This window comes from Dermacentor albipictus, unplaced genomic scaffold, assembly GCF_038994185.2.
Source record: "Dermacentor albipictus isolate Rhodes 1998 colony unplaced genomic scaffold, USDA_Dalb.pri_finalv2 scaffold_15, whole genome shotgun sequence".
In the NCBI taxonomy this organism is placed as follows: domain Eukaryota; kingdom Metazoa; phylum Arthropoda; class Arachnida; order Ixodida; family Ixodidae; genus Dermacentor; species Dermacentor albipictus.
This window is the reverse complement of record NW_027225569.1, coordinates 3,797,152-4,085,509: the sequence shown is the minus strand read 5'-3', so window position 1 is coordinate 4,085,509 and position 288,358 is coordinate 3,797,152. Positions and strand designations below refer to the sequence as shown.

Below are 288,358 nucleotides of genomic sequence, written 5' to 3'. Positions count from 1 at the left end.
TTAATCATGTAATTCTGCTTCAAAAACCTTTTACACTTTTCGAACAAGGCTAAGCACCACACCTCCTTCAAATGGCTGTTAACAGTGGGAGGTACTTATACTTGCTCTTGATTGCTTCACATATTGCTTGTTCAGTGCGCACTGTCATAACGGATCAAAAATACGAACACCTGTTTGCTACTCTGCGCTCACATATTTCTCGGCAGGATGAGCTAGCACTGATTACGTCGAAAGACTACTTGAGATCATGCACTCGTTGTTTGCTGCGCGAGTTGCCTTTGGCTGCAACAGTGTGGACGCGTCCGAGTAGAACTTTTGGTATATACATGACGGAAAATGCGGCTGCGGTTGTCAAGACAAACGTGCTTGCACTAAATCTTGGGAATAATGCAATGAGACAACTTAAGATGTGTCCGACTCATCCTGTTAGTTTTTCTTTGGTGGATTGCTTTTTGATTGAAGAGAGCGCTACAGGAAGAACAGTGTCGAATAATGACGTGAACGTGTCATTCACGAGAACATTGCCATGTCAAATTGGCAGATTGTGCGAGGGAAATGGAAGCACAGCAGAACGTTCACATCTGCTACCAACACGCACTGTTCCACTGGCTACTAGAGAATGTCACCTCTTCGCTCGTAAAGGTCATTCAAAGCATTTACGGCAAAGCAGGCTCAGAAATGAAGAAGTATATGTAGGCTGCGTAATTCAGGATAATCCAGACTTCGCTTGCGGTGCAGGACCCGCTGGAATTGTCTTTGACGCACTCAAATTTTACAATGTCACTTTGACTTGGTTCTACACCAACCGTCTATCCACTATGTCGGATGCGCTCATGAATGGCGGTGCGGATATCTTGGGAACCGAGGTAATCTTTTTTTCTGATAGTGCACAATATTTTGGCACTGATCTACTTATTTCTCAGACCGATGATGTGTTCTACGTCAAAAAAGCGAGCTTTGTATTCACTTCTTTTGTGAACATTGTCGCTGAGTCAAAACTTGGAATGTGCCTTCTTCTAGCCGCCATCATATGCGTTTCACTTGTGTTAACAGCTGCTGACTTCGGAGAAAGAAAGTTCTGGCGGCTCAGCTCAGTAATAGACTCCTTTCTGTTTCTCCTCGCTTCATTTTACGCAACGTCTGCCACTATTCCACGCAGAAGGAGATTTTCATTGGCGCGCGTGGTTTTGCGCAGCGTCTGGCTTATCGCCATCCTTCCGCTCTCAAACTATTTCCGCAGTGAACTTGTTTCACGTCTCAGTGTACAATCCTCCGCGAATGTTATGGATACATTGGAGCAACTTGACCATGTGCTTAGCCACAAATCTATTACTCCTTGCCTCCGCGTTGGAACTTTGACGCATCATGGCGTTGTAGCGAACAGGAGTTACACGACCCTGCACACCAAGCTCAGCGAAGCCTTCTATGCGGTCAAAAATAGAAAGTCGCTTGTGACAATACACAGTCTTGGCTGCCTGTCATGTGCTAAACAGAAGGGTCATGTTTGCTTTGTAGATAGGTTGCCGAAGTGTTGGCAACACAAGCTTCACGGATTCGTTGAATCTAAAGATACGTTAAGTGTAGCGATGAGCGGCATTCTGGTTCGGAAAGGTTTTGCACTTAAGAAAGACTTCCGCAAGCTGGTACGCAGATTGACTGAAACAGGAATTTTCGAGAGCAGGCAGTCCTGTAGTGTCGAGCCTCCCAGTTTGGAGAGCCTAGATACAGCATACAAGTCAGTACAGATGACGGAGCTTAGTAGCTTTTTACTTCTTTTGGTTCTCCTAATATCAGGATCAAGCGCAGTTTTTATGCTTGAGTTGATCATTCAGAAAATCTAGATGTCTCTTCTTGTATTCAATTTTGTTTGATATGAAAGTTTATTTGAGCCATGAACCAACTCGAAATTTTGTTATATTCACAGAAAAAGCTCCTGTATTGGCACACAGAGAGCAAATGGACGTTCTGGCCATGTTTACAGCTTTTTGTTATTATTAGTATTTAGTTTTTCAAGATATTTTGGAAAATCAGCCCTGGCCTATCGACCCTTAAAGAATAATTTGCGTAATTCCGGTAGTGCTGCTTCTTTTGACTGGTTCCGTTATCAATTTCAATTGTCACTAATTATCCACGTACTTAAAACCTTGCTAGCGTAAGACTCACGGCATGCATTTATTTTCTGCTAATCTTGACTCCACGTGAAGTTTTTTTTCTTTACGACATGGAGAAATCCGGTGGGATTTGCTCGTTCACCATCTACCTTAATTTGAACATAATAAACATTCGCAACATCGCAATTCCAAAACAATATAAGGAACCGTTTAATGCAGTGGAGCTAGCGATATGACGAAGAACAAGCTGTGCGGCGGATGATCATAATTACAGATGATAAATTTGTACAAGGGATTATAATGTGTAAAGACGAAGAAGAGCAGGTCGTGGATGGCGCTCACACCAATGCCCTCTCGCGATCGCGCGGCATTATTCTGAAACACAGCGTGTGTACGGTTTTAAGTGCGATACATGCAAATTTCTGCACTATGGCAACGTTTGTTGGAAGAAACTCCAAACAGTGAGACGCGGTTATTAACCGGAGATGTCCGGAGGGTCAAATAAAACGATGGCGATTTTTTCGCGTAAACGCGGAACGCACACAGGAGTCGATAGAAAAACTTCGTCACCAGGGCAAAAAGTGACAACACGGTTAGCCGAGTCATAGCGATGCTTCCGCACATCCGGCGGGATGTCGGTGTTTATGCGGGCTCGATGACGGCAGTCTTCGAGGCGAGACAAAAATTGCTCTGTGAAGGGCGACGCTGAGGACACGGAGGCCGTAAGGAACGGGACGTCCAGGACGAAACTAGGTGAGCGGCCATAGACGAGGATAACTGCAGAAAAGCCGGTGGTGTGTTGTACAGCCGTATTGTATGCAAATGTCACAAACGGCGCCACTGCATCCCACTTGGTGTGGTCGGGGCTGTTGTTCATACCTATCGTATCCGATGAAAGCACGGTGGAAACGCTCTATCAAGACGTTGGGCGGCTGATGGTGGCTCGAAGTGTGAACGGTGTTGGAGGTGCGCAGAACTTCGGCAAGAAGAGACGAGAGGAAGGCTTGGCCGCGTTCGCTGAGGAGAACGCGCAGAGCTCCGTGACGTAAAAGGATGTCGCGTAGAAATAAATCGGCGACTTCAGCGGCGCTCCCAGATTGCTTACAGGCAGTCTCCGCGTAGCGTGTCAAATGGTCGACAGCGTTACCAATCCAGCCGTTGCCATTGGAGGTATTGGGTAGAGTGCCATGCAATTCCTTTCCGACGACCTCGAAAGGCGAAGCAGAAGAAGGAAGAGGATGCAAAATACCAGAAGGAGGAGTCGTAGGTCATTTGCGGCGTAGAAAAAGAGCGCATGATCGACGTACCTGGCTACGCCAGGAGAGAGGCGAGCCCAAGAGCTTCGATTTCGTATTCTTTTGTCTAGGTCTTTTGGCATCCGAGATCACCTGCCATCGGATCATCATGAAAGCAGACCATCAGCATGCTTAATGCATATTAGGTTATTATTTCAAACTACTCCAGTGGATATATAAAAATACGCTGCACACAATACCTGCTGACAGTTGCACCTCATACTCAATACGTAAACCACACTATGTAAAGCCCGCCACAAGAGCTAATTACGGATAGCAAATATTGAATTATCAAACGATTGATATATTAAACAGTGATCACTTCAACGTACAATACACACAACCCTTCCACAACTTCAAAAATGACTGTAAAAACCTATTAGTGGGCAGTGACATTGCATTTTCATTTTGTGTAACTTGTGCTCATCCCTGATAACACATGTAACCTCAGTTATGTTACAGATTTTTCTCAGCGCTTGTAAATCATATTTGCCATTGTTTCGGCATTTACATTTTGTATCAGTGTAAGCCTTTGTTTTTTTAGGAAATGTTTCTATGTACTGATCTGTTTACTGTATATGCTATTTATTTTCGAGAAAGTGATTCTATGGTTTTCTTTGTTGACTTATGATGTAAGGCAATTTTATTGGTATTTAATACTTATTGAATATGTATCTTCTGCTTTTTCGAAATCTATCCCATTGAAGCAAAAGTAATGCTTTGGACACATGTGTTTTGAATAATTGAATTTTTTGTTGCTGTGTGCTGTTTGTTAAAGATATGTACGGCAAATATGTATGTGAATGATATGTCATGCTGCCTTGAACTGTAGGGGCGCAGAGCTCTGTCAGGCATTTCGCCGTTACCTCTGCCCTTTACACGGAGAGAATCCGTGAAACAAAACAATAAAACAATAAAATTTTTAAAAAAGCTTCAAGCACCTCAAGTTTCAGAGACCGTGGGATGATGGGTACCAATGTTTGTTCATCGACGTCATAATTACGGAGATGCAAAGCGCCTCGTGATTCTTGAATTGTTCAAGTTGTCGATGGACTTGGGCGTTCGGAGGTGAAGCAGAGGCTTGCATGCGGTCAGAATAGTTCAGCAGTATGGGTCGGTACGTTGGTGAGAAATACGGACACATTTGTGATTAGGTTGCAGCCAGTCGAGCGTTAAGACGGACAAGGATGCTGACCTGGGCTCAGGCTGTACAGGAGTGCCAATAGGCGATGCTGAGTCATAATTGCTCAGCATAAGGCAACGAGATAGAACCTCTGCGTCTTGGTGACTCTTGCCAGACCTGTAGATAACATTGAAATCGTACTCCTGTAAACGGATCACCCAGAGACCAAGGCTATCTGATAGGTTCTTGAGAGACCATAGCCAGGACGTTGCGTTATGGTCGGCGACGACTATTAAGTGACGGCCGCGGAGGTATGGCCGAAACATTTCCACTGCCGAACCAAACGCAAGGCACACTTGTTCAGCATTGGTGTAATTTTCTCAGCAGCAGTCATCGTCCGACTGGCGTAAGCAACGACTCGTTCACGCAAAGTGATGTTACATTGCAGGAAAACAGCACCGAGACATGACAGCTGGCGTCAGTGGGAATGATAGTAGCTGCGCTTTGGTCAAAGGGGCAGAGTACCGGGTCAGACGTCAAGGCCTGTTAGAGCGTGAAAAAAGCGCTTTCAGAATCGGCGGACCAAACGAATGGCGTTATATTTGAGTGGAGTTGATGGAGCCGACACGCAAGCGCAGCGAAGTTGCTTATGAAGTGCTGGAAGTACGAAGACCGTCCGAGAAAACTTAGCAGGTCGTTTGGGCGCAGAGGACGAGGAAACTCAAGGACGGTGGAAAGATTCTCAGGGTCCGGTCGATTGCCATCTTTGCAGACTAAGTGTCCCAGATCTATGATAGTCTTTCCTGCGAAAAGACATTTTTTTCATGTTGAGCTGCTGGCCAGCGTTTGCAGATGCTGCAGAGGTTCTGGGACGTGGTTGAAAACACTATGTTGTCGTGGGCATAGCAAAGACAAATATTCCATTTTATTCCGCGCAGGACATTATCTATCATGCGTTCGAAGGTAACAGGCGCATTGCAGAACTCAAAGGGCATCCCATTGAACTCGTATAGACCATATGGGGTGGCAAAAGCGGTTTGTCCTTGTCGGACAATGACGGCGGTATTTGCCAGCAGCAGGATCTAAGATCAATACTAGATAAATAATCGGCGCCTTGTAAAGTATCTAGTGAGTCGTCGATCAGTGGCAAAGGGTTAACATCCTTGCGCGTGATTTTGTTCAGGGCCCGGTAATTGACACAAAAATGCTCTGCACCTTCTTCTGCACTAGAACTGGAAAGGACTAGGAGCTCGAGGTGGGTCATATTATATTGCGTCAAAGCATGTCCGATACATATTCCTCGATGATTTCGCGCTTCTTATGAGAGACGCTATATGGCCGCAGGTGAACAATGTGGGAGCCGTCGGTGTGCATGCGATTAGCCGCAGCAGCCGTCATAACGAGGGCTGGCGAATTGATGTCGAATAAGGAACGTGGTTTCTCTAATAGTGCGAGCAGTTCGCGAATCTCAACAGGGGTGAGGTAAGGGCTTATGGTTGCCGACAGCGGGGTGGAAAAGGCAGTGAGTGCCAACGGCGTTGACTCTGGTAGCACAGTCGAAATGGCAACAACTCCATCAGGTTGTGCATCAGCAGCGTGAGTAAAACATGATCCACGGGGTTGCAGGGGAGTTCCGGTAGTTTGGTTTAACGCGGCGAGGAATGCAGAGCCATGAGAGAAGCGAACAAGGCAAGGAGTAATACGAATTCATCTTGATAGGGTATGACCGTAAGGAAAAGTGAGAACTTCACCGTCCCTACCCTAATGTTACTGGAATAATCATAATCGGAAGAGGTGAATACGCGAATGCGTTCTTCATAATCAGGAAGAGAGTAACCAATGGTATTAAGATGTGCGAGTCACTCACTACAAGAGACAGCAGCGGACGCTGACGACAAGAGATCCCATCCTAAAATACCTTGATCGGAACACTCGGGAAACACAGCAATAACAATGGGATGACGTATTCCGTCAATGAATACTCCAACTTTAGATTGCGCGATGGGACGAAGAGCGGCGTTGGTCGCTGCACGAAGCGACGGGCCGCAATAAGGTGCCATCACTTTCCGGAGGCGGGAACAAAAATATGCCCGAATATTCGCAATGGCGCCACCTGTGTCAGTAAAAGCTTCGACGGGCACACCTCCCGCAACCACTGACAAGTTCGATGGTTGCTCTGGAAGAATTGTAGGCTGTTCAGTGGATGCACTTTGCCCTCCTAAAACTGGATCGGAGAGTTTTCGAAGTGAGCGTTGGAGACATGACCAGCAGATCGGAGAGGCGATACGGAACGACGATGTGAAGGCCACCAGCGGCAAGATTCTCGAAAATTCGGAGGCGTGTAGGAAGGGTATAGAGGAGAGGGGATCGGTGAGATCCAGAGCGCTGGGGAAGTTCTCTGGTAGCCCGTTGCTGGACAGACGCCTGTAGGCTCTTTGGATGTATAACCACGTTGCTCATCCTGTTGACGCCGTCGACAGAACCGGGAGATATGCCCGCGGTAGCCACATTAGTAGCAAATGCGTCAAGCAGCAAGCGGAGCGGAGCGCTAAGGTTGTACACGCACAGGTGGCGGCAATGCAGTCCCACGGACATCGTAGTCCGTATGTGACTTAGTAGCCGCGGTGACCGGAGGGAGCGCCGCGACGTCAGAATTAGTTGGCACCTGTTGAGCGCAGGAGCACGTTAGACGCGACGCAGAGGCGATCTCTTGATTGATTATATCGCGTAAGGCAGTCGGAGAAGCGCGACGCCAGGTTCCGGCACACAGTAAGAGCTTCTCCTGTGAAATTCCTCGCGAACATTATCACGTATGATCGTGCGCTATTCTAGTGCAGAAGGCAAACGAAGCTCTGTGTTATTCATGCACAGCCGTAGAGATTGAGTTCCTCGAGGCGTTGGCAAATGGCTCTGACATCTTGGTCGATAGCACGATTTTGAGTGGCGAGCGCGCAAGAGGCGATGGTGTTTGCGCTTTAATAATACGTCGTATGCTGCGTTCTTGGACATGTTGCCGTTGAAGCGTTTGCACAAAGCTATCCCATCCTTATTGTAGGATGTGTACGATTCGCCGGGGAACTGGGCGCGCACACCGAGATTAATCTTCGCGACCTCAGTCCGGACAGCGGAAGCGCCGAATATCTGACGAAGTTTCCGCATGAAAGTGTCCCCGATGGGAAGATCCAAATCAGATTATCGCGACATCGGTGAGATATAAGGGGACATTCTCCAACTTCTGTGAGTTATTCCACTTATTGAAGTCGCTTGTCAGGTTGCAGTTTTCGAGCCATTCCTCGAAGTATCTGCCCGAAGACTAACCAAGACTGCCGGATTCAGGTCGCGGTGGTGGATGGCCACGACGGCTTCCGAAGGCTGTGCTGGGGCGGTAGTAGCGGACGTGCTCGGATTGGCTTAACTAATGATGGCAATAGGTGGCATGCGGCGACCCGAGCGAATCCCCAGTGAGGAGGGCGAGAGGTCGCGGGGAACGAAAACCGCCTTACACCACTAATATGGAACCGTTTAATGCAGCCGAACTCGAGCTACGATGAAGAACAAGCTTTGCGGGTGATGATGATAATTACAGATGAGGGACTTGTACAAGCGATGATGATGCGTAGAGATGAAGAAGAGTGAGCCAAGGGTCACGCTCACAATGTCCTTGCTAATTTGCAATATGTAAGGGTAAACGTCACCTGGGATTCCCGTGAAGTTAAGTAATTGAAAATTCGGTGGAAGCTACCTCACGATCACTCCTGACGGTAATGTGTTTAGCTATAAATCGATATGGCAACATAGCGTATTGCCACTGTGGAAACGAGTTGCATATAAGGTATACACTGCAGCAGAACTCCTATAACAATAACATTACTCGGCGCCATCTAGCACCGACACCGCGAAATTTATGCGTGAACTCCGAAATGCAGGGCGTGCCCGGAAGTGCGAACGCTGAGAAATGTGTTGTGTAGAAACCAGGCTCCCTTCTCACGCTTCTTAGGACACGCTGTACCATTTCGTGACGGTGCCGACAATTCCGCCCGAGGCCTCCGAGGCGAAAAGCGTGGCGCTACGATGCGTGCGAACGCTGACAACTGTCCGCGTGGTTTGCCGCAAGCCCAGGTGCACAAACTCAGCGACCTAAGCAAGCTACATCTTCATCGAAGAGTTGCACATACCCAGTGCTTTCATGTCATAGCTCGCAAAGTGCATTCAGTGCCCTAAGAATGGCTGTGTATTACACGTGCTTGGACAATATATAATTTGTCCATTGAGCCACGAAGGCGTATGTACTTTTATTGGCTCACCTTATTGTGGAACCGATCAAGCTGCAAGGATATTGTTGGGCCGTTTTTGTTGTAATGTGATCTCCGTTCTCTTGATTCCGATGCAGTTTTTCCACTCAATTAAAGGCAGTTTGAGCAAAAGAATGTTGTTGTTTTGAAAGCAACGTTCTCAGTGTTTTGGCGTGTCGGTAGAGTAGCTGTTGCTCCAGTGTATTTCTTTTTCTCTATGTTTCCTTTCATGCCGTAATCTGGTCTGTGCGCTATAATGACCCTAATTATTACAGTGGGACTCGATGCGCTTGAAAGCTTAGTTTTAGGTGTTTACATTAATTTGTTTATCTGCACGGAAATATTTCTCCTGAAACACTGTGCACTCATCAATGGAGACTAAAGCTGCTGCGCTGACATGCAGCTTCCGCGCCCTCCAAGATCAGCGTGGTGCTATGCGCTACAATTAATGTGTGATAGTGTTGCCCCTTTGTGCATGTACTTCGGGGGCATGTGCATGCGGCCCCAAAGTAAAGGAGCACAAAGAACGGTGGATTTTTATGAAGAAGATGTGCTGTAGAAGTAGTGATGTGAGTTTTGAGATAGGGGTTCATTCACAGGGGGTGAGTTTCGACAAGGGAGACATTCTACCACCTGCTGATTTTCGTCACAACCGTGGGCTGTCCCGTATTTGTATATGTTGGTGTTCCCTAAATAACCTCATGCGCACTCTTAACAGTGTAACAATGTGTTTGCGCGTGGGTCCCTCCCGACATGGCCACCACCACCGCAACAACAACTGCGTCTCTAAACGGCTGTGGGGAATCATTTTTCCAATTCTGCATCGCGCGACTGCTCTCACATGTGACGTCCAGCGCACGGCAAGGGATAACCTGGCAGTAAACCTACGAGTAGCAGTCAGGTGGGTTTCGAAATTGTGGTGGCATGTTTGTTCATCGGGAGACATCTGATGTATGGAGTCGGCAGGCTAAGCCCCAACCAGAGCCTACGGCAGTAGACCGAAGGTGGTGGGAGTGCGCAATGATTATCAGCAGTGACGAATCAGTCGCATCAACGAGCAGCAGATTGCAGCATCTACGAGCACACATCAGATAAACGTACGCATTCAAACCCTGTGGCGGAACGTTCTGGTGGACTCTCTTTTTTCTTGTTGCGTGTATTTCTGCGTTAAAATATAGCCATGTCATTTTCTTTACATTCTTGCGCTGTACTAGTTGTCCAGTGTACAATCGTGCGTATTTTTTACCTTTCATCGGAGGACCTGCTTCTGTATATCCATCTCCTGTGATTCTTGCTGTGTTAATGAAATGAATAAACAGACTGATCCCATTTGAGCGAGTCTCATGCCACGTTCTGCAGATGTTTGTTAGCCGCGCCCATTCAACTAAGCTTTGCACGTTTCCCTGTTGGCTGTGAGGACGATTTTTGATGCTCCTTCGCGTGATTTTTATTTATAAGTGCCTAAATCTCTGGCCCGTGGTTGCTCAGGCATGGGCCCCATTGCCAGTCCGCAGATAAGGCATCGTGAAAGTGCCCCTAAACAAGTTTTATCATTTCATGCTAACAAGTGTAGCGTGCAGATTTTTGGGCTAGTTGGTTCGTTGCATCAATTGAAAGCATATCAGTGGCGGAAAATGCGCTGAAAAAACTAATAATAATATTTGGGGTTTTACGTGCGAAATCCACTTTCTGATTATGAGGCATGCCGTAGTGGAGGACTCCGGAAATTTTGACCACCTGGGGTTCTTTAACGTGCTCCTAAATCTAAGCACACAGGTGTTTTCGCATTTCGCCCCCATCGAAATGCGGTCGCCGTGACCAGGATTCAATCCCGTGACCTCGTGCTCACCAGTCCAGCACCATAGCCACTGAGCAAACACGGCGGGTGCTGAAAAAAAAAAAAAACTAGCGGAATCGGGTAGGAAGCGAGAGCGCAGCCATGAAAGGTGAAAGAAGGCGGCTGTTCCGTACTTGCATGGTATATCGCATGGTTTAAGGAAAGTGGCTCGAGAAGTGGAAGTGGACGTCGTATTTTCAGCTCTCCGAAAGCTATCAAGCATATGTAAGGCTACCGCGCCGAGGCTGCGCGAAGAACCATCGGACCGCCGTTTGTGCACTGCGCGCAACGTGTCGTATATCGCTTCGCTTTCACGTACGGAAAACTATAGATAGGGTAGGCAGGCAGATGCCTCAATGGCAGGCTAACAGAACACAAACAAAAATTGCATTGTTATCGAGGTGGACATGTCTCCGTGCATTGTGATGGCTGCGGCTGTAAACCAATGTTTAGTAATTGTACAGTTGTGTTTAGAAATGCAGATAAAGATACAAGGGAGATTGTAGAAACAAGCTTGATTGAAAAAGAAGCTACAAACTGCGTCAGCGCCCCGTCGATCTCTCTGAGCAGAAAGGAAATGGCCTATCTGGAAAATGCTGGGTTGCGTGTGCGATGATTTTCACTCGTGTGAGATAGCATAAATACCATACTTTTCTGAAATAAAATTCAGCTGATAGTGCACGTCCTGTCGTCTTTCATGTCTCTGTAAATCCAGCGCTATGTTTTCAATTGAAGTGTAGCGTGTAAATGACACTCTGACGAAAGTTTCTGCAGAGTATAACTCCTCGTCAGGCCTCGTTCGACAACAGCTAGAATTTCGAAGCAAACGCCACGCGCATTCCACTTTAGCTAGCGCCGCCCACGCGGAAACGCAAAATAACATGTACGAGGGCATCTTCAGCGTGCATGTTACCGCACTAAGCATGACTAGTCATGCATTGCCGAAGGGGAAACACCGCGAAGTATGGAAAAAAGAGAGACAGAGGAGTCGGCGCTCTACTTGCCTTGGTTCCGGTGGGGTAAGGAAGCAGAGATGGCAGAGATATGTAATGTAGAAGCAGATGGAGCGTCTCTCCGCTGGCAGGGACGCACGCTTCCTAGCGGCATAACAGGAAGCGAGTTGATTTCTTCTGTCTTCCAATAACGCACCTTGCGCAGTTAGGCGGCGTTTTAGATCTTCCAGTGTATAACCAGAATTTGCAGTGGGACCTAATGAGAGTCCGTCTAAGCGCATGCGTGGCGTGTCGACTACAGATCCCATCCTCTCCATTCCGGAGGGCGTCTATAACGTGACTACGTAATTTTGATAAATGGTGAGTCGGGGCATTTGTCAGCATGACACTTCGTTCTGGGTCCTGTAACTACCAAGGGGGACGGAACAGCATGATGGCCAGAATCAGTACTGCCGCTTTATTAGTACGAATACAATTATTTGCGTACTTCAGCCATGTTAACTCTGTCTGTCTGTCTGTCTGTCTGTCTGTCTGTCTGTCTGTCTGTCTGTCTGTCTGTCTGTCTGTCTGTCTGTCTGTCTGTCTGTCTGTCTGTCTGTCTGTCTGTCTGTCTGTCTGTCTGTCTATCTATCTATCTATCTATCTATCTATCTATCTATCTATCTATCTATCTATCTATCTATCTATCTATCTATCTATCTATCTATCTATCTATCTATCTATCTATCTATCTATCTATCTATCTATCTATCGATGTATGTATGTATGTATGTATGTATGTATGTATGTATGTATGTATGTATGTATGTATGTATGTATGTATGTATGTATGTATGTATGTATGTATGTATGTCTCGGTCCAGCCTCTTTCGCAGACACAATTGCCCAAGTTATCTACCTGCTCGTGCAACAAGGTATGTGCACCTAGAAGGGCAAGCATCATTGCCGCACACAATGTACCGTTTCCGAAGGGTCTATCCACTCAAGACGTACTGCTTGAAATTAAAGAAGAGATAATTCAGCATATCAGCACCGAACAAACCAAAGCCATCCTTGCATTACACCTAAACGGCGCGTTTAATAGCGTAGCTCACGATCTCATACTCACTATTCTAGCGGCATTCAAATGCACGCTGACGATTATATAATTACGCCCAGCCGTTTCTCAAAAACCGCACTGCAACAATCGGAATAGAACAAAAACGTTCAGGCTCCATCCCTCTTGCGGGAAAATGCATGCCACAAGGTCCAGTGCTTTCCCCCATGCTATTTAGCATTGCTATAAGCAGACTACCTCCACTATTGGAGGCCACAGCGGAAATTAAGCATGCGCTTTACGGTGATGACATAACTATCTGGGCCACAGATGGTTAGTGTTTCACAGATGGTGAAACACAGGATGCACCGCAAGCAGCAGCGGATTTCACCGAGGAATATGCACGAGCAGGAGAACTAACGTGGACAGCTCAAATATCAGAACAGCTTGCATTAAAAACGCTCCAGAGGAAACATCATGGTGATTGTCGAGGGAGCACCTGTAAATAAGGTAAACATGTTACGGTTACTGGGACTCCACTTCCAAGCCAACGTGAAGGCGACAAATACCCTAATGCTGCTGCAGCAGCAAATTAATCAGGTAGTCCACATGATCCGTCGGGTCACCAACCACTGACACGGCCTGAAAAATCACTCTTCTTGGGCATCATACACACCTTAATCGTGTGCCGGATTACCTATAGAGCACCTTGACATCGACTCACCCAAAAACAAATAAACCAGCTGGACATCCTCAAAAGCACAGCGGTGTAAACGGCGACAGGCCTTCCTGTATACACCTCAACGGTCGAACTATTACAGCTTGGTTTCCATAACACCTTGGTCGAATTCAGAAGCTCAGAAAGTCAATGAGATCCAACGACGGAAACGTACATCGACCGGAAGGCACGTAGTCAGGCAATCACGATATGCAACATCAGAGTTTGCCCCACGCGAGCCCCTGCCAATCGTACCCAACATAGAGAAAACATTGCATTGGCCCCCATACCTTGGGAAACGCAACCCGAACACCATGAAGGCAGGGGTGCTGCACGTGCAATGGCACTGCGCCGAGCATACGGCAACGACCACGACAGCTTCTATAGAGAAGCCACGTGCTACCCCGACTTCTAGCTAAAGTGGTAGCTGTGGCCGACTGGAGGGGCGAAGCAGTATTATCAGCTACAATATGGAAGCGGAAGAATGTGCCATAGCTCTCGCAATCAGCGCTGAATGCGGAGATAAGATCATATATTTTCTTACAGATTCCCAGCAAGTATGTGGAAACCACGCACAAGGCCGTATTTCCATGATATCTCCTAAATTGCTACACAGCAACCAACATATCCCACTAGTTCACCCAGTTTGGTCATCTGGGCATGCGTATCTCCCTGACTTTGAGCGTCTTCATGTCACATCCCGTGGCCTCACCCTCCGGGCGTCGTTGGAAGGCCGGACCAGCCCAGACTATGTGGAAAACATACCACACACATACTTGCATATGCTACAACGCTACAGACTATCCCTTATAACGTTCCCTCCACCACACGTGACACTAAACCGCGCAGATGCATCCGCTTGGCACCAGCTCCAAACTAATACGTTCCGCAGACTTGCTCTCCGCCACACTTTTTACCCTACCCAGTATCCCGACAAATGTCCTTTCTACGGAGTACATCCAGACCTCTACAATTCCACGTGAGAATGCTCCAAACCACCCGGCCTTCCTTCAATACCCAACTCCTCCCGATCCCAGTGGGTAGCCGCTCTTTACAGCACAGCCTTGGATGACCAGCAATACAGCGATGTCTGATTGACCGGGCCAGCTAGATAGCAGCAGCGAATGGGGCTCTGCACAGAGGGCTCCAGCGTCTGCGACTTCATTAGCAAATAACGAATCAGAAGTTTTCTGCTACTACTACTACTAGTACTCCTAGTCGTGATGTCGTCGTGGTCATTCCACTGAAGTCATGGCATCATAGCCATGTATTAGTCTCATCACGCCATTGTCGTCACGCCTTTTAGCCTGGCCCAGTTGCCCAAGTTGTTATCAACTAGGGTCACAATGTACGGGAACGGTCATGATGCCGTCATGGCCGTCGCGTCACCGTCACTGCAGCTTCGCCATCTGACTCTCAACATGCCATCGTCGTCATGCCATCTCGGTGGTGCCATTGTCGTCATTCCCGCTTTATCCGATTTCATCATAACGTCGTAGTCGTCACATTACCGTTAATCAAGCTACATTATTGGACTCTATCGCCGTTATACAAGTTTTGTTATAGAGTATGGTAACGCCATCGTAGACATGCACTAGTGGTCATCTAATTGTCTTCATGCTATTTTCTTGCCATGGTCGTCCCAGCATCGTCGTCATACACTCATCGCCATGTGTTCCTTGTCATACGAACGTCGGTATCCCGTCACGGTCGTTCCATTGTCATTTTGAAAGTTTGACATCCGACTCTCGTGATGCCGTCATTATCACACAATTGTCATCATGCCATCATCGTTAAGCTCTCATTTGAGTGTGGTCTTCACTTCCGTAATGTGATGACATTGTCATCGTGTCGTCGTCATAATGCCATTTTCGTTGATTCATCGACGTGATACCTTGCTCATAACTCTACCACAATGAAGTTGTCGCCATTCAGTAGCGATAATGCTACAGTTGTCATTCCATCGCAGCAGCTACTAAGTGATGGCTTGGCGCCTGAGGTGGTTTAATGCAATCACATGCCAACGAACACTGCGTACAAAGAAAACGTCGCACAAAACAACTCCGTCCGTCACAACAAAAATTTGAAAGTAGAAGTAAAATACCTAATCAAAAGTGGATACCGAACTAGTTGTCCTGCTGTTTAATTGTAAATGTCCCTTAGATACGTAATCATTTGAGCGATATGCTATCTGGAGGAAATTGTTCTTCCTGCATTTTGGTCTTCCGTTCGAGTTTTCCATCGGCTATGCAGGCCTCTTAGCAGAAAGAAAAAACAAAAGAAACGTATTCAATGCTACATCATCACGGCGGAAAACAAGTTATCGTATAGTGCGCAAATTTACATGAAAAGGATTTCGCAAATTTGTAAGGAGGACACCACAGAATAAAATGGCATCCTTATTATCAGTGAAACAGTCCTCATTTGCATCAGCCGCAGTCACAAAGGCGACAGTAAATTGATGAAACTAAAATATTCGTTTTCCGAAGCCATGTTTTAACTGGAGATGTTTTGTGTGTAACATATAAAATTTATGTAGAAGGGAAAAGGAAGTCCAGAAAGGAACTTCGCGTACACCCGTGGTTCTGGCAGGACATGAATTACGTTAACCTGCGAGACAGCTCGTAATACCGGGTGAGAGTTATCCCGAAAAAGAAAGAGTAACCGCGACATTAGCTGTCGCACATGCAAATCAACCAACCCTACGCTCCAGTGCTCACTGTGCGAAAAACGTAGGCGCGTCTCATGGGTTGAAATTTGGAATACTCTATAAATGTTGAAACAATCCTATAAAAACATTGAATACGAGGTGTTGGGCAGTGAAGAACCTTAAAGCGATAGAAAGTTATGGTTGCCGAAAACATGTTGCAAGTTTCTGCTCCCTTTGTGCTCATACTATTGCAAACATTTTCTCTACATATATCGTTTCATACATTGCAATAAATACCACGATTATTAAAAAGGGCTAACATGGCGCAGTGATAGGGCAGGTGACTCCCGCACACAGTACCCGGGTTCGATCCGGGCGGTAACGGATGATGATGATGACCATGATTATGATAAATGATGATGTAAGATTTTATGGCGCAATGGCCAAGTATGGCCAACGAGCTACACTTATTTGGCAATGTAATTGTGAAATGTGGAGGTAGGCATCATAAGGAGTCTAAAAGGGCGCGTAAAAGAATCGACATAAGGTTCGTAAAATATAAATGTAAGAAGATTATGGCAAAGACTAATGATGTGTACTGTGAACAGGTAGAATAGATCTTAAAGAGCAGTACATATACTACGTATATCAGTGGCGACAACTTGTAAGAGGCACAACAGCCTTTTAAAGCACCTGCAGCCCAAGCGCCTCGAAACATGTGTTACTAAGAACACCGCTACTGCAGCAGCTTTCTCTGGCGAAAGGATCCGCTACGAATTCCTTGGGCTGATAACATGTATTACAAGGTCATTCGAAAAACCTCGGAAGGCTTTGGTCTTAAAAAGCTGTTCTTCATTAAGAAACATTAGGGATGGCGGTGGACATGATAGCTGTATGCTAGAGGCATGTACTTATTTCTCACAGTTTCATCTTCCTGTTCCTGCTTAAAGAATTGGATCACGGTCAGCTTCTCACCACATCCACCACAGGATTGTGGTTCATCACCAGTAACCAAAAAACCGATGGTGTCATATGTGTGTCCTATTCTGAGACGACGGAATAGGACATCAGTTCATGGTGTTGTCGTTGCGGAGGGCCCGGAAACCAATTGTGGCGCGATTATTTGGAGCCTATTTTTTCGTTCAGCGTCCCACAGACGCTGCCAGTGACTCAGCCTCTTTCGGAGAAAAACATGAGATCTAAAGCAGGCACCACAGCGGTAGCATTGACACCTTGCGATGCAATTGATGTGTTGATGTGGCAATCTTGTGAGCCATCATATTACCTTCTACGACCCAATGCCCGGGCACAGAGCATAGAATAACATGCTGCTGAGGCGTATTCGTTGCGCCAATAACGGAATGCATCTCGGTAAGTAAAGTGTTTTTGTGTTTAAGCAATGACATTAAGGCTTTTACGATGCTTAGTGCGCCTATACATATATTTGATTTTTTTTAGCTTCAATTTTCCAATATGTTTTACAACGGACAACAGCGCATAGGTCTCCGCCGTAAAGATACTTCTTTCCAGGTGCAAAGTGTCAGTTTCATAGAAGGATGTTCCGATTGCTGCACAAAGCATGTCAGCATGTGACTTTGAATCATCAATGTAAAGCTCTATGCACGAGTACTGCGACTAAATTTCCGGGAAATGCATTAAAAAATGTGCCACTTGAGGTGTTTCATCACGGCTATGAATGATGTATCGTATGCTACGAGCTGTCACTGCCACGGCCACAATTACTTCCCTGGGACCATCAGGTAAAGCCCGAGAATTGGAACTGCCGTTTCTTTAGCACACAGAGAATTGTTCTATAGTTGCTCGTGGGTTGTTAAACAGCCTTGCAGATCTCACGTCATTTAAGGTTGTAAAAGCAGGGTGATCGGGGTTTGTGTTCACTTTACGAATGTACATGAAAGTAAACTGCGACCTGTGAAGATGAAGCAGCCACTCTTGAGCTTCAACGTAAGAATGCTCTACAGGACATCACCTAGATATCTGCAAAGCGTGTGTCTAGGTGGTGAACAGAATCAAGCATCTTGAAGGCGCTTGGACTGATAGATTGATGCACTATTGCCCGATAATTCAGGCGTCTATGTATGACACCTTTGTACATGTTCATCAGACACTTGCTTTCGCTTTCCTATGTTGTATGTGATAAAATTTTAAGAAGGCTCATTGTTCTCAGATAGTTTTCTTTCAGTGCTTCACGTGTGGAGTGAACATTAGTTCCGGGTTTAATATAATAATCGTCATCATCAGCCTATTTTATATCCACTGCAGGGCGAAGGCCTCTCCCTCCAATGTCCAATTAGGCCTGGCTTGTGCCAAGCGATTCCAGCAAGCGCCCGCCAATTTCCGAATTTTATCGCTCCACCTAGTCTTCTGCCGTCCTCGACTGCGTTTCCCTTCTCTTGGTATCCATTCGGTAACCCTAATGACCATCAGTTGTCTAACCTACGCATTACATGACCTGCCCAGCTCCAATTGTTTCTCTTAATGTCAATAATGTTATCGGCTATGCCCGTTTGCTCCCTGATCCAAAGCCCTACATTTCTGTCTCTTAACGCTGTGCCTGAGTTTCTTGGTTCCATCGCTGTTTACGCGGTCCTGAACTTGTCCTCAAGCTTCTTTGTCGGTCTCCAAGCCTCTGCCCCATACGTCACCACTGGTAAAATGCACAGATTGTACACCTTCCTTTTCAATGATTAGGACAAGCTTTCAGTCAGCAGCTGACAATGTCTGCCGTATGAGAGCCGACCCCATTTTTATTCGTCTATGACGTTCCTTCTCATCATGAGGATTTCCTGTGATTAATCAACCTAATTAAACGTACTCTTTCACCTACTCTAGAGGCTTACTGGCGATCCTGAATTCTTGTTCCCTTGCCTGGCTATTCATCATTATCTTTGTTTTCTGCAAATTATTCTTCAACCCCACTCCTACACTCTTTCGGTTAATGACTTGTATCATTTGTCGCAACTCGTCTGCAGTGTTGCTAAATAGAACAATGTTATCGGCAAATTGGTGGTTGCTGAGCTATTCGCCATCGAGCCTTACTCTAAAGCCTTTCCATTTAAATAGCTTGAATATGTCTTCCAAGCCCGCACTAAATAGCGTTGGAGAGATTGTGTCTTCTTGTCTGACCCCTTTCTTTATATTTATCTTCCTGCTTTTCTAGTGTACAATTAAGGTAGATGTGTAGCCTCTGCAGATATTTTAGAAGGTATATACGTAAACTGTCGGCACTCCTTGATTCCGTAATGTCTATGTGACTGCTGGTATCTCGACTGAATGAAATGCTTTTTTGTAATCTATGAAAGCCATATAGAGAGGTTTATTGTGCTCGCCAAATTTTTCGAATACCTGAATAGTAGCATGGATGCGATCAATTGTAGAGTATCCCTTCCTGAAGCCAATCTGTTCCCTTGGTTGACTAAAGTCCATTATTGCCCTTATTCTATTCTAGGTTATTTTGGTGAATATTTTATATAATAGTGGGAGTATGCTAATGGGCCTGTAGTTTTTCAATTACGGCAGTGCGTGTAAAATGCTACGGCAAAGACAATCCCAAAGGCTACGACGGGGAGTATCTGGGGACAGAGAACCCCGACATGGTCAGACCGATTACAAGAGAGGAAGCTTACGCGGCAATTAGAGCGACAACAAAAAACACAGCCGCGGGCGCCGACAAGATCAGAAACCCCCTAATACGCAACCTCAGCGACGAGGTGATAGATCAGCTCACAGCATACCTCAACACACTGTGGGCAGATGGCACAATACCGAAGGAATAGAAGCACGCTGTCGTGGTGATGATACCTAAACCCGGCAAAAAGATTCAGATTGAAAACCTGAGGCCTATCTCCCTCACCTCGTGCCTCGGCAAACTCTACGAAAGTATAGTCACCAGAAGAATCCAACACCACCTGGAGGACAAGGAGCTATACCCGCGCAGCATGTTTGGCTTCCAGGCGAACCTATCAACACAGGACGTCCGGCTACAGATAAAAGAAGAAATCATAAAGACGTCACCCAGAGCAGGCGAAAACGTTATCATGGCCCTAGATATCAAAGGGGCTTTCGAAAACGTTAGCCATGAAGACATCATAGAAGGACTGAACAACGCCAAACTGCGGCAAGAGAATCCACGACTACGTGAGGGCCCTACTGGCCAAACGCACGGCAATCGTCGGATTGGGGGATCTGCGAAGTGACGTCTCTACTACCCCACGCAAAGGCACGCCGCAGGGCTCCATGATCTCACGAATACTCTTCAACATCGCAATGATCGGACTGGCTCGAAGCCTCAGCAACATTAATGGCATCCAGCATGCAGTATATGCTGATGACATCACGGTCTGGGTCACTCGAGGCTTCCTATGACAGAAGCAAGAAAAATGGAAGGAAGCGGTCAAGTGCGTGGAAGAGTATGTCAGAGAAAAGGACCTGGCGTGCTCCACCGAAAAATCAGAAATCCTGAGACTGGGAAGAAACCCCATCAAGGAAGAACGAATAGTAAAACTAGAGGGACAAAACATACCTGAAAGGAGCATGATACGCATCCTAGGCATGTGGACTCAAGGAAGCAAGAAATGCAGCCACACAATCAGCTTACTCAAAAAATTGACCGAACAAGTAAGCCCAATGATAACGAGGGTATCTCAAGGAAGAAGCTGAATGAGAGAAGGAGACACAATCAAGCTGGTCAGAAGCCTGGTGGTCAGCAGAGTCACGTACTCGCTCCCGTACCACAACATGACCAAGCACGAAAAAGAACAGACCGAAACGCTACTAAGGAAAGCGTATAAGACGGTGCTACATCTGCCAAGAAACACGCCCAACGATAAACTGTTACAGATGGGCTTAAGCAACACCTTTGAAGAACTCGCGCAAGCGCTGCTCAATGCGCAGATCGCCAGGCTCCAGCAGACTGCCACCGGCCGCACGCTCTAAAAAGAATAGGGCATGACACAGACGGAATAGACGATCGGGCAGCTAGTATCCCAGACAGCGTTCGACAGACACTGGAGATTAGCCCCCTACCGAGAAACATGGACCCGAGTCTCTGCGCAGCCAGAAGGCAGGCGCGAGCAGATTACGTGGAACGAAACCTAGCCACACTAGAAAACACAGTATACACACGCGGCCGTATACCCATGGGACCGCAACACTAGAATGTTTAGAGTCGCGGAGTCTGTGCACACGATGATGAACAGGGTCAGTTTGAGACGAATTTGCGAGGGCCCACTCCAAATAATCTAGGATGGCCATTAGCTCAGCGCGGGTGCTGGACATTGCTTCTGCTGATATATGACGGCGGCGGTTCTGATTTTCATTTGCCTGGTGGTACCATGCAGTGGCATAATAGGTGTCACTAGCGTCCTCTGCAGGCAGTGCAGCGTCCTGCTCCGCGAATGCGGTCACGATGTTACCATCCACTGGGTCCCTGCGCACTGCGGTATCCCCTGAAACGAGAAGGCTCATAGACTTGTGCGCGCTCATCACTCTACCGTGCTAGTCGGAGTTTCCGATACTCCTTATCTCCTAGCTACCACACCTGAGGTAACACACCCGATGACAGACAAGCATGCGCCCAAACAACAAACGTTCCGCCTACGTCACAGCAGTGGGCAATCCACTCTCTATACCTTCGCTTCCACCGAAGGTATTCACACGGCGAGAGTCAGTCTTGCTTCGGAGAGTTCAGACAGGCACCCTCCTTACTCCTCACTTGTTGAACCGTTTCCATAGCGGTGGTACACCACCACCCGTAAGTGGGTTCTGTTGCATGTGCACATGTGCTGATCTCAACCACCTTTGATGGGAGTGCCCCCTCTACATCCCACCAAGGCTTCGTGCCCTGGCCACTATACAGCGGGGACCCTGGCCTTCTTCTCTCCGGCCTTGGGCTTACCCGGATACCACGTCTCTAAACCATGCCATCGAGCTCTGGCGAGCACTGTTGTTCTTCCTCCAGGACCCGGCGGCACCACCCGTCGGTGATCGGCTCCGCGACAACCACAGACGTCATGCGGCCCCCACTTAGCTGCCTCCAGGACGTTCGTTAATAAAACGGAGGCAGCCTTATCCTTCCCATTTTGCAATAAAACCCCTCCCCTTTCCTCCGCAGCGTGTTCGGCGCATTTCAATGTGAGATAAACGTGGTTTCATTCATTCATTAGAGTCGCGGCAGCAGTGGTAGACCACACGGGAGAACCAATTAGAAACTGCACGGTAACGGAGGGGGAAGAAGTCGCCGTAGCTCTAGCGGCGGCGAAAGGTTACCGCAGGAACAAATCTCTGATAATTCTAACAGACTCCAAAGCAACATGCATGAACTACATACAAGGCAGAGTTAGTAAGGAAGCACTGAAAATCCTCCTCGAAACGGAGCATCCTAACAAACACATAAAACAGGATCATCTGAATAGCGGCACACACCGGGATAGAGGGCAACTCAAGGGTGGACAGCCTAGTTCGCGAATTCACGCACGGATCAGCGCAGTCGGAAACCCTAGAAGCCGCCCCCCGTAACGGTGGAGCCGACGTATGCAGAAATATTTAACCTCTGCATAGGAAGTAGACTTAAATACCCCCACCCCACACATCCCTGACACAACACGAGGCAATCAGCTGGCGAATACTGCAAGTAGGTACGTTCTTCAACCTGCACACGCTACACAAGATCTTCCATACCCAGTACAGGGATACATGTCCGTGGTGCGGGGCAACCCCCACGTTATACCACATCGCGTGAGAATGTAAGCGTAATTTCGCATTTCATAAAGTAAATAACCCATGTGCGAAACATTGGGAGGGTCTGCTCACCAGCAGTGAGCTCGCAGCCCAACGAGAAATTGTGCAGCATGCCTGCGAGGCCGCAAGAGTCAGCGGTGCCCTGGAATAGGGGCGCCGACCTTGTAAACCGACCAGGACTCAAGACATGAAGACACCGGCCCACCGCCAATCTCTCTGAGATATAGAGCTATAAAGTTTTTCCATTCCATTCCATTCACTTCCCTAGTCCTCCTTTATATGGATTAGTATAATGTTTGCATCCTTCCAGTTTTCTCGAACCCTTGCACACGATAGATACTTCGTATAGAGAGCTGCCAGTGTTCAAAACATTGTCTCCTCCGTCGTTAAATTATCTGCTGTTATTCTATCTTCTCCTACCGATTCTCACCGTTTCATGTCTTGCAAGGCCCCCCTGACCACATCGCTATATACAGGAGGACTCTCTGCAACCAGTTCATTAGTGCTTCGAATGGAGGTCTCGTGGCTCGTCCTGGTACTGTGCAGGTCAGTATAGAATTTCCCACTGCTTTTACCTTCGAGATTGCTGATGATATGAACCTGCTTATCTTTTAGTGCATACATCTTCGTTTGTCCTAACCCAAGTTCTATCCTCACTGAGTTCAGGCTGCGTCACAAAGACCACTGCGGGGACTGCGTGGTGGCATTGTAAGCGTACGCACAAAGGCTAGAATGCGGTCCCAATCAGTTTGATCAGGTGCGACGTACATGGCTAACATGTTGCCAAGAGTGCGGTTAAGGCGCTCAATCATCCCATTAGTTTTGCGGGTGGTATACAGTAATCGTACGGTGAATTACGTGGCATTCCTTGAGTAGTGCTTCTATAACATCAGCGAGAAAGACGCGGCCTTTGTCGCTAAGCAGCTCTCTGGAGGCTCTGTGGCAAAGTAAGATGTTGCACAGAACGAACCAGGCAACATGCCGCGCAGCTGCGTTGGGCACAGGCGAAATTTCCACGTAGCGCATAAGATGGTCTATCGACACTATCGCCGAGCGGTTGCCATCTGAAGTACTCGGAAGGGGCATATAAAGATCAACTCCGACACGGCCAAAGTCTCGTCGTAGACAAGGCAATGGTTGCTGCGGAGCCGCTGAAGCACGAGGGTTATTCTTGTAGCGTTGGCAAGCGAGACAGGAGTGGATATATTGGCAGACAAATCGGTACACCCCGTGCCACTAATAACAAAGTCACAGGCGTGGGTATGTTTTAGTATTCCTGCATGTGCGCATTGCGGGTCATCGTGAAACGATGCACATATGTCCGAACGTAGATGCTGAGGAACCACGACTAACGATTTTCGCTAGTCTGGTAGTTACGGCGGTATAGGATTCCGTCACAAACAGCAATGTCATGTGCTTGGCGACGAAATGCACGGGCAGTAGAAGGCGCTGATGGGTCTGACAGAAACGCCGGCATATGAACAATCCATTGACCCTTCTGCTGCTCCGAAAGCATTTCCGTGGCAGTGAGAGTAGTCTCACATATTCTTACTTTCTGATAATGTGGCTGGCCTGACTCTGGGAAGGGAGACAAAGCATCCACGTCCGAATGTTCGGCCAGAGTGGAACAGCGCTCGAATATCATACTCTTGGGGGCGAAGTACCCATCGAGCGAGGTGACCTGAAGGATCTTTCAAGGATGACAGCCAGCAGAGGGCATGATGGTCCATGGACGACGTCGAATGGACGGCCGTAGAGGTAAGGACGAAACATCGTTATGGCCCAAATGAAAGCCAGGCCCTCTTTTTCTGTAACGGATTAGTTTGCTTCTGCTTTCGTGAATGTGCGGCTTGCAAAGGCAGCAACGTATTCATGGAAGCCACCCTTTCGTTGTGCAAGAACAGCCCTAATGCGGCAACCGTCAGTATTTCTCTCGGTGCGCTTGGGTCTAATTGTCGGAGAATGGGGGCAAGGTTATGAGACGACGCAGCGTCATGAATGCATCATCGCAAACTGGCGGCCAGGCCAAGACGTGGTGGTTACCGACAAGAAGCTGCGTCAAAGGAGCTATTATGGTGGCGAAGTTGCGGATGAAACGATGAAAGCAGGAGCATAATCCAATGAAGATGTGGAGTTTTTTTGTGGTCTTTGGTGATGGGAATTTCGCGACGGCTTGGAGTTTGGTTAGATCTGGGAGCACACCATCTTTCGAAACGACGTGCCCAAGGATGACCAGCTGGCGGGCGGCGAAGCGACAGTTCTTTAAGTTGAGCAGGAGTCTAGCATCGGCGAGGCAAGTGAGCACGCGTTTGAGTCGGAGCAGGTGAGAAGGAAAGTCCGGGGAAAAGATGACAATCTCATCGAGATAACAAAGGCATTTCTGTCATTTGAGGCGCCGGAGGATGTTATCCACCATTCTTTCAAACGTCGCAGGCGCATTACACAGGCCAAAGGGCATCACGGTAAATTCGTTTAAACCGTCAGCCCTAAGAAATGCCGTTTTCAGGTGGTCTGAATCAACCACCGGCACCTGCCAATAACCGGATCCTAAGTCTAAGGAAGAAAACTGCCTCCAGCGCCTTGGAGGCAGTCCAGTGCGTGGTCGATACGGACAGACATATTTCCGGGTTGTCTTGTTGAGTCGTCAATAGCCCACAAAAATGAATCGTCCCATCTTTCTTCTTGCTCAGCACTAGCGGTGAAGCCCAGGGACTGTGTGATGGCTGCATCACGCCGCGTCGGAGCATGTACCCTGCGTGCTCATCGATGACACGGCGCTCCGTCGCAGACACAGTATGGACGTTAGCGTAGAGGCGAGGGGCTGCCGGTCTCGATGTGATGAACGACTGTGGAGGTACGTCCTAAACACAGTTTCTGGAGGTAGAAAGCAGTTCGACATCGGTAGAGGAGGTCGACGATTGGCGTGTGCTAACTCAGAGTGAGGCTGACATCAATAGACGGAGCAAACGTTTGGTCACATGCAGGCGGGCAGGCGCAGAGGTAGGCGCCGTGGCGTCAACGTGAAGAGGAGTCGAGTCGTCGGGCACATTATAGACAGAGTTCATGTCGAATCTGTCAGCAAAGCCGAGGCACTCGCCATGATGTAAGCTTGATAAACACAAAAAATGGCTGTGGCTTAGGTAAGGTTAAGCCCAGGATGCGAAGCATACTAGCCTTTATTTTAGTTGTTGAACCACTGTTTAGCCTGGTGAACTGCTGTTGCTTGGCTATATTTGGTTCGGCTAGACGAAGAAACAACTCATGCATTACTTCTTCGCCTTCAAGAGTGGAACGAGACAGCGTTCCCGTCGACCCGCCAAGGGGTGTAAGACAATGGGCTACAGGGCAGCGACTACGCGCCCCGCATTGGACGCGGTGAGCGTCGAGCAAAGCAGCGTTCGGCGCGGCAACGAAATGTGCGCCTGAGCAAGAGACGCACGCCTTAGAAACAGCGCGTTTCTAAGGCAACACCGCATTCACTAGAGGCGCTTTTGTACCGCTTTGAAGCGTTGTACTCGTGGCTCAGTGGTAGCGTCTCCGTCCCACACTCCGGAGACCCTGGTTCGATTCCCACCCAGCCCGTCTTGCAAGAGTTGAGCCAAAGCCACTTCTCCTCTGTCGTGACGTCATGGTGTCACGTGATTTCATGGTCACCGCCGCGCCTGAGGAGCTGGGTTGAGCCCTCGTAATATGCTTCGCATAAAACAGATTCGAGACGCGAAGTGCGCTGGAGCCCTGGCGGAAGGTAAGGATGGCAAAGGGCAGCAAGAAGGGATGACGGCGTGTAGCAAGTTGATATGGCGTGAAAACAACTGTGGAATCACAGAAAGCTGCAAACAAAACTGGTGCAAGGGCGGAAGAGAAAGGAGGGATGTCAGTGTCGGTGGCGACGAACACCTGAACAGAAGGTGGAGGCAAATTTTCAGAAAGACTGCGACAAAATCGAGTCAGCGCAAGTCGGCACGAGCACAATCCATATTAGCGTGATGAGATGAGAAGTCCCATGTTAGGATGATGGCATGAGAGCAGAGGAGAACAACAAATGGAATGTGGTATAAACTGTCTTGTATGGTGACATGGACGGTAAGCGTTCCTAAGGGCTCATTTGACTCAGCGCTTGTTGTACGTAGCGAAATGGCAGAAAACGACGGCGCTACTTTTCGGAGCGTACAACGAAGCTGGTCGGCAATCATGCACACTTCGGCACCCGTGTCGACAAGTGCGTGAGCGGCGATACCTACGGCAACAACTTCAATGATGTTCGTAGGGATAAATGAGGGCTTCAGCAGTTCGAAGAGATCGCAGTTCTTGCGTCCGCAACTGCGCCTATTAGTTTTCTTCCACCATACCCAGGAATTCTGGACATGCGTTTAGTTTCTTTTTTCGCCACCACGTGGCGTATCAACCTTAAAGATGTGAAATTCGCCCATGACGTATGCCATGACGCACAACTAAAGAAAATATAATCAAAAGAAGCACAGCCTCAGACTGTTGCTTCACCTTGGCACTTGGGAACGAGCGTGCCTATGTATCAGCCTTATTATTAAGACAACCTGCTACTTGCTCGACTTGCAATGGATCGACGATTTTGCTTGACACATTGCCAGACAGCTCGATGGCATTCCAGGTGAGATGTCTGGCCGAGATAACGGCTCCCGCAAAGCTTCCGTTTGGTTTCCTTTATTCATTGTTTCTCGTATTATTTGGCATGACTGCGGCCGTATATTCAGCGTTATGTTTCGTGTGTTTTCTAAGAACTTGTGTGATTCAATGAGAGGACGCTTTAGCTCGGGCTCTTCTTCAATGCCTGCTGCTCAATTGCATGTAAAACGCATAAATGATTTTATGAAAAAATCACTCAACCACTCAACCGATCTGAATGAGAATTGATGCATTCATGAGAGAACGTTACATCGCAATGATCGCTGCAATAATAATTTTGATATGGGCCATGGAATTATTTACAAGAATTATGGGAAATCGGCACATCTGAAAACGAATAGGAGAACGAAGTTTTCAAATCCGTTATTTAGGATAAAAATTGATATTGCATCCCCATAAACTACATTCCTTGGAGCATCTCAAATCGGACAAATTAGACGTATGAATTTATAGCCCATGCGAAGTTGTTACACTGCCTGTAATAGTTCTGCGAATGCCATGTTCAAAAGGTAGTGGTGTATTTCAGAATGGCAAATGTTATATCATTTTTGTGCGCAATAAATAAAATGTAGGTGCAGCTCACGAAATTCCGGTATCGTTTTTAGTTACCGAGGTACAGAGTCGTATACTTCGAGAATTGTTTCTTGAAATTTCGCACTTTTTCAAATTTAAGAAAGTGGAAGATAAATAAAAATTCGCTTTCTGAAATCTGATTTTAACTGTTTCTTTTAAGTTCAAGATAACACATGAATTGTGGTGCCGTGATTGTAATGAAGAAAGTATTGCTGATTTCCCATATAGGAGCTAAAGCTTCTCCTTAAGTTAGGTTTAGAATAATATTTTTGCTGAGAGAAGAAGCAAGACGGGTAGCGTGCATACATTATGGCGGCCGCAGTTCGATGGGGGCGAAATGCGAGGACACACGCGTACTTAGATTTACGTGTACGTTAAAGATGCCCAGGTTGTCAAACTTTTTCCAGATTCCGCAGGGCAAAGAACATGGCGAAGAACTACGGAAGGAACAAGGACACGGTCTTTTAGACGTTGCACGTTACAAACACAAACTCAGCTAAGTCGCAGCAGTACTTAACCACAACAGACAATGCTGCACAAGCTTCGCTATAAACAGGGCACGCATCGAAACGTCGGAGGAAGCGGCTATTGTGTGAGCCATAGCCGAAATCAACGCATACTATATAATCAGCGATTCCCAGAAGACAGTACGCAACTTCGCGAACGGCCGTATCTCAGTTGAGGCGCTATACATACTCATAAAAGGCAAACCAACAAGGGAAGACAGGTGCATCCAAATCCTATGGATACCAGCCCACACCACCGACTTAACGGGAGGGGACAACCTTAACGCGGCGGCACACAACCTAGCTCGAGGACTGACTTTCCGAGCTGCGATGAACGTAGACCCCTCGACAGGGCCCTCCGAAGTATGGGAATGGGAAGACAGATTGACCAGGTTCAGCGACATCACCAACTATTACAAGATACAAAGATACACTTATCCTCCAACCCATCCACAACTCACTAGATCGCAAGCTGTGCAGTGGCGACAACTACAAACCAAATCCCAAGTGCCCGATACTAATGCGGGCTATTTATTCGAAATTATACACAACAGATAGATGCAAAGTGTGTGGCATCAGAGCCACGCTACAACACATGCTATGGGAATGCCAGGAACTAATACAGGACAATGCGAGCGCAGCCTCCATCGACAGCCTGCGCTCGCGATGACAGGCCGCACTGCTGAGCTCAAACCTAAAGGACCAACTCTGGGCAGTCCAGCAGGCAAGGAACTCGCCGAAAGACAAGAACTCTTGGCCGTAGCCTCGGCGGGTGCCCCAGCCCACTAACTCGCCGGACGCAAATCGTTCTGATTGAAAATAAAGTTTTTTCACTTACTCAGTCCCCCACTACGCCACGCGTCATAATCAGATCGTAGTCTTGGCACGTAATACACCATAATTTCTTTTTTATTATTTACAGAATGTACTGTCTCACAGTAATTGACAAAGCCCAGACTACAGCAGGCTAGTCATTCAAGCGTTCCCTTCTTCATACGTAAACTCGTGCGTATCTTCCCCGTGCTGATCTTCCCCAGAGCAGAGCTGATCAATTTATTACCACTTGGCGTGGAAGCGCCGTCCCGCGCTGCTTTTTAGGCAGAAAAGGACTGGTAGCGTTTTAGGCGGCTGACCTGAACGACGTGATGGGAAGTCTGGATGGAGCGAGTAGTAGGTGCAACCGGAGAGATCTCGTAGGTTACTTTGGTTATCTGACAGAGGACCCGGCAAGGGCCGGAGTAGCGGGACATTAGTTTTGCCGAGAGGCCGAAACGGCCGGTGGGAGATCACAGAGGGATAATTTTCCCGGGAATATTATCCGCATCCCGGGGACTACTGTCACAAATGCTTTTCCGCTTGCTCTGAGAAGCGCAAAGGCGACGGTGGGCAACTTGACGTGTTTCTTCGGCTGGAGCAATCACATGGCTTGTATACTGAGACACGAACTCTTGAGCGGTAGCAGTATTGTATTAAAAAGCGATACTGGATCTCGGCTGCACAACAAATAAAATGGTGAGTAACGTGCAGTGTCGGGGCGTGATGAATTCTACGCGAATATGACAAACGGGAGAGCAGTATCCCAGTCACGATGGTCATCGGAAACATGCATGAAGAGCATGTTTGTTATTGTTCGATTAAGCCGCTCCGTAAGACCATTCGTCTGTGGAGTGCATGTATTACAAATTTTTGCTTCGTGGTATAAGAACGAAGGAAGTCGTCCACAACTGTAAAAAGGAAGGAGCGACCCCTGTCGGTAAGAAGTTGACGAGGAGCGCCGTGGTGAAGAAAGACGTTGTGTAACAGAAAGTAGGCTACGTCTGTTGGAAGGGCTGTGGTGAACGCGAACCAAGTTGTATAATCTGTGGCGACGGCAATCCACTTGTTGCATCAGTCAGATGTGGGGAGAGACGCCAAGAGGTCTACACTAACGCGATAGAATAATTCGGTGGGAATGCCAAGAGGTAGGAGTAAACCAGCAGTGAGCACAGATGGCTTCTTCTGGCGTTGACATAACTCACAAGAAGCGACGTAGCGGCGGACAGATCAGTACAGACCAGCCAGGCCGAAACAATCGTCGCGGGAGACGGTCTTACGTACTGGTTCAACGAGGTTACCAAAAGTTGGTGGATCGTGCAGCTTGGACAGAACAGTGGTGTGAACATGCCGGGGAATGGCCAGCACCATCTCAGAACCACTGGGGCACATTCAACTCCGTTATAAATAAAAGTGTTGTTCTTGAGTAGCAACATACCAAAAGAAGAATAATGTGACCTAGATGTGAACGTTTCTATGATAACACGTATGCTTGGATCTGGGCGCTGTTTGGTAGCGAGGTCAGCTAAGCAGATAGCGAAAATACAGAGCAGAAGCATAGGTCGCAGGAATATCGTTTGGGTGGCGGTACAAGCAGTCGGCATCCTGGTATAAACGGTCGGACTTGTAAGCCACTGTGTACAAGTATTCCTGTAGGTGTAGCGCCCAGCGATCTCGGCGATCGGTAGGATCTTTGAGGGTCGAAAGCCATCAGAGCACATGGTAGTCTGTGGTGAATGTAGCCGAGCACATAGGCAAGGGCGAGATTTCGCCACTGCCTAGAGAAGTGCAAGGCACTGACTTTCACTAATGAAATACTTCCGGTCAGTTGGAGAAAGCAGATGGCTGGCGTAGGCAATGACGCGGTCGGGGCGTCGTTTACGTTGGCAAAACCTTCCACGGATTCCATGACTACTCATCAGTGCGGACTTCTCTTGGAGTAGTCTGGTCGAAGTGCGAAAGAAGGAATGGAGATGTAAGGAGAGAGATAAGCTTTGAGAAGGCAGTTGCTTTCTCAGGTCCCCAAGAAAATGAAGCATCTGCCTTCAGAAGAGTCTGCTTCAGAAGATCTGCCTTCCGACCTCCGCAGAATTGTTCATGAAGCGGTGGAAGTAACGAGAACAGGCATACAAAGCTCCGGACATCTTTAGCACATGTTGGCGCGGGAACCGTCTGTACGGCACGAACAACTTGAGGTTATGAAGGATTGTGTCCATCATGGAATGAAAAGTAGATGGAGCGTGACATAAGCCGAATGGTATAAATTTCAACTTATATAGGCCATCGGGTGTTATAATGGCGGTTTTCTCTCGGTCCTTGTCGTCGACACAGTCCGCCAGTAACCAGAACCAAGGTCGATGGAAGAAAAGCACTTCGCAGTATGGAGGCAGTCGAGGGCGTCCTCAACGCGTGGTAGTGGATAAACGATCTTGTTGAGGTGCCGTTAATTTATGCAGAAGCACCCGTTGGGGACCTTCTTAACTAGAACGATAGGGGACGCCCAAGGACTGGATGATGGTCCAACGATTAATCGAGAATCTTCTCGACCTCCGTTTGAATGACATGTCGTTCGTGCAAGGACTGACGGGGTGGTCACCTGTCAATAGGGTGTGCTTCACCCATGTCAGTATGGTGTGTCGTGAGAGACCTCTGGCCTAAAGGATGACCCAGGTGAAGAATTTTCCTGAACGCAGGGGACAGCTGGCATAAGTAGTTGGCGTGGTGAGGCAGAAGTTATGGAGCAATAAGGTTTGTGAGCTGAGGAATGACAGCCGGCAAAGAAGAGTCAACGGAAGACGACGTAGTATAAGCAGCCGAGGCAGAAAACAGGCAAGCTTGGGAGGAAGACAGCGTACCTAAGGAATGCCTTATGGTAGGACGTGGTCACTGATTCCGAAGTTGACGAGCTGAAAGCTAGTGTAGTTGTTAGTGATAGTGACGAAAGTTTGCGGAAGAGCAACGCGATGAGCAAGGAAAACTTCCGCGAGACGAGACACAACACAGGCGCTATCAGGCACAGGTGGAGCTGTATAAAGCAGGGCGCTGGTCATGGCTTGCGGGGCGAGTAGAATGTGCTCAGCGAAGGAGAGCCTGCTGGGAACTTCCTCAGGAGGTTTAGGACAAAGTAAAGCAAGGTGAAGAAGTCCAGTGGAGAAGTAGATAAAGACGGAGTGAGCGGATAGGAAATCAAGGCCTAGAATAACGTCTGGGGGACGCTCTTAAAGAACAACAACCAAACAGATGTTTGGCGGCCAGAGACACCAACGCGAGCGGCAAACATTCTTATTGTGGCATGTGTTCTTCTGCTAACGAATCGCACAAGACAGGACGCCACAGATGTCAGGACGTGAGTGAGCTGCCTATGAAGCTGCTCGCTCATAACATAGATGTGCGCGCCTGTAACAAGCAGATCAGCGACAGGGAAACCATCTATGTCACATCAAGTAAATCCCTTTCCGTCGGTAAGGTCAGTAGAGCAATTGCCATCCCGGTCGTTCTAGCAGCGTTACCTCTCAAAGCTGCCCCCGCCAGTTTCCCGTAGAGTGCAGGTACATGGGGGACGCAGAACGGCAAAGTATGGGTGAGCGAGACAATGGTCGTTGCGGTGAAGGTGAACGACTCTGCCGTGTACATGAGGACACCTGCGTATAGTTGTATGGCTCTGTGGAATCTTGCGGTGATAGACAAGGTTCGCCAACTCATGGCGCACAACAGACTGCACAAGAGAAATCGTCGGTCGATAATAGTTCAAATAGGTCTGAAAGCCTAACCATGCCGCGGCTCCGGCCTTCCGGCGAACGATACGGACGAGACTTTCAGGTGTTGACGGCCGATTCGCAGAGCAAAAGTCCTCGCACGAAGACGTAGCAATCGTACTTCTAAGACGAAACAACTGGTTTGCGATGCGACAACTTTTTGCTTCTTCGATGAGTCGACATTCATCAATGACGTCGGTTATGGCAATGACGTCGGCTGAGAGAAGCAACACAAGGACGAGCGCAAGGGAAGCGCTCGTGCTTGTGTTGCTCCTCTTTGTCCCTGTTCGTTTGCGCACAAAAAGTTTATAAAATGTCAAATTTTCATAAAACAATATACTCGTATGTCTCAATAATTGCGCCCAGAAGAACTGATATCCGTGCTTCCATGTTTATCGTATATTTAATGAGTAAAGCAAATATCACATGAACTTTGGAACTACATTAGCTTGAAGGCAGCAAAGCAGTGCATGCCGCTGATATGAAAAATGTAAAGGCCACGAAATGAACAAGTTGAGGGGAAATATTTTAATCAAACTTTGTTAGCCTCTCTGCATTTCTCTCATTTGCATCTTTCTGTCATTCAAGAGCATTGTTTACATTTCTGTACATATGCAACCACCAGGGATAAACCTGAATTACGCTGTCCTTTATTAGAATGTATTGCGTAGGAGCAGCAATCACTGGTCTTGTATTTTGAGTAATTGCTCCGAAATTCCAAAAAGTCGCTACAGAGAGCAAAATATAAAAAGAATGAGTTCTGCAAAATATACAAGGGTGAGGTAAACGAAAGTGCGCCAATGCGAATACATGACAAACGAGGTGCTTTATTTAAAAGTAGTCTCCACTGACTAACGAGTCGCGTGATTCCCGTCTCATAAAACTCCTTGGATCGCTGCTTCAAAAATCTGTAACTGAATCCTTCACGTCATTGTCCGACAAGAATCTGGTTCGTTTGAGCTGTTTTTTTTTTCAAATGCTCCAAAAAGTGGAATTCGCAAGGCGACAGGTCGGGGCTGTATGGCGGATGTTGCAGTGTTTCCCAGTTAAACTTTGCCAGTTTTTTATTAACCATTTCAGCGACATGGGGACAGGCATTATCGCGAAGCAAGGTGACCCCATTGCTCAATTTTCCACGTCGTTTCTTCTTTGCGACACACAGCTGCTCTGACGTTTCACAATATCAGAAACGATTGATAGTTCCTCCAGGCTTAGCAAATTCGGTCAATAATGGCCCCTGACGATCGAAAAAGAAAGTCAAAAACACCTTTCCGGCAGAAATAACGGCCTTTGCTTTTCTTGGCGTGTTGAATTTAAATGTTTCCACTGTAAGCTTTGCCATCGTGTTTCGGACTCGTAGTCGTGGCACCATGATTCGTGCGAGGTCACAATTGCAGACAAAGAGTCGTCACCCTCATCATAATATCGGACTAGATGAGTCAAAACAGCGCCGAACCTCTCCGTCTTCTGGCGGTGGTTCAAAATCCTGGGCATCCATTGCGCACACAAGAGCCAATAACCGAGATGTTCATGAATCATTGTGTGAGCCGAACCGTGATTGATGTTCACACGCCCTGCCAATTCATCGATGCTTATCCTCCGTTCTTTTCTAATCAGCCTTTGCAATTGTGTTGGCGATGATTACATGGTGGCTTTGGCATGATCTTGGATCGTCTTTGCAACTTTCACGTCCTTCTTTGAACCGTTTGCTCCAACCCTTCACAGTGACCAATGAAATGCAATGTTCAGGGTACCCGGCAGCCATACGGCGACTAATTTCTTTCTCGTAAACATCTTCATCTGTCAGAAACCTCACGACACCACGCTGTTCAAATTTTGGAGTGTCCATAATGTCACGTAACCATGTTCCACCTGTGATGACGTAACGTCAAGTGCATGCCGTGCCACTTTGTCATCACTGGCACTGATATCAGCAGCGGATAAGTAACCGCTGCATATAAAAAGCGTGTCCAAAAGAATAAACGCTGATTCCTTGTTCTGCACCGGCCACTGTCGTTTTCTGGAGTACTGCTTGTCGGTTGCCGCATGCTACTACACAACACAGTGTATGAAAGCATTAAAGGGGAAGCTGAAGAGTCTGTCGAATTCAATAAGACGCTCATATACGGATGCCGGAACCTTGTAAACCACGTAGGTAAAATTTTGGGTTTCTTTTTCAATTAGGAGCGACGTAATCGTCGATGTTCTGCGAAACCTCAGCAGTCATGGTGGAATTACGGAATCAGGGTGTAGACGAGCCGTATGTAAAAATACTGAAAGATATCTATAGCGGCTCCACAGCCACCGTAGTCCCTCATAAAGCAAGCAACAAAATCCCAATAAACAAAGGCGTCAGGCAGGGAGATACGATCTCTCCAATGCTATTCACACCATGTTTACAGGAGGTATTCAGAGACCTGGATTGGGAAGAATTGGGGATAAAAGTTAATGGAGAATACCTTAGAAACTTGCGATTCGCTGATGATATTGCTTTGCTTAGTAACTCAGGGGACGAATTGCAATGCATGCTCACTGACCTGGAGAGGCAAAGCAGAAGAGTGGGTTTAAAAATTAATCTGCAGAAAACTAAAGTAATGTTTAACAGTCTCGGTAGAAAACAGCAATTTACAATAGGTAGCGAGGCACTGGAAGTCGTAAGGGAATACACCTACTTGGGGCAGGTAGTGACGGCGGATCCGGACCATGAGACGGAAATAATCAGAAGAATAAGAATGGGCTGGGGTGCGTTTGGCAGGGATTCTCAGATCATGAACAGCAGGTTGCCATTATCGCTCAAGAGAAAAGTATATAATAGCTGTGTCTTACCAGTACTCACCTACGGGGCAGAAACTTGGAGGCTTACGAAAAGAGTTCTACTCAAATTGAGGACGACGCAACGAGTTATGGAAAGAAGAATGATAGGTGTAACGTTAAGGGATAAGAAAAGAGCAGATTGGGTGAGGGAACAAACGCGAGTTAATGACATCTTAGTTGAAATCAAGAAAAAGAAATGGGCATGGACAGGACATGTAATGAGGAGGGAAGATAACCGATGGTCATTAAGGGTTACGGAGTGGATCCCAAGGGAAGGGAAGCGTAGCAGGGGGCGGCAGAAAGTTAGGTGGGCGGATGAGATTAAGAAGTTTGCAGGGACAGCATGGCCACAATTAGTACATGACGGTGTTGTTGGAGAAATATGGGAGAGGCCTTTTCGGCAGTGGGTATAACCAGGCTGATGATGACGATGATGATGATGATGATGAATCGTGGGTTGAAATTGCGCTGTAGCTCCGCCCCCCGTCGAATGCCGCGCGCTGCTGCTGACGCTGACGATGCGAGCGGAGACCAGAAACCGCGGTGTTGTGACGTCAACTCTAGTGTTTCGTTCCTTTGCAGCGTCCGCGACCGTGCCTGACCGCGCTTGGTTCTGCGTGCGTACCATCGTAATCTGCTTCGATCGACCCTGCATTCCTTTGTTGGTGCGTCTGTGTGTATGTAGAGTGGTAGTCAACGTGCGTGGTAGTCAACGTGAGTGGTAATCAGCATGAGTGGTAATCACGTGAGTGGTAGTCAACGTGGTAGTCAACAGATGAAGGTTACCACACTTACTGCGTGAACCGGGAAGCTTTTCACTCATTTAAACCGTCTTTGTAGATTGCCGGCAGCTTTGGACAGCGCACAAATGCCGACGATCGCATCCCCGCTTACGTTCCACGAGGAGGCATGCAGGAACACAACACTAGAGTTGTTTGACCGGAAACTATCTCACTAGATCGGCGAAAGATCGGCGAGATCACTAGATCGCTTTGCAAAAAACATACTCACCAAAGAGCACTTCCAACACGAGGAGATCCCAAGAATTTGCTTTCGTTCGCGTCGAAAGCACTGCTCGCACCAGCATCGTTTGCTTCGTCGAGAGGCCGGCTTTTCGCAATCGGCTCGTACATGTAGGGAGTAACGCCAAACTCCTCAGAAAAACGCAGTCTCTCTAAATTTTCCATTACCGTCTCATAAAAACAGCACCAAACTACCTGGCACCGCGCTTCAGGTGTAGCGGCAGCGGTCGGTTACTAGAGTTGACGTCACGAGGCGCCCGACCAATCACAGGCGGAAACGAGACGCGCGAGCTGGGCGTGTCCGCTGCTGCACTTTTCGTCGAAATAAAATATATTTGCGCTTTCTTTCGCTCAATTTCGATACGATATTCGAATTCGGTGGGTTGAAAACCATTATGTACAGATGTTCACTCATTTTTTTCTGGAAAACCTTTCAGCTTCCCTTTAAATAACCTTGATCCTCACTCCTGCTTGTCCCTTTTGTATATGCACGTGGCTTGTCCCTTTTGTTTTGCACGTGGCATGCATTCCTCGCAGATAATGAGCGGAACCATTATTGTGAAGGCTGGATTGGCTCACTTTCATTTTACTCGCCTTCGTACATTAGAAATGCGAAGATACAATGGAATATACAAATACGTAAATACAGCTTGATAAAGGGCAAAAAATTGTCACTGGAAACAAAGTTCCCTGCATTTATACACAAACTCTCGCTACAAGATATTTAAATATACGTATAAGTCTTTCATAAATCTACGTATCTAAGAAAAATACACTGTATATGATGCGTCAAACAAGGCAAGTAAACATGTTGCGCTACCACAGATTAACAGATAACAGTCCCCCCTCCCTTCACTGCATCCGATGTATCGCGTGCGAAGGAAGGTGGCGCACTTGCTCCCCGCTTTTCTTCCTTGCGCACACAAGGCTGAGCCACCATCGCCGGCTCACAACATGGCTCACCCATGCCACCCCTACTCACCGCTTTCACTCGCACGTACAACATGCGGCGCTACAACATACAAATACGAGCTTCTACACGAGCACCTTCAGCACAAGCACTGATAATCGATTCGACAGGCGCTCTGGAAGAATTAACGGCACTTCTAAATGGCGGTTCTTGACTTGACATTGCAGCACATGGTGGGGTGATGCGACGACTCGAGCGGAGCTCCAGGGAGAAATGGTGAGAGGGCTTGGGCAAGGAGAAGCATCCTCCACCACTTCTGAGGTTGTATTGTACCAGATTATTAGCGTTCGTTCATATACTTGGTAAGTTGTTCTAGGGAGGCATCATCGAGATTTCGGATCGTCTTGTTTGTTATTCCGTCCAGTCCCGGCGTGGATGTAGCGTTAAGCTTTTGTAGAGCTGCTCTGAATTCCGCTTCGCTAATCTCTTCGTCTAATTGTCTGTTTTTGGTGCGTGTGCAATCTATGTGAATTGTTGGCTTAGCCCGCGATAAATACCTTGCGGCTATCTCATCGATAAAAGCTCCTTCAGTTTTGTTATATGCATGTAAGATTTTTTTTATGTTTTGTCTGTACATGGCTTTACTTTCCTCAGGATTCAAAAGATGCCTGAGGAAGTTCCACGTTCTGGACAATCCTAAGTGATCATCCATATTGGTGTATGTTGCTTCCCATTGTTGGTTACAGAGCTGCTGTGCGTATTCTTCTATATCTCTGTTAAGCCGGGCACGCCTGCGTCGGAGCGTCCTGTCGTGTCTCTGAGTTTTCCATCTCCTCAAGAGACCTTCTTTAGCTTCCCACATATGTAGGAGTTTACTGTCTACCTGTTCCATTTGCGCTGTTCCATTTCCATATACGTCTCAAAGGTATTAAAATATGGCGCACAACAACACGGTAAGCAAACACCGCTTCCTAAGTGTTCTGTGTACTACGCAGCAAAAAATCATGGTACGCGCAAAGTGACGTTCACCATCAACTCGCCACGCTCGTGTTAGGTTAAACGTTAAAAAATTAACCTTTAGCCGTCGACATCACCGCTAATTATCGTCAGTGAAAGCATCCACTACGGAAAGCTTCGTTTACATCGATTCCCACAGTTGGTAGGATTTGCATAGTTTTTTGGTAAATAAACATAAATAAAATTCTTAGACAGCAGTATTTTAACACGGGACGCCTAGCACATCAGCTGATGCTCCAGCCGTTCGATCATGGGTCCATGTCCCAGTAACCGGAATAGAACATGCTTAAGCATTTTTCGTGTGCAAGGGAGCCGGTTTAGGCGCTTAGTGCGTTTTGTTGTGATATATTAGACAAACGCTCCATGTAATCATTCGCCGTCGTCGATAATCCCACATAGCAATACTGACTTTAATTTTAATACCCTTTCCAAAGAACTGCACGCTATCCGCTTACGTCGGAATATCAGCGCCGTGTATTTGTAGGCGTGTTTGTGTTCCAGTCGGACAAATTGGGGCACAGAAGCACCTGCATATGAGACCTCACCTTAGACAGCTTTGATTGCTGGAACTAAACGTAACGCAGCTATTAACTCTGCCAGCTCGCTCCAATATTTTGCCACACGTTGTAGCCGCGATAGTACCTGTCCGCGAGAGGGTTCAGTAGAGAAGGACTGCATCGCTCACTTCGCACAAAGATGCCTCCGGTAGTAATTGTGAGAACTCCACCTGAAAAGCTCTCGTGTAACGCGAATCGCACTGAAGCAAGGCGGGCCCGCGTACGCACCAAGGCCGTTCCGTGGTCCAAGTGCAAGAACAGCGTGCTGCTGCGTGTGCGGCGCCGAGGGCGCCCAGACGCGACGCTGCGGAAACACAAGGACACAGGCTAAGCGACAACGCCGGTAAAACTCTGGAGCTCAAAAGTGCTAAGCGGACTCACGTCTTGCGCACCATGAACATGCCACACTACAGGAACGCCACGCTAACGGCAAGGTGACAACGCCGGCAAAACCCTGCAGTTCTAGCCGATGCTTGCGGTCTTCGGAGTTTTCTCTGTGAATATTCGTATGCCCAATCAAGCGATGTGCATTTACTTAGCGTGCTTACGTATGCTGCAATTCATACTACTACTACTACAGCTAAGAGCCTTACTTCGTTTATCGTACGGACATGTTGCTGTCGTATTCATTTTTTTGCACTTCATTTCATTTCATTTCATTTATTCAACCTTAAGGGCCCGAAGGCATTACATAAGGGGGGGGCGTGCATCAAAGTCGAACAGCTTCATAAGAAAGTTACATAATAAAGTGCACATTAGTTGTAATAGGTACATAAAAAGAAAATTTCAAAAAAGAAGAAGGCGGAACATATACACAATAACAACAAGGCGATAAATAAATAGATGTGGTATTCATGTGGTTATGTTGGCTTTATCAAAATCGTTTAGTTTTTCGCGAAATGTTTTGTGGTCACTGCACGAAACAATGTCATCCGGGAGTGCGTTCCAAAGTGTTATGGCATGGGGGAAGAATGAGCTGCTCATCGCCGTCGTCCGGCACTTTATCGCTGCCAAGGGGCGACTATGAGATAAACGGGATGATGTTCTGAACGGGCGTTTTAAGAGGGCGTGTCCTGAATGGGTGAAGTAAAAGAAAGCGTGAAGAAGGCAAAGACGAGAAGTTACGCGCCGTGAAGCAAGCAATGGGAGAGACAAAGTTTGTTTTAAGGTGGTTACGCTGATATGTCTAGAATATTGTGACGTAATGAAGCGAGCAGCGCGGTTTTGTATGGCTTCTAAGTCATCGGCGAGATAAGCTTGTGAGGGATGCCAGATAGATGATGCGTACTCAAGTTTGGGTCGCACATACGTTAAATATGCTAGTTTTTTTATTTCAGACGATGCAGATTTTAGGTTACGTCGTAAATACCCTAGTGTGCGTGAAGCTTCGCAGCGAATTGTTTGGATATGTTTCACCCATGAAAGTGATGGCGTCATATGAACTCCTAGATATTTGTAAGTACGCGTGTGATCAATAGAAACAGCGTTAATGCGATAAGTGCGGTGTACGATGGTGTGTTTGCGCGTGAAAGATATTACCTTGCATTTAGTGAGGTTAAGAGGCATGTGCCATTTTTCGCACCAAGAAGCGATAGTATCAAGGTCGTGTTGTAGGGCGATTGTGTCGTTAGATGTATGAAGGGGGTTATAAAGAACGCAATCGTCTGCGAAACGCCGCAGCTTCGTTGATATGTTAGTGGGAAGGTCATTTATGTAAATCAAAAACAATAGAGGAGATAAACCTGGGGCTTGGGGAACCCCGGAAGTTACACTGGTAAGGGTTGACTGAAAATTGTTAGCATACGTAAACTGAACGCGTCCTATTAAAAAATTTTCAATCCATTTGATAATCTCGGGGCGGATACCGAGAGAGGATAATTTTGCAAGGAGATGGTTGTGAGACACGCGGTCAAAGGCCTTAGAAAAATCTAGAAAAATTGCATCTCTTTGAAGGTGATCGTCCATGTGTAGTAGTAGGTCGTGGGTAAATTCGGCAAGTTGAGTTTCGCAAGACAAACATTTACGAAAATCGTGTTGTAAAGGGCAAAAAATTGATTGATTCTAGGTAATCCATTAGGTTAGATGCTATAATGTGCTCAAGGAGCTTAGATGGGACACTGGTTAGAGAGATCGGACGGTAATTAGTAGGGTTATCGCGCCTTCCTGCTTTAAAAATGGGAATTACCTTCGCTTTTTTCCAATCGTCGGGAACGTTTCCTGTGTTTAAAGATTGATTAAATATAAGGTATAAACATTTTGTAGAAAGAGTTATAGTACTTTTAAGTAATTTGCTGTTTATGTCGTCACAGCCAGCTGAGGATGATATTTTAAGAGAGCGAATAAGGTTAGATATGCCATCTGGGTTTAGTTTCACTTCAGGCATTGTTTTTGCCGAGAAGCTAGGTAAAGGTTCCATAGTGCAGGGATTAGGAACGTGAAATACCGACGTGAAGAACTCATACAGGGCTGCTGCGGAATTAGTAGGGCTTATTAATTCATCATCTGAGTCAACGAGATTTATTTCGTTAGTTTGTTGTTTCGTGGAGACGACACGCCAGAATTTGTTTGGGTTTGAGCGAAGCATTGTAATTAGGTCAACAGAGAAGAATTTGTCCTTGGCCTCATTTATTGCTTTAATATATTCAGTCTCACAGAGGCGGTGTCGCTCCCATGCTTCTGGACTATTTCTACTTTTGGCGGTTCTGTAGAGGCGTTTTTTCCGGTTAAGTAGTGATTTCAACTGTTTGTTAAACCATGGGTTATTTGAGTCGGACCTAATAATTATTGTAGGGACATATTTGTTTTTTAAGCTTAGCAACGTGTTTTTATAGAGCTCCCAATTAGCATTCACAGAACGGGTTGCGCAGGACTTTTCGAAATGTTCAGAAAAGTGAGTGAGTTCATGACTGATTAGCTGAAAGTTTCCTCTATTATAGTCAGTGATTAATTTCTTCGTAGGTGATCTTCTTTTTAGTGGTATAGAAAGGGATACATGAAGAAGGTTGTGGTCGCTAATTCCGGGCAGTATTGTCACACTTGATATGTCATCAGAGCAGCTGGTGAGTAAAAGATCAATTGTGTTATCGCCTCTAGTGGGGCTGGTTATTGTTTGATGGAGGTTGAAGTCTAGCGCCAAGTCTAGGAATTGTTTGGATTCATTCAATGGCGATTGATTAGTTACTGAAAGGAGGGCCCAATTGATGTGAGGGTAGTTAAAATCACCGAAAAGAAAAATAGGCGCATCGGGGAATTTGTCTATTATGTTTGTAAGGGAACTGCGAAGGTGATCACAAAAAAGCGGATGACTGTCTGGTGGTCTATAGCAAATGCCGTATATTGATTTAACCGAGGAATTATGCACACATACCCATGTTAGTTCTAAATTGGGATCATGGCAGATGAGTGAGGACGATAGGTTGTTGTTCAGTGCTATAAGGACGCCACCTCCTCTCCTTTCCTTGCGGTCATGCCGGTATAGCGTGAAATTCTGATTTAAGGGGAAAACTTCACAATCTTTGATGTTGTCAGTCAGCCATGTCTCCGTGAGAAGAATTAGGTCTGCGTCGATGTCTGTGATAAAACCGTGTAGCTGTTCACGTTTCGGAATTACACTTCTGATGTTCGTGAACCCAATGTTTACATTTACTGACAAAGGTGAACGGTTGCTTGAACGACCTGTGTTGTTTAGTTTGTGTCATTCGGTGTACGTATCAGCCTTGTCACGCGACGGATGTGCGGAAGGTACTAATGCAGGAGGTTTTGCGCATTCTAGGACAGCATCGGTTGCAGTGTCATAAAAATATGACTTATTGCCTACGTAAAGTTTGTCAACAGAAAGCTTAAACGCACATTTTTGAGGGCGTATGAACTGGATTAATTTGGAGCGCGCGTGGCGTGTAGAGGGAGCGAAATCTTCTCTGATAGCGTAGTCAGTTCCTTTCAGTTGGCGGCTGCAAGCAAGAATGTTTTCTTTAGTCTTGTAGTGATTTAGCTTTACAATATTTGGTCTCTTCTTTCCGTTACCATATTTGCCTAGGCGGTGCGCACGTTCAATGGCGTTTCCGTCCAATTGCAGTTTCAAAGTGTCAGCGCAAAGTTTTAGGATCTTTTTTTCAGACTCTTGACAAGTATCTTTTTCTGTGTCATCGAAACCAAGAAATAGAAGATTGTTCCTGCGCATTCGATTGTTAGTGTCGTTGCTAGCCGCTTTCAGAACCGTGATGTCACGCTTAATTTGAATTGCCTCGTGGGCAGCTGGATCGGGATTGGTTTTCGGGTTTGCGATTTCCAGTGCGGCTAGCCGGTTGCTAATTTCTGTGAGCATTTTGTCCTGTGCTAACTGAGCGGTTTTCAGGTCATTAAGTTCGGTCCGCATTGTATCTTGGCATTCTTTGAGTTTAGTTATGACAGCCTGAATTTCTTTGGTAGGACCGGGGTTCAGCTCTACGTCACCGGAAAGAATCAATAGCAGGTGGTATAGCAAATTGAAGGCAACAGCATCCGTACACATGCGAATAGCGCGGCCCCAATCGGGGTCGTAGGGGCACGACACCGCAACAAGATAACGGTTGTCACTCCGGTACTCGGCTGAGTAGCGGAGGTAACTAACCTGCAGAAATAGACGTGGGGTGAGCATGGTGTTGCATGCGGTGTCGTGCCCCAAGTGGTCGATTCGTTGCTGCGCCTTAAGTAGCCTGTGCCCGGAATGCGTGACCGGTGACGTAATCGATGATAGGGGTTGCCAGGCCAGGAGAAGAATCCGGGCTGGGTCTGGGATTTCCGGGGGTGTCGGCGGGTCCGTAGGCCATTCAACGATGCAGTCGCCTGCCTCGTGAAGGCACAGGGTGCTGGGCTGTGGCAGAAGCTCAAGGGAAGAGCACGAACCAGGCGATAGGCAATACATGACCATCTGCAGAAACAGACGTGAGGTGAGCATGGTGTTGCATGCGGTGTCGTGCCCCAAGTGGTCGATTCGTTGCTGCGCCTTAAGTAGCCTGTGCTCGGAATGCGTGACCGGTGACGTAATCGATGATAGGGGTTGCCAGGCCAGGAGAAGAATCCGGGCTGGGTCTGGGATTTCCGGGGGTGTCGGCGGGTCCGTAGGCCATTCAACGATGCAGTCGCCTGCCTCGTGAAGGCACAGGGTGCTGGGCTGTGGCAGAAGCTCAAGGGAAGAGCACGAACCAGGTGATAGGCAGCCCATGAGCATCTGCAGAAATAGACGTGGGGTGAGCATGGTGTTGCATGCGGTAAATAAATAAATCACTAAAATTGTCCAATGGCCAATGTCCAATGGCCAATGGACAGAGGACGTCTAACAGAGAAGCCTGATACTGTAACCAAACCAACGGGCTGTATTTTCCAATAATGGCGCACCCTTAATCTCATAGCAGTTTTGACATGTTCAATCCTGGAGATTGTTTTAGAGTATTTCACACGTCACCCTGCGTCAAAATGTGCGCTGATTCCGAAACAAGCGCAGTAAAAATTTGATTCCGGTGATTCTGCCACTCGCCTTACGCGAAGAGTGACGCGATAATATGTGGTGTGCAGAGATTTCGCACCTATCGCACCAATAATTCACTCAGAAAGACTTTGCCTTTCATGTGCTTCAACTGTAGGTTGAAGCGCCTTCCAACGTTTTTCCACGAAGGTGTGTATGGTTAAGATCCCGGGATTTCTTCGGATCCGTCGACAGAAAACTCGAGCAATCACAGCAGAGACGCACGCTCCATGCGCAACTGCGTTCATCGCAGCGCCGCCACATGGTGCTCGTAACCACGGGAGCGGTGGCGCCTACCGTTCAGGGAAAAGAAAGAAAAAAGAAGCAGCAAGCTCGAGCAAGCCAGAAGCCCATGCGCTGCTACGTTCAGCACGTCGCTACCCAGACAGGTCAGAAGCTGGACACATGTGCTTCAATATGAGCCTGTGAATTTCCTGGTGCGAAATTGTAGCATAGGCTACTGTAAACTTAGTCCGCCACTCGCTAGGCTGTGTGTTACGGCACTGCTGTTGGCACGCGAAGTTTCAGCGCTGGTTGCCCATAGGCTTCAGTTGCCGGGAAGGGAGAACAGTAGCATACGAAGAAGAATGCGGTATTACTACCCTTTCTTATGCAATATAAGAACCTGCCTAGCGACTGATTTCATTTGTGTTGCGATTGCGCTATGGAAAGACCACGCATAGTTAGGGTTCCCAAAGAGCAGTGTGAACACAATAAGCGGCCACGGGAACAGCAGCGTCAATATGGACAACGACTTCGTGCTCAGGCTAGGCAGGATGCAGCGATTCCTGCCCAAAGCAAGCCACGCGCAGTTAGGGTGCGTGAGGAGCCTAATTATGCTTCACCTTTTGGCAGCAGCCCAGACGACCATAAACAAGTCGTCACCATGATACGGGCCCTTACGGACACGCTACGGGTACTACTGGCAGCCATACACAGTAGAATCGCCTCTGCAACAGGCGATTCTTGCTAGATGCAACCACCTGGCGTTCTTTATTACACCGTAGTCAGTACCTGGTATATAGCATAAAAATGCCTGTAGCTGCAACGTTCGTTACCGGTATTTTCAGGTTAGACGACAAGTACGATGTTGTGAAAAATAAAGGCGCTACCAACTTTCATTTTATTGCTAGATTTCAAGCAAAGGGCTACCGCCCCTGTGAAGGCGCTCTGATGCGTGCGCTGAATAAAGGTAGCTAAACGCCCCAATCGGTCTCGCAATTGCACGATAGCAAACCTTTGTATCACGCTAACACACCTTCCTTTCCTTGAAGTTATTATTCTTTGCAAATTGTATGTTCCACACCATGGGCGCTGAGCCACCGTTGCGGGTCGTCCTATAAAAAATAAATTGCGAGTGAGTGCCAGTTTACGATCCGCCACCGCCATTTATACGTTGCACGCCGTTACTTGTTTCCCATATAGTACCAAACCACGGAGCCTTAAGTTCTTCTGTACGTATCATTGTTCTCTTACAAAATTTAACAAGAAATATAGGGACAGAGAAATTAGTTGTCACTTGCAAAAAAAAAAATTTAACTTGGACGTCGCTGGAGATATTATTTCGACACCAGCTATAGCTGGTCTCCAATCACGACGACACTTCCAGCACTCATTGAAGCTTCAGGTAACCGCAGTATGGCAAAAGTAGGCCTTCTAGTTCTGGACGTGCAATTCGTGATTGTGATTTGCGGGATTTAGACATGTACTATAGCAGTTTTAGTTTATTTCTTCATTATAATGGGCATGTCATATATTCTTCTTGCGCGCGCTCACATTCTGAAAAAAAATGAGCGTATTCATTTTCATGGGTCCCATGCGCACGACAAATGCACGGCGTACCGTATTCGGTATTTATTCTATTTCTACTTCGCGTGCTTCTTTCTGCGAAAATTCAAGTAGAAATAGAATAAATGCGCTACGTTGTGTATTAGTCGTGCGCATGGGACCCATGAAAATGAACACGTTTTTCTTTCTTTCAGTATGTGAACGCGCGCAAGAAGCATTGCTGATAGCTACACATAGGAACAGTAACATGAGTGGTCCATAACCCTCGAGCATGTTGCAATGGTTGTTGTAAGCAAACTGATATGTCATGTTGCGGAAGGCAAACGTACGTGAAAGTAGTTCGCCTTACGTTATACGAACATGCTAAATATATCACGTTGGGTTTGTAAGAACGGCTTCTGGTTATGAAAGAGAGGTATCTCCAGGCAGCATTCACGTTTCTCACACAGATGAACGGCTTTTCAGACTAGACTCTGAAAAAAAGAGTAGATATAAAAGAAAAAGCGAAACAATCAGTTCTTGCGTCCACGCACGTGTTTGTTTCCTTTCTTGTCTCGTCCTCGCGCAGTCACCTAAGAGTTGACAGAAATATATTCGCGTAAAAGTACCCATGGACCATTTATGCTGTTATAACAAAACACGGAAAAAGAAATCTGGCAGCAGCTATACTTAAGTGGTATGAGTCGAAATAATAAATGCAACACTATGTTTGCAAGCGCAATATCCTGCTTATGTGCTGTTTTACGCTCCACCGAGCATGCCACTTGAAATTTCTTTTTCTTTATTTTTTCTTGCATTTTTTTCTTCTTTTTTTATAGGGGGGAGGGGGAGAGGAGGCGCTCTCGTTTTCGCAACTCACATCTTGTTTCAGAGCACTGACCCAAACGAAACCATTGTGACACGTGAAATCCGACTTGCCCCAACGAGTGGAGGAAATCTTAAATGCTTTTGACGCTCTCAGCAAAACGATCGACGGATGATAATGAGTGAAAACAATAATGCAACAGGAATTATTTTTCCGCAACGTCGGATGCAATACAAGTGCCATAAGACAAAATAAATGTTTGGTTTCTCAATGCACTAAACGCTTTCCAGCAATGAAGCACACTGCAGACAAAACATTAAAAAATCTATTCTGACATTTTTCCGGTGACAGTCATACATGCAAGGATCTCTTGAACGGAGACAGCTGAAGAAAAGGCACTGATTAAGGCAAGAGTAAACTATCGCCAATCAGTCCTACGGGAATTATCAATGTAGAAGTTTTGTGGAATGAAATACATTTATAGATCCACCTTAAAGCACCTCCTACCTTTCGAGAAAGACATTTGCCCCAAGCAGGATACACGCAAACAGGAAGAGAGTTTGTAAACAGGGATAAGTTGCCACAAAAAGGCTGGCCAACGTTTCGATAGCAGGCCCTATCTTCGTCAAAGGCGGCCTTGTCATCCTCGGCATGTTAGTTTTAGAGGGTTAGTGCAGTGACGTCACGTGTTCCCTGTTAACAAACTTCAAAATCAGTCAGGCCCTTCCTTGATTTTGGACTTCCATGTCAGCAGACGATGGCGGAACAAGGTAAGTGCCCGTTATTATCCTTTGCCCATGTAGCCGGCCTTGGAGACAATCAGTACAGATACCTGAAGGAACACTTTCCACAGGGCCCACATGCGCCATACATAAGATACCTGAGTGGCGCGCAAACATGAGATATTTTCCCGCTAGTTTGTGATACGCCATGACACCACACACTTCATTATCAATATAGGCACAAACAACCTCAGTAGACAAAGTGCCGCGGAAACGATCGAGTCCATGAGCATCGTAATACGAACAATTCAAGCCGCTCGCCCAAACGCACATATAGTCCTAACAACTGTCGCTCTCCGCCTACTAAACAGACACCACCCACCAATCCCCAAGCTAATGCACTCATTAGGCACAATGAGCATATTAACAAGCTTAGCTCAATAATTTTAATCTTAGAACACTTTCACGAGAAGGTTGCCACAATGCACCACTAAGAAATGCACGAAGCACCGCACAAAGACCTAGCTTGGGACGGTTTCCACCTAAACCGCAGATGAATAAAGCTAGTTTCCCAACACATAAAATCCTGTATTAAGGACAAGTACAGAAAAACACTCTTTAAATCCACCTCAAATACCACCCCCACCGACTCTGCCGAGCGTGCCACGGCGAACAACACAACTGCGACAGTCAACTCAAGAACCCTCGGAACACAGACAGCGGAATGTGAAACAAGCCACTGTACAAGTGCAGCAGTCACCTCAAGAACACTCGCAACACAGAGAGCGGAATGTGAAACAAGCCACTGTACAAGTGCAGCAGTCACCTCAAGAATACTCGGAACACAGACAGCGGAATGTGAAACAAGCCACTGTACAAGTGCAGCAGTCACTTCAAGAATACTCGGAACTAAGACAGCGGAATGTGAAACGAGCCACAAGACACACACTAACCAAAAACGACATCAACGACAGTGCAAATTGACACATCTGTAACAGGCAACAGAAAATCCACTACTGAAGTTTCCACACAGACCCCACACGCCTTCCTGCACACGTACAAAGTCAAACAGAAGCCGAGCTCGAATTAAGCCAGGCATGCGGTAATAAACCGGCCAAACAGAAAAACGCCCCCCACAAATCTACCCGCAAAAAAAAAAAACAAATAAATGGCAGACATCGCCAATCAATAACTCTTCTCTGCCATGAAGCACCGAATTCCTGCAGGCTAGTAAACCTACCAAGAAACACGCGAGCTGCAGCTCCCATCTGAAAACCTACACAATCTGCACAGAGAAAAATGGAATCCCCAAAGTCTAACACTGAAAGCTGTAGCAGCTCTAGGAACACTCCCGCCACACCGTCGTACAAACTGGCAAACAACATGGCACAATGCCTCACTTTGATTTTTGGATATCCTCAAGGAACACTGCGAAGAACAAATCGAAAGTTTTCGCCACAGACTTCTAAGCATAGCTCTGACAACCCCGGAGAAGAAAGATTTACAGCGTTGCGACGAAAAACAGTCTAAAAAATTGGTTCAGGAACAAAGAAAAAAAGCCAACTTTAATCAAGAAACAACCTTCCAGGCAAACAGCCACCACATGCCGACAAGAGGGACCTCGAGTTTAGAAGCACCAGACATGACGGAAACTTCCACAAAATGAAACCACTCCAACGTTGTAGACATTTCAAAAACATTAAGTAAAAAAGAAATAGGCCTACTCAGCAAGGACGTAAGCTTTTGTCCCACGAACAACACAACAAATGAATTCGAGCTTCACAAGGACCTCTCAGAATTTTCCCGACGAATGCGTATCGCACACTTTTTCGCAAACAACAACACACCAGACACCGGGACGACACCACTTAGAGCCCAATCCACTTGGATTCCCGAACCAGAACAAGCAATAGAACATGACATATACCTTAAAACTGTCACTAAAGAAATTATAAGCCAATCCAAGACATCTAAGCGGCCTAAAAACATAACTGCGTCGGAGAGTCATATCATTTCAAATCTTAGTTGCCGGAATGACATTGTTATTCAGGAAGCAGATAAGGGTGGAAGTATAGTTATTTGGCGAGTAGAAAAATACAAGCACGAGGCTTACAGACGACTAAACAACCCAGAACATTGCCGTAAGCTAGATAACGATCCGACATTATTCTACACAGCGACAATTATCAACAGGGCGAAATAACTTTTGGCTGATGAATTGATAACACTGTCAGAGTAGAAATTTCTTAAACCAAGCAACAATACTGCAGGACATTTCTACCTCCTTCCAAAAATTCATAAAATTCCCTCCACTGAACTATTCACCGCTACTATCCAAGGTCGTCCGATAGAATCAACCAACAACACCCCGACAGAGAGCAGCTCCACATTCTGCAACCACTTCCTAGGTGACTTGCCAAAAGCACTTCCATCATTTGTGCAAGATACGTCCCACCTGCTGAGAATTATAGAGGATGTTAATGATAAAGGCACACTATCCCACAACATAATTCTCGCAACTATGGATTCTCTAGACGCCATGGCCTTCCCTGTACAGGAACATTCCAATCCCTGATGGTTTATCTTCGATAAAACAAACGCTGTCTAAACACAATGCACAACACTCTACTGAAGTCTACTTGTCTCTCTTTGAATTGGTTCTAATACATACCTACTTCAAATTTGAGGAGAGTTACTTCCTAGATCTACAAGGTACAAGCATGGGTACGCCTTTTGCAACAACCTAAGTGAACGTATTGATGGGGATTCTCGAAACAGATTTCCTGTCACGCTGCACTGACAAGCCCCACACATACCTACGATACATAGACACTATATTCATAATATGGTGACATGGTCAGGACTGTCTAAGTAAATATGTAGCATTTCTAAACTCTTTTCAGCCAACAATAAAATTCACATCAGAATCCTTAACTGAGCGCATCAACTTTCTGGACACAACAATATATATTTACAATGAGGCGCTAAAGACAACGCTGTATAGGAAACCTTACGACAAACAAGAGTACCTAGAATATGCGAGCCACCATCCCGGACATTGCAAACAAGGCATCTCTAAAGGCCAAGCCACACGACCACTTCGCATTCGCGTTGAAAACCAAGACTACATAGATAGACTCAATCACCTTAAAGAAACCTTATCAAACAGGAACCACCCAAACAGTGACCTTCAAAAAGCTACAGCGCTGCAACCAAACTTGATCGAGCCGAGGTCCTCAAGCCCCGCTCGAGGATCACAAGAACAACAACGCCTCTTCTTACTACTAAATTCTCAAACGCACTCCCAAACGTGAATAATATCCTCAGTAGATATACCAATTCTCACCAGCAATCAGGAACTTCAGATTTTTCCCGACCCGCCAAGAGTAGCCTACAGACGCAACACTACTTTTAAGATATTCTTGCGCATGCCAAAATAAGGAAAAAGACGAAGTAGAGAACTGCCTGTCTTACGCTGGTGTGGGTTCCCTTTGCTGTCCTTCTTGTCGCGCTGTTCGCCTTACAGTACGTACCGACTAGCCCGAACCGCCACGGCAAGAATATTCTCGCTAATGTACTTTTTTGCGCAGGCACGGTTGCAGTGAAGGATAACTAGCTCACAAGGTCTGCAGTTGAGTGTGTTACATGCCACGAGGCGCCATACTGTTTTGATAAGATCTTTTAGTTTTGTGGTGTAAGCAGAAGTTGGTGTTTTCTCATTCAGTGCAGTGAGTTGTCAGCTTCTTTGCTAGCATGAAATTTAGGAGCAACCGAAAAAAATGGGCTTGCTCCAGCTTTGGAGCGTTCGACATGTGCATAGCTCCACTATTTTTGTTCCCGACACTTCGCGATCAGCGAAATTCCCTTGCAGCTGATTCAATTTGTTTCCAAGTCATGCATTTACAATTATACTAATGACTTTACCCTAATAAACAATCGCTAAATATCGGAAGCCTGCTGGAAGTAACGCAACTCTGGCCTATTGGTTGGTTTTCCTTTCGCGCGTTTCATGGGGTTTTGATAGCCCCTGTATACGAGTGGCAGGTGTCTGCTGCGTTGCTCAGGTTGGACCCCACCTGGAACACTGCGTAATGCGAGCAGAGCAAGTTCCAGTCATTCGACGGAGACGATCTCAACTCACGTGTAAGCGAACGAAACAGAAATTATTAGCATGATCAGCCTGTATTATGATCTCTCCAGGACGAAGGACTCTCCCTGCGATCTCCAACTACCCCTCTTCTGCGCCAACCGATACCAACCAGACCCCGCGAATTTTCGAATTTCATCGTTCCATCTAGTCTTCTGCCGACCTCGACCTACGTTTCCCTTCTCTTGGTATTTATTCTGTAACCATAATGGTCGAACAGTTATCTAACCGGCGCATTGCATGACCTGCCCAGCTCCATTTTTTTTCTACTGATGTCGATTAGAATATCGTCTGTACCCATTTGCTTTCTCATCCAAACCGCTATCTTTCTGTCTTTCAACGTTATGTGCATGTGTGCATTAGTTCTGCAAAACTTTCCTCCATCTCCTTGCACAGCTCAATTTCGCTGCTAACACAATTTTTCGGGTGCTTCAATCACTTTCGGCCTTCCAGGAAAGCTTTCACGATGCAACTGAGAAAAATGAAAAACATGGGCGCTCATAAATAAAAGGATTACGCCTCAAATGGACGCCTATGCAATCAGACCGCAGTATGAAGACACAAGCCTCAACTATCACGTGTCGAGTTTTTATAAAGGTGGGCCATTTTACACGATGATAACCAAGTACATATTGTTCGCTGCGAGGCGAAGTAGAGGTGCGTAATTTGTTTGCATACATGCCGCTCACTTTGATAATTAGTTGCAATCAGGTATTTTTTTAATTACTGCTCTAAATGTCGTGCCGTCAATGGAGAATGTGTCGAAAATTCCAAGAAACCTTAAACGGGCATGTTTAAGGTTTTTTTTTTAAGGTTTTTAAGCCAGGTACATTTTGCTCGTTTATTTTTCCCTGCCAATAAATAAAAAGCCACCGATAAATGAAACATATTACCTGAGTAAGTGTCCGCCCGTATCAAAATGCGGCACACTCAGACAACGTCCGTAGCAGTTAATAGAGAGTTTTAGCCCAGCGGGTTTACGGCCAGCGGAGCGGAGTGGTCTCCACCGTTGCGCCAGCGGAGCGGCGCGCGAAAAAAGAATTTTAGCCCAGCGGATCACCCGCTCGAGCGGGGTAAAGAGCGGGGAGCTCTGCTGCCCCACCTAGTGGTTCGAATAGGAATTACTGAAAAATGAAATTGAATTACGCTTGCTTTTATTATGCAAGAAATGTTGAATAAAGATATATTACATGTTCTCAGTGCATTATTCGTTGATAATGTACTGAGTATTAATGTACGGGTCAGCGCGGCAGTCGCCGTCTTCGATGCAGAACTGCCGGCGTTCATGTTCGCGGCTGCCGTTTTGCATTTCCCATACACGCCCGCGCGCCCTTACGCACGCTCGCGCGCTGCGTATACGCTCCGCTGGGGAGTGCTTTCCAGCGGGCGTAAACGCTGCTCCGTAAAACCGCTGGCCGCCTCAGCGTGGTGCGCATGCGCAGTCGCGTCTCCGCTCGCCCGCTCCGCTCCGCTGGCCGTAAACCCGCTGGGCTAAAACTCTCTAATGGCACCCACCCTTACTGCTTAGTGGCTGTGGTGCAGGGCTGCTAAGCACGATGTCGCGGGATCGAATCCCGGCCACTGCGGCGGCGTTTCGATGAGGATGAAATGTGAAAACACCTCTGTATTTCGATTTAGGTGCACGTTAAAGAAACCGAGGTGGTCCTAATTTCCGGAGTCCCCCATTACAGTGAGCCTCATAATCGGATAGCGGTTTTGGCACGTAAGACCCCATAATTTCATTAATTTAGCAGTTAGTGGTAGATCTAGGGCGACGCCATGGTTACCTGGCGCACCCCGCCCGTTCCAGTGTGGCGCCTTGGCGTTGATAAGAGTGCCGATAAGTGATGTTTAATACTTCGTCGAAAGACAGTGCCCATTTATTTCGACGGATAGTGTTTAAAAGCGCTGCTTTCTTCATGGGGGCGCATGGTTACTCAAGTGATATTTTTCATTTTTCGCGGGCTGTCGTTCTCAGCCACAAAAAATAAACGAGCAAACAACCTGGCTCAAAACATACCCGTTTTAGATATCTTTCACTTTTTTACAAATTATTCATTGTCAGCACGTGAATTAGACCAGTTCAAAATAGGTAAATGCAATTAAATGGTAAATTTAACAATCGAACCAAATAATTTGCGACGTTTCACTTTGTTAACGCGCGTTACGCGCAAGTGTATGGCTGCGACTCCCTTTTTGTGCATTGCGTGTAGAATAATTTGCAAATGCTTTGATTGTGTGAAAGCGTTGCGCTTTTCTCAAGGTTTAATAAGCATATAATGCATTTAACTCCCGTTGTCGGCGACCTTCCAGTGACCGTGAGCCAAAATCCAGAGCCGCTATCCGGGTTCTCACACGAAGTCAACCGGGCAACCCATCAAAACTTCAGAAAATGCGGTCTCCGGCACCCAACCCTTCGCACAGGACCAGAATACATACGCTAGTTAAGGCCCAAATAAGTTACAATAAAACTGCTACGAGTTCTTCCAAATGTTTGTTCACCATATTACTCAAGCAATAACTTTTAGTAAGTTGAAGTTTCATTTGTCATTTCCAATAGTGTTGCCACTTCCAATGTCATTTCCAATAGTGTTGACAGTGTTGCCTGTGCTGTTTCAAACATCAGCAGTCCATGAGTTCTATGGCACGGGTTTGGCGTCGCCTTGAGAAATGGCGCCATGCTACGTGGCGCCTCCTTCAGGCACTTTTCTTTTATCGGCGCTCTGTCTCCCTGGCGCTTTCGCTGCCTTTCTCGCCCCCTTCAGCAAGTTTCCTCTAGCCGGCTAGCATCCATGTGGACCAGAAAGTCGCCAAGCATGATTTTCAGTCATCAAGAGCCTCTAAAAGTAGCTAGTTTAGCGAGAAATCGCAATATCTGGCAACCCTACCGCCCACAGAACTGGTAGTAACGGCCAGAGAAGGTCAACGCACCCAGCGCGCCTCCACCTACCCTCCTCCTCCGTGACGTTCCACCTTCTTTCTCCTTCCCCGCTTTGGTCAACATAGCCTAGACTTTCCTCTTGTTAAAATTGCTTTGTGCGCGTAGAGCGTGCTCCACCGTTCCTCGGCGCTGGCTTCCCTCGGGGCGACGCACCTGATCACGCCGATTTCACAGACGAGCAATCTACGCTTGTACCTGGCGTAAATGATTACTGGCGGCTCGTCAAGTCGCCTGTGAGCAACACGCACTTCATGAGGGTCGAGCAGAATGACCTGTCTTTCTTTAAAAAACGCGATCAATGATAGTTGGGATGCCCTGAAAACTGAACTCCGAAATGTACGGTTCCTTCACCGGAAATCTGCCCATACTTGGATAACCGCAATTCGCTAGGCTTTCTTTGTGGCACTGGAAGGTGCAGACATGGGTGTAATAATGTGATTAGCATTCGCGGCCACCATCCCGCACTACATATTCTGAATAGACGGGACTTGATGAACACGATGCGTTACTACATTGTTTTACTGATGATCTCAGTAACGTGAACAGTCATCTCCGTGTTGACTTCCTCCGTACATCTTATCTTTGTATAACCATTCTATGTATATCGCCGACGTTACTTTACCTGGTTCAAGATAGTTCATATTACCCTCATCTTCTATGGCTTTAGAGATAACATTTATCCCATGTTCACTCGACGATTTTTGAATGTTGTTGTTTCAATCACTAGTTCGATGGCGTTAGTAACATTTGCATTGCTCCTTGAGCCAAGTTGCTTGATTACACGGATATAAACTTCAACTTTGTTGCCATGTCGCTGGAACAGACCTAATAAACCGCTTTTTGTTTTTTGCGAGTTCAAGATAAGTTCTGACCTTTTGCATCGCGAGCTGCTAAAACGAAACGAGCAAAGGCTTAGCAAGAGAAGGCCAAATACGAGTGCTCGTGTTTGGATTGCTTTTGATAGTCCTTCGTTCTTTTTCTTTTCTTTCCGTGCATCAGTGCTTCGCGCTGCGAAAAATCGCGCTGTGAACTGACGCCAACTAAACCACATCGCTGTCTTATCCGATGAGACAGACCCAGGAAGAGGATGAGTGGAAAGACAAGTTCATTGTTTGTACTGCTACACACGCAAGCGTCCGTCGCTGAGTCATACACAGGCGGTCATACAGATTGGGGCTGTTGCAACTTAACGCATTTTCGAAGTGCGTGCACCTTTTAACCCCTCATCTGGCGATCCTTCGAGTTCAGACTATCACTACTAACACGTGATCCTTTCTACCTTCCTGCCACTCGGCTACTTATAAATACGCTCTACACCTTTGAAAACGTTCATTTTGTTCTACTGACTACGCTGATGCTTCACTGGTCTGGTGTTATTGCGAGCACGCCATGGCTATGCTACAGTGGCGACGAAGATGGTCATCGCCCATGCAGTGAAAGTCGACGCTGAACCGGAACCCACGCAGAACCGAGAAACCAAGGTCATCATGGCTCACCAACTACCCGACTTCGAAGAAGGCAAAGATAAGTGGAAGCCGTACCTTATTAAAGTAGAAGCATACCTTGAAGCGAATGCGATTGAAGACTCGACTAAGAAAAGAGCATTGCTTGTTGCTGCGTTAAATACGCATACGATCCAAGTGCTGGCAGGGAAGGTGGCTCCACGCAAGCCAAATGCATTGACGTATGAAGAAGTCGTCGAAGTTTTGAGTGAGTACTACAATCCCAAAAGACACGAAATCACCGAAAGCTACAAGTTCTTCAGTCGTTGTCAAGCGGAGGGCGAGCCTGTTAAGGAATTCCTGGTAGACATTCGCCGAATAGCTGACAATTGCAATTTTGGCAGTGCTTTGGATGGCATGCTTCGAGATCGCATTGTTTGTGGAATACGGTCAGGTGCCCTGCAGAAGCAGCTACTGGCACAGCGGGAATTAACGCTACAGGACGCTGAAGCGATGGCCCTTGCAGCTGAGGCTGCGGATAGTGATGTAAAAGAGATGATCGGACCGGCAACGACACCCGTGTTAAATGTACAGGCGTATCGGAAAGAAGCTCTAGCGGATGAGAGGAGGGCTGCCGCACGTCAAGAATGCGCAAGGTGCGGTAGTACAAAACATAATGACGCGTGTTGCCCCTGGTCTAACGCTCGCTGTTACCGCTGTGGACGACGTGGTCACCTTGCAAGGAAATGTCGAAGTCGCGGGGCTCGAGAACAAGGCACTGCACGGACAGCCCAAACTAACACCCTCTTGGGGACGGAAGCCTCAGCCGACGAGGAATCCGAAGCCGCCCACATTTGGACTTTGGTATCCCAACGAAAAAGCTGTCTGGAACCGCCGATCTGCCGAACATTTGCTTGGTGCGGTGTGCAGCTGAGCATGGAAGTTGATACCGGGTCGCCCGTTTGTGTCATCCCGCGTGAACTATATTATAAGCACCGTGAGCAATGGCCGAAACTGAAACCGTCCAGTCTCAATTTATCTTGCTACACAGGACGCCTTCCAGTACTTGGGGAGCTTGCGCTCCAGGTTTGTCATAAAAGGGTGACAGTGGAGTGTGCGCTGACAGTCTTGGACTGTGCGGGACCAAGCCTCTGCGGTCGCGATTTCATCCAGCGCCTGAACAGCGCAGGTGCCCCAGTGGTTAGTTTTGTAGAGAACTCGGCGGCAACAAATGACTCGAGCGAATCCAGCGTGAACAGCATATTCAGTGACTACAACGACGTGTTCTCCGAGGAACTGGGGCTAATCAAGGGTCCTCCAGCCAGCCTGCACATGAAGGAAGGCGCCGTACCCAAGTTCTTCAAGGCCAGACCCATTCCATACGCGCTACGCGAGCGAGTGTCACTCGAGCTAGACCGTTTAGTTTCTGTGGGCGTGCTGTCGCCGGTGGCCCACTCTGAATGGGCAACGCCCATAGTCGTAGTGCTTAAGAACGACGGCGCAGTAAGAATCTGCGGCGATTTTAAGGCCACAGTAAATCCAGCGTGTGCAACTGAGCAATACCCATTGCCAATCATTGAGGATATGTTTGCCCGATTACACGATGGCGACTATTTAAGCACTTTGGATTTACGGGATGCATACAATCAAGTGGCGCTAGACGATAACGCGAAGAAAGTTTGCGTCATTAATACGCCAAAAGGGCTATTTTGCTACAATCAACTTCCTTTCAGTATAGCCTCAGCGCCCGCAATATTCCAAAGGAACATGGATGAGGTATTGGCTGGCCTTCCAGGAGCACAGGCTTATCTTGACGATGTGCTCATTTCCGAAAAAGCGAGTGACGGCGGCGAAAGGCTGAAAAACGTCTTACAGCGCTTCCGAGAGCGCGGTGTAAAGCTAAGGTTCGATAAATGCAACTTGCGCAGCCCAGCAGTAACTTATCTAGGCCATCGGATCGACCGTGATGGGCTTCATCCGACAGAAAAAAACCTTGACGCTATCATGAAGGCACCGAGCGCCTGTAATGTCAGTGAGCTACGTTCATTCTTGGGCATGATTACTTTTTACGCGCGGTTTCTGCCGAACATGTCAACCACACTTGGCCCATTGTATCAACTGCTTGAAAAGAACGCACGCTGGCAATGGAAACAGCCGCAAAAGCACGCGTTTGATCTTGCCAAGCAAAGCCTTAAAACAGCCAAGGTTCTAGTTCATTTCGACCCTTCGAAGGAACTTAAACTTGAGTGTGACGCGTCTCCGTACGGTGTGGGAGCTGTCTTATTTCACACGACCGGTAACGTTCACAGGACCATTGGGTTCCGCTCGCGCACATTAACGCAGGCGGAGCGCAGCTATTCGCAGCTCGAGCGAGAGGCACTGGCACTGGTATTCGGCGTCACGAAATTCCGTGACCGACCTTCTAGGTCGGGAATTTACCTTAGTGACTGACCACCAGCCATTGTTGGGCCTGCTGAAATCGGACAAGCAGACGACCACAATGGCCGCCGCACGGATACAACGTTGGGCACTCCACCTGGGGGCCTACCGCTAACGGCTACAGTATGCACCAGGACGACAGATGCTGAACGCTGACGCCCTCAGCCGACTTCCGCAAAGATCTTCGGAATCTGACGATGACGGTGAGCCGCCCGAATATGTGCTGTCGCTAAACCAGCTGAACAATGGCACCATAACAACGCATGAGCTGAAAGCATTAACGGCTTTTGACCCTGTCCTGGTGGAGGTCAAACGGTACATATTACATGGGTGACCCAGAAACGCAAACGGAATGGCCCGGGCCGTACTGCCGTTTTTTGACCGCAAGCTCGAATTATCCGTAGCACATGAACTGGTGTACTGGGGTAATAGGGTCATAATACCGACCGAAGCTAGGGAGCGAGTGCTGCATCTTCTACATGAAACGCACCAGGGTTCACCGGCAATGAAATCTTTCGCTCGTTCTTTGTTCTGGTGGCCAGGCCTCGACAAAAATATTGAAGACGTGTCTGCAAAATGCCAGTACTGTGTGCAAAATCTGTCGATGCCAACTGCAGCTCCCGTCGTTAACTGGCCTGAAACAGGCGAAAGGTGGTCCCGTATTCACATTGACTACGCGGGTCCGATCTGCGGGAAAATGATACTCGTGGTAGTCGACGCACACACCAAATGGCTCGAAGCAATACCTTTGTCACATGCCTCAACGCAGACTACCATTGACTGTCTGCGTGGCATTTTCAGCGGGTTTGGAATACCGCGCATGATCGTTTCTGACAACGGGACCCCATTTGCCAGTCAAGACTTCGCGTTGTTCATGGCAAACAACATTGTGCACCTTCGATGCGCTCCATACCATCCCCAGTCTAATGGTGCGGCGGAAAGGGCAGTGCGAAAGGTGGTCTTCGAAAAATGACGAAAGGAAAACTGGAAGAGAACCTAGTACGGTTGCTTTTTTACTACCGGAGGACTCCGCGAAAATCGGGTAAATCCCCAGCAGAGCTACTTTTGGGCTATCAAATACGCTCACGCTTAGACACATGCTTTCCTCCAGCACTTGCAGGACCAAAAGAGGGCCAAGATGACTGGCTGCCGCTACCTGCAAGTGAAGTGTATACCCGCAATTACGGTGTGGGGAGCAAGTGGACGCCCGGTCATGTGAAGGCGACGTCGGGAGCGAGAATGGTGACCGTGGAAACATCAGACGGAGTCATCCAGCGGCACGTGGACCAGGTCCGCCCTCGACAGGAAGTACCAGGGGACAAACCGGCAGTAACTACAGCCACCATACATCGCAGTGAGCCGGACCAAGCAACACAACCACAGCATCCAAAAACGGTGAATCCGGATGAAGGCATAACTGCTCGGCGCATTCCAAATGGCACCCGTTCTCCAGACTTTGCGGCACCAGGTATTCCAGTGGCCCCGTTGCATACAGGTGTCGCCCAACAAACTCTGAGACGCTCAACGAGAGAACGCAAGCCAGTGCAACGCTTTCATTTCTGAGGAGGAAGGAATGTTGCAACTTAACGCATTTTCGAAGTGCGCGCACCTTTTATCGCCTCATCTGGCGATCCTTCTAGTTCAGACTATCACTACTAACACGTGATCCTTTCTATCTTCCTGCCACTCGGCTACTTATAAATACGCTCTACACCTTTGAAAACGTTCATTTTGTTCTACTGACTACGGTGATGCTTCACTGGTCTGGTGTTATTGCGAGCACGCCATGGCTATTCTACAGGGGCCAGATTTTTTTAATGGGAATTCGGGCGCTTTTCTAAGCTTTGTTTTCGTAGAATCGCTCACATGTAGTCCAGTTAAACTCAATGTAGATTGTGAGAGAAGACCGTTGGGATGTTCAGCATAGATTTAACTCTATCTATTGAAACACCGAATGCGTGTCAAAGGTAAGATATAGAGGTGGCACTTCAACTTTCTGAACATACTTTTTAAGCTAATTTTTTGCGCTAAATTTTGGCGTTCGTGAGCTACTTTGAGAGGAGCATTTTCACGGGCCAGTTGGTGGGCTACAGTGCACCATGGTCAGACACCTCAGCTTAATGGCACCTTTAGACATTTGTCGAACTGTTCTACGCCACTTGACATCCTCAAATGAAAAGATGATATCTTAGAATCACAGTTAATTGTACCGCTGGAAATGGGCATAGAGTGCGCTGGGTTTTCGAGCAATATGTTGGGCTAATTAGTATGCGCACCTGATAATTGCACAGTGTGCAAAGAAACTGTTTATCTATTAAAAAATTAATAATTGTTTGAATTGGTGAAATGTTTTGTTCTATCAGATGCACATAAAACACATTGCGGAGGACAGGCATTGCGATATTTATTTAATCATCATGGAGTTTCAATGGCTTTTATGTCCAACCAAACGAGTGAATCGCCTTTATTGCCAAAGCTCTGCTGTCTGTGAAAACCTCGTACGGAGTGTCCCCAAAGTTGTCTCTCACACAAGCCTGTAGGGAAAAGAGAATAATAATAATACGTTTAGTTACCATGAAGACAGCTGCAAGGACTATATGATGCTTTAGTCAGCGCAACTCTTACGCTATTGTCAATATCTTTTTAAACACAGTGTCGTGGCAAATGCAGTAGGTGCCCTTAGTCAATGAACATATAGGTTAAATCCCTCAGAGAGCTCTGTGACTTGAAGTCGATTGGGAAAATTAGGCAGGATTGTATTGCGGCAATTTACGAGAAACATAAGGGGAAGTCGTTTTTGATACTGCTCACGGCAAAGAAGTCAGCACATGTGCTCACAAAAACTAAAGTTTTTCCCTAGTTAAAACACACACAACAGGAAGACTAGGGGTGTGCGAATATTGAAATTTTCGAATACGAATCGAATACGAATAAGGCGAAAAACTGTCTTCGAATATCGAATCGAATATCGAATATATGTGTAGTATTAAAAAATTGCAAAACGAGGTAACAATGGTTTTATTACCCTTTTAAAAATAATATTGCATTTTACGAGGTTGCTTCAGGTTAAAGAGGCACTCATTATAGGTAATGCACTCAGGTAATGTCAGGTAAACGCTTGTTGCAGATTATCGCGAAGGAAAATTGACTGCTCAACAAGTTCAGAAAGTAAGGGCTCTCTATGCACTGTGACAACATTTGTCCAGGTAACATTTTCTAGGTGCATATTTTATTGCGCATACTTACAAAGCCCGAAAGTACATCATATATTGCTATGAAAGAGCCCTGGAATAAAGCTTGGTAAAAAAAAACCGGAACTGATCATGTCTCACGGGGCCTGGTGCAGATAGACTGGAACAGAGCGTACACATTCATAGTAAGGTTCGTTACAGCACTTAAGATCACAGTGCTGTAACGCTGTGTCGGCGTTTGGTACCTTCTTTTGTCCTTGTTCTGTGTTGCGCTGTAACGAACCTATGAATCCCAACCAATTGGCCCAACTTGCCATCTTGATGCGGAGCATACAGATAATGAGCGGATCATGTGAAGCTCTCAGTGAATAAACATGTTCTTAGGAGAATGTGGAGCAAGCATATAATTCGTTAATTGCTAAATTATTCACAGTCTGTCCGAATATTCGCCGTTTCGACCATTATTCGGCCATCCTCGAATATTCGGGAATTTACGAATATGCATTTCTCGAATCGAATACGCTTCGAATAAGGAAAATATTCGATTCGTATTCGAAATTTCGAATATTCGCACACCCCTAAGGAAGACACATAGACGGCAGCCGCTCCTGCCGTCGTGTATGCGTCTTGCTTTTTCGTGTTTTAATTTGGTGCAAGAAACGTGTCTTTCTGCAAGTATTACCAACTAGGCCAACAAACATTTGTGTTGAATGACGTCATTGTGCGGATCCGCGCACTGTTCGAAGCTGCTGCGCCAAATAAAAATGAAATACACAGCAACCACCCACCGAGAACGAGAATATATATGTTTGTTAATTATTCACAAGAGTTTCTCTTGCTAGACCTGGCACCGCTCACAGTAAGTCATCTCGAATACTAGGAAAAAGTTATCCACAATACTCGCTTGTCGAAATAGCCTCAGACTAAGCGAAAGCCGTTTTACACAGCTGTTTTCTATCAACGTTATGAATTATACAGAAGCAACGCCAAATTTAGTGAAAAACTGGCCGAGGAGATTCGGGAAAATCACAGAAACCCAGTAACGCTAAGCAACAAAAAAATGCCGTGCATACGCGAAACGACGTGGGTCGATAGGGTTCGCAAACAAGTTTTTCGTACCTACTATTTTGCCAAGCCCGCTACTCTGCCAAAAAGTTTAGCCGAAGTTGTCTATTGTTAGCTTCTGCAAGGGCGGAGTCTGTCGCACAAGCTGACTGTTGTAAAACCCTACGTGACTCTTCGTAAGCTATAGATCCCTGGCACCGTAGATGGATCACTATAATTATCTCGACACGTGCACAAAGCACCGTACACCCGCATGTTTACCAGAGGCGAGAATTTTCCTGATGTGCACAAGCGTTTACCTGCTGATAACAATAATTGCCCATGCTGTAGCTGCAGCCTGTGGTACTAATCTCGTCAAGGCAGACGGCGAAGGCGCGCCATTGGTTTTAGCGACAATTTTTGCTAACACGTTGATCAAGGATCGAACTTCCTGCCGCTCTTGACTTGAATTACTGCCGCTCTTGACTAAAATACATTGCACGATTTGCTGGAGAGAGAGAATGCCAAGAATAACATTGGTTACTAGCGGATAATGTGGTCAGCCCCCCTGCATCACTGCATTGCGTCACGGTTATCTTCAGCATCGCAAGTCACGGTTATCTTCAGCATCGCAGATCACTGAGGATAACCATCCGCCGCACACACGTACGCATACGCCTGAACAAGTGTTTTGTAGATAGACAGTTCATGTAACTAAGCACACTTCTTCAGTTATCTAACTTTGTGCTATTGCAGTAATTTTGATATTTTAGTTGTAAAAATTGTAACGAGTGAACATATCTTCTTCTGCTTTCAACGCATCTTCATGGCCACCTGTATTCACCTCAAACTCACCACGCCACCTTCAGAAACGGCCTACTTCAACGAAAAAAAAACCAGCTGACATATTTAGCTGTCCATAGCGTGATCGCAACCAGCATCCTCCCTGCGTGCAAGGTTGCCCAATGGGAACCACTTCACTAAGGTGACACCGCAACCAATTGCGATTGCTGATAGGGATGACCGCACGTCAGACAACACATACGCCCAATTTGCACTGCTTGTGAAATCGGTGCAATATTCAATTCTTACAAGCCAGTGGCAAACATTGGGTTTAGTGGCTGTACAATACTTCTAAAAACAGATGAACATTACGTATTGATTTTAATTAGTTTACGTTCTTGAAGAACGCCCATAACACGCACCATAATAATTCAATGTGTAAACAGTGTGCAATATTTAATTATTTCGGTCCGCTTGCAAAACCCTCTGGGGAGTTTTTTTTAAGTACGTTCGTAAAAAAATTAGATCACATATGCAACGAATTGCCTGTGCAATCTATTTCTTATTATATTCATTGAGAGAAATAACTGATAGGCCTCAAGAGGGGCCTCAAGCAAGGGGACCATGTGGCACAGTACAAATACACTTGCAGACAATTCCAGTAGAAAGCATCAGCATGGAAACGAATAATTACACAAAATAGTCTGACACACCATGGAAACTAGTAAAAGCAAAACCACAAAAACACAAACAAAGTGTACTGGAAAGGGGGAGCTTATCTTGGTATTACCACAGGCTATTGAAGTACTCAGCTTGTGCTTTAGTGAAATATAGTAATTTCACCAACAAGTTTCTCACATAAAATCTTCGCCAACGCAACCTTAACTTTAACCGTACACGAACCGTAATATGAGCCTCGTCGCCATGCAAAAATAATTTCAGTAGCACAGGTAGTTCATTCAAAACTAAACAAGCATTGAAATATGAGTTTTGCGCAAAAATTAAGGGCGGCAAAAGAATACAATTTCTACTAGGTTCAAGGCCCCAACGGCTCCATGTTTTAGGCTTTTGCTGCACAAATCACACCATGTGCCCTGCATTGTCATTAAATATAAAATTTCTGCCACATCATTTATCCCAGTACACCAGCCTAATTTTGTGTGCGTCCCACAGAACCCCTCTGAATAGGAAGAAATAACATAATGTTTGGTTTTTATCACAGTTTTTGCACAGCATATCTTTGCAGATCACCAGTAATAGATCCTCTAATTCCTCCATTAAAGCTCAATGCATCCTATTACCGTCCGACTTCATCACGCTAACGTTTTGTATGGATTGAACGATTTTTTGTAACTGTATTGAATATGTATCATCCAATAGCTTCGATCTTCCCCACGCTGTCGTAACATCTGGTGTTTTGTAGCGTTGTTTGCTTGGCTCGTAACAGTTTCTTATCCAGAAGAATGACTTCATCATCGGTATTATTTCTACTGTGATCTTTTTGGCCCATGCTTGTGTTCTATACAGAATATTCAAAACTTCGTTTGAACCCTCACTACTACATACTGATAATCCCAAAGCAAATTTTTCGTTTAGCATTTGAACAGCGCAACTATATATTTACTGATTGAAATGCAATAGGGTGTATCTGGTAACTGCAATATCTGGCTCTAGCAGCATGATGCACAATGCCTTTTATGCTCAATAAGGAGGCCCTAGCCACTCTGTCTTTCTAAAATATAGATGGCCATAGCACTCCTGACCTTTTGTTTTGATGGAGGAACGGGGTAAATACCCTTTGAGTTACGTGTCTAACGATAACCGCGTGCGTCAATAGCGTCCCTGTTTTTTTGGCCTTAACATGGCGCTAACCGTGCTGTTTAGAGGATTTCAGCTTGGGAGTGGCTCTTGTATTTTTTGTTCTATTAACGTCGCTTGACCTAACACTATCGAAACAGTAGAAAATGAAGGTGTTCAGTTTTACTGCATATTTTTGTCGTACTGTTGGTGTTGTTTCAATAAAGACTGGCTTTAGAAGCACAAGCTGTTGGGCTAGTTGGCACTTACTTAATGACAGATTCCAATGAAAGGGAAGCGTAGCAAGGGGCGGCAGAAAGTTAGGTGAGTGGATGAGATCAAGGTTGCAGTGACAACATGGTCACAATTAGTGCATGACCGGGGTAGTTGGAGAAGTATGGGAGAGGCCTTTGCCCTGCAGTGGGCGTAACCAGGCTGATGATGATGATGCGGATGATGATGACATGATGTAGGGCAAAGGCACAACCACAAAAAAGAAGCACACAAAACACGTCACGAGTGCTAGTAGCGCATGTGACGCTCCTGTGTGTCTTTTTTGTGCTTCTGTCGTTTTGTCTCGCAGTTATCCTCATTCAAACTGGGGGTCGCTGCATGTTCCAATAAGGCATATCTTGATTCTCTGCCTCATCAATTCTTGGTAAAACTGAGACCACAGCCTTAAAAGCTAGCCTGGTCTTATAGTTACTTCAGTTTAGAAATGCAGTAGCATGTATTGTGTAGCCTCACTGCTGCCTGTACCATATTCTGGCCATGTGAGAAAGACTAACAACATAATAATCCGAGGACAGTGGGTAAAAATTGAAAGGCGTTTCGCAGCCATAGTCGCACTGATAGATTTGGGGCAAACTCACCAAGACCCTTGAAAACGCTGGTCCGACTGCATAAGGAAGTTTCGCAATCGTGTACACACCAGCACTCTGTAAACAAAATAAGCCAATGAAACAATGCATTCACTCACTAATTGGACTAGCATAAAGACATGTGTAATTCAAGCCTCATTGACATGTTACCGATGGAAGAATTGCACGCCGGCATGTCGATATCTTATACCGACAAAATTGCGCTCAACACAAGAGTACAACGATATGCTATAACTTAGACATCAATGAAACCATTAAAAATGAAAACTTTTTGAAGTCTATGCGTAGCGAGGAGAAAGCAACGGTGAGGAAAGCTACGCATGTCTAGTCTACTGGCCGCGTACGCGGTAGGTTGTTGCAAGTTATGTATGTATTGTGACCTATCCAAAACGCACTTACTCGTGAATGGCAGCGCTGTATTTCTCTCCTTAAATGACCCGTGTTTCGCTGTGGAGATTTCTCAACAGACGCTATTTCCTCCAATATCAAACTTTCGATTCCATATCTTGTCAATTTTAGGAGCACGTTATTTTCTGTGTGCTCGCACAATCAACCACTTTTTGGTATGTAGGTTCAGTCCAACATACTTTATCTTTATCAGAGAGAAAGAGCAAGGAAAGGAGAGAGAGCTCGCCTTTATTTAGAAACGTCTCACTGTCGAAGCTGGTGGTACGTTAGGTGATACTCTCAGGTTGGCAAATTCACTGACTGTGACGAGCGTGCTGCCGAAGGAGTTGACAGAGCTTGGGGCGAAGCAGCGAGCAGTGCTGCTCCCCCATTAGTGTGAAAGGGGGAAGTATAGAAGGAAGAGAAAAGGACAGAGGTCAACCTCTTCATGTTGTCAGACGAGAGCCCGGTTTTCCAGCGCATATTAACCCCCAGACTGTGTTCCGTCTTGTTTTTGTGCAGTCCGTGCGCTTTTTGCCCTACTGTGTTGTTATTACTAAGATTAGCAATGTTGGAGAGCGAATCGCATCACCAACACACTACAGTTTAAAGTATCAAAACAATTATCGAATTGAGGAGGCCAAGTATTTTTGTTTATACTACCGACTGCATCCAAACACGAAAATGAAGTAGTCAGTACTAGGCTGTATTTATTATACTTTGCTAATTACGAAACACGCTACAGCGTCACTGCGTGCAATGTCGTTCTCTGCATATACAATAAAACTAGTTGGCTTGAATATAGGTGTCAGAGAACTGACTTTGTTCAATTCGTCGTTTCCAACATCCTATTCACCACCATTCGAAAATATTTTGCAACTTGTGCAACTTCAGACTGACCCTTTAGGAAGCGATTGTAGAAATTTACCATACCTAGAAAAGCTTGGAGCTCCTTGTTCTTTGGTGCAGATGCTTTGTGAATCGCCTCGACTATAGCCTTTGACGGGAAGATGCCATTTGCATCTATCCGTTGTCCGAAGTACTCCAGGCTCCCTATGAAGAAGTGACACTTGTCGCCTTGTATATGCAGTATTGCTTTTGACACTCGGTTGAGAACCTCCTTGAGAACTTCGTGGTGCTCCTCTTCTGTTTGACTGGCCACAAGGATGTCGTCGAGGTATGCCGCCACCTGGCATAGACCTGCAAGCACTGTATCAATTGCTCTTTGAAATAATCCGGGTGCTACCGACATACCAAACGGCAAGCGTCGCACTTTGCACATGCCCTTTACTGCATTTATCGTGAGCACTTCTACTGTAGCGTCATAAACTGGAAGTTGCTGGTACGCTTGCGTCAAGTCAATTTTAGAAAAAATACGGCCTTTCCCCAACTTTGGAAAATGTTCCTTGCTAGTAGGTAAAGGGTAAACGTTGTTCCTTAACGCTTGGTTTACTGTACTTCGATAGTCGCCGTATATTCCTAATGACCCATCCTTTTTACGGACGACGACCTCAGGGGTGGCCCATACTGAGTACTACGTCGGTTGCAGAACACCTTGACGTTCCAGTTTTTCCAGTTCTGTGATGACGTCATCCTTGAGCGCGAACGAAATGCTGCGGCATTTTAAAAACTTGGGCTGGGCGTCCTCCTTCTGCTCCATGTGCAGTGGTGGCAGAGCAGCGCCTGGAAATGTTTAGCCAAAAATATCCGGAAACTTTTTGATAAGGCCTTCTGCGTTTTGATCGATGCTGTGAAGCCCAGTGACATTAATGTTCATGGTCTTGAACCAATCATGACCCAAAAGCGTGCTACCTTCGTTTCTTACAACGAGTATCGGCTACTCAAAGTCTTGTTCTTTGAATTTGACCGGAAGTATGGCTTTTCCGACGACGTCCAATCCTTCCTTAGTCCAAATTACGAGCTTGGTGTGCGATTTTTCAAGCTTTATGTGCCTTGCCACTTGCAGTTTGCTGAACGTGTTTTGACTGATAATCGATCTAGCTGCTCCTGAGTCGATTTCCATGGGCACTATTTCACAGCCTATCCTTACGGCCACCATAAATTAGGGGCAACCGCTAGTCACTTGACTAATATTTAGCACGTCATCATACTCACTTTACCACGAATTTGGCATATTTTCCAGCTGGTGGTTGACATGACCTCTTTGTTTCTTACGACACGCTTTGGCCAAGTGCCCTTTCACGAAACAGTTGAAGCATACTTCGGTTTTAAACCTGCAACGGTATGCAGCATGGTTGCCCAAACACCGGAAACACTGCCGTTTCAACTGCTGGCTTGAAGTTGTTACATCTTGCCCATTCTTATGCTGCTTCATGGGTTGCCTGTCCACTTTAGCTGTCAAATCTGGGACGTCCTGACGTAGGCCGCCCATAGCCCTTTCATGTTTTGCAGCAGTCTGCCGTCAATGCTAGATCGTAGGTAGTCTTAAAAGTTATGTCTTTATCGGCCAACAAACGTTGCTGCACAATTCTGTCGGAGATTCCAAAAACCTACCGGTCCCTCAGCATTACGTCAAGAGGAAATTGGTTGTCGTTGAACCCGCAGTTCTCGGCTACCTTACGTAAAGCTGTAACGTAGTCTGCGACAGATTCGGTGTCGAGCTGATCTTGCTTCGAAAAAACGTACCTTGAAAATAGCTCGAATGGCTTCGTATTGATGTGGTTCTTCACTGCTTTTACGATGGACTGGTAGTCAGCGTTCGGTGGTCGAAGAGGCTTGACGAGGGTAGCTATCAGGGAGTATGTACCCTCCCCACAGCCACTCAGCAATACTGCCCTCTTGTCGGCGTCCTCCTTGAGCTTGTTTGCAGTGCAGCATAGCTCTATACGCTCGACGTAATCCTCCTGTGAAGAGTTCCCATTTAAATGAAATTCGCCGATACGGATGCCGAAGGCCATCTTGCCGGGAACGCTCTCCCCGCATGGGCACAACTATAGTGTACTAGAATAATGTCCTAGTGGCGCGAGCAAGAGGTAGGGACAATGAGCCGGTTGAAACGAACACCAGTAGCCGCCGTCGGTGGCGCTGCTATGCTTTTATGCGAAGCATATTACGAGAGCTCAACCCAGCTCCTCAGGCGCGGCGGTGTCGCCTTCAATAACCTTTGACCCCATGCCATACCACGTGACGCCGTGACGTCACGACAGAGGAGAAACGGGGCTCCAACTCGCGCCGTCGGTCGCGGCGGTATATAAGCAGCTGCGCTTGTTTCTAGGTGGCTTTGGCTCAACTCTTGCAAGATGGGCTGGGTGGGAATCGAACCAGGGTCTCCGGAGTGTGAGACGGAGACGCTACCACTGAGCCACGAGTACGATGCTTCAAAGCGGTACAAAAGCGCCTCTAGTGAATGCGGTGTTGCCTTAGAAACGAGATGTTTCTAAGGCTCAGGCGTGCGTCGCTTGCTCAGGCGCACATTTCGTTGCCGCGCCGAACGCTGCGTAGCTCGACGCTCACCGCGTCCAATGTGGGGCGCGTAGTCGCTGCGCCGTAGCCCATTGTCTTGCACCCCTTGGCGGGTCGACGGGAACGCTGTCGCGTTCCACTCTTGAAGGCGAAGCAGAGTAACGCATGAGTTGTTTCTTCGTCTAGCCGAACCAAATATAGCCAAGCAACAGCAGTTCACCAGGCTAAACAGTGGTTCAACAACTAAAATAAAGGCTAGTATGCTTCGCATCCTGGGCTTAACCTTAGCTAAGCCACAGCCATTTTTTTTTTCTAGCTGCTGGTGCGCGGTCGAGCCGGCTCAGACACGCTCTGCGGCTGTTTGCTCCGCATGTTTTCCGAGCCGTGTTACGTTCAACGTGGCCTTGCTTGTGAAAAGCAGTGGATGATTTGAAAAAAGAAGGCTTATCCCTGCATCACTGCAGCACACGAGCTACGATGCCAAAAAGAAAGACGGACACCCATTGTTACGCTCCGGGCTGCCACAGCGATTATCAGGGCGCTCCGTAAGCGTCATTGTTTGCCGCACCAACGGAAAATGAACTTCAGAAGAAATGAGAGCGCAATCTGCGAAGAGCAGACAAGCATCTCACGTAATCTTCAGCGGTATAGCGCCACTTTGAGCCTCGATACATTTCGAGGGATTACGACCACATCATCAATAACACTGAAGTGCGACTTCCACGTAGGAACCCGTCGCCGGTGCCTGGCGCGGTGCCTACCCTTCTGCCCGACTGTACGTCCTACCTTTCTGTCGCACCTGTCGAAGAGAGGCCGGAAAGGAAGAGGCCAGCCGCAGCAAGTGCACCGATGGTAAGCACGAAGCCAGGTAGGAACGCACGGACCGCACAAAATGAAGAAAGAGCGGGAGATTGCCAGCTCCGCCAACCACTTCGCGAGATCCTGGTCGAGAGTGCGTAAGATGAAAACGGACAGTTTACGGCGAATGAACCGTTCGCAATTAGCTCGCTCCAAGTAGTGAATGTTCCCTCAAAGCTCTGGTGTTACTTTAACTGTGGCAATGACTCAACCGTGGTTTTCACGACAACGTAGGTACAAAAACAAGAAAGGCTCGAGATATTGCATGAAAAAGTTCTGCATTTCAGTGGGCATGAAGACGAAGTGTCTGCTCAACTGTACTTTAGAGGTGTGCTGTGCCAAGACATAGTTGTACTCTCCCTTGCCGCTGCGAACCATTTGTTACAAGACTTTGAAAGGCGCTTGATCTGCCAGGTAATAACGCCTGAAAGTGACTTTCATGACCTTTCACATGTTTTAACTGCGAGGTGGCAGCGTGCTGCTGTGGTATTTGGGGCTCCAGCATCCAGTGACAGTCGCCTAATTTTCTATATCGCTGGTTGTGGCGAGAAAGTGCGTTTTAAAGACAGGCTGTGGAGCCTGCCTGAACTTACTACTGATCACAAAATAGGCAGCAGGAAACTTGAGGCTTGCAGAGTTTACCATATGAAAGACAACGGTGGTTTGTCATATCGTGCCTCCCCTCTGTACCAGTTTATGATCCACTTGGAGAAAGGCTTAACAGTTTGTATTAGTCTTCTTGAGTCGCACGCAGACAGTGTTATAGATGTTTTATAGACTGTTAAAGCCAGGCTGCTGCATCAACTTGACGGCCCTGATCACTGCGAATCCATGACAGCAGCACTCACTACTTTCTACATCACAATCATGCTACATTTCTTTACAAAAACCTTGAATAAGTGTAATGAAAGGAGGCGCCAGGCATCAAAAAATATTAACCTCAGTTGATGTTCCTAGAACTCCATGCTACGAGGTGTTTTTGGTAATGTGTTTTAACAGGAATAGTTACTTATAATGTTATTAGATGCTCGGTGTCTAGGGAAGGTACACTTTAGGGTTCCTTTTATAGCTGTGCTATTTTCATTGTGAATAAATCAAAAGAAATACTAACGTGGATTTTTTTCGATCCTCACTCTGACAGTATGTGCTGAAGATGCGGCAGATTTCTTAGGAGCTAAAATGTCGGAAAAAGATGTGAGTTTGTATGTGCGCAATTGCATAGTGAAAATGAATTCATTCCGGGGTGTAATGTGTAAAACACACTAAGATCCAATTATTAGGCACGCAGTAAAGGGGGGGAGGGATACATGATTAATATTGACCAACTGGTGTTTTATAATCGGCAACACTAACATGTTTGCATTTTGCCGCCATGTAAGTGCAGCCAACGAGCCCGTTATTTAATCCTACGCCCTCGGGGTTACTAGCGCAACGCCGAAGTCGCTACGCACTTTCCTGTCATTCGCGATAAGCACGCGATTTAAATGGAGTGGTAAATATAGCTCCATAGAAGCAAGGCAGGCCGAGATATATTGGCTTTCGAGCAGTAGATGAGCAACAAGAAGCTCGGTGAATTGCCATCTGGCACAGGCGATACGACGAGCGCAATGAAAGCGCCGGACTGTTCCAGAATACGCTAGCAGACCACATTGTCGATACTAGAGTCTCGATGTGGCCTTCAAAATCTTCCTTTATGTTATGTACTGGGAATTACTTTATTCCGCACGTAGTACACATAAAGAACGTAGCCTTGCCGGAGAGATGGCGACCGCACAACATCACCTGGCGCGAACACACTGTCCACCTGACTTTCCCATTCCAGGGCTTGCCAGGGATGTGGCGCCACCCGTCGGCACAGTTAGGAACGTTCACATGTAGTTCTGCACACTCCCACTATGCGGCTGCACCCGTCTGCATCCGAGGGCCGAAACCCGAACTCATCAGGGACACAACACTTTACACCATAATTTGTTAAATACATTTCTTTTCTGTAATAATGAAAGAACAATGCACGTAAAAAATGCTTAGAGATACGGACCGGCTCAAAAGCAGCGAATATGAGAGCAGCCGGTTTGCTAGAAAAGGTTGCCGTGGCGACATCTGGTGGCGTCAACGAAAAGAGGCACGCGCGCCCCTTCCCGATCGTGTCACTAGGACATCATTCTAGTACACTATAGGCACAAGTGTGCCTTGTCGCCAGTGTAATACACAATGTCGACGCACAGCAGCTTTTGCAAGATTCCTTTATTCCACGAAAAACAAGGGTTTATGTAGGCACGCTGCATCGCTTATCTGCACACGTGCGATGGGTTTAAACACGGAAGACATGCGCACAAGATAGCTAACTCAGTCACATCGCTCTCTTATCACACCCTGCCTTGAGTGTGCTTGAAGATTAAGTCAGCAACCCACCTCGCTCCCGCATTGTCATTTCCTTCGGCACCGAAAAGCCTGCTGACGTGGAAGGCGTCATCGAGGAAGATCCGCGTCTGCTTTAGCGTCAATTTAGCGTCGCAAGAGGTATCACGTGACTGCATGGAAGAAAATCTAATGTGATGCTAACAAACTTCAGGCAGGAGTTCAAGCACGTCAACAAGGGCACACATACCTCGTGGTGTTTGTGCAAACCAGCAATCCGTTCGTCCTCTCCAGTTCTGCTGCATCGACGTTGGCGATCATAATCGCCAAGCCAGTCTTGAAAATAAATCCAAGTCTCTTCATGAGTAAGCAACAGCAGCTCGAAAACCTTCTTCGAAGATACAAAGACTGCTTGTTGACGTCAAGGATTCGGCAAACACCAGTTGCGAAGCATCGCATAATAACCAAAGAATCCGCTCGAACACTCTGCTAGATCCCTTGCAGAGTGCCGAAGCTAGAACGAGATGCTATAAGGCGACATGTAGAAGAAATGCTTCCTGACGACATCATCCAAACGTCGAAAAGCCCGTGGGCCCCTCCTGTGAACTTAGACAAGAAGGATGGAAGAGCGCGCTTCTCCATCGGTAGCCGTTTGAACAAAATCACAAATAAATAGGTATACTGCCTTCCAAGGATAGGCGACAGATTAGACCGACTCCCCGATGCTGAGTACTTTTCGTCCATGGGCCTGAAGACTCGTTGTTGGCAAATTGAAGTCGATGAAAGCGATCGAGAGAAAACCGCGTTATCACGCCTAACGGCCTCTTCGAGTTCAAGTTCATGCTATTCGGACTATGCTCTGCACCTGCAAACGTCCAACTTGTATCGTGTACTTGGATGAAGTTATAGTCTCTGCCACCAATCGCGAAGATCACCCGAGGCGGCTTCAGACAGTAGCAGAGGTGATCATCTGGGCTCACTGTGAAGCCAGAAAAGTGCCGTTTCGCTTGCGAGGAATTTCTCTTCCTAGGCGACCTCAACAGTAAGTCCAGAGTCCGTCCTGACCCAGACAAGATAGCTGCCATCGATAAGTCTCCGCGGCCCAGCTCCAGAAAGGCAGTGCGCACATTCCTTGGCCTGTGTGCCTATTACAGGCGCTTTGTAAGAGACCTCTCTAGTATGCGGAACGATTAATTCATCTCACGAAAGCCGACGTCGGGTTTAAATGAAAAACACGGCAAGATGCATTTGAGGAGCCTAAACAACGGCTGCTGTCACCGCCGGTGCTATCACACTTCGACGAAGACACCGAGGCGGAAATACACACCGACGTATGTAGCATAAGCCTAGGTGCCTTGCTAGTGCAAGTGAACTACCGAGTTGATAGCGCAATAGCTTACGCTAGTCGATTCCTATCAAAAGTGTAATCGAATTATTCTAGATCGGAGAAAGATTGCCTTGCGATCACTTGGGCTACGGCGAAGTTTCGGGCTGACATATGCTGCAGGCACTTCAATGTGGTATGTGATCACCGCGCCTTGTGGAGGCAGCTAAACTTAAAGGATCCTTCAGCTCGACTTGCCCGACGGTCTCAGATGCCCGGAATTCGACAACACGAGGGTGTGTAAGTTCGGGAGAAAACATTCTGACGCTGACTACCTCTCGCGCGCCCATATTGTCCCGCCACCGCAAAACGAACTGGATGACGATGCCTTCATGGGAACAATAACTGCAGGCGACTTCGCCGACGAGCAACCAATAGACCCGCAGGTACGAAGCCTTGTGGAGTACTCAGACGGCAAGACCAACGCTGTCCCTAGAGTATTTCGGCGGGGTCTCTCTTCGTTTTGCATGCACAAGACGTCCTCGTAAAAAAATTTCTCCCCAGTCCGCACACACTAATTTCTCATTGTACCAGCGGCACTTCGGCCAGAAGTCTTGCACTCCCTGCTAAGATCAGACAGCCGGACAGCTCTGATTTTCTCACAGCCTCCAAATAATACAAGAGAAGTACTATTGGCCGCGTCAGACCACCGATGTCGCCCGCTACGTCAAGACATGCCGTGACTGCCAGCCACGCAAGACACCCAGGACGAGGTCAGCGGATTTGCTACAGCCGAACGAGCCTCCTTGCCGACCGTTACAGCAGATCGAGATGGATTTGTTCGGACCCTTTCCGTCGTCAACATCCGGAAAGAAGTGGATCGTCATGGCTACCGAATACCTTACCCGCTACTCCGCATGGAAAGCCCTGCCCAAGGGTAGTGCAACGGGAGTAGCAAAATTTGTCGTCGAAAATATTATACTACGACATGGTTCGCCAGAAATCTTCATTACTGACACAGGAACGGCTTTCACAGCTGAGCTTACTGAAGCCGTATTGCAGTATAGCCAGCGAAGTCACTGGAAGAACACTGCCTCCTACCCGCAGACGAATGGCTTAACCGAATATCTGAACAAGACTCTCGCTGACATGTTAGGGATTTACGTCTACGTCATACGCAACACGTGGAATGTCGTGCTGTCGTATGTAACTGTCGCTGAAAACAGGGCGGTGCAAGAAACAACGTAAATCGCTCCGTTCAAGCTGGTTTACGGCAGATACACCATGATGACTCTCGACGCTATGCTGCCGCACGTCACTATCCGATACGTCAATCTCGACGTCACCGCCTATCACCAGCTCGACGAAGAGCGCGACAGCTCGCTCGCCTGCGGATCATACACCAACAGAGGACTGAGAGCGGATGATACAATCTTCGATGACGCTGCGTAGAATAATAAATTATGGGGTTTTACGTGTCAAAACCACTTTCTGATTATGAGGCACGCCTGAGTGGGGGACTTCGGAAATTTCGACCACCCGGGGTTCTTTAACGTGCACCTAAATCTAAGTACACGGGTGTTTTCACATTTCGCCCCCATCGAAATGCGGCCGCCGTGACCCTACGTCGAATATGAGCCCGATGATCAGGTTTGGGTCTGAACTCTATTACACCGGCGAGGGCTTAGCAAAAAGCTTCACTGGCGCTATTTCTGACCCTGCAAGATCATCCAACGCGTTGGCACGCTGGACAATCGGGTGGTGCTAGACGCAATTTCGCAACCGCAGCGGCTCCACTCATAGTCTGAAATAGTCGATGTTGCTCGTCTTAAGCCCTTCTACAAAATGTGGGACTTTTTATGTTTCTTTGTGCTATTTGTCTTCACTGGACGTGGTTTAATTTTTTGCGCTCTTGTGTGTAGCGTCGGCACTTATTTATTCTTTTCTCGCAGAATGCATTTCCCCCATTCAGCATTTAATGTTATCGATCAGCGCAAGACGCGCCTGCATGATCGGAACTTACTTGAGCGTTATCGATGGTTGTGTGCGTTGTCTGTTGCCACCCAAGCTTTTGTATTCTGATAGTATGCGCAACGGGAATTGTGTACTACTTTCTTGAAGATACGAAGGAACCAGCGATTGCTCTGGAAACTACAAGGACTCATGCATAGGAGCTAAAGCGCGTGACGGCAGATCAGATTTTCGATAACCACGGACTATATTAGTTGCTATGGTTATGCTTTAGTGTAACTTGCCATTGTGGGCACAGGTTGGCGCAATAAAAAGCTAGTTGGGGTATTGGCAGTTTTGCTGCTGTGTTTTTTTCACCGTCACTACTACGTGACAATGCCCTGTCAACATGTCGTGCCAACGCCAAATAGCTCTTTGAGGTCTTCGCCACATGTTGACGACGACTAGGATTTCCACAATCTGGCAAAAACGCTCAGCGCTTCATTGTTCAGGAAGTGAGCGGTACATTTAAAATAGAAGAGGAATTCAAGAAAAGCAAGAAACTATAACAGTTCTAACATTGCGTTGCAAATGTGCGCGAGAGACATGCGCGCGCGCCGGTTTGCTTTTCAGACAAGGACTCAGAGCGTAATGGCCAAGTTTATAGCATTTCATTAACAGCCTAACGGTTGCTACGCTTTACATAAATTTTGAGATACGCATCGGATCTACAAGTTTCTTTTTCAAATATAACAAGGCCATTGCGTGCATAACAGATATATTAGTGCTGGCTTTAGTTCTCTGGAAACTTACTTTGGAAACTCTGGAAACTACGATGACTCCTGCATAGAAGCTAAAGCGCGTGACGGCAGATCAGATTTTCGACAATCACAGACTATATTCGTTGCTATGGTTATGCTTTACGTAACTTGCTTCTGTGGGCACAAGTTCGTGCAATAAAAAGCTAGTTAAGGTATTGACACTTTGGCTACTGTGTTAGTTTTTCACCGTCACTACTATGTGACAATGCCCTGTCACCACTACACGGGTGGCACATGTCGTGCCAATGCCAAATAACTCTTTGAGGTCTTCGCCACATATTAACGACGACCATAGATCATAGCCTAGATAATAAATGCAGGCCTCTGCTCAACCAGGTTAAGATCCTGCGCAAGTGAAGCAAGGAAAAAGCACGGGAACTTCTAGAGGCATGTTACATAAAAAAGAAAGGACAAGCATGCATCAGTGACACATCAGTCATGCTTTACAATAGGGAGGCACGTTTCCTAGACAATATGATTAGCTGAGCCACGCCATTGGTTTTTTCAGGTTTTTTTTTCTCTTCTTTTCTGCTGTTGATACCCTGGTGCGCCTGCGCTGACATGGTGTGATATTTAAGTGTTTGCCTCGAATAAACCTCAGTTGTTAGTTTGCGCCTGTCCTGTCTTCTTCCTAGTGATCGTCTACAAAGCGCATCCAATCTTTCCAAATATGATTTCCATTATCTCGCCAAAACCATCAGCGGCGAATTGTTCAGGAAGTGAGCGGTACATTTAAAATAAAAGAGGAAATAAAGAGAAGCAAGAAAATATAACAGATCTGACATTGCGTAGCATAGGTTCTCGAGAGACTTACGCGCGTGCCGGTTCGCTTTTCAGACAAGGACTCAGGAGAGTAATCGCCGCGCTTATAGCATTTCATTAACAGCTTAACGGTGGCTACGCTTTACATAAATTTTGAGATACACATCGGATCTACAATTTTCTTTTTCAAATATAACAAGGTGATTACGTGCGTGACAGGTATATCAGTGCTGGCTTTAGTTTCAGCTATATACAACCATAGCCTATTTCTATCTACGCAGTGTTTAGTCTAGAGAATGCCACTGTAAAATGAAATTGTAGCAAGAAAGTTGGGCATAACTACCGGAGCAGCTGCGGAAAATGTATTCATGACACCCTTTTGTAAGTTTAAAACTATAGGTACTAATCTTCAATACATACCTTATTTTGGACATCTCTCTCGACGCAATCCAACATCTGAAACATTTATCCGCACAGGAACAAATTATCTAATGTGAAATGGACACATTCAATGCTGCACAAAATTCAACGCGTATCGCATTCGTTCAAACTGCTAGAACCACAGCTCACACGCCAATCAGTTCATGCAATACATTTCGGTCAGTAATTGTAATCATTTCACCTGTAGACAGGAAAGATGCTTGATCACTCAAAGGGGCAAAATATAACGAAAAGCAGTATATTAAGCAAAAATTGCGGTGCTAGTTTGAGCGAACGATAACACAAGTGAACCAGTTTCACCCTCACTCACCTAACACAAGTCAATATTTTAAGGCTCCGTCTTCAATCTGCGTTACATTTTTCTGGTGGAGGTGCGGGGTACATGCTACCACTTTCAGATCGAAGACCGTCTACAAGCCCAGAACGAAGTCCGGTAGAGCTGACTCCTGTTCACGTACGGACAAGCCGTCGACTTCAAGGAATGTCACCTAAGCACGAGCATCTACCCATTGGAGTCAGAACGATGAGAACGTCAGTTCCGTCATCTTCCTCAGCGGCACCGAACCAGGTCGTCCTTAAGCAGCCGCGAATCCCCACACCCTTCCATGGGGACACCTTCGAGGGTGTTGAGGACTGGCTCGATCACTTTGAGCGTGTCGCAGAATTCAAAGGCTCGACTCCAGAGCGCAAGCTACGTAACGCCTACTTTTCCCTCGAGGACTTTGCGCAGACGTGGTTTGAGAACCGTGAGGCGGCCCTATATACATGGGACGAATTCCGATGGCAGCTAATCAGCACATACGCCAGCCTCGATCGCAAGGAGCAAGCTGAATCTGCAATTCAGGCGAGAGTACAGCGGCCGAACGAAAGCGTCGCAATGTTAGTCGAAGATATGTGCCTACTTTTCCGACGCGCGGATCCATCCATGCCAGAGGAAAAGAAGCTCAGATACTTGATGCGCCGTGTCAGGCAAGAGTTATTCGGTGGCCTAATACGCAACTCACCAAAACCGTTGCAGAGTTTCTCGCAGAAACCATATCAATGGAAAAGGCACTGTAGCAGCGAACAAGGCAATACAACTACGACATGCCGACCCTATCGCGTAACCCTCTCGCTATACCCTTGGACCGCACCGACGCCTTGCGGGAACTCATTAGTCTTGTTGTTCGAGAAGAGCTCCAAAAGCTTCAGGTTGCTCCGGTATCGGTGCCGCGAGTCGCTCTGGCTGAAGTCATCCGGGAAGAAATCAGGCAGGGAGTACAAATCCTGGAGTGCAGCGAGACACCACAGCACGACGTACAGCAGCCACAGCCTCGCATGTCGTATGCGGAAGCTGCGCGAAATTCGTTGTCCCCGGCTTTTCACGATGTGCGTGACGTCCCGGACTTTCGTGGTGTGCGCACCGTTGAAAAAGCAACTGGCGACTTCAGGACTCGCCGCACGCCATTGATGGCTGAAACACGACAACACTGCAAGAGTGACGTATGGAGCACTGCAGACCGGAGGCCATTGTGTTTTCATTGCGGTGAAGCCGATAATCTCTACCGGGCGTGTCCTTACCGCCGAGCTGGGCTCCGTGGATTTTCACTGAATGCGCCGTGCCCGTGAAATGGTGAACGCCCCCTTGAGGTTGAAGCCTAAATCGCTGACGCCAGGACCTCGTTTGTTCCACGATTCCATGACCACAGGTCACCGTCACCCGCTTGAAACAGGTCTTCCAGGCCCATCTTCACGCCGAGTGGTACAAGGCGTCACCCACCGAGCCCTGCCTCGCGGGAAAATTGAGTCCAGCGACCCGCGGAGGTGATGTCACTGCCGTTGCGAGCGCTGACGATCCTGCACTACTACGACCGCAATATGACGTAATTGAGACGCAGAGAAAGCAGTGTAGTTCGCTGTCAGTATCTTGCGACGTACCAGTTACCATATATGAATACGAAGTCACGGTGTTAATCGACACGGGTGCGGACACGTCTGTTATGAGCCAGAATCTCACGCGTATACTGAACAAAGTTTCGACGCAATGGACCGGAACTCAGATTCCTACTGCAGGAGGGCACCTCATAACTCCAATCGGTCGGTGCACGGCCCGAGTCAACATTCGGGGCTTCACGTACATCGGCGACTTCGTCATTCTTCGACATGGTTCTCTCAGGCACACCGTAGTGGAGGACCACGGAATAACTTTCAGCACGTGGGATCGTGCACGCAATGCACGGTGTGTGCGCGTGCTTTTGCATTTTGCTGCCATCGAAATGAGGCCGCTGTGGGAGGAACTTCATCCCGCGCCTTCTGGCTTAGCAGCACTATGCGACTAAGCCACCACAGTAGGTTACTAGAGATGGTGAAATTCTCGCACCACACATAATGCGAACTGAGCCAGTCTAGCGCTGCAGGCGATGCACGCAACTGCGCTCGTCATGCCGACGCTGCAATTCCACGTTTGTAATCCCCTTGACGTTATTTCATGTCCTACCTTCTCTTGTGATCTTTCTTTCATTCTCATGCCGTCGCGATCTTTTCGCCATTTTCAATGTTGTCGTCACTTCAGTTACCTCGTAGTCGCACGGTGTCGACGTCCAGACATCCTCATGATTTCATCGTCCGTTTTACAGCGAAACTGTATATAGCTCACTCCGGCGTTTCGTGGTGTCTGCGAGCAAAAAGTATCAACATCAGCAATGTCTTGAACGTCCTCGTCTTGGTTAGCGCGCTTCGGCGCAACCGTGCGAACGCGCTCGTGCCACTGCTCACACGTTCGTCGTCGTCTTCCACAGCTGCCTGCGTTCCCGCTCATCATTCCAGCATATATTTTCACTTCTGTCGTAATAATGGAAAGATTTTTATTTAACTTCTCTTCTATCCCCGTTGTTACGAGGCCGCATACGCGGTGGTATGAGCGATTGGTTGTCTTACTTGAGCGACACATTTATTAGTAGAGGTATGTTGGCTTCGTCGATCGCACTTGATCGGACCAAAGCGTCCGCTGCCCAGCTAGATAACGGGTCAAACGCAGTTGAACGTTTATAACAAGCTTTCATTACACTAAGAAGGTCAAAATACCAGGTTATAGATACTTCAGTTTTTAGGCCAATAAAAGGGGTCCTGTCTCTAAGGCCGGTGGAGCGAGTCTGCTTTCTGTGTTTTTCGAAGCGCGTATTTCCATCCCCGCTGCCGTCCTTCAAGCCCGGGAAGCATCACTCGAGACCACGAAGCGTCATCACTGGATCAGTTCCAGGATCCGAACGGAGGGAGCGGGTCCTTTCTTTCGCGCACAGCTCGGAGTCCGCGGGGGGTCAGTGAAACACAATGCAATAAAGGAACGAAGCCTCTCTTCCCTATTGAAGGAAAAGTCAAGCCGTGCATTATTGATGCGCACGGAACACTCCCCGCCTGGTGTCTTTCGTTGTTAGACACCACCAGTATATCACGGTGACAGCAAACGCACAATTTCTGTTGTTGGTACGAAGAATGTTTTCCCGACCCCGGCTTTGGCAGTTTTCAGCTCGACCTTGCACACCCTTCCTCCGCGCTGGGCAGGCTTCGTGTAATCACTCCGACAGGCCATTCGTTGTGGGTAGCTTCTTTATCCCTGAGTAGAACGACATGGCCCTCTTTGAGGTCTGGCTTTGCTGCTGGCCATTTTCGGCGTTGCTACAAAGTAGTGACATGCGTTGTGCGCCAGTGCTTCCAGCACTCGTCAGCCAAGTTTTGCACTAGAGGCCAATGGCGTTTGAGGAGGTTGCTTGTGTCTAATTGTTCCGTTGTTATAGGTGCGCTTCCGTGTTTCGGGGTTAGAAGTGCTGCAGGTGTTAGGATTGTGGGATCTTCGGGGCCAGATGAAGTGCCAGTTATGGGCCTGACATTAATGATGGCCGCACCTTCTGTCACAACGGTTGCAAGAACGTCATGCGTGGGCCGCTGATGACGTGACTGAAGATTGCGGCGTGCAATGCCACTCATCCGCTCCCACCCACCACCCATATGGGACACGCGCGCTGGATTGAATATCAATTAGCAGCCGTTTCCGCTGAGGAACTCGCCTATTTATTACCCTTCGAAGTGGCGGCCTAAACCGCAGCAGGAGAAGATACATGCAAAGGTGCTGTTCGTGGTACCGACCTAGACATTAGCAACGCGGAATTGAAAACCGTTTTCGTCACTCATCGAAATCCGGGCCTCGTCGAGGTACGTCGGATTAAGGAAACTACAACGGTGGTGGCAATCTTTGAGAGACAGAGTGCCAAACCCCGTTATTTGTGGTAACGTACTCATGCCCTGTGACACCGGTGACAGATAAATGTGGGATATGGCTGTGGTGAAATCGGACATAGATCCGACGTGTGTCCTCACCCGGCAAGTGCTAGAAAGTGTAAGGGCTGTAGAATCACTTCCCCACCTGAGGATCATCAATGTGATCCCAAGTGTGATATTTGTGGTGGCGCACACCCAACTGGGGACCGAAAGCGTAGGTGAAAGTTACAGATGCCTCATATCGTGAGACAAAGGCGTTGAAGGCACCAAAGACAGCGAGAGCGTTAAACACAGGTGGCCGACGACATTGACGACAGCGACGACTCCCAGCGCAAAGGGATGATGCAACATAATGATGCCAACTTGCGTTCTCGCAGGAGAGGGCGCTCCAGCTCACGAGGGTGCTCCCGTTCCAGGGGGCGTTCTTGATCCAGAGGACACCCCAGCTCCGGAGAATCTTTTGGTGACGACTCGCAAACCTGAGGGCCGGGGGCAAGATCAAGGTCCCGTTAAAAGTCGACCCCAAGAGCAACCATGGCCGAACGAGTCAAGAATGGAGGCCCTGGGAAACCAGGACAGCCGAAAAGGGCAAGGTCTATAAGTACTAACGGTAGGGCACAGCGGGAACGTGAGTCAAATCCCCGAATATTGGCATTAGAATTCGAAAATCGGAAATTGAGCCAAGAACCGTCTGAGCACAGGGAATCTTTGAAATTCTTCAGAGAAGGGTCCGAAACACCCCGTAGACAGATTGAAACAACGACTCCAAAACCCGTGGCCGGCAAACCCAAACGTCAAGCCCCCACCCTGTTCCCATTAGCGAAACGGAGGAGGAATATTTAGAAACCACAGAGGCAGAGGAGATCGGAGAGGGTGAGGCACCCTCCATCCAAACCCAAGAAAGTCAGAATAGCCGCAAGGTGAGCTACAATAGACCGGACCCTGGCGAAAATCATGGAGCTCATCACTAATCTAGATGCTAGATCGGGTCACCTAGAAAGGCTCAAAGTTAAGGCAAAGGCAAACGCAGCGGCTGCATCGGTAGTCCACGGAGGCACAAACGGTAGCCCGAGCGCAGCTGCTAGGGGTTAGGGTAGGCAACCAATGATATCATATTGTCTGCAAACTACAGGAATAACATTAAAATGTGGCCGCGAAATTGTGCGAGTTTCCGATGGCGCGAGGCTGCCCTGCAGCAGCACATCAGATCGGCCAAAGTTAAGCCGCAGGTTGTTCTCTTACAAGAAACACTAGCTAAGGCGGATATTTCTCTACTGGGTTACAGCTCCCAAACCTTGATCATTGTGGGGGATCGGGGAATAGCGACTTTGCTAAGAAAGGGTGCTTCCTATGAAACTCACGAGTTCCCAAGTACATGGTTGGTCTAGAAGCACGAATGATCGAACTCATCCTGAAGAAAAAAATAGCAGCAAACGTGTTTATAGCTAACGTTTATAGCTCTCCGGCAGATACGAAAACGAATTTTAAGGCCCTCTTGGGCCGCATTTCCCATAAGGCAGATACAGCCCCACTCGTAGTGGCTGGGGACTTCAACGCTCTCTACAACGAATGGGACTATGGTCATCAGAGCGTCAAGCGTACTAATTTAGCCGCCTCCGCCAGTGAGTTAAAATTTGCTCTTATTACAGTTGCTACCTTCCCCACGAGAACTGGTACCTCTACTACCAGAGATACAACCCCGGATCTAACATTCCTTCGGGGAATTGAAGGCTCATGGGATAATCTGCAGAATTAAGGAAGTGATCATTAGATAATTGAGGTCATCTTACAGACGCAACCACCACCACTAAGGAAATATGAGTACGTGGACTGAGATCTCTTTGGTAAGTTGCGTAAGGAAACCAGCGTAGATGGCGAATCAAATGAGGAGCTTTTAGATAAACTAAAACCAACGATTAAGAAAGCTACTACAGCAGTCCCAACAGAAATCGAAGTCCCAAAAATGGACTCCAAGCTAGATCACATGCTGGAGGCGAATTCTCTTCTGATCGAAGAATGAGACCTAATAGAAGACTTATAACCAAGATCGTCCAAGTTAATCATGATATTGAAACCTATGCGGCTATACTTTCAGGTCAACAATGGGACGAAGCTTGATCAGAAACAGACAGGAGATTGCGCAGAGGAGGCAAATGTAATCTATTGAAGAGCCTCCTTAATGACAAGCTCTCCAGAAACACTACAAATATCGCCATAAATGGACTCGCCAGTAAGCAAGTGACTATAGGGCGGACAGCAAGAGTCGTCGCAAACGACCTCACACATGTACCTGCCACTGAAATATGAATACGAGAACGAAGAAGGAATAACTGAACCTTACTACGGAATATCGCAACCGTACTTGAACAGTGACTTCGCTGCAGCTGAGATAAGGCACGTACTATTTAATGTAAATGGCAGTTCTACCCGGGGTCCGGATGGCGTCACAAATAAGCTTCTGCGAAACCTGGACGATGATGCCATAGACATAATCACGGTCAAAATTAACAGTCACTGGAGATCCGGCACGGTCCCACCGGAATGAAGGGAGGCCAAGGTGACCTTTACACGGAAACCCGGCAAACCACTCACAAAGGAGAACCTCAGGCCCATATCACTTGTATCATGTAATGGCAAGGTAGCCGAACATGCTATTCATAACAGGATAGCAGAACACAGAAAAGCAGAACCTTTTCAGGCACAATCTCATAGGTTTTCGGAAGGCATTATCCACACAGGACACCATGCTCATGATCAAATGTGCTAATATTGAAGACCCTAGCAGGGACGTAAATGGCCTCCTGGGTCTGGATCTTATCAAAGCATTTGATGCGGTGGCCCATAAAGGTATCCTACATGAAATCTCAACCTTAAACTTAGGAAGCAATATTTACAGTCATGTGAGGTCCTTTCTAGCTAATCGAACAGCTCGGGTCAAACACGGTATAATCACAGGTGGTCCATACAATTTAAGCAACAATGGCACCTCACAAGGTTCAGCATTGTCCCCACTCCTCTTTAACATAGATGTGCACAGGATATCGCAGGAATTGTACGAAAGCCCGAGCTTGGGGAACGTCATATACGTTGATGATATCACAGTGTGGGTATCCAGGGGTTCACTCGCAGCACTAGAGCAGACGCTACAGGCAGCCGTAGACAAAAACGAATCCTTCCTTAAGGGTACCGGACTCAGGCTATCACCTAGTAAATCTGAACTGCTGCTCAATAGACAGGGCAGACAGAGTGTTAGGAACCTTGCGCCTCTAGAAACTCTGCCAATTAAAATCACGGACAACACAGGTCGGGTCATACCGAGAGTAGGCACAATTAAATTTCTCGGTCTCCTCAATGACGCAAGGAGCTGTAATGCTACGGCCCTTAACCGTTTCACAGGGTGAGCCAAAAGTACTTTAAGGCTCCTGGGCAGGGTCTCAAGTTGAACTGCAGGTCTCGAGGAGGACAATCTCATCAGAGCATATCAGGCATTCTTCATCAGTCATGTCATGTACATTGCATCCTACCTGAACTGGGGGAAAAGACAGAAGGCTAAGTTAAACACACTTATACGCTCCGGACTCAAAAGGGCTCTGGGACTCCCGCACGGAACGAGTACCGAACTCAGCAACAAATTAGAAACTCATAACATTAGAGATAAGCTCATTGAGGTGCATTCGTTGTCACAAATGGCAAGACTCTCCAACACTAAGCCGGTGTGCGAAATTCTATATGAAGTCAGAATACTGCCTTGAGGAGGAGACGTCTGTAAGTTCAAACTACCCAAGGAGGTGGAGACACAACTACTTGTGGACCCCATATCTAGAAATATTCATCCTGTTCATAACAAGGGTAGAATGGACGCCAGGGCCGAATGCATTCTGGGTAAACTGCACCAGCAACAAAGCTCAGCTCTTTTGTCGATGCAACTAGTTACGGATCAGACAACTGCTACGCTATTGCCGCAGTCGATGACAACGGTAAATTAATAAGCGCAGCATCACTAAGAACGAGCTCAACTCATGCCGCCGAAGAAGCAAGCCTAGCGCTTGCAATTAAAATGCAGAGAAGCTTCACGATTTTCTTCGATTCCCGTACAGCTATTAGGAACTAAGCAACCGTCTTCGTCTCAATGGAAGCACACAAGTTATTCATAAACAGTCATAATACTCATAATTACGAGCAACTGGATAGCTCACACCTAGTCTGGTTTCCGGCTCATCAGGGCCACTCGGTCAGCCCCTATGACTGCAATTCTAACGAGCAAGCTCGCTGTGCTTTGCGAAATCTCACATGCCACACATCAGATCAGGAACTGCTCAAGGATGACTGCGACTCCTACAAAGACCCACTTAGTACTTTTCACGAGATGACCTCCCACTATAGGGATGACAGGAGGCTTTTTCCTACCCCTCCCCCCCCCATCACAAGCTCAATCGAGCTCAGGCAGCCACATTAAGAATAATTAAATCTAAATCTCATTCCACACATTTTTTGCTTAACAGAATTGACCAGGATTTTTCCGCGGAATTTAACAGTTGTGGACACACTCTTTGTCTATTGGATCATATGGTCTGGCTGTACCCCCACAAAAGGGCTTCGGATCTCAACAGTGAGGAGGATTGGAGTCGGCGCACATCCAGCGAAGTGTTCCAAGGTTACTTCCTGGCCGTCCGGAGAGCTCACGGCATCGGGAAAGCCTTTGGCCTACCGGTGCCTACGTGCTCGGAGCCACCGACGTAGCCTGGGGGCTTTTGCCCTCAAGCTCTAGTTTCTCTGGACCAAAATAAAGTTCTTGCCATGCAATGCCATGCTGAGCGATGAATGCCATCTGCGCTGATTCCAAGTTCTCTACAGGCTCCCATAAAATTGGTCCTGCAGTGAGAGCGTATTACCTTGATGGGCTCTCGCACTGCTAGGAACCTTCAGTAGGTATTAATGAAATTCGACCTGTCCATTGATTCTATCAGCTCAGCGTGCACTGCGCGAATGCTTAAGCAAGTGAATATGACTGCCCAGCGCCCGTGGTCCACGTGAAGTGGTTGAACTTGCGCTCCATGACCTTTGCTGTAGAGCTCGTTCATGAAGTTCACGAAACATTCCCATGTTTCCGTTTCTTTTTTTGCAGGGTACGACGTAGCGAGATCAGATGAGACAGAGCATATTCCCTGTTGTTCGGAAGCCGATTTCTCGGTGTGCGAAAGGGAACAGTTCCCGACCCAATTGTTCAATTTGCCTTCGATGAATTCACTATTCATTACCTTGTGGAATGTCTTGTCCTCCGTGGAGAGAGCACGCTGATTGTCAAGTTCAGTTATTTCGAAAAGATTCGGGGCCAGGGTGTCATCCGATGTTGTTACCAATTTTAAATCTTTTGGTACCTTATCCGCAGCGTATAGAATTGGCGCCTCCCTTAGAAAGAAATGCCTTGAGCATGGCTCGAAAAGAGATGGTCGTCCCCTGTACAGCACGAGGCTCTTGCACACATTGATTCTGCATGTTTTCTGCTTACGACCAACGCAAACGGCACCGACAATGACCCATCCGTGATCGAGCTTCTGAGCAAACGGCGCGTGGTGGGGTCCGTTGATTGCCTGACGAACCTTGTGAGCACTTAGGATGTCTTGGCCAAGGGGGAGCAGTATTCCAGCCTCCTCAAGAGGCGGAATGTGATTTGCTACAGCCTTCAAGTGCGGCTAGTGCCGTGCAGTGCCAGATGCTGGAATTTCATCTTTGTTTTCGGTAATTGCCTTCCACTCGAGGAAAGGCGAAATAGGGAACTTGACTTCGCCTGACACGCCCTGCACGAAGAAGCGACGAGCGACTCCTCCAACCACTTTGGCACTGCCGGAGCAAGTGCGGAGCATGTATTGCGTAGGCATCCCCTTCACTTTGATATCATTGACAAGTTCTAGCCTAACCAACGAGCGATTACTCTGGTCCTTAAGAATCGCGTACGCTCTCAGTGTCTTTGAGGGTGAATCTCATGGGGCACCTCTACGAGGCAGATTTCAGTACAATACTTTGTGTCGTTGCCAGCGTGTGCCACTACAGTACGCCTAGATGTGACTCTTTCTTTCTGAGTTATCTATGGTACTGTCCTCAGACCCACTAGCCCTTGACGACTCTGAGGTTGGCTATGCTGGGTGAAGCACTGGGGCGTGGTCGGCGCTGCCGCATATGAGGCATATCACAGCTGTCTGACACTGCCACTGCATGTGGTTCTTAGATGAGCAGCATCGTAGGCAGATTCCTCGCTTCTTTAGGAAATATGTCCACTCTTCCAAGGTTTCTTGACGGAAGGCGCGACACTTTTCCAAAGGGTGAAGGTTTTTGTGGTGTGGGCACCACCTCTTGAAGTCCTTCGTTCCTGGTTGCTGTTCGTTTGTAGTGGCATCTCAATTATTCTTGGCAGAAGCAGTATCCACTTGTTTCTCTTGCTGACGCAGATGATATTTGCCGCATGGTCGTGGTAACATTGTCTTCCTTCGTTTGATTGAATTCAAATGAGGCACTTTGTGGGTGCAAGATGAAACTCGGGTCATTCCTCCTGCTAGCCTGATCTCTAATAAATTTGCAGAAGAAAGAAAAGGGTGGAAATACAGTGTTGTGATCCTTCCTGTATTTGGCCCCACCGACATCAAATTTTGTTGAAGTCCAGATGGGAACATCGAGACAATTTTGTTCACCCCTCTTGCGATATCGAAATAGCAAAAACAGGCATGATACGGGTCAGTTTTCGCAGCCTCGAGTTCTAGCAGGTTTCCGCCAAGTTCTTGAAATATGGTATTTTGCCGGTAAGATACCTTCGGGAAGATTTCCAGCCGCTTCAGTAATGCATCCTCCATTGCCTCAGGGCGCCTAAAGACGTCGTCTAGCCGTTTCCGCACGATGTTCAAAGCCGCCTAAAAGTCACCGACATGCACTGATTTAAAAAACTCCGAGTCTGATGTGACGATTCAGGGCCAAGCCATTTGATAAGAAGGTCAGGCTCTTCCTCCGCAGAAAGGCCTAGATCTCTGACGACACCTATGAACGATGACTTCCAAGCGCGAAAGTTCTCAGGTCGATCATCCAGCTTGAGAAGACCACTTGAAACAAAATCTTTGCGGCACAGGAATTGAAGGACACCGGCTAGCTCAGAGGTTGAACTGTTGTGTGCCGGGGCGTACACAAGCGGTAGCGGATCAACTCGTAAATCCATAGAACAACTCGTGGTTCCAACGTTCTTATAACTTGCGTTGTTAGGAGCAGCATGGAAGTCAGGTGGCCGTTCATCAGCTCGCAGACACATGGAAATATTCGGAGCTGTGTTGGCCCCCGGCGACGCGTGAGCATTGTTTACGTCCCTGTTGGGTTGATAACAGCCACCTCAGTAAACACTAGGGCAGAGTTACGTAGGGCTTCCTGTTCATCGATATAGCCCCTAGCCTGCTGCGTACGGTCCCCAGAAGGGAGCGCGCGCATGCGTTCGCCGCCATCCTACTCCACGGCTGCTTCGAGCGCATTCACATGTGCGTTTGCAGCTGCCGCTTCTTTTTCGTGCTGTGAAATACGCAATTCAGCCTCAATCCTTGCCTTCTTAATATGCATCGCGGCCTCTGTGCGACCAAACTCTGCTCTGGCCCGGACAGCTTCAGCTCGCGCGCGTGCGTGTACGGCGGCTAGGATGATTGTTGACGCGCCCGATCGTCGTGACCTCGAAGAAACGCTTGAATGGGCCGATAGAGAGTGCTGCGACGCTATATCTTGCAAGTGGTCGCGTTCTCACTCTGTAGCCTCACGTAACTTGTCGCTTACAGTCACATCACGAAATGCGTCGATTGCTTTCTGAAGCTCTAATTCCTGCTGGGTTTCAGATCTACTCGTTTTGGCAAGGAAGGTAGCGTATCTCGCGGCGACGTGCTCGTGGGGCCCATTGCTTGCACGAAGCTGCGTTGCGCTGCTGTTGATGTCTTGCTCTTTCGCACATGACAGTTTGGTAATTGTGGTCTCCACGTTGCTCCAGGCAGCGTCTGTTCTCCGGCAGTGCTCTTCGCGGCCCGTTTCATACGTTGCTTTAGCTTTCATGGAATACGTAGTTGCTCTTCGTGATCGAATGTTTGTCGTAGAAGCTTCATGCTCTGCTGTCATAACATGTGACGTTTCAGGCGTCAGCTTGTCCTGATTCATTTTGGCGTGCGTGGATGACGACGTATCTCACTGAAAGCGGACGTATGTGCTGAAGCCTGCTAAGCTGCGCGATGAAATTTGAAACGAACCTACTTTATCGTTGCCCTGTGTGCCGTGAGCAGCTCAACTTTTGGGCGATGCCGTGTCCGTGCAGTAGACGGACGTCATGGTCAAACCGGAGGTCTTTCCGTGCGACGTATTCCACTGCAGCGGATGCTGAGTTGGCGGCCGATGGCAGTCGACTTCACTTTTTTACTATACTGGCCTCGCGGATCACTTTTGTTGGGACCAAAGTGTCCGCTGTGCAGCTGGATAACGGGTCGAACGCAGTTGAACATTTAAAACAAACTTTAATTTCTGTAAGAAGGTCAAAAAAGCAAGTTAGAAATACACAAAACCTTCAGTTTCTCAGCCCGTAAAAAAAGTGGTCCTGTCTCTAGGGCCGGTGGGGCGAGTCTACCCATCCCACGTTTTTGAAACCACGGTTTCCATCCCCGCTGCCGTCCTCCAGGCCCGGGAAACATCAGTCGACACCTCGAAGCGTGGTCACTGGGTCACTTCCAGCACCCGAACGGAGGGAGCGGATCCTTTCTGTCACGCACAGCTCGGAGTCCGCGGGAGGTCAGCGAAACACAAAGCAATAAAAGTAAGGAAGGCTCTCTTCCCTCTTGAAAGAAAAGTCCTGCCGTGCGTTCGCGATGCGCACAGAACAAGAGGTGATAGGCGAATGTGTTTCCGCGCCATAGACGGAATGACCACCAATCAGGACAATAAGTATTTCCTACCTTTGCTCGAAATTCTGTCCCCTCCGTGCCATGCGCTAAAAGAGCGCCGCCAGTCATCCACCTTCATTGAGTGGAATTGCTCATGAATTTTTTTTCATCCACATCAAGCCGTTGTCTCGACGCCGTCGCAATCACGCAGTCGTCATGCGTATGTCATCGTCATGGCGCCCTCAGGAAGTCGCCGTAATCATTGCGTCGCCGTGTTTGCTAGCCTTCGCATAGTGTTCGTAATTGATTGCTTGCCATGCTGCCATCCGGACGCCTCAGCGTTTATTAGATTGTGGTCATGTAACTGTCACCATGCCTTCATTGTTTGATGTCGTGGTCATTCTGTCGTCAATCATCCAGTCATCGTCGCTGTCGCGTCGTCTTCCGTCTTAAGCGCGAGACACACGGTGCGATTTTCCGTGCGATAGGTCTTACGGCGATTCGGGACACATGGTACATGGACAGCGAGTGGCGCGTAGCTCAGCCCAGAACAGGCACCACTGCGTGGGAGCTCGGAATGCTGCATAACTTCGAGCAGAAAGTGAAAGCAAACGTATATGCACAGCTCTCTTGCTTGAAAGAAACGATGCCAGTATAAACACGTCTATGCGAACACCATAGACGTGTTTCCGCAAGGCCGCGCTCGCAGTGCGGCTACGTTGAGAGCCGCAGATCGCTTGGAGCCGGCAGACGCAACTCGCTCAGCCATCAAATCCGACACCGGGGGCGCTTGTGACACGATCGCTTGCAGCTCATATAACAAAGCGCCTATGTTAGTCGGCACAAAGTGTACACATTTGTGTCAAGCTTACATTGCAGTATATTTGATTTCATTGGCGCCGACGGAAGCGAATGAGCATGCCAGGCGAGCTTGCAATCGCCGGGAGACGGTGTAGTTCTTGCTCGCTGGCCGTCTATCCGGGGCCGAGACCCCTTGTGAGGCGCCTGAAGCTAGTAATAAAGCGCGTAAATTCGTCAGCACAGTCGATGTGTGACCATTCATGTTCCTCTTAAATAAAAAAAAATTACCGACGATTACGTTACTTCCTAATGCGAAATTTGAGCGCAGCAAATAAGCTGTTTCACCTTTTCGATAGATTGAGGCAAAGAAAACGAGCAACACATGTATGCGCTATCACAGAATTTTTTTTTAATTTTTTACACGTATTTCTTTAACAAAGACTCCACTAACAGTTCTTGACAGTCATGAAGGAAGCTTTGTGGTCGGAGAAATAGACTGATATATGTTCGACTTGGTACATCAATGCTTGATTCTCAAAGACGAGATCTATACAAGTGCCTCGCGAGGTTGTCACAGCCGTGGGACGCGTTACGAGCGAGAGGAACGGGATGTTCTCCCGCATAAGTGTTAGGAAATTGCTGTTTCTCTTTATGTCAACATTAAAGTCCCCCACTACTAACATCGGTGTTAGTAGTGGGGGAGCAGCAGCACCAGCAGCAGACGGAGGACTTCCATCGGTCGTCTCGCTCATGGCTCAGAAAGAACTGGCAGGTAATTTCGCAGTGGCAAACGGCAGCGGCAATTTCGGCTCGGGCGGTGCACATATACAGATCCGCCGCCACCGATCTGGCTCTCTGATTGCCACTGCACAGGGGTTGCATTGGAGGAGGAGCGAAGAAAGGAATTAAGTTCGAGCCGGCGCTTTGACAACCGGAGACTCGCAGGAAGAGGGGGGAGGGGGGCGGCGTGTACACCCAGCGGCAAACGATGGGGGCAGAAGCGCGCACAGCAAGCGGACAACACGATAAAGGGAGGAGGGAAGAGATAGCAGCGACTGACTGATGCCGCTGACGCCGATAGTGAGTCAACCCCAGCTGCGGAGTTGGTTTCAGGGACAACGCCGCCGATGCCGACACAAACAATATGATACCCTCGCTTGCGTAGCGCTAAGAACCAGGTCTAGCCGTGGGAAGGTGGTCACGTATTCGTCGACGTGCCGGGCCTACCTGAAATAACCGGCGCGTCGGCAACTGAAGAGCACCCTATCCGCCACACAAGAACAGGGGGGGGGGGACCCTTTCCTCCTCTTTCTGCACGGCGGCGACGGTGTTCTATGCAGTCACGTTATCTTGACTCTCTAGCGGCGTCAGCGGCATCCAGCGGTATCAGTCGGTCGCTGCTAGCGCTGGGGGGATGAAAGGGGGGTGGAGCTGGTTACGAGGCCGACGACAACGCCGACGACGACGCGAAACCCAGGAACGGACGCCAAAGAGCTGCGCTCTAAAATACGATTAGTTTTCCCGACGCCATTAGTCGCGATGAGTGAACACCCCCGGTCAGGCGAGCCGCTTCCTATAGACGATTGCTGCGCGTCTGCGCTGACTGCTTCAGAGTAGGTATCCCGCCAAAGATTTACTACTTCGCACAACGTTTTATAACACGCACTGTTTCGTGGCCACTTTATTCTATAAGTTATTTCGTGTCAGAAACAAATTGTAGCCGATTTATCTGCTACTGTAAGCGGCGAAAGAGGCCAGCGTTTCGGCCAAGGAGAAAGGGGAGAAAACACGCACGCGGGCATGAACATAGCGGCGAAGCACTCGTTGGTCCCGCCTCGCAGGGTGTTCACGCTACCGGCACTGTTATTGGCTGTGGTCGTCCAACCGATGCGGCAGTTGCACGACGATATTCAGCAAGTTGGTCACTTGCACGGCGTGCGCTTCGGCGCCGCCTGCAGCGGATTCGGTTGAGAACCTGTTGAGTGCGGCTGCCGATGCGAACGGTCGTACGACGGATCACACCCAAAATCGCACCATGTGTCTTTACATTATTACTTAGCTTTACATTATTAACGCTACAGCGTTAAAGAGCTCTGTCGCAGACAAGTCGGCGGCGTTGGCCATGAGCGAAAAATACCGGCAAGCAATTCATAAATAAAAACAACTTGCAAGATGGGCTGCGTGGGAATCGAACCAGGGGTCTCCGGAGTGTGAGGCGGAGACGCTACCACTCGGCCATGAGTTTTTTTTTCTTTATTGCCTTTTCACTAACGCAAACAAAAAGATCAATTACACGACATGTACATATTCTAAAAACACCAGCCACAGCTCGGCCAGTGTAAGGTGTTTAGAAGGGCTTCACAGAAGCCAATTGGTCTAGTACAGGAAGCCATTCCGGGGGTTCACATAGTGCTCTGAACAAGTCGCGTGTGTATATAATGCTCTCAACAAAATAGTGTCTTGCTGAGTGAGCCTGTATATGACAATGTCTGATGTCCATTCTCGTCTTCCGTACACTGTGCATGCAAAGCAGCATTAGCATATCACTCGGCGCTTCCCCTGTTTCTGCACGTGGAAGAAACCGGATTCCAAAAGGGCTTATCGGCAATTCTTTTTTAAGTGTTCTTTGTAGGACGTCCCACAGAAATACGGCGTCATGGCAGTCAATAAAAATATGCTCAATTGATTCTGGCTTATTACAGATTAAGCAGTTTACCGACCAAGGTACAGAAAGACCTTTGCTTTGTAACCATGGCTTTACAGGGAGAGTGTCAGTATGTAATTGAAAAAAGAACGTTTTAGCAGAGGGTCTCACTGGCATTTTTTTAACGCGCTTTAGCACATCGCGCTCAGGACCTAGCCTGTAGACAGCTCGGTAAACCGGTAATGGTAAAAATACATCGAGAATATCAGAATACAAACGCTTTTTCGTGACATCACACAAGTACTCGGCCATGAGTTTGACCGTTCGCATCTGAACAAAAACGCCTCTAGTGAATGCGGTGTTGCCTTACAAACATGCCGTAGAAAGCTATACCGCTCTGTATATCGGTAATTATGAGCATCTAAATTACAGAAGTCGCAGTTAAACGCGTAGTGAAGTACGTTTCTGCTACGTTTCTTCTGCGCTTTCCGCGCACGCAGAGCCATCTTGCGGCAAACACAGAAGACCCCCTTCTCTCAATGTACGGCGCTGCCCCGACAGGTGGCGCGCCACGCGCGCATTGGGGCTGCGCGGGGACCGGTGCGAGGCGCGCCGCGGCCCCGACTCCCTCTCCCCTGAAGACGCTTCGCCGTGCTCCCCCACGGGTTGCAGAATCAAGCGTCCTTCTGTTCTTTAGATCACTATCTATCTATCTCCCTGCCCGTGCCGATCACGACGTTTGGCTGGCGTAGATCGTTTCCCCATTCTAGACACCGAGTTCTTTGGTTCATTCCGCTTACTCAGGCGGACCTTTCGTTGCCGCGCCAAACGCTGCGTTGCTCGACGCTCACCGCGTGATTGGTGGGTGCAAAGCCCGATGCGGGGCGCCTCGTAAGTGATCGCAGCGCCGTAGCGCATTGTCTTACACCCTTTGGCGGGTAGACGGGAATGCTGTCGCGTTCGACTCTTGAAGGCGAAGCTTAAGCGCCCTCCAATTTTTCATCGCGCTTTTAGAGCCCAGCTCTCAGGCGCCCGTTCCTTCGGCGAGCATCGGCGGCGGTGGCGTAACCGAGTGAACGAGCACAGCGAAAGATGAAAGAGCGAACGCCGAGTAGGATATGGAAGACGCGAGCTGCGAACGGCGGAGACGATGCGAGCCCGGCCCCTTCAGTGACGTTCGCCCGCGAAACTGGTTCATCATACGGGCCCGCCCAACTGTGCGATGCGTACTCGCAAGTGGTCTCATTCGGACCAGTCATTTGGTACTCTCGTCGGCTTGCGTCAGCTCTCGCTCGCGCTTCCGGGTAATAATACTGAGTTTGGTCTCGTTCACGCTGGCTTCGATTCTCATGGCTTGTGATTGTTCTGTAATCTGATTCTAGGCCAGAAGCGGCTTGTTTCGTGTTTTCGGAAAGCCACGCGGCACCAGCGATAACACTGGAACATTCGACGAGTCATGCATAAAAGCTGACGCGCTTGACGCGCAGATCAGAGTATCGACGATCGCCGACTCTGATAGATGTCTCGCTGAAATTGATTCTTTCAGTGTACGGCGAAATCAGAACACGTATAGAGCTGCGCTCAAATTTCGCATTATCGACTATTGTATTCGTGGTCCAATTTTTGCAGCGAAGCTTGAAATGGCTAGGTTGTGAAAAATGAGTCCGTCTATTGAGTCGCATTGACAGAGAAAATAAAACGTCATTGTCTACCCGCCAATCGTAATGGCTCATTTGATTTTGACGTGGTCATCGACCTAGCAACGTTATCAGTAGTTGCATTTTGGACTTGCAATGGGCAGGGCGGGTGCAGTTTGCTCTGAAAAATAAAGCGCGATGGGAAGTCGCTGCCGCCGAACGCGCAGCGGCCGATGGCTGAAGACCATCGCGTAGCTGATCTCTTAGCGATGAGCAAGTACAAGAGTTCGCGGCTGCCAAGCGCCTGCGCTTCGCATCCGCGGTCCGCTCCTTGTCGGTCGTATTATCCCTCCGTAGTCACACAAGATTGGGTGAGGGAACAAACGCGAGTTAATGACATCTTAGTTGAAATCAAGAAAAAGAAATGGGCATGGGCAGGACATGTAATTTGGTGGGAGGATAACCGATGGTCTTTAAGGGTTACGGACTGGATCCCAAGGGAAGGGAAACGTAGCAGGGGGCGGCAGAAAGTTAGGTGGGCGGATGAGATAAAGTTTGCAGGGACGGCATGGCCACAATTAGTGCATGACCGGGGTTGTTGGAGAAGTATGGGAGAGGCCTTTGCCCTGCAGTGGGCGTAACCAGGCTTATGATGATGATGATGAGTCACACAAATTCTCGGTGCTGCTGCCGCCGACGCTCCAGTACTTCTTCGCTGGTTTACCACAGCGACCACAAAGGTATGCTCACTGTGGTAACGAATGAGAGAAAATACAAGACGATACCAACCAGGAAGTTAAGTTTATGTGTCTTTATTCAATCAATAAAGCAATGACTATATAAATCAATATAGGTATCACAAAAGTCTTCACAATACAGCTTCACTGGTTATCCTTCTTCACAGAGTTCATGCCGTCCACTTTCTTTCTTCGTCATTATCCTGCGTACTCATTGTTTGGTTGTTACATCGTCGTGATCATTCCAGCATAGCCATTCCACGGTTGTCATACCATCGTCGTTACGTCGAGCTCATTGTGCGGCCCCGAACACATCGTACTTGTACCGTCACCTCCATGCTGGCATCGTCATCCTATTGTCGTCGTGCCATCGTGGTCATTCCGTTATGGCGGACTTTTCTTTTTCTGGTGCGTCGCTTGTTTTATACCTGAGCGTGTACTGGGGTACGGCGTAGGAGATGAGGAAGATGAGTTAGAAGATGAAGTAAATGAAATTAAGGGACGTACAAATAAAATTCCTGTGCCATTAACTGTTCTTGGTTGTTCCGCAATTACTGGTGACCCGCAGTACGAATGCGACCTTCAATGAGCCAACTCATACTCCAGATGACCTCAACTCCGCTCCTAACACCCCTACAACCGGTCAGGTACATTCTACCGGTGTTATTGAGCTACAGCTACCATCGCGCTACCAGAGGTATGGCTCGCCGGTCCAGCGTTATGGGTAAAACGTGCTGAGAACAAGTTCCGGAGTCATGGAGTCACCTCGGAGTTTCGCAAATATGAACTCCTGCTTGAAGCTTTGCCACTACACGTCATGGTAGAGATACGTGACGTCCTCGTCCAGCCACATCAGGAAACGCCATATACGACAATCAAAGAGGCTAGTCGCCGTCTCCTCGCGCCTTCGCATCGGCGTATTCAGCAGCTCCTGAACAACGACAAGCTCGGTGACCAATGTCCAACTAAGTTTCTACGTCACCTGCAGCACCTAATTGTTGACCAACCAGACTTCTTCAACTAGGCCATATTACGTGATTTGTTCCTACAAATTATTCCGGCCAATGTGCGCATGGGGTCTCGTAACAGCAAAGCATAGCCCTTATCGGAACTCGTCGCACGGGCCGACGATATGATGGACGTCGCTACGGCAGTCATAACTGCTTTCCGTAGCTCTCCACTTCCTGAAGTAGGTTGGCTTCAAGGAACAGTAAATGAGCTCACATCTCAAGTCGACAAGTTGCGACAACACTCGCAATTAATATGACCGCCCCTATCCAACTCAACAGCCTCTCAAGCCGCCTTCTATGGAACGGCCGTTTTACCAACCTGAGCGCAGTTTTTCATAACAAGGACTGTGCAACTACCACCGACGTTTTCGCGCAGCACCTCATCGATGTGTGTCACCCTGTTTGTGGCATACGGGAAGTGTTCAGGCAGGACATCAATAACAGCGGCAGCAGATCATAGCCATACGTGAAGGCGCCTTTTCCATATAACCGACAGAACCGAAGGAATGCATTTGTTGGTAGACACTGGCGATGGAGTAAGCATATTTCGTGATTTTAAAGCTGACCGGCGTCTCTGCGTAAAGTCAACCCCCCTACAACCTATCAACACTTCCATCATCGCAACTTACGGACAGAAGTCTCTCCCTCGTACTCGGTCTTAAGCGAAGGTTACCATGGCTATTTTGAATAACCGCCGTGCACTATGCTGTCACAGGGGCTGATTTCTTGAACTGTATTAGTCTGCTCGTGTACATGAGCCGCTGTAGACAGACAGATAACATCACAGGTCTGTCAGTCAACGGTTTTCTGTCGCACGCAACTTCTGTTAACCGTACTTTCATCAAATACCATACCTCACCGTATGCAGCTCTACTCAACGAGTTTCCGGAGATCGCTACACGGTCTACGATGGATAATAACCCTAAACACAATGTAAACCATTGTATTGTCAATACAGGCCCGCCCGTTCACTGCCGCTTCCACCGATTCAGTCCTGATAAACTTTGAGTTGCCCGCAATCAATAGAGGCATAATGACAGGTGTATTTCTTTATACGGTGACGGCGTGTCACCGTCTAAAAAAATGTTATCGCTCAAAGCAGGACGCGCCTGCATGTATTGGAATTTTCCCGAATGTTATTGACGGTTCTAACCGCTGTCTCTCGTCACCGAACCTTGTGTGATCTGACAGCATGTATGGGCGAAGTGAATTGTTTAGAACTTTCTGGAAGACACGCGGGCATCAGTGATTATTGCGGAATATTCGATGACTCATGTCTAAAAGCCGCCACGCTTTATCCATTGATCAGATCTTCGACGATCGCGGACTGTCTTCACCGCTATTGTTCTTCATTGAGTGTACCTGTTATTTAGGGCACTAGTTTCGTCGATTACAGTTTTATTGTCTTCTTCGCCGTCACTACTACGTCACAGTAGGTTGCAACTAAAATTATTCGTGCGTCATCAAGCTCCTGGCCGTGAGAACAACAGATGGTGCCTAGGAAGAGCAACAATTCGAGGTCCCGTGGTGATTATTGTGCACTGGATGCGGTCACCGTTCCTGACCAATACCCGCTACCTAATATTCAGGATTACACTGCCTTTTTAACCGACACAACAATATGTTTGTAAATCAATAATGTGAATGCTTATCAGCAGATCAACATTGAACCAGCCGACATTTCAAAGATTGCTATAACTACCTCATTCCATCTTATCTAATATCCATGCATGCCTTTTGGCTTGCGCAACACAGTTCAACCCTTTCACTATTTTATAGACGAAGTCACCAGACGCTTACTGTTTTGCTTTGCCTGCATAGATTATCTGGTCTCAAGTAGCGATGCTGAATGCTGAAACTCACAAAGCACATTTATGTAAAATTTTCGCTCCACCTCGTTATTACAATTTTGTCATGAATGTTGATAAATGTCAGTTCCGGGTTCCGGAGATCCATTTTTTTGTACATCACGCCACCAGTCGTGGCATCACTCGGCTGCCTGACAAGGTACAAGCCATCATAGACTACCCGGCACCAAAGTCGACAAGTAGCTTATGACGTTTTCTCGGACTCATACATTGTAATCGCGCTTTCATCCCTGCATACTCTAAGTCTGTGTAGCCTCTCGAAGCACTCCTTTCTAATTCTAAAGCTGAGTCTACCCCACTTACGTTGAATACGTTCGTTAATCAAGCTTTCGTCGCCGTTAAGACTGCTGTTGCACTTGCAGCCTTCATAGGCCGTTTATGGCGGACTCTTCTTCGGAAGCCTTGGGAGCGGCTCTTCTTCAGTGGGTTAATGCTGCATGAGCCCCCATCTCCTTCTTTTCCCATCAGTTACGCAACACTCAACGCCATTACAGTACTTTCGGACGGGAGTTCCTCACCGCCTACCTGGCAGTAAAGGATTTGAAGTACTTGCTTGAAGGGCGACAATTTACACTTCTTAACGACCAGAAACCACTTGTTTCGGCTCTACGTTCCAGCAGGGCTACTCATACTCTTAGAGAGCTCCGGTGTCTTGCTTTTATTGCGGAATTCACGACAGACGTGCGCTACATCAAAGGCAGCCTTAACAGTGCAGCGGACGCTCATATTGAAAGGTATCTTTATAGCGCAAGAAAACAATCCCACAAGAAGACATGAAGACGAAGGAAAGTGCTGGAGGCCGAAGACAAGTGAAAGAGTGGACGCTCTCAGTCCTGTTACAATCTACGCCACGACAATTTCTGTCCAACTTGTTTTCACTCGCGGCGGCTCAGGCATGCGATGATGAACATACGCGACTCCGTTCTCCTACATCCCTCCGCTTAGAGCAAGTGAACTTTCCCGAGCAGGACGTCACACTACGGTGTGACGTTTAACCTAACAGTACCAGGATTTATGTTCCTGCTCTTCATCGCGCTGTTTTATGCGAAGCATATTACGAGAGCTCAACCCAGCTCGTCAGGCGCGGCGGTGTCGCCTTCAATACCACGTGACACCGTGATGTCACGACAGAGGAGAAACGGAGCTCCAACTCGCGCCGTCGCTCGCGGCGTCGCGGCGGTATATAAGCAGCTGCGCTTGCCTCTGCTAGACCATAGAGAAAGGGATTGTATTCCTTTCTCTATGGCTAGACACTCACGAGGTGAGATGCCTCCTGGAGACTGAGCTGCTCGTTGGAATGAGAAGCGAAGGTTGCGGCGTGCTACAGAGACTGATTTTCTAGGTGGCTTTGGATCAACTCTTGCAAGATGGGCTGGGTGGGAATCGAACCAGGGTCTCCGTAGTGTGAGACGGAGACGCTACCACTGAGCCACGAGTACGATGCTTCAAAGCGGTACAAAAGCGCCTCTAGTGAATGCGGTGTTGCCTTAGAAACGAGCTGTTTCTAAGGCTCAGGCGTGCGTCGCTTGCTCAGGCGCACATTTCGTTGCCGCGCCGAACGCTGCGTTGCTCGACGCTCACCGTGTCCAATGCGGGGCGCGTAGTCGCTGCGCCATAGCCCATTGTCTTACACCCCTTGGCGGGTCGACGGGAACGCTGTCGCGTTCCACTCTTGAAGGCGAAGCAGAGTAACGCATGAGTTGTTTCTTCGTCTAGCCGAACCAAATATAGCCAAGCAACAGCAGTTCACCAGGCTAAACAGTGGTTCAACAACTAAAATAAAGGCTAGTATGCTTCGCATCCTGGGCTTAACCTTAGCTAAGCCACAGCCATTTTTTGATACATTGCACTCAATCTGCCATCCAGCCGTACATGCCACGCAATGGCTTATCACCGAACGTTACGTTTCGCTGCGCATACGTGCTGGTATACGAGACTGGGTCCGCACTTGTACAGCGTGTGAACGTATCAAGGCGCAACGACACACCAAGCCGCCACTGGGTAAATTTGCTCTCTCCGATGGACCTTTCGACACCATTACTTTGGACATCGTTGGATCTTTGCCACCACGCCGTGGTTATGCCTGCTTGCTTACGTGTATGGATAAGTACACACGGTGGCCTCCCTTACCTGCCGTAAGGGAGGTAAGTGAGTCTACCTGGTTTAGCCGTTTTGCTGCGCCATCACCGCTGACAACTGATCAAGGCACACAGTTTCAGTCGGCGCTTTACAGGTCTGTAACCTCCCTTCTGGGTTGTGCGCACATTCGCAAAACTAGTTACCATCTTGCATCCAATGGCATCGTTGAGAAGCTACATCCAAACCTAAAAGCTGCACTCGTCGCACTCGTCGCTCAGCCTCATGCGGAGAACTGTGTATCACACCTACCAATCGAGCTGAGTGGCCCTCCGTCAGGACTCGTCCAGAACTCGCCTGCTCTGTAGCTGAGATGGTTTACGGCTGCACCCTCCATTGGACCGGTGACCTCATCAATCCCGCATCTACGCCGCTTGTTTTCAATCCGTCTTCTTTCGTCCAGCATCTACGCATTTTCATACACAACTTGCGTCCATGGGCCACCTCTGCCGACAAGAATAAGGAGAATAAGGACAAACCTGCAAACATCCTCGCATGCTTTTGTGCCTGTTGGCACACCTCGTGGTTCTCTTCACCCCCGCTAAGACGGTCCTTTCCGCGTCATCAAACATTCTGAACACCATTACACAATCCTGGGCAATGGGCGTCGATGCACAGATGCAATCGCAAGGATCAATCCAAATGCTGTTATCAACACCTTGGTCTGACCGTCTCATTAAGTGATCACGGCCACTTGCCAGCAAGAGTTGGGGGAAGAGGCATCTGTAGCGAACTCTTCTTCTGCCGCGTCGCTGCTTTTACACATGAGCGAGTAGTGGGATACTGCTTACATCAGTGAGTGTAGTTAAGCGATGGCGTAGATCAAGGGATGCACAAATAAAACCACTGTGCCCTTAGCTGTGCTTTGTGGTTCCATACCATCAAGATCATGTCATCGTCATTTCGCCTTCGTGCAGTCATTTTGTCGTCATCAGTCCAGCGTCATCATCCATTGTCAACAGAATATCGTTTTCGTATTCTTGTCATGCAGTCGTCATTTCATCGTTATCATGCCACCACTGTTTCGCTTTCATGCAGTCGTCATCATCACGTTGTCGCAATCGTTACAGCCTCGTCAGAGGATCGTCGTTATGCCGCCATTGTCGTCTTCCTCATTAAGATATCCTCATCTTGCATCGTCATTCTTTATTCATACTGTCAAAGTCAACCCATTCTAGTTATGCCATCGTGGTCATTCCGTCATGGCCATCATGCTGCCAATGTCGTCTCACCGCCATCGTTCCCCGTCATGTTACATGGAGAATCAGCTTGAGTCGGTGCTTGCGTTTCAGCATGCCTCATCATCGGCTTACTACATATGCAGAAGAACTGAATCCCAATTATGTTATGACAGATTTCGTGAAGAGACATATGCGTAACGGTAATTGCAAGATTGATGAGGGAGGTCGTGGGTTCCAGGTGGATTCCTGTTCTGGCGAGGAAATTTGTTCAAGCTTAGTGGGACTTCCTAATTTGGTTGCAGCTGGACACGTATAGCCCCACTGGTCTTCAGCAATATTTTGGCGGTGCCAGGCGCCACTCGAAGCCTGATAATGCAGTGGATTTGAAGGGGATTTGAACTTGCGACCTTCAGATTAGAGACCCGGTGTCCTTACTGAAATCAGTGAAAACTTGGCATAGAACAAGGTAGATATATCCACTGAAAGATAAGCAGGGTAATGTTATCAGCAATTTCCATGATATACTAAAAGCAGCAGAATTGTATACTGACTTGTGCAGTAGCCAGAGAAACCACGCTGCTTTCATTCGAAATAATGCTGAACAGAATACATTCGCTCCTTCTATTATTATCAATGACCATGATATACTAAAAGCAGCAGAATTGTATACTGACTTGTGCAGTAGCCAGAGAAACCACGCTGCTTTCATTCGAAATAATGCTGAACAGAATACATTCGCTCCTTCTATTATTATCAATGAACTTAGAAGGGTCATAGAAAACATGACCCGGGCAAAAGCGGGAGTAGAACATGTAAAAACAGTCAAATTGATGAAAAATAGAGATATCATAATAAAAAGCTTGCGGCTCAGTTAGCTTGCTTTGAGTATTGTATAAATTATTCGCCAGAATATTTTAAAATAAAGATACAGGGACACGCAGGGAGACGCATGCGCCCTGAACAGGAGATTAAAATAGGCTGATGATTATCAGGAGGATAAACATTTTGTGGGATTACACGTGGGACAGAAGGAATTGTGTGCATCGACGCTAGGTTCATAGCATTTCTCCCTACGGTTAACTAAAACTTAACTTCACATGGTTTCCAGCATGTCGTCCTTTTTTAATCGTTGTGTGTTGATTTCTAACGGTGTAATTCCAATGATACAGAGCGCTCTAGCAACGTAAGCAAAGGTAAATATTTGCCTGAAGCGAAGTATTCTCTGGTATAGAACGGGCGCAGTTGTTGACAAGGACACATGACTCCTGTACCACCTGTTTATTGAACAAAAAGAAAACCAATCCACTACACACAGCTTCAAACCAACGCTTTATGCTTAACGCAAAAAAAGGCGCTCGAACGCCTGTATCATGAAGTGCAACATCCGAAAGAATTTCTTATTCAGGTCGCTTCGTTATAAATCATAGCTCGTGCTCCACACAGCTCACAGGAGAACCGCAACAGAATTGTGCCTTCTGCATAGAGGTCATATCGTTGTCTATGTGTTCGCTCTAGAGGCACCCGACTGTAAAGGACAAAATAAATTTCTGGCTTTCTACGATTGACATGAGAATGGTTTTATACTGCGCGTTAGCTTTTGCATTGTTAACCTAAAGGAGATCTCGATCACGCGCGAGACACATTCATACGATCTCAATATTTCTTTGTGATGGTTGCTGCCTACGCTTTTAGTTACAGAAATACAGCGGACATACGTCTTGGGCGTAATCGACGCATTCCAATCGCGGATCGCTGGCCTAAATTAGCCACGGAACCCTGTATAATATACCAACAGAGTTTGCGCCTCACGAATATGTCTGCCCATAACTACGGATATTTCGTAACATAAGTTCTCTACTATCCTCGTCCACTCACCATCTACTCGCCCTTTCTTTGGTGCTCTCTGCTCAACCATGACGCCGGCAACTACGTTGCCGCGTAGCAGACTTTTTTCCGCCTATCGTATACAAGTGCAACCGGGCGCAGCACTTTATTTCTTAGCGATATAGAATATGCTGGCGTAGAAAGGGTCGAGAGGCAAGCAGCGGAGTCCTCGCCGACGTGGGAACTTGCTAAAGATGTCGCTCTTTACGAAGTTTGAAGGGCCACAAAAAGTCATAGTTTCCCTCAAAAAGCGGAGCATTGATTCAGATGCCACCACAACATAAAACACTAGGAATATTGTTTTATTCGCCGTATAAACAGCTGTGAGATTCAATTAGTAACTAAAGTAACAAGCATGGTGTGATGCGCGCAGAGACAAATATGAACCCATGTCACTCGTTGACCACGGTCACTCGCTATCAGAACGCTAACGGGACTGGCAGCGGCAGCAGTGGCCGGCCAATTGCCCTTCGTCCTGCCTGTCTCTTCAACACGAACTATGCCCGCAAAAACTCTGCGCGCACTGAGCAATCAGCTATCTTGGGTTTCTTAAACTGCACACCCACCCCAGATTACCTTAATGATGGGCCGCGTGCCGCCATGTTCAGCCGGGTCACGGGCTTCCGGGGCCGGAGAAGAAGAGGAAAAGCCCGCTTACTTTTATTTTCCCTTCCTTCTCTCCTGAAAGCTAGTGCGGCGCACACATGGGCTCGAACATATAACGGGAAATCTCGAAACAGCAGATTTTGTCCTCAAGTGCGCTCCCAGCGGTAGCATTACATCGTCAGAAGCCTACGTACACTGTAAAATAATTTACACCCCTAAGGGTTTTTTTCGGTGTCTATAACTAACCCCCTAGCACCCTTGAAAAAGGTGGGTTCTATAGAGAATTACACCCTTATGATGGTTATTCTATATTCCAATAACATCCTATCCCTTGAGGGTGTTTTGAACAACATATTACCCTTCGACCCACGGGGTGTAAGGGTGTGATCAGGAATATATTACCCCTTCACCTATCGGGTGTAATGAGCAATATAATAACCCTTGAAGTATGGCATGTGGATGCGGGTTCATATGCACTTCATTGCTTGTTTCGTAAGTCCACAGTCAGGCTAGTACACAGAAATGTTATGTATGGTGTGCATACAATAGGTAATGTGTTTCCAAACGCACGGCATAGCAACTTTGAGAGAAAACACATAATCATGTGTGATGGTCCCATTTACCACAGACACAGAGTGACTGCATGGAGGGTCATTTATTCTAGCCTCCTGTACAATATTTAGAGCTTGCACTATGCCTTGTATATGGTGACAAGTCTGGTGGCCGTTCTACGTTGAAGAACAGTCTCATTCAAACCAAAGTTCCAGGGCAGAGGCGAGGATGATGATGCCTTTGTGTAGCTGCATTCCAATGTCCTAAGGCGAGCCATCATAGATGAAGCCATTTCTTCACTGATCGCTGTAGCCATCTGCTTCTTTTCTACCTGCAAAATGATTTGTTGCAATTTAATGTCAGGAAAAGTACACGAAACATGACAAGCTGTGCTTCCCTGCATCATTCACTTTAATATTTCAAGATCACATGAAGAGCAGGTTAAAGAAACAAGCACAGATAGTGCTTACTTCCAAGATATCGTTGTTTCAAAAGAATAAGGCATTCAATCTGCCACATCATGAATGTAGGAGAGACAGGCTACAGAATTACATGAGGGCAATTCAGAAATTATTGCCTTCAAGCCCACTACTTTGCCAATATTACAGCAAACATTTTGAACTCTATCATTTATGCACTTATGTTTAAGCTATCGAATGTCACTTGCCTCGCCTTCCTATCTCTTCTCTTTCCAGAGTAATCGAGCAATTCATGGCATCCAGTGGTGACGTCCAGTTGAAACAACAGGCTGTAATTGAATTTCTGACTGTGGAAGGTTGTGTTCATATCAACATTCATGGCCATCTGACTGCAGTTTACAGGAATGCCTGTGTTGACATCAGCACTGTGCAGAGGTGGGCAAGGACTGTGAAAGACCAAAATCCTGCCTCATCAGATCTCCCGGATCAGCACCGAAATGGACGGCACACAATGGCTTCTGATGAGGGTCATGAACATCAGGCAGATGAGTTGACTCGGGGAAATCGCAGGATCAAGCAACACCAGATTGCAACAACACTCGCCATTTCCGTTGGCTCAGTGAACCACATCATTAACGACCTGCATTACAAGAAGACTTGCGCTTGTTGGGTGTCACGGTAACTGACAACTGACATGAAAAAGTCGAAGCATTTCCAACAAGTTCAATTCTTCTTGTAACCCAGGAGGTTTTTAATTATGTGGTTCACTGAACCAATGGAAATAGCGAGTATTGTAGCAATCTGGTGTTGCTTGATCCTACGATTGACCTGATTCAACTCGTTTGCCTGATGTTGATGATCCTCATAAGAAGCCGTTGTGGGCCGTCCAGTTCGGTGCTGATCCTGGACATTTGATGCGGCTGGATTTTGATGTTTCTCAGTACTTGCCCACCTACGCACAATGCTGACTTCAACACCGGGATCCCCGTAAACTGCTTTCAGATGGCAATGAATGTTGAAGGGTGCAGAACGTTCCGCAGTGAGAAATTCAATTACAGCCCACTGTTTCTACCGGACATCACCACTGGATGCGATGCATTGCTCTATTACTTTGGAACGCGAAGAGATAGGAAGATGGGTCAAGTGACATTCTATAGCTTAAACATCAGTGCATTAATGATAAAGAGCCAAAACGTTTGCAGTACTACTGGTAAAGTAGTGGGTTTGGAGGCATTACTTTCTTAACCGCCCTCATATTACAGCAATAACGCTGTGCGGTTTGTTTTTGTGTGTGACATTTGACCGAAAACTAGAATTTAGTGATCTTAGGCTTCTAAATTCGCCTCACTGGTGTGCTCTTGATCCCTAATTGTCATGGTGGTTGCTCTGCAAATGTTTATAAAGCATGGTTCCTCTAAAATATTTGACACAATTATTTGTAACATATTCAACGAAAATTTTAGAATGTTAGTTGAGAGCATTACTTGTTTCGTTCTCCTGTTCTCTTTATACTAAGCATCACTAAGCTGACCTTTATTTTTTCTTAATCTCTGACTTACATAGTGGCTGGTAACAACCCCTCTGTCAGAACTATTTGGCATCTCTACTACAAAGAAGCCCTACCTACACCTTCTGACATCATCTTAGCCATCTCCACTAAGCAAGCACATAATCCTGCTGGTATTTTTATTACAGAGGTTTTCCCTAAAGATCTTCCAAGCAAGAACACTTTAGCATTTGATCATTTAGATGCTTTTAACTGAAACAACACAGTGAATCCATCATGCTTAACAGAAGTTTAGCTATTTTAATCAAAGCACAGTTAAAGCCTTTCATGTATGAAGTTTGTGATCTGCTTTCACTTGATCTTGCTGGTTATATGATTGTGAGTAACACTGAGATCAAACATTCTAATGGCCAACATCTTTCATCAGTGAAGCGCAGAAAACTTTAGTGCACTTGTCAGTGTTGTTACGGCATTCTTATATGTGATGATTAGGCTGCTGGCTGTTTAGCACTGTAGTAGGATTGTACAGGGTGATCATTTTTAAGTTTTATGGAATTTTAAAAAATGTCCTGCGGCAGATGGCATAATTCTTGTCCTTGAGCTAGATTATTTGAAGAGGTGGACATTACTAGCATGAGAAATCGAAACACATGCTCAACTAAATAAAAAAAAAATCACTAATTAACTTCGTAACTAATTATATTACTGCACATATTGCAATTTATTAATTGTAGCCAGTGAGCTTGGAAGACATATGCATTTGAACTTCCAGAATGACACCAGTTTAGGAATATTTCCCTTATAAAGACCAATACACAAGGTTGTTCCCGTTACTTTTGTGCATCAGTGCGTAAAAGCACATTTTGTTAAAAAAGTAAGTGGAACAACAGTGCATTTTTACAGCAAGTTTGATGGTGCATATCTCCAAACTGATGCCATTCTGGAAATAAATTCCAAGTAGATACATCTTGTAATGTCACTGGCTATGATTCGTAAATTACAATATGTGCCCCAGATATGTGGTGGCGCTGGCAAACACTCCCAGGGTTCTACTAGGAAACATAAATACCCAAGAAAGTGATGGGGAAACGGCGCCCGCAGTAGCTCAATTGGTAAAGCATCTAACGCGTAATGCGAAGACATGGGTTCGTTCCCCACCTGCGGCAAGCTGTTTTTTCATCCACTTTCATTTCCATTTATTTATCATTTCTTTATTTCATTTGTTCATAACAAGTAATTTACCCTAACTTGTCCTTGGTGTCAGTGTTTGCTGGCTTCTTAGGATATGATTAATAAACATCGGGTTCATCAATTAAGCCGCTTTCTTTTCGTTTATATTAGCTATAATGTAATTCATTCGAAAGACAATAAAATTTTCTAATTAGCTTGATATGTTTCGATTTCTCGTGCAAGATATATCTGCCTGTTTGAATATTCCTGCTCAAGGACTTGAATTATGCAATATGCAACAGGGCTATATTTAAAAATTCCACAAAACTGAAAATCATCACCTTGTATAAAAACAGTGTGCATTTAAAAACAAGCTGCAGTGAACCTTACTGAATCAGCAAATGGCCAGTGTAACTAGTCTGATCATCCTGGAAATCTTTTGTAGCTTATAAGCATAGTGCATTTCAATTCCACATTTAGGAGTGCAAATTTTTCTTGAAGTCAGCTTTTTCTTTTTAACAGCTAGCATCCCTGCCAGTTTGCTTAAACATAATGTTGCATGACTTCAACAGTACTGCACAATCAGACTTTTTTCTGCTCACAGTGTCTAGTGATGTGTCTTTAGCAGCTGAGATAATTAATGTTCATGCAGATAAACATCAGAAAACATTGCAATAACTGCCAAGAAAATGCAATCATGCGTTTTGTTTACAAAAGAGCAAGTACTCTATCTTCTGCCAGGTTTGTTCTCCATGTCAGGCTAGCATGGAACTTGCACAAGAGGCACCTTTTGCATCCATGAAGATATTTTATGAGGTTATGGTGGTGTTGAAACATGATATAAACCATAACACTTTAAACTATTTTATGAAACAGTTATTTGTACAAAGATAGAAAAGGCACCAATTTTGAATTTATCACATTTGGTTTAGAGTACCATAGTATAGATGGCCCAACTAGTACAGGTACGCAAACGGGCTAGTTGGTACTGGTCGATGACGTTAGACCATGTGAACACGACAAAGGATGGAGAAAGAGGCGATAGCATTTGTTCCATTTCTCGCCACTTTTGACGTCCCTTGTACAAGTCTGCGCTGTCGAACATCGTGGATCAACTACTACAGTCTGAAAAAAATATGTCATGAAAGAAAACTTGGCTTTCAACCTCGACAATTCTGCCTGTTAGGTATTATGGTTTCTTTAGAACTTATTTCATTATACAAAGTCAGACCCATCAAGTAAAGCTCGCTGAGAAAGAAATGAAGAACAGCATCAACACCTCTCAAGGCACATGCATCAAAGGAGTCAGAGCATCATACACATTACCTTTAGGTGCAAGAGTATTCTCTTTCTTAGGCAAACTGCATTTCTAGTTTCTTAAAGCCTATATATTTATTTGCCGCAGCTATGGGAAGATCACAAGGTGGAAAAGATGTGTTGGTGCAATTTCAACTATTAAGTACAACAACAAAAGGTAAAGCACAGGAAGTCTCACTGCTCCTCTGTCTAAATGACATTCAGTTTCATTTGTCATGTCCACTCCTATCCTGATGGCAGCAGAAACAGGAAGACAGCAGTGTGGTTCAGAAAGCAGACGAAGGAGCTGATATCCTAGCTGACATAAAGAGTAAAGAAGGGAGCTGGTCAGGCCATGTAGTGCAGACTTGAGACATCATTAACTAGCGCGAAAAAGACAACGGACGACAGCTAGAAGCACACAGGACAGAACTCTAGGCTTCAACTGAAATTTTGGCTACACAGAAACATAGGATTCAGGGGATGCGACCTCGACGCATGGAAGCAACATTTATCTTTCCTTTTCCCTGCCTGACACAGGAGGTATCGGAGCAAATCGATGGGCAGGTTCATTTCGAGATACGAACACTGTTTTTTGGCAAGAGCCAGGGAAGGGGTGCTTACACACCTATCACCCGCTTTTCGATGAGAAGTGCTTCGAATATTTTCATGTCGACCTGCATCTAGAGCCGCCTGGGCAGATGAGTGCTTTGAAACTGCTCAGTGCATGAGCACTTACAGCAATGATTGGCCAGATGGCCACCAGCTATGACAGCTGCCCTATCTTTGTTCCCCCAAGCGGTCGTTTAAACACCGACCTGTTTGGCTTGAGGAAATGTAGGGCAGCTTTGAGTGCCTTGGTGGCTGCTGGCCACATGGCCAATCATCGCCATACGTGCTCATGCACCGAGCAGTTTCAAAGCAATCGTGTGCTCAGACAGCTCCAGAAGCAGGTACATAGGGAAATATATGAACCACTTTGCATCAAAAAAGCGGGGAATAGGTGTGTAAGCACCCGTCTCTGGCTCTTACCAAGAATGTTCGTAAGTGAAATTAACCTGTTCATAAATTTGTTCCGATAGCTCCTTTGTTGTTTCTGTCCGTCGGCATTCTGTGCATTCCATGTTTCTGTGTAGCAAAAATTTCAGTTGAAGTTTAGAGTTCTTCCTTATGTGCTTCTTGATGTTGTCTTTTTCACGCTAGTTATTGATGTCTCAAGTCTGCAATGAGCACCAACTAGCCAAAGTGCCTTCTTCAACCATGTAATACATAGGGAATATAACCGGTGGCACATTCGAGTTACAGGATAGATGCCAAGAGAAGAGAAGGGTAGTCAAGGACGGTAGAGAAGTAGACTATGATGAAGTCAAAAAATTTTGCAGGCTTCACTTTGAATCAGCTAGCGCAAGACAGGGGTAATTGGAGCTCACTGGGGGAGGACTTCATCCTCCTGTAAAAAATATGTAGGCCAATTGTGATGAAAAAAGTATACCTGTCGGCTCAGACGTCTTCACTGTCTTTTCAGCAATGTGTAGGCCCAAGACAGCCAGTCGGTTCCCATGCAATTGCTTCATGCTGACTGTAACTGCATGGGCACAAGAAAACAACCCACCATTAATACCACCCGAGATTGACCACTCAATAAAAGAACCTCTCAAAACAGCAAATACAATTAAGCATTTACCAGCTTAATAAATACATATATAAAGGCCAAGAATAGTTACAATAACCATACCCTTTATAACTAGACATTAAAATAAGGTAGTGAAACGTACTCTAACCGTAGGACGCTCAGTGCAATTCATTTCAGAAATACTGTTGACAATTGACAGGACGCCTTAGGCAGGGTTCAGTCACACAACAAGAAAACAAATAGTAGTAGTAATAAGCACGCCTGCGTGAAACCAAGAAACGAGTTCAAGGACGAGAAAAAAACTGATTAGGCTCGGTGTGCTTATTTATACAAAAAGATAAATTTATAAACAAATAGCGCAACCATGCGTTCATCCGCAACAGCACAAGAGCTTCTAGAACAAACGAGCACAACTTAAAGCGAAGGATAAGTACATAGCCGGGACGGTCGTGGTTCTTTTGTTTTGCATTAGTTCTAGTCATGAAAGCACAAGCATTGCAAGCTGCCTGCGCCATTACCTACCACGGGACCTCCGACAAAAAAAAAGAACAATAACAATTGAGTGAAAGTACGCAAGCGACATTTAATACGGTTGTCACACTGCATACTTTGGCCGCGATCGATCCTGACTGGAATCGAATTTCTGGAGGCGTTTGGCCTCGTTGCACAATCGGCGGACGGGAGCCAATCGCGGTCGAAAATTTCGATCCAGAACAGGCTCAATCGTGATCGAAAGTGGCCGTGTGACACCGGTATAAGTATGCGCCCATCTTTAGTAACAGAATGAACTAATTAGCCAAACGAAAGTATTATTTACCTGCCTGCGCCGGATACTGACGCGTAGCAGTACTTAATTCTCTACAACTCTAGTTGAGTACACGTGAACAATGAAACATTCATTTTTTTTCTTTTTCACATTCGGTGCCCATAGGCTACGCCTGGAGTACATATACTACACTCGCATCCAACACACCTTGTGCTGTCCTTTAAATAAATTGCGCGAAGATTACTACCACAATGACGCACCATAAAAACGCGACGCTGAACGTGGCTACGTACGTACCTTTTATATGAGCAGTTCATGCGCCTTGCAAAAGGCCCTCGGTTTGAAGGCGGAGCGCTGCAACGATGTGTACTGTGGGCACACCATTTCGATTACGTAGTGGATGGACGATGTTGACGATGGATTCCATCAAAAAACAAAACGTCCACTTCATCACTGTTCAGGCCAAATGGAAGGTGTTTTCTCCGTCGCCACGAATGACGGCCGTCGTAGGCGTAGTAAACACACTGTCACAAAGAAACACCGATGTCGTAGGCCGCTGCTGCCCTTCTTTCTCACGCACAATCGCGTCGTCTTCACTCCGGACGCTCACTTCGCGTCAATGAGCACAAAAGTACGCGAGAACAACGGGGTGGTACAACCTCAACGCAGCAAAAAACAATCTAATTCCTCACAACTTCAAGAATGTCACTGAGAACACACATGCACCCGACGGCCCGCCGGCCCGCTGCGAGACGTAGGAAATGACGTAGCGGCGATAACGGCGACACCCGTCGGGGGAAGTTATTTCAATTTCGGTTTCGTTTTCAAGGCATAAAAACAAATATTCTTTTAAACTACGTGTGTGTATTACTTTCAAAGCTATTTATTTTACGCTACCTCTAAGCCATTTTCTGTGTTTACGGGTAGTTTCACTGGAAATTTATTCCCAGAAACATGGGCTGATATCAAATCAAATGGGGCAAAGGTGGGCTGGTAACTGCGTGTAAGTGAATTTATTTCTCGATGCTTTTTTTTGTTTGTTTGCTTGGACGTTCATTTGTAAAGAGACGTGGCCCTTCCTGATTTTATAAGATACAGAGGTACTTGCGAGTCTGTCTTTTCTTTTATGCGCAGAGAAAGAGAGAGAGAGAAAAAAAAAGCTTTAATTGGCATTTTCAAGAAGTTCACAATGCTCATATTTCTGAACTGGCGTGCTCACGCAAATTTTAAATAGCTTGGACGAACGGCAGATATAAAAGTACTTGCATAATAGCTTTCTAAACGTATAGGCGACACCACGAAATTTCACATGTGCAGAATTACACGAAAACCTTAAGTTTCCAAGTTCGAAAAGTCTTTCTTTGCGTGGAGTCGTGAAAGTGCAACCTAAGCTAATCCAGATCTCGGGAGGGGGGGGGGGGGGGTTCTTTCTTTTTTTTTAAAGAGCGGGTGAGCAAGTGCGGCCGATGACCGCTCAAAAGAAAGAACAAATATAACAACGACTCCTCTTTGGTGGACAGCCCCGTGAGTTGTCGCTTACAATCTGATGTCGGTCTTTGTCTTACTGCAGTTGCTTATAATAGCAGTTTGACGGGTATTGAGGAAGATATATTCACAATCGAGGTATTTTGTGCATGCGGTAGACAAGTCATTTTCAACCCAACTACTCTCGCCCTCAAACTACCACGAGCAGAGCAATTTAGTATTGTTCCTATTCAATAGCTGTGCCTATACCATCGCCGAACCCCTTTGCTCGGCGAGGGTGCAGCTGTGGTAAAGGCTATTGAATGACAACAACAATTTCTTGGTAAAGTGTGGGAACTGTGATGACATTTCGTCTGGGTGTTGGCTTTAAGCATTCTCTTGTCTCCCCTTAGTATCATACTGTATGTCCACTGCGCTGTTGCATGTGAGTACAAAAAAGTAAGTGCTGCACCTTCTGCACTACTTTTGCGGTGGGTTGGGGTGGGCAGAAGGGGGCTAACGCGTAATTAGTCTTCCAGAGGGCATTGTGTCGATGGCCAGGGTGTTTCAGTGGGCATTGTGACGGCCAAAGAGGTCCAAGAAGTATTGTAGCGATGCCCAAGAAGTTCTCGCTAAAAGGACTCGCACACGCCTTCCTCGCGTCCCTCTCATGTTCATTATGCACGCCCTCAAACCACCCACCGACGCGGCTGGCAAGCCAGTGAGAGCAGCAGCAGCAGCAGCAGCAGAATTGGAAAGAGTGAGGGAGGAGGCATAGAAAGCTTCGTTTTAAAATCTGGCAGAACGCCCCTGTGCACGCTGTAACCTGCAATCCAGAGCTCTGGTGTTTTGACAAAATTCAATTTCATTCTGCAAAGTATTTCTTTCCCGTATTCAGCATGTGCATCTGTCCTACCCGTCTAGCGAGGGGAGACGGGCGAGTCTCGCGAGACGGGTCTGCATATGCCAAGACATCGCGAACGTACTTGGCAGGTGGGCAGTAGCGCGCACACTTGAAAAATGGCTCACCACTGTTCTGTGAACAAAGATGGGTCCGCAAATGCCCCTCCAATTTCTGGAATCTCGTTATATCTGCAATGATTGGCTTAATATCCTATTCATGCACGCAATAATACTGTCTCCAATTTGGGAGGGGAAATATTTGAGTAAATACCGCTGTTAGTCGGTGTTGTAAATACTTTATGCATCGCAAGTTGTACGTTGGTTCTCTATACTTTCTTAGATTATTCTCCCTTTCTTTTTGAGCACTCCGTTCAGGCAGCTGTTTGTAAGCGAGTAGAACTTTCCCTTACTATACAACTACAAACTTAACAGTTTCTTTTTGTACAGCCAGCATCGTAAATTGACGCAGACGCGAAGCCATGAGCGTTTTGCACGGCTCTTTCCGCAGATGCTGCTTGAGCAAAGCATTGTGGTGGGTGAGAAGGCTCAAGTTTGCCAACGAACCTACCTTGTTTATAAACTTGAAAGAAGCAGAACGAATTGGGGTTATTGATTCGGCGAAAGAAGGTCAGGTGGGGTCAAAGCTTCTCGAATCGGCGTATCTTTTGTCCGCGTATGGTTCGTCGCACCCTTTTCTGCCTGTTTTGTCATGCTTGAAAGAAACCTAGACGACCGCACTGCTTTAGAGCAATTGTGGCGCGTCCAGCTGCATGCTGTCACGTGGCCTATTCATTTTGCTAGATTCCTGGCGTCCCAAAAGCAAGAGCTCCACTAGTTCTGCCGTGCTGAAAACATTTTGAACATTTTTCTTTTGGTTAAATACTCAATATTTGAAAAAGTAGGTGCGCGCTTTTGGATTCCTCGGAATTTGTGCGTGACGACATTTAAAAACTGTGTGCCACCTGGAACACTGTGACATAGTAGATAGTAGTGCTTCAGCAACAGGTTTTTTGCAGGACATATTTAAAAAGGGCTTATCAAAACAGACAGTGAAACGGAGGGGGACTCTCTTCAGGAGTTTTGTCGGCACTGAAAGCCCGACATGTCTCGGGGGGAAGCGGTTGGGGTAGGGGAGGGCACATTTCTGGATCCGCCACTGGTTTTTAGTGCCGTGGGACACGCCGTCTCTTCGTGCAACTGTATGTTTGTGAATGTGATAAAAACAAACAAAAACACCGTTGCACCCACCCCCAATATTCTTAGTCAGTGCACCCTTTCGGTGGGTAAAAGGGTGTTATGGCACCTAGAACTTCCCTATGCTTCGCAAAAAGTCATGATGATGGGATGTTTTTTGAATGAAAACACCCTTCAAGGGTGTTATGAGTCGCAATTTTCACCATCAAGGGTGTAAATTATTTTACTGTGTATCCTACGCGCCATCTGTCTTCAAGCGTTCCAACTTTCGAAATTCCATCGCAGCCTCCGAGATAGCAATGGTGCGTGAGGATGCGGTGTTGAAGAGCACACCGTTAGGATGTAACCACGCTCGCACATTGAAAATGGCAAGATCTTCGCTGACAAGCAGAAGCACGTGTGAGCAAATTAATCAATTAGCTGAATAGTTTTGCGACGCTTTCCCCGGGGAAGGAACGCCGCCTGTGTTGCTCTGCATACCGATATAGTTCCTGTATGCACAACTCGATATTTGCCTATGGGGAACCAGCGCTGGAGTTTTCACGACGTCTGCAGCGCGGCCCAGGCGGTCAGAACGTGCGCAATGCAGCCGCTCCCGCGGACCAAAATTGCTACTGGTAGAGGCGTTACGTGGCCTGAAAGTCGAAGGAAAACGAAAGGATGCCGACAATACTGTTGTGTATACAAGCGTCACAACTACGTCGGGATGAGGGAGGATGTATCCTTCTGCGTCTTTCCATCTAAACCCCAAGAACAAGAACGGAGACGGCGTTGGATCCAAGCAGTCAGGCGAGCGGAGTAAGTTCCCGTCTTGTCGCCCTGTCAAGCGGTGTCGGGCTGGTTTCTAAATCGAATTTCGCGTGTGTGCTTGGTTTATTGGATAGTGAAGATGGTCAGCCATGGCAGAAAGTACCAAACAGCAGAATCTGTAGTCGGCATTTCGTCGGAAACAAAATGAACAATAGCATGCACCATCCGGAATAAGTACCTACCAATTTTCCTTCGCAATACCGCCGCCAAGCAACTTCCAACGCCACCGCACCAAGCGAACGATGCGAAAGGTAAATATTATCCATTCACTGCCAAGAATTAGGTGGGAGCGAAGTTGCCTTGTAATACGAGTTGTATGCGCATACTGCCGGCGCACGCGCGACTACGCCGCCTATGTGTTTTTAAAAATGCGCATGCGGATGAGGACTCGGCGCTGAGATGTATCCAGTAAATTTGTGTAATTAGTGCTAAATGTAGCCAGCGTTCTTACGGATCCAGCAGCGGAGCACTCAAACCTTTGCTTGCGCGAGTCAGGTGGTGCGATAAAGCTTTCTTCTTCATTGACTGCTGTGGCGAAGTAACATCAGAATTTTTTATGTCTAGCCAGAGAAATATGGAATGTCTTCAGGGCAACTAATACTTCCGAAACCATAGCGCAGCACGACCGGAGCCATAGCTGCTAGATTTGCGAGGCACTCTGCCACGCAAGCATGGCAACGACACACGGCGCAACCGTTAAAGAAACACACGTGCTCGCAGCGACACACTGTGAAAAATATATAAAGCCATAAAAGCTTCTTTCGTCATTTCTTCAGTTGATGGCGCCAGCTTCTTTACGAAGACTGACCACTTGAAGCGGCGCGAAAACGGAAACATACTAACTATAATACGGCCGCGCACGTGTGTCGTCTGGTCGAAGGGCTGGTATATGCTGCGTTTCGTCGCCAGGGCGGCGTGCAACGCACTCTTTGCGACGCGCCGCCTATCCAACGCTGGTTCCCCATTGAGCCTTTTCACGGAGTTTGTTCTAGAGATACCAGAACAAACGGCGGCGCGTACAGCGATGCCTCAGCGAAACTTCACGAATAAGAAAACGTTATCGTCTCGGCCGTGCTTCTGTGCGATCAGCTGTCGGAAATGCAACTGCGTTTTCGCTCATGCGCTGCGTGCCATTCATGCGGCAAAATGTAGAGCTGTGGATTGAAGATGTGTGCAGTATGTGGCTGTAAAAATAATGACTGGCATATTAAGGAATCGAATGAATATGCGTGACCAAGTCTACGACACGGTTGCTAAATACGGACAGCCTGTCTTAGCGGCCCTCGGCAATGCACGGCTTTCCTTGGGGATAAAAAGAATTACTCGTCCACTAACCTTGTATCGCTAACATCCAAATAAAGCTCTGCTAAAGTATTTACTAAAGTAATTGCAAGTACAATCAGGAACACCTTAGACTTCGGTCAAACAAACGACCAGGCAGGATTCCGTCAAGGCTACTCAACAATTTACCATATTCACACTATCGAACAGGTGATAGAGAAATGTGCGTAATATAACTAACCCTTATATATAGGTTTCATCGATTACGAGAAAGCGTTTGATTCAGTCGAAACCTCAGCAATCCTGGAGGCATTACGGAATCAGAGTGTAACGAGCCGTATATAAAAATACTTAAAAATATCTATAACGGTTCCACAGCCACCGTAGCCCTCCATATATAAAGCAACAAAATTACAATAAAGAAATGCGTCAGGCAGGGAAATACGATCTCTCCAATGCTATTCACAGCGTGTTTAAAGGACGTATTCAGAGACCTGGATTGGGACGAATTGGGGATAAAAGTTAACGGAGAATACCTTAGCAACTTGCGATTCGCTGATGATATTTCCTTGCTTTGGACCAATTGCAATGGATGCTCCATGATGTGGAGAGGCAAAGCATAAGGGTGTGTCTAAAAATTAATCTGCAGAAAACTAAAGTAATGTTTAACAATCTCTGAAGAGAACACCAGTTTACGATAGGTAGTGACGCACTAGAAGTGGTAAGGCAATACATCTACTAAGGACAGGTAGTAACTGTAGATCCGGGTCATGAGACTGAAATAACGAAAAGAATAAGAATGGGCTGGGGTGCATTTGGCAGGGCATTCTCAGATCATGATCAGCAGGTTGTCATCCGTCGAGAGAAAAGTGTATAACAGCTGTGTCTTACCAGTAGTCTCATGCGGCGCAGAAACCTAGAGGCTTACGAAAAGGGTTCTACTTAAATTGAGGACGACGCAACGAGCTATTGAAAGAATAATAGGTGTAACGTTAAGGGATAAGAAAAGAGTAGTTTGGGTGAGGGAAGAAACGCAAGGTAATGACATCTTAGTTGAAATCAAGAAAAAGAAATGGGCATGGGTAGGACTTGTAATGAGGAGGGAAGGTATCCGATGGTCATTAAGGATTGCGGACTGGATTCCAAGGGAAGGAAAACGTAGCAGGGGGCGGCAGAAAGTTAGGTGGGCGGATGAGATTAAGAAGTTTGCAGGGACAACGTGGCCACAATTATTACATGACCCGGGTAGTTGGAGAAGTGTGGGAGAGGCCTTTGCCCTGCAGTGGGCGTAACCAGGCTGATGATGCTGATGGTGATTATTACAAAGTACAAAACAGCTACCTTCCAAGCCTTGTGCGCCGCAATAAAAAATATATTGTAACTGAGCACACACAGGAGCAATTCGGCAAAAAATAATCAAAAAGTGACTGCACCGATGAACTTCACAGAGTCGGAACCTTGATAATCCGCTGTTTAAAAGTATTTGGCAAAACAGTACAAAGAGCAAAACGCACTTCGCCTGACTAAATTTATAAGCGAAATAGTGGGATCGCTTAGAATACATTTTTATCCTCGCTTTTATAGAATCCACCATGTACATTGGGCACGCCTTTCGGACAACGCTTGATGAGCACAGAAGGCGCTTTTACATTTCCGTTGAAGCTGTCGCCAAAGCTTCGTGTCGTCCACGCTGTCAGCGTCTGCAATATGTCCCGAAACAGAGGTTTCCCGATCCGCACTGGGTGTCATGTACAGTCACCCAAATCTTTAGCTGGTGTGCGGGAGCGGCGACTTTTCCGGCCGTCAGCGCCGTATGACGCGGCGAGGCTGGAAACAGCCTAGTAGACGATGGGCCCAGCTGAGCGCGCTTTGTTCGCATGCGCTTAGCCTCAGACTGTTTCCAGCCTCGCCCCGTCAAACGGCGCTGACGCACGGAAAAGTCGTCGCTCCCGCACACCAGCTAAATATTTGGGCGACTGTACATCCAGTGTAAACATTAAGTCAACGAAGGCAGCTGACGCGAGCAAATGGATGTGCCACCACGTGATCAAACCTGGCAGCGCCCACGGGATCGTAACGAAAAGTGTCGATATGGAGTTACACAAGACGATGACTGTTTATGGGCATCCCCTGATCAGCTGCCAGCTTGACCGACTCCAGCATGCTATGTATCCTTTTCAGCGTAGCATTTTACGGAATCTCCTGAGCATTCTCGTCTTGCATAAACCTTGCGATCTACCTTGTACCGTTACGGATGCCTGTGGAGATCGATATCTGTAAATATCCACCCTGCTTTTTCCCGCCAATACCCTAAAGGCTTCTTGTTTATTTCGACCGCTGACCGGTTATTCCTTCCATTGCCATCACATTTCCGTGCTTCTGAAAGGTGTTCGTTAGTCGCGGCTTTCGCTCACTACACACGTTCCCTTGTGTGCTCTCGGAAAGAGTAGAGTTGCGCCTACATTTTCCTTTCGCCGTTCGCAATGATCACGATTAGTTGTTTGCATCACGTTTAAAATAGAGCGGTGATAAATATTCACCTAGACTGCTGGAGTTAAGCAAATATGCTATACATGTTTTTCATTCTAGCGTTCTTGTATGCAACTCCTTGAAATTTTTCTCTTCCTGAAAACTTCTGTCTGCCTTGCACCGCTATCTGTGCTTGTAACGCATCCTGTCGTTTTGATGACTTTCCTACATTATTTCCACAAGTAATCTAAATGCCTTGCTTATATCGAGCGCGTACCCCTTCATGCTGCCGTACACTTTAAATCCAGCCACTTCCGGAATGTGTACTTTTCCAACGGGTCTCACAGGTTGAATGCCTTGGCACTGCATTAGGATGTGTTGACTGGTCTCCTGCTCTTTGCTGCTGCATACACATGCCTTATCATAGTGTGAATATTTCTTTCGGTATGTTTTCGTCCTTCCGTTACCAGCTCGAGCCTCAAATTACAAGGAACTTCCATTTGCATTATTATACAACAACTCCCCTCTAATTTGTTCAGCCATTTTTTGTAAATCTCCATGGTCTTTTTGTTCCAATAATTTGCATTTAACTCACTGTCTCTTTTTCTCAGACTTTCTTTTTTGATGTCTTCTGGGAATGTATTTGCACTTGATGTTGCTATCTACTTCGTTGCCAAGCTTACTTTGTTGCCAACTTTCTTGACCTCTGCTTCCATTCCTGGCGCTGCTACTGGCCGAGCGTCATAGTGTTGTCTAAAATGATGTCAAATGACCCACCGTTCAGAAGAGAAGTCAACTCTAAGGACGTGGCGCCCTCTTTTTTTTACATTCAATGTCATGAACATCGCCATCAACGACTTTCGCAACACGTGTGATATGACAGGTCATGTCACGCCTCTCATGAACGGTATAAACTGACATGAAAGGCACGTATGGCATTATTGACCACGAACGTATACGCGGAGACTGGGTCCCAACCAGCTTTCCGAAATATATATATATATGTATATTTCTTTGTTTACTGTTACGTGTAGAAAGACACAGACGGAAGAGCCTATTTACAGGCTCTTTACCCTGGACTGGAGCCAGCGCGCCAGGCCGACATTTCCTCGCGCCAAGGGCACAGACCCACTTCGTCGGCGTTCTCGCGGCGGCTCGTCTCTTGAGTATCGTAATATCGTACTACTACCCCCCGGTGGCTAAAGTGCCGTCATGGTGCTGTTAAATATCCAAGGCGCTTGGAGAGTTGTAGGGCTTGAGTCGGGCGGCGTGGACACTTTGACTCGTTGTCACAGCGGAGGGCATAGTGGGCGTGGCTAGAACAATTTCATAGTTGACATCTGTCACTTGGCGGAGCACGCGATATGGGCCTGTATAACAGGAAAGCAGTATCTCACAAAGGTTACCTTTACGCGATATTGACCAAAGCAACACGAGGGTGCCGTGTGCAATATGGACATCACGGTGACGGAAGTCGTAGCGTCGCTTCTGTTTGTCTTGAGACACCTGTAGACGAACGCGCGCAAGTCGACGATCATGGTCGGCACGGGCGATTGCATCACGGGCATAAGCGCTAGTTGAAGCTCTGGTGGATGGAAGCACGGTGTCTAGTAGTAACGTCGGTTTTCGGCCGTACAAGAGGTAAAACGGGGAAAAGCCGGCAGTTTCGAGAGGGCAAGCGCTGTATGCAAAGGTAATGTAAGGTAGAGCCAGGTCCCAGTCACGTTCGTCGTCTGAAACGTATTTGGATGGCATGTCTGTAAGGGTGCGGTTGAAACGCTCAGTGAGGCCGTTCGTTTCAGAGTGGTAGGAAGTGGCAAATTTATGCTGTATGGAGCAGGCCCGCTCCATACTTATATGTAGCCGTAGCCGTAGTGCATGAATCGTGGCGATGCTTCTGGTGCCACTGGTCCTGGGATGGGAACGAACGAGTGAGCTGGCGACATTCTTCGGCGTAAGCAGCCGCTCTAGAAACAGTTGTCCACTCCGACGCATCTGGCCGGTAAGGTAGAATCGTGTCCATAGTGCATGAAGGTTCGTGTACGTAAAGTAGAAAAGAAACGGGAGAACACAGTGGTGCTTTGCGTGGCGGTATTGTAAGCGTAGGTGACGAAAGGCGGAATGCGATCCAAATTCGAGTGGTCAGATGAAACATACATGGCCAACATATCGCTAAGGGTGCGGTTGAAATGTGCTATCATCCCACTAGTTTGACGATGATATGCCGTGGTAGTGCGGTGAATGATGCGACACTCCTTTAGTAATGCTGAAATGACATCTGAGAGGAAAGCGCGACCGCGATCGCTTAGTAGTTTTCGAGGTGCTCCATGGCGTAAAATCAGGTTTTGAAGGATAAACCTGGCAACGTCTTTTGCTGTGGCAGGTGCTAGGGCTGAAGTTTCAGCGTACCGCGTGAGGTGGTCGATAGCAACAATAACTCATCGGTTGCCGCTTGGAGTGTTGGGAAGCGGACTGTATAGGTCAATGCCGATGCGGTCGAACGCACGCGCTGGGCATGGTGAAGGTTCCAAGGGGCCCGTGGCATGTTGATTTGGCGTCTTGCGTCTTTGGCATACGTGGTATGACCGGACATGCTGGCGAACGAAGCGGTACATGCCGCGCCAATAGTACCGAAGCTGGAGGCGAAAGTATGTCTTTAATACACCAGCGTGGCCGCATTGTGGGTAGTCGTGGAACGTGGCGCAGATGGCGAAGCGGAGGTGTCGAGGTATACCCAGCAACCACTTGCGGCCACTCGAATGGTAGTTGCGGCAGTACAGCAGGTTATCCGGAATGATGAAGTGCACGGCTTGAAGACGAAGCGTCCGAGAGATCGGAGCTGGCGACTGGCTAGACAGGAAGTCATTAAGCGAAGAGATCCATGGGTCTTTCGCTACTCTGATGGCATGTCGGAAATGTTGAAGGCGAAGTCTCCGCAAGTGGAAATAGACGAGGGGACTGGACCGTAGGGCAGGGGTGACTGGGATAGAGCTTCTGCGTCCGAATGTTTTTGGTAGAGTTGACTGTTGGGCTAGTTGGTCGTCCATATTTGAAGTAGTAGCTTAGCGCAAATAAAACCACGAACACAAGGGAGACAGACAAGGACAAGCGCTTGTCCTTGTCTGTCTCCCTTGTGTTCGTGGTTTTATTTGCGCTAAGCTACTACTTCGAATGTTTTTGGCCGGAGCGATAAACAACGCGGATGTCGTACTCTTGGCGCAGTGCCCAACGGGTGAGCCGACAAATGGGATCTTTTAGTGAATATACCCACCATGGGGTATGACGCCGGTCACGATGTCAAATGGAGGCCCTTACACATAAGGACGAAATTTTCCGATAGCCCAAATGATGGCCAGACATGCCTTCTATGTAGCAGAGTAGTTCGCCTCGGCTTTAGTAAGGGTGCAGCTGGCATATGCGATGAAGTACTCTTCGAAGCCATCCTTGCGTTGTACAAGGATAGCGCCGAGCCCGACTCCACTAGCGTCCATATGGATTTCAGTTGGAGCAGAGGGATCGAAGTGTCGCAGTACTGGAGGAGAGGTGAAAATGCTCGCAGTTCTTGGAATGCGTCGCCGCACGCCAGGGACCAGGCTGATAGGTCAGAACTGCCAGTGAAAAGCTGCGTCAAGGGGGCGATGATAGAGACAAAGTTATGGATGGAGCATCGGAAATAGTACAAGCCGATGAAGATGCGAAGCTCGTTCATGGTGGTTGGTTTAGGGAACTCGGATACGGCGCTAAGGTTCGTGGGGTCCGGGAGGATACGGTCTTTGGTAAGCGTGCGAGCTCCGAAGTGGCATTTCTTCAAATTTATTTGCAGTCCCGCAGTAGAGAGGCACGCAAGTACTTGCTTGAGGCTGCTGAGGTGCAACGCAAAGTCGCTCGAAAAAACCACAATGTCATCTAAATAACAGGCACGTTTTCCACTTCAGCCCTCGAAGAATGGTGTCCATCATTTGCTCGAAAATGGCAGGCGCGTTGCACAGGCCGAACACCATGACGGTAAATTCATGCAGCCCATCAGGATTTACAAAGTCTGTCTTTTGGCGATCGGTCTCTGCCATTGGCAGTTGCCAGTACCCGGAGCGCAGATCCAGCGAGGAAATGGATTCCGCTCCCTGCAGATTTTCCAAGGCATCGTTGAAGCGCGGCAGAGGATAAACATCTTTGCGCGTTATTCGGTTAAGGCGGTGATAGTCGACGCAGAACCGAATGGAGCCATCTTTTTTTTAACAAGGACAACCGGAGATGCCCAGGGACTGTTAGAGCGCTGCATGATGGCCCGCTCCAGCATGTCGTCAACGTGCTGGTCGATGATACGGCGTTCAGCGGCCGACAAGATACGGACGCTGGCGCAATGGTGTTTGTTGTCCGGTGTCGATACGGTGAATGACTGCGGACGCTTGGCCCAAGGATGGTTGGCCAATGTCAAATGAGGAACGAAAACGTTGGAGGAGCTTGAAGATTTCTGCGTGCTGCGCAGGTGTGACTTCTGCATCGATGGCACGAGCAAAGACGTCTGCAGGGGCATCGGTCGCTGCGGGAGGAGTGACGGCACAAATCGGAAGTTATGCCGTATCACCTAACTTGGTCGCCGAGAGAACACAATCGAATGCTTCGAATGGGCAGGTGGACGGAGTGCACGCGTAAAGGGCAGCAGAACCGTCGCAAAAAGTGACGACAGCAAACGGAAGCAGAAAGTTCCGGTGGCGTGCACAAGTTGCCGACGGCGAAAACAGAACAGATGAGTTCACCGCAGGGTTACATGATAGAGGAACCAGAGCGGCAGAGAAAGGTGCGATATCGATGTCAGAGGTGGCAACCATTTTAGGAGAATAATGGTCGTGAGGGTCAAAGCACGGCACTGATAGCGTTAGTTCGGTACGCGCGCATTCAATAAGAGCTTGATTCACAGATAGAAAATTCCAGCCAAGAGTAACTTCGTGCGGGAACGAGGTAGGACGACAAATTCGATGACATACATAGCGCTCTGAATGACGAACCTGGCTGTGCACGACGCTGAAGGGTGAATGCGATGCGTAGTTGCCGTACGCAGAGAAAGAGAGGCAGTGGCGTAGCTAGGTTGTCTGGCACCCGGGGCCTATAGGTCTTCTGTCACCCTCCTCCCTGGGTGGAGCCGGCGAAAAGAGGGGTGTCTTCAGACGTATATGACACCCCCCCCCCCCCCTCACTGGCCCCTTGCACCCGGGGCCCACGGCCCCTCGGCCACCCCTGTTGCTACGCCACTGAAGAGAGGTAAGGGGAATGGTCACTTTGTTCAAACTGATAATTGGTCACATTGTTCAAGTTAATAATTGGCGGCCTCAGTTAAAACTTTGTAACCACCAGTCACTAGATATTAAGTCTTTCTTTTAAATGCACTAGATCTCGTCAAATTTGGCGCAGTTGTTGCCGAGAAAAACGAATTCTGCCTTTACATGTATTTAGATAGGAGTATCCGAGATAAAGCTTCCTCTTAAGCAAATGTGGCCAACCATGCACCTCTGTATTTACAATGGACTATTCTCAGCGCTACGGTACATCACACAGGGTGTGCGAGAACATTGTCCATGCTTATGCTTAGATTTCTGAGCGCTGGTGGTATCAGGCTCGGTTTCGTGCCATCATCAGGAATCAAAACTGCTGCCTGGGGGAAAGCAATGGAAACATTTTCAGTACTTTGCACCATATGGATCAGCGTGGACATGTATGTTAAAACAAGAAGTACAGAAGTATTAGGATGGCGGTTTCGATGCATGTATTTTGGCTGTCTAATGTTAAGATGTAAAGAAAAAATGCTGTGATTTTCCGACAAATAATGCTGACATGAAATCTGTGCTCCAACACAGTACCCGCGGTGGAACTGGCCCCTGGAAAACAGGGCTACATTGAACCGCGATATGCTGGTTTGATAAATACCAGTAATTGGAAAGTGTTTAGCTCTTGAATTTTCTGCATGTGAGCGCCGCTGTGCAGTCCTTGTGGGCCCTTTTCACCACGAGCACTATGTTTCAGCCAACGTTAAAAACAACTGTATTCTCTTCCTTTTTTTGTGGGGGGGGATATTTTTTTACAGTCTAATCACTGTTCTCAAGTTATAGGTTAGCTCTAAACGCACCTGCATGTGTTTCTCATATCCAGTATTTTGGACGGCTTCAATAGCTAAAGAGCGTTATCTGATCAGATTGCGCACTTGAAGCGAACATTCGCGCTTGAAGATTGCGCGCTTGAAGCGAACTGGCGCACATTCTCCATGTCATTTGAGTACCCGACATTCCAATCTGATGAAACGATGTCTTGATCCGTAGATCAGATCCAGAGGGCATAGCCATCGTTGTGCTTTGAGTGTTTTCCAGCGCAAGCACACCTTTTATAATATGTTATATTTGTGACTCACTCTTTTGGAAGTGTTTTGTGCTTGACATCACTGCAACGGTTGAGAGTATAGACGTTCTCCAGCTTCATTAAGTGAATACTACGAAACTGACTACGACTCTTCTTGTCGTGTGCGTTTACACATTTACCGCAACAATTCGTTATTCATAACTCACTCTTTAATTTAGGAGGCTGTAATAGACAGGAACATTATATTAACATGAGGTCTTGATAACAGAGAAAAATTTAAATGCTTATTAGTCGGCTTTGACCTCATGTTAAGGAATTTTAATAAAGATATCCTTATCATAATTAAAAGCTTATCCGCTTGACAACGTTTCATCTGAGTTCTCCTTTGCAAGCTGATACCGACTTGCAGGTGGTTTATATCGGGAGCCCTTTAAACATGTCCAACTGTCAAACAAAGAGTTATTCCAAATGTTTCATCTCAGGAAGGCGTGTTACCCTCCTGCCTTTCATTTCCGTGCGCAAATAGGCAATAGGCGTAAGACGAAAGTGCTGCGCGAACGGCGTCGTTAATCTAAACCAACGAGCTACCGTAACTCACATCGCCTATATCGCTGTCATTTAGGCTTAGATAAGAAACATATATTTTAAATCGACGCATCACGCATCCCAAATGAGCTGCCCCCGACCAGCACAGAACATGGGAAAACGCGAGTGCCCTGTAAGATTGCTCTTGTTTACCAAATCCCTTTGTGATGCGCCCTTTTATGACAGGCTGATGCGTAAATGTAAGGCTATTGGAGCACCGGAATTCTTTAGGCAAGAATTCTGCAAACCGGGCAAGGCACTGCCTCAAATGCGAGTGTAACTGTTCTTTGATGACACAAAAATCCTATTTGCGCTCAATGGTTGCCGTACGCAGAGAAAGAGAGGTAAGGGGAATGGTCACTTTGTTCAAATTGCGGCAAAGCTTCTCACTAATAGTAGAAACAACGGCTCCGGTGTGGATATGCGCGTGCAGTTCAATTTCGTTCGCCGGGGAAGAATGAGGCCTTGAATTAAATGTTCGGCGTAAACGCAGTTCTTGCCTCTGGAACTGCGACTGTTAGTTTTCCTCTCGGGCAAGATCAATAACTGCAAACTTAATTAACGTAGCTTTGTTAATTATGCACGCAATTTCTCAACTTACTCCGCAGCCAAAGGTTACAAATCTGAACACTCGCATGATAAAATGATGTCACCATTGCTTGTATTGGTTCAATAGTTTTCTTTGCTGCAGTTAGAAGCAGCCGGCATATTGATGGTTCGGTAGGCTTCTTATAAAGTAAGTATTAAAGTATGGACAGGTATCCTTGGCGCAAATCAACTTCATGAGCTTAAGAGGAAGCTTTAGCTCAGGTCGGACTTCGACGCGGCCGAATCATATACATGTAAAACGCAAAAACATCTGAGAATAAACCTGTAACAATTATAGTCAAATTTTGTGCATTTGAGAGAGTAAGTTCAATTCTAGCTACGGTGGGAAGCGGAATTTCGATTTAGGGTCTGAATTTTGTGAAACGAATTTTTAAATGTTTGTAATTCCGAAAATAATAGACGCACGAAGTTTAGACATTAATAGCTCTGCATTAAGAACAGATATCGCGATTCTTTAAACAGCATCCATTAGATCATTTAAAGAAGACAAATTGTTTATGTCAATTTATATCGTACGCGCATTTGTTACGTTGTGTATGAGGGTTCTACAAGATCTGTATTTCCATATTACTGATTTTTTTCAGATTCATGTGGAGCATATCAATTTTGTCCGCTTGAGATCTACTATTATATGCAATTCACTGATATCTGATATCACATTTCATTGCTGCGTTACGGAGTTCTAAATTGATATCCTCGTATTCTGAAAATTCTCGATTTTGCCAGTTTTCAATAAAAAATCGGGGACATTCGTCAAGAATTTGAAACCACCAGTCACTAGATATTAAGGCTTTCTTTTAAATGCAACAGACCTCGTCAAATTTGGCACAGTTGTTGCCGAGAAAAATGAATTCTGCTTTTACATGTATGTAGATAGGAGGATCCGAGCTAAAGCTTCCTCTTAAGCCCATGTGGCAAACCATGCACTTCTGCCTTTACAATGGACTATTTACAAAGGCCCCGTCTCGGCGCTAACAATATGGGAGGTTAACTCGCGTCAAAGTAAGACTTGAACCGGGACACATGCACAACGTCCGTAGGGACACGCGAGTCCAGCGGAGCGACCTCGTAGTTGGCAGCCCCAAGCTAACGCAACATCGTGTAGGGCCCTGCGTAGCACGACATCAGCTTTTAAGGCGAGCTGACGCGGCGACATGGTGTCCATAGGAGAACAACTGAGCCAGTAGGATATGGAACGTCCCGACGTCGGATGACGTACCGGATTTTCTGCGTGGCCTAAGACTCGGTGAGCCGGGAGCCATAAATCTGGCGTGCCGTGCAACCCCGGGTGAACACGTTTTGAGCTTGTGAGGAAGGAAGCAGCGTGTCAAAGGGCAAAGAAGGGTGGTGGCCAAACAGAAGGTAAATGGGCAAAAAGCCAGCCATCTCGTGACGGGAATAATCATATGGCAAGATCACGAAAGATATGGTGCTATTCCAATCACTGTGGTCGTTGGAAACGTACATAGCATTTCTGTCAACGCGCCTTTCAGCCGCTCCGCCAGTACGTTTGTCTGCAGATGATGGGGGATGGAAAGCTTGTGCTCGCCATAACAGGGGCGAAGTAGGTCATCAATTACTCGGAGCAAGAAGGTGCAGCCATAATCAGTGAGCAGCTGCCGGAGTGAACCTTGGTGAATGATGACGTCATGCAAAAAGAAATCTGCAACCTCAGCTGCACAGCTTGTGGGCAAAGCTATCATGATCGCGTACCGGGTGTCGCAATCAGTCGCGACAGTGCCCCACTTATTGCTATATTTGGACGTCGTAAGAAGGGCCATGAAGATCGAGACCTATTCGAAATAACGATTCTGAGGGCACATTGATGCGGTGAAGGTATGCAGCAGGCAGAACAGCAGGTATTCTGTGGCGCTAACGGAGTGTACATGCTGACACGTAGCGGTGCACAAAGCGGTACAGGCCTGGCCAGTAGAAGCGGAGCCGTGCGTGGTCGCACGTATGCGAAACGCCAAGATGGCCTGCAGTAGGGGCATCATGCACATGACGTCCGAGAACTCATGTCAGGAGATGGCCTGGTACAACGATTAAACATTCTGGTCCTTCAGGGCGTAAGCTTCCACAGTAGAGAACGCCGTCGCGTAGCACGAACATGCGCAACGCAAGCTCCGACTGCCCAGAATGGAGACGGTCTGTGAGGACACGTTACCGGTCATCAGCCGTTGTTCCATGCGGATGTAGTGCAGATCATAAATGACCCGGATGCCAGAGTCGGTGCCATGGACTTCATATTCAGGGTTGTTGACAGAATGACGGGTGAGGCAGTCGGCGTGTTTGTGCAAACAGCCTGACCTGTACAAAACAGCAAATGGATATCCTCGCAGTCATAGCGCCCATCTACCCAATCGTCCAGTGGGGTCTTTAAGTTAGGAGAACCAGCACAAGGCGTAGTGGTCGGTAACCACGAAAAATGTGCGGCCGTACAAGTAAGGGCGAAATTTAGCAACTGCCCAAATTCACGCCAGGCTCTCCCGTTCGGTAATTGAAAAATTCCTTTCGGCGGGTGACAGGAGACGGCTGGCGCAGGGACTTACGCGCTCTGTCTTAAGCTGTCATTGAACAAGTGCAGCCCAAATTCCATGGCCACTGGCATCCGTGTGAAGTTTAATGGCGGCAGATCCATCACAATGAGCCAGCAATGTGGGAGTCCTGAAAAAGCGTATGAAGCCGGAGAAGGCGATTTTGAACAAGGCCCCACGTGAAGACAACGCCCTTCTTAAGTAAGTCGGTGAGTGGGTGAACCGTATCGGCGAAATTCTTGATAAAATGGCGGAAATACGCGCATAGCTCAACAAAGCTTACGTCTGCGGCGGAAGAAGGAAAAAGCACGCTCTGGAAAGCGCCAATCTTGTCAGGTCGGGTTGAACGCCATCGGTACTGACGAGATAGAATTGAACGGTAATTTGACGACGTCCAGAGTGGCACTTAGATGAGTCCTATGGCAGGCCGACGCATCAGAAAATAGGAAGAATAGCCGATATGACTCGCGAAAGTTGCTCAGAGGACTATGATATCTTTTAGATACCACTGACATGTGCACCATTCATAGCCGCGAAGTAAGGAGTCTATCATTCTTTGGAAGGTAGCCGGTGCATTACAAAGGCCGATCGGCATAACTGTGAATTGGCAGAGGCCGCCACTTGTTACGAATGAAGTTTTCTCATGCTCCATGTCATCTACCGAGATTTGCCAATATTATGTACGGAGGTCTGTCGATAAAAGGGCTCCGCTCATGGAGTCCAAGGCGTCATCAATACGCGGCAAGGGGAAGACATCCTTGCGTGTGATTTTGTTGACGTGTATGTAATCTACACAAAAGTGCCAACTGCCGTCCGTCCTCTTGACAAGGACAGCAGGGGACGCCCACAAATTGCAAGATGCCTATGTAACGCCTGTAGTCAATATCTTATTCAGTTCTCGATGTATCACTTGTCGTTCAACATGTCAAACAGAGTACGGCCAGCAGCATATCGGATTGGCGTCTCCTGTGTAAATACCATGGGTGACCACCGATGTTTGGGCTAAACGGGGGTCACCCAGGTCAAAATATCACAGTAGGTTTCTGAGAGACGGCGTAGGTCTTCAGATTGAGCCGCAAGATCAGGTGCAATCAACTTTCTAAGTTCTGCTACGAGAGCCGGTGAATCGCAGGTTCCTGTAGAGGGCAAGTGGAAGTTTGGTGTCAAGAGCCGATATCTCGCAATCGTTCACATGCGAGATATCGTCGCGACGTGCCTCTCGGAAAAGGTTGATTCGAGCACTTAAAGTAAAGGAGAGGGAGCGAAGTCTGATTGCCTGTAGCAGTGAGCACCGGTATAGGAAACGGACAAATTTATTTCAAGCAGTATGTCAGCGGTCAGACATAGTATACAGACGCCATCAGGAACAGAAGGGAACGACAGTAGATTGACGTACGTTGTGGCTTGAGGCGACAGCCGGATGTCTTCGGAAGAGCATAACCGTGCTTGTGTGATTGGTGGACTATAGCGGCCGTGGGGCAGCTGAAGCTGAAGACACTAGACGCGCAGTCAAAGAGGGCGGAATGGGACGATAAAAAGTGTGCGCCAAGTGTAACGTCCTAAGGGTTTTGTACAGAAACGCAAAGAAAACAGTCGTTAGGCGCTCCATTATGCACTGCGAGGGGTGCACATAACAATCATGATAGGCCTTCCTCCGTTGGCGACGCGTAGTGTACGTGATGCAGCGGGTGCGAGAACTTTTTTCAGGCTTTGGCGCAATTGCACACTCATCACAGATAGGTGTGTGCCACAGTCAGTGAGGAGTGGGACACTGACGCCAACGGCGAAAACGTCAGTGAAGTTCTGTTTGGTCGGCAAAGTAATCACAGGGTATTATAGGTTGGAGTCGTCAAATGAGCCTCACCTCTGGGAGCTGCATCGCTTAGTTTTTTGGAGACGGGCTTCGGGGGCCGCATAGAGTATGGTGGGCGACGAGCCTGCGGAGATAGGGAGAATGGCCGACGAACTGATGGCAAACGGGACTGGTGGCGTCAGAATGACGACGAGGGACTGTTCGGAGGAACACGAGTGTCATCGTTCGGCTGTTGCGGTGCCAATGGAGGCTGGTAACGACGCTCGTTCTGTCTCCGGCAATAATTTCTTCTGGTAGACGGTCGCAGAGGGGAGGAGACAATACAGTTTTTACAATGGCGAGCACGATCACCAATACGCTCGCAGGCAAACTTATTGGCTGGTCATTTGCAGTTCACCAATCGCCAATTTCGCTTGCGTGCAAGATGCCGCGGATGAGTCGATGGACCTGAAGCATGAGACAGTTGTGAAGCGGCAATTGCATATACAGAATGAACTCGAAGATTAGCGAGTTCTTCGCCTGCAAAAATGGTGCTGTAGGCAAGTTGTTCGGTTCATTGAGGCGCGAAAAAGGGCCTGCAGTAGACATGGCTTCACGTTATTGCTGTAATATCCAAGTCAGGTCATCTGATCTGGTTGCTGCAATCGTAGCCTCTCGTCAGTAGAGAATGTCGCTGCTGTACTGGGCAGACGTGTGAACGGCTGTGCAATCCGACGGCTCTTGGCCTGCTCAAAGCGTTCGTTGACACTCTCTCATGATGTCCATCACTGTTTCACAATTTTCGCGCATAAGCAGTTTGGAAACATCGTCAGCGATCCCCTTCAGTACATGCCCAACCTTGACTGACTCAGCCATATCGCTGCCGGCACTGAGCCATCAATCCCTGAACGAAAGAGATGTACGATTCTGTGGACGTCTGGGCGCGGGTCGCCACTTCTTTCTTAACGGTGCTCTTCCTCCCAGCGGGTCCGAATAAGTAGCTCGGCTTCTGTTTGTACGTGTCGCAGTCACGAAGCTCTTCTCCTTGGTTGTTACACCACACCTTCGCCGTGCCTTGTAGGTGGACGACTAAGTTATGTTGAATTCCAATGGCGGTGTCGGAGCAAGTTTTTCTGCTCGTTTCGGAGCAAGTTTGTTCCGATGGCAGAGTGAGGGCGGGAGTAAGGTGTTCCAGTGAGAGAGTCGGAGTGGATTCAGAGCGGGAGTCACTCCGTGGAGCAGAAAAAGCTGCTCCGCCAAAATCGGCGGAGTGGACAGGAACTCTGCCGGACGTATTTCCTTTACCACGTTTTTCTGCTGGGAGGCGCCACCGGTCACGACTCGCGAGGAAGCAAAAGCTGCTGCACGCTTGGCGGGATATCCATTCCGCACAATAAACAACAGGTGAACGGCGCTGAAGAGACAAGTGACCGGTGCGGCGGTGCTGGGAGCAAACAGCGGAAGGAAGTGACAACACGCAAGGTATCCTGGGTAACTCGGTGATAGAACTTCCGCTTCCGCCTTGCTCCGGCGGCGCAGGTTGTGTTCCACTCGTGGATCTGGAGGGGTTGCTCTGCGCCAGAGTCGAGTGCTCGCTCGCGGAGTCCGTCGGCTGCTCCGATACCGCCATTGGAATTCAACATTAGCCAACATAACCGCGGAATCCCGTATCTTTGGGGCACTTACACGCTCATAAGTGGCGATGCAGTCTTCCACGTCGAGGGGGTTGGTGCCGCAGAACGTTCCTTAATTCCGCGGCTGAGCCAGCACAACTGCTGGGGTTGTAGGTGTTGGTGTGGGCCGCGCCATGTCGGATCCTATTTCATCCGCCATGTTGTCAAGTATCCGGTGACGACCACTGCGAATCCCCACTGTTGTTTCTCGTGGGTACCCCGCACTCCTCAACAATTTGATACGTTGCATAAGTTACATGTCAAGACGTGTTTTCAACATTTACAAGAGAGACAATGATGCATAAACAAGATAACTGTCGAGACTGATTCCACCCATACACATGAAATCGTCTTCTTCTGACTGGCGTCTTACTTGGTAGCGTCGTAACAATATATTGTAAGATATTCGAGCAATCCCATGAGCTTGGCAGGTCACCAGAGGACTGCAATATAGCTAAAGTGGTCCCACTCCATAAATCTAGCCACAAGCACTGATCAGCTAATTACCCCCCGATATGGTTAACCAGTATTTGCAGTAAAATCATGGAGTATGTCACATATTCCCGCTTGGTAAAGTTTCTTGAAGCCAAATGATGTTTCCGTCCCATGCAACCTGGCTTAGTGCAACTTTTTCGTGAGAAAGACAGGATAACTCCATTACTAAGACGTTCAATAATTTTTTGGTCATGGTTCCGAAGTTGATTGTATCTTCTTAGATTTTGTAAATATGTTGATAAAGTGCCCTATACCATTCTGCTTTATAAACTGGGACAAGTTAATATTGACGCTGAGTTATCGGCGTAGATTGAATCCTTCCTAACAAACCGTTCACAAATAGACCATGGGAGAGCTGTAACTTCTCATTATTTTCAGTAACATCGGCTGTACCGCAAGGATTGGTGCTCGGTCCCGTACCGTTTTTCGTGCATATGAATGATTTACTTACCAACATATCGTATTGAACTAAATATTTTGTTGGTGATTGTTCTAATTATCGTGGGACTAAGAATGATAACGACGCAGAATCACTACAAACTTACCTGGACGCAGTCACTATCTGGTGTCATAAATGGCAAATGTCCTTTAACACAACTAAATGCAATGTGATGCGCTTCTCACGCTATGAAACCACAAATCTTCCAATCTATTTTATTAACAACACATCTTTACTATGTATTACATTGTACACATACTTTAGTGTTTTTCTAATCGCGAACCTCGCATGGAATAATCATGTAAGCCACATTGTCGTCAACGCTGATTGCATGCTGGAACATCTAAAAAGATATTTTTTTCCTATTGCGTCTTCCTTCCAACTAATACTATATAAATCTTTAGTGGGTACTAATTTAGAATATGCTTTGTCAATATGGGACCCCCCAAACTAAGTCAGTATTAAAGTCTATTGAAGCTCTACCAAATCACCCCGCCCCTGCAATTTGTACACCCTATACACGTTCAGAAGGCGTGACTTATGAATAATGCGTTATTACCGCTCCCTGAGGTGCGCTGAAAGGTGTCGCGACTGAGCCTTTTCTTTAGTATGTATCACACAAAATAAGACCTACAAATGCCTTGTTCATCCCGCCTACTTCGCTTGAACACGTCTTGAACATCTGCATTTTGTTGGCATACCACTTTGCCGCACTACTTCTTGCTCGGCACCTTTCATCCCCAAGACGTCGTTGGAGTGGAACTACCTACCAGCAGTTCTGCTTAAAAGTAACAACATTGAAGAATTCAAAAAACGCTTGCTGGTCCATTTTTCTGCACATGAATATCTATAAGCTCTTTTTATTTTTCTTCGAGGTGAAACCTTGCATGGCCGTGATGCTGATTTTCCGCGTATATGCGTTATTGTTGTTGTTAATGTCATTAATATATTGTTCCTAAATGTATTATCATTGGTGCGTATTATAGCTCTTGTTCCTATATCTGTGTAATTTATTATTCCTATACCGCGTTTGTATTGTTTTTTTCACCTTAAAATGTGTATTGCACACGGGCTACATTTTTCTAGTTTTCCGTTATCTCAGGTAATTCACTTAAAAATACTGTATCACGATGCTGAAAAAAATCGTAAGCTACGCGCGATAAACATTATTCTAGATAACCTCTTTTGTTCGTGTGATGTTCCTCTTTGTAACCACTCCCTCCCCTCTCTAATGCCCTGACATGGCTAATGAGGGTTCGGGAAATAAATAAATAGTGTGGCTTATAGAGTATAATGTCAAATAGTCAAACGCAGCACCTATACATATATACAGCACAAATGTTTATTTTGGTAGGCAAGCAGCACGACTGTACTGAGTAATGCAAAAATACAGCTCGTTGAATATAGCACTCGCGTAAGGCACTCAATGTTATTTTGGATTTTTTAGAGGGTTCCCGCCTTGCAAAAGGCCAGCTCATGACCACTCATCGAAGCCTCGAACATCTCTCAGACTTCTATGCAAATAAAATATGAGATATTCTCCAGAAGGGAGAAGCAATGTTATGCAACGTCTTAGATTTTTAGCCGATATGTTGCACTCCTAGCTGTAGCGGCAGCATGACTTGAGTAAACGCACGCGAAGTAAAAATAAGCTGTTATGCTAGGGGTCCTCTCTTTGAATCCTGCCAGCAACCCGCAGTGATTGCTTTGTGGCTCCGGTGTTGCGCTCCTAAGCAGGAGGTAGTGGGATGGAATTGGCGGCGAGGAGTTACGGAGTCGCCATCTATCGGGAGCGCCTCGCTGGCGTAGTATGAGGGATCACGTGGCGCGCTCCTCATAGGTTTTGCTGTCAGCGCTCACTGAAAACACCACGCGCGAGCTCTCCCGGACATTTCTGTAAGTACTTTCTAAACGAGAGAAGTTTCTTACTGTCTAAATAATAATCTTGGGCAAACCGAAAGCACACGATCGTTTACAGACGCTATCTCTTTACCGAACACGTACAGTGAACGCCACTGTGTGCGGTCGCCGCGATGGAGTCTCCCGAACCGGCTTCTTGCGTGAAAGGTAGGTAAACGCTGAGATGAAACTATGTGAAATATTTTCTTATAGAGTTTGTATAACTAAATGGAGTGTAATAGAACGAAGCCTCAATGCAGCGATCGCGCAGATTCGAAGCGACCGACTGCGCGTCTGCAGGCTTGTCCGCGCACTGTTTCGCTTTCGCCGCATGCGCGTTTTCGCACCGTGCCATGAGCTTCAGGCCACAGCATATGAGCATTTGACAGTATACAAGCAACCATTGTTGCGTGGGCGCTATCAGAGCTGTTCAATAATTTCATTGTAGAGACTTCGATGCCTACGGGGACTGTGATGTGCCGTCGCGACGATTCAATCTTTTTTTCTTCTAAATTATTTGACCTTTCAATATTATTTCTCGAGTTGCGTCACACAGTATGTTTATCGATGTCCTCAGGGTGCAATTTTCCGCTGCTCCTTCTTTGTAAACCAGTGCATAATTTCATAACAAACATGATCATATGCAATGCTTTTTTAAAATGTGCTTCTTACCGCTGCCTTTCCACTCCACTGAACTTGCCAGTGTCTATAGAATCGACAAGTTCATAGACCAAACCGTCATGACATTAGTCGGGCAGCGGATTCGGGCGAGCGTCTCAGTGCGCGTTTTCAGAACATCGCAGACCGGGCGCCGTAGCAGATATCTTCCTCGCGTCTGTGCTTGCTGCATACCCGAGTTGTAGCCGATGACTGTTTGCCGGTTTTATGTTTCGCGAGCCAAGCTTCACGCAGCTTCCTGTCCTGCCGCTACGTGTGGATAAGGCTGACTACGGCCTGCGTTACGTGCGTCCGGCCCTGCGGCACCGAGCAGTAGCCTACCATGTTGCGCGCCTTCAAGCGCAGCCACTACCTAATGTAGTGCTTTCAAGCGTTGTAAAGGAGACACTCGAAGCGGGAAAGTTTCGCCACTAAATGAGGACCGCAGCGTACGAGGGAATTTAAACTCGTTTTCAGCTCGCTTCGGCGCGCCCGAAGCAGCCGACGCGGCCGCTATGTCCGCGTGATCCCTCCTAGCACGTCACGCCGACGGTGGCGCCAGCTTTTCCAGTGGTGGAGCTCGAGGCCCCGCATCTCGATGGGGGCGAAATCCAAAAGCGCCCGTGTACATTGGGGGCACGTTAGAGATCACCAGATGGCCGAAATTTCCAGAGTACCCGACTGCGGCGTGCCTCATAATCATATCGTTATTTTGTTTTGACACGTAAATCCCCAGAATTTTTTTCTGTGGTCTTGCGATTCGACAATTTCATTTATGTTTATTAATTAAATGAAACTCTTCTTAGCGACTTTAACAAGTCTTTGTCGTATCGGGTATGTTTCAAACCTCTTTCCTGGGCCAGTACCGAGGGTATTGCGCAGTCGCAAAATTAAAATACATTGTTTTAAGGTTTAAGCTCTGTTATTTTTTTGCTCGTCTAATATTTAAGTCTGAGAAGTTTCAAGGTAAAAGGCATGCGCTTTTGGTGCTCATAGGCTTTGTTCGTGGGGCTGTGGTTCTCTACATTCTGAGGAATACTGTTGTCATGAATGTAAGAGCTCGTATGAGTAACTATAGTGACAGAATGGGGGGCAATAGAACCTGCATATCCCTCATGACATTTAGCGTGCCATGGCATATAGCTTGCATATACCAAAATATGTACGAAACCTCACGACAACTAGGGCAGCAAAAATTCATTGGAGGGTCCATAGAATTGCTCTCGCAATAAAGTGCAATCATTGCAGCCCGGTTATGAACACACAGAATCCACGACCTATTTTTGCAAGAAAAACATCGTGCAGTAGTTTGCGCAAAATAACTAGCTTGGTGAAACATTTTTAGCATAATTTTGCACTCTAAAATATGGGTGTAGGCCTCACGTTAGGGCCGGCTTTACATGAGTAGATACGGTAAGTTGTACAAGAAATTTGTTTTGTTCACAAGATGACTAATTTCCATTGAAAGGATGTGCGCGAATCGTATCGAAACATATTTAAAGCCTCTTAGCAAACAAGCTTTCCAGGAATGAATGGTGGCTGCTACTAGCTGTGCAAAAACGGCATACAAATCCTTGTTAAATAAATAAAGGTCAGAAGCTCAAGCAATAAGCCTACTGAAAGACTTCTGTGCCATAACCTGAAGTAAACGGGTCTGTTTAGATGAAAAAAGACACTGGTTGTAACGTTAAAGACAAAACTGCTACATAGTTAGACTTCCAAAAACTCTAAATGACACGCTGATGCTTTCTTGCACGCTTCCGGCGCGCAGCGTAAAACAAAGCTTCCACGAGGTATTTTCAGTATGCACTGCTTCGAACTCATTTCACTCTGATTCACTTGTGATAACGCGCGATACCTTCTTTTAGCGGAAAGAAAACACTAAAGAGGTTTGTGGTTTTAGAAAATATTCAGTAGTTAGTCTTCGAATACAAATAGTTTATGTGTAACATTCTGCTCGTACTGTACCCTTATATTCAAAAGCGTGCAGTTTCCTTTACCACAGAAATTCTGCTCTTGATGACATCTATTTTTGAGGTAAACATACCATGGCACCATTTGTTGTATTACTAAGTAAATTCATAGACAATAAGAGCAGCAGCAAATACATCTCTGGGGGTAGCAAAATAAAAGTGATGTAATGGGTGTGAACCATATGGCAAGTCATCAGCAATAGTTTAAAAGTGCAAAAAACAAAGAAAACTTCTCTTAAAAAATACAGGTGAAGCTATTGCTACAGTAAGAAATGATTATACCTCTCCATTCAATACAGGGTGCATATATTAGGGCTCTCAGGTGTGCTAAAGAAACATGAAAAATTAAGGCGTACCTTTCTTATCTGCGAAGATGGAAACAACTTCACTGTGGCAACAATGTCATCATGACACACCCTCATTGCGTTTCCAAATAAGGCCTTCGCTCGGAAAAGCCTCGGGCCAAGAGCTGAAAAGAGAAGTTTGCACTCAGAAATAAATCATATTCAGGAAAGACGTGATAATAATATAATTACTTCTCTACATGCTCAGCTGCCAAGACTTAGTTTCTTTAAGCACCAAGCACACACAATTGTTATTTCATTAGAAATTCGCACGAGAACAAAATCACGAGTGCTTTATTTGCCTAGATAGGTGGTAACATTATTACGCACTAGTTACTTTGCAACAAATGCTGATCAAAGTTAGGATTGTCGTTTTTGTTCACACACGTAATAAAAATAGCAGCAAAAGGGGCAGACACTTACTTACGAAGAATATTTCATATAATTTTGTTGAAACAAAATCATGCACAGTGAAACATTGAGCGGCGCATTAGGATAGCATTTTAATATTTTAACATATTGAAATGCTGGCCTCATGCGAGGATTTCAAGATATTGCCATCAATTAGGTTTTGATGGCAAAAGTGAATAAAATACCCAACACTCGATGTAACAGAGCTTGCAGAGGGTGCCAATGAAGGGTACCCCTAAAATGTGGTTCGCCTTTAGAAGGCGAACCACATGTTGTCATGGTGAAATTTTTCTCTAGAACAGGAACAACTTCGTGGTTCAAAGAAGGAAATGAGCTCAAGAGCAAACTGCCAGGACTGCAACTTTGAAAATTTAACGGCTGCAAACATGCATTTACGAGAAGCCTGCGGAAGAAAAGTACTGAAACTAAAGCGCACTCATGTCAGTTTGGTACCTTCTTCAATGTTTTAGCCTTGTCTCAAACGTGGTACTTGGATTACGTGGTACCATATTTCTGATTATAGGCATGCTTCACTGTTTTTAGGCTTCCTCCGTTCCTGAGAGCATGTTCAATTCTATCCATATTATACTTCCTTATGTCAGCTGTCTTACGCTTGTTGATTAACTTCGAAAGTTCTGCCAGTTCTATTCTAGCTGTAGGGTTAGATGCTTTCATACACTGGCGTTTCTTGATCAGATCTTTCGTCTCCGGCGATAGTTTGCTGGCATCCTGCCTAACGGAGTTACCACCGACTTCCATTGCACACTGCTTAATGATGCCCACAAGATTGTCGTTCATTGCTTCAACACTAAGGTCCTCTTCCTGAGTTAAAGCCGAATACCTGTTCTGTGGCTTGATCTGGAATTCCTCTATTTTCCTTCTTACCGCTAACTCATTAATCGGCTTCATATGTACCATTATTCGGCTTCATATGTAGGTGGAAAATTGCCGGCACCGGGATTCGAACCACGGACCTCTTGCACGCGAGGCGGGTGTTCTACCTCTACGCCACCGCTGCAACAACTATGCAACATGCAACATGCTTCTGTATATCGCTCTAGAAGACGTGGTGCCGGTATGCCTATTTACGTATGGCAGCACTACCCTTTTGAACTCCCTGAAGATTACACTTATGTGGACGCTTTTGAATGTTAAATGGTTTACGTGACGATGTTATCATTGTTGCAGTTTACGGTCCCCCTTCAAGGTGTACTTTGTAACATTACGAACCTTTTCGGTAATTTTTTTATCTTTCGCGGACAAAAAAAAAATAACGCACATTCATCGTAGCTGATTTTAGCGATGATGTACTGAGCAGTAACTAAGCAATGTTACAATTCCTTGAAATCATGCGTGACCACAACTGCAAGGATTTAGTAAATGAGGCCACCAAGGTAAGTGCGCATGCTATGACATTAATCAACTTATCTGCCGCTAATTTAGATATGTCCACCAGTGGTACTCGTGTCCTGTGCTCAGACATTAGAGATTATCTCTCAGTATTCAGAATATTTCCAATTAGCATTATTGCCCGGATATAGAACACAGTAGGAGATACAATATCCAAATAACCATAAATAATTTCCAATCCTTAATCGATAGCTTGAACTGCGCAGGTGCATATCGCATACGCGGTCCTTCAGTGTGCTATGACAGTTTTCCTTCTATACCACAACATCTTTAATAATGCATTTCGCTTAACCACCACAATTATGCCCAAAAAGCCAGGACAGCATGGATAACTAAAGACTTCTATAACCTTATGAAACACAATGAAAGCCATTGCACCAGTTTTAAACACAGGTGACAAAGAAATTCTACGAGCATTCACAAAGTGTAGAAATCAATCATATTTTCATATTGAGAAAGCGAAATTTCCATTTTATTGCATAACTTTGAGAGCTGCATGGGAAATCGTCACAATACATGGAAGCTCTTTCGCGAATTCTCTAGCATCCCTGTGGATGAATTGCTATTAGAATTAGAAATTTGTGGAACAAAACAGTCTAAGTTATTCTCACCAAATTAGTTTAACGCTTATTTTAAATAGTTGGTGCGATGCAATCCTCAAAGCATTAAATGATTAAAATTGAACTATGTGGTTTTACATGCCAAAACCACGATCTGATTATGGCGCACGCCGTTGTGAGGGACTCCGGAAGTTAGGACCACCCGTGGTTCCTTAAAGTGCACCGAAATATAAATACAATACTCGTCTATCACCCAAGCCGGACAGTTATTTGGCATACCTAAGCTATGCTGTGCAAAATAGTGTGTTCCTGACTTTTAGCTAACAGGATGAAATGATTTCCACCTGGTATTTCTCGGATAATAAATCTGCAGATGGTATAGATGCTATTAGGGCTTCATTAGTAAAAGCTGTTACCTTTAATTTATATTTTTAACAATACCTGACAACTGCGGTTCTTCCAAATCCACAAAAAATTGCTCAAGTCACTTTAATTCATAATCGCCGCAAACAGATGAGTTCAGTAATTACAGGCCCATTTCTGTGATACCGCTGTAAGCACAGATGAGAGAACGCATATTACATACACGCTTTGCTTAAGTTTTTCTATGAAATAACGTAATTGCAAAGCAGTAAATTGGTTTTCAAGTCAACCAATTCTATGAAGAAAGCATCAATTCATATTAAAGACAGGATCATCGACAGCATCGCAAAGAAATATTTCACAACTGGAATTACATTAGATTTTTGAAAGGCATTTGGATGACACCTATCACAATAGTTTGCGGAGTAAGGCTGATGCATTTGACATTGCAGAAATAGCACCATTTTCTTTTACGAACTATCTTCATTCTAGATCTCACTTCGTTTGCCTACATTGCAAGCAATACGATAACAGCATCATTAAATGTGGCGTACCATAGGGCTCTGTTTTCATACCTGTTTTTACATTATACATTAATAATACCGTCAATACTCTCCTGATTTATCAGGTAGGCTTATAAGCAGATGGTTCGGGCGTTTTATTTTCTGGGGAGAACCTACAGGAACCCAAATTTGCTTCAAGTACATAGCTACGCAAGCCTTTTTATTCCCATTTGGCTTTTGGCCTTCCTGTATCTTTCTGTACGTACTTTATTTCTTCATTTGCATTATTCATACTTATTATGTTGCATTGATTTATTGTATGTATAATTGTGCCATTCGTATATATAAGTATGTATATGTGTGTATTATGTGCATATATGCACACATTTTTTTTTTGCAAGGTTGTCTGCTGTGTTCGTGGCACCAGGGGCCTAGTCAGGCGTGTGTAGTCTCACCTTTTGCTCCGGCGCCATGACAATCTTGTATTGTCAGAATTATAATAAACTTCGAACTTAATACATGCGTATGAAGTAAGAAAGTAAGCCTAACTGCAAAGACAAATTATATGCCTTCGACGTGACAAACCTTTGTCAATTGTCAAACGTCAACCAATTGACGTGACAAACACGTCAATTGATTATGATGTGCAGTACATGATGATGTGATGTGCAGTACACCTTGTACATCGTCATTCATTTTTAGACGGTACTTTTCTATGTAACTTTAGTCTCATCATGTGAATACCGTTCCAGTGAAGGTTGCTATGTCCATCGGCGTGTTGAATAACTTTCGGAACATTATGCCGTCTAAATTAAACAAGGAAATATATTTATTTGGCATGAGCCGGTCCAAGAAAAGAGGAGGAGGTTAGATGGTGTAGTCTATTGACGTCATCTTTGTCTGACGCTATACCTGGGCCTTTGAATAAACACAGTTCAACCGTAACCGTAACAGTGTTGTAGTGGAGGTGCTGTGTACTTCGACCAAGATGAGGGAGCTGCTGCAGCAAATAGCATGCTGAAGGCGCCACTTCAATCGACCCCACTGAGGATACCGATGTCCCGCTGCAGCGACCAAGAGTCGTATTTGGCTCCTCCGGCGCGAACAACCGACGCCTGGATGCATAAATCTGAATAAAGCTGAATTGAATTGAATCAAATGGAGCCCCGCCCTTTCTCAGAAAAATTCGGAAAAGATGTTAAGCAATGGCTCACCCACTACAAGCGTGTGAGCGAGTACAATGGCTCGAACTCCGCGGCTCAGCTAGATAATATCGTTCTCTACCTCACAGACACCGCGCTAGTCTGGTTTGAGAACCACGAAGATACATTCACAAAGTGGGACAGCTTCGTTACTGACCTCAAAGAGGGCTTTAGAGATTCACCACGAAAGGGAAGTGGGCGGAGCAGACATTGCTTCAACGTGCTCAAGTTCCAGGTGAGACCTGTCCTACGTACATAGGGGCGATGCTGAAGCTATATAAAACGGTCAATTGTCGAGTGTCCGAAGAATACAAAGTTGGATGACTTCTCGGATGTATTGCCGAGGATGTACATGGTTAATTGGAAAAGAGAGTCTCGCTTTATGCTCCGACCTCATCAGACATTGCGACACACTTGAGAACAAAGTGTGCGTATTAACCGATACTATGCCTGCAATTGCATTTCTATTGAAATTGCATGATAGGTCATGCAACTGCATAATTGCAATTGCATGACCTGCAGAGGCAAAGCACAAGGGTGGGTTTAAAAATTAATCTGCAGAAAACTAAAGTAATGTTTAACAGTCTCGGGAAGAGAACAGAAGTTTGCGATAGGTTGTGAGGCACTGAAAGTGGTAAGGCAATACATCTACTTAGGGCAGGTTGTGACTGCGGATCCGGATCATGAGACTGAAACAATCAGAAGAATAAGGATGGGCTGGGGTGCGTTTGTCAGGCATTCTCAGATCTGAACAGTAGGTTGCCATTATCCCTCAAGAGAAAAGTGTATAACAGCTGTGTCTTACCAGTGATCACGTACGGGGAAGAAACCATCGAAAGGGGTTCTACTTAAATTGAGGACGACGCAACGAGCTATGGAAAGAAGAATGATAGGTGTAACGTTAAGGGATAAGAAAAGAGCAGATTGTGTGAGAGAACAAACGCGAGGTAATGACATCTTACTTGAAATCAAGAAAAAGAAATGGACATGGGCAGGACATGTATGAGGACGGCAGATAACCGATGGTCATTAAGGGTAACGGACTGGATTCCAAGGGAAGGGAAGCGTAGCAAGGAAGGCAGAATGTTGGGCGGGCGGATGAGATTAACAAGTTTGCGAGGACAACATGGCCACAATTAGTACCTGACCGTGGTAGTTGAAGTATTGGAAAGGCCTTTGCCCTGCAATGGGCGTAACCATGCTGATGATGATGCATTTGTGCAAACTGATGCTACCGTTTCCATCATGAGTTTCACTTTCTAAGAAATGCTTGGTAGGAAATTTATGTTCCCGTGGAATGATGGTGCAACGTTTCGTGGAGTTGATGCGAAAAGCCTTATTCCGCTGGATATTTGTGGTGCAAATGTTTTACTCGGAGGAGAAGATCTTACAACATAATTTTTCGTACTACCGCGGTGCACTGATTATTTGATTCTGGGGATTGACTTTCTTAAGGATTGTAGTGCTTCCACTAACTCTGTGGCACAGGCGCAATTTGAATAGTGCGCTTCTCTCCACATTTGCCGACAGATCCTCACGATATTAAAATTATTTTATTGTTTTGAGCGATTTGATGCTACCACTTCCGTCGCGGTCACGTGTCCTTTACGATGTCACTGCTGCTGACGTTTCATTGTTTGACGCGAGAATCCAACCACCTATGTCGATATTCCTGAAGAAAGATGTACCCCACTTTCTCGTCACAGTAGTGAATGGCGCCTTAAATTTGTGGGCTTTCAATTGTTCTTCCGTCCATGTTGTGTTCCCACATGTTATTGTTACGGTAGGAAAAGAGGATAATAATGACGGCCGTAAAGATTACGAAGTGGCGACAGCCTCTCGAGATTCTCAGCTGCTGTTTGTGAATCTCTGGTAAATACATCGTGTAAACAGTTTTACACCTGTGACATTTTGGTGGACCTGCGCGGTAGGCGTCTTCGCCTAGGAGCTCCGCAGCGGACGTCTCACCCTTCCTGGGAACATGATTCCAGCGGAAAGCACTGCGTCTGCAGGTGCAATGCCGACTACGCATACCCAGTACGTTGCTCTACCTCAGCCGCAAGATCCCGGGAAGTTCACCCGCATCGATGTTGTTGACGTCGAGGAATGGTTGAAGATGTACGAGTGCGTCAGCAAGGTGAGCAGGTGGGACTCGGCTATAACGCTGGCCAGTGTCGTGTTCTACCTCAGCGGAACACCTCGAAAGTGATTTTACACACACGAGTAAGAGCTAACCAGCTGGTAATTGTTTAAAGAGAAGCTTCCTGACGTTTTTCGCAATCCAATCGGTCGACAACTCGCCGCCAAGAAACAACTCGCCATGCGTGCCCAAATTGCTACCGAGTCGTATGTCTCCTACATTCAGGACGTCCTCGCCCTCTGTCATGAAATCGACACGTCCCAGGCAGAGGCGGGCAAGGTTGGACACATAATCAAAGGCATCGCTGACGTCTCATTCAACCTTCTGTTCTTCAGAAACGTATCGTCTGTCGACGCCATCATGAAGTAATGCTGCCGGTTCGAGCAGACGAAGAGTCGCCGTATACGCTATCAGTTTACACGGTTTCCAAATACTGCAGCGACCACTTCTTGTACTGACCCCACCGACCAATCTAGCTTGGCACCGTGAAGCGAAAAAGTGAACCACATTGAACGCCGCGTACTGGAAGCAGCGTTTCCTGCCTTGCCTCAACAGACGTCATGGAACAACACTGCTGAGACAATATCGCTGATCCAGTCCGTGGTCTCCAGGAAATCGCTACTGTAGGTCCTCTCAGCGCCTGCTCCTTGAGTCGTCCTGACACCAGTCCTGCTCCTATCCCTCGCTCCTGTCGCAGCCTACCGTAGAGTGCCCGTTACCCCTACATTGCCCGGAATCCATCGGACTGGGTTAACCTGACAATAGGCCGATCTGTTTCTGCTGCAGCCGAATCGGTCACGTTTCCCGTCACTGCTGCAGCCGTTAGCCGTGCCCGCCTCGGAACACCTTCTGGAATTAAAGTTTGTCCTGAAGTTCTCCACCCCGTCGGTTATACGAGGCTTCCGACGCCACTACCTCAACTCACCACTATGCTCGCTCGCCCTCGCCTCAACGTCACCAGTAGCATCGGGCCCTGCTTCGCCGCGCACCCTCGCCGACCTATCGAGGACTGTCCCAGCAGGAAAACTAGGCAATGCGGCACCTCAAGGTGGTGCTGATATTTAGGATTCACCGCAATATCCTCCTTTGATGCTGTATACGAAACATAACCTTCACGACGTCCAAGTTTATGGCACACCCGTCACAGCACTCAAACACGCCGGTGAACACATATATATTGTGACCAGCCGCCTTCGCCGCCATTTAAGTAAAACTGTTACGCCATACGCTTACTCGGTTCGTATGAATCACCGACGGGAGCACGGTGGCCGTCGGAATGTGTACTGCGCGTGGGAGCTTTTCCGACCACCATACAGTCTTCCTTTTCACTGTGCTGGATCAATGCCCCTATGACCTCATGCTAGGCTTTGACGTCTCTGCCCATTCAGCGCTCATCGAATATTCAAGTACTGTGCATCTTGACCTACCTGTATTGGACGTTCATCTGACACCAGACGAATTTCGCCTCAGAACGACCGATTTTGTTCACGTTCTACCACTGGTCTTCCATGCATTGAAATGTCGCCTTCTACTTCAGTTCCACACGGCGATTACATCTCCGCTCCTATAACTGCCATCGTTCTTACCCACAACTTTACTTTCCCGCATACAATACTGAGGGCCACAGACAATTGCACGTATCTCCCTTTGGTGACTAAACGGGCTCACTAAGAAAATTCTGCGGAAGATATTACCCTCGCTATGATCGCTGCTTCAGACGTTCGCTCCGCCGTTGACGCTTCCTGTGGGTCTTTCCGCTCTGCCAATTGTACTGACAACGCCATTCGGAAAATGATCACCCCGAATCTCTCACCTGCGGAGGCTGAATAGCTCTGTAGTTTATTGCTTCCGTACAAGGTGATATTTGACATAAACCAGCCCTTAGGCCAGACGTCACTTTTCAAACATCGTATACATACGGGCGATAATCCACGCATCCATCGGCGACCCTGCAGAGTTTCAGCTACGGAACGCCACGTCATCGAAAAATAGACAAGGTGCTAGCGAAAGACATTGAACCATCGCCAAGTCCCTGGGCGTCCCATGTCGTGCTGGTCAAAAAGAAGGACGGCATATGAAGATTCTGCGTCGATTACCGGCAGCTCAACTGCATCATTACCTCGTATGGATTATGCCCTCGATTGCCTTCACGGGGCGCAGTACTTTTTGTCCATTGACCTAGGCTTCGGAGATTGGCAAATCGCTGTGGATGATCTCGATCGTGAAAGGACCGCCTTCATAAATCCTGATGGTCTTTACCAGTTGAAAGTTATGCTATTTGGGTTATGCAATGCTCCGGCTACCTTTGAGCGTTTGATGGACTCATTACTCCAAAGTTGCAAGAGGTCGACTTGTCTCTGCTACCTAGATGATGTTATTGTGTTTTCACCCACATTCAACACACACCACCGAGCGGCTTTCAGCTGTACTTGCTGCTTTTCGCAAAGCCGTTCTACAGCTCAACTACAGAAAATTAACTTCAGCCACCATCAGATTACTGTCTTTCCACATGTCGTCAATGGGACTGGCCTCCGACCGCACCCGAAGAAAATTCGCGCCGTGAAAGCGTTGCTTGGTTCACAGTCCGCAAAAGATATCAGCAGTTTCGTGGGTCTTTGCTCTCACTTTAGGCGCTTTGTTAAAATTTGTCCAACATAACACGCCCTCTAACAGATCTCTTGAAGAAAAATGCGCCGTTTTCATGGGGAACTGTTCAGGCCACCGCTTTTTCTCGCTTCACCGCCTTCCTCAACCCCCCCGCTTCTTGGACAATTCGCTCCTCCAGCCCCTACAGAGGTGGGTACCGCTGCCAGTGCCCACGTCTTGGCACAAGTTTAACACGGCCATGAACGTGTCTTCGCGTATGCTTCTTGTCTTTTGTTACCTGCCGAGCGGAATTGCTTTATTACCGAGCGCGCATGTTTCACCCTTGTGTGGGCAGTAGTGAAATCCCGCCCGTATTTATGCGGCAGGCCCATTTCTATCGTAACAGACCACCACGCCCTTCGTTGGCTTTCGTCCTAAAGGTCCAATGGGAGGCTTGGACGGTGGGCTTTGCGGCTACAAGAGTATTCCTATTCTGTGGTGTACAGGTCTGGTCGCCTACACCCTGTGTCCCGTTACCCTGTACTCAAGCCTGAAGAACACGCTTCCGAATGTGTTCTTTCCAGTTTCCAGCTTTTGGGCATGGCCAACGAGTAACCGCATGACAATACATTGAAGACCCTCACTGACCGCTTATAATCTGCTCCTACTTATCCAGCTTTACGTTGGTTCGTCCTCAGCGACGGGGTATTGTACGGACGCAATTTTCATCCTGACGGTACTTTCCTACTCTTTGTTGTTTCTAAATCCCTCCGCTCAACCATGGTTCAGGAGCTTCATGAATCCCCAACTGCCGGACACCTTGGGGTGGCTCACACACACGACGCGTGCACCGCCGCTTCTACGGGCCTGGCCTCGCAAGTTCCGTAAGGCGCTATGTAGCTGCTTGCAAGCCCTGTCAACATCGGAAAGAGCCAGTAATGCGTCCTGCCGGGTACTTACAGCCGATCGGCATTCCGCCTGAGCCATCCTTTTGCCTGGATTTGGATCTTGGCTCTTTCCCCGAGTCCTGCTCCGGCAACAGTGGGATCGCTGTCGCTACTGATTACGCGACGCGCTATGCCAACATTCGGCCACTTCCCACGAGCTGCGCAACCGACGTCGCAGATTTCCTGGTGGAAATCTGCGATTCATGGTGGCCCGCGAAAGCTCCTTACTGACCAGGGCTGCACTTTCGTGTCCCAAGCCATTACCGATATCCTACGCTAATCTTCTACCAAGCACAAACTGGCTACTGGCTATCATCATCAAACCAATAACTTTACTAAACGACTTAGTCGGACCGTAACTGACATGCTATAAAAATGCGTTTCACCCGACCACAAGGACCGGGATGTGGCTCTGCCCTAAGGCACCTTCGTCTATAATTCATCACGCCACGATACTGCTGGGTATTCCCCCTTTTACTTGCTCTTTGGTCGTCACACTGTATTACCATTGGACTCTTCACTCCCCTTGTTACCGGGTTCGAGGACCCAGTATGCCCGCGACGCCATCGCCCACGCTTACCATGCGCGCCAGCTTGCCCGTACTCGTTTGCTGGCATCGGGTGAACCTGAACGGCACGCTTACAATCGCCACCGTAGTGACATACTTTTCACCAGGCTCTCTCGTAGTACTGTGGTCATCTGGCCGCCGGGTGGGGCTCTGAGAAACTCCTTTCGTGCTACAAAGACTCTCACCGCGTTCTACGTCATGCTAACCATGTCACTTACGGGATAACCCCCACGACCTCCATCATGTCACCCTGTGCCACATCATCTGGTGTCGTACACGTCTCTCAGCTTAAGCCTTACTATGTACTTACTGATGGCCCCATTTGAAGCACCGGCACTGTGCTTCTTCTGCGGAGGTCGTATTACGGCGGGAAGGGAGAACAACGCCGTCGACGGCGGAGACGACGAAGTGGCAACAGCCTCTCGGAACTCTCAGCTGTTGTGTATGCACCTCTTGTATATACACCGTGTAAATACTTTATACCCGTGACAATATCAAGCATTCTGAATATGACGAAATCATTTACAGCTCCATTGTAGTCCTAAGAGAAGATGTGCAGTCTCACACTAGCTATACCCACCGAAACACTTCTGAAGTGCAGATTTTATGCATTTTCAAGAAGTCACTGCCCGCACATGAGCGCTACGCTCTCGCACAAGTTTTGCTGTTACATCTGTGTTCAATTTCACATAAGGTGACCAGCAGGCTTCACTCCCGCGTTCTCGTTCTAGTCACAGAATTGACAGCGGATCTGTGTACCCGATTCCGCAAAAGCCCTACCGCGTGCTTTCGACTGAGGACAGTTATCGCTGAACACAAGAATGACATGCTAAGGAAAAGTGTCGTTCAACTGTCCTCTAGTTAGTGGGTAGCACCAAAATTCTTAGTAAGGAAGAAGGATGGATCGTGGCACTTCCGTGTTCATTAGAGAAAACTAAACGCGGTCACAAAAGAGGATGTGTATCCGCTTCCTAGAATTGGCGGGTGTTATCAGTTGTCTGCATTGCGCTGCCTACAGTCCAGCACTTTATTTGCGATCATACTATTGGATCAAATATACGTGCACCCAGACAATCGGGAGAAAATGGCATTTGCGATACCCGACGGCTTTTATGAATTTAACGCTATACCGTGCGGCCTTTGTAACGCGCCAGCAACATTCGAACGACTTATGAACGCTATCCTTCGAGGTATTAAATCTGCAATTTCTTTGTGCTACGTCCGTGATTTACGTTGAGTGAGCTTAACAAACGTATAAGTGCTGCTCTTCATTCTGTCAAACAAGCCAGCTTGGTGCTAAATTTCAAGAAATAACGTATCGATGAGAGAGAGAGGCTAGTACTTTGGCGTGTGGTTGACAAAAACGGTGTCAGGCCTAGTCCACAGAAGATGCAGGTTGTCAGCTCCTTCAAAGCCCCGAAATCAGTGCGGGAGTGGAAGAGTTTCTTGGGCTGTGCTCGTATTTTCGTCGCTTCATCCCAAGTTTCGCCGACGTGGTGTGTCCCCTAACGCGTCTCCTGCAGAAATACGTCCCTTTCAACTGCGCATCAGCTTGCGACGACGCGTTCTGCCAACTGAAATTTCTACTACCGCCGGGACCCGTATTAGGTCACTTTGATGCATCCTAGCCCACCGAAGCGCACGCTCATGCTATTTGCATCGGCATCGCTGCCATGCTAGTGCAACGTCATAAAGGAGCTGAACACATTGACCTTGTGCAAGTCACTCATTGACTAGGGTGAAACGCAATTACGCTGTCACCGAACAAGAATGCCTGGCAGGTGTTCTCGCTGACCCCATATTTCGACCCTTTATGTAGGGACGACCTTTCACGATCGTTACCGACTACCACGACTTACGTTGGTTCGTGAACCTCCGTAACCGGAATGACCGGCACATGACCATGATTGGCACGTTGGGTTCTTCGACTGCAGGAGTACAACTTTGTTATTTCCTACAAGTCTGGGCGTCGCCACGCAGATTCAGACCGTCTCTCCGGTCTTCCTCTGATAGCGACGGCGTAAGACGAAGGCAGTTTTGATGACTGTGTTACGTTTCGCCTACGACGCGCGGTGTAGCCTGCGCGGATGCAACGGACGCCGGGGCTTCGTTCAAAGCGGCGGACATTTTGGCCCGTTCGGAGCGGCCGCGAAACATCCCCGCCGAGCGCGTCCCGGCATGTTCAGTGCCACGTGTCTTTGTGTGTGCGTGTGTGTGTGTGTGCCCACGCTTGTCAGAGCGCGGCAGCCGGGGAGAGGAGCTCCCCAAGTGTGAAGCGAGGAGGTCTGACCGGCGCCGGCCCGGCTGATGCGTCACTGCACTCGTCTCTACATGTCTCTCAGTCCGTCCGTGCCTCGCTGTCACGTGGTGTCGTGCCGTGACCTTCCTTCTTGCCCGCGACGCCAAGAGTATAAGAGCAGCTGCCCCCGGACGCCAGGAGAGAGGCTCCGTTTTCTTCTGTTGAGTAACGTGCTCGTGCTCTCCCGTCTCTCCACTTCGGTCGACCTGACCGGCCGCTCTTTTGCGATGCTAGAATAAACAAGTTGTTCTGTTAGCAGTCGACTCATGCTTTGCCAGGACCTTCGGATGCTTCCAGTGCCCCAGGCCACCAGGCCAACGCTACCCTTGGGGCTTGCGACCCATTTGCAACAGCCGGTGCCATCGGTGGGATTGCAATAACCGGTGCCATCGGTGAGGTTGCAACAGCTGGTGGCAGCGGTGGGATTCCAACAGCCGGTGCCATCAGTGGGATCTCAACAGCTGGTTGCCAGCTGTGAGATCGCGACAATGGAGGCCAGCAGCGAAGATATGCGGTTGACTGTATGCTGAGCAGCACAACGACCATCCGGGAGCAGTGCAACGAGCCCTGTGTGATGACTGGTTGCCTGCAGCGGAACGACTGCGCTGAATTCTTGGCTGCGAGGTTTGGTGAGTGCGGGACTTTCTTCTTCTGAGTTTTGCCAGGCTTTTGCTAGTGTCAGAAGCAGAGCTGGTAATTGTGGTTGTCGATGCTGCCGGGTTAGTTTGCGGCAAGAAAATAGTAGGCAGTAGAGAAAGCAGCATTCAGAGCAGCCATGGAATAGAAGTCGTTGCGCAAACCGAAATTGTTGGAGCTTGCAAGAGAGTTGGGTCTGGATGTCTCAGACAAACTCAGAAAACCAGAACTGCTAAGGGCTATTCTTGAGTTAGGAGCTGAGGATGACGAGCTGTCGGAATGCCTTGAGACCATTGAGGAGAGGGAGACGGCAAAAAGACATGAGCGTGAACGTAAACAACAGATAGAACGAGAGCAACAAGAGAAAGATGAGCGTGAACGTAAAGAACAGATAGAACGAGAGCAACAAGAGAAAGAAAAAGAGCGAGACCAACAAGAGAAAGAAAAAGAGCGTGACCGTCAACACGCTTTGGAAATGAAGCGTCTCGAGTTAGAGATGGAACGCGCTCGTAATGGAAGTCAGGCACACGGTGCAGGAGAACGAGTATTGTTTAAAATGACTGACCTGATGCTGCCGTTTAAGCTTGGAGAGGACATTGGTTTGTTCCTGGTTAACTTTGAGCGAACGTGCGAGAAGCAGGGGTTCTCTCGGGAAACGTGGCCACAGCGCTTGCTCACTTTGTTACCCGGCGAGGCGGCCGACGTAGTCGCTCGCTTGAATAGAGAGGAGGCAGAGGATTTCGACCAAGTGAAATCGAGTCTGCTAAAAAAGTACAGGCTGTCAGCGGAGGCGTTCCGTCGGAAGTTTCGAGAAAATGAGAAAGGCAAAAGTGAGTCATATACAGAGTTTGCCTACAGGCTAATGTCAAACATGCAGGAGTGGCTCAAAGAAGAGAATGCGTTTGGCGACCATGAGAAAGTTCTGCAGTGTTTCGGGCTAGAACAGTTTTATAGTCGGTTACCTGAGAACGTGCGGTACTGGGTCTTGGGTAGGCCAAACGTTATTACGGTGGCTAGAGCCGCTGAGCTAGCCGAAGAGTTTGTGACGCGTCGGGCTCGCGGAGCTAAGCACGGTCAAAAAGGTGAATTTGGCTCTAAGTTTGAGAGGCCAAAGTTCACGCCCATGAGAGCAAAGGGGGACACACGTAGTGCGGATGCGGGTGAAATTAGTGCGACCGAACCTAAGGAGACGGCGGCAGCCGAAGCCGAACGCAGAAAGTGGTTCGAGGCGAGGCAAGCGCGCGTGTGTTATACGTGCCAGAAGCCGGGTCACTTTTCGGCGCAGTGTCCAGAAACAAAAACAAAAGTCGTGTTTTTGTCATTATGCAGCACTGACGAGAACATGAAGCTTCTCTAGCCTTACATGCGAGACCTCCTCGTGAACGGGAAAGAGTGCCGAGTGCTTCGCGATTCCGCAGCTACAATGGATGTAGTTCACCCCTCTTACGTAGAACCCGATATGTTCACGGGCGAGTGCGCATGGATCAAGCAAGCCGTGGAAGCTCATAGCGTGTGTCTGCCCGTAGCAAAAGTGCTTATTGAAGGACCTTTCGGAGCACTTGAGACGGAGGCCGCAGTGTCATCTATGCTGCCCCCCCCCCCCCCAGTACCCCTACCTATTTTCGAACAGGTCCGATCACCTCCTGCGCGAGAAGGGGCTTTTGTTTGGTGAGGCTAGCGTTCAGGCCTTAACCAGATCGAAGGTTCGGGAGCTCGCTGCAAAGGCGGTAGTTGCGGGGCCGACGTTGTCGAACAATGGAAAAGGGTCAGAGGCGCAGCAAGCTGATATTCAGAGCACGCCCTAACTGAATAAAATTGAGCCTGTAGCGTCGAAGGCACCAGATACTGGAGAGGAAATGCCCGACACGAGAAAGTTAGAAGAGCTATCTGAAGATTTGCTCATCGCGCCTGCGTCAGACAGACTTAATAGGTTGCTAAAAGTCAGCCGGTCGGCTTTGATAGCCGAGCAAAAGAAGGATCATCATCATCATCATCATCAGCCTGGTTACGCCCACTGCAGGGCAAAGCACTCTCCCATATTTCTCCAACAACCCCGGTCATGTACTAATTGTGGCCATGCCGTCCCTGCAAACTTCTTAATCTCATCCGCCCACCTAACTTTCTGCGGCCCCCTGCTGCGCTTCCCTTCCCTTGGAATCCAGTCCGTAACCCTTAATGACATCGGTTATCTTACCTCCTCATTACATGTCCTGCCCATGCCCATTTCTTTTTCTTGATTTCAACTAAGATGTCATTAACTCGCGTTTGTTCCCTCACCCAATCTGCTCTTTTCTTATCCCTTAAGGTTACACCTATCATTCTTCTTTCCATAGCTCGTTGTGTCGTCCTCAATTTGAGTAGAACCCTTTTCGTAAGCCTCCAGGTTTCTGCCCCGTAGGTGAGTACTGGTAAGACACAGCTATTATACACTTTTTTATTGAGGGATAATGGCAACCTGCTGTTCATGATCTGAGAATGCCTGCCAAACGCACCCCAGCCCATTCTTATTCTTCTGGTTATTTCCGTCTCATGATCCGGATCCGCAGTCACTACCTGCCCTAAGTAGATGTATTCCCTTACGACTTCCAGTGCCTCGCTGCCTATTGTAAATTGCTGTTCTCTTCCGAGACTGTTAAACATTATTTTAGTTTTCTGCAGATTATTTTTAGACCCACTCTTCTGCTTTGTCTCTCGAGGTCACTGAGCATGCATTGCAGTTGGTCCCCTGAATTACTAAGCAAGGCAATATCATCAGCGAATCGCAAGTTACTAAGGTATTCACCATTAACTTTTATCCCCATTTCTTCCCAATCCAGGTCTCTGAATACCTCCTGTAAACACGCTGTGAATAGCATTGGAGAGATCGTATCTCCCTGCCTGACGCCTTTCTTTATTGGGATTTTGTTGCTTTCTTTATGGAGGACTACAGTGGCTGTGGAGCCGCTATAGATATCTTTCAGTACTTTTACATACGGCTCGTCTACACCCTGATTCCGTAATGCCTGCATGACTGCTGAGGTTTCGACAGAATCAAATGCTTTCTCGTAATCAATGAATATAAGGGTTGGTTATATTCCGCACATTTCTCTATAACCTGATTGATAGTGTGAATATGGTCTATTGTTGAGTAGCCTTTACGGAATCCTGCCTGGTCCTTTGGTTGACAGAAGTCTAAGGTGTTCCTGATTCTATTTGCGATTACCTTAGTAAATACTTTGTAGGCAACAGACAGCAAGCTTATCGGTCTATAATTTTTCAAGTCTTTGGCGTCTCCTTTCTTATGAATTAGGATTATGTTAGCGTTTTTCCAAGATTCCGGTACACTCGAAGTTATGAGGCATTGCGTATACAGGGTGGCCAGTTTCTGTAGAACAATCTGCCCACCATCCTTCAACAAATCTGCTGTTACCTGATCCTCCCCAGCTGCCTTCCCCCTTTGCATATCTCCCAAGGCTTTCTTTACTTCTTCCGGCGTTACCTTTGGGATTTCGAATTCGTCTAGACTATTTTCTCTTCCATTATCGTCATGGGTGCCACTGGTACTGTATAAATCTCTATATAACTCCTCAGCCACATGAACTATCTCATCCATATTAGTAATGGTATTGCCGGCTTTGTCTCTTAGCGCATACATCTGATTCTTGCCAATTCCCAGTTTCTTCTTCACTGTTTTTAGGCTTCCTCCGTTCCTGAGAGCATGTTCAATTCAATCCATATTATACTTCGTTATGTCAGCTGTCTTACGCCTGTTGATTAACTTCGAAAGTTCTGCCAGTTCTATTCTAGCTGTAGGGTTAGAGGCTTTCATACATTGGCGTTTCTTGATCAGATCTTTCGTCTCCTGCGATAGTTTACTGGTATCCTGCCTAACGGAGTTACCACCGACTTCCATTGCACACTCCTTAATGATGCCCACAAGATTGTCGTTCATTGCTTCAACGCTACGGTCCTCTTCTTGAGTTAAAGCCGAATACCTGTTCTGTAGCTTGATCTGGAATTCCTCTATTTTCCCTCTTACCGCTAACTCATTGATCGGCTTCTTATGTACCAGTTTCTTCCGTTCCCTTCTCAGGTCTAGGCTAATTCGAGTTCTTACCATCCTGTGGACACTGCAGCGCACCTTGCCGAGCACGTCCACATCTTGTATGATGCCAGGGTTAGCGCAGAGTATGAAGTCTATTTCATTTCTAGTCTCACCGTTCGGGCTCCTCCATGTCCACTTTCGGCTATCCCGCTTGCGGAAGAAGGTATTCATTATCCTCATATTATTCTGTTCCGCAAACGCTACTAATAACTCCCCCCTGGTATTCCTAGTGCCTATGCCATATTCCCCCACTGCCTCGTCTCCAGCCTGCTTTTTGCCTACCTTGGCATTAAAGTCACCCATTAGTATAGTGTATTTAGTTTTCACTCTACCCATCGCCGATTCCACGTCTTCATAGAAGCTTTCGACTTCCTGGTCATCATGACTGGATGTAGGGGCGTAGACCTGTACAATCTTCATTTTGTACCTCTTATTAAGTTTCACAACAAGACCTGCCACACTTTCGTTAATGCTATAGAATTCCTGTATGTTACCAGCTATATTCTTATTAATCAGGAATCCGACGCCTAGTTCCCTTCTATCTGCTAAGCCCCGGTAGCACAGGACGTGCCCGCTTTTTAGCACTGTATATGCTTCTTTTGGCCTCCAAACTTCACTGAGCCCTATTATATCCCATTTACTGCCCTCTAATTCCTCCAATAGCACTGCTAGACTCGCCTCACTAGATAACGTTCTAGCGTTAAACGTTGCCAGGTTCATATTCCAAAAGAAGGATGGCAGCCTAGAAAACATACGCTGCATTGTCAAGGAAGGTATCGCCAAGAAAAATGCTCGCTTTGCGGAAAGAGGTGGGGTTCTGTACCGGAAGTATCTAGACCGCAGGGGATTGGAGTTCGATCAGCTGATCGTGCCTCAATGCTATCGTCAGGATCTGTTGCGCTTGTCGCATGGGGGTTCGTGGTCCGGACACCTAGGAGTTAAGACACATTTGACTGTGATCGGCCCAGCGACAAAGTTCCCTGAAGCAGTGCCGCTTAAAGAACTCGGCTCAGTTGAGATAGTCAATGCACTACTGTCCATATTTGCGCGAGTTGGTTTTCCTGCGGAAATCCAATCAGATCAGGGCACAGTGTTTACTAGCGCTTTGACGACAGCCTTTCTCGAAAGGTGCGGGGTAAAGCTGTTACACAGCTCAGTGTACCACCCACAGTCGAATTCCGTTGAGAAGCTCCACTCCGTCATGAAGCGCGTGTTGAGAGCATTGTGGTTTGAACAACAAACTGACTGGGAGCTGTTTCTGCCTGGGGTGATGTTTGCATTGAGGACCGCGCCGCATGTGGCTACAGGGTTTTCGCCAGCTGAGCTAGTGTACGGTCGCTCGCTGCGATCTCCGCATCGCATGTTTCGAGATGGATCACTGCCCTCTCCAATGGCTGCAGACCATCTCTTTCACAAATGGCCGCCTCCAGCACTGGAGCCTCGCTTTGCAACCACACTCCTTTGAGGTGCGTTGCAAAAAGGGGAGTCTCAACGGTAACGCCGATGGCTTAAGTCGAAGCCCCTAACGTAGGAATCAGCCTCAAAATTGTTTGTTATTGATGTTTTTCTTCCTGAGGCAGGATTTTTAACATATTGCTTTTGTTTAGTGTTTCAAAGTGATGACGTGCTTTCTAGTGCAATTTTCCAATTTGTGGACGCGTTCTGAGTGCTGCTAGACTACTGTAAGGAACTAGGCAGTAGTATAAAAAGGGAAAGAGCCTGGCATGGCTTAGTGAGGATTGTGCCGTGCTTGCTGACTGAGCGGCTGAGTTTCGGCGCAGTTCTAACGCTTGCTGGTAAAGAGAACAAAAATGGCAACTCTCCTGAAGTCACTTTGCAGTGTCCTGTGTGAACCTGAACGTGAGAACGAGGCCTTCTCGGTGCGCTGCGCTCAAGAAACGCCGAGGGACGACCGACTTCGGTTATGAGCATCATCGAGCGACATCCCTCCGGACAGCGGATGCAGTCCCCTGACCATCGGGATCTCCTTCCCCCGGCGGGGCGGTCTGTTACGTGTCGCCTACGACGCGCGGTGTAGCCTGCGCGGATGCAACGGACGCCGGGGCTTCGTTCAAAGCGGCGGACATTTTGGCCCGTTCGGAGCGGCCGTGAAGCATCCCTGCCGAGCGCGTCCCGGCATGTTCAGTGCCACGTGTCTTTGTGTGTGCGTGTGTGTGTGTGTGCCCACGCTTGTCAAAGCGCGGCAGCCGGGGAGAGGAGCTCCCCAAGTGTAAAGCGAGGAGGTCTGACCGGCGCCGGCCCGGCTGATGCGACACTGCACTCGTCTCTACATGTCTCTCAGTCCGTCCGTGCCTCGCTGTCACGTGGTGTCGTCCCGTGACCTTCCTTCCTGCCCGCGACGCGAAGAGTATAAGAGCAGCTGCCCCCGGACGCCAGGAGAGGGGCTCCGATTTCTTCTGTTGAGTAACGTCTCGTGCTCTCCCGTCTCTCCACTTCGGTCGACCTGACCGGCCGCTCTTTTGCGATGCTAGAATAAACAAGTTGTTCTGTTAGCAGTCGACTCATGCTTTGCCAGGACCTTCGGATGCTTCCAGTGCCCCAGGCCGCCAGGCCAACGCTACCCTTGGGGCCTGCGACGCATTTGCAACAACTCGTGCCAGCGGTGCGACTGCAATAACGGGTGTCAGCACTGAGGTTCCAACAACTGTTTTGCTCTCATTTCTTCTACATTACAAGGTTTGATTTCCATCACAGCGGCGCAAGAACATTTTATTAGCTGAGAACCACTATTCCTTGCTGCATCGCGTCCTCTAGCCACCGGTCGGTTTTGTGTCCGTCAGGGCCAGCTTCACAAAACCAATTTTTCGGCTAGATGCGCACGCTTTCTTCTGGTGATACCGCCGTGCCTGTGAGCGGACATACTAACAGTCGTGCTTGATGATGTAGCCTCTCGCCATCTAGGCCTCATCCGAACTTTGGAGCGGACACAAGAGCGTTTCTACTGGCCCAGAATACGATACAGTCACGCAGTACGTAGCCAGTTGCGAACAATGTCAACACTACAAGGGCCCTACAACCACTCCGCCGGGTCTTCTCCAACCTCTGCAACTGCCTCCCCTACCGACTGCCTGCCCTACTATCGATCTTTTGGGTCCGTTTCCACGATCATCTAACGACAACCGATGGGTGATTGTGCCGACCAACTGACCCGTTACGCAGAAACCGGTGAGATAACATCTTCAACAGTTGCATGCGTCGTGAAGTTTGGCTTCGGTTTATTATTCTTCGGCATGGTCCCCCGGCCCCCATGTCATCATTAGCCATCGGGGTCATCCATTCGTTTCGAACGGCTTAGAAGAACAGCTTCGCCTCAGCAGTTCGCAGTTCCACCATTCAACGCCTTATGAGCCTCAGACAAATGGGCTTCTAGAACGTACGAACAGAACACAAAAGCAAATGCTGGTCATGTGCGCATCTTCGATCACTATGACTAGGATGACGTTCTCTACTTCGTCACCTGGACTTGCACAACTGCAAAGCATAGGGCAACTGATTGCATTCCTTTTTATCTTTTTACACCGCTAATGCGCATCGACACGATATCACGGTTGGACTTTAACAGCGAGCACTCCGTTTCCAACACACTGTCTTACCGAAGAAGCCCCGCGTATTGCTCGTCTTCGTATTGTGGTATCGCAACAGTGAACGAAAGAGCGCTATGACAGCCAACATCAGTCGGTCTTGTACGTTAAAGGGGACTTCGTGTGGTTGTCGACCCTACAACGTAAATGTGACTTATCTCGTAAGTTTTTTACCCCAGGGACCCTATAAGGTAAAACTATTATAATATGTTTTTATTCCAATCTTCTGACGTCAAATTTCCGCAACCGACGACGCAAGCATCGGGCGGTGACCCACAGGGTTGTCTCAAGAGACTAATCAAACGCTCTCCTCACTTATAGGAGCTCGCTTTTGTTGGTTTAAAAACGAATAACATTGCCTGCAATGAGCGGCTTCTGTTACCTAAATGGCTGAGATGACGCGAAGAGCACGCTCAAGGGGAGAGGGATTCGATGGGGCCGCGCCATGGTGCGGCAAATCGATAACCCGATGAAGAGGGTGGTGCCGCCTTCTGCGATTGGTCCGCTTTTCGTTACTTAGCGTGAAGTGGCCAGTCGAAAATCGCGGCGGCGTGCAACGGAAACTTGAGAAGGCCGCTAAAACAAATTTTCAGCAAAGAGGAGTTGGCAGAGCGAGGTCGTAAACGTGCCGAAAGTGCTCAAAAACGTTACACGGCCATGCAAAAAGTTTTATTGTGCGCAAATAAGCCCATGCTCTCCGGAAGCTGCGAGTAGCCATTGCAGGAGTCATCGGCGGCAGCCATATTCTATTACTTTCGGAAAGGGGCAGCCTGCGGCTATTCAGAAAAAAATTCAGTTTTGCAGAAGGGTTGAAATCCGGGCCAATTAGTACATAGTTGAAGGAAATAAAACCAGTCAAAAAACACAAAGGACAAGAGGAGAGGTTTACACCACAACCACACAACGGTGAAGCTCCTGAATGAAAACAACTGGGAAAAACTTTCGCCAAGCGTCATGAATTGCAAGGGGAACCGCCTGCAAGTGTTCTTTTTAGCAAAAACACACAAGGGGGGTTGCCCTCTGAGAGCCATCATCACGGAGACAGGTTCATGGCAGAAGTTAGTGAGTCAATTTCTTCAGCGACAGTTGACGGCCCTCCCAGTGCAGGATCCATTCAGCGTGGCTAGCTCGGCAGCGTTGGTAGAGGTCCTTAATAGTAGAATCCCTGGTGTCAACATGGCCTTTTCAGTTGACATTGAAGGTCTCTTCTACAGCATTCCCCACGATGAACTCTTTGTAGCTATTCGTGCACTTATTGATCACTACAGTCCTGATAATGTGTGGTGTTTTATGGCGCAAGGGCCAGGTTTGGCCAAAGAGCGCCATGACAAGTGGTAATGTTGACGATGTATTATGGATGACGTGCACAATGAATTCCTCATGGTAGATGTCACATGGCTGTAAAAGGGCCTAAAGCCTGTAGCTGCAAGTGGCGCAGAATATATAGTTGCTAAAATAATGACGGTCATTAGGCAGTGATGTGGGCTATGGCAATGGGCTTTCGTTAAAACATTATGCAATAAAACAACACGTGCACCAGAATTTCAAGAGAGCCCTTGAATGCAGGGCTGTTACTCGTGTGCTAAAAATTGCCTGGCCAAATGATTTTCAGGGTGCCGGTTTCGGCAAAAAAATCTACGACTATTTGCAGTTTAAAAAATGGTTTGTCACTAAGAAAAAAGGCAGGATGGAGAGGTATATTTTCCCGATATGCAGAAGGGAAATACTTTTTCCTCTCTGTTTCTATTGCAGGGTACTGGATAAGAACATGGAGGACTGTCAGGCTATCGCCGCACCTACTACAAGTAGGAGGATCCCCGCCAGTCAAGAGGTAGGAGTGAGTACTGTAAGTGTGCCCTATTCTTAATCGGCGAAGAAGTACTTCCTTGTACTGTGCTGTTTCGTCACTTATCCAATTCCGCAATCTTGGTTTTATAATGTGTAACTTATTCAATGTTTCCGTATCCCACTCTGCTTGCCAATGTTTCCTCAATTTACGGCGAAGGAATGAATGGGGATATTTCCATCTCTGTCGCTAAAAGTCACTGACGTAACGTTTTCGTCAACAGCTACGTTGCCTTTTATACCTTTATGGTCAGGTACCCAGCCTAGGATAATCGTTTGGTTGCAAATATGTGCGGAGCACAACAAGCTATACCGCTCATTCATAACGGGACTCTTATGCTTTCGTAACTAATTAGGGGTTTCACGACACTTAATGAGTCTGTAAAGACAAACAGCCTTAGCGACATTTCTGCGCCTTATGTTTTTAATAGCCGAAAGCATAGCGTATGCTTCTGCCGTAAAGATACTCGTGTGTGGGTTTAGTGGCCCATATGTTGAAAATGAAGGTCTGACAGAAAGTCCACACACATAGAAACACAGCTGCCGTCTGTCCGTAGTCCACACAGAAACGCAAGCTGCCGTCTTTTTTCTTCACTGGAACTACAGGAGATTCCCAGGGACTTGTTGATGGTTGGATCACGTCATCTTCAAGCATTTGTATCACTTGTTGTATGGCTTCACGTTCTCTAGGTGCCACACGATATGGATTTTGGTAAATTGGTGTTACCGTATCCTCTGTAATTATTCGGTGCTTTGTCAGAGGCGTCCGACCGACGCTGGACGTCGACGCAAAACAGTCGTTGAACTTGGCCAATAGCGTAAGAAGCCACTCTCGTTCGTGCTCCGACAAAGCAGTGCTAACGTCAAGTGCAGGAGCTGGGTCTCGCGTAGGCGCTTCTTCGAGTAGTGAACAGCAGCCACGAACATCCGCAACGCCGTCAAAATAAGCCACAGCTGTGCCCTTGGGAAAGTGCCGTCGCTCTGTGCTAAAATTTGTTAGCAACAGGTTTGTGCACCCGTCGGTGACATTCACGATTCCTCGTGCGACCGAGATACCGTGAGTAAACAACAACGAGGTTATTTGGTCGGCAACTCCTTCGCAACGAAACGGTAGGTCGCATGCTACTGAAACAAGGGCACACGACCGAGGGGGGATGACGACGTCGTCTTCTGTTAGACTAAAGCAGTTGTGTTGCGGCGATAAACAATGGACTAAACCGGAGCTCTTATAAAACGTCACCATGCGGTCCGGGATGTTAATTACGGCGCCATATTCTTTTAGGAAGTCCATTCCAATAATCAAATATTTGCAGCATACAGGAAGGACGATGAAAGCGGCCACGAAAGAAGAATCCCCGATGTTAACTCCAGCAGTACATCTTCGAGTAGGCATCAGCAATTGGCCGCCTGCCGTCCTTATGTGAGGTCCCGTCCATGGCGTCTTTACTTTGTTCAGGCGGAGGACGAGTTCCTGACTCATTATAGAGAAGTCGGCACCAGTGTCGACCAACGCTGTCACCGGTTGCCCATCCACGAAAACATCAATGTCGGCGCTCACAATTTCTGCAGTGTTTATCGCATTTCGTTCTGCAGCGAGAATGTTGGGGGCTCTTTAGTGTCTTGTGGCGGGCCTGCAACCTTGCCCCCAGAGGTCGCCGCCTTCAGTTTCCCCGACGGGGGCTGGGCGACCTTCGTCCTTCGAGCTCCGCAAAAGTACGTCCAGTAGATGAAGCCATTTGACGTGGAGGAGTTGGAGAGCGCGATCGACGGCCGAAACCGGACCGATCATTGGGCATGGATTCGTCACTCGGGTGCGCTGTTGGGGGTCCCTGAAAAGCAGCATCGTCGCGGCGTAGCATGGCGTCGTCATTTGCCCGTCGGCCATAGTACCACGGACGAAGAGGTCGAAATGATGTGTCACGATGCCAGCAATGACGCGAAATATGGATGGCGCCTCCGCAGTGAAAACATAGTGGGCGCCTATTGACAGTGCGCCATACGTAGGTACTCCGAAGTTGCGGCCGTCCCGTAGCGTCGTCTTGCGGCGGTGACCAAGACGCGGCGAACGACGGCTGGCGGTATGACTGAAGCGGCATAACGGCTGCGCGCCTCGAAGCCTCCTCTTGCGGCGACGACCAAGGAGCGGCTGTCGGAGGCTGTTGGTACGTTGATGTAGTTGCAACCGGTGGTGGACATCGGACAGCAGCGGCGTAACTCATGGGTCACTGGTGGTCTTGAAGATCGGTTACCAGGAATGCCTGCCGGATTTCATCGCGCACCACTTCGGCGATTGACGCGACGGGTCTTTCTAGTGTCGGTTTCAGGATCTTTTCAGGATCTTTTCAGGATTTCCTCTCTGATGAGCTCTCTCACCAACTCACGCAAGGAGTTCTGATACTCGGTAGTCATTGCGGCGGCATTGATTGTAGTGCTAGTCGACAGTCGATCGTATTGCCTGCATCTTTGATGAAGGGCCCGCTCAATAGCCGTAGCCTCTTTGATAAACTCAGTAACAGTGACTGGCGGATTGCGCACAAGCCCCGCGAACAAGTGCTCTTTTACACCTCGCATGAGGTAGCGCAACTTCCTATCTTCGGTCATGTTCGGGTCGGCTCTACGAAAGAGGCGGGCCATGTCTTCGGCGAACATTGTGACCGACTCATTAGGTTGTTGCACACGTAGCTCCATCATTTGCTGGGCGCGGTCGCGTCGGTCGGCTCTCCAGAAGTATCGGTGATCTTCTGCCGAAAGTCATTGCCAGCTCGTGAGGCTGGCTTCGCGGTTCTCGAACCAAGTACGGCCGCTGACGTCAAGGGCGAAATAGACGTGGGAGAGCTTTTGCTGCTCGGTCCACTGATTAATCTGTGCGACGCGTTCATACTTGTCCAGCCAGTCTTCAATGCCTTCGAAGACTGCTCCGCGATAGCGATCGGGAACCAGCGGATGCGAAACGGTTACCTGTTGTGGACTGGGAAACCGACTGCTTTGGAGTGCTTGTGTTGGACTGGTTCCGGTCATTGCGAAATTGTGCAGCTCCTCGAGAGAGGTGGTTGAAGAGCGGAGAACTCCGGGGCAAAGCCTAGCATTCGACGACTAAAGCGATCAACCGGTGTCGTAACTGGCGATAGTGCGTCCGGGCTAGATAAACGACTCCCAGAAGGACTCCGACGCATCAGACGCGGTCAGTACCCCGCACCTCCACCAGTGTCGCGGTACAATGCAGACAGAACACAGGGAGACGTTCTTCACAAACAACAGGACAATCTGTTCAAAAAATGGCTGTGGCTTAGGTAAGGTTAAGCCCAGGATGCGAAGCATACTAGCCTTTATTTTCAAAAACAAGAAAGGGGCTGGCAGATGGAATGGCACACTGTGGTATAAACTTTTTTAAAACAGGGTTGAAGTGCCTCAGACAGGCTGGCCAACGTTTGGATAGGTGGACCTATCTTCGTCAAAGGCGGCCTCGTCATCCTCGGCGTGTTAGTTTTAAAGGGTTAGTGCAGTGACGTCACGTGCGGGTGTTGTCGCTGGCGGCTGGTTTTAAAGAGAGAGATTACAAGAGGGAACAGGCGTTGTCGTCCGACGTCTGTGAGCCTCATTCTCAAGACGAAGGGACAAGAGCGTGAGAGTGGGCACGCGGGGAGGAAAGAAAAGAAATAGAAGCAGAAAAAAGGGGGAAAAAAAGGAAAAAAAAAAGAAGCAGGGGGGAGCACGGGCCGTACCAAGACACAACAAAGGGGCGGGGGTTGAAAGAAAAAGAAAGAGAAAAATGAAATCTTTTAAGAAATACGGGGGCTTGGGAGCGTGTTGGGGATGTGAAAGGTTAGGAGGTATTCAGGGGAGTCGTTGGCGGCATGTTTTTGAGGCATTAGAACGGCCGGTCAAGCAATAGGTCGAGTAATTTTGAAATAGTTAAGGTGGCGGCGAGGAGTCTGCGGTGCAATGTGTGCGGTGAGTGAAAGGCAGCGGCATGGTCTTTCAAGGGGCACTGCCCCACGCGCTTAACGTAGGTGTCGTTACGGCGGCATCCAGAAGGCGATACTCCGGGTTGAGCCGCCGAAAAAGGCATATTGACTTCGGAATGTGTTGTCGAGGGGGTTTCAAAAAAAAAAGACTAAAAAAGGGGGCAGGGGGAAGGGGGGGGGGCGAAATCGGTATAGCAAACAGGAGGGTGACGCGTGCAGAAGCGGGCGCGGGCAAGTGTACATGGAAGAAGGGGATCGTACACTTGGTGTAGACGTAAAATCCTGAAAGAGTACATTAAATTGAGTAGTAGGCAGGAAACTTTTTTTTTCTTCCTTCCTTCCCTTCTCCCCCTCTCCCCCCTTTCTCTCCCTTTCCTCCGAAATGAAAGAGTAGGTGAGGTTAAGAATTAAAGTTGGCTGGTGGCCTAATGTGTTTTGTGTATTGGTTGATGATATGAGAGTTTCAGATTTAAGTTACAGCTTTTAAAGATTCTAAGTTGCCGCGTGCCAAATTAATTCCTGTCGGGTGTAGGCAATTAAACTTGTGTATGAGGTATGATTCCGTGTACTTCCTTTCGCGAGGGGAACGGAAATTTGTTTGTAGTATATAGAGCCTTGCTTTGTCAAACACATGTCCATGTTCATTAAAGTGGCTGGCTACTGCTTTGGGTAAATTGTGTTTTGTGTCCGCGCGGTGACCATTGAGTCTTGTATTGATTTGTTGTCCGGTCTCACCTATGTATTGTTTGCTACAAGCGGCGCATTCTAGACAGTAGACTACATTGCTTGATGTGCAGGTGAAAGCCGAAGTTACCTTGTGTGTGTAATTCGACGCTGTACTTTTTACTGTAGTAGTGGATTGAATGTGTTTGCATGTAGAGCACCTGGGGCGACCACAGGGATTGGTTCCCAACTTCTTCTTTTTCTGTAGTTTGGCGTGCACAAGAACATCTTTAAAATTAGTGTTGCGTCTGTAGGCTACTCTGGGAGGGTCGGGAAAAATCTTCTTAAGTTTCTGGTTGCTGGTGAGAATCGGGTAGTATTTACTTAGGATGTTATTCACGTTTGGGAGTGCGTTTGAAAATTTAGTAGTAAGAAGAGGCGTTGTTGTTCTTGTGATCTTCGGGCGGGGCTTGAGGACCTCGGCTCGATCAAGTTTGGTTGCAGCGATGTAAGCTGTTTGAAGGTCACTGTTTGGGTAGTTCCTGTTTGATAGCGTTTCTTTAAGGTGATCGAGTCTATCTATGTAGTCTTGGTTTTCAACGCAAATGCGACGTAGTCGTGTGGCTTGGCCTTTAAAGATGCCTTGTTTGCAATGTCTGGGATGGTGGCTGGTATATTCTAGGTACTGTTGTTTGTCGAAAGGTTTCCTATACAGCGTTGTCTTTAGTTCACCATTGTCAATGTATATTGTTGTGTCCAGAAAGTTTATGCGCTCAGTTGAGGATTCTGATGTGAATTTTATTGTTGGGTGAACAGAATTTAGAAAGGATACATATTTATCTAGACTGTCTTGGCCATGTCCCCAGATTATGAGTATGTCGTCTATGTATCGTAGGTATGTTTGGGGCTTGGTAGTGCAGCGCGATAGGAAATCTGTTTCTAGAATCCCCATAAATATGTTCGCGTAGGTTGGTGCAAAAGGCGTACCCATGCTTGTACCATGTATCTGTAGGTAGAAACTCTCTTCAAATTCGAAGTAGTTATGTGTGAGAACTAATTCAAGGAGAGACAGGTAAACTTCAGTAGAGTGTTGTGCACTGTGTTTAGACAGCGTTTGTTTTATCGAAGATAAACCATCAGGGATTGGAATGTTGGTGTACAGCGCCGTGACGTCTAGTGTTGCGAGAATTGTGTTGTGGGGTAGTGTGCCTTTAGTATTAATGTCTTCTATAATTCTCAGCAGGTGGGGCGTATCTTGTACAAATGACGGAAGTGTTTTCGGCAAGTTACCAAGGTAGTGGTTAAGGAATGTGGAGATGCTCTCTGTCGGGGTGTTGTTGTTTGATACTATCGGACGGCCTGGGATAATAGCAGTGTATAGTTCAGCGGATGGAATTTTATGAATTTTCGGAAGGAGGTAAAAACGTCCGGCAGTTTTGTTGCTTGGTTTAAGAAATTTGTATTCTGATGGTGTTATCAATTCATCAGCCAAAAGTGATTTCAGCCTGTTGGTAATTGTCACTGTATAGGACAATGTCGGATCGTTATCTAGTTTGCGGTAATGTTCTGGGTTGTTTAGTTGTCTGTAAGCCTCGTGCTTGTATTTTTCTATTGGCCAAATAACTATACTTCCACCCTTATCTGCTTCCTTAATAACAATGTCATTCCGGCAGCTCAGATTTGAAATGATATGACTCTCCGACGCAGTTATGTTTTTAGGTCGCTTAGATGTCTTGGATTGGCTTATAATTTCTTTAGTGATAGTTTTAAGGTATATGTCAAGTTCTATGGCTTGTTCTGGATCGGGAGTCCAAGTGGATTGGGCTCTAAGTGGTGTCGTCCCGGTGTCTGGTGTGTCTGCAAAAAAGTGTCGGATACGCATTCGTCGGGAGAATTCTGAGAGGTCCTTGTGAAGCTCGAATTCATTTATTGTGTTGTTCGTGGGGCAAAAGTTTAAGCCCTTGCGGAGTATGGCTATTTCTTTTTGACTTAATGTTTTGACTTAAAGAACTAAACCGCTCCAATGTTATAGACATTTCTAAAACATTAAGTCAAAAAGAAATAGCCATACTCAGCAAGGGCTTAAACTTTTGCCCCACGAACAACACAATAAATGAATTCGAGCTTCACAAGGACCTCTCAGAATTCTCCCGACGAATGCGTATCCGACACTTTTTTGCAGACACACCAGACACCGGGACGACACCACTTAGAGCCCAATCCACTTGGACTCCCGATCCAGAACAAGCCATAGAACTTGACATATACCTTAAAACTATCACTAAAGAAATTATAAGCCAATCCAAGACATCTAAGCGACCTAAAAACATAACTGCGTCGGAGAGTCATATCATTTCAAATCTGAGCTGCCGGAATGACATTGTTATTAAGGAAGCAGATAAGGGTGGAAGTATAGTTATTTGGCCAATAGAAAAATACAAGCACGAGGCTTACAGACAACTAAACAACCCAGAACATTACCGCAAACTAGATAACGATCCGACATTGTCCTATACAGTGACAATTACCAACAGGCTGAAATCACTTTTGGCTGATGAATTGATAACACCATCAGAATACAAATTTCTTAAACCAAGCAACAAAACTGCCGGACGTTTTTACCTCCTTCCGAAAATTCATAAAATTCCATCCGCTGAACTATACACTGCTATTATCCCAGGCCGTCCGATAGTATCAAACAACAACACCCCGACAGAGAGCATCTCCACATTCCTTAACCACTACCTTGGTAACTTGCCGAAAACACTTCCGTCATTTGTACAAGATACGCCCCACCTGCTGAGAATTATAGAAGACATTAATACTAAAGGCACACTACCCCACAACACAATTCTCGCAACACTAGACGTCACGGCGCTGTACACCAACATTCCAATCCCTGATGGTTTATCTTCGATAAAACAAACGCTGTCTAAACACAGTGCACAACACTCTACTGAAGTTTACCTGTCTCTCCTTGAATTAGTTCTCACACATAACTACTTCGAATTTGAAGAGAGTTACTACCTACAGATACATGGTACAAGCATGGGTACGCCTTTTGCACCAACCTACGCGAACATATTTATGGGGATTCTAGAAACAGATTTCCTATCGCGCTGCACTACCAAGCCCCACACATACCTACGATACATAGACGACATACTCATAATCTGGGGACATGGCCAAGACAGTCTAGATAAATATGTATCCTTTCTAAATTCTGTTCACCCAACAATAAAATTCACATCAGAATCCTCAACTGAGCGCATAAACTTTCTGGACACAACAATATACATTGACAATGGTGAACTAAAGACAACGCTGTATAGGAAACCTTTCGACAAACAACAGTACCTAGAATATACCAGCCACCATCCCAGACATTGCAAACAAGGCATCTTTAAAGGCCAAGCCACACGACTACGTCGCATTTGCGTTGAAAACCAAGACTACATAGATAGACTCGATCACCTTAAAGAAACGCTATCAAACAGGAACCACCCAAACAGTGACCTCCAAACAGCTTACATCGCTGCAACCAAACTTGATCGAGCCGAGGTCCTCAAGCCCCGCCCGAAGATCACAAGAACAACAACGCCTCTTCTTACTACTAAATTCTCAAACGCACTCCCAAACGTGAATAACATCCTAAGTAAATACTACCCGATTCTCACCAGCAACCAGAAACTTAAGAAGATGTTTCCCGACCCTCCCAGAGTAGCCTACAGACGCAACACTAATTTTAAAGATGTTCTTGTGCACGCCAAACTACAGAAAAAGAAGAAGTTGGGAACCAATCCCTGTGGTCGCCCCAGGTGCTCTACATGCAAACACATTCAATCCACTACAACAGTAAAAAGTACAGCGTCGAATTACACACACAAGGTAACTTCGGCTTTCACCTGCACATCAAGCAATGTAGTCTACTGTCTAGAATGCGCCGCTTGTAGCAAACAATACATAGGTGAGACCGGACAACAAATCAATACAAGACTCAATGGTCACCGCGCGGACACAAAACACAATTTACCCAAAGCAGTAGCCAGCCACTTTAATGAACATGGACATGTGTTTGACAAAGCAAGGCTCTATATACTACAAACAAATTTCCGTTCCCCTCGCGAAAGGAAGTACACGGAATCATACCTCATACACAAGTTTAATTGCCTACACCCGACAGGAATTAATTTGGCACGCGGCAACTTAGAATCTTTAAAAGCTGTAACCTAAATCTGAAACTCTCATATCATCAACCAATACACAAAACACATTAGGCCACCAGCCAACTTTAATTCTTAACCTCACCTACTCTTTCATTTCGGAGGAAAGGGAGAGAAAGGGGGGAGAGGGGGAGAAGGGAAGGAAGGAAGAAAAAAAAAAGTTTCCTGCCTACTACTCAATTTAATGTACTCTTTCAGGATTTTACGTCTACACCAAGTGTACGATCCCCTTCTTCCATGTACACTTGCCCGCGCCCGCTTCTGCACGCGTCACCCTCCTGTTTGCTATACCGATTTCGCCCCCCCCTTCCCCCTGCCCCCTTTTTTAGTCTTTTTTTTTTGAAACCCCCTCGACAACACATTCCGAAGTCAATATGCCTTTTTCGGCGGCTCAACCCGGAGTATCGCCTTATGGATGCCGCCGTAACGACACCTACGTTAAGCGCGTGGGGCAGTGCCCCTTGAAAGACCATGCCGCTGCCTTTCACTCACCGCACACATTGCACCGCAGACTCCTCGCCGCCACCTTAACTATTTCAAAATTACTCGACCTATTGCTTGACCGGCGGTTCTAATGCCTCAAAGGGGGCGAAATGCGAAAACACCCGTGTACTTAGATTTAGGTGCACGTTAAAGAACCCCAGGTGGTCAAAATTTCCGGAGTCCTCCACTACGGCGTGCCTCATAATCAGAAAGTGGTTTTGGCACGTAAAACCCCAAATATTATTATTATTATTAATGCCTCAAAAACATGCCGCCAACGACTCCCCTGAATACCTCCTAACCTTTCACATCCCCAACACGCTCCCAAGCCCCCGTATTTCTTAAAAGATTTCATTTTTCTCTTTCTTTTTCTTTCAACCCCCGCCCCTTTGTTGTGTCTTGGTACGGCCCGTGCTCCCCCCTGCTTCTTTTTTTTTCCTTTTTTCCCCCTTTTTTCTGCTTCTATTTCTTTTCTTTCCTCCCCGCGTGCCCACTCTCACGCTCTTGTCCCTTCGTCTTGAGAATGAGGCTCACAGACGTCGGACGACAACGCCTGTTCCCTCTTGTAATCTCTCTCTTTAAAACCAGCCGCCAGCGACAACACCCGCACGTGACGTCACTGCACTAACCCTTTAAAACTAACACGCCGAGGATGACGAGGCCGCCTTTGACGAAGATAGGTCCACCTATCGAAACGTTGGCCAGCCTGTCTGAGGCACTTCAACCCTGTTTTAAAAAAGTTTATACCACAGTAGCCTTTATTTTAGTTGTTGAACCACTGTTTAGCCTGGTGAACTGCTGTTGCTTGGCTATATTTGGTTCGGCTAGACGAAGAAACAACTCATGCATTACTGCTTCGCCTTCAAGAGTGGAACGCGACAGCGTTCCCGTCGACCCGCCAAGGCGTGTAAGACAATGGGCTACAGGGCAGCGACTACGCGCCCCGCATTGGACGCGGTGAGCGTCGAGCAAAGCAGCGTTCGGCGCGGCAACGAAATGTGCGCCTGAGCAAGAGACGCACGCCTTAGAAACAGCTCGTTTCTAAGGCAACACCGCATTCACTAGAGGCGCTTTTGTACCGCTTTGAAGCATCGTACTCGTGGCTCAGTGGTAGCGTCTCCGTCCCACACTCCGGAGACCCTGGTTCGATTCCCACCCAGCCCGTCTTGCAAGAGTTGAGCCAAAGCCACTTCTCCTCTGTCGTGACGTCACGGTGTCACGTGGTTTCATGGCGACACCGCCGCGCCTGAGGAGCTGGGTTGAGCTCTCGTAATATGCTTCGCATAAAACAAACAGAGCAGAGACACATCTTCTTCGTCATCAACCAATCACACTCTGACCCACTATAGGCGGAGTCCGTTAGTGCTCCTATCGTCGTCGTCGTCTGCATAGAATACACGCGTCAATATATATTGTGCTGTGTGCCTAAGAGATATAGATTAGATTAGCTCACGAGGCCTTTCCAGGCCCCGTGATGCGGAATTTTTCTTTCTTCCCGGTGCGCTCGAGAGAGCTGCGCCGTTGCTTGGGCGTCTGAGACGCCGAAGTTTTATTTCTTCTGTCCATCACCTCGTCTGAGGCGGTAGATACTGCCCGCGGAGCGGGTATTTTCGAGGTAGTGGTGGGCCCATCTGCACGAGCAGTGGCCTTGGGTTCAACAGGCCCGAGGGTCTGCTGTTCCTCTTTTGCGGGCGCTGGAACAGCGCTGGCTGTTCCGGCCGGGGGGCGTTGATGGCGTGACCGCTGTCACACTCTGTGTGACTTGGGCGGCCACCGAGTGATGTAGCGCTGCCCCCCGGCGCGCCACATCGGGATCGCTGCAGTCCTGTAAACTTCCAGAACGCCTCTGGTGTGTCTGTGGATGCCTTTATAGACCTCATATCATTTTATCTGTCATACACTGTTGTCGAATTCAAAGGCTTCTTGTTCCTTCAAAAAAAAAATAGGAATATGTATTGGATCTAGTTTTGCTCCAGTGCATTCCCAGATTTTTTAGCAAAATTTGACAGGAAACTGCAAGGCTTCCTTCAAAACAAGCGTGTATGCAAAGTTTTTAGGTATGAGGACGATTTCTTAGCACTTTTAGAGCGTTTACCTAATGACAGTCTGCCTGCACCAGTAGGCGATGTATTGGCTGCTTTTAAAGCTTCTTCACGCATTCTTAATTTCACTCATGAACTTCCTAGCAATCATTCTATCAGGTTCCTAGAACTTCAACTAACATTCTTTTATAGCGGGTATTTATGCTGGATGTTTTCACCTAGGGGCAAGAAAACTCTTTTACCATCTGCAGATTGCAAAAAGAGGGATTGCAACGAATTGTTTCCGCAATGCACTTGAAAGAAGCTGTCACCACGCTATTAAAAGTAGCTTTGACACGCAATTCCAATGTTTGGAAGCCGCAGGGTTCCCTCAGCCCCTTTTGAAAGCAGTGGCTGAGCCGCTGCTTCAGAGGCTAAAGAAGGAACGTACAAAGCTGGCAGATGTTGGGGCATCTGAACGTAGATAACTTGAAGTCATGCCGTATGTGCATAAAGTGAACCACAACATCAAATAGGTTGCCACCAAGCAGGGAGTAAGCGTTGTGTTTTCTGCCCCTTGCGAGCTTTCGGGTCTGTGGTCGCGTATTTCTTGAGGCAGGGAAAGGAACCACGGTTGCACAACGCAGCATGAAAACCATTTTACGACGTGTGTCGCAGGGGTTGTGTATAAGTTCCCTGTCACATGCGAAAGATTTTGCATAGGCCAAACCGGTCGATGTATTAATGACCGCCTGCTTGAGCACCGCTCCTCCCTGGGCTCAGATAACGGTGCAAACTTGCCTCGCCATTCCAATGAATGTGGCTGTTACCTTTTGTTCAGCAATGTAACGTTCTTGGTAGAGGCAAGGGCAAAGAAGAGCGAGAAATCCTGGAAGCGTACTACATCAGTTTATTAGGTGACGACTACACTAGTACAACCTCGGTTGGCTTACCTGGAAAAGAATTTGCACTTCTAGGTCGGTCACGACAGACGTGATATCTTGTGTTTTCATGCGGTGTGATTAGCGATGATGTGGTTGCGCATGCTCTGCTGGCCTCGCTGGGACTACGCCGTTTCTAATAAAGCTCAGTTGATAGTTCAGTCGTTGTGGTGTGAACCTCTCCTCTTGTCCTTTGTGTTTTTTGACAGTTTTTTTCCTTCAAATTCAGTTTTGTTCGGCATAATAATGCATCTTTAACGCGTAAACGTCACTTTGACGCGGTGAGTTCTCGTGGTTGTGTGACGTTGTGTTATAGACAAGTGAAGTGGGTGCATCACTAAACCTTTGACCAAGAGCCGAGGTCTAATGGCGAAAAGGCGTGGAAGCAGAAATTACCATTTTTCTTGTTTTACAACATGTTTCTGAAACATGTTTTCATTCCGCAATGTATTGAGGCATCGGACCAATCAGCGCACCGACTTGCATAGCCAGGGCGAGCACCCCTACAAGCGGTCTTTGACGTAAATTGAACGAAGAATTATAAAAAAATGTGGTTAACCGCAGCAGAACGAAACCAACGACGTATGGCTTGCCGTCAGGTGGCGCTCGTTTGAGTACTTCTGATCAAACTCACTTTCTACATTTTTGCGGAGGTAAAGAGAGGCTGCCATGCCTTCGTAAATACAAACATAAGTCATAATCACAGTGGCGTGAGATTTTGTGGCGAATGGACGTGCTTTTCAGGGCTCCGTGGAGACGACGAAATCATGTTTTTTTGCATGCTTTGAGCTTACTTCTGTTTTTTTAGTTCCTGATTTTTATGCTTTAAATATTAATTGGGGTGCTTTATATTTTTGCCTCTCCCTTTTTTGTGTGCGCGGGTGTGTGTCGCATGCATTTGGTTTTGCAGGACATTAAGGGCGTCCTTTCGCGCCACGTGCATTCTAAACATTTCACCGGGTAGGACGTTAAGTCGTTATAGCCTTTAAATTGTAGCTCGTAGATGGCAAGAATAATAGCAATTTGTAGTTTTACCGTGTGTGCTTTGGCATCGCGAATATTGCTCTGGTAGGAAAGTGAGAGCGTGGCCACGTAGTTGAACACGTGCGAAAACGTGTCGCGACATCGATGGCTTTTAAAACATTAGTGAGAATTAATTTGCTACAATTTAAGGATTTAGATCCTGTGCGTATCGGTTTCTGCCAGAAGGCACGTGCTCTGTATCATTATATTGCTATAGTATTTGCATTAGAAAAACTCTTCCAATAGATGGCAAGAAAGCCGGGAAAGAGCGCAGTGTGCGGGGGGTCCCTCAAGGCAGATAACAATAGATAAGGACTCGAGTCAATCGGCACACACTGTGATGTCGATGCTAGGCTGAATAAAATGGAGACTTTCAAGGAAGAGCTAGTCAAACAGGTTGAAGTACGCAAAAATGAAATAAATATGTAGCATGATGCATGGAAGGTGGTGGAAGAAAGACTTCAAGCAGCCGAGAAGCTGAACCGGGCCGACATTGTGAACGAGAATTGTGACAATGGAACGCAGTCACTCGACGTGACAGAAGAGGGAGTGTCATCAAAGCACGTGGAATGCATGCCATGCGAAGAGGAGGTAGCTGAATAGAGCGGCACCTACCTTGCGGCTGCCACACACAAAAAGCAGGAGCACATGGGTCAGTGCCCCTTGTCGAGTCCAAACCACGCGGAAAAGAACAAAGGGAAGTAGGGAGAGGTAGGGGGGAGTGAAATTGGGATTATCGCCGGCGACTCAAATCTGGCTAGTTGCTCAGAAGCAATTGTGGAGAGGGTGAAAGGGGATAAAGTAGTGGCGGTAGAGATACTTCCAGGGCGGACACTGGGTTCTGTCATGGAGCGAGCAAAAGCAAAGCTCGCGGAAAATGCCCACGTGCGCAACCTTGTCATAGCAGCAAGTGGGCGGGCTAAATGATGTCCTAAACAGTAAGGGGACAGGACTAGCCCAGCGCTTCGCGAAGGGGGTGGATGACTTGCACGAACTATCGCCACAGGTGCAGATCGTGGTGTACACGGTGCCGGAGGTGCCTGTACTGACATTCACGTACAAAGAGCCGCAGTGGCTGCGTATGAGGCGATATGGAAGATGAACCCTGAGAAAGCTTTCGAGGTTGTCGAACTAAAGAGGAAGATGAGAAGGTGGTGGTGGTTTTGAACAAGACGGCCCGCTTCAATTACATGAGAAGTGGGCTGGTGACTTACTGGTGGCGCTGTTGGTTTTTTAGGGGGCCCAGGGCCCCAGGGTGTTTTCATAGCAACTATAGTAGCAGGTATGCATTAGTTACGCACGCGAAAAGAAACTGAACTATTATGAACAATCTTTATTGCAAATATTGCTTTCTCTTGAGTAGAACTTCATACAGCGCTTGTTTTTCCAACTTGAGTCACACTGGTGTCGTAGAAAAAGTAGTTTTAAACAGGTAGGAGTTGTCAAAATGACAGAAAAAATGATGTAGCATGCAGTTAGCATCGCTTATTGCGTAGTTGTTATGGGCCGTCCAGGCTAAGTTAGTTCCGATGCACACAAGCTAATTATATTAGCCGGCCTAGTCTGAGGGAACATTATTTAACATACATGCGTGTGTGCTATATGTTGCTCGTGATACGCGCATTACTTAGCGTTTGCTATAGTTGAAGGGAAGCTCTAGCTCCTTGGCGTCATTACCAGTAATTATTTTACAGAAGCTAACACAATCATGGGGAAAAATGTGAGTGTTGGAGGACAGCGAGGAAGAGAGATAGCTAGTGCTATAAATAAACAGGAAGCGTACCCCGGAGTGCTAAAAATTATGGACTACGAATCATCAAGAGTTATGAGGCTCAATGATTTGGAGTCAATCCCTACCCTACATAATTTCAGCCCTTAGGGTAAATGGAGAAAAAATATATGCGAGTCCCACGCACTGTTGGAATCGATGTAAGCGAAGCTGTTTCTACTGTTTGCTTTTATTGGCGGTAATTAGCGGCGATGTTCAGGGTGAATGTGTAATTTCTTCAGCGTTTATTCGTATACTAGAGTAGTAAGTTGATGGTGCGTGTTGCCTTGAGTGCACTACTGCTGCGTACTACAGAGAAGACACACGGATACCTCTTTGCTTGAGGCGTTGTTGTGCGCCATTTTTCATAATCCATCAGAAGGTTGAGCATTTTCTTTGCCTCGAATCGGTTTATGAGACACGCCATAGCGGTGTACTCCCGCTTAATCGTGACACAGTGGTGTTCTAGAACGTGAAACTAAATCGAAGTGCACTAGCACTTTTGTATTTTGCTCCTGTGTAAATGTAGCTGTCACGGTCAGAATTGGACCCACGACATCGAGCAATGGCACAGCCGTCAAACTACCGCGGTGGGTGCAGATATATTCAGTTAACGAGCGACCGCTTCGGCAGTGTCGCATAGACCTTAAAGTCTTTTAATGTGACTTTGCGTCTGCCCGCACTGGTCCAGTTGTCCGCTTCGCAAACTTGCGTGGTGCTAATTGTTTTCAGAAAAAATCATGCGTGGCTCTGCTATCGCAAATACCACGGGCAAGCGGAGCTGGGAGAAGGCGAGTAAGGTTGTGCCAAACCGCACATTTACACCAACGTTTGCGGGGCTTCCCCCAGCTCCGCTGATATCTGGTGTGTGCGATAGCAGAACCATGCGTCATTTTTTTGCGACGCAAGCGACACAAGCGACGCATGCAACGCAAGCGACATAGGTATGGGCGTGGTACTTAGTCAGGTCGGCGACGATAACGAGGAGCATCCTATCCTCTATGCCAGCCGTAAACTAAATGTAAGAGAGGTAGCCTACAGCGCTTCAGAGAAGGAATGTGCTTGTTTAGTTTGGGCCGCCCAGAAGTTGTCGTGTTACTTGTACAGAGCGAAGTTCATCTTCGAGACCGACCACTGTCCTCTGACGTGGCTCAATCAAATGTCACACAAAAATGGTCGCTTGCTCCGATGGCGCCTCACTCTCCAAGAGTACAACTTCTCCGTTAGATATAAGAAGGGAAAGTTGCATAGCAATGCGGATGGATTGAGCAGGCTAATTTGAATTCTGCGTTTGAGGGTCCCGCCTAAATTTTAGGGTTACTAGTGTTAATTTTATTAAGCGACGAAGATCCCCTTTCATTTAGCAGGATTCCCTCCATGATTGCTGAATTTGTCAGCAGGAATTTGCTTCAGAAATTGGCATAGCGAAATGCAGGATTTTTTTTGTTTCTGCACTTATGTTTTTTTTTTGAAGCCTAGCAGGTTTAAAGTGAGAGCCAATGCACGTATTCTCGGCGCAGAGCCATGTTGTGGGGTTCATTTTGCAGTTGCCTGTCCTTGTTGGATATCTTGGGGCGGTGACATCAATACACAAGTGGTCGCTGCGAGCCAAGACATCAATCCCCCCCTGACCACCAACCGTTCTCTTCCTGCCTAGCGGTTGTCAGCGCTAGACAGTCGAGATTTTTCGGGCTATGGAGGCACTGTTAAGAATGGCGAGCAGCAATGCAAGGTTGCCACCCAGTTAGGACTGGGGAAAGCAACATCTCGGAAGCATCGCCGCGAACTTCTAGCCACAGCGTGACTAAAACGACTTTTTGTCGGGGAACAAGACGCTCATCCTCCACACACCGTCGCTTCAGCTAGGATGCGTTCGATGAAGCGGGCTCTGCGCTGAAACCACCGCCATCCTCTTGCCTCATAGGCGTTGTGACGGAATGAGTTCAGCGGGCGAACTATTGTGCCCAAACTCCCCAGCGCGGAGCTGATCTGCTACGCGTGCGCGAGCTGCCGCGGGAAAGCCGTTTTTGTTGCTTCCCACGCGCCGACCGGGACGCAGGACAACGAGCTACCCAGAATGGCTCCGAGCTACCCGGAACGGCTCCCCTCTGACGTCGGTTCCGGACATTCGCCGTGGGTGCCTTTGTGTGTGTAAAGTGTCCTGCAGGGTGGCGGCGAGTTTACAATGAGTAAACAAACGTTCGCGTCACCTTGTATCGCGGGAGGACCGAGTGTTTAAAAACTGATATGGTGCAAATGCTCGAGACACTATTCTTAAGCAGTCATGTTAGACTGATGCACTTTTCTCAAGCAGTCATGTTAGACTGCTATAAATACTGTAAATAAACCCATATTCCCCGTTCTCGATGAGAAGCAGTTTTTCCCTTCATCACGTCCTCAGCGGGGATAAGTTGGACGACGGCGTGGGCCGGCTACCTTCGAATTCATGCCGGACTCCAGTCTTGACAACGGATCACGAGTGATGGGATTGAGCCCCCAATCTTGACACGACGTGGCATCTGTGGCACTGTCAGCGCCTGCGAGATAGTCCTGAACGTTTGCTGCGCCGCACAAAACACTTGTAGTGCAACGAAGCCTGCCGCCTACTCTTAAATTGAGGTAGGGCTTTGCGTCGCGAAGTTCGTTATATCCGTTTTATGCCAAACCGCGTTCGCTATAGGAAGGTAAAAATACATGTGTTTGACAAAACCATTTCGGAAGAGTTCGACATATTCAATAATTAGTTATATGCGTGTTCGTTATATCGAGGTTTGACTGTGCTAGCTCTTGTGACAATTGCCCTTTCCCGCACTTGTTAAGCTTCACCGTAGTACTACGCGCTTACTTCACCGCGCAACACTGCTGGGTTTAGGGGAAGCTTACTTTCGGAACCCGGCAAATGACACTCATTGTGCTTTGCAAGCTTAGAAGCCATTGGCGAGTACTGCAAACTGAGTGTCACCACCATTGCTAACAGTAGCGAACGTCGAAGTAGCTAGGCCTAGCGTTGCCTAGGTGGTCTCTACAGCTGCCAGTGGATCTGCGTGCGAGAGCATCGGTTCGAGGCGGCCAGATAATCAGAATGGTGTCGGAGGTGGCTTGATTAATGCCGTTTTAGACCTGCGGTCACGGCAAAAGTCCGGAAAGTCGGAGAGTGATGGGTTCTTGCGTACGAAATTTGGTACGTTTTTATACATTGATACACTAAGGGGTATGTGCTGGTGGCGCGAAGCCGTTCGAATTGTCCAGCCTGTGTCCAAAACGGGGCGTCCGGAAAATTGGTCGCTAATTGTACACTGGCCACTTCTCCAGCCGACACATGGCGTCAAATACGATTCGTTAGGATTCCTCTGTTACTCGCGCTGACATTAGCGCGACTTTCGTTCCCTTTGGATAATTTACAGCTATTTTACCCTGAGAGAGGCACAAATTCGCTGAGTTCTCTCTGAGTATTTCCAGAATATTCAAAATCCCTGAGAATTGCCTGGTTTTCCCGGGTGGCAGATACCAAGCATAAGGAATTATAGTCTTGACTTGGCAAATTGCGCGTTTTTTGCAAATACAAAGCATCAAACGTTTCGTCGGACAGGGCTTGGGAGCTCGCTAATGAATGCTAACGATGTAAAATCGCCATTATCGGCGTCATTTTCTATTCATCGGGGTTCCTGGAGTCCATTCGAGCGCGCTCGAATGACTGCTTAATTTGTTTCGTGGTGGGCGCACAACATTGTGACAACTTGCATTGATAGGTGGTGTCATCGCTTCAGAAATTTAGATAAAGGTGTTACAGCAACGAGTCAAGAACCAGACACCTGACATGAGAAGTGCGATGAACGTGCAGGAAATTTAAACATACACTGGTGCTGACCAATAAGCCCTACGTCGTAGAATTAAGCGACGCATGAATTAAAATATGGGCAAAAATACTGCCAAGAAACGAATCCTTATCTGCATATTGCTACATTCAAGAGCAGTTGTCAAGATGCAAATGCGAGAAACAAAGGTTATCTTCAGTGTCGCATATCAGTACGCATCAACGGAGCAGCACGCGCACCTTTATTCCAAGCTCCGAAACAAAACAAAGATATGTAACGTCAAGGTATACCGCTATTTACGTCATAAAACTAGTATTTCTCGATAAGATGTATCAATCATTTAATATTCAATAGCGCCTACTCATTAGGTACTGGTACAGTGCGGCAAAAGTGCAACTAACGCAGCTGGTATTACGCACCAGCAAAGTCAATCAAGTTTACAGGAATTTCCAGTGCGCCCAAGTACCTTGCCACTGAAACTCGCCTCTCTTCCAGTGTGAGCCCAGCGGTTGGCAGCGTCCCCAGCGCTATCCAGTATAAAAAAGCGCTCGTTTCACATTCGAAAGCCCTGGAAGATGCTGGTTTTCTCAATAGCGACGTGGCAATCCCTGCGTCGGTGGAAACTATACAGCTCGTGCAGAGAACATAAAAGAAACTTTTTGGGGCTCGCGCCAAGAGGCCGGACACATCATCGCTTTTCTTCTCGCCCTAGCTTGTTTCTTCAGTATCCGTCGATAGTATTGTTATACTACCACCGATGGCAAAAGCACCCTCCTGGTACTGTTAATTATCTAAAGTGCGTGGAGGGTTGTAGGCGTAGAGTCTGGCGACAAGGACAATGTCACTGGTTGCAACAGCGGGAGAGCTAGTGGGCATGTATAGAAAGATTGCTTAGGTGATACAGGCCACATGGCACAGCACGCCATTAGGGACAGTGTAACAAGACTAGTTTTTCACAAAGCCCAACTTCGCGGGATAGTGAACAAAACATCACGAGGGTGCGGACAGAAAAATGGACATCATGGTGACGCGGGTCGCAGAGAACTTCCTGGTTCTCTTGAAAACAGTTGTAGACAAGCTTGCGCAAGTTGGTGAGAATCGACAGCGCGGCCAATTGCATCACGGGGATATTCGCTAGTTGAAGTTGTGGTGGACGGAAGCACATTGGTAGTGCCGGTTGTCGGCCATACAAGAGGTAGAGCGGGGAACAGCCAGCACTTTCGAGACGGAATGAGTTGTGAGTAAAGGTAATCTAAATTAGAGCAACTTCCTAGTAAGGGCGGATGGTTTAAAGTTATTTCCATATTATGTATGTAAGGGTTCAGTTCAAAAGCTCAGTGATGCTCTTCGTTGGTGAACATTAGGAAGTTGGCAATTTATACTCTAAGAGCAGACCCACATGATGTCGTCAATGACTTCGGACTAAAACGTACAGCCAAGGTGTGAGCACTTGACGCGGAGAACAATGTATCACACTGTTATTATGTAGGAGGAAGTCCGCAACATTAGTTGCGCAATTGGTCGGAAGAGGGCGTGTCAGAATACAGTGGGTCGCACAGTCTGCAGCATCGGCAACAAATTAGTTCTCCGATGTAGATTCGGGAAAGGGGTCGACTATTTCTAAGCCGACATGATGGAAGAACTCGACCGGGATGTGGAGAGCGGCTGCAGGTAACCAGCAGAGAGCTGCGATTGCTTTTTGGGTCGTTGACAAAGTTCACAAGCAGCAACCCAACGTCGTGCGGAACAGGTACATTCTGACCAGCTAAAATAGTGGCATACAAGGTCATAGATTGGAGATGCGCCGAAATATTCCGCCACGGGTGCTTCCTGAAGCTCTTTTAGAATTGTTGAGAGGGGGGTCGTTATGAATTACAAGTAGATCAGAGCATTCCGGGTGAAGATTACGAAGGTACAGTGTACCCCGGAGAACGAAGAAGAGTAGAGTGGCATCGCCCGGAGAGTGTTCAAAGCAGTCGATTAGTGCTTTGATGTAGGCATCACGACCTTGGTTGTCGGCGATATGCAGGAGCTGCGATACGGAGAATACGCAATTAGCACTGCCAGTATTATAGGACTCAGGCTTGCCGACAAGGCAGCGCTATAAACTGTGAGCGTCTTGGTGCAGGCTGATGGACTTGTAAACCACGGAATACGAAAACTCTTGGTGCCTCAAGCGCATAGCCAGGCTTGGAACGACGTCAACATCCACAAAGATCTATTATGTACTTTTCATGAAATTGTTTTTCAGTGCCCAGTAGGCAGGAGCACATTTCCACCCCAAATCCAAATTCAACAAACCTGAGGTTAGCACGCTCACACTATTGCAAACCTGCTCGCATCCCACTCCTCCGTTCCTTAACAAGATAGACCTGGCCACTCACAGTCGTGCCCCAAATATGGCTCATCATAAATCGTGCCCTTCTCTTCACATGCTCTGGCTGTGCCCAGCGCTTAACGCCTCCCCATCCATCACGAAGAAGCAATGGCAGGAACCCCTCAAGAGCAGCAATATTCACATTCAGCTCCAGGCTCTCTAGAGGGACAAAGATGTGTCACTAATACAATTATTTCCTTGTCGTTTTATGTTTTTTATGTTCCTTGTTTTTCTTTGTTTTTTAGCTAGCAAGTGACACATCTTTGTCTCTACACCCATCAGAATTTGATTTCCTACGTTTGCGTATTCGATAACTTGGCAGATGTCAGTAATGTATTGTCTGCGCCTGCGCGGTTGTGTGGCCTAGGTATATATATGCATCGGCGACGAAAGGAAAAAAAAGAAGTTGTTAGTCAGCGCCAGTGTGTGCCATGTCTTTCTTTTTGTGGATCGTCTTAGTTGTTTGCGCTGTTACGTTTAGTTCAGAAGCATGTACCAAATAGGCCCAAATGAAGTATTACTAATACTGATAGCATCGATGTAAAATCGGGCGGTCGTAGCAAAGATTCGGAGCTGGAGCATCAGTGGCAGTGCGTTAATGGCAGGTGCCATAGGGAGCAGTAGTTCCAGAAGTGAGGCAATAAGCGACGACGTATGTCAGAGGTGGTGTCGGCCATTCGTTACAGTGGTGACGAGCGATGCTGCCGGTGCGAGAGCTGTAAAAGCAGACAGGCTTGGCATCACGGGTACGCCATTCATTAGGGTTTCGAAAAAAGGCGGAAAAAACTATGGGGGCCAGGAGATCCGCAAGAGAATGAGAACGCGGCCTCAGCCATCACAAATGTAGTTGCAGCCTCATCGGGAGAAGTCGATGTGCAATGTAGCGAATAGAGTGCCTCGAGTGCGTGGGGTACAACGCGGGTTAAGCTGTCACAGTTATTTGGCTGACTGAGCCGGTGATCTCTAGTCGACCTAGCAGCAGTATTAGGCTGCCGGGTGATGTATTGCGTGATACGGTGGCTCTTAGCATGTTCATGGCGACAGCAATCTTTCATCATGGCGTCGATAGTCAAAAAGTAACCGAAAGCTAGCAAGTTGAAAATGTTCTCCGCAAGTCGATTTATTTTGTTAGCCACTTTCTCTGTTTCAGAAATCTGGTCGTGCGCTTTCCGGTAAAGAGTCCAGATATCTTGGATGTATGAAGCGTACGACTCTATTATTATCTGCAGCACGATGCACAAGAGCCTTTCGTGCGACAAGCTTGTGCCCCAAAGGTGTCGCCGTCTACCTTGCGTAGGTTTTCTTTGAAGATGTGCCAAGTGGTTAACACTTCTCCTTCATGCCTCCGGAGCCGCACGCGTCGAGTGTCCCTTAGACAATAGATGATATTGGAGAGCACAATACTTTGGTCGCACCTGTTATTAGCACTGACGCCTTCATAAATATTGATTCATTTGTCGACATCGTCTCAGTCCCGGTCACTGAACACACCAAGTACGCGATGGTGAACACCCGTGGTGATGGAGCAGTCTCATGAGCCGCCGCCGTTGCTGATGTGCTGTCTTCACCGGGAGGCATGGTGACAGTCGGGATGTATTGACCGCTGCGGAGTTCCTTGTGGAGGACTGGGATTGCAAAACTCAACCAAAATGCTACGTTTGGTAAGAAACACACTAAAAACACTAGTTACGCTGGAGTCAGGGTGCAAGACAGACACTCGGTCTCGCCAGTAGCGCGGACACTTGATGGTCTTTCTCGTGGCAGTCGACGCTATCGTAATAATATATTGTTATACATACGAGATGTTTTTTAAACACTATTCAACCTTCTTTACAGTGGAGAGTTCCAGGATTATTTAGAGGAGATATAGAGGGAAAATTCATGTGCATGCGAGAATTTTTTTCCGCCCGCAGATATTGTCAGTTACTGATTGTTGGCCTATGAGTGAGAACGTTCACTGAGTACTTCTTCTATACCAGCAAGTTGTAAAAATAAAGGAGCAACACGATGAACAATATGGCATCAAATTTTGCCAAAGGCTTGAAGATACGCGAGTGCAAACCATTCCCGAGGTTCAACAGGTTTTCTGGGACGATGCCGTGAGCACCGCACAAATAAAGGGGTGGTCCTACCGTGTCAAAGATGACCACACATCTGTGGACAGCGAACCCCGTTTCGGCAGACCCTCAAAAAGCGAAAATGAAAACATCATTGAGCAAGTGCGCACTTTGGTCATGGAGGAGCGTCGCATCAGAGTCCGAGAACTTGCGCACGAGATAGGCATAAGCATTTGATCGGTAGATGTATTCTGACCGAGCATTCGTGTGTGAAGCTAGTGCTTGGGGAATTGAGACCAAAAGCGCTAACAATGGATCAAAAGCGACTCCCTCTGTAAATTGTGCAGGACCTGTTGGATAATTCAAACAGTAACCCCAAGTTTCTGAACACTGTACTCACAGGGGATGATCGAGGGTTTGTGGTTACGACGCTGAAACCCAGGTGCATTTTTACAGTGCTAACATCTGACATTTCAGAGGCCGAAAAAGAACGGCAAGTCCTCAGCAACGACAAGATCATGCGCACAGTTTTCTTTGACTCCCCTGGACTGCTGCATTATGTGCACACCCGCAAGGCCAAGACTTCAGAAAGCAATACTACCAGGAGGTTTTTCGTCGCCTACGTGGTGGTGTGCAGCGCAAACTACCTCATCTGTGGGCAGCGAGAACTAGGCTACCCACCTGCTCATCATAGTCGGGCATTCTTCGCCAAATACGACATTCATTCACGCTCCTAACTCCCCCGACATGGCTTCCTGTGACATCTAAATATTCCTCAAGGTTAATATGCCGCCTAAAAGAACGCGATGTCAGTCAACAGAAGACAAAGTTCGGAATGCGACGGCTCGGCTGATCACCATTCCAACAGACGAGTTCCAGAAGTGTCTCGAACAATGGCGGGGGTGCTGGGAGGACTGTTTACATTACCTAGGGTACTACTTTGAATGGGATTAAGTTTATGTACCTCCTAATCAATAAACCTATTTCTGCTGACCAAAGCACATAACTATGGACCTGACCAAATATATATGTGTGTGTGTGCGTGTGTGTGTGTGTTTGTGAGAAGTCGCATGCGTTCTGGGATTCAGTTATTTGATGTGCTTGAATGATTTTATTTTTCATTCAGTTTATATACATGTATATGCTGTCGCCAACAGGAAGAAACTATGTGTGATCTTTCGCACTGGTGGAATAGGCCCTTATTCATTTATTTATTTTCTTATCTAACTTCGCCATTGCCCTCGTTGATCACAACGGACAGATAGTGAATGCGGCTTCCCTGAAGTGCTCAACACCAACCAGAGCGGAGCAGGTCGCAGTTGCTATAGCACTCCTAGACAACAGCAGATCACAAATCTTCACTGATTCGAGATCGGCGGTCAGGGCTTTCGCTTCAGGATCCATCGCTGAGGAGGCTCACAAGATTCTCAAGAACAAGATAATCTCTCCGCACACCATCACGTGGTTTCCGGCTCACCTCGACCCCCAGCTTGACTCGTTTCCCAATCTTAATGACATTGCCCACTCCCAAGCGCGCGCACTAACCCACCGCGCGGGAGCAAGATTGAGCTCAGACTCTGGGGTTCTCGAGTTTCGGGACACTCTCACTACTTTCAGCGAAATTACTATGCATTATCACCTGGGTAGGAGGACTTATCCTCCCCCTCACTGCAAACTGGCTAGACCTCTGGCGTCCACTTTACGCATGCTTCAGACGCAGTGCTATCCGAACCTGGCCCTTTTCCACATGATCACTCCAGAGGCTTTCAGCTCTACTTGCCCCGACTGTGGGGCTGTTAGCAATCTCGAACACATGCTCTGGCGATGCCCCTCGTTATAGGGACCCAATCGCATCACAGAACAAGAATGGAGCTCTGCCATCCGGAGTTCAGAATATGCACATCAAACTTGGGCTGTCCAGAGAGCCCACGATGCGGCGGTTAGGCTCGGCCTACCAGTCCCCACGTGGGAGCGGCCCGCAGCTCTGCCCTAGGGCAAAGCGTCTCAGGACCTTGCTATTAAAGTTCTTTGCCTGTCTGTCTGTTCTTTATTATACTACCATCAAGGCCCAGGGGCATTGCAGAATGGAGTGGAATAACAGAAAAAGAAAAGTACATTTATGATTAAGCAAAAACAAAACAATATGGTATACAACAGTAGGTTGTTTAATGAGTTTACACTGGTGTTTGCGAAAAACATTGTTGGAGACCCCATTAGCCATGTGGACATATAATATTGAAGAACCGTCTCGCTTAATGAAAACACGTGGTGCTCGATTATGCGCTTACCGATGATGCTGACGAAATGATGGCGTCCAAAGAATAACGACAATGTGATGATGACGCTGAAATCACTATAACAAAATTTTTACGATCACATTACCAAGGCGGTAAGGCGACGAAGGAATGACGACAATGACATCACGATGCAGTCATCAGAACGATGACTGCATGATGACGAAATGAAGAACGAATGACGGAGCTAGATTGACGACGACGTTATGACAAATGGATTGCGGTAGTAAATAATTGCAATGGCATTACGCGGACTACATGACGACAAAGGATCACAACGCTGCAATTAAATTGAGCTGATGACCACGACGACAATGGGGTGACTAATGCAGAATGTTCACGCAATGACGACGAAAACGCGACGGAAAAGGTATGATGACCGTGAATCGTTACAACAACAAAACTGCTTTTGGGCAACCGCGAAGGCATGGTCGTGACTCTGACGAAATAGCCATGACGACAATTTCATGGTGACGTTTGAATTACGATACCGGCATGGCGACAGTTCGAATATGCCGCAGTAATGACGACGCAGGGACGGTGACAGAGTGCAGACGGTGTTGCGGCGGTTGCATTACGAAAAAGCATCACGACTTTGCCGGTGCTCTAGCCGCAAGAGCTGACTGAAGTTATGGCAATGCACTGCAAAACTGTGTAACGATGTGCCCGTGTCAACAAGCACAAGATATACGCTGCAATACTAGGGGACCGCATAGTTGATAAAGAGAAAAGATCACAACAGCTGTACGCTCATATATTTAGTTTATTGCTGGACCGCAGGGAAAATAGGTCCTGGAAACTCAGTAAAATGCGTGCCCATGCTTCTGCGAGAACGATAGGAAGAGGGAAATGCAGGTAGGTTAACCGAAGACGCGCCCCGTTGGCTGCCGCACACATGGGGAAAATTCATGTATCTAGTGTTGTATATAGACAGAAGTCGGGCGTTTCTATTACACTGATTGCTGGTTAGTGCCTAAGCAATGTTTCCTTTATTCCACATTTCTTGATTGCGTGGCTCGCTTAAACAACAGAATATTTCAAAAAACGTGAAATACGCCATTGAGCCTCAAGCGCTGAAAGACAGATAGGATACACACGGGACCTCAACAAGTAGTCGGTTATTCAAGGGACAATGTGTTCACATCGTGAACAAGTTCTCAACAAGTTGGCAGATTTTGCTCATCTTAGTGTTGTGTTTATGCGTTCCGACGACATATGCAACCAGTTTGTCCCAACCATCCCCATTTTATCTTTCAAAGAACACATGAGCAACACACGAGTTTTGAATATAGGACCTAAAATAGAAAAAATTATGAGTACTGACGTGGGAGTGGTGTGTAGCAGCCAAAAGCAAGTTGCAAGAACAGTGTCGGTGCTGATAACAACAGTCCAAGCCGCAAGTTCAGGTTCATGTGGGCAGAGTGAGGCAACGTCCTTCCCAGAAATCTCCTGCGAAAATGATGCTCCTGCGCAACGAAGAGACAAAAAATGTGCATCACTAAAGTGCAGTTGAAGCCACCTGAAACATTGTCTTTGGAAGGGTTTTGGAAGGGTTTTCGAACAGCTTTGGAGCGAGAGCAGTATGCGTGCAATCCTGACCTATTGGTTACAGCACTGGGCTGCTGTGCTCGACAGCATTGGTTTGATTTCCCTGTCGGAATACACTTATGCATGCGAAAACATCAAATGGTCCATTGATCAAACAAGCTGGCGTCTGTCCTGTGTAAACGCAAAACGGCACCTAAACCCACATTGCCATTGGCTGCGACGCCACGTCATGAGCTGCACCTCGATAGAGGAGAACGACCGAAAAAGAACACCCGCTGCCGCAATAGCGCCGCAGTTGTTTCCTGAGGGAAGAAGGCATCGCCGCTACACCAACCCAGGTTCTCGCACCTCGACAGAGCAGGGCGGCAGAGTGTCCGGAAGGAACACGAGCTGCGGCATTAGCACGCCATGGTTTGCCGGTGGGGAGACGGCTTCGCAGCTTCGGTGGCATGGGGCGTTTGCACCGCAAGGCTGCTGCTGCTTGGTGGATCGGGCAGCACGTACCGTAGGGTACAATACTCGCTGCGCAAAACTGGAAGGAGCGCTCAGCGCAGTTAAGTTCGTCATGAGTGCTTTGGCATTCACAACACATATTCTCTTTTTAGTAAAGCGACGCAACACAGTAACCTTCCGACCGCAAAGTGCCAAACACGGGACAGAGAATGCTGCGCGTTAAGAAATAGTCGTTTGCTCAAAATTGTCCTTTATGTGCCTGATGATTAGCGCTCACCTAAGATGAGAAAATGACGTTGGTGAGAACATACTATACATGTGTTGAGTACTGTTGGGCGCGTTAATTCCTAATGATGTGAGAATATTAGCGCATAAACCAGCGGATGACGTGGCCTTCTTCAAACTCACCTTGTTACAGCTTACCATGTGACAATGTTGCATTTAGCCAACTTCAAGGGTTGTGCGAATATTGGAAGCTATTGTAAATTAATTAGTATTGGCCTAGTCCAATCGATCCTTGAATCGAATATTCACTGCATAATTCTGTCTTCGATTCAAATCACCATTAGTGCAAAATCAGAAGAATTAATAGCTTTCGAACACTTCCTGTCGTCGACTGTGCACGATCACATATTGAATTAAAGCAGAAAGGTCATACACTTATTCTCTTGTACAGAGGACATCATGTACTATAGCACGCCGCGTTGCTCAGGCAGCTAGCCTTTTCAGACTAAGCATGACCACGCGCTATAATGTGTAATGCCATATCATTCTACAATTGGTGTTTAGTAATATATTTGAATGGAGCACGTGTCTTCTCGTTGCATAACATGTGATTAGACTTCCCGGCATCATAGTTGGCATAATGTTGACACCATCTGCCACGTCTATTTGAGCTAGACCGAGCGTTTTTTTTTAAATCTTGTTTATCCTGCCATCGCTGGAGCCAACGCGTATTTTCACTTTAGACGCGAAGGTATCCATCGATTTTAGCTGTCTCAGAGGATTGAATCGATAAACTTCTTAAAGCGAGAGCATAACTTCGCTCATTTTGCGACCCCAACGTCATGGAAAGCCATGGCAGAAAACGGCGCAGAAAGTACGTCATTCTTTATCTAACTAAAGAACACAGGCCACGGTGAGGATTCGATCCTCTGCGCCAAAGCCAATGCCACCGCTTCGTACCCCAACACGCTATGCAATGCGCCACTGTTGCAACAGGTGACATTATGAATATCTTCGAGGCTGTGCACGTAGTTGGGCTCTGCCTGGCGGGCGATTCACTAGAAGGCCGGTAATAGAAGTGGTGGGACTGTCGGTGTTATGAACTCTTCATCGTCCGACCTTGAATTGCTCGCGTTTTCATAAGCAGACGTAACACTAAACTCAGCCATACACTCAGCGACAAGTAACGCTCTCGCAATGAGACGTCATCAAGACCCCTGTAGTGTTTATCATAATGGATAATTGCGATGGTCAATATTCAGTTACTCGAAGGCAGCACTGCCGTCTTTGTTCTCAGCCCTGCGGCGTGGACCACACGAACAACTGGTATTCAAGATTAGAGAATTGATCCACACCTCAACTGAGAGAGGACACCAGGTGACGTTTTAGTTGCTTCCAACTGAGTACGTCATCATAGGGAACCCACACGCCGATAACGCTGCTCGGCCTGCTCTTCAAGGCGACGAAGAGGAGCCGATATCTTTATCAAACACAGACGCCGCTAGAAAACTTCGAATACTCAGCCGTGATGTCACGTTCTCCTTGTGGAACGCAGAAAGTTTTCACAACAACCGGCTGCACAACCTAGACTCTTCTCTGCGTCTTTGCATTCCATCTAGACTCTACCGTCGCGACGCTGCCTTGCTTTGTCGAATATGGATTGAGGTGGCGTTCACTAAATCTTTTGCTGTCCGAATTGGATGGGCCGACGATGCCTCTTGTGATGACTGCGGTAACGAGGAGACTCTTCAGCACCTTCTTTGTGACTGTCCTCGCTATAATTTACAGAGACGATCGCTCGCAACCGCGATGGCGCGCTTTGACCGAAGACCTCCAACAGAGGAACTTATTTTAAAACGCCGTCATCACAAGGCCATCGCAGCAGAGGGCGACGTGGGCACTGTTGCAGTTTTTGTTTGTAGTGCTGCAAGTGTTACTGTGCTGTGCGGTGACAGTATGCGGTGACAGTGACCGATTGTGACTGTGTCTATGCTCCTTTCTTTCTTTATGTCTACTTTGTTATCACTTCACCTCCCCCTCCCCTCTTTCCCCAGCGTAGGGTAGCAAACCGCATCTTCCCCTCCAGTTAACCTCCCTGCCTTGCCCTTTCCTCGGCCCCTCTCTCTCTGCGTATGCTCTGAATAGCCCCCAGTTTGTGACGCAAATGATGAGTTGTTCCTAATGGTCGTTTTGTGCTGCTAAAAAAGAATGCTTTATTGGGTGTAGTGTAATCACAAAAATATCTTATTGTTCTAAACACCTCGTAAAGAAAACTGGTAATGTGAGCGGTGAGAAGGCTGTACATTACCCGCAAACTATTCGAAAGCTATTGCATGCTTTCTTCCATTTGCGTCGGGCACTACTTATTTCGCATTCGAGTCGGTCACAAATGACCACTCTTCGCACACCACTACACTCTTGCCAATAATTTTTATAATGACGCTTCCTGGTTTTCTTGTTGATACTGGACATTTCTTCCAAACTAACAGGTGCTTGGTTTTCCATTTCAAACTCGCATCATAGTAATCAAGTCATAGTAATTACTTTTTTTTTTCTCCGGCGTGTGCTTTATAAGGCACCAAGTGTCTTCATCTGCTTTAACAATACATATAGAGTACCCTTTTCAGTTTTCATGCTAAAGCCTTTCAGGTTATCACCGGAGAAAGAATATCATGATCTATTGCTCACCTGCAAGCTAAATTAGAGGGAATAGAAACCTCGTCAAGCGAGCTAGATTTAACTTTCTGTTCGAGGCCGTTCCATTTTGTACGCTATATAAAAATTAAAATTATTGTATTTATTATTGTTAACTTGAGATATGTACATCATGGAAATTCCTTACGCTACGAAAGATAACGAGACCTACAATAGGAACACATGAACAGCTATAAGTCTGCATTTTCTTGCCACAGGGCTTGTTCGAACAAATTGGGACATCCCTCATCTAGTTCGTAAATGTGGATTCCGTCAGCTATATAACTTATAAATATCTGGCCATTTTTACACCATGAGGTATTTCTGAAGTTTAAATCAATAAACGCAGCCGCTTCTCAAGCCAGAAACATGGATGTCGCAGTTTCGACCATGCGATACGCACCCATGTGACTTGGCGGCCCTTATCATGCTGATCATTAATCGCTTGAAGTACCTACGGGGCAGAAACCTGGAGGCTTACGAAAAGAGTTCTACTCAAATTGAGGACGACGCAACGAGCTATGGAAAGAAGAATGATAGGTGTAACGTTAAGGGATAAGAAAAAAGCAGATTGGGTCAGGGAACAAACGCGAGTTAATGACATCTTAGTTGAAATCAAGAAAAAGAAATGGGCATGGGCAGGACATGTAATGAGGAGGGAGGATAACCGATGGTCATTAAAGGTTAAGGAGTGGGTCCCAAGGGAAGGGAAGCTTAGCAGGGGGCGGCAGAAAGTTAGGTGGGCGGATGAGATTAAGAAGTTTGCAGGGACGGCATGGCCACATTTAGTACATGACCGGGGTTGCTGGAAAAATATGGGAGAGGCCTTTGCCCTGCAGTGGGCGCAACCAGGCTGATGATGATGATGAACCATCACCCATGAACTCCATGCGAAGGCTTTCGACATTTTTGTCACTTGGCCGTAATTACCGGAGTGAGAGTTCAGGGAAAACCAACTACAATGGCGTGGCTTAGATATTTCGTACCTAACCACAGCCAACCAGTTATTCTAATGTAAGCATTGTAAGAAAATCAGTAATGTAAGCATTCGTCTCCATTATTACTATTAACGTCTGTACTACCATATGCCGCAGTACGCGAGCCACATTTCAGTTGGAATTTGACAATGTGATATTTGCGTTCCAAGTGGGTATGTCAATAATAATAATGCTAACCCAGAGGCGCCTGCGATGAAGCAAGAGTAGAAGATAACTCCACGGACTCAAATTTTCTCGCTACTCAGGAAATACTATATTGAAGCTCTGTAGCCCTCTCTAATCTTGTTTCCCGTGGATTTCTACTGTCCAATACATCTCGTCACACTTTATTTTTTTTATCCGGCCTGAGGCGTCGCGTTAAGACTGCGCGCAATTGGCCCGCGATCACTGTTTGATCCTCGCAGGCTTTCACATACAGCATGCGGCGCGCATTGACGGCTTTATGCCCCTTGGACTTTGTAGGGAACCGCATGGCGACGCCGACGTCCACACCGACAGAAGAAACGCGCCTGGAGTGTCCATACAATTGCTATAGCTATATATGAAAAAAAAAGATGGGCTTGTCACGTGAGTCCATATTTTGTGGTACGAGTTCGAGGAATAGCTGAAAGCGCATCGCGGGAGCCTAGTGAGCGATGCAAGGAGGTCCCCTGATGATTACAATACTCCAAATTGCAAAATCTGACTGCAGTTGTGCGCGCAGTTTCATTTCGCGATATAGTGAGGCAAAGAATTGGAGAGAGACAAGTAGCGGAGTCGGCAATCGTCGAAATACTTATCTGCGGGTCAAGTGCGTCGCCTTTTATAAACCACTGATAGAAGGTTTCTGAATAATCAAAAGCGCCTCGTGGCTAGAGAAAGTACTACACGGTTCGCGTCACGCATCTAATCAGAATTCAAAACAATTGCAAACCACGAGAATCGAAATAAGCGTGAATGAGAACGAACCGAGCAAAGCCAAAAAGCGCCAGCTACAGCGTACGTGAGCAGACGATAATACGAAACTGGCTGAAACCAGGGGCGCTATAACGTAAAACTATTCCAAACGTTTCTATTCCAATTCTGGAATCAGGCTTTCAGGATTTGTCAAAAACGTTTCTGAAACACACCCACTTCGCCTGTCTTTCACGCGACGTGACTTAAACCGCGATAGCTCCCCATCTGATATGACGCGTCCACACTGATTTTGCACGATTGGAGCGAACCAAAGAAAAATATTTATTTCAGATTCGACGCCTTTTCGCCGTTAGACTTCGGCTATTCGTTAAAAGCTTTAGGGCTGCACCCACTTCACCTGCCTGTCGAGCGACGTCACAAAACCGCGAGAACTCACCGCGTCAAAGTGATGTGTACGCTTTAAAGATGCATTATTATGCCGAAAGAAACCGAATTTTCTTCTGAATAGCCGCAAGCTGCCCCGTCACGGAAGGAATAAAAGGTGGCTGCCGCCGATCGCTTAGGGACAGGCTACTCGAACCTGCGGGAGTGCATGGGTTTGTTTGCGTATAATAAAACTTCGTGCGTGGCCGTGTATGGTTTCAAGCGCTTTCAACACGTGTACGCCCTCGTTCTGCGAACTCTCCTTTGCTGAGGATCCGTTTTAGCGTCATTCGTAAGCATCCGTTGCATGCCACCGCGATTTTCGACCAGCCACCGATAGATAAGTAGGAGGACGCGGAAGAATCGCAGACGCCGGCACCACCTCTTTCAGCCAGTTATCGATATTTATTGCAGTGGCTTGGCCCCATCGATCCCCTCTCCACTTGAGCGTGCTCCTCGCCTCTTGTCGGCCAATTAGGTAAGACAAGCCGCTTAGTGTAGGCAATGTTATTCGTTTTTGAAGAAAACAAAAGTGTCCTCTTATGAACGAGGAGAGCATTTGATTGGTGTGTTGAGGCAACCTGCAGTTGACCGCCCGATGCTTGAATAGATTTACCTTATAGGGCCCCAGATATGAGCAAGCATAGAGCGGTGGGGCGGATTCGCATCACACCAGTTTCCTGTGCGTACGTCACTGAAGGGGCCGCCGTCATTCTTCTCCGCCGTTTGAAGCTCGGATCTTTTATCGCACGCTCCGCGTTCACTCCTTCATATTTCGCTCCGTTCATTCGCTAGTTTACTCCGCCGACGCTCACCGCAGGAACAGTAACCGAAGAGCTGCGCTCTAAAATGTTGCTTCAAAAATTGGAGGACGCTTAAGCTTCGCCTTCAAGAGTGGGACGCGTCAGCGTTCCCGTCGACCCGCCAAGGGGTATAAGACAATGCGCTACGGCACAGCGATCACTTACGATGCGCCCCGCATCGGACTTAGCGCCCACCTATCACGCGGTGAGCGTCGAGCAACCCAGCGTTCGGCGCGGCAACGAAACGTGCGCCTGAGCGAACGGAAGGAACCAAAGAACTCGGTGTCTCGGAGGGGAAACGATCTACGCCAGCCAAACGTCGCGATCGGCACAGGCAGAGAGATAGATAGTAATCTAAAGAAAGGACCGGGAGCACGGCGAAGCGTCGTCAGGGGAGAGGGAGTCCCGCGACGCGCCTGGCAGCGGTCCCAATGCGCGCGCGGCGCGCCTCCTGTCGGGGCAGCGCCGTACATTGAGAGGAGGGGGTCTTCTGTGTTTGCCGCAAGATGGCTCTGCGTGTGCGGAAAGCGCAGGAGAAATGCAGCGGAAACGCACTTCGCAACTCGTGTAATTGTGACTTCTGTACGTTACATGTTCATAATTACCGATATACACCGCAGTATAACTTTCCTCGGCTCGTTTCGAAGGCAACACCGCATTCACTAGAGGCGCGTTTGCACCGCCTCGAAGCATCGAACTCGTGGCTGAGTGGTAGCGTCTCCGTCTCACACTCCGGAGACCCTGGTTCGATTCCCACCGGGCCAATCTTGGAAGTTGCTTTTTATTTATGAAGCGCCTGCCGTGATTTATCGCTCACGGTCAACGCCGCCGACGCCGACGACACCGGCTTTTCTGCGACACGAGCTCCTTAACGCTATCGCGTTAATAACCGGGACAATATCACGTTGCCGCGCTTTGCTCGCAGTGGCAGCTAAGCTGCAAATCGCTTACTCTTTAATTATTTCACATTTGAGTTCTTCCGCTTTAGTATGAGATAGAACTAAACGTAACATAACTAGGGTTCTCGTTCTGCAGAAAAAAAAAACATTTGCCTTATTCAACATATAGATTCTCTGTCCACCACAACATATCCTTTCAGAGAGTTCAGTATTATTCGAGTTGAACATGCTAGCACTTTCAATTTATTACAAGTATGCATTTTTCATCAACACATCTTTAAAACATTTTTCAGAAGTCTGGAATCTCTGGCAATCTGGCGCACAAAATTCGGACAACTCGACGATACCATACTCTCGCAGAATTTAAACGCACTGATCTTTAGCCCATACCTTTCTGCTTACTCTAAATCGGTAGGCAGATACAAATGGCTTGAGTAATCGGAAATGTTGTTCGTGTTTTCCACAGTTACAATATTAGAGCTTTACTATTACTATTTCGTAATATTTAACAGCATTTAAGGCGGTTTAGTAGAATATACTAGCATTGTCCTTTTGTACAATGTTTAAGTGGTTACCAGTAAATTGCGTGCTGTAAAAATGGTAGATATTTTAATTCCACTTTTACGGACCATTCTCATTTTTACAGTACCTAGTGTGATCGGTTAGTATGTTTTCCACGTGCGTGTATGTAGACTGTCTTTGTTTTACATGAACTTAGTCTTGCAAAAAGCTCCATAGGGTTAGTCTCTTGTAAGTTCGTTCGAACTACAGTCGAGTAACTAGTGTAGCTATAGCCCATCATGCCAACTGATAGATTTACTCGCAAATAAAATGTCGATTGATCAGGTATGTGAGTCACAACAGCGCCAGCGAGAAACCCTTGCGCTATCTGTACGCCATTCGCTAACTGCCCGGCGGCCTCCCTTCAGAGTTCCAACTGCTGCAAGACTCAGGCGTCGAGTATAACATGCAGCAGTCCGCGATTGATCACTACGGAATGACTATCTCGCTTACGCACGATGGAACCACTGCTGTCTGATACTTCTCGCTCGAGTTGTAGGAACTTGACATCGCCGACGGCGACACCAGTGGCTTTCCCTAGACTGTCTGACGGAAACTGCAGCAAATAGGCAACAAATGAGCAGCAGCTAGACTGACCATGCTGTCCTGAAAGGAAAATTTTGCTAGGCTCCACAAGACGTCGCCTTGGTCAACTATCCCCATACCTCAAACCGTGAGCAGCATCAACCTGCAGGGCACCAATGCACAGCGACACTCACAGCAGAGCGCTCCTGCCACCGACACAGCGCGTCCGATGACACCGTCTTCATTGTCGTCAGCGCCATTCCCCTCATTGTGTTCTTCCCTCTGCACGCGCTAACTGCCGGATCATACACCTCAATCGTGCTTGTCGTGTCGCGACACACTGGGCGCACAGATGTCCACTGGGTAAGGCGAAGTCCTCAGCGCGGGAAGCCAGTGTGTCTCATTTCCAGACTTGGTCAGCCTGCGGCACCGTCCGTACGCCAGCACCGTTACTCAAAGATGCATCTTTGTTCTTCCACAGCTGATATCCCAACGCTGCCTGGTGTAATGCATTGGTGTGCATCTAACCTATGAAAGAGGCGGCTGTCTCCTTTCCGCTCGTTGTGGCACTTTTTGGAGCAGCACTCGTCGTCTGCCACTCTCCCAGCTAAGACCACGAGAGGGCTCTTTGTCTCCTTCGCCCCACAATACCATACTCTCGCAACACACACAACAGAAGAACAAATAACGTCAGGCGGAAAGTTAGAGAGGCCGAAATATTCTCATGGGCGGCGGCAATAGAAAATAAGCCTGCCATGAGTCACTACTTAAGAGGAAAAAACGAAAGCAGGAAAGAAACAATTTATGATATCTCAAAGGGGAGCTCATTACTTTTCGAAGCGAGATCGGGATGCCATTGAACACGCACCTATAAAGCGAGATATAAGAAGGAAGGAGAAGCATGTGCTTGCTGCTGTAGAGCTGGGGAGGCTGTGGAGCATGTTTTATTAGAATGTGAAAACGTCTACCCAGCGGTCGATTTAGGCACCACTGGCCTCCTTGAAGCCCTTGGGTTCAGCTAGAGCAGTGCAAAAGTAAACATGTCCGCAATAGGGATTACTAAGACGCTAGTGGAGGATTGGTGAAATCAAAGTAGGGAAACGACAAAAAAACGGAGGCGTACAGAAGCACACTTCACTTGTTTAAGCTAAGTAGGACGTTAAGCCGTATAATAGCAAGAGCTTGGTGGCGCAACCCACCGCTCCGTTCCAAAGGGGAGGCTCATAACACCCATCCATCCATCCCAACGTGGACTTTGCGTGCACGTCTTAACTGACGCCAGGAATTGCCGTTCATGTCATGTACTGTCGGCCAAAAAAGTAAACGGACCACGGCTTAAGTGGCCGGAGCGGCTGCGGGGCCACACCGGGGCGCTGCTATCGCGCTCCGCGCGTTGACGACGAGAGTGCCCCGAGTGACCTCAGACTTCGCCCTCACTCTCACGCGGTACCTCGTTACGCTTGATATATTTCTAGTGCACCGTTCGGTTGTTCTGCTGCTGACGGTCGCGACGAATGGGGACCGTGCGTCGCTGGTAGTGCAGCACATGGCGCTGTCGTGCAGTAGCGGGCGGCCGCAGCGCATCAAAGCGCGGAACTCAGAAGGAACGAAGACCCGTCCTGATTGTTGCTTTGCTTATATTCATCTTGTGTTTCATATTAGCGCACGTCGCCGGCGCCCACCACTGCTCGAATTTAGGCAGCATAACGCAAGTAGCAGCAACGACGGCAATGGTGACGCGCGTTCTTTCACGTCCGCGCAATAAGTTACAGGCGCAAAGCTTTACTGAGGGCATGGTGCTCTGCTGCTGGCGGTCGCGACGCACGGTCCCCTTCGTCGCGACCGCCAGCAGCAGAGCAACCGAACGGTGCACTAGAAATTTATCAAGCGTGCTAAGGTCAGGGATAGCACACTCTCAAGTTCAACAAATGGCCACATAGGGCGAAAAAATCAACCGCGCGCCGCTGCTAACAAAGCCAGCGTAGTAGCATCACTGCGGGATGCTTACGTTAGTTTCAACATTTCCCGGTAGAGGCGTCGTAATGAGCGCAATCTTATCTTACAAACTTTCTCTTACAATTACCGAAGCATTTTTGTTACATGAAAGAAAGGCCAAAGTTATTATTGCTAATTAGATATTCAACTCTTTATTAGTAAGTTTATTGTTTCTTCGTCATTATAAACGCAAATAGCGTTCAGCATCATCGATCTTTCACGTGACCTCTGGCCTGGATTTAAAATATTTACCGGTATTTTCGTGTGCACGCAGGCACGGATTCATTCGTTCGTACACTCAGGCTGGTTGCTTCTTTGTTTCTAAATCTAGTTTCTTGCGCTTCGATGTCTCGCGTTATTTAACTTGGGGTGAAGTTACGTGTTTGCAAGCGGACATGTAAGCCCGGAAGTTGGGTTTCGGTCGTGAGCCATTCGGAACACGTCTGCATCGAAAGGGGAGCTGGATTTTGCTGCAGCTGACAACGGCAATAACGGTGAGTCGTTTAACACCGCTGTTTGAATCGTTATATAATATCCGTCTCATTACCTTACAGGCGGGCACAAGCTAACGAACTAGATCCTGCACTACATATGGGCAGTCAGGATCTCAGTTGCTGTTTCCTAAATAAACCTTTACTTGCGAGGCTGTCATTATACACACACAACCAGGAAAGAAAGAGCGATATCGGAACGCGCGTCTCATTTTTCATCTTATTGTAGCCGTGGTCGTTGGTGACTGAGTAGCCTTATCAATATAGATATTAAACCTTTTTTTCGAGTCCGCCGGCCACTTCTTTCGTCCACAAAACCGAATAATCCTTTGTTAAAATGAAGTGAAAGTACAGAATTTATAGTATTAAACAGTTGCAAGCATGATAAATCACCCATATTTCGTAGTTGTTGTTTCCAAATGTTCTTGCTGTTCACTTTGGTTTACCGTAGGGCATTTATTTTTGCAGTAGTGAAGCGGTGCATCACGTTCGTGCAGAAAAATAATTCATCAGTTCTAACAGCTTCATGACATTCATGCATTTGCTTGTGGAACCAGCAGTGTGATCTCTTCTAGTGTATAAATGAACGCACAAATGTCCTCATTTGTGATCTTAATAATACTTAAGCTGTTGACATGCATTGTAGTTAGGCAGAAATCAATTTAATGGACAATAACAATATTTATTTAACATGCTGCTTAAGCACCCTAGAACAGACAGTGTACATTTGCATGTGTTCTGTAGTCGCAAACCATTACTCTATATATGACACACCTTTTTGCATTTCATATTGCAAAATATGTCTTTTTCAATTTGTAATTCAGTCAAAATTTCTGTTCCAGACATGCAGTAATGAGGACGGCACCAGTATAAAGCAACACACTCCACGCACTGAACAGAAGCTGCTGCCTGCTACAACAAGGTCGTTGTGTGGACGTTGGCATCTACTACAAGGTAAACAACACATGGTTCAGAAATAAATATGTTTGATATAAGCTGTATCGGCTTGCTGTTTGCAGCAGATATGAATGTTTGTTCATATTTATGGTTCAGTATAATTCGCTCGAACATAAAAGAAAACACACATGAGTTTGGCTAATCTGTGCTGTATCTCATGTGTCACCGTTCTGCCCCAACAGAGTCTATGCCAAGCACATCTTGGTCATCACAGGAGCTCCTATCTGCACCAACAGGAAGGGGCTGGAGCCGAATTCGCAAGGCTTTTACACCACGAACAAAGAAGCACATGCAGAAGAATATGGATGAGATATCAAGTCTGCAGAGGACTGTGTTAAGACTCAAAAGAGCTTCAGCCACCATTCCACCAGCACGGACATTTTGCTGAGTCATCCAGGTAACTCAACAAGTACGTTCTAGAAATTCTTCGTCTTCAGATGCACCTGCAACATCCGACCAAGCACGGACGACACTGGCCAAAAGAGCGAATTCCGTCAGTTTGCCCTTAATCAGCTTCCTAGCCATGTCAATTCCGTTTGTGCCAAGTGTAATTTTTCTTCTATAAATGCAAGCTTTTTCATTGCCCATTTTTGTTAGAGATCATTCATTCTCATCTAAACATAAAGGTCAACCGATTCTTCGCTGATACTTAATACCACTCACTGTCTAGTAGCCTAACATATCTGTAGCAGTATCTTCTAGTGAATGTTGTCATTAACAATTCCTCTCCTAAAATAGCTGATGCAGCATCGGCATGTGTCTTGCATTAACCTATGCACCATGTGCTATGCACCATTTTACTGTTCTTGATGTAAAAACATTTAGCCTTCAATGCCTGCAGAGCAGAGTGGCTTCTCTCTTGAATGCAAGCTTTCTCATTTTCCATATTCCTAGACTCGTTGATGGTTGCTCTTCCTCGATAGCCTGGGTCTTTGCGCAAGCTACACTCAAGTGATTGATTGCAGAATCTGGTTTTGCTGCCCCACTTGGTTGTGGTAACTGTGTTACGTTTCTCGGATGTGGGTGCCTGGTCCGTTGCATTGGTAAGCAGTCCCTCGAGGTAAGCATTTGCTCCTGCAGTCCGCAAAGCGACATAGACTCCCAGTATACACACACCGTAACTGGTGCTCCCCGTTCATTTTTGCCTGCTGCAGCCATGGGCAAATTGTGCTTGTGGTCTACCTCGGCCATGATTTGCTCAAAACGGAGACCAGCGTATGTGTTTACATAGTTCGAAGTGTATGAAGTTGATAGCCGTATGGGTGGAAAGGCCCGCAAACATGGCTGCCGAAGGTGATGCCCACAAAAGCGACTTGTCCACATTGAGACAAAGTGGGACACAAATGTGTGAGCCACACGTTAGCGGCCCTCGAAAGAAAATAAATATGCAGGTTGGAAAGGAGCTAACGCTAAAATGCAGGGGAGTCCATGTCGCTGTGTTGGTTGCGGCAGCAGATGCCTGCGTCACCTGATTGCTTCGTAATGGAAGTTGCTCATCTTCAACGGCAACTGTTGGTTCAAATAGGTGCGACGGTCTGTCCAATCTGTTTATACCGCTGGTTGTCGCACGTTACGAGACCACCACATGCGAGAAAGGCAAGCATTATGCCTGTAAGATGGTTCGTAGCCAATGTATAATGTATTGTCTGAACCTCATGCGGTGACTGATTGCTGTTTAATTTTGCTGTTATGTCATTTGGTTACGGTTGCAATGTTATCTTTTTCGAATATTGCGGCCTGCTCGGTTGCACTGGGAAGCATTCTCTCGAAGTAGGCATTTGCTCCTGCAATCTGCACAGCGACATAGACTCCCAATTTACACACACCGTGATTTGTGCTCCCCGTTCACCCTTTCCTGCTGCAGCCATGGACAAATTGGGCCTCTGGCCTTTCTCGGCTGCGATTAAGCACGAACGGAGACCAGAATGCGTGCTTACATGGTCGGACGTGCATGAAATAGGGTGGAAAGGCCCGCAAAAGTGACTGATGAAGGTGATGCCCACGAAAGCGACTTGTCCATATTGAGACAATATGAGACACCAAGTGTGAGCCACACACTAGCGGCCCCCGAAAGAAAAGAAACACGCAGGTTGGAAAGGAGTCAATGCTAAAATGATGGGTAGTCCATGTCGCTGTGTAGACTGCGGCAGCTGATGCCTGCATAACCCCATTGCTTCGCACAGCAAGTTGCTCATCTTTAACAGCGACTGTCGCTGCAAACAGGTGGGACACTCTGTCCAATCTGTTTCTGCTGCTGGTTCTCGCTCGTTACTAGACCACCACGTGCGACGAAGGCAAGCATTACGCCTGTAGGTGGGCGGCTGAATGTACCGTAATAGACCCGTGTATGTGAATGCTCACTGTTGCCATAGGGCTCGTAGCCAATGTATAATGTATTGTGTGAACCTTATGTGGGGATTCATTGCAGTTTAATTTCGATGCTATCTGACTTGGTTATGGTCACCGTGTTATGCTTCTCGAATGTGGCGGCCTGGTCAGTTGCATTGGGAAGCAGTCTCTCGAAGTAAGCATTCTCTCCTGCAGCCTGCACAGCCACATAGACTCCCAATTTTCATGCACCATGATTAGTGCTCCCCGTTCGCCCTTTCCTGCTGCAGCCATGGGCAAATTGTGCCTCTGGCCTTTCTCGGCCGCGATTAGGCATGAACGGAGACCAGCATACGTGCTTACATAGTCCGATGCGCATGAAGTCGATAGCCACATGGTTGGAAAGGTCCGCAAAAGAAGCTGATGAAGCCGATGCCCACGAAAGCGACTTGTCCATATTGAGACAATATGAGACACCAAGTGTGAGCCACGCATTAGCGGCCCCCGCGAGAAAAGAAACGTGCAGGTTGGAAAGGAGTGAACGGCTAAAATCCGGGGTAGTCCATGTCGCTGTGTAGGCTGCGGCAGCAGATGCCCGCGTCACCCGATTGCTTCGCAATGCAATTTGGGCATTTTTCACGGCGACTGTCGCTGCAAGCAGGTGGCACACTCTCCAATCTGTTTCAGCTGCTGGTTGTCGCTCGTTAACCTGACCACCACGTGCGACGACGACGACGGTGAGCCATTTACGAGCTCGCGTCAATGATTCCAGCGTATCTCGATATGCAAATTTTATTTCTGCTATTGCACGAGAATGTACACTGCTTGTCTTCTGCCAATAAAGTCGCTCGTTCTGTTCACTCAGTTGCTGCTTGTTTGTATGGGCGTCAGTAGATGCTCATGGCAATTAGAACGCACCAGCTACGCGGCAGCGAAGGCATTGAGGCATGCCGCATTGACGGCAGCACAAGCACGGCGCGTACCAGTGTACGCGACCGACGAAAAACGGCCACATTGGATTTTGTTCTAAAAAAAAAGTATACTTCCGCTTTCGGATTGAGCAACGTCATCTGGCGTCCACCTTAGTAAGTTCCATGCGCTGCCGCTGCTTATTTTCGAACCATTGCAAATGGTACAGTTTCCCTTCTCTCAATTGGTTCTTTATTCATTGGTTCATTCCATGGAAAATTGGTTCTTTATAAGGTACTGCGTGAGAGTGAGCGCGAAGTCTGGCGTCACTCGGGGCACTCTCGTTGTGAGCACGCGGAGCGCGATAGCAGCGCCCCTGTATGGCCCCGCAGCCGCTCCGGCCACTTGAGCCGTGGTCCGTTTACTTTTTTGGCCGATAGTACAGAGGCTTATAATGTCTATCCGTTTCTTTGCGCGCTGTTTGTATACCTTCCAGCAAGTTACTCTTTATGAGGCGAGCCCTGTAGCGTTGCGACTATCGCATCCAGAGCCGGTGAAGACGGCTCACAAGCATGTACCGCGAGGGAAGAACAAGGTGACGCGCTTTGCCTGAGCGTCCGCGTCTCTCTGCCGGCCCCCAGAAGCATCGATGCCATGGTTGGCCGGCCTAAATAAGATAAGGCCGTGGCTGCTATCTCTTCGCGCAGTCTGAGCCACTTCGTGGTTATCTTCATATAATATTTGAGCATATATGCGCAAATATGTTTGACAGGACAGCAGCCATGGCAGAAAGGGTATCGCAAATAAGGCGTCCCTTTAATATGAATAATCTTCTTTTTATCAAAATGCGGTGGGTTCTTGACTAGAATTGAAAATAAAAACCTGATACAATGTTGCACAGGCCTTGAAGTGCACCAGAAGACAGACAAAATTATACAGAAAAGTCGGAAAAACAGGGCGTCTGAGATGCGGTGTTGTACCTGCTTTAGAGTAAAATTGAGAAGCGCAGTCCTATGTGCGTTTCTGTAAAGTTTCCAATCTCTGAAGCGCTATCCTGTCCGCCTTTATGTAAAGTCATATATGTTTTCTAGTACACTACAAGTTCAACGTGAATTATAACCATCGAGCCTGACTCGCCAACTTCTTCACTAAAATACTTGCGTAATTCGTGAGACCTTCAGCGTGGGATCTTTTGGCGGGCAGATCACTGCTTGGAGACACAATGGTAATGTTTCTTGAGTCCTTCGCTGAGCACTAGTGCTTGCAAAGGTGCATGTGCACGCTGTTGTTGAGCCTACGGCCATGCGACAGCCTGTGTGAAAAATGACTCGCTCATTTGCGCAGCCATGGACCATGCCCTACATTATGTGAGAAATGACACCACTGTTCTTGCAGAGTTTGAAACAGTACAACTTTCCTTATAATGCCCTCGTATGGCCGAGCTTAAACAAATGCACGGCCCTCATACTTCGAATGACAGAAGCAGTGAGCGGGGGTCTAGGCAATTTATCACCCGCAACGTTCCGACTTTCCTGAAATAGAGTTGCGACCGTCAAATCTTGTTTTCCGAAGCAAGTGTTCGCGAAAGCTTGCCTTAGGCCACAGCTGCTGGAATAGAGCGTGAGAATAATAGTGTACCTTAGCACTGTATTTTTTTTTTGCCCGTGTGATAGCAACAATTTGCTTATGGAGCAAGATCATGACAGTTTACATCAGGATTCCCTGAAACAGCTAGCGCTTCTAGACACTTTAACATCATCATCACCATATCGGTATTTTAATGTCCTCTGCAGGACAAAAGCTTCTCCCAGCGATCTCCGGATACGTTTGCCTCTCTCAAGCTGTTCTTAAGTTGTGTCTACGAATTTACTCATTTCAGTTCCCCAACTAATTTTCTGCCGTCACCGAATGCGCATCCCTGATGTTAGTACCAATTCTGGAAATATAATGGATCACTGCTTATCTGGTGTATGCATTGCACGACCTGCCTAGGTCCATTACTTATTCCTAATATGAAGAAGATTATTTTGTTCAAAATAAAAGAGAAAGTGAAGCGAAGCCTAAAGGCATATAGCCTGGCAAGGGCTCTTGCGGCAGTCAGCATTTCAAGCGGGAAGCACACATATAAGAAAGGACATGTGATGCAATTCCATTGATATATAGACACAAATTGTAGCTTTCTACAAACTTCTCTATGTAAATAAAGAGAGTAGTTATTTCATTGGAAATTTACAAATATAAAGCGATATTCACGTGCACTGGGTAAAGGCACTTATGGACACATAGAAATGCTCAGAACAGTAATTGTCGCGCAAGGTAACTCAGACAATTATTTGAAACACAGACTTTTTCTTACATATGACGCATTCACGCATACAGTAATTGTACTTAAAACGCAGAAAAATGAGCAGAAATAAGATATGCATAAAAACGCAGAAAACCTCGATTTTGCGCAGTACGATAATCTAACACTAATCTTTTAGTCTTTTTTTTATTGGTGTGTTCATAAAAGTCAATTTCCTGCCCTACTCCATTTAACAAAATGGGAATTTGATAGTTTGTATCCTGTCTGCCACAATTAGTTCGAATTTTGCGATGACCTTATGGTTTTTCTCAGGCCATATGTTGGTGAAGGTTTAACTACCGCAATTCTGCTAAATTAATTTTCAATATTCTATATTAATGTATAAGTATATATACCTAGGCTACGTTTAGTTTTTCATGCTTCAGAGGCAGTTGATGATTACGTACACGCTGCTGTTGTCAATGATAGTTTTCACAATTCCGTAGAACCCATTTCTGTAATAGTTACTTTAGATAAAATCTGCTCGCTTGTGGTACTCCATACTAGGCAGCAGTGTGATAACCTGGAATGAAACAGAGTATAAATAGCGCCTTCTTTATCCACAATGGCAGCAGCTCACTAAGATTAGAAAGGCAACCAACGGCTTTACTTAGCTCTGCCGTGAACTTTTCAACATGTGCATTCCAATGTAAATCTTTCTGAAACCAGACAACTAAACATTCTTGCGACTCTACCTTTTCTACTTAAGTGTCATTAAATAGTATTGTTATGTCTTCGGTAAAAGGTCTATTTCTTGGTTCAAAAATAGCATAGTTATTTTTTTACATTTAATTCCTAATACCTATATATACTCATCAGCTAACTGCTGGATATGCGAAAGTGTTTTGGCCACAAAAGAAGACGTTAGCATCATCAGCATACATAACTAAACTGGCAATTAGTAATTCAGCTAGGCTGTTTATGTACAAGTTAAACAATGATTGTCCAAGTACCGACCCTTAGGTTCCCCGGTGAATATTTTGAATTCTTGCGACACATCGTTATTGAATTCTACATACTGTAGCCTGTTAGGGAATTCTTGATTAGGTCAAGTGCAATTCTTTGGATGTCAAAACAACCATGCCATTCCATGTACCTGCTGTCAATATGCCCATATCTTTCACTCATTTCTTTTTGGCTGTCTTTTTCTTTCTTGTTTTAGGTAAAGTACTTCTTATCAAATTTGTGTGTTCTTTCTGTGCCCCTCTCCTCTGTAATGCTGTAAAGCGTTGGGGGTAGAATAAATAAATAAATAAACGAACACACAAACAAATAAATAAATAAAATAAGTAAATAGACTGATTTTTGACAATAGTATGTCGTGATCAGCCGAATCAAAAGTTTTCTTAAGGCCCAGAAAGAGAACTATTGTGTAAAGTGTAGCTTCCATTATGTTTATTATCGCGTACGTCGCGTCCAGTAGTGCCTGCTCGGTGGGAAAGTTTTTACTGAAATCGAATTCCGATTCAGATGAGATTTTATGTTTCGCAAGAATACTTGTTAAACGATCTCTGATAACCGTTTCAAACAGCTTAGCCAACACCAACAGTACAGAGATTGACCTATAATTATTACCGTTTGTATATGCACCTTTTTTCATCACTGGACATATGTTGGCTATCTTGATATCCTCTGGAAACACACCGGACTCCAGCATGCAATGAATAGTATGTGCCAAAGGTTTGCAAATAATACCCGACACATGCTTAATCGTTTCAACCTTAATGTTATTATAGCCTATAAATGTGTGATTCTTAAGGTCACTTACCGTGTATAGTCGTGTATAAGCCGCCCCCCTGTATAGCCCGCTCCTGCCACTCACGGACGCAAAAATGTGGAAAAAGAAACCAATACGCACAAAAAACACGCTTAGTCCCACATAGCGCTACAAAATGGCGCCAGTTCATTTTCCCACCCGCCCAACACCGTTATCTTCTACGTTGCGCGTCAACCTCACAGACCCAGTGAAGGCTCGGTTGTCCGACTGCCGATTGGACTCGGCCGTGACTCCTGGTGGTTCGACCAGGGTGCTGCAACCGCTATATGCTTACGCAAGCCCGCCATTCAAGACGGAATTTCGGTGGTGCTACACCGAGTGAATGGCCGCGGGCAACCACGGAACAACTCCGACAGGGCGAGTGAAGCGAGCGTCTCTGCAGCAAGCGTGCGGTTGGATTGTGGACGCATGGCGTTCCGTTTCAGTGGACACCACCGTAAATAGATTTAGGGTAACGGGAATATCAAACGCCATGGCCTGCACAGAGGACAACCAGCTTTGGGAGCCCGCTGATGAGGTGAGCTACTCAGACAGTGGTGAGTGCGGATGAGCTGTGCTCGTCCAAGAGTGCTGAGCTTGAAAGCAGCGTATAATAGCGAAATAAAACATTTATATCTGTCACCAGCTTTTTAATTATGTGACACAGTAGACGCAGTGGCACTACAGTGTGTTATTGCGTACCTAGAGGCCTGACTGGTGCATATCCCGCACCTGAGAAAAATTTTATGAAAAGAAGCGCGGCCTATACACGACTATATACGGTAATAATTTTGTACCTGAATATAGGTTGTTGGAGATATAGGAGTAGAGTCCGCCACACTGTGTCTAGTGAAGATGACTGCGTCGCGTATTTGATTACTGGAGGGAGGCGCATATTCGCCAGTAGCTATGAAATACGCGATTAATGTAGTTGCTGTAGGCATAGTACCATGGGCGATGGCCAGCTGTGCTGCATCATTGGAAGCTCTCCTGTGGGTAGGATTATTAAGCTCATGCTAGATATTTTAGGGTTGTTGGAAATACGTGAAAACAGTAAGTTACAATATTCTGACTTTCCTAAGTTCACTCTTTAGTTTGTTTATGAATTGTTTGAACTCGCTAAGTTTAGAGGTATCTTCTAACTTGACAAAAGGAGGATACATTTCATTTTTCCTGGCAAATTTTTGAATGAGGACTGTCGCTACCCATGGCACTCTAGCTTTCTTATTTAGTTCTTTCCTGACTTTATGTTGACATGCGAGCTCGTAGCATGCCTTTATTTTTTGAAAAATAATTTATGGGCTTTGTTGACATCCAATTGCACCATGGCGTCTTCCCCAATTTATATCATGTAGAAGAGCTCGAGACGTACTCAGCGTGTGGAAGGTAATATCCCGATAGGAGCTCAATGTAGGCACGCTTTTACGATTCTTGCGTGCAATGGATAAAAAAACAAGACAGGAAGGAGATCACTGATATATGATAATAACATACCAGATCTCGTTGAGGGGTGTACGTTTGTTACACACAGGTCCAACAACGTTGCAATTTCCTTATTTATGGGGGTGGTCAATGATATATGGTTTGTACATGCATAAGACTCGAATATCTTACGAGGTTCTCCTGAATATTTGTCGCTCGCTATCACATTCATATTCATATCTCCTATTATTACAAATGTAGCCTTAGAGTCGCATAAGAAATTTAACAATTTATTAACAAATAAACTTTGTCTATTTGCAGAAGGTGGCCTGTAGACTACACCGAATATTACATTCTTTATAAAAAAGAGTTAGGCATTCAACATCATAATGAATGAAAGGAAACTCTGGTGACACTTCACGGTAGTTGTTCTAGTAAATACATAGCCGCACCACCACCACGACCAGCAGCCCGAATACCACCAATGTAATCGTAACAGCGGATATGTAACCGCGTAATCGTAACCGCGGATATTCATGCGTCAATAAGCAATATTACATGTAATTGACCCATTATATTATCTAATAAATTATGTGACCTATATTTCTTGTTGCGGACACTTCTTGCGTTAAGGGGAATGAGGGACCGTTGCTTTTTAAGCTTTTGGCTTTAAAATGTTTAATTAAAATAACTGAAACTATTTTGTACTTGTACGGTACGTTGAGAACTGTATGCTAACGAGAACTTTACACCAGATGTATGGGTAACACAGCGCTTTCATCTTGAAATTTTTGCAGTGTCCTCCATAGTGCAGATGCGCAAAACAGTCTTCTGGCAAACACTTCATCGCCTGCAGTCCATAAAAAATTCCAGTTTGCTTCTCTTTTTTCCTGAATAGCTGCTCCCACCAATTGTGTGTTTTGACTAGTTAGGTGCTCATTGATATAACCAGGACGAGAAACGATGACGCCTAGCATTCGCATTTCAAATCTTGTTTGTTATGGACAGGAAAGCATTTCTTTTGTTGCGTCGTATAAAGCGCACAATATTGTCACGTGGTAGTGACTGTGAAGAAAGCAGCCAAACTGCGAAAGACTAAACTAGCGTTTTATTGGGCGAACTTGTGCCCTCAAAAACAGGCTACACTCAAAGAACCGCGACAGCGGCGAACACAGTCGGCGATCGTCGAAAATCTCATCAACGGGTCAAGCGCGTCGGCTTTTATGCATGATCGTCGAATGTTCGAGACTAATCGCCGGGACCCGCGCGCCGTTCACAAAGTTCTACATTATTCGCGTCGCACACACATGCAATCAGATTACACAAGGTTCGGGCACAGACAGTGGATGGAACCATAGATAAGATAACATTCCAGAAACTTCCCACACATGCACGCGCGTCCTGCGCCGTGCGATAACATTTGTTAGGCGGTGAAACGTGGCGCCCGATGAAGACAAGTACACGTGTCAACAACCCCCTCTTAAAAAAAGTATCGACCCGATGCTGCAAATAAACGAAAGTAATAAACAAAACACTCGCAGCACTCGCAGCAAAGAAGCAACAAACTAAGCAAGTTCGTCAGCGTACGTAAAAAGGTTTAAGACGCACCACGTGGACCACTTCAGATCGTGTGTGGCGCCGTTGTGAAGGCGAAATGCCGTCTGGCATGGCCTCATAGTCCAGTGCGCCAATACGTCGCATGACCTTGTAGGGTCCGAAATAGCGTCGCAGTAGTTTCTCACTGAGCCCTCGTCAGCGTATCGGGGTCCCCACCTAAGCACGGTCGCCGGGCTGGTACTCGACGAAGCGTCGTCGCAGGTTGTGGTGTCGGCTGTCGGTCCTCTGTTTGTTCTTGATCCGTAGGCGGGCGAGCTGTCGGGCTTCTTCGGCGCGCTGGAGATAGCTAGCGACGTCAACATTCTCTTCGTCAGTGACGTGGGGCAGCATGGCGTCGAGCGTCGTCGTCGGGTTCCTGCCGTAAACCAGCTTAAACGGCGTGATCTGTGTTGTTTCTTGCACCGCCGTGTTGTAAGCAAATGTTACGTACGGCCGGACGGCATCCCAGGTCTTGTGGTCGACGTCGACGTACATCGCTAGCATGTCGGCGAGGGTCTTATTCAGCCGCTCCGTAAGGCCATTGGTCTGCGGGTGGTAGGCCGTGGTCCTCCTGTGCCTTGTCTGACTGTATTGCAGAATGGCTTGGGTGAGCTCCGCTGTAAAGGCCGTTCCTGTGTCGGGGATGAAGACTTCTGGGGCGCCATGCCGCAGCAGGATATTTTCGACAAAGAATTTGGACACTTCGGCTGCGCTTCATTTCGGCAGTGCTTTAGTTTCAGCGAAGCGGGTGAGGTAGTCCGTGGCCACGACGATCCACTTATATGCGGTTGTTATATCCGGTCGGAAAGGGTCGCAACAAGTCCATTCCGATCTGCTGGAATGGTCGGCAAGGATGCTTGATTGGCTGTAGTACTCGGAAGGCCTTGTCGGTGGAGTCTTGCGTCGCTGACAGTCTCGGCATGTTCTGACATAACGGGCGACGTCGGCGGTCAGGCGCAACCATTAATACCTTTCCTGTATCCTCGATAGAGTCCGGGAAAATCCGTGGTGTCCAGCGGTCGGATCGTCATGTAGGGCGTGCAATACTTTTGGACGCAGTCCTGACGGGACAACAAGACGGTAGTTGGCACGCACAAGTCAGTTCTTCTTTGGGAGTAGATTGTTTTGAAGCGAGAACGAATGCAATCCTCGCTTAAATGCCCTAGGGACAACGTCGATGTGCCCTTCCAAATACTCGACGAGGTTTTTGAACTCCAGGTCTGCTCGCTAATGTTCAGCGAAGTCTTCCGCGATAAAAATGCCCAGGAAAGCGTCATCCTCTTCGTCATCTTGCGGCGGCGAGTCAATGGGGGCGCGTGATAGGCAATCGACATCAGAGTGTTTTCGTCCGGACTTATAGGTTCCAGTGATATCATATTCTTGCAGTCTGAGGCTCTACCGCGCCAGCCGTCCTGAAGGATCCTTTAAATTCTATAGCCAACACAAAGCGTGATCGTCGCTGACGACTTTGAATGGCCTGCCATATAGGTAAGGGCGAAATTTGGCTGTAGCCCAAAAGATTGCGAGGCATTCCTTTTCGGTTGTAGAATAATTGCCTTCCGCTTTTGACAACGACCGGCTAGCGTAAGCTACCACCTGTTCGACTCCGTTTCTCCTCTGGACTAGAACGGCACCGAGGCCTAGGCTACTGGCGTCAGTATGGATTTCTGTATCGGCGTACTCGTCGAAGTGCGCAAGTACCGGCAGCGACTGCATGCGTCGTTTGAGTTCTTCAAATGCGTCGGCCTGCAGCGTTTCCCACTTGAACTCAACATCACATTTAGTTAGACGTGTCAACGGCTCGGCGATGCGTGAAAAGTCCTTGACAAAGCGACTGTAGTCGGCACACATGCCAAGAAATCTACGCACTGCCTTCTTGTCGATGGGCTGCGCGAACATTGCGATGGCAGCTGTCTTCTGCCGGTCGGGGCGGACTCCAGACTTGCTGATGACGTGGCCCAGGAACAGAAACTCATCGTAAGCGAAGCCGCACTTTTCTTGCTTCAGAGTGAGCCCTGATGACTTGATCGCCTCTAGTACTGTCGCAAGCCGCCTAAGGTAATCGTCGATATTTCCGGCGAAGACGACGACGTCATCCAAATAAACAAGACAGGTCTACCGCTTCAATCTTGCTAACACCGTGTCCATGACGTGCTGGAACGTTGCAGGCGCCGAGCACAGCCCAAATCGCATGACCTTGAACTCGTAGAGGCCGTCTGGCGTGATGAAGGCGGTCTTTTCCCGATCTCTTTCGTCGACTTCTATTTGCCAGTAGCCAGACTTGAGGTCCATTGACGAGAAGTATTTAGCATTGCAGAGCCGATGCAATGCGTCCTATATCCGTGGAAGCGGGTACACGTCCTTCTTCGTGATCTAGTTCAGTCGACGATAATCGACGCAGAAGCGTAGGGTTCCGTCCTTTCTCTTCACCAGGACTACAGGAGATGCCCACGGGCTTTTCGACGGCTGGATGATGTCGTCGCGCAGCATTTTGTTGACTTGTTGCCTAATAGCTTCACGTTCTCGCATAGAAATTCGGTAAGCGCTCTGGCGGAGTGGTCGAGCGCACTCTTCGGTTAATATGCGATGCTTTGCGACTGGTGTTTGTCGAATCCTTGATGACGTCGAGAAGCAGTCTGTGTATCAACGGAGAAGACTTCTGATCTCTTGCTGCTTACTCATAGGAAGACTTGGATTTATGTCGAAGCCTGGTTCGGGGACTAAACTCATCGGGGTGTATGCAGCAGAATCCAAGAGGACAAAGGCATTGCTGGTTTTCACAATTTCCTCGACGTACGCGATTGTCGTGGCCATGTTGACGTGCTTGAACTCTTGGCTAAAATTGGTTAGCACAATTTCCGCTTTCCCTCCGTGAAGTCGAGCGATCCCTCTTGCGACGCAAATTTCACGGTCGAGCAGTAGATGTTGGTGAGCCCACGATGACGCCTTCTACGTGAGCGGGTGTTTCGGTGCCGACGGAAATAAAAATGCTGGAGCGCGGCGGGATGCTCACTTGATCTTCGAGCACACTCAAGGCGCGGTGACTACGAGAGCTCTCCCGCGGTATCACTTGATCTTCCGACAGCATTATCGATTTTGACTTCAGGTCTTTGATTGCGCCATGTTGGTTCAGGAAGTCCATGCCGAGAATGAAGTCTCTTGAACACTTTTGGAGGATAACGAAGGTGGTAGGGTAAGTCCGGTCATGAATGGTAATTCTTGCCGTGAAGATTCCTGTCGGCGTTATGTGGTGTTCTCCAACAGTCCGAATTGATGGTCCTTCCCATGCAGTGTTAACTTTCTTCAACTGGGCGGTGATGGGTCCACTCATGACGGAGTAATCGGCTCCCGTGTCTACTAGGGCGGTAACTGCGTGGCCGTCGAGAAGCACGTCGAGGCCGGTGGCTCTTTGTCTGGCGTTGCAGTTAGGTCTTGGCGTCGGATCACAGCTGCGTCGTGTTCAAGTGGAGCTGGAACGTCGCGTCGTCAAATCGTCTTTCGACGGTGTAGTCATGGCTTCCTGACCTCGCCGGGACTCTGGCCTGTCGTTATGTCGTCGAGGTAGTTTTTTCGGCGTCTTCGTCAGCGGCAGAGGATCTTCATCAGTTCGAGTAACAAACACCGCACCTCCATCGGTTGCTGCTTTTAGTTTTCCAGATATGGGCTCGCACAGCGGCCCCGGGCTAGGCCGGTGTATGGTCGGCGCTGCGGCGACAGGTAGCGGCCTGGTGACGGTGAACAGGACGCTCGTCGAGCGCTCCACTGAGTGGCGGCGAAGTAGCCGGCGATATCGCGAGGTCGTTCGCCAATCTGTAGTCGCGGCGCGTAAACGGCGAACCCTCTGAGTCCCATCTCCCGGTATGGGCCTCGACGGTAGATGTGCCCGGCTTCTCCGCAGTGATAGCAAAGCGGACGGTGGTCGGGGGCGCGCCAAACATCAGCCTTGCTTTGAATGCTGCGTGGGTGATGGGTTGGCGTGCTGGCGGCGGGAGTGGTGGCGGACGACGGAACTGTGTCATTAGTGGGCCCTGTCTTGGCGCGGAGAGGTAAGTGACGGCGGGCTACAGCGGCGTATGTCATCGCTTCCGGCCGGGGCTGCGGTGATTCTGGTTGCACCTCAGGTACTCCAAGGGATCGCTCAAGCGCATCTTTGACGATTTCGGCGATTGAGGCTACTTGAGGCTGCGGCCGGGGGTATAACTTCTGCAGCTCTTCCCGTACGACCGGTCTGATAGTCTCGCGCAGATCGCCGGTGGCCAGCGATTGAATTTCTGTGTAGTTGGTAGAGTTCGTACGGCGGCTGAATTGCCGGTTCCGCATTTGGAGTGTCTTCTCGATGCGGGTGGCCTCGCGAAGAAACTCTTCCATGGTCTTCGGTGGGTTTCGTATCATTGCGCCGAAAAGTTTTTCCTTCACACCACGTATGAGAAGGTGGACTTTCTTCTCCTCGGGCATATCCGGGTCAGTGTGACGGAACAGACGGTTCATTTCTTCCGTGAATACGGCAACGTTGTTGTTAGGCAGCTGCACTTGGGTGTCCAGCAGGGCTTCGGCCCTTTCCTCGAGCACGACGCTCGTAAAGGTGCGCACGAAGCCGCTACGGAACAGGTCCCATGTTGTCATGGTCGACTCCCGGTTTTCGAACTATGTTCTGGCGGCTTCTTCTAAGGCGAAGTATACATGCCGCAGCTTGTCATAAATATCCAAGTTGCTGAAAGTCGCGATTCATTCGTAGGTCTCCAGCCAGGATTCCGGGCCTTCAGTAGCTGCTCCGTGAAAGGTTGGTGGGTCCCGAAGTTGTTGCAGGATAACGGGGCACGCTGGCACAGCCATTGGGGTTGTCTAGGCCACGATTTTCTTTGTCGTCTCAGGTAGAAGTCCGTTCTCTGGCAGCAGTCCTGTTGATTTGCTCTGTGTAGCCGTAGGCACTTTGACATGTATCTATATCTGAGTGTGACATCAATTCATTAATAAGCTTGTCAATTTCCTTTACGATATTTATTGTGTCAGCTTCGTGGAATAATCCTTTGACTGCTATGTTTGAACATTGATACTGTTCCAGTTCTTCAAACCTTTGTGATACCTTTCCATTATGAGACCGCAGCTCTCTTTTCTCGCGAAACACTTTTGCCAGTTCCTTTTTTATGCGCGTAGGATCACGAACGCCTTTCTTAAGTTCATTGAGTTTGTTCAAAGCTTCCTTGAGTTTTTGTTTAAGCTGACTACGCAAATGTTCAACCGCGCTCATAGCCACTGAGTCAAGTTTGTCACCAAAAACACTGCAAAAATAATATTCACACGAGGCTGCTCAACTGGGCAGCGGTGAACGCCTTGATACGGAACAAGAAATCAGATGCAGAACATGTCCCACTTGCAAGACTAGCCAGATTAGCCTGGTAATCCAGGTGCACCACCACGGAACTGCAGGGTCTAGCCAAGCTGACAACGCTCATATCGTCGGTTGTAAAGTTCCTTGATAATTTGAAAGTACCGCCACTCTTCAAACTCTGCCGCCACCGCGCGACCTCCTCGTCTCCTCGTTGCTCCTTGTGCATCCTCCCCCTCCGCCCTCAGCGGCAGCAAGTGTTGCCCCATTTTTCTCCACGACGATTGGTTTCCCTGCCGTCGCCCCTGGAAACGCACTGATCTTGCGTTTTGCTTTTTTTCTTTTTCATTTGCTCGATTTATTTTTTTCCTCAGCTCGGCCGGCTCGGCACTTAATCTTGGCCTAGCCAACGTTGTACGCTGTTTCCTGCTCTATGTGCTAGCGCTATGCCATGCTGTTGCGCAGATAACGGCAGCAAGAAGCCAGATGATTTTGCCGAAAGCATATTTAGCGCCAGCAAACAAGGACAGAAGGGAGACGACACCACAATGCGCTCTCCCTTCGTCTCCCTTCCGTCCTTGTTTGCTGGCGCTAAATATGCTTTCAGTTTGCCAACACGCCCAACAAATGGCAATGATGATGTTGCTGTTTTATAATACCACAAGGAAAGTGCGACGGCTTGCGCACGCAGCAGTGGCTGCATAACATTGGCCGAAACAACTTTGTTCCGACAAAGAACTGTGCTGTTTGCGAGGTTGCGCGTCTTGTTGCTCGTAGCAAAGCATCTCCTAATGCTGCATTTTTTTTATTCTTCCAGCCTGCTCACCGACGTTTTGTTGCGGCAATTTGTACGTTGCATAAAATTGCGGTTGTCCACAGTATGCTTAATGTACTGTGGCAGCTCCGTCAGCTCGCACGTCGCCAAATGTTGTTCTTCAGTCGGAAATAGCACTATAGATTCTGCTTTCCGCTGAGAACAAGATACAGCCTCTCGATCGCACTTTTCGTGATTTTTAGGATCCGCTGCCTGTTTTACTGAAACTTGAAATAGCAGCTTGTAGAGGCGCTATTATAGCTAGCTTACATCGATCTGTGCATCAGTCAGATACAGTGAATGCAAGCTCTGAAAAAATTAGTGGCAAGTATACCCGCGGTCATGTAGTTTCTCACTATAATACGTAGAGGGAAATCAGGCGCCATCGTCAATGGGAGTTTCTTAAGGGGCGCCGCGCCGTCATGGGAATGACGTATATGCGTCTTCGAGGCTTGTGTTGGCTGGTGTTGTAAGAGGCTTCGTCTAAAACGTGGATATGGCTACACAAACAACGCGTTCTAAAGTATAATCTTCATGAAATGTGTCCATTCGCGCAAATTACATCTTTACTTACCGACAATGCATGAAGACGGGAATAAAAGAAAGAACATACGACAAACTGTTTCAAAGCAAGCACGAACCTTGTTGTCTGTCCTCCAACTTTAGTTGGAGGACAGACAACAAATAATTGCAACAAGTTAAGTAATTGCAACAAGTAATTGCAACAAGTTATTGCAATTGTACACGCAATAAGAAGTTCTCATAAAAAACAAAACATGTGTTTTTGTAGTAATAAAGCTAAAACAGCATTTTACTTGCACTTTTAGTAGAAAATGAGGGATTGTGACAGACGAAACGGTGCTGGCCTGCCTCTTCGAGAACGATGCCGATCCGAAGTAACAATATACCGGCCTTCCCATGCATGCCACAGCGCAGCAGCGCCCGATTTCCCTCTAGGTAATGTAGTCAGAAACTGTACGCCCGTGGTATTGTAGATGGTAAGCGCTAGCTAGTCCACATTGCATTTCTTCTATCTTTTAAGGCGAAAGCCTTCAGATCTCTGTTCCAAGGTGGTGTTGTAAACAGAAAATATCACGTGACCCAAGGAAGGCCAGAGGCGACCCAAACCATGTCCACCGCTGTATAAGAAAATGATTAGCCAAGTTAACTAATGAATCATTAGTGACTGAATAGGGCGGATTAGGGTGAATTAAGGTTGATGAAGGAGTATTAAGAACGATTACAGTGATTAAGGGAGATTAGGGTACATTAACAAGGATTAGGGTGGATTAAGGTGAATGAAAGAGGATTGAGGACGATTAGGGTTGGTGGAGGTGGGCTAGTGTGCATTAACGTGATTTAATGTGTAATAAGCAGAAGCAAGATGCATGGATAAGCATTAAGGTGTGCGAAAGATGATTAAGGTGGATGAATGACTATTAAGGTGGATTAGAGCGGATTAGGCTTGATGAAGGAGCATTAAAGCTGATTATGGTAGATTAGGAGGATTATGGTTGTAAAGGCTACTCTAATAAACCTTAATCCATTCTAATCTATCATCCACCTTAATCGGCATTATTCCTTCTTAATGTACCCTAATCCACCTTAATTCACGTTCGTTCACTTTAATCCACTCTAGTACACCATAATACTCCTGAATGCCCCTAATCCACCCTAATCTATCTCCATCGACAGTAACCGTAATTCCCCATAATGACCTCAAAACTCCTTAATCCATCTGAATCCTTCTTCATTCACATTAATTCCCCTAAGCCAGCATATTCCTTCCTAATGCACCATAATCCACCTGCATTCACCCAAATCTCCCTTCATCTACTTTAATACACCTTCATCCCCCCTAATTCATCTTAATCCGATCACTAATCAATGATTACTTTGCTAAACAGTCATCACCTTTTAAACACGGCTGCACATGCTTTGGTTCGCTTCCGGCCTTCCTGCGGTCGCGTGATATCTTCTGTAGCTCACAACGAGACCTTTAAAGGGACATTAAAGGCGTTCGCTTAATAAGCCAAGGGATGTGCCACAAGCAATATATCAGATGCACAATGTAAAGCATCTCATCATGTGGCAGAAAAATTGTCCGGAGTATATTGTTACGTAGGAAGACACCGACGAAAAGCTATTTGCAAGTATATTTACAAGGCAATACGCCGCAGTTGACCAAGAGGCAACAGCCCGCGCTATCTTGCAAACGTCGTCTTCGTCTTCTTCCTCCTCGGCTCTTCGGCATTGGGAATACTACCCCGTAGCACTACCCCCGGCGGCAAAAGCGCCGTCCCGGAGCGACTAAAGGCTGGACTCTGAAGCAATGTAGTAGGTCTTGAGCCTACTGACCTGCACGACATCACTAGACGCCAGAGTAGATGACGGGGTTGAGCTCACAGGAGCAATTTCATAAGTCACAGGCGTCACCTGGCGCAGCACGCGGTAGGGCCCTGTGTATCGCGAAAGGAGCTTTTCGGCAAGTCCAACGTGACCACAGGGCGACCACAGGAGCACGAGTGCACCAGGCGAAAACTGTACGTCACGGTGGCGGGCGTTGTACTGACGCTGCTGCGTGGTTTGCGAGTCCGTCAGTCGAGCACGGGCAAGCTGGCGTGCATGATCGGCGAGGGCGATGGCGTCGCGCGCATACTCGGTTGTTGAGGTCGCAGCAGGAGGAAGTACCGTGTCAAGGGGCAAGGTCGGTTCGCGACCGTAGAGTAGATAAAATGGAGAAAATGCGGCGGTGTCGTGCCGGGAAGAATTGTAAGGGAAGGTGACGTAAGGAAGGGCAACGTCCCAGTCGTGGTGGTCCTTCGAAACGTACTTGGACAGCATGTCGGTAACAGTACGGTTTAAGCGCTCTGTCAGGCCATTGGTTTGAGGATGGTATGAGGTAGTCAGCTTGTGTTGAATAGAGCAGGAACGCACAATGTCGGCGATAACTTTCGAGAGGAAGTTACGACCACGGTCAGTAAGCAGCTGTCGCGGGGCGCCATGCACTAAGATAATGTCACGCAAGAGAAAGTCCGCGACGTCAGTGGCGCAACTGGTAGGTAGAGCCCGCGTGATAGCGCATCGGGTGGCGTAATCAGTTGCGACGGCTACCCATTTATTCTCAGAGAATGACGTGGGAAAGGGACCGAGGAGGTCTAATCCAACACGAAAAAACGGTTCCACAGGGACGGTGATCGGCTGGAGATGACCGGAAGGTAGCACCTGAGGCGTTTTCCGACGCTGGCAGGGATCACAGGCAGCAACATAGCGTCGGACGGAGCGAGCAAGACCAGGCCAATAGAAGCGGCGACGGACGCGGTCGTACGTGCGGGTTACGCCAAGATGTCCTGCAGTGGGTGCGTCATGCATCTGAAAGAGCACAGTCTGTCGTAGATGTTTTGGCACGACAAGAAGAAGATCAGGGCCATCAGGGAGGAAGCTCCTTCGGTACAGAATGCTGCCCTGGAGGACATATCGGCGAACGGATGCGTCGGTAGGTGTAGAGCGCAGACGCTCGATGAGGACTCGCAGCGATAGGTCTCGGTACTGCTCATCGGCGATGTTAGCGAAGGCAGACACCGAGAAAATGCCGTCGGCGGTACTACTGTCGGCGTCGTCAGGCTCGTCTACCGGGTAGCGAGACAGGCAGTCAGCATCCTTGTGTAGTCGGCCAGATTTGTAGGTGACAGAGAACGAATATTCTTGGAGGCGTAAGGCCCAGCGACCAAGTCTTCCTGAAAGGTCTTTCAACGAGCATAACCAACAAAGCGCGTGATGGTCTGTGATAACGGAAAAGCGTCGGCCATATAAGTATGGGCGGAACTTCGCAACCGCCCAAACTAGGGCCAGACACTCACGCTCAGTGATGGAATAGTTGCGCTCCGCGGGCGAGAGGAGCCTGCTGGCGTAAGCGATAACACGGTCGTGGCCACGCTGGCGTTGTGCCAGTACTGCGCCAGTTCCGTGACCGCTGGCATCAGTACGGACTTCGGTAGGCGCAGAAGGATCGAAATGGGCCAGAACGGGAGGCGTTGTGAGAAGATTGATGAGAAGCGAGAATGCAGAGGCCTCGTAATCGCCCCACTGGAAAGGGGCGTCTTTTTTCAAAAGCTCGGTTAGTGGTCGTGCTATGGCCGCGAAATTTTTGTCGAAACGGCGGAAGTACGAGCAAAGGCCGATGAAGCTGCGCACATCCTTGACACACTTCGGAACAGGGAAGTGCGTAACAGCTTGGATCTTGCCTGGGTCCGGTTGCACTCCGTTCGCGTCAACGAGATGTCCAAGGACGGTAATCTGGTGACGGCCGAATTGGCACTTCGATGCGTTGAGTTGCAGACCGGCTCGCCGAAAAACGTCCAGGACTGCTCAGAGGCGCTCGAGGTGCGTAGCAAATGTTGGAGAGAATACTATAACGTCGTCCAAGTAGCACAGGCACGTGGACCATTTGAAACCGTGAAGAAGGGAGTCCATCACGCGTTCAAAAGTGGCAGGAGCGTTACATAGGCCGAACGGCATCACCTTGAATTGATAAAGACCGTCGGGAGTTACAAAGGCAGTCTTCTCGCGGTCGAGATCGTCCACGGCAATCTGCCAATAGCCGGAGCGAAGGTCAATAGAGGAGAAATAGCGAGCACCGTGGATTCAGTCAAGGGCGTCATCAATCCGAGGTAGGGGATACACGTCCTTTTTGGTAACCCTGTTAAGGTGCCGATAATCCACGCAAAAGCGCCATGAGCCATCCTTCTTTTTTACCAGCACAACCGGTGACGCCCATGGACTACATGATGGTTCAATAATGTTCTTGGCAAGCATTTTGCGAACTTCGGTGTGAATCATTTGACGCTCAGCCGGTGATACTCGATACGGGCGGCGATGAATAGGAGGGGCATCTCCGGTATTAATGCGATGTTTAACAGCTGTTGTTTGGGCCAAAGGACGATTGTTAAAGTCAAAAATATCTTGGTAGGAAATCAGAACGCGGTAGAGCGCACGAGCGTGCTCGGACGGCATGTCGGGTGCAATCATTTTCTGTAAGTTGGCGATGCTACAAGTTGCCGACTGCGATGGTAGAGGAGGATCGGTTGAATTGTCGTCTACTCAAATCGATGCTACAGAGTGATCCTCGAATGAGCAAAGTTGGGCCAGAGACATCCCTCGAGGCAGCACTTGCGTCGTCAAGGCAAAATTGACCACTGGCAGGCAGACGCAATTCGCCGTAATAGATAAAATAGTATGAGGTATTGTGATCCCGTGTCAAAGGAGGACGTCTTGCATAGGAGCCGCGATGTAGTGACCGTCGGGCACTGGTGGGGATGACACGAAGTCAACGTAAGTCAGTGCCGAAGGTGGCAAGCGAACGAAGTCGACGGAACTGAGGCGAGGAAGGTGTTGTTCAGCGGGATCCAGAACAGGCAGGTCGAGGCGGAGAGTACTGGCGGAGCAATCGATGAGAGCAGAATGTGCGGAGAGGAAGTCGAGGCCGAGGATGATGTCGTGGGCACAGTGAGCGATGACTGTGAATAGCACGGTAGTGGAGCGATCGGCGAAGGAGACGCGGGCGGCACACATACCAATTATGGGGGCTGTTCCGCCATCGGCGACACGGACAAGAGGCGTCGTGGCGGGCGTGATTATTTTCCTCAGCCGGTTACGAAGATCCGCGCTCATCACCGACAAATGCGCCCCAGTGTCTATGAGAGCTGATACAGGAACACCGTCGACTTGCACGCCAAGAAGGTTCAGATGAGTGGGCAACGTCAGGAGAGGATTTGGCGGCGTAGGGAGCAATGCAGCGTCACCTCGAGGCGCTGCATCGTCTAGTTTTCCGGCTGGGAGCGGCGTCCGAAGGGAGTCGGCGAATAGGAACGGCGGGGCTGGGGAGAGCGAGATTGTCGTCGTTGGGGTGAAGGCGAACGAGAATAGGGGCGGTTCGGCGCAGGAGAATCGGTGGCGGCATTATCTGAGCGGGCAGCATAGGGACGAGAAAAACCACCTGGGGGGCGAGAGTAGGCAGTATATGTAGACTGGTTCAGGGAACTCCAGCGACTGCGGCAGTGGCGAGAAATGTGCCCAATTCGATGGCAGTGAAAACAAATTGGCTTGTCGTCTGCAGTGCGCCATTCAGAGGGGTTGCGGAAACGTGGTGGGTAAGAAGGTGCGGGACGGGGTGGAATCGAAGATGCCGGGCGGGAATCAGGGCGATGGGCCGAGCAGATGGTGTGAATACCCATGTTGGCGAACTCCTGGCGGACAACTGCCTGGATCAGGGAAACAGTGACTGCAGGTGCATTGGAGGGGCTGGAGTCGAACGCAGACGGATAGGCGGCCTCGATCTCACGCCGGACAATCCTTGTAACATCGCCAGTGTTGTTGGGACGAGGAGCGTCGGCACAGGAAGATGTCGCTGGGGTGTTGGGCAGACGGGCACACTGTTGGTCGATACGGCGGCTTTTAGCGAATTGCAGGCGGCGGCACTCTTTTATAACTGCATCCACCGTCGCGACGTTGGTAAATACGAGCAAGTTGAAGGCGTCATCGGCAATGCCTTTGAGGATGTGGGAGACCTTGTCGGACTCAGTCATGTGTGCGTCAACTTTGCGGCATAGAGCCAAGACGTCCTGAATGTACGTGACGTAGGGCTCCGTTGACGTCTGCACACGACCGGAAAGCGCCTTCTGCGCGGCAAGTTGGTGACCGTAGGGGTTGCCGAACAAGTCTCGAAGCTTTTGTTTAAGCGAATCCCAACTGGTCAGCTCATCTTCGTGCGTCCGATACCAAACTCGAGGCGTGCCACCGAGCTAAAAGACGACGTTGGCGAGCATGATAGTTGGGTCCCACCGGTTATTGCGGCTGACGTGTTCGTAAAGGCTGATCCAGTCCTCGACGCCTTCCCCATCTTTTGCCGAGAATACGCCAGGATCACGGGGAGCGGAGAGGGTGATGTAGGTCGTCGACGTGGCAGCGGGTGTCGGAGCCGGTGTAGTCGGGTTGGCGTCGCCGGGAGGCATGAAGGTAGGCTCGACGTACCGTCCACTGCGAAGCTCCGTGACGAGGTACAGGGAACGTCCACCTCCACCAAATATGTTACGTAGGAAGACACCGACGAAAAGCTATTTACAAGTATATTTACAAGGCAATACGCCGCAGTTGACCAAGAGGCAACAGCCCGCGCTAGCTTCCAAACGTCGTCTTCGTCTTCTTCCTCCTCGGCTCTTCGGCATTGGGAATACTACCCCGTAGCAATATAACTCGCCTGAAAGCTCCTATTACATGAATATACCCCGTTCATGCAGCATTAAGAAGATACAAACCTCCTCATTAACGTTGCCTTCAGGATTATCGAAGCTGTTATCAGCACTTCTAAAATTTTCCAACCCGGCTAGGGCGCGCAAGTGGCCCAAAATAACACGCCTTCGTAGAATGCGGCGTCCCGTCCGCGGGAGCCCAGTAGAAAAAGCGTGTCGTGCGCAGCAGGCGGGCGAGGAGAATCGAGGAGAAAAGCACCGCGAGTAACAGAGTGTCGCTACTTTCAAATTATCAAGCGGCTTTAGTCGGTTGCAGACTGCGGTGCCCCCTTGTAGAAGCAGTCATGAGCTGCTACTTCCGACGCCTAGCGTACAAACTGGGTGTGACGTCAGCATTGACGCAGACTTGTCTCTTGTCTTGGAATTGCCTCGGCTTCTATGCGCAGAGCTCGTCAATCTGTCACACGTTTTATGAAACTGCAAAAGCAGACATATTAGGCACGTATTCAAGGTGCCCTACCAGCGGGGGAACTGCACCTAAAATATCAGCTACGTATGTTTGCTCTCTGATTCACTCTGCTTTCTTTCAGTCTCAGAACGTTGCGCCCAACTTGTTTCGTTTCATCGCTTCTTGAGCAGTCCTTAACCTTCTGCGAAGCGTATTTGTTAACCTCTAAGCTTCTGCCCGAAATATCAGTACCGGTAGAATCCAATCACAGCACACCTTTCTTTAGAAATAACAGTAAGCTCCCCGTCATGATTCGGTAATACCGGTCACGTGCACTCCAGCCCTATTTGATTCCTGTGTAAATCTTCTTGTTATGATTAGTGTACCCGGTGAGTAATTCACCTAGATAAACGTACTCTCGCGCAGATTCGAGAGGCTGACTGAAAATGAGAAATGTTTGCTATCTTTCCCGGCTTCTGAGCACTACAGCTCTATTCTACATATTTATCTCCATTGCTGCCTTTACACATTCGCGGATAAAATTCTCGGTATTTTTTATTTGTTGCCATTTATCCACATCGCTGATAAACAGGACAATGTCATGTGGACACTACAGGCTGCCGAGATATTTACCGTTGCACGTCACATCCAAGCCTTCCCAATATAACAGTTTACTGTACTGAGCATGCACTCACTATCATTCTTGACGTTGCATCTACCTCTTAACCGCTATCTTGACAGGTATGTTTTGCGTTTTCATAGGCAAAGGTAAAGTGGTCGTCGAGTATTTATAAATATTTCGTAAGATATTTCACGTATGACTTCCTGTGATCCTTGATAATGTAGGGCCTTGATGACTGGGTGGGTCTACTGAATCAAATTCTTTTGATCATCTAAGAAACTCATGTAGAGAGATAGGTTGACTGTAGTTCACCGAGTTCACTGTTATGTAACTGATGACATGGATGCGATTCCTTGTAGAATACAGCTACCTGAATCCAGAACATTTTCTCTGTTGATTGAATTCAATTGTGGACTTGATTTATTGAATATTGTCGTTGTGAATATTTTATACAATAGTGAAAGGAAGCTCATAGGCCAATAATTATTCCAATATATAATGTTGTTAATTCCTTGTTATGTATTAGGATATTTTTTCAGTTTTTTTCAGTTTTCTGGTATGCTTGAAGTCGTAAGAGGTTTTCTATACACCATGAAAAAAGGCTAAAAAGTGAGTCGCGGCATCTGGACTCTCTTTTCTGTACCTTAGACCCTTTTTTTTTGGACTAGTAAAATCGCAATAGAACGTTTCTGCAAGGGTCATTCGACTCTCAATCGCACGCGAAGAGTCGTCGTGAAAGATCGCGACTCCTGGGCGACAGGAGAAGAGTCTCGGCGTCGTAAAGCTCAAACTTCAGGAGCAGGAAAGTTCGACAATTACATTCCGGACTTTTGTTGAATTCCCACTTAAACACGTCCCCAATACAAGTTTCTTAGTTTAACCGTTAGTTAAATCATCGTAATGCTGGTACTATACAGTTCAACACTCTTTTGATGTTTTATTACTGAACCGATGCAAGATAGCCATATAGTAGCACACAAATATTATTCCTGAATGTGAATACAAGAGCAGTGTGGTACAAATTATAAGAAATTGTTCATATAGGGTAAGTTACAAATAGCTTAAGGACCACCAATTAACACCAACAACGAAATTTCATGCATAAAAGCTTCCTATATTAAAGTTTTCTGTGTCCCTGATACCACCTATAAGCACGTCATATATACAACGTGCATTCGGTGGTCGCATATCGATACAGAAACGATAGAATGTTTATTTCTTCCATATAAGTGTATGAGAAAAATACGGATGTACAATGGCACATTCTGTTTATTTAGATTTAGTTACTTTCACAGCCGAAAAAGTCTTGTATTAGGTTTTTTTACATAATGGCTACAGCAGTAATGTATGTTGAATGCACGTGCATGGACTTTTAAACTACGTTGAACTACATTGTTGTAGACAACACAATCAAACTATGAATTGCCAGACACACAACAAAAGCTATCACCACAAGGACAGCACAAAAACAGTGTCAACGACATCAATAATCAAACAACACAATTTCATATCTTGTTACAAATTCTCCTTCAAAATAAATGTCAAGCCACTCGGAAATTGCTTCCGCTCCAGGCTTCACACCTGACATTGTACAACACCTTGCAGCCCGAAAGGAATATCGGTGTCTTCTGAATTCTAGTACCTCAGCTCTTTTGACCGAAAACGCAAGTTTATCGCTCACAATAAAGATGCCAATTATCTGGCTAAACTCTCGGTCATCCCCTCTGTACATTACAAGCACATCTTCTACTTTGTAGGCTACCTGACGCAATGCCACTGACGTTGCCTGCCTGGTGATGCAAACTGACAGCGCCTCTTGAATGCACGAGAGAAGCTTAGTCCTCTCCATAGGTATTGTACTGTTTTTAGATAGCACATCGCCTAAAGCTAATTCACTGAACTCAAAGCTTTGGAGCAGCTGATGCCTCCCTGCAGAGGTCTTGCTGATATTCCTGAAATTTTTTGGTACGTGTTGCAAGGCTCTGCAAATACTGATGCTTTGCCTGCAACCTCAGGCACCCCAAACGTTTCAGTGGTCCGAAGAGAGATATCATGCGGGGCTAATGTATGATATAGTGCATCGTTAGAATGAGACGGACAGATGGGTAGCTACTTACGAAGAAACGAAGGAACTCTTGAACTTTATTTTCCACGTATGAATGGGACTGCGATGGGAAGCTCTCTGATCAAAGAATGTATAAAATTTATCTTCGAAGGACGTATACATCCTGTGCCTCATTTCCCTCTGGAACTCATGAGCCAAATATTCGTGGCGAACCGAAAAGACACCATTTCTGTGATGCAGTGCCCTTCAGAGCACTTTGGCCTTGTACAAACCTTCACTTGGCGGCAGCGGTTTCCCTATTACGTTATTGAAACAACCTAAATTTTTCAAGGTCTGATGAGGTCAAAATATTCTAATCAAACAACACATTCAGCACATGCTAATTTACATACGGCAATGCTCCTTCAAAGGTATCACGCATGGTATCCGGCAGCAACTGCGATGTAACGTGAAAGTCTGCAAGAAAAGACATTTCTGGCTAACCACTTTAGCCATGGAGCCGCATTATACAATGCTGGGTTTATTTAAATGGCTTTTAGGTGGTTTTCGTGGAGATATTTAGTTCTTATTTAGCACACGTCCTTTCTTGTTAGTGATGAATGGTTTTGTATTTGTGCCATGCCATACCGGCAAACAAATTCATGAGTGAAATTCCACAAGAAACGCCCTAATCGATGCGTGGACAAGTTGCCTCTATAGAAAGCTGCACTACCACTTTTACACGCACTTCATTTCCATCCAACTCTACAAACAACGACCTGAGCACAACGTCGATGCCATGATTTTGTACCTCTGTTGTTACGTCTCAACACGGCCAAGCGCAATAATGAGACGTTTACCACGAGGCAACCCATGCTTCATTCATCCGTGCCTATCCAGAAGTCAACACCGCTTTCGCGCCAAAGGTTGTAAGGCCACGAAAAGACCCCTCCTCCCGCACCTGGCAACCTCAACTAATGATGAAAAGGGGCAGCGTCCAGTGCTACTCTACCAACGGCTTCCACATCGGATTGGCAGATTGCTTCGCGTAAGCTGAGAGACTGAAAGACTACTACATCATCGGGCTAGTACTACAATATCCCACTGTTCTCGCACATCTTTCGTACATTGAAGCAGCGTGCTGGTGTTTCTGTTGGCGACCGGGGAGGACGTGTTTTCCTTTCTACATCTCTGAACTGCTGCGTCACGATGTGAAGTTTTGTGTTCACGGAGTGTTCACATCAGTGTGTGCCTACAAATTGTCGCAGTGGGGCGATGCCACGTGCCATACTGTCCCGGCAACTATGACAAGGGACCGAAGGTTCGTATATGTCGTCCCCAAAGGACGGACCAAAGAGTGACGTGGGGGGCTTCCCTTCGTGGAGATGACATCAATATTGTCGTTTTCGCCTTGATCCAAAGGTATGTGTAGGTCTTCACAGTTTCTTCACAGTGTCTGATTTTCCCGTTATTCATTACTTCTCTCCACCTTGCGGGTTTCCGCAGAACTACTACGTCTTCACAGTTTAGTCATTCTAGAAAGAATCGCGTCCAACATGAACTCGGTTCTTGCTATAAAACACTGATTTCGTATATCATTTGGACTTGCTATATCGTAACCCTTGATAGTGCCTCGTGGGCTTATTTCTGCTTTGAATCCTTCGCTTTGACTGCACCGCTTTGTTGTCGCTTTTTGTTGTCGCTTTCCGGTTGTGACGTGGAGAGGACACCGTCGCTTTAAGATAGCGCACGTGTCTTCAGTGCTGTCGTTCTTTCTATAGAAGCGTTTGGACACATCATCAGTTCGGGCACACGCACGAAGTAAGCTCTACAGTGTTCTGCAGTGTGATCGGAGATATTGTTCGGCGAGTTCATTCTGTTACCGGCGCGCGCGATTGGCCTACTCCGCGCCGACGTCGCCAGCCGCGGGGCGCCGCCCCGTTTTTCGTGACGTCAAAATGACGACACGCTCCTGTCAATCATGCGCCCACCGAGCATTTCGTCCAAACACGACGGGAGTTGACAAGTTTGGAGCGATCATACGGCTTCGCATGGCGCGTCTGGTGGATTGGATTGGATCCAACAGGCGGCCTTTTCGGCTGCGGAATGGCATGTTTTATTCCAATCCATAGTTTAATTCTAGAAAATGGCGCTTCCGTTGGAAACTTAGGTTGTTGCGCTGGCGTTTCTGCAGGAAGGAGGAGAGCGGGTGGCGATGCGAAACACGTTTGAAGAAATGGCAGAAAGTGAATTCCCGCGTCGTTTTTGTTTCTCGAAACAAATAATTCGTTGGTTGTACAGAAAAATCGACAACATCATCGGTGCCAGCGAGCCACTGGGATGTTGTCGCTGCCTCTTGAAAAGTGCGCTCCTCTTCCCGTCGTTTTTCTTTTTTTCTTTTTCCTTCTCACTGTGCGCGATACCACCTACGGGCGACGCAAAGAACCTAATAGTTATAAATTGCAGTAGTCACACGTACTACTATTCGAAAACGTGTTCGGGCTTGAGAAGTAAAAATACATTTCTTTAGATGAAGATTTCATTCAATTGGAAGAGGAGAAACATTTGACTTTCCAGTATACTGTTTGCAAGCAGACGACAAACGACGGAGGTAAACTTCCGGGGAGGTCACCGCTTCCTGATTGGCTGCTCTCTCCGCCCAGCTGTCACAAATTTTGCATATTGCAACTTTGTGACGTTGCAGCAACAGAACAGAACGCGCATCGAACAAAATATCTGCGATCGAGCCCCTGGAATATATTTCCTGACGAATGCTTCGTCGAAGAAGTTCGATGACGCAAGTACAAAGACGTATCGGGGAGTGGGCTGGCACTCATTCTGGCCGATTGCTGGTGGCGCTGCCACTGAGTTCTTTGCTCTTCGTTTGTTTCGCGGTGAAAGTTCACCAATTAAACTCGCCAGCACTCGTTCGCCGAGTTCGCTTTTTTTGCGCCGGGCGATAACGTTTAACATTTGTTAGCCGGTGAAACCTGGTTAGCACAGAAAAATAAAGGAGTACAGGTGTCAATATATATCCTTAGCAGCAACGTAGGCTGAAAAAATGTCCGTTGGTCAAATGATAACAAGGGCCATCAAAAGGAGAGTGTTGTTCTGTTTGCACACGCCTTATGAAACGAGTGTCTCCTGCCTTTGAAAGGTATATTCTTGGAACAGAAGCTTTATCGCCTATTTCCTTGTTTCCCTTTGTATGAAAAAACCTTGAGGGCCGTTAAACGTTTCGTTGTTTCCCTTGGGCACCGCCTCCTTGTAACAGCTCCGATTACTTGGTTGACAAAAGAGGGAGGGGTGTAGACGGTGGCGACAAGTGTTATGTAGAACGTAGTTTATTTCCTACCGCAGCTCCGGCGACATATTTACAGTATTATAATCACACGCCCGCATCTCTACACTATATTTTCCTTCTCTATTTCCCTGAATTGCGAACCGCCGTACTGCAGGCGCGATTGGATGCCTACACACACATATCTCAACAATTTCCTCCTTTTGTAGCTTGATATATGTGGGTGGGCAGGAAGAAGTAAGCCTATTATTTATTTATTTATTAACGCGATAGCGTTAAGGAGCTCGTGTCGCAGAAAAGCCGGTGTCGTCGGTGTCGGCGTTTGCGGCATTGACCGTGAGTGATAAATCACGGCAGGCACTCCATTAATAAAAAGCAACTTCCAAGATGGGCTGGGTGGGAATCGAACCAAGGTCTCCGGAGTGTGAGACGGAGGCGCTACCACTCAGCCACGATTTCGATGCTTCCAAAAGGTACAAACGCGCCTCTAGTGAATGCGGTGTTGCCTTCGAAACGAGCCGTGGAAAGTTATACTGTGGTGTATATCGGTAATTATGAACATGTAACTTACAGAAGTCGCAATTACACGAGTAGCGAAGTGCGTTTCGCTCCATTTCTTCTGCGCTTTCCGCACACGGAGAGCCATCTTGCGGCAAACACAGAAGACCCCCTCCTCTCCATGTACGGCGCTGCCCCGACAGATGGCGCGCCACGCGCGCATTGGAGCTGTCGCGGCTCGGACTCTCTCCCCTGACAACGCTTCGCCTTGCTCCCTCTGCAGAATCAAGCGTCCTTCCTTTCTTTAGATCACTATCTCTCTATCCCTCTGCCCGTGCCGATCAAGACGTTTGGCTGGCGTGCATCATTTCCCCTTCCGGCATACCGAGTTCTTTAGTTCGCTCCGCTTGCTCAGGCGCACGTTTCGTTGCTGCGCCGAACGCCGCGTTGCTCGACCATATGGCTCGACGCTCACCGCGTCCGATGCGGGGCGCCTCGTAAGTGATGGCTGCCCTGTAGCCCATTGTCTTACACCCCTTGGCGGGTCGACGGGAACGCTATCGCGTTCCACTCTTGAAGGCGAAGCTTAAGCGTCCTCCAATTTTTTTAAATTTATTTACCGTTTTATTTATTTAAGCTTATTTAAATTGAAACCCACAGAAAGCTGCAAGACACAACGGCGAGCCTGCTATTGACTTTCACGTCATCCACCCTTGGAAAGCGAGGTATTGGATGCTCCATCTCTGGCGCAAGATCAAACGCAACATGTCGCTTCCAAAACGCATCTCGCAACCGAATGACATCATTGCACAATATTCTCAGCATCGCACACGTGAGAAAAGGCACTTCGTATGTGATGATCTGAACAATACCTAACAACCTTGCGAAACGTGACACATAGTTTGCGAACTAATTGGCCCCTCAGAATCTTGGACTGCCACTACTGTAGAATTCAGCAGCAAGACCCTGTTGTAGTATGCGTCCAATAGGGAAATTTTTGATGTACTTTGTAGCAAACACGTCGCAGTCGCAGACACGTCGATTCTGCATATGTTGGGTCCTCTGCGTCCCATTCAGACGGCGATATAACGCTTGCAGAGCTCAATCAGGCAAGCGCCGCTGCCTGAACAAACACGCCCTCCGGCCCAGACCACGTCACCGTGAGCTGCCTCTCCAATCACTCCGAATCAGACTGACAGCATTTTCATTACCTGGCACGGGATGCCGTATGACATCGATAACCTAGGGCCTACTTCTCTCACATCAGGCGCGCACAAGCTCTTAGAAGACATAATTTTTACTGTATTTAACCACCATCTCCGGAAATTCGACCAGCTATGCTCATGCCTATTTTGCTATTCGCGACTCATCTGCAACGCAATATGTGCTGCTCAAAATTTCTGAACAAATCGAGAATTCTTGCACGGCCGAACTTAGAGCCACACTTGCTTCTTATCCGAAGAAGGCATTACAGTACGCAACCCATGACAACGTGGAGAACGAACTACAACGGAATACTGGATACAATGGGACACGTACGTGCAATTATATCCGTGACATAATGCAAAAAAGAGGGTGAGGCGTGCAGACAGGACACAAGAGAATAGAAGTGGACAACACGAACACCGACTATCAATTGAAGGGAGCACTGAGGCGAAAAAAGGGAGAAGACACAAAACTCATCTGCGCAAGTTCAGGAATGGTTTCGCCACGTGGCAGTCGAATGCATGTGCCGGTCTGCGTGAGAGATAACTGTTGAGGCACTAAACAGTTATCTTAACAGTTATACCACGTCTTATGGTAGATGCATGGCTTATCTATAATGGTGGAAATGCGTGCATGAGTCAGCCATTGATTACTTTACATTAGAGCTGTGCACAGGCTGCAATTCTGAGCCCTCGCCCGGCCCGGGCTCTACACTACCACAGGCGGCCAGGGCCCGGCCCGACCTGCAATAAAGCGACGCCGACACAAAAAGAAACAATATTAGGAAAATCAGTTTTTTTAAATGATCTTTTAATGTTGAACTCATGCATTCCATATGACAAAATCGTCAATATATGTACAGATGCAGCACGCGCACACAACTGTTATTCTAAGTTATTGTGCAAAAGCAACAAGTTGTCCATTGATGAAGGGTTAAGGCAAGCGCTTCCAGGTGCGCGTCTTCGGAGCTTTGTGAAGCCTCGTCCTGGGAATGCCACCAAACACCCCATGCATCGTCCCCATTTTTGAGTGCCGACAGCGGCGAGTTGAAAAAGTTCACCCGTTTCTAAGGTTCTGCTGAAAGAAAACATTGACCTTTCCAGCATGGGCAGTGATGCCGTGAGCTTCCTGTCGACTTCGGTCAACGACCAGTCTTCAAGCAATACAACTGCCCATTGGAAAAGCCCCCTATACACCGCTGCTTGTCTAATTTGTATGTGTGGCAAAGGCGACCCAGCGTGCGCCCTACACAGACTTATCTTTGCTTCCTAAACGCTTCCATTCTCAGCCTTTTTACTGGAAGGAGCTTGCAAGCGGCGGCTTTTCCACAGCGTCGGTACTAGGTAGAACCGAAAACCCTTTCCGTGCCTCCGCTAGCTTACGTTTGCCTTTTGTTAGCGTTTGTACTTTTTTCCCGTCCCTGTAGTTTCCATTTTTGATGAATAAATACATTGCACTTCCTGCTGTACCTACATGCGAGACAAGCATATTTTCGCATAAGGTACGCAGTCGCGATCTGGGAGCTCGACCGGTCCGTCCGAGACATAGAAAGCTAGGCCCGGGCCCGGCCCAAGCCCGAGTGAGAGAATCTCCAAATGGCCCGAACCCGGCCCACGGGCCGGGCCGGGTCCGGGCTTTCGGTTTGGCCCGAGCCCGTGCACAGCTCTACTTTACGTAAGGAAGAGATTAAGCGCGATAACAGTTATCTCTCACGTAGGCCGGCACATGTACTCGACTGAAACGTGGTGATACCATTCCAGAGCTTGCGCAGATGAGTTTTGTGTCTTCTTTCTTTTTTCGCCTCAGTGCACCCTTCAGTTGACAGTCAGCGTTCGTGTTCACTTCCCTATTCTTGTGTCCTGTCTGCCCGCCTCATCTCTTTTTTTGCATAATGAATCTTTACCAACTAGCTCAGGTTTCTGTCGTTCTAAATTATCCGTGCCATCGTTCGTGCCCCGGCTACGAGCATTACACCTTAAATGTTTATTTTTGCCACGTGTAAGTTGCATTGCACACATCGGTCGATATGCTACATTGATTAGGCAAACTGTGCTGATGCTATTACGATGTGGATTAGCGCATTGGGATAGGTACCACCGCTAAACTCTACTTTCATATTTGAAATCTGCCCAGATGAGATTAGTCATGCGTGGCAAAAAAACAAGCTGTCTCACCCGTAATCCACAGTGTGAGATGACTACCGGCAAAGCATATTGGTTGGAGGAATTACGACGATTACCCTCAACCATCTGACAACCATACGCGGCGCGCCGGACGCTCGCGGCCTGGACACTACACGTGGCGCCATCTCTCGAAGGAGGCGGCGTATTGCTCGCGCCGTGGAACACACGGACCGCTGACGTTGATGAAAGCGCAGGCAACCATAAGATGACAAGTGTATGGTGTACTGTGTCTGACTTTTGAACGTCGCTATTGGATATGACAAATTAAACCTTAGTTTACAATGGGTTACAGCTTCAGTGATATTGTGAACAAGCATTATTAAGAAATTGAGAGCAATATATTGCTTCCAATTGGGACTTATTCCGTTCCTTTTTTTTAAAGCTATGGCAACGTTGTAATTTGTAATTCAAAACAGAATTACAGCTATCGCTTTCTACGAAGAGTTGTTCTATGTTGGTCGTGGCCCCGTTCTTGTCTAGTTATTTTTTTTTACTCTTAGTGCAACATGAATGACCTGAGACCTGAGCACAAGCAGTGTCTTTCACGACAAGAAATCATCGGCGACGATCTGTCTGTGTCGTTGCTCCAGGACTATGATCACAGTTTACAAGGCAACCTTGCGTACAGTTGAGTGAATCCGGGAGACTGCCGCGCTGAGCCACGTGACCGCTCTTGTGCTGATTACGCCACGCTCATCTTTGAAGTGGCCGGCAGACCAGGCCATAGGTGGCAGCACCATCGCCGCCATGTTGTGGATCGTCAATCCGCTACGCGCATTGAAATATACATACGTGGCGCCGCTTCGCTGTGCGCGATTTGAGCTCTTTTTTTTTCTTTGAAACGCACCGACTGCAGTCAACGTTTACTCTATTCCACTCCCATGCCACACTTTTGTACGAAACACTCGGAAACTTCCAACTATCCGAGAACGAAGCGCAAGACACAGTTTGTTCTGGTACATCCACGTTACCTTTTGTTTGAGTTTGGCTTGCGTTTTGCCCATTCTGGTTTTCGCTACCATTTGGCAAGTGAAATTTCTTCTAGTCGGTTATAAGAATGCGTGTATTCCTGAGCAATCTTAAATTGTCGTCAAGCTCTTGCATCTCTACTTCACCACTCGTGTGTCACGTAACTGCCTTTTACTGCTATTTCATCCTTTATCAGATGCGTAATTACGGGACTGAGTGCGCTTTGGAAGGATCACCGCTTAGCTTCACAAAGTTCTTTGCGCGCTAGCATTCGAAAGATATTATTTTAGCAACAAGGTTGCTCTTGCATAATTATTTGCGTGAGAATAATGCGAACAAGTTTACATAATTTTATACGGAAGCCTTATTGCGTTGTTTTCTTTATTTGTAAAAATAATGGCCGTTATCTTGCGTCAAGCTAGCAACACCACGCTAAAGAGCTCACATTAGCCTCAAGCAACTTAGCTTTAAGGCGACCTGTGTCTAGCGACTGAAATATTACGCATAATGATATTGTAACGATAATGATATTGTAATGTATTGTAATGTATCATTGCTCCCCCTTTAGAAAAGATCATCGTCCCGATGATAGAGGCTTGGAAAGCAGCGGTAAAGAACTGCGCAGTCTTGGCAGTCCTCATAGTACGGCTTCATACGCAGCACGTGAACGACCTCGGGTAAATGCCGTCGGCGCTTTGAACAGTGCGAGCTGTCTGGAACGACTTCGTAGTTGACGTCACTGATGCGTCGGAGAACTATGTAGGGCCCGAAGTATTTGCGTAGGAGCTTTTCAGAGAGCCCACGCTGTCGAATAGGTGTCCAGATCCACACTTTGTCGCCGATGTTGTATGTTACGGCTTTGTGCCGAAGATTGTAGCGTCTGGCGTCAATGTCCTGTTGTTCGCGGATTCGCAGACGCGCAAGCTGCCTAGCTGCCTCTGCTCGGTGCGTTATCTCTTCAGCACCCGTCTCGTTGTCGTCAAATTCATGAGGGAGCATTGCGTCTAATGTTGTTGTAACCTCACGGCCGTATACGAGACTGAAGGGCGTCTTGCGAGTGGTCTCTTGACGAGCCGTATTGTACGCGAAGGTGACATAAGGTAAAACCTCGTCCCAGTTCCTATGCTCTACATCAACGTACATGCTGATCATATCAGCCAATGTCCTATTGAGTCGCTCTGTCAGTCCGTTCGTTTGAGGGTGATACGCTGTTGTCTTCCGGTGGGTGGTACCACTTAGACGTAGAACGATATCTAAAAACTGGGCCATGAACGCAGTACCTCTGTCCGTGACGACTACTGCGGGAGCGCCATGCCTTAAAACGATGGATTCCAGAAAAAATCGTGCCGCTTCATCTGCTGTTGCCCGTTGCAGGGCACTAGTCTCGGCATATCTAGTGAGATAATCCGTGGCAACGATTATCCACCTATTGCCAGTAGTAGACGTTGGGAAGGGGCCCAGAAAGTCCATGCCTACTTGTGCAAATGGTGTGGCCGGTACGTCAACAGGGTGCAGTAAGCCGGCTGGTTTGACAGATGGCGGTTTACGACGTTGGCAATCCAAACATGTCTGAACGTAACGTTTAACGACCGCAGTAAGTCTCGGCCAGTAGTAATTCTGCCGAATCCGTGTCAATGTGCGAGTATAGCCCAAATGCCCAGCAGTCGGCTCGTTGTGGCAGGCGTGTAAGATTTCACGTCGAAGCGGTGATGGAACAACAAGTAAGTGGAACAGGTAAGTTCTTGTAGAGGACGTTGCGACGCAAGCAGTATGATGCCACCCCTCTTGCAAAGAGCCTCGGCACGCTGTTGGTTCGTCCTTCGAGGTAATCAATCAGCGGCAGCAATTCAATGTCATCCCGTTGCTGGCACGAAAGATCGGCAGTATCCACGAGTCTCAGAAAAACCGTGTCGTCATCGTCTTGTGCTGCCGGCTCAACAGGAGACCGAGAAAGGCAGTCGGCGTCTGCGTGCCGTTTTCCCGACTTGTATGTAACAACAAAGTCGAACTCTTGGAGTCGAAGACTCCAGCGTGCGAGCCGACCGGAAGGATCTTTCAAATTAATGAGCCAGCAGAGGGAATGGTGGTCACTAACGACGGTGAAAGACCGACCATACAAATACGGACGAAATTTCAGAACTGCCCATACCATTGCGAGGCATTCTTTTTCAGTGGCGGAGTAGTTAGCTTCGGCTCGGGATAGTGTCCTACTGGCGTAAGCAATCACTTTTTCGCTATCGTCCTGCCATTGTACTAGCACCGCCCCGAGACCGACATTACTAGCGTCTGTATGCAATATCGTCGGGGCTTCCTCATCGAAGTGTGCTAATACGGGAGGCGATTGCATGCGTTGCCGGAGCTCGTGAAATGCCCGCTGCTGGTCTTCGCCCCAAGTAAAAGGCATATCTTCTCGAGTGAGCTGTGTTAACGGCCATGCGATACGCGAGAAATTCGCAATAAATCGCCGGTAATAGGCACAGAGTCCCAGAAAACGTCGCACGGCTTTTTTGTCTGATGGAATCGGGAAATTAGCGACGGCGGCAATTTTATCCGGATCAGGTCGGACTCCTTGGCTACTGACGACGTGACCGAGGAACTGGAGCTCATGAAAACCAAAATGGCACTTCTCAGGCTTCAACGAAAGACCGGCAGAGCGTATGGCTTCAAAAACAGTTTTCAGCCTTCGTAAGTGTTCGTCGAACGTTGCGGAAAAGACAATCACGTCATCCAAGTACACCAGGCATGTTTTCCATTTGAGTCCGGAGAGCACAGTGTCCATTAGACGCTGAAATGTTGCTGGCGCCGAACACAAACCGAAAGGAAGTACTTGAAATTCATAAAGTCCGTCAGGCGTCACAAAGGCTGTTTTCTCACGATCTCTCTCATCCACTTCGATCTGCCAATAACCGCTTTTCAAGTCCATTGAGGAAAAGTAGCACGAGTTTCGCAACCTATCCAAGGAATCATCAATACGTGGCAGTGGATAAACGTCCTTCTTTGTGACCTGATTGAGCTTCCGATAGTCGACGCCGAAGCGCAGGCTACCGTCCTTCTTCTTCACTAAAACTACAGGTGATGCCCACGGACTATTAGATGGTCGAATAACGCCATCTTCTAGCATCGTCTTCACTTGTTTTTGTATTGCTTCGCGTTCCTTTGGGGCCACACGATAAGGGTTTTGTCGGATGGGTCTGGCGTCGACATCAGTAATGATGCGGTGTTTGGTAAGTGGCGTTTGACCAACTCTTGACGCATAGGAGAAACAACCCTGGTACTGCTTGATGAGCTCAAGCAGACGGTTCCGCTCAACGGCCGTTAACGTCGGATTAACGTCTACAATAGGTGCAGCTGTGTGGTTTGTAGAGGCCGACCCCTGCGCTAAGTGGCAGTCTTGTATTTCTGTCACTTCGTCGAAATAGGCGACAGCAGTGCCTCTAACGATGTGTCGGCGCTCCCTACTAAAATTTGTCAGCAAGAGTTCGGCGCTTCCGTCGATTACATGGATAAGTGCTCTGGCAATGGCCACACCGCCATTCAGTGCTAGTGCACTGATGTGTTCAGCTACTCCAGTCCCACTTTGCAGGCTGTCACAGCGCACCTGTACGAGAGAGCAACTCCGCGGCAAAAGTATGACGTCGTCCGCGGCAATACGTAAGCGAGGTTGTTGTGGCTTCTCATGGGTGACATTATCTGAACTCGTGGCAAATGTAACGCTTCTGTCAGGGATGTTAATCACGGCGCCGTATTCCCGTAGGAAATCCATGCCCAATATAAGTTCTTTGCATTACTCAGTAAGGATGACGAGGTTGACGACGAAGGTTGAACCGGCGATTAAGAGTCGGGCCGTGCATTTCCCGACAGGTGTCATCAACTGACCTCCTGCGGCTCTTATGTTGGGCCCGTGCCATGGTGTCTTCACCTTCCTCAGTTTGTCAGCGACCTGTAAGCTAAGGATTGAAAAATGGGAGCCAGTGTCAACCAGAGCGGCTATTTCGTGGCCGTCAATGCAAACGATGAGCTCGGCGCTGACGATGTCAGTTACGTCTTGCGTACTTCTATCCGTCGTATTCGTCGTTGTGCTGGGCGTCTTTTTCGTCAATGTCGTCTTCACATCGTCGTTCGTCGATAACGGGCGATGTGGAGCAGTTAGAGTATTGGCAACCTCACCCCCGGAGGTCGCTGCAGCTAGTTTCCCCGTCGAGGGCTAGGCGATCTGTCCCTAGTGACGTCAGCAAAACTGCGACGAGTCGGCGAATTGTAGCGCGCCGGAGATGGAGAAGGAGAACGTGGTCGGGGCTTCGTCGTATTTGGTGGCTGACTGTTCACAGGAGCGTCGTTGTAAGCGCGTCGACCGTCGTACGGAGAATAAGCATAGTTGGCAGGAAAGCTTGGGTGTTGTAGTTATAGGAGTCAACGGCGTTGAAGTTGCATTGAGTGGACGGCGAACAGCTTCCGCATAAGTGAGGCGCCGCGGAACGTTGCCACAGTCTGGCGCTGAAAAAGCTTGCCGGACTTCCTCCCGGACTACATCAGCAACAAAATATAACGCTGGCGTCGGTTCCGTAGGCGCAACCACAAAGCCGAGCTGCCGAAGCTCTTCTCGCACCACTTCTCGGACAACTTCACGCAGAGACATGTCGTTACTCGCAGCCAGTACGGAAGTGTTCGCCGTCGAGTTGCCCATGTCATGCTGGCGGTATCGTTGATGCAGGGCCCGTTCAATAGGTGTAGCCTCTTTTGTGAACTGTGCCACTGTTGTCGGTGGATTTCTCACAAGGCCGGCAAACAGTTGCTCCTTCACTCCTCGCAGGAGATATCGCAGCTTTCTTTCCTCTGGCATGTCTGGGTCTGCCCTACGGAAAAGACGGGCCTTGTCTTCCGAGAACATAGCAACACTCTCATTGGGCTTTTGAACGCGGATTTCAAGGAGACGCTGCGCGTTTTCTCTCCTGTCAATGCTTGAAAAGGTATCCAGCAGTTGTGCGCGGAAGTCGTCCCACGTGGCAAAGCTCCTCTCCCGGTTTACGTACCACGTACGAGCATTGTCCTTCAAACAGAAATAGACACTCGAGAGTTTGTCCGCCGAGCTGGTCTTATGGTTATACTGGGCGACGCGCTCGAACTGGTCTAGCCAATCTTGGACGTCTTCAAAGGCATCACCATGAAAGCTCTCCGGGACCATAGGATTCTGTAGTGTTACTTGCGATGGAGCTGCGGTGGCCATGTTATTTGTAGGAGGCAAACGATTTCTCGAAGTTTCTTGCAGGGGACTGGACTCGGGCGCTAAGCCTAGCAGGCGACGACTGAAGCGGTGGACCGGGGTTTCGATGCGCGATGGTGATTCCGGGCTCGATCGTCGGCTCCGCGAAGGGGTGCCAAGCATGAAGAATACCCCGCACCTCCACCAGTGTAACGACGTGGTATCGACGAGTATACGTAGGAGCACCGCCAAGAAACGCACTTTATCAGTCGTCCAAGGGAACAACAACAACGTCTTCTTCGTTTCCTCCGCTTCACCTAAAAACCCGCGCTACTTCAGCGTCGTCCCCACTGACGCATACCCGCTGAATTATAGTTCTGCCAAATATAGTTGTGTCAATATTGTAATACTATATTTGCGATTCCCTTTTGTAGCAGCAAAGCGGGAAAATGCGCTTGCACCCTCTGAAACAACCCAGGATTGTTGCATAACCACTAAACAGAATCATGAAATCATATGAGTCAGATCAATTCTACCGTACAAAATCAAAAGCAGTGCTATTTAATAAACTAGTTACTATCACGTCCGTATACATCCCCTCAAGTTATCAACTCTCTAGCTCAACACTTCAAGGCTTTATTGATGAGCTGCATCACCCTTACATAGTCGTCGGTGATCTAAACGCGCATAGCCCACTGTGGGGCTACTCTCGCTGTGATGCGAGAGGACGGCTTGTAGAAAACATTCTATTCTCTTCAAGTTCCTGCTTGCTGAACAAGAAAAAGCCAACATTTTACAGCTCTACACACAAAACATTTTCTTCGATAGATCTAAGCATAGCGTCTAGTACAATTGTGCCATATCTGGAGTGGGATGTCATTATTAACCCTTATGGAAGTGATCACTTCCCCATCGTTCTAAAACTTAAAAAACTAAGTGAGTGTCATGCAGATCTTCCTCGATGGAAAGTTGACTCAGCCGACCGGACAAAGTTTCGCGAACTAACACAGCTGCCATGGAATGATATCTCTGAACTTAGCTTAGATGACGCAGTAGCATACATAACCGCGTTCATTATTGAGGCTGCATCTGTATCCATTCCCCAAACAAATGGGTCGCCCTCGAAACGACGTATTCCATGGTGGAATGAGGAGTGTAGGGAAGCCAGGAAAAAGCAAAACAAGGCTTGGAACCTCCTCCGTAACTCCCCAACCACAGAGAATCTGATTAATTTCAAGGCGATCAAGTCGCAAGGTAGAAGAACGCGCCTCCGCGCTAAACGCGGAAGTTGTAAAAACTACATAAGCAGCATCAATTCATACACAGACGAACGAAAAGCCTGGAACAGGGTGAACAAAATAAAAGGCCGCGAAACTCATTTCTTACCTTTATTAAATACACAAGGAGACACTCTTGAGGATCAGGCAGATTGTCTAGGATCACAGTTTAAGCACATTTCCACTGCATCTCATTACACAGATACATTTCTAAAATACCAGCGACTAGCAGAACAGGAGAATTTGGGGCGGAACAGCTCATTCAATGAAGTATACAATCGTCCATTTGGAATGGCTGAGTTCGAGGCCTCACTGAACTGTTGCAAACAAGTCCGCCCCAGGAAGTGACAGAATAATGTATGAGATGATCAGACACCTACACCCTGAAACCCAAGAAACACTAGTGTCACTCTTCAATTCTATGTTCTCCGCAGGCTACATTCCGTTTGCCTGGAAAGAAGCAATTGTAATCCCTATTCTCAAAGAGGGTAAGGACCCTTCCTCATCCAACAGTTATAGACCTACAGCTCTCACTAGTTGTCTATGCAAATTATTTGAGAAGGTGATTAACTGTCGCCTCATCCATTTTCTTGAAAGCCACAAAATACTTGATCCCTTAGAGTGCGGTATTAGGGAGGGTAGATCCACAACAGTTCACCTTGTTCGCATCGAGACAATTATCCGTGATGCCTTTGTCCATAGACAGTTTTTCCTGTCAGTATTTTTAGATATGGAAAAGGCATACGACACAACCTGGCGCTTTGGAATCCTCCGTGACCTGTCTGAAATGGGAGTTCGAGGCAACTTGTTGAACGTGATTCAGAGTTACCTCACCAATCGGACGTTCCGTGTTAGAGTTAGTAATGTTCTGTCTCGCCCATTTACACAAGCGGCCGGTGTTCCAGAAGGTGGTGTGCTGAGCTGCACTCTTTTTATTGTCGAAATGAACTCGATCCAGACTGTCATACCACATACTATGTTTTATTCTGTATATGTGGATGACATCCAGATAGGTTTCAAATCATGCAATCTAAGTATGTGCGAGCGACAAGTACAGCTCTGCATAAATAAACTGTCTAAGTGGGCTGACGAAAATAGTTTTAAGCTAAACCCTCAAAAAAGTACATGCGTTCTGTTCTCTAACAAGAGAGGCATACTGGCGGACCCCGCAATAGATCTAAATGGAGAACGGCTATGTGTGAGCCAGGAACATAAATTTCTAGGTATCCTTTTAGACAGCTAGCTAACCTTTGTACCACACCTAAAGTATCTTAAGGCAAAGTGCCTCAAGGCTATGAATCTGCTGAAGCTGTTGTCGCGTACATCTCCGGGAAGCGACAGGAGATGCCTTTTAAGGATGTACAGAAGTCTAATATTAACACGGCTTGACTACGGAGCAATAGTCTATAATTCTGCTGGACCTAGTGCTCTGAAAATGCTAGATCCTATTCACCACTTAGGCATCCGCCCTGCAACAGGCGCCTTTAGGAGAAGCCCTGTGCAAAGCCTCTACGTTGAATAGAACGAATGGTCATTGCACTACGAAAGGACATACTTAACTTTCTCCTACGCCCTGAAAGTTAACTCAGATGTTAAACATCCTTGTCATTCTGCTATATGCGACTTGTCGACTGCTAGGCTATTTCATAACCGCCCAGCCACTAGGCCTCCTCTGTCCCTCCTGTTGGAAGCACTCTCAGACAAAACAAGCGTCCCTCTTTTAGAGAATGTCTTAATGGCCCCCACTCGGCTTCCACCGCCTTGGCAGAGGCAAACTATCAAATGTGACATCTCTTTCTTAGAAATATCGAAACAAGCACCTGAAGCTCACATAAAACCGTATTTTCTTAATAATAATAATATATAGGGTTTTACGTGCCAAAACCACTTTCTGATTATGAGGCACGCCGTAGTGGGGGACTCCGGAAATTTTGACCACCTGGGGTTCTTTAACGTGCACCTAAATCTAAGTACACGGGTGTTTTCGCATTTCACCCCCATCGAAATGCGGCCGCCGTGGCCGGGATTCGATCCCGCGACCTCGTGCTCAGCAGCCTAACACCATAGCCACTGAGCAACCACGGCGGGTAACCGTATTTTCTTGAACTTAAAGAAAAGTATTCCTGTGACGAATATTACACAGATGCTTCGAAGTCTCCTGCTGGTGTTGCTTACGCAGCTCTCGGACCGTCATTTTCAACTTCGGGGCCACTAAACCCACACGCCAGTATCTTCACGGCAGAAGTATACGCTATACTTTCGGCTATTAAACACATAAGGCATAGAAATGTCGCTAAGGCTGTTATCTTTACAGACTCGCTAAGTGTCGTGAGAGCGCTAATTAGCTTACGAAAGCATAAGAATCCCTTTCTGAATGAGCTGTATAGCTTGCTGTGCTCCGCATATATGTGCAACCAAGTGATTATACTATGCTGGGTACCTGGCCATAAAGGTATGAAAGGGAACGTAGCTGCTGACGAAAACGCTACGTCAGTGAGTTTTAGTGACACAGATGGAAATATCCCCATTCCTGCCACAGACCTAAAGCCCTTTCTGCGCCGTAAATTAAGAAATCATTGGCAAGCAGAGTGGGATACAATAACATTGAATAAGTTACATGTTATAAAACCAAGATTGCAGAATTGGATAAGTGACAAAACAGCATGGTACAAAGAAGTACTTCTTTGCCGATTAAGAATAGGACACACTTACAGTACTTACTGCTACCTCTTGACTGGCGGGGATTCTCCTACTTGTAGCAGGTGCGGCGATAACTTGACAGTGATCCATGTTCTTACCCAGTGCCCTGCAATAGAAACAGAGAGGAAAAAGTATTTCCCTTCTGCATATCGGGAAAATATACCACTTCACCCTGCATTTTTTCTTAGTGATAAACCGCTTTTTAAACTGCAAATAGTTTTAGATTTCTTAGCTGAAACCGGCATTCTGAAAAGAATTTGGCCAGGAAATTTTAACACGTGATTACCAGCCCTTGCTTTCGAGGGCCCTCTTGATGATTTAGTGTAACTGTTGTCTCGCTTTCGTATGTTTTTTATCAAAACACAACTGCCCTCGTTCACGTCCATAATTAATCAGCGTCATTATTTTACTAGCTATATATTTACGTCATCTACAGCGAAAGTGTTTAGGCCCTTATACAGCCATGTCACACCTACCATAATAAATTCACTGTTCACCCCATTCAGAATAAATCCTTTAAATTACCATTGTGTCATGGCGCTCCTTGGCCATAACTGGCCCTTGCGCCATTAAAAACCATATATCATCATCAAGATTTTCTTTCTTACTGCTGTATTGCCACAGGCAACCTTCTTCGTGTTTCATGGTATAGTAAAGATTACGGAATAATCAACACAATGCTACAAGGAATCTCTAAGGCATTGCGTTCAGGTATTCTAGCAGCGTTTCAATTATATGCAACGAATCCAGGTATTTTTTGTGAAGCGCCAAAAGCTTCATGCGGCAATAAAATTTTAAACATTCTGACGAAAAGCGTAGGCAGGTGTGAGGATGCGCTTTGCTGTTGCCTGCCAGCACCCGGCATAGCCTCATGACGAGTTTTCTGATTCTTAACCGTCACATTGAGTTAAAAGAGCTGAAACCGGAAGAAATTTACTTTTTTTCCCCTAAGACTCGATTTCTTGGGGTGGTAATTATTATAAAACCAATCTCGAGTTTTAAGAAGACAAGGTACCATTGAGAGCGGGTATAGTAAAAACTTACACCTATGTAAAGATTAACTTTCCATAGCAAAGGTGTATTCGTGCGTGACATTAAGAATAAATATCCATCCTTGATACTTCCTTTGCTAAACTGTTTTGTTCATCGTTAGGCCTTGGAGCCATGAAAGAAGCGGCTGCTGTATTAGGGCGGTCTCATGGCATGCAGTTATGCGGAAATGTCGCACACTCAGTAACAGTAACATACGTGTTCATGACACTAAAGGCAGGCTCCAAGACATGGCAAAAGAACAAGACGGAAAAAAAAACGCCGTTGTACTGGTTGTCCTCGTTCGACTTACGTCGCTGTTTGCACAACTGCCTTACAAAGTCAATCCCTGCAACATTGCTCAATCATTGATTGTACATTTATTTTTCCTAGCTTAACACATACATCATACTTTGTGTGTGATCTAGTAAGCCAGCACGTTGTCTTTGAAGCAAATATATATATTCTTAAATAGACGACTTCGTCGCCGGAAGTACGTGTCAATAGAGCCAAAATTATTAGATTGGCTCCCACACAGCACGTTACACATCCTTCAAAGACAATATGGCTGTTCCTATTGTTTTCGAATAAAACGTTTACTAAAATGACAAATTTTTGAGAGTGACCTCAAAAATTATGTTAGCGTTTCCTTCTCAGTGCATGCCTTTTAATCCATTGTCGGGAACGGCGACAAAACATAGGTGCTTCATTAGAATTACCGACATTTTTCTAGTCAACATAGCACTCGCTAATGCCCTTACTTGCCATCCTTTCTGTAACTGTCATAAAGGCCTATATGAAATCGATAGAGACATGAAAATCTGCAGCGAGATGGCGGTCAACACTGTAGAAACAATAATTGAGGAAGTGCCCAACAAAAACATTGAAATCGGCATGAATATCAGAGCGTACACTATAGAAACAATACATGAGGAAGTCCTCAGCGACGGGATGGAAACCGGCAGAGTACGTTGCGAGCGCTGGACCGACGAGCAATACCCAGTTCATGTATTAGCCCAACGTTGGCTCGAGCCTGGACATCGTATTGGTTCCCGAAGCAACCATGATGCCACAAAGTTTGCCGTTTCAAGTAGCTCCAGTGGCGAGTATCAGCATGAAATCATTGTCAAAATTCCAACGCTAGGAGAAAGAATGTATAGAAAGTATTTTTTGTAAATCGTCCTTCCACAATTATGTGGTTATTTTTTTAACATATGGCGACTCATGAGCTTATGGCGAAAGTCAGAAGTGATTGTAAACGCCAGTTTTGCCGGTCGAGTGCGTCTGAATGAAGCGAACTCAAGAAGCACTTACAAGGGGACAGCTTTTGATATCAAATGCCGCCAAATGGCAAGTGACGTCTCAGGAAAATTCGCAAAAATGTTGAAGTTTCATGTGAGGCAAAAAATTGGCACTAGATGGACTTCAGCGAAAAACTACTAAAAAAATAAAGAAACCCCCCGCAGCTTTCTCGGAAAGAAGTATTCAAAGCTGAAGTGAAGTTTGCCCAGGTCAGAGGATAGAATCGGAGAACAACGCCTTTCCGAGTCGGTCGCTCTAACATCTAAGCAAAGGAGGAGTCTAGCATATTGCAAGGGTAGGTCCAGTTGATGGGCAAAATGTAGCTTAGAGAAGCAAATGCGACAACTTAATTCGGGCAAAACGTGCTAACGCGCAAGAAGAAATTTTCATAAACGAAGACGGAACTGCAAAGAAACCATTTTCTTGTTACAGGAAAGCCAGATGTCAATGTTACCTTTGTCCAAATATTGCAGCACCCGTTGAAGGTCCATAATATGGGTGGCATGGGGAAAAGTACGGGTATCTACCACTCGAGCCCAACCGCGTCAGGAAGCACCAGAACAAATATTATGGAGAGAGAAGTGTCTAAAAAAACCACTGAAGAAACCTTTTTAAAGGCAGTTTTTGCCAAATTTCATGCATACATGCGAATAAACATCATCGTACGTGCAAATATTGGTGTAATAACACTATGGATCAGGACTGTTTCAGTCCATATTACTAGAACCTTTCTCTAGTGGGAGTTATCGGTAACCATCACCGGTCTTAGAAGGAAAAAAAGTACGCCAAGTTGCATGCACACATTGGATGAAATAAAAAGAACAGGCACAAATGGTAGTGGTATTGCAGAGTTGTCAACACCGTCCACCCCGTGAGACGCGCTGCAGACGCAAGCTCGGCACGCGCAGTGTCCATGTGGATGCATGCCTCGTTGGTCGCCCAAGCTGCCACTCCACTGGGCGCCTTCGCCCTTTTGCGGAAATAAATGTAGGACGACGGGACGATTCATTGGCCGCCGTCGCGTCCTCCTACGCGGGCTTCGTTTATGCACTCGAGCATCAGGTGTCGCCTCGCCAGGTACGAGGAATCCTCGTTCAGACTGCCCAGTTGCAGACGGGAATCCCCGCGAGAGTGGCAGACGACATTGCGTCTGACGACGCCGGCTATTAGCACGAAGGCGTCCATGTCCTGAAAGCTCCTGACGGCCTCTCAAATCATGGCGGCTGCCTCAGCCGTACTGACCGACGACAGCTGGGCGACCTGCTCTTGTAGTGCGCTGAGACGCTGGGCTCGTTCCAGCGCTTTGACCGAGGACCAGCAGCAAGGTTTTCAACGTTCGTAAAATCAATATCAGAATAAATGCGTGACATTAATTTTGATATATTGAAGCGTTGTGCCTTCGTATCACGTGACGTCTCGGCTGTTTCACGCATGTCGCTCGTCTACTCGATCGACGTTCTTGCGACGCTCTTGGCTTTACCGTTGCTGAATGAAGAGGAAGAGTGAGCGTGACTTTGAAAAAACATGGACATAATCTGTCGAAGCTGATTGTGGATGTCAGGCGATAGCATCTCGTTATACCTGAAGAGATAAAGTGCTAAGGACGCTTGTTAGTTAGCAATAACAGATAGGTAGTGACTACAGTGACGGGGCCCGGCACTTTAACATTTGTACTACAGTGACGGGGCCCGGCACTTTAACATTACACTACAGTGACGGGGCCCGGCGCTTTAACCTCAGCCCTGCAGTCAACACTGTAGCGACGTCAATGGCCGCACTTCTTTCAAACATTCTATGCAAACAGCTTCGAGCACTTCACGGCAGGCAGTGAACTCCAGGCAGTAAGGTACTGAGGAGCGACTCCGAAATCCCCTGAGGGAGCCGCCGCGAGCCGTTCCGACGTTGGGACGGGCAGGCCGTGCCTGACCGCCTCCTCCCACTCTTCTTCCGTGGTGAGATGACCGTGGTCCCGTAACGAGGGACACCGCCAGAGCATGTGTTCTAAAGTGCAGAATGGATCTCCGCAATCCGGGCACCTGCCTCGCACGGACGCGGCGTTAGGTTGCCCCTGTGATCCACCACAGCCGCCGCGAACCGGACGGACGAACCGTATTGGGCAACGTCGACGAACGCGACCGATCGTGGATCGTCGGCGACGGATCCGAGAAGTGCGGCCGCTCGGGCCCGGCGTGTGCCTACATTGCGTTGCGGGTGCACGTTGCGCGGGAACGGCGAGACCGTGACTGCCTCCCGCGACCACGCGTCGAGCACGCACCGCCTTTCCCTGACGGGTTAAAGTCCAGCGCCTTCAGGATCCGCCTCCCCGCAGGCGAGGAAGCGAGCCTGACAACCTGGACTAACTTCTGTGACCCAACCTCATCGAAGGTGTTGTGGACCCCCAGCTGCATGAGCTTCTCGGTGCTGGCGCCTATGGGGATGCCAAGCACTTCACGGACCGCGGTATTTTATTCCAGTACTACGTGAATTTCACGATGTCAGCAACTTCCGTGCAGTAATGGAATACATTGATTGCACACATACGGATCGAACGACCGCAATGGCTACTTGTCCACGAATGTAGTACAATCTTTTGCGTATGCACTGTAACACCTATGATGATTATAATAAAGAAAGAAAGTTCACTCTAATGGAAGGGGAACGGTAAACACGTTAAAAAAGGCACGGCACATGTTCCTGCTTGTGTAGCACCAGATAATGAATATTCTACTGAATTAAGAAAAAGAAGCAGCGGGTAATTGCTCGCTTAGAAGACCGATAAACATGCAGTTCGATGAAATTTGAGAAATAATGATATTGAAGCTTCCAAGACTTTAGAAGAAAAGAAAAAGAAAATTAAGACTGAATCATCGCGACGGAACATATCACAAGTCGCTGTAGGCGTCGAAGACCCTAGCTATAACGAAATTATTTTTGAACAGCTCCGATAGTGTCCATGCAACAATGGTTGCTTGCGTACTGTCAAATGCTCATATGCTGCGGCATAAAGCTCACGGCACGGTGCGAAAACGTGCTCGGAGCGAAAGCGAAACATTGCGCGAGGACATGCATGCAGACGCGAAGTCGGTCACCGCGAACCCGTGCGATCGCTGCATTGCAGCTTTATTCTGTTATGCTACATTTAGTTACACAGACAGCTATCCCACTATAAGAACATATTTCACATAGTTTTCTCAGCGATTGCTTACGTTTCACGCAAACCGGTTCGGTGGAATCGATTGCGGCGATCGCTCGCAGTGTCCCAGCTTACTGTATGTAGTAGGCAAAGAGATAGCGTTTGTAAACCATGGTTACAGTTATGCATGGTAGGGACGCGCCTGCCACTTATAATGAACTTCTTAAACACTTCTATCTCTCGTGGTGACAATACCCTCCTCCTAACCCCAAGCTCACTAGGCCTCAGGCACTGACATTCAGACTGTTGCAGACAGAAACCTATCCCAACCTGTTCACGTTACATGCGATATATCCGGAGATTTACACTGATGACGCGTGCCCTGCTTGCGGGGATAGATCAACACTTTCGCACATGCTCTGGGGATGTATCTCTATAGCAAGCCCTGACCGCAGCTCAGCTAGGAGGGAGGCGGCCCTCCGCAACCCACTCCTGGCTGAGCAACGTTGGGCTGTCCAGCAGGCCCACGATGCGGCTGGCAGGCTAGGCCTGTCGGTCCCGTCGTGGGACCGGCCCGCGACGTGCTAATACGTGTTCTGCAGGACTGTAAAATAAAAGTTAATCAATCAATCAATCAATGTAAACCATTCTGTGCTTTCTGTTTGTCCAACATGATTATGTTAAAGGTAAAATACTGCCATTTCGAGAGTACTTGCAAAATTGTTCAGGAGGGCTGCCGCGTAGTATGTTTATTTAACCTTTATTTAACGCCGACGCATGTGAGGCGCTTCCGACAGATGGCGACTCCGTAAGTCGTCCTCGCCCCCAATACCGACATCTTTATAGTGACGGTCCCGTAGGTGTAGTGTTGTTAAAGCGACGGGCCCCGTCACCGTAGTGTGGATGTTGAAGTACCGGGCCCCGTCACTGTAGTGCAGATGTTAAAGTGCCGGGCCCCGTCACTGTAGTCACTACCTAACAGATAAGGCCGTGAGCCCTGTGGTTGCTGTGTCATTGCAGTTCTTTCTCGATTTCGCGCTCTGCAAATTTAACTCCTTTCGAGGGCATGTACCATGCGTTGGGGTATGAAGATCGGTCCACTAAGTCACAGCCTATGATTGAACTGTTTTCGAAACAAACCCACCTTACACAGACAGATTACTCAGCCGACGTAAAGTCGTGAAAAAAGCAAACAGAAAATTAAAGAGAGGTTAGATTTCAGAATACGCCTTCGGACTCGCATAATCCACCCGTTTGGATATGCTCGGCACCGTGCCGAATTCATGCCTCCTGTTCGATTTCACTTAAGTGACCAGAGCCTGAGCTTGCGCGTCACGAAATGAGGTGTCCTTACGTCAAATGCAAGCGGACATTCAAACGATTATATACTTGTGCTTCAAACTTGGTTCCACCTCTTAAATATAAAATCGGGTCCTACAACAGTACATGTTTCAACATTTTGAAATGTTCCCGGCAGAAGTTTCGATTATTTAATTATTCAACGAAAAATCCTGCATCGAAATCGGTCAATTGATTAAGCACTAAAATAATGAATAAATAATCCTTATGCGAAGAAAAATTAATTCACCATCCGTATCTTACGGTGCCAGCGCGGCCCCGTTGGAAAAAACGCAACGGCACAACCCTCTATGATATATAATATCTTTTCAACGCAAATGGCACGGGCTCTACTGCTGCGCTTCAGGGGCAATCCCACCGTTACAACCAGTTTCTTGCGTACTCCAGGGTAGCGTACCGTACTGCTGCCGAGGAGTAGCGACGCCTGCCTTTCGAAGCTCGACCGACATTACTTATTGGGTAGCGTAGCGTTGTCGGCGGGCTGCAGGCATCCGTTAGACCATGGCGACGGAGCAAGGGCGAGACGACGATTTGCTAGTACGAAACTTGCACTGTTTATTCAAAGGTAGTTGAACGAAAATAAGAAGAGCATGAAGTATGAAGTATAAAGTATATCTCAAAAGTACATTTCGGAGCCCCTTAAATAGGCTCGCTACAATCGTGTGGGCGGGATCTTGCTTCCGTCGATGACACGTGACAGGCACAGAGAGAAGGCCCCTCCTCCTGCATTACCGAGCACGGGAAGCAGAAGTCGATCCTCTTTTCGACGAATCCGTGGAGAAGGTCGGGTGAATGACCTCTCCGGCGCCGTAGGGTCCGGCCAAGAGAGGGTAAGGGGATGACGTGAGCACCCACGGTGCCCGACCAAGTAGAGGGGAAGGGGATGACGTATTACCCACGGTGCCCGACCAAGTAGAGGGGAAGGGGATGACGTAGCACCCACGGTGCCCGACCATGTAGAGGGGAAGGGGATGATGTATCCCCCACGGTGCCCGACCAAGTAGAGGGGAAGGGGATGACGTATGGCCCTGGTGTCCGACCATACCTAACAGACTCTCCGGCAGGGGAGGAAGATCCCGACGTGTAGGGGCCACCAGCCGCTGTACGAGGGATCGGCGTTTCGGTACCAGAATTCCCCGTAGAGGTCACGAACCCTTCGTTCGTAGCAGGTAGATTCCGGGGAGTGGTCATCCGTCCTCGTAGCGCTCTTGTGACTTTTCTCCTTGGTCCGGTCCGGTGAAATTGGTCTTGCAAGCAGGTCTCCGTCTCCTGCGTGGGCAAGCAACCACCCCAGAAAAGTGCCGGACCCACAACCTCAAAGCAGCGAGCACAAGGCCACTCTCCCCCAAGACACACCCGGCTTTTAACAAAAAAGAAAACCCGCTACACCTTTCCCATTTCCTACGCGCGTCCTCCCGCCCTCAACACTAAAACCAGCCATTTCTTGAAAGCGTTAGGACGTGGTCATTAAATTCAGCTAACCGTCGGCTTCACTTCGGAAAACATATGAATGCACGAAACAAAAAAAAATGCCACGGAAACGCGGGTGAGCATGAGGCTTTCGATACTCTAGGGGCAACGACTTAAATCGTCGGCATTGCCGTTAAGCTGACACTTCTTGAAGCAGCGATATAGCAATTAGCTTCTGCACCGCCGACACTACACGAACCGCATGTTTCCAACCTATCGCAGTACCGTACTTATCACACGTATTGGTGCCACTGAACAGTCTGGCCATCTTCACAAGTACGTAATCACAAGCGCGCTAGTGTTGTGGTCACTATTCAGAACGCGTACTTGCATCGTAGGCAAACTTTTCATTACGTCTACTCACGTTTCTTCCTTTAGTCCCTTCAGGACACGTAGCTTAAACGAGCAACTAAAATTACGTAACTTACGCACTCCGCAGAACTCTTAACAAATTGCGTCTGCTAATAACTCGTTCTACGCACGCTCACTAGAGAAGTCAGAATACGGCTGCCCTCAACACACACGAGCAACCCAGTCATAATTCTGCTTCCTTCCTTCCACACAGTACACGCGCTAATGGAAGTAAGACCGCTTCTCGGTGCAAATCATGCACCAACCGAAGAATTACGCGGTTACCCTAAGACAATAAAAAACGCATAAAACGAAGAAGGTTAACTAAAACACACACGCGTTACCATAGGCCTCTCAATGATAACCTTGACACTCAGGTTACTTACGCACACAAATTGAAAGCCTTTCTATTATTAATGAACACCTCGCGATACTACATGTTTACAAAAAACCGCGTCTTTCAAATCTCGAGCTTCTCTAAAAAAACACAAACAGAGCTCATACCTCACATATTGAAATAAACTCTAGTCTCAAATCGCGAAATTTTCCAAATGATCAAAAATAAAACAAAACACTTCATTTCTACAGAAGCTCCCTTGGTCTCCCGTTTCAAACGTTTTTCACTGACTCATACTTTGAGCCGTACTCGAGGGGGTCGCGGACCGAAAGCTACTCTGGCTACGGAGGAGCAACAAAAGGGCTGACTCACTATCAGCTCCCCCAAGACGTTAGAGTCCCCTGCCAATTTGCGTCCTGGCGCCCCGCTTTCATAATGACCTCGATTGACCGCGTCGCTACTCCCCACCTGGTCTCGTCTTGACACCTTGCGCTTCTTTGTACTGCACGCTGAGCTTTGAAAAGAACGACGAGGAATTTAACTACCCCGCGCCCTTTTTCCGCGTCCGTGCAGAACATGCTCCTCGGTCCCCTTTTGACCGGTGGCTCGAACCTGTTTGATGCGTCAACATCGTCCGTGACGACCGCACCTTTCTTCTCGCTGCGCCGTGCCTTTTCGCGCCTGTTGCGTCTTTGGCTTCGCTACTTTAGCCATCGCATTCCGAACCTCACGGCGCTTCTTTCTGCAGCGCTTTCTCTTTGAATTCTCCTTCATGTCGCCTTCTGGCTTCTCGTGCTGGCCGTTACACATCTCATCGGCCCGGATCGGTCACTTGCCCACACAGTCTGAGTGATTATCATTTAAATCGACTCTATCTTTGCCTCGACTGGCGGACACCTCAACCGACTCTGGCACACTGCAGCAGGCTTTACTCGAGCTATGCAACTCGCACTCTTGCGAACTGCCCTCTACTGCATTGCCCAGCTCGCGCTGTGCTTCGACACATAGCCCGTCGGTCTCGAGCGCTGTCTCACATGCACAGTCCGAATAATTCCTAATGAAATCATCCATCTCTAGGCTACCTAGACTGGCGGAGAGTCGCACCGATACCTGAACCATGCAGTTGTTCTCTCGTGAACTACGGAGCTCGGCATCCCGAGAACTACTCTCAACTGCATCGTCCAGCTGGCACCTCACTTCGGTACGCAGACCTGACTCGACCTGGGTGCTCGCGTCCGTGAAGTCCGCAGTATTCTGTACCTTGCTGACGACCTCGCTACCATGAGATGCGACGCACACGTGCGGTAACTGTGCCAATTTGTTCGCAGCTGGCCTAGCTGTCTCTACAGTCCTCTGTTGGCACAGCACCTCGTCGCTCTCACTCTGGCCTTTAAAAGCCTCTGTTGCCACCAAGGCATCGTTAGCAGCTAGCCCTTTCCGTTCGAGTATGACTGGGCCGCTAATCTCACAGGCAATACTTTTCTCGTCGGCTTTTGGCGAAAGTCTGCTAGATACATTCTGATTCTTTTGCTCTGTACTGCCTACAGAATTTTCATACAGGCGTTGTCTTTGTTCCTTTAACTGCTGAAAATATTGTGTCTGTTTTTTCAATGCCGCTACCGCTTTCTCGTGCTTTTGCTTACGTTCTTCTGTTGCCTCACGTGCAGCACGCTCGCGCTCCTCTTTTGCCTCACGTACAGCGCGCTCGCGCTCTTCTTTTTCCGCTATGCGCTTACGCTCTTCTTTTCCTCAAGGCGCTTACGCTCTTCTTCTTCCTCAAGGCGCTTACGCTCTTTCTCTTTAATGCTCTCTCTGTGCTCGGAGCCAGCGCACGCAGCCTCTCCAACCACTCCGCAAGCCGCCTGGCCGTCCATCTACAGCGAGAACTATTCAAGCATCGTGCGTCGCGAGCGTTGTGCCGCAGCGCCAAGCGTATCCGGCATTCCGGCAAAAGCAGGCGACCTGGGTGTTTCGACGGATGGGCGGTGGCGTACACTAAACTTGCACGTTGACCCTTGTTGGTATATCATGATGGAGTCAAAAGGCGCAGCGCATCAGAACAGGGCAAAAGAAGAACGATTAACTCGATGAAGAAGTGTAGCGAATAATTGTTGCTCTGTATGCTCTTTCTGTGACATTTTATAGAAACAACTTTAACAATATTGCAACTATTACGAAAAATATTTGTTCGTCATTCAGTTGGAAAAATTCTCGGTGACGTCACCTAGATAGCCAACCGGGTTTAGTTAGCCAAGCTCCCCAAACCAATGTTTTCTCCAAACTGACATCAATTGGGCTGAAAACTCGGGAGAGTGGCGTCGCTGCGATCGGTAGCTATTTACCTCTTTAATACCTCATAATAAATTACACGCTTTACGCTGACTGCTTGAATGCGACCCTTAATGATCAGAAGCACCTACCCTAACGACTCCGTACCATTGTCCAAAATCGTCAGAATCGTTTCAGGGTCCCTTCAATTTTATTTTAAGCATTTCTTCTACTGTAGTCACTAATAATTTCAATTTGCTTACGCTTCGACTTTGTTCATACAGCGGTCGTCTACGCCTTGTTCTTTTATTGTCTACGCAACAATATAGATTGAGTTTGTGTCACTTCTCAATTACGCATTATTACTGCTTTTCTTGACGTCTTTATGACTGAATCGAGCCTTTTTTCTTTCATGTTTATCAGCCTTAGATATCGCTTTGATTAGCTGCAGTAGCCTATCACCACATTCGACTAGCTTCCAACTCTCAATAGTTATTCTGCCTCTTGAAACCTCCCGCAAACAGGTACTACTTCCTCATTATCATCACCATCACTACCACCATCATCATCATCATAATCATAGCACTTATCTTCATCCTCATCGTCGCTGTAGTCATCATCAGAATACCTGAAGCTACAGCAATGAAAATCCCCGTGGTTTTGTCAGGCAGACAGCCTCGCTGTTAGCAAAAAAAAATGTTTTAACACGGAGATGGAACCCACGGCACCGCCACGTTTTTTAGGCTAGTTGCACACATTTTTCTCATCTGTACTTTGACGCTTTAGTCTTCCTAACAGTATTGATGCTGAACATTAAAACAAAAGGCACGATTGCTGATTCTCGTGCTAAGGTCGACAAAGAAGAAGTAATCTACAGGGCGTTGGTGGAGTCGGAGCGTCAAGAACAACAACCAAGTCAGAAGCGATAAGAAGACTCAACAAGTGCAAAAGTAAGCTAGAAATATCGACTGGCGTCTCCGGTGATTGCCAGGTGCGTGCATGTTCGCGAAAGGCTCGAACCGCTGAACAAGGGGGAATGGCGAGTGTAAGCTAAATCCGATGGCATCTTCGGATGGTCTCTGTGATCCCCGCGAATGCGAGCCGGCCGATTTCTGAGGCCGCTAAGCCACCAAATCTAGATCTCTTGCGTCAACCGAGCTGCGAGCTCATTTGCCTCACGTCACGAGGCAAACTATACCTAAATTCTGAGCACTTGCACTAACAAGGCATATCATTGAACTCATAACATTCTGCCTTATGGCACATTCGAATGCTCCTTTTTAGGCCACCCCTGCGAACAATCAGTGGTCCTTTAAGAATGAAAGCTTTATCGTGGCAATAATACTAACATGGCGCGTTACGATAGTGTTAACAAGTCCTCAGTAATGTGAATATGAAGAAATTTGTCTCCGTAGTTCAGCTTCATTGTCATTTTACGCGACCATGGAAACGCTTTGGAAGCGCTCTCAAAGGTCTGGTCTAATCTGCCATTATTGTGCACAATTGTCTGCTATACTCATTTGCTGGTTGGTCTCAACGTCATTTTAGCAGCCACGCGAAAAGCTTACGCTATTCTTTCGCTCTGGGGGCTCGCGTAGTGGCCATCTGCAACAAAATAAAGCACAAGCCCTGAGCGCCTAGCTCTGTGTCACCAGTGTAAGGCTAGCTACCCGCGGTGCAATCTGCAGTGAATTCCTATCGATAGTCGGAGCACAAAACACGATGCACGAGCGTAGAGTGAACGATGACAAAATTGCATGGACCGCGAACTGGACGGGAATACCTGCCGCGTACGTGAGATGGTGAGGGAGAAAATACTTGACGTCACATTCAAACATCGCTTCGCAACAGCCTTCGCGTCTAAAGGCGGAACCGCATGGCACGATTTCAGGCGCGATTGCCGCGCGGATGGTGGGACGCGCGCGTCATTTTTACGCGTGCCCAGCATGATCCGTCATGAAAACGCGCCGCCGCGTGCTGCTGCTCGGAGTAGAAAAAAACGCGTCGCGCGGCGCGTCCGCCAATCAGAGTTCAGGTAAGTCACGTGGTATTTGGTCACGTGGCAGTTAGTTTTTTTTTTCGCTACCAGATGGCCCTGCTCTCTGCGCATCTCGACGGAACTTCCTTGGCGCATTTTTTTTCTCGGGAGAACTGGCGCGCGCGTCAAAGAAAGCACGTGCTGCCGTGATTTCGTTCGCACATCGTGTTGGTTCGCGCATCGTGTTCACCTAAAATAAACAAAGCAACCTTCAACGAGGCCCTAATAACTAACGTGGAGAAGCGTCGCGTCTCATCGCTAATGCTGGCAAGAGAATTTGAAATAATATTACTAGTCCATGGTGCTCGCTCGCTTCTCAACCATGCAGACCGCACCCACATAGGCCTCCTGACCTGCATTTTCTCTTGATTCACTATCAGCGTCCCCCTTAATAGTAGCAGTCGCCTCTTCTGCTGCGTAGTAAGCGGCTGACAATCCTTTTTATATGAAAATTGTAAACAAGCAGCGGCCTCTCAGCATGCGGAAGGTACGTAGTCACAGTTTCGCACACAATATTGCTGCTTGAAATTAAGCTTGATAAATACACTTCGGAAAAAGTGTCCCTATCCAATTACACTAAGATTATTTTTATTGTAGTTTTCTGTAAGTTTAAGGGCATATTATGTATGCGGTAACAGAGACAATGCATGTCGTTGAGAGTTGTGTTGTCTGGCAACCCGGACAACGCGGTGCGACAGCGCCGCTTCTTTTTTTCGTACGGGTGCTCGCGCGTCGGCGGCAACACAGGCGTTTGCCGCGTATCACGTTTTTCGCTCGCGAAAAACGCTTTATGCGGTTCCAGCTTAAGACAAGCCGGACGGCGAAGAAGAAAGTCCGGATTACGAGCCAATTAATGCACCACTTTAAGGGTAAACAGTTGGAATAGCTTAAATTTCATGCGTCAACACGCTTGATCGCTATGAAGGCATGCGCATGATTGATTTTGGAAGAGCTACTCATCTGTCCTTTCAGGTACAATGGCAAGCGGTGACCCAAGGAAGTTCCCGGTGACGACTGGTCGGGCAGACTCGTTGAATCTGTGCGACGTAGGCTTGGCAGACATCGAAGGAATAAAGGGCTTCTTCTCGGGCCATGCCGTTGACCACGCGTCACCCTGCAGTGCGACTGAGGACCGAGCGTGTCATATCGTTCGACACTTCACAGCGTGGAACGAAGTGCTTTCCCAGGCCAAGCTCGAACTGCGAGAAACCCCGCGAACGCGCAGCGGGCTGACCGTAGCGAGCATCGACTGCCCGTACGTTAGGGTCCACTCGCTGGACACACTGCACCGGGTCGCCACGCTGCTGCACTGCCTCGTCACGAAGCATCACTGCGTGACGCATGTGGACGTCACGATGGGCAGGCTGAACTTGTACGACGAGCTCCTGTGCGACGCCCTGCGTGGAAATCAATTCGTCGAGTCGCTCAAGTTGCGGGACTCGTTCAGCCGGGGACTCGGCCCCCACAGTAACTTCTGCGTGGTCGTCCCGACCCTTCCAAACTTGAAGCATTTCGAGTGTACCAGTGATGCGGAGTGCCGGCGGTGTTTTCTGGACGCGCTGACGTCCCTCTTGTTGACGACGAGGTCGCTCACGTCTCTCCATGTCCCCAATGTAATCATGAAATTCAGGGCTACAAAGGCGTTCTTGACAGCGGTCATGGCGTGCTCAAGCCTGAGGGAGCTATCGATGAACTTTGCATTCGAGTTCTACGCCGAGGAAGAAATTTGTGCTACTTTCGCGGAGTACCTGAAGAGTTCGACTGCCTTAACGATGCTGACCTTTGTGGGACACGGCTTCCTTTACAGCACTAAGATGCAGTTGATACTACGAGGACTCGAGAAAAACAGGACGATCACCAGACTAGATTTCAGGGCAGCGTTCGTGTCGGAGCGATGTGTGGAAGCCGTAGATAACATTTTTGCAAGAAATACAACGCTGCGCAGTATCCACATTCCACCCAGCCATCCTGGCCTCTACAGTTCTTACCTTCAGAGGGGTGCTTTCATTTGGGATGTCTTGTTGACATCAATCAGGGAGAATGAGACGCTTCAAGAACTTACACTACCATTGAACATGTGGAGGCCACAGAAGTGGGCTCTGTTCTTTAGAGCGCTTTCGACGAAGCACAGTCTAAAGCACGTCATCATAGACGGGGTCGCCACGGACGCCATCGCGTTGCAACAAGTCTGCGAGGCCCTACGAGAAAGTGGCGCAGAGGAGAAGGTCGTTTTTGGACCAGGGCTGGGGGCTTCCTGCTATCGGCACGATTTGGATTTACTCAGGTACCATTGTTTCCGCGACGTCATCGCCTCACAGGCAGATGACGGAGCCGATGCTCCGCCGCTTGGCAGGCTTCTGCACCAGCTGTGTTCGCTGAACCACGTGACATCGCTGACATTGACTATTAATCCTGGCACGAACAGGGAGGACCTGTCGTCTGCTCTCACAGACTATGTTGGAACAACGAGCACGCTCAAACAACTGCGGCTGATCTCCGTGTCTGTTGCCGAACCGGACAATGAAACTGACCTAGATTGGACGGCCGTGGTCGAGTCGTTGTCACGGAACAGCAGCTTAGCAGAGCTGTGCGTCAGCGCGACATGCATGCGTGAGGACGACTCTGGGCGCATGGCTGACGTGGTCAAGCACAGCGAAAACATGCGAAGGTTCTCCCTTTCGGTACAAAAGGTCTGGCACTCTGCGGCGTTTGCGAGTCGCTTGTCCAACGGCATATATCGCAACTACAGCCTCATAAAAGTCAAATTTCCTGGTTACATGAACAAGGACTCGTTTGCTGTCTGGGACACGGCGCGGAGGAACTCCCGGCTGGTGGCCAGTGCTTCGCAATTCCACGCAGGAGCTAATCCTGACAGGTATTGTACCAATAATAAGTACCAATGCAACGGCAAGTACCAATAATGCAACTGCAGCATTTCGACAAAAATAGTCGCAAGGCTCGTGTCGGGAAAAATAACGCGTGCTCTTATTGGTTTCTTGAATTTTTATCGTTTCGTTTAGACCTGCCGCTTAACGCTGCCATTGAAATGCCCGAAAAGTCCCGCCGTTCTTATTAAAACCACTCGTTGGCTTATCCACTGTCGCTTATATAGCATTCGCTATTAGGCGGCGGAACAGCTGCTTAGAAACAAATGAGGACAGCCTCTTCAAACAGCCCTAACGAGGTCGCGACCTCATTTTCCATAGGGTCAAAGAGAGCCGAGGTTAGCTTAGAAAGTGCTCCAGGAAGTGATGCGTTTGCCCCTTTTTGAAACATAACTCCTCAATGTATCCACTAGATGAGTGCATGTGCTTTCGATTTTTAATTGCCTTGTCTTATCGTGAGAGAGAGAGAGAGAGAAAAAACATTTATTAGAACCATCGAGGTGGTTGCTCTTGAGGTCGAGTGGGTGGTGTCCTCATTCCAGGACTCCACTGGCCATGGCTGCTCGACGTACTTGCTGGACGAGAGCTTCTTGTCCCGCCAGGGTATCGCCGCTCAGCTGTACCTCCCACCGCTCAAACTGCGTGCTAGGCGTCTTTAAGTGTTGAGGTTTGCCCCCGCACCCCCACGAGATGTGGAAGAGTGTAGGGCGTGTGTCGTCGCACCAGGGGCAGATGCCGCGATATGTATGTGGAAACATTTTGCTGTATTTGTGTAGGTTAGGAAATGTGTTTGTCTGAATAAGTCGGAGAGCTACGGCATCTTCACTGCTGAGCTTTCTGTGAGGCGGAGGATAAATCCTGCGGTTGAGTCACTGGATCTCGAGTCGGTCGCAGTAATTGGACGGCAGGGGCATGAAGGTAAATGGTGGGGATTGATGAGACGATTCGTCTTGCCCCGCTCGGTTGATTAGCGCTCGAGCTAGGGCGTTCGCCCTCTCGTTCCCCTCCAGACCCGCGTGGCCCGGCGTCCACGTGATTTGATGGTATTCTTGCAGCCTCGGGCCTAGAATCTGAGCCGCCAGCAGCGGTGTTCGTCCATTGGTAAAGTTACGGCAGGCCTGTTGCGAGTCCGTAACGACATGGACTTCCCTGCCTACCCTGTCTTCTTGCTTTATTACCAGTGCCGCGGCTATGGTCTCAGCCGCAGCTGGGGTCTCTGCCCTTACGGAGGCCGCGAGGGTCAAGGAGTTGTCTCTTCCGTTCACGGCGGCTACCGCAAAGAGGCCCCCTACAGGGTGCGCCGCCACGTCCACATACGTTACGTACGGGTCACCCTTGAATTGTCGGCGCTGTCTGTCGACGCGAGCCTTGCGTCGTCCTTCATGGAGTTCATGGCTCATGTGCTTCGGTATCGGGTTCGCCTTGACTTTGCCTCTGACCTCAGACGGGAGTGATCGTTGCCCATCGAGGGCACGGAGCTCCGTTGCCGTTCCGGTCCGGTGGAGGATGGCTCTGCCCGCCGCCGTCTTCTGCAGTCTGGTCTTTTGCGAAGCCATAACCGCGTCCGACAGCTCAGCGAAGGTGTTGTGGATCCCGAGGGCCGCTATCTTCTCGTTTGAGGTGGTGACAGGGAGACCCAGGGCCGTTTTGTACGCGCCTCTGATGATGGCATCGACTTGTTCTTGGTCGCGTTTGTTTAGCGAGTGATAGTGATACGGCATGCTATACGTGATTCTGCTGATCACCAGAGCCTGGACGAGGCGAAGCGTGTCCTCTTCTCGCATGCCCTTGCGGCTTCTTGTAATTCGTTTTATAATCCGCGAGACCTGGTTGGTGGCAGACCTAAGGGTTTGGATGGTGTGGGAGGCTTTCAGGTTGCTCTGGATCCAAAAACCCAGAATCCTAGTCTTATTGCCCTCCGTGATCTTCTGGCCCTCAAGATAGAGGTCGATAGGGCCGGGAGACTTGTAGATTCCTCCTCCGTGCACCCGGATCACCTCGGACTTTTCTGGCGCACAACGCATCCCGCTCGCTGCCGCAAATCTCTCCACGGCCGTCGCGGCCTCTTGAAGGGTCGCCTCTTTTCGCGCTAGGGAGCCCTTGGTGGCCCAGAGCGTGATGTCGTCTGCGTACAGGGCGTAACCTAGGTCGGGGATCTTCCGCAGCTCTTTGGTCAGCGCTAGCATCGCGACGTTGAATAGAATCGGGGAGATTATCGCCCCTTGCGGTGTTCCTTTGTTCGGCACGTCGATCGTATCCGATCGAGTCTGGCCAATTCCGATGGTTGCCGTCCGGCCCGTCAAGAACGATTTAACGTAATTAAAGATGTGCTCCCCGCAGCTGATGTCGTTCAGTCCCTTGAGAATGGCCTCGTGAGAGATGTTATCGAAGGCCCCTTTTAGGTCGAGTGCGAGCAGGAGATGTTCTCCTCCCTTCGGGATGCCCTTAAGAACTTCTTCCCTTAGGATTAGGAACGCATCTTGCGCAGAAAGTCCCGGCCTGAAGCCAAGCATGGTGTGCGGGAAGAGGTCACCGTCCTCTATGTAATGTTGGAGGCGGGTTTCGATGACCCTCTCGTACAGCTTGCCGAGGCACGAAGTCAGCGAGATGGGACGCAGGGCGTCGATCGCGGGCTTCTTGCCGGGTTTGGGAATGGTCACGATTTCCGCGTGTTTCCACTCGTTCGGTACGTGGCCCTTGCTCCAGAGTTCCTCGTTTAGGTATCCGGTGAAGTCCTGGATGTGCATCGGTCTCAGGTTTCTAATCATGGCATTGGTGATTTTGTCAACTCCGGGAGCAGTGTTGCGCTGTGAGGCTCGTGCCGCGGCATACACCTCTTCCTCCGTGATGGGAGCGTCCAGTTCTGGTCTTGGTTCTCCTTCATATTTTAGGAGGCAAGGTTGTATGGCGTCGCTTCCAAGGTATCTGGTTATTAGGGTGTCAATCAGATCCTGGTCGTTTCCGGGGAACTTGTGAGCGATTTCTAGGAGCGTCCGACTGGTTGTCGATTTCGCCTTGTCGGGCTCAATCAGGCAACGTAGGATGGCCCACGTCTGCGCCGTACTCAGGGTACCCTTGAGCGAGGTGCAAAACTGTACCCAATTTTGATGCGTCAGCTCGTTTGCGTAATTTCTGGCTTCGTCTGTTATTTTCTCGATTCGTAGACGTAGCTTCCGGTTTAACCGCTGTCGCTTCCACCATTTGAGGAGGCCATCACGGGCTTCCCACAGGTGTAAGAGCGGGCGGTCGACTTCGGGTGTCTCGACCATGCGCTGGATGGTTTTAGTGGTTTGGATGTGGGCGTCCCGGAGGTGCTGCATCCATTCCGCTATGTCTGTTATACCGTTTTCGGGCGGGGGGTACTGCCTGAATGCCTCCCTGTCCGTAAGCCTAATTTCGCCAATTGTTCTCTTGAGTTTCGGCGTGGATACCGAGATGCTGAGGATGTAGTGATCGCTGCCCAATGTTTCGCCCAGGTGCGCCCATGAGTATTCCCTTACGTTTTTGACAAATGACAAGTCCGGAAACGTGTCTCGACTTACACTATTGCCTACTCGGGTTGGTTGGAGGAGATTGGTTATCAATTCGAGGCCCATTTGGTCAACCGCATCGAGGAGCGACCTCCCCTTTTGCGTGTCTTGTTGGTAGCCCCAAGTCGTGTGTCTAGCGTTCATGTCTCCCACCACAACCAGCTGGTTGCCGCCAGCGGCTCTCACACTCTTGTAAATGATGTTGCGGAAGTCGTCTTTCTGAGCCCTCGGTGGACTGTACAAATTCAGGATGAAGGTGCTACGTCTACCCCTCTTCTGCGGGAGGACTTCTACTAGTACGTGATTAATGTCATGATGTTGATAATGTTGTCCCACGGCCGTCACCGTTTTGTGAACTAAAACCGCGACCTTCGGTGATCCCGCGTGTTTAATTACGTAGTAACCCCGCAGCCTGATCGGCTGGTTCCCGACCCCCTGAAGGCAGATGACATCGGGGGGGTATAGGTGATTTTTGATGAAAAGTTGGAGTGAACTTGCCTTCTTGTTGAAAGAGCGACAATTCCACTGCCAGATCACGAGGTGTTCGGGCGCGCTGCGTGTGGTATTAGCCATTGCTGACGTTCATGGCACCGCCATCACAGTTTTCGGCGTCCCTGACGTCACCCGTGTTGTTTATGCGCCTGTACGCCTTGATGCGTGGGTTGCTGCTCTCGTCGTCGACTCGCTTGCGCGAGCCAAACTCAACCTTGCGTATTCTTCTTTCAAGGTCTTCATGGCTAAGTGTGTTCTCCTTGACTTTATTGTTTAATTCACTCATCTGGTAAAGCATCTGTTGTATTGTAGCATAAATGCCTTCGAGGGTGACTATACTTGACTGGCCTGCCGCTGCCGAGGCCGCACCGGGTAGCGATGAGGGCGTGGTGGTTCTTGAGGGGGCAGGAACGGAGATGGCGGGCTGGTGGCCTTTAGTGCCGCTTTGCTGCCCTGCCTGTGTGTTGTTGCTTGTTTTGCTTAGCAACGCTTCTAAGCGTTGCATGCGTTGGTTTAGGTCGTTAACCTGAGCCTTCAGTTTTTTATTTTCTTCCCTGATGCGCGTACATTCTGGAGAGCATTTACTATTTTCACTGGTATTTTGAGCGGAGGAGGTACTAGACTGATTCCGGCTCACCTTGTTGTGGTTGGCTTGGTTCTTCTTGCCAGATTGGTTCTTCGGCTTCGACGTGGATGCCGAGGTCGAAGGCTGGCGCTGCCCTCGCTGCTCTCCTGGCTTTGGCCACTCCGAGCGGAGTCGGGACCTGGACTGGGACTGGGACTGGGACCGAGATCGGGATCGGGACCGGGACCGGGACGTTGACCTGGACTGGGCCCGGGACCTTGAGCGGCTCGCCGAGGATTCCGAGCTGAACCACCGCAGGCGGCTTCGTCTTGGCCTTCTTCCATCAATGTCGTCGTCTTCCTTCCTCCTTCCGGGCGGAGGATGCTTTTTGGTGGTAGTGTTGTGTTTTAGATTTTGCTTGCACTCGCGAGACCCCGTGGCGTGAGCTTCGCCGCAGACGGCGCACTTGAGCGAGCACTCGTGGCCTTCCGTCGGGTCGTGCGTCCCGCAAGCGAGACAGATCTTGACGTTCGGGGTAGGACAACATTTCGTTACGAGCCTTGCAGATGAGCTATTCCAACAACTTCCTTCGTACGAATGCATCGGCTCGACCACGCTTTAACATGTTATCACTCCTATTGTATCACGGTGAAATCTTGAGTTTACCGACTTCGACTAGATGTAAACCTGTCCCGGCACATATCGCGTTTTCGACAGGACCACTGCGGCGGCGCTGGAGCGGGTCTTGCGGCACCGTGCTCTGCTGGAGGAACTTGCCGAAGTCCAGTCCATCAGCGAGGACGAGGCAGCGGACGCTCTCCGAGACGAAGTCAGGTCCTTCGAAAGCATGCACGAGTTCATGCGACTCGCAGGAGTCGTGAAGGAAAGGGTCACGTGTCATCAACGGGAAGACGGGCGCACGCAGCTCGACGACCTCAACGAGCACTGCTGGATCGCGATCCGGCACTACCTCGCCCTTGGTGACGTTGTGGACGAATGCGCCCAATCAGAGTCGAACCGCGCGTGACGTACGCGCGATGCTGTCCTTTGTTGTATTTTGTCTCAGAGACGCGCCCTCTGACCAGACAGACAGTCGAGAAAAAAAAAAGATAAGAAATCGCACATACTACGCGTGTTTGTCTTTACTCGCAGGGGCCATCCACCGCAAGATGCCGTAACCTAAAGACAAAAAAATCACTCAAAAAGAGAAGTTCGTGAAAGCAATCTAGCAAAACACATAAGCGCGCGTTATTGTGGTTCTGGTGTGGCTGAAAGGCAAATTTGGTGACACCGCGTCTGACAGTGCACGCGGACGGGCCTCGTCCTCAAACTTTGCGCTGGACAAACGGGGACAGAGATGCATGAGGACTAGCGCAAAGTTTGACGGTGAATCACTTCTAACTGGGCAGGCGCGCAGTGGGGCCTCGTAAACTTATCATCGCGTGGGTCGTAGATGCAGTTGCGCTGACCAGAGGGCGCGTGTAGCTCGCAACCCTTAAGCGCGCAGGTCGTGTGACACCGGAGTTCGGCTATATAGCGTATACGGCCACCCTCAAAATATTTCGGGGCACGGGAACATTTTCTCGCGATTTCACCGCAGAGTGTGAAATATACGTCAGGAATGCGATGATTGTAGGACGAAGTATCAACTCTACCGTTCAGATGATGGACCTCTAGGCTGCGATGAAATTACGATTTTTACTCGGATCCCGTGTTTTGAAAACTCTTCTGTTCCGAAAGGCGCAAGTAGCTACCGCCGAAAGTGGTGCTTCAGCGGCAGACGTGCACTGCATGCACTGGTGCCCAAAGTCATATTGTACCCCTGTAATACACCAAAGGCAGTGCTTAAAAACAATCTCGGTGCTAACAATTAATGTAGGCAATCCAGACACCGACGCGAGTGCCGGAATAAAACAAATCGCTGTGCGATTACCCCCACAACGCGAACATCACGCATAGTTTTTTGCTGTGACATTCTGAAGGCATTTCATCAAAATTAATTTCTCGAACGGTGCGAAAGGCACGAAACACGCGGGAAAAAGCGATGAGTGCAGGGCGCGAACTGACAGAGACATTTTTATTGGAAAATGCAGCTAATGGAAGCAAACAGTTCAGCAGTATGTTAAACTCTTGTAGCATGTGAAGGCGAAGAGCTGCAGCACACTTGGTAATTTGGCGTCGTCGTGTTGCTGCTTTCGCAGTTCCACTTCTAGGGCTCGTTTCCCTTCGCTTCGCTGCGGCTTCGCGCACTCGTATAGCGGTGTCAGACTCGCGCCAGCGACCTTCCTCTTCGACTTTACGTTGCATCCGCTAAGCAGGCGATTGAAACGTGTGCTGTTGTGGGGGTGATTTGAATGAGTGTGCGCATTGTTCGCGTCACTTTCTTGAACACTTGCTGCCTCAGCCTTACGGCTGTATGAGCCATTGCATTTTTTGCATCCTTACGGGGGTATGAGCCACTGAGAAGGTCACATGTTTTTTTTTGTTCCACTTGACTAGGCACCGCTTTTTCGTACGTTGTATGCGTGATTCAAATGCATGCACTGTAAGATTCACTTTGCCGAGTGCTTGCAGCCTCCGAATTGAGAGGGACAAGAGATTGCATTTTTTGCTCGCTTGGGAGGGTATGAGCCATTATTGATGATGACAATTTTTGTACCATTACGCCGGACAACGGGTTTTATTCAAGCTCATCAGGGGTATTAACCGCTTAGGCTGCGTTCATACTTGGGAAACAGCAAGCGACCGGAAAATGTTCTGCGCGCACGTACAAGATGTTCACATTTGTTGGGCCACGGCAGTGGAAACCGCTGCCGCTTTCACCCACTTCCAGCTTTTTGCGCTCGTTTGCCCGCGAGGTGGCGCTGTTCAGCACACTATTTCAAGACATCCGTTCATTCATTGATCCATCAATTAATAAAAGCTATCATTTCGTCCAGCTGCACGTGTCGTCCTGGACTCTCGCGTACCATGGAAGCTAAAGAAGACATAGTTTCGACAGTTTTAGCTAGTTACTTTTCCTAAATATAGACGATGAGCAACGGACAGTGTTAAATTTTGCGACCGGATGTTTACATGCTAGTGCCGCTTCCGGTGAAGCAGAACCGCCTTCCGCTTCGCCAGGGCGAAAAATTCGGTCCGAGACCGATTTTTTCACTGCCTGGATTTCCGCCCGTTTTTCCGCCTAGGCGGGCAGATTTTAACAAGTTTTTTCCGCTTCCGCCTGCTCCGAGACCAAGTGTGAACGTAGCCTTAAGGCTTTCGCCTTAATACAGAAGTTTAGAATAGGGGCCCCAAACGTTTGGGGCCCCAAAGAAATAGCGTCGAAGGCACTGCGCATGCTCGAGACTCAAACTTCGTTTGGCTTGTGCGTCAAGCACGTTATTTCACTTACTTAGCAGAAGCCCCAAAAGATTTAGCAGGGAAGAAGCTTGGGCGTGTTGGTGGGATACATACAAACTGGGATACATAGCGCAGGAATGACACAAGGACAAAGCAGGAACCCGGGACGAGCGCCAGCTTTCAACAATTGATTTATTGCAGCTGGTGAGCATGTATATATATTCAGTGGGGCGCCACTGGAACATGCACCCTGAAGGGAAGGAGGAAAAGCAGTCATGTGACTACTATGCCCAAAAATTCAAGCTTTTTCTTTGGTAAAAGAATAGACATCGTGCTAACACAATGTGCTAGCACCCGTGTTCCTGCTTTGTCGTTGTGTCATTCTTGCGCTATGTAGCCCAGTTTGTTTGCCCCAAAAGCTGCCCTAAAGGCTTAACGTCAACAAACATGTCGGCACCCACCGAAGGGACGGCTCTAACCTAGCATCAAACTGGGTTCGATTCGTAGTAACACGTTAAGTTTGCAAGTTAGGAGAAGTCACTGCGGTTATCGCTTTCTCTCAACTGGCGTGTTATGAAGATTGATTCATTCTAGTCGGATACAACTTAAAAAAAAAACAGCAGTTGGCAACCGAGGCACACGGACCACGTGACGTTGTGTTACTCCGCTAGCCAATCACAGAAGCAAAGTCGTCGTCATGCGACGTGTTCAATATGGCGTGGTACCTGATACCTCCGGAGTGTCTGCTGTTCTTGAAGACTTTTCATCGACGGAAGCGGTGAGCTGTGAAACAGACATCCACAATGTGTATGGAATCTGAGCATTTCACTGTTCTAAAGTCCGCGGTACAATTCATTTCACTGCTGAGCCCGTTTTACTCATGAAACTTCTATGCCAACTGAAGTGAAACTTGACAGTAAACAGTTGCAACGAAGCAAGGGTTTTATTTCGGTGCAATAAAGAATTACTTTCACTGTCATGCTACATTAAACGAGTGAAAACGTAGAAAATTACGCGATTATAACTTTATTTTTGTGGTTACCGCCATATTTAGGTAACAGAAAACGTTTGAAATACTGACTTTGCAGATTTCGGGGAGGAACAGTGGATGGCGGTTATGAGGGCATGGGCAGGGTTTCACTGCAGACTTGTATCTGGCTATAGACGTTGTTGATTTCACAGTCATGGCTCGAAGGCCCAACACGGCTTAACTTGGCTGGTGAAGGCACGTTAACTCGGTTACTCAAAACTATGCGCAAATAACCGCTCACTGCTAATGCGATAACATCGAAATAGTAATTAAACGCAGAAACACGAATGTCCAAATTACTCTCATATAATGGCATATTCTATTTAATTATATATAATAGTTTTTCTTCGACACTATCCGCCAGCAACTGTAAGAGCTGGCAGATAGCGTAGTTGTGCTGGAGCTGAAGCTTCCTCTTAATACATGGCGAGCGAAGCACTAGCAGAAACCGCACGAAGTAGTAAAGGCAAGGCGCAGAAGACCAGGACTCAGAAAGAACACAAACGACAGGACCGGCGCCACTCGCCCAGTTGTGAGTGGCGCCGGTCCTGTCGTTTGTTCTCTTCTTCCTGAGTCCTGGTCTTCTGCGCCTTGCCTTTACTACTTCAAGCATAAACCAACTAGCCCAAGCAAGAGTTTTATTAGAAACAGCACACTTTATCCTGATCGTTTTTTAGAGCGCAGCTCTTTGGCGTCCGTTCCTGGGTTTCGCGTCGGCGTTGTCGTCGGCCTCGTAACCAGCTCCGCCCCCCTTCGCTGGAGTGGGAGACGAAGGACGCGAGCCGCGAATGGCGGAGACCAATGAGAGCGGCCCCTTCAGTGACGTGCGCGCGCGATGCTGGTGTCATGCGGACCCTTCTTACGGCTCGATGCGCACTCGTGTCTGGTCTCAGCCGATCCGCTCGTTTCGTACTATCGTCTTCTCGCGCCACAGCTCTCGCCCGCGCCTGTTTGGTTCTGTTGGGTCGGTCTCGTTCGCGCTTGTTTTGGTTGTTATTGTGTGAGATTGTTTCTTAATCTGATTGTATGCGCTATGCGAATTGTATAGTACTTTCTGGAAGCCATGCGGCACCAGCGATCACACTGGAACCTTTGACGAGTCATGTATAAACGCCGGCTCGCTTGATCCGCAGATCAGATTTTCGACCATTACCGACTCTGCTACATGTCTCTCTCAAATTCTTTGCTTCAAAATATCGCGAAATGGAAACACGTATCGAGCTGCGCTCAAATTTCGCATTAGGGAGTATCGTAATCGTCGGATAAATTTTTTATTTGCTCGTCGTCTTCATTGCAACACTACCCTACCGACGATAGAGTGCCGTCCCGGAGCAAGCTAATGTGGCACAGGCACAGCTCGCACGTAGAGATTCAAGCAGGCTGTATGAACGGCATCAGTTCTTGGTTGTGCATATGACCGGCCAGCGTCTTCGGGAGCGATCTCATAGATGACACCTGAAAGCTGTCATATAATTCGATATAGACATAAATAATGCGACAGAAGCTTTTTTACTGATAGGCCGACACAACATGGTGACCACAAGAGTACGAGGGAGTCAGGTAAAAGCTTGACAGACCTGTGGTGTTTAATTCTTATCGTAACGAGACTTGGGAAGCTTGGGATGCAGCGAGACGAGCAAGAGCTATCTGACGGGCCCGTGCTGCCACTGTGCGTCGCAAGCGTACGCGATAGGCGACTCTGTTCCACAAGGAATTATAGTATCCCGGGCAGAAGAGGATCCTGGCAAAATAGCATGTAAAACTGCGAGTGGCCAGTGCAGTGTCGTGATGGGATGATTAATATGCAAAGGATGTACATGACACAACCCAGTTCCGATGGTCTGCAGAAACATACGTGGCTAGCACACGTAGGCAGGCATTTGTTCAGTCATTGTGTAATGTCGTTTCTCTGTGGATGATACGTTTTGGCGACTTCATGTTCAGTAGAGCCCAAGCAGAGGATGTTGTCAAGGACCCTAGACAAGAAACGTCCGCGATCCATGAGGAGCTGCCCTGGAGCACTGTGGTATAGGACGGGGTTGTGCAGGAGAAACATCCGCAGCCGTTGACTCCGACCTCTGCGTCCAGAGAGTCCAGAGGATGTCGGCACAGGCATTCGTCCTGGTGTAAACGCTCGAAATTGTACATGATAAAGAAGGTGTACTCTTTTAAATGCAATGCCCAATGGCCGAGGTGCCCGGTAGGGTTTTTCGAGGAAGACAGCCAACAGAGTAAATAATTACGATGAAATGGCGCCCATATAGGTACAGGCAAAACTTTGCTATTGCCCAAACCACTGCGAGGCACCGCCGTTCTGTAATAGAGTAATTGCACAGGGCCGTGGAGAGAAGGCGGCTAGAGTAAGCGAGAACGCACTCTTGGCCATGCTGAATCTAGCCAAGAGCAGCACCGATGCCGTGGCCACTAGCATCTGTGCAGACCTCGGTAGGTACAGACGGGTCAAAATGAGCTAAAATTGGGGGCATCCTCAGGAGTTTGACGAGTACTGACATGGCCGCTGGGTAAAAAAAAAAGAAAAAGGTGTGGCCTGCCGTGTGAATCAATAGGGCTGTGATTCACTACCACACCACCAGCTGGGGACTGTTGTCTTTGGTCAGTACAACAAATGCATGAAGAAAGCACTTCGAACGCCGTCGCCCGTGGAAACTGACACATCCCGTCCTCTACAGCTAGCGCCGTTTGGTCCAGCCAAGCAGCCAAAAATTCAAATATGGCTGAGACTTTTGCTCCCATTGCAGCCTGGCTCACGTAGCAGGCAGCATCTTTTTTTAACCAGCGGCCGAGGTGTTGAGAAGGATTCGGCCTGCCATTGTTTGCATGAGAAAGCGATTCTGAACAAAGCGATGGTAACACTAACACAAGCCAATAAAGCTTCGATCTTCCTTAACCGAGCATTGAACCGTGAAGTCTAGCACAGCGTGAATTTTGTTCAGGCTAGGTCAAATACACTCAGGGTTGACAAGGTGCCCTAGAAGGGTAATTTCACGGCGAGGGAGGTGCCATTTCAAAATATGGGCTAAGTTTGTCGTCTGTATTCGAAGCCGGAAGGCGCTCAGAGAAATGGCAAGGACCTATTGATTCTGCGTGAGCACCAACTGACTCCCGAAGAGCCGCATGAACACGATGAGCGGGTACGGAAACTGGAACAAAAGCGTGAATATTCACAACGGCCTCGTGCAATTTGCAATTCACAACGGCCTCGTGCATTAGGCAATTTTGTCTTGCTGTCACTCACTTCAAGTATAGTGCAGTCCACATATAACGACACCGCATATAATGATATATCGACTTCAGAGTATCAAGTTATTTATTAGGGCTATGAGAAAAATCCAGTGTTTAACGATGTCATTCACCACATATCGATAATAACAATCGAAATTCTGCCTTTTGGGTGGCATTTTCTATGCAAAATAATCATGAAATTTGCGTTGCTAAGTTCCTGTTAACCGATAGGGCAAAAAGTTTGCCTACGCGAGTTCGCATCTGCCACCGTTACCGTGCAGCGCATCGTGCCAGTGGACGGATCGCAGAAGCCACGGAGAGCATCGCAAGTTGGCGCAGCGTCCCACAAAATGGCGCCAGCTGCTTCGCGTCCAGTGAAAAGCTTTTTTTTAGACGCAAAGCAAAAGGCAGGTGCGCTCCCTTTCTACAATCTCCCTCAGCGAGGGAGATTTCTACAATCTCACTGGCGATAAAATAGGTGGTGCTTCGACAGAGGAGTTTCTGAGTGCAGATAGTGCTTCCTTGTTCCTCAAAGAATCTCCGACGGGGGGCCCCGCAGGTTCGTCTGCGTAAACAGGCGTTTGGTGTGTTGCGACACCACGTACCCGAGCACACGAGGGTTGGACTGTCCCGCGTGTAGCCGTGCGCGGCTTAGCCGTGTCTGGGGAAAGGTGGATCCTGGAGGTTGAGCCGATGCCGGGTGTTTGGACCTCTAAGGCCCCCCGGCGGAGGCAACACACCTCTTTGGCCTCGGCTTCACATAGACGGCACCCCCGGACTGACCCACCCGGGAGAAATAGGTAGTTGCCCTTTCCTGTCCTCTCTCCCTCTAGCCTTCGTCTTTCTCACACTTCCCACCTTTCCTGTCTTCTGCTGGCTTCCCTTTACTTCCAGTTTTTCCAGGCAGCAAGGGTTAACCTTGTGTGAATAGCCAACCTAGGTTATTTCATGTTTGGTTATAGTGATGACGTGCAGCTGGCGTGTACAAGACCTGTTCTTACAGTCCCTGTAGTGTCCCCTTGTAGGACTCCATGGTGGGTGGCTGGCGTTATTGCCGAAAATTCAATTCCTTTATGGCAACATCCTTCCCTTCGCTTCCTGATCGCCCTCAGAAAAGAGGGCGCACCGATGAAGTATTCCAGTTATTGGGTCGGCAAAAAGAATCCTTCCCTCGTTTTCACGTGATCCACTCTGAAAAACCAGCTAAACCAGTACGAACAATCTCATCATTCCTTTTAGAGCGCAGCTCTTTGGCGTCCGTTCCTGGGTTTCGCGTCGTCGTCGGCGTTGTCGGCCTCGTAACCAGCTCCGCCCCCCTTCGCTGGAGTGGGAGACGAAGGACGCGAGCCGCGAATGGCGGAGACCAATGAGAGCGGCCCCTTCAGTGACGTGCGCGCGCGATGCTGGTGTCATGCGGACCCTCCTTACGGCTCGATGCGCACTCGTGTCTGGTCTCAGCCGATCCGCTCGTTTCGTACTATCGTCTGCTCGCGCCAAAGCTCTCGCCCGCGCCTGTTTGGTTCTGTTGGGTCGGTCTCGTTCGCGCTTGTTTTGGTTGTTATTGTGTGAGATTGTTTATTAATCTGATTGTATGCGCTATGCGAATTGTATAGTACTTTCTGGAAGCCGTGCGGCACCAGCGATCACACTGGAACCTTTGACGAGTCATGTATAAACGCCGGCTCGCTTGATCCGCAGATCAGATTTTCGACCATTACCGACTCTGCTACATGTCTCTCTCAAATTCTTTGCTTCAAAATATCGCGAAATGGAAACACGTATAGAGCTGCGCTCAAATTTCGCATTAGGGAGTATCGTAATCGTCGGATAATTTTTTTTTCTAGGACACTGACTGAAGTCTTTGGCCCAGGTTATAAGGCGTCGAGGATGGCAAGCGGTGATCTCCTCTTGCAGCTCCGCGATCAGAAACATTACGAGAACTTGACAAAACTAGTGTAATTTGGGGAAACCCAAGTAATTGTAACCCCGCACCGTACGATGAACACAAGCCGCGGTGTTGTCTCGGACGATGACTTGCTGTAGCTCACTGAGGATGAACTCTTGAGGGCTTCAGTGACCAGAACGTTATCAATGTTAAAAAGAATTAAGATCAGGCGTGACAGCAAAAAAAAATCAAGACCAAACACCTTATATTCACTTTCGGCTCAAGTATTCTGCCCGAGTCTGTAGAGGCCGGGTACATCAAGCTCCGTGTTAGGCCATACGTGCCAAATCCGCTTAGATGTTTCAAATGCCAACGCTTCGGCCACAGTTCGCAGAGCTGCCGAGGCCGTCAAATCTGTGCGAAGTCCAGTGCCCACGAACATACTTCTGAAGCTTGCGTGAACACTCTCCATTGTGTAAACTGTGAAGGGGAGCACGCCGCATACTCGCGGTCGTGTCCATCCTGCAAGAAGGAGAAAGAAATTGTGACAATCAAAGTCAAAGAAAACATATCTTTCAAAGAGACATGCAGGTGGGCATCTTACCTGCCAAAAAACACATTTGCCGATGTGGCGTGTCAGGGGGCAGCGCCACAACGGTCTCCGGCGGCTGTCCGACCCACACCCAGTGAGACGGCAGTGACGCCATCAGCATCCCCGGCGGATGCAGCTAGTGCTGCTACGCCAACGCCGCAGACGGGGCCGTCTACCTCCAGGCAGGAGACCCTGAAGGCCTCGTCCAACGTGCGGAGGCCTTCACGCCAAACAAAGCGCGCGGAAGAGCGCGTGTCCAGCGCCTCGCAAGAGGCGATGGACACAACCACCAGCCACACGGCGCCACCAGCGCCTCAGGAGCTTTGAGGCCCTCTCGATCGCTCCATAAGAGATAAAACTCCCGTCACGGCGCCTTCAAAACGCCTGTGAACTAATCCGTTTCCTAAACACACAGCACCTAACACATTTATCAAAATGGAAACACAAATACTACAGTGGAATGTACGAGGACATCTACATAGCCTCGACGACATTAGAGAAATAATACACCAACATAATCCGAAGCTGCTGTGTGTTCAAGAGACACACCTCAAATCTACCAATAGAAATTTTCTTCGAAACTACACTATCTTCCGCAAAGACCGTGAGGAGGCTAATGCCTCCGGCGGTGTAGCAGTAATAGCCGGCAAGGCGGTAGCTTGCCGGCCCGTCGACCTTAACACGTCCCTTAAGGCAGTGTCAGTTCAGGCTATTCTTGTTAATAAAATAGTAACTGTGTGTTCCATACATATACCGCCGCACCAGTGTCTTTAAAAAAGCGACTTTTATGACCTCATTGACCAGTTTCCCGAGCCTTATATACTCCTGGGAGATTTTAACGCAAATAACCCAATGTGGGGAGACTCGCGATGCGATGCGAGAGGTCGACTTTTTTGAAAATTTCCTTTTAACCACCGGTGCCTGTCTCTTTATTAAGAAAGAACAACCGTATTATAATACACATCATAACTCGTACTCATCAATAGACCTCGCAATCGGATCCGCTTCCATCTTTCCTGATTTTGAATGGCATGTAATTAGAAACCCATTCGGAAGTGATCACTTCCCAGTAACGCTGAACTTCGTCAACAAACATGACTTGCATCCACACTTCCCTCGCTGGAAACTGGCCTTAGCAGACGGGGAACGTTTTAGGGAATCCACCCACATATCACGGGATTTTATAGATAATTTTACTATAGATCATGCTGTTTCATATTTCACCGCTTTTATCATTGACGCCGCTGAAAAGTTCATTCCTCAATCAAGAGGCACTTCATCCAAAAGACGGGTCCCTGGTGGAATGACGATTGTAGAGAGGCGCGGAGGAGACAAAATAAAGCTTGGAGCAAACTACGTGAAGAGAGACAGATAGAAACTTTATTGTAATTGTAAAGATTTGAAGGAGGGGTGGTCGGAGCCTCTCAGTCCAGAGCCCCACTGGCCTCTGCCGCCTGTCTGACCTGGCTAATTAAGGACTTTTGTCCTGCCAGGTCGGAGCGGGCGAGCTATGCCTCCCACTGCTCCATTGTCCTACTGGTGTTAGGACTATGAGGGTGCTTAGTTCACTCCCAGGTTATGTGCATTAGGGTAGGTATGCCACCGCACCAAGGACAGTTGGCCCTATAACGAGTGGGATACATGGCGTTTAGCAATTTTAAATGGGGGAACACCCCCGTCTGTATTTTACGCCAATCGGCGGCCTCTTTCCCGTTAAGTTGTGGGTGAGGCGGCGGGTATTTTCTTCGGACTCCACGCTGATGAGCAAGGATGTCTTTGGCATTTAAATTGGTGGAATTTTGTGAGGGGTAGTGCGGGTGGTTGGGGTTAGAAGAGGACGCCGTCGCTCGGTTAGTGAACCCTCGAGCTAACGCGTCAGCCTTTTCGTTCCCCTGTACCCCCTCGTGGCCCGGGCACCAGAGTAGGCGATGATGGTGGTTGAAGGAGTTGGGGATTATCGCGAGGCTAGCCGCAGTCACGTGCCCCTTGCGAAACATGCGACTTGTCTCCTGGGAGTCCGTGACCACGACCGAGTCCCTTTGCGAACGCTCCGCGTGAGCGAGTGCGATCGCCACTGCTAATATTTTAGCCGAGGTTGGGGATCCTGCCGTGGCCGACGCGGTAATTTGCTGTTGGCTGAAAGCGTTCACGACTGCCAAAGCGTACCTCCTTTGGTACCACTTCCCGGTCGCCTCTGCATACAGAGCTGCGTCCGTGTAGTATGTGTTGTACCTATGGTTATTAGAGTAGGCTGATTGAATGTGTTGTGCACGTGCTTTGCGCCTTTCTTTATTGTACTCTGGATGCATATTCTTTGGAATTGGGGCTACTGTAATTTTGGATCGCATCGAAGGAGGGAGAGGTACGGCCTGCTCTGTGAGATAAATGGGATATGCTGGGATATTGAGTCTAGCCAATATTGCCCTACCAGTTTTTGTGAAGCTGAGGCGCTCCCTCTGTCGCATCAGGGTGGCTTGCCCTCCCGCAGAACCATGTAGAACACCCTACACAGGACAACCCAACCCGCTAATGGACGAACTTATCACCGAAAATGAAATGAGAGCGGTCATCGCAGCCACCACCCGTAACACAGCGGCGGGTACGGACCAGATCACAAATTCGATGATCAGAAACCTGAGCGACAAGTCTATCTCGGCGCTCACGGCCTTTCTCAACAAACACTGGGAACAAGGTACGGTACCGGCGATGTGGAAACACGCACGAATAATCATGATCCCCAAACCGGGCAAGAAATTGGCAATTGAAAACCTCAGACCCATATCCCTCACGTCCTGCCTCGGCAAGGTGTACGAAAAAATTATAAACACGAGACTACAGAGACACTTGGAAGATAACAAACACCTGCCGGACACCATGTTCGGTTTCCGCGCAGGCCTGTCCACACAAGATGTGCTACTCCAAATCAAGGAAGAAGTCCTCAGCAACGTTTCCCGCTGCGGCGAACACGTCCTCCTAGCAATCGACATCAAAGGGGCTTTCGACAACGTCAGCCACCAAGGAATCCTAGAAGGGCTGGCCAACACCAACTGCGGCGTGCGAACGTACGAGTATGTTCAGAGCTTCCTGAGCCACCGCACGGCGGAGCTGAAGATGGGAGAGATCCAGACCCCAGTGTACCACCCTCCCAACAAGGGAACACCACAAGGTGCTGTCATCTCTCCTGCGCTGTTCAACGTCGCCATGATCGGCCTCGCAAGCAAACTGCAGGACGTAGCAGGTCTGCAGCACGCAATCTACGCAGACGATATAACACTCGGGACCACAACAGGGTCCCTCGCTGAATAAGAAGAACGCCTGCAAACTGCGGCAAATCTAATCCAAGAATACGTCAGCCAACGGGGACTACAATGCTCGCCCGAAAAATCTGAGCTCCTACGAGTCTGGCGAGGCCGGGGTAACCACGCAGTCCCCACAGACCCAACAAGAAGACTCGAGGTACGCCTCAACGGGGGCCTCATACCAGAGAAGCCATTGCTGAGGGTGCTGGGCATGTGGTTGCAGTCCAACCAGCGCGCTACACACACCTTTACACTCCTCAAAACCAGTGTCAAGGCGATATCACGCATGATCTCCCGCGTAACATCCAAGAACAGAGGAATGAAGGAAAGGGACACCCTCCGACTGGTCAGTAGTCTGGTGGTGAGCAGAATCACATACAGCCTGCCTTACTACCACCTCACACAGTCCGAGACGAAGCAGGCCGACACACTTTTGAGGATGGCGTTCAAGACCGCTCTCCGCCTGACGATGAGTACATCGACCGAAAAATTATTGGCGATAGGGTTGCACAACACCCTCAGCGAATTGGTAGAACCCCATTACGTCTCGCAACAACAGAGACTAGCGCGGGCTCACACGGGCCGGCAGGTCCTACAAACCTTGGGGTTCCCAGCAATAACACCACGAACCCAAGAAACCTGCTTAATACCTCGTCACGTCCAGGACAGGATTCACGTTGCCCCGATACCACGCAACATGGACCCTAACCTACACTCCGGCAGGAGGAGAGCAAGGGCCCAGTACATGGAGAACGCCTTCAGGTTCAATACCACGGCCCGTTTTACGGACGCCGCCATGTATGGGACGAACAACAAGGGCGCAGTGGCAGTGGCATGCGACCACCGAGGCCACGTTACCTCCGCTGCATCGACCCGCCCCTGCACGATCACGGAAGCCGAAGAGATGGTCATCTCGTTAGCCATCCGCGAGGGCCTACACGCAAACCAACCACTTACGATCCTCACGGATTCCCAGCAGGCCTGCCGCAACTTCCTACAGGGAAGAATTGGAAGACCTGCTGCACAAATCCTAGCCCGAATACTTAAGGAGGACTCTGAGGACTTCAACACCCAAACCATCATCTGGATACCGGGCCACACTGGCATCAAGGGCAACCTGCAGGCCGACAGAGCAGCTCGAGGATTCGTACATAACCGAGCACTCATCATGCCGGCTGCAGAAGACCCGGACCCTGTCGACCTCGAGTATTCGGCCATCGTTAACTACCACAGAGGGCGTCGCTTGCGATATCCACCACCCCATCGAAATCTACGGACAGGAGATGCCGCTGCCTGGCGTAGGCTCCAGACAGGCACTTGCACGAACCTACACATATTACATCGGATACACCCCACAGCCTACAGGGACGAATGCCCATGGTGTGGGGCCACGCCAACCCTATACCACATTACGTGGGAGTGCACACTACAAAACATAGAACACCTAGACACGAACACCACGATGGAGCAATGGGAGGCACTGCTGTCCAGCTCGGCCCTCGACGGCCTGCTCAAGCTGATAAAGAGAATCGAGAAGATGGCAAGAGCCGGCAGAGCCCTGGACTAAGGGCCCCGACCATTAGCGGTTTTCTGATTATTCTTTTTATAAAGTTTATCTATCTATCTATCTTGCCTCAGTTCGTCGAAAGTATTGTGCACTGCCAAAGCTAACATGCGCTCCGTTGAAGTACATTTAGGCAGGCCCAGAGCAGCTTTGAAAGCGGTTCGGATTATTGTGTCAGCCTGCTTTTCCTCCTCCCTGTTCAGGATTTGGAACGGTAAGCCATACGTTATTCGACTAACCACTAAGGCCTGTACGAGCCTTAGGGTATCGTCTTCTCGCATTCCCGCTTTTCGATAGGTCACGCGACGTATCATTTGGGCTATGTTGTTGGCTGTGGATTTGAGGGTCTTGAGTGTCTGCAGTGCTCTCCCGTCGCTCTGAAGCCACAAACCCAGGACTCGCATGGTGGGTACCTCTCAGACTGATTGGCACTCAACCACGATGTTAATCGATCCTCTGGATTTGTAGCCTTTCGCGTGTATCCGGATAACCTCAGATTTTTCGGGTGCGCACTTCAGGCCACTCCATCTAGAAAATTTCTCCACCGCTAATACTGCACTTTGGAGCGTATATTCCTTATCCCCTAGTGAACCTCTGCTCGTCCACAGCGTGATGTCATCTGCGTAGAGCGTGTAACCTAGGTCGGGTATCCGATCCAGATCGCGCGCGAGGCGACACATCGCAATGTTGAAGAGAAGAGGAGATAATGACGACGAGATTCTTGAGGTGTTCCTTTATCAGGCATTTTAAATAAATCCGAAGTGATTTGACCAATACTGATGCTCGCCTCGCGGTTGGAAAGAAACGCTCTTAAGTAATTGTATGTGCGCTCACCACAACCCGCGAGTTCGAGTTCCTCCAATATTGCGGCGTGAGAGACGTTGTCGAAGGCTCCTTTGAGGTCTAGTGCTAGGACTAGTCTCTCGTCGCCATCGGTATATTAGTTAGAATTTCGTCTCTAAGTAGGAGGAACGCGTCCTGGCAAGATAAACCCGTGCGAACTCCTATCATGGAGTCCGGGAACCAGCTCCGCTTTTCCAGGTATCGCTGCAATCTGCTATGGATAACCCTTTCATAGAGCTTACCTAGGCAGGACGTGAGCGACACCGGTCGTAGTGTATCAATCGAGGGATTCTTTTTTGGCTTGGGGATCATGATTATTTTAGCCAATTTCCATTTTGGGGCAAGTCTCCCTTGGCCCAGCACTCGCTATTAAATATGTTTGTGATTTTCGCTAGGGCTACCGAATCCATGTTTCCAATCATTGCATTTGTGATCGAGTCTGGGCCCGGTGCCGAGTTTTTAACTGCGGATTGTGCCGCCTCATGCACTTTCGCGTACGTTATATCTTCGTCTAATTTAGGGTCCGCCTCCCCCGCGTATTGTCTCCTCGCGTACGACGATCCCGTGGCAGGTGAGGGTCCTATGTACTTTTTCTGAAGCGCATGAACGAGATCTTGGTCTGTACCCTCGAAGTTGTCTGCTATAATTTGGAGCTTCTTGTTATGCTCAGTACGCGTGCTCATCGGGTCTAGCATGCTTCGTAGTATTCGCCACGTACTGGTCGTTCCCAGAGTTCCTCACAGGGTTCCACAGAACGTCGCCCATTCGTTTTTAGCGAGCTCGTTGACATGGCCTTGGGCTTGCTCTGCCAAGAGAGCGATGCGTTGTCTCAGGTGTTTGTTTAGACGTTGCCTTTTCCACCTCTTGGCCAGTTTCCGCCTCTCTTCCCATAGGCTGACCAGGTGAGAGTCTATCACCGGCCCCTCCGCTGTACGCTCAATGGCTTTAGTGGTGTCCCCGTGTGCTCGTCGAAGGAATTCGGTCCATTCTCGCATGTTGGTCGGGGCTGTATCCGACTCCTCCAGAGCTCTCTGGAGTTTTCTATAACGAGGCCAGTCACTTAATTTAGTCTTTCCTATTGTTCTCCGTATGTTGGGCGTGGAGAGCGCTACTCGGATTATGTCGTGATCGCTTCCCAAATTTTCATCAACGGAAACCCATTGTGCGTCTCTGATGTTAATTGTAAAGGCATGGTCGGGTGCCATGTCTCTGCTGACGCTGTTACCCGTGCGCGTCGGTTTGCCGATCTGATTGATTGCCCGTAAGCCCAAGGCCGTTGCGGTGCGCTCGAGTAGGAACCCTTTGGGCGACGTTTTCGCGTATCCCCAAAGTATGTGGGGTGCATTAAAGTCACCCACTATCACCGCCTTATCCCTGGTGCCCGCTAAATCTTTTGTTGCTGAGAGAATGTGGGGTAGGTCGTTCCCTTTGCTTTTGGGAGGACGGTACAGATTTGTGATTAGTGTGCGTGCTTTACTTCGTTTCTTTGGCATCACACTGAGAACTATGGAATTAGTCTCTCCCTCAGTTGGCGGAAGTGTTAATAATTGAGCGTTTATCGACTTGCTCACCAGCGCGGCGACCTTCGAATTTTGAGGATCGCTCAGAGTAGTATCCGTGCAGTTTGGCCGGCTTGGTCCCGACCTCCTGCAGACATATTACGTGCGGAGCGATTCCCGAGTTTTTGATAAAGTGCTGGAACACTGCCGCTTTCCTGGAGAAGGAGCGGCAGTTCCATTGCCATATCTCTAATTGGTCTGAATTTTGTATTCGTTGTGATTTCTTGGCGTGATTAGCCATGTTCCCACTGTTATTTTAAGCCCGTGACGTTTCCGTGTCCGAGCCTTCGGATTCTGTTACGCAGTGGCTTATTTTAGTTTTCGCCGAACCCGCTCCTATCGCAATTGCGCGTTTTTTGGTGGGAACAGCCTTCGAGACTGCCCTAAGCTGTTCCGCCACGAACCCCTTGTGTTTCTAGAAGTCCTTCGTGCACTGTTGTTGAAATTCCGCTAACCTTTGGGTAATTAATGTCATCATTTCATGCATAAACATTTTCAAGTTTTCCGCGATCATCGTCTGGATCTGCGCTGCCGTTATCTTGGCGTTTTTTGAGATTTGGGTTGTCGGAGACTGCGTGGAGACGGAGTTTATATCTGCCGCCGCTTTCGCTTTGACTATTTCTTCCGATTGACGCGGCATTTCATGCTGTGGTATTGTGCTATTGAAGCGCGCCTTTAACTCTGACACTTGTTTCTCAAATGATTGTCGTTTGCGTTCTTCTCCTGAAAGCTGTTCTCTTAGTCGCGCATTTTCCTTTTCCAGTTTTTGAATGCGTTTATCATTTTCACCAGTATTCTGTTTTGGAGCAGTGGGAGAAACAACCCTCGCCCAGCTCACCTGCTGTTTTTTAGGCAGTGGCGAATTTGACCGCTGCGAAGCCCTGGAGCTGGGGTGCTATGCAGGATGCGCCGAGTTTGGCGAAACTCGGGATCTTCACGAGCTCTGGCGACACCCCAAGATGAAAGCACGAATGGTACCGAGACACAGTTTATCTTTCGACAAGCCTCCAGTTTCATTGGTTTATCTAGATTCACTCTGGCTGGCTATCGTTCCTTGGGCGTTGCCTTCTGGGCGGTCGACAAACTGGGGCTCACGTGATCATACCGTCGGTGCATGGTCGTGCCTTCTTTCACTTGTTTGTCGTTCTACCGAGTGCATTACATGCAGAAGCAAGTTGTAGAACAAATGCATTTAGTACAATATTATTAGTTACTTTAACGTGGTTTAGAAGCATTTTGAAGCTTATGAGATGTGCACTGAATGCGTCTTACACTAATTTGTAATTTAGTACGCTTCGCATTATACCACGAGGGAGCGCTGTAGTGGCGTCATCACATCCATTCACCGGGCAAGCATGGCGGCTAAGTATCAGAGAGGCCCAGTGTAAACAAACCCGTACAACGAGCTTGCAGTGCGCGACGTAGTCATCAGGCTCGACGAAGGCCACTATTGGATATTTCTGTTCCTCCGTGGGCAATCTTCCCGTGCACCCGGTAAGACTGCCCATAGCTTCGGCGATTTTACAGATCGCAACGCGCACCTACTGTTCACGGCGAAGTGCTGAAGAAACAACTTGTCCGGTGCTGCTTCTGCGAGTGCGCCGAGTTCCTCCACTCTGCGTGACTGCGAGCGTCACGAACATTACATAGTGTGGGCAAAAGGCAGACATCCTATATAGCTACGATGCTACAAGGAGGTGGTACCGACGATGGATCTCGCTACCAACACAGTGAAGGAGACATCGACAAACTGCAGGTAAGTATATTTCTACTGTTTCATATTTAGCATAATAAGAGTGCACGGATTAAGTCACTTTCGTAGTAACGAACTGAATGTCCAGCAGTTTAAAGAAGGCAGTGAGAACCAATGAGTGTTCGTGCTTTTACGTGCAAGTGGGCCCGCGAAAATATGGAATAGATGAAGGTAACCTTCACTAACTTGGTGAGGTAACAGAAATTCATGAGTGACATTAAGCTAGCAAAATTTACGGAAGAGTATCTTTATCCAAGTGAAATATCAATAGCAAGTACTGATATAAAGCAGGAAACTTATACAAAAATTTCATGGGTTGAACAGCACATGGAAGGCATTACCGAATCGTGATCGCCACATTACCGATATCCTTCAAAAA

At 47.8% G+C, this 288,358-nt stretch overlaps 2 protein-coding genes and 1 long non-coding RNA gene across 3 annotated transcripts; 1 reads left to right on the top strand and 2 right to left on the bottom strand.

Annotated features, from left to right (window-relative positions):
- Nucleotides 1-61,625: 61,625 nt before the first annotated feature.
- On the bottom strand, nt 61,626-208,401 carry LOC139051893 (uncharacterized). The gene is made up of 6 exons (XM_070528930.1): nt 208,333-208,401; nt 191,776-191,917; nt 141,678-141,790; nt 79,190-79,225; nt 66,878-66,943; nt 61,626-61,724 (listed from the first exon to the last, which is right to left on the bottom strand). The coding sequence occupies exons 2-6, from the start codon at nt 191,861-191,863 to the stop codon at nt 61,626-61,628; spliced, it is 402 nt and encodes a 133-aa protein (XP_070385031.1). The 5' UTR covers nt 191,864-191,917; nt 208,333-208,401.
- Nucleotides 107,374-114,802, bottom strand: LOC139051909 (uncharacterized). The gene is made up of 3 exons (XR_011509595.1): nt 114,491-114,802; nt 113,287-113,379; nt 107,374-107,733 (listed from the first exon to the last, which is right to left on the bottom strand). It is a non-coding gene; the product is annotated as an uncharacterized lncRNA (long non-coding RNA).
- A 51,827-nt stretch (nt 208,402-260,228) lies between the features above and the next one.
- On the top strand, nt 260,229-269,985 carry LOC135913437 (uncharacterized). Its single transcript, XM_065446009.1, has 3 exons — nt 260,229-260,309; nt 262,370-264,272; nt 269,587-269,985. Exons 2-3 carry the CDS (start codon nt 262,375-262,377, stop codon nt 269,894-269,896), a joined length of 2,208 nt encoding a protein of 735 aa, XP_065302081.1. The 5' UTR covers nt 260,229-260,309; nt 262,370-262,374; the 3' UTR covers nt 269,897-269,985.
- Nucleotides 269,986-288,358: the final 18,373 nt, after the last annotated feature.

Bases quoted from the DNA above. Each gene is read 5' to 3' on its own strand.
- LOC139051893 (XM_070528930.1), bottom strand. From the start codon at position 191,863: ATGAACCTGAACTTGCGGCTTGGACTGTTGTTATCAGCACCGACACTG. The intron at 141,791-191,775 runs GTCAGTACTCAT...TTCTCTTTTCAG, and splicing joins CTGCTACACACCACTCCCAC to CTCTTGGCCCGAGGCTTTTC. The intron at 79,226-141,677 runs GTACGCCTTAAT...TAAATGTTTCAG, and splicing joins CATCTTCGCAGATAAGAAAG to ATGTTGGATTGCGTCGAGAG.
- LOC135913437 (XM_065446009.1), top strand. From the start codon at position 262,375: ATGGCAAGCGGTGACCCAAGGAAGTTCCCGGTGACGACTGGTCGGGCA. The intron at 264,273-269,586 runs GTATTGTACCAA...CGTTTTCGACAG, and splicing joins GCAGGAGCTAATCCTGACAG to GACCACTGCGGCGGCGCTGG.